This window comes from Aythya ferina, assembly GCF_964211825.1.
Source record: "Aythya ferina genome assembly, chromosome: 1".
Taxonomy (NCBI): domain Eukaryota; kingdom Metazoa; phylum Chordata; class Aves; order Anseriformes; family Anatidae; genus Aythya; species Aythya ferina.
In genome coordinates this window covers 163,517,668-163,791,462 of record NC_140296.1, presented here as the reverse complement: position 1 = coordinate 163,791,462, position 273,795 = coordinate 163,517,668, and the positions used below count along the sequence as shown (strand labels likewise).

The window sequence follows — 273,795 nt, the reverse complement described above, 5'->3', positions numbered from 1 at the left end:
ATGCACTGTCTTCTCCAACTGTTTGGGAGCAGACAGAAAAATGTTACATTTTTTTCCTCTGTAGCCTCAGTGTTTCTGGGAAGGACAAGTTTTGTTCTCTTTTTAAAAATGTGCTCATGTGATGCAAGACAAGTGTGATTTACATATCTGTATTTGAATAATTACAACAGACCATTCCATATAGAACATTACCCCGCTTTTCACTCTTTATCACAGCACACAATGGTTTCTTCTTACTGCGTATTAAGTTTTTTGACTTGACTTACTTTCATCTAGACGCCAGAGAAGATTCATGACACTGGAATGGTGTTACCAAAAAGTTTGGTTCACTACAGCGGAGGACATTCCAGAATCTTACTTGCAACAGGAAGTCAGTGGAGTGCCTGACCTGATCTGAGAAACAGGCTGTCCTTTTGAAGTCCTTTTGAAAGCCTTTGTTGAGCTCTGTAGTCAAAGGAACTTGTTTTATCTTAAAACCTTGCAGGTTCCAGTGCAACTAGCAAGCTTGGCAGAGATATTCCTCAAATATATTTTGACTTCCAAGTTTGTAAGATTATTTGTAAATCCCACCTGTTCTCCTGTTGAAAATTTCATGCAGCTATTGGAGGAGACATGTAATAAGCAATGTGTTTCTGGACTCAACTGAACATCACTAAGCTACAGACCTGCAGATCCTGCCAGGCAGATTCTACTCCTCATCAAAGCTTCTGCACAGCCTGTGTCATTAAGCTTTGCGATGACAGAAGGGGGCCTTTCCTTGTCAAAAGAGCAATTTAGTGTTCAGAAAGCAGAAGTCTTAGGTAGAAATCATGGGCTCTTCTGTGGCTTTGCTGAATGCTTGTTTTCAATTACCAGATGAGAGACTGGAGACTGAAATAAGCACACTATAGTAACAGGAATACAACAATCTGTGTTTGTAGGTAATATGTGCACATATCCTTGGAAAAGGGTGAAGATAAGCTGTGCATTGTAAGTATCCAACCTAAAAGTCAATTCTATCTTTCAGTCTCATAAGACGTATTTAGAAATAACAAATGTAAGATAGGTACAGCACAAGAAAATGAGGCTTGCATCTAGAGTCAGTACTTTAAATTCTGTTGATTGTTGTGTAGATACACTTGGAACCACATCCTGGTCAGATTTGCAACATGCTTTTTAAATAAGAAAAAAAGAGACAGATAGCAATAACCGATTAGACCTTTGATAGAGTTACAGAGAAAAATAGTAGTAGTTCTTGGAAATAGCAGACAGCCATTTGTTCTAAGTTAAGACATTGCAGACTTTGATAGGAGTAGCAGCCTTTCACATCTAAAGTTTTTGTAGATATTTACTCTTTCATTTTTATTCTCTCTTCTTCTTCCTCTCTTCTAGGAGTTTAATTAGACAAATAAATCATCAGAAATCTATTTTGTCTAACCTCTGATCAACTTGGAGCACACATTTCTTATGAAGCTCAACATTTGTTTATACAGCTAGACAAATAACAGTTCTAAGTCTCTGAATTTAAAGTGAAGTTAGCAAAGACAGTTGCTAACTGTCAGGGGCTCTGTATCTTGGTGTCTTGAACTAAACCAGAAAGAAACAGCTGCAGATCCAAGCATAGCAAGCACTGGAATAAGTTATCATTACATTTTGCAAAAGATGCTGTAAGCAGCTAGAAAGACTCCCAAAAAAACAAAGCAAATCCACTACAGCCTAAGTTCTTTATGCATTTCGTTTTGAATACACCAGCTTGTGCTGAACCAAACAGTTTCAAGAAGATTTGTTTTTGTTCTAATCATTGTTTTCCTGTTCTGCTACTTGTTTTGTTCTTTGGGGTTTAGCCGTGCCTCAGACTACATATTGTTTGTATGCTCTATAATGTGCATAAAATGTAGGGAAAAAAAAAAAAAAAGTGTTTTATAATGGAACCTCCAGTGAGGTAGGAGCTGTACTGAAAGCCAAGTCATGCCTGTGCCAGCCACTCAAAAGTCTCCAAAGGACACCCCTACCCATCTGGGGCTTTGTTTTTGTGAGAATATCCTCATTTTCCACGGGTTGTTTCCTCACCACATCTTCCTGATACCTTGGTTTCTTATGTCCCAACCAGGCATCTTGTTGATTGTCATGGTCCTTCCTCTAAAACTGCCACCACAGCAGCTACAACATTCATTGCTGTGTCAGGAGTTGCTCCAGCTGCAGGTAGGATGATGTTTGTGTAGCCTTTGCTACAGCTGCTTTTGCATCACAAGAATCTGCTGCACCAGCAATGTGGGAGGCATTACTGTTTTTTTTTTTTTTTTCTTTTTTTCCTTGCTTGTTTATTTTTTGTAATGAGGCTCTCTGAATTCACATACAGTTTTGGTTTTTTTTTTTTTGGACTTGATTTCCCTTCCTACATTTTTCCTGTGTTGTCTTCTGCCAGATCCAGAAAACAAGTGCCATGACCATTCTGAAATCAAGATTGATCAAGAGACTTTGAGTAAATGCAGAAGAATGAACACAACACAGCTCAAGGAATAATAAAACCCTTCTATTTCTCTAAACCAAGCATTAACGCCATACAAACAATCTGGAAAAAATAATTTCTTTTTCTCAGAGGATACTTCCCTCTCCTCTTCTTCTAATTATAAATACAATTTCCTGCAGAACATACCTCAAACTTTCTGTATCCTATCTAAGTAGGATTAAGTACCACTTAATCTTGCCAGGCTGGAATCAGGCACATGTTTTTAGAGTTGTCACCAGCTACCACATCCTTAAAAGGTCCAAAGTTCTCTATTTAGTTATGTAGACTCTGCTTTAGAAGGATTGTAGGCAGGTAGAGAAATATCAGATGTTGAGGACTAGAAAAAGTGTATTGGCTTCAGGTGATTAGGATATACTTTAGAAGGGCAGTTATAGTTCTTATTTATCACTATTTCAAGGCAGAGGAACAGTGATGGTCAACTTTATCCCATGCATTGGTATATTGTACCCTGTGAACTGGTCAAACCGTACTTCTTGGAGAGTGAAAGTTTGAGGCTATAAGACACTGGAGATGTTTCAAGAATATTAAGAACAGCTTTGAACAAAAGATCAAAAAGTGAAAAAAAGCTCAAATTTTCAATGACAACAGGAACTTTTATTTTTCAAGTAGCAGCAATTTGGAACTAGAGGCCTCATGCTGAAAACAGTTTTTGCCTTTAGAAGTGGATTTAGGTGCTTCACTTCCTGAAATCAAGAATGGTCTTCTAGAACTGTTGTGTGCCTGGACAGCAAAAAAGGCAGCGCTGGGTATCTAGTAGGTAGCTGACAAAAACAGAATGTCGGCTTTTATCTCAGCAGGGCAAGTCTTCACATTACAAAAGCAAATGGATTTACAGGACTGTGAATATCATAGTGGTGTGAGTTCCCCAGCCAGCCAAAGGGTGAGTGTTACCTAAATCTACTGTCTTTACTGTTCACGTGTAATTTCTCAAAGAGAATTTCGAACTCACATTACTGCTGCATGATTAGTGATTTTTATGATCTACAGAATACTGTAATATCCTTTAATCTAAGCTAATAAAAACCAGAATATCATAACTTAGAGGAACCTCTGAGAAAATTCAAAGCTTCAAAAGCTGCATTGCCATGGAATTGCAGCATAAGCCAGGTTAGCAAGAAAAATGGTGAGAGAAAATGGAAAGAAGAACTGCATCTCAGTCAAGGAAAAGCAAACTTGGGAAGAGCTTTTGATCCTGAAGAGGAGGTGAGATTTAAGTTTTCTACCTAACATTAAACATCAGCTCTTAAGTATGCGCATTTACCAAGCAGAATGCTGGTAATTTTTTCCCTCAGGTAACAGCACCAGAATCAATTCTAACTAGCAAGATAAGAACACTTTTCTTGTTACATTTTATTTTTTACTTAATTGTTAATAATTGTTTCTGCTTCTGTTGTTAAGATTCCTTGCTAGAACAAGTATGCAACTTTCATCTTTAAGCTCTCCTAATGTTATGGGTAATACTCAGCTGAGGCTGACAAACAAGCTGCAAACTTCTCCAGTAGGAATGAACCTAGGTGAAGTGTGTGGCTTCTGTGTCTTAACTGAAATTAATTAGGGAATATCAGCATCTGAGATACTCTGCCAAGCAGCGAAGATTAGTATGAGATCTAGAATCACTAGGAAATTCCTCCTTGCAGATACACCTTTTGCTAAGGAAGAGGAAGGAACAAGGCAAAAAACAAACAAACAAAAAAAAAACCAAAAACTTCTAAGTAGTAACAAAAAGATTTAAACAAACAAACTACAAAAGATAAAATAACCTTTTACCTAAAATCCTGGAATTTTCTTTGAGTAGCAAGATGAAATACATCAGAAATAAACACGGGATTCTGTGGAGGAGTGCCCAGTAACACACACACACACAAAAGTATTTTTTTTTTATTATAAATATATAGAAAGAGAGCAGAACTCAATGAACTAAGGATCATCTGCCTGTAACATGTTGATTGTGACAATGTCACCTGAACTGTGCTTAAGCTGAGTTTAAAATTTAAAATCAGCTGCCTTTAGAAAGGTTTCCTTAATGGTAGCTCTTTTATGATTCATACCTGCTCCTTTTACAGTGTAAAAACACCTACATATTTACAGAGATTGAAAGGGATTATGTGCTCAGGAAAGAGTCATGTGTCTCATGTTTTTTTCTCATTTGCCCTGTTTCTTTAAAGATGCTTGCTGAATGGGATACTTATCTGAGTGAAAAGCCTGTTCCATCAGGCCAGCACCCCTGGAGGCAGCCGAAGATTACCAGCCTGGCTGAAACTCTGGAGTCAGGTTATTGTCTTATCTTCACAGCGCTGTCTGCTGGTTTTATTCTTCCAATAGTAATTAAAAGCACACAAGTATCTATGAGTCACAATTTTAAGTAGCTACCCCACCTACCTGTAACGTGAATAAGAAAGATTGGCTTTGTATAGAATTCTCTGCTTGAATGGCAATTCTACACTAAAAGCACTAGTAATTTAATGGGGTAAAAGGGTCTGGAAGGAATTCTCAGCGATACAAAAGCTAATGTGCCATAGACGCTCTTGTTGAGGTTTCTCTTTTAAGTGCTGACCTAGGACAAGACTAATGCTGCTGCACGGTGCCCATGAAAATGGACCCAGTCACACTGCAGGCCTGACTGGCCTTGGTCACGCACATGGTGGTATTTCCTGGGTTTAGTAAAATATAAATATTTTAGTAATTATCAGAAAATGCTTTCATGTATTAGATACTATAATGTGTATTTTTTAAAAGTATAGTCACTGTTCACGAAACAACTTTCAAGCATGTTCACCCTCCCAAAAAGGAGAATTATATATATTACATGATTGCAAAACAACCTTCTAGGAAATGTTTGGCATACAAAGTAGTGTTTGGCTGTGACCTTGGAAGATATTTTCTTTTCCCTCTTCTTCTCTAGTTTCTCTTTTGGCTTTCAGACTGGTTTTACAAAAACTCCAATTTCCTAACCACCTCTTTCAGTGCCTCTCAGCACTTTGGGAACTGCTTTGCCTTACATAAAGTACTATATCTAAATAAGTACACGTTATCACAGACAGCTGAGGGTGATTGCATAAACAAATTACAACATTTTTAACATTCATATAAGCTTATGATCAGAATAGTCAAGGTACACTTTGCATGCACAGTTCAGCATTTTCATACTTCCATGATTTTATTTCCAAGCCAAATTGCTTTCAAAAAGCAAAGCACATATTCATCACCAAGAATTAACTACATACCAAGCCTGCAGATCCAACACAAAGCTGCTTTTGAGTTGCCACAATATTAAAAATAGCATCTGAAAAATTACTCGTGAAAAGTGATTTTCCATACATGAATAATTTAAACAGACAAATGGCATTTTATTAAACTCTGTTTTCTTACCACCTCATGTTGTATTTTGAGAAGATGTATGAAATTTAAAGACTTTTCAGAATATTAAAGTGTAGCAGCAATAGCAGTGAGAATTTTAAGAAGAGCGGCTGCTACATACCAGAAATGCTTGTGAGAACAATCTACATTTTCTGCATGATGGCTGTATTTCAAATGCCATTTTCCCGGCCTTGACAGAATTCCCCCTTACACTGATAAGTAATTATACAGTCGGATTTAGCTTATATTGAGTACTTATCTGAAGACTTCCTCATGGTTTTAAGAGATTTTAAAGTTACTTATTTCGTAAGCGTCGTACTCATTTGTAGTCCTCCATAGGATTTAGCATATTTCATAAATTTGAACAAATGTTAACTAGAATGTTTCTGTGAAGTAGGGCAAGGCAAGTAAGAGGTGGGATGAGGGGAGGAAGAGATAGGTGGAAAACTTTATGACAGCACTGTAAGGCCAGTCACATGTTAGTGGGTAGATTGGAAGAGAAAACACTTGATAGAGAAGGGAAAACAAGCAGAAATTAAAAACAGACACTACAACAGGACCTGTTTGAGAATAGCTAGCTAAATTGAGTGGGAAGTCTTGTAAAACTGGCCTCAGAAACTACTTTGCTCTGACCAGAAAATAGCTCTTCTGCTTTTAAGTGGTGGGGAAAACCAATTGTTTTATATACAACTAATTCCCATCTCAGTTTGTTCAGTGACAACTAAAGCACTTGTGACTTCATGAATAAGTCAGACAAAAGTAAGATTGCACTTGTAGAATACAATTACTATGATAACCATTAGTAGTGCGAATATACCAGACAGTTTAAGACCTTGTTTATCAGATTTGCCAATTTGATTATTCTAAAGTTTTCGTAGATAGAAAGGTAGATTGCTGTTATAGAGGGACATTTACTTCATGTAATATTATTTAATTGAACAGCTCTGCGAAGTTAGATGATCAGTTTTTATCACATGATGGCTACCCATATAATGGCCTCGACCTGTATGCACACCCGCTGATGAGAAGCAAGGCAAAGATTACCAGTAGCTTTGGAGCAGACACGTATAATGACCCCATCATTCTTAAGAAGTACAGAATCAGCAAATAAAATTAAAGCTGTAGTATTGCAATGTGGAATGCAACTATTAGAATTGAAGCCTGGATCTTTTCTATGTAGCATAAGCCATCTCTACGTTATTGTATTATTAAAATTATATTGTATTCTATATAATTCTGCACTGTTGTGTGTTGTTTTTCACAGAACTGACCACTTGAAAGTTGATTACCGTGATCAAGGAACAGATGGTGAAGTCTGAGGCTCATCACTCTTCCCTAGTTAAGGGCCAGCTTAAAGTGCAGTTTGAGGACTCCATAAAAGTGCAATTCAGAGATGACAGCATATCCCACCGTTTGATTTAGCTACATCTGAGAAGCGCTACAATCTATCCCATAAGCTACTTTGACAAGAAATACAGTAAGTTGCAGGTTCCTGAGGACCTAGTTGTAAAAACATTTTAAAGGCCATACTAACTTTACCACATCTGTTATTTTTAATTACCTTAAAGATAACATAATGTGGGGCAATTACGCACAATAGAGTCTAAGTATGAATTGAAACAGAAGTTCTCTTTTAATTCGAAGAATAAACTCAGTTTTCTTAAAAAACAAAGCTTTTACTAAACATAGACTTTTATTTTTAAATCTATAAATAGATGCTAGTGTAATTTATCAATTAAGCAAGTTCTATAAGGAATTTGGGATCTGACCATTGCCCAGAGATGTCAAGTACCTACTTTATCTGTTGCAAATGAAACAAAAGTTCAAAACCTACAAACTCAAAAGTAAGCTTTTGGTGGTTGGCTTCTAAATGTGATCTGAGTACAAAGGAAAGTAGTAATATCTTTAAAATTTTGCAAGCAGCTTTAAACAATGGGACTCCATCTCCAATAATCTGTCTGCGATACTGTAAAATTGATGTAATAAAGAATGAATGGGAATATACTTGACTCTGATGACATGGATCCTCTACAAGTTTAGCTGTGCAGCGGTTATACAAATGCAATACGTACATTTCTAATGTATTGCTGATTTAAAAGAGTAGCGTAACAGCATTAGTAAGGCACACATTAAACGAGTGGAGAATGACAAATGGTGAAAAGTAGCTGTCAGTCATTAACAGAATGTTTTGGGGGTTTACCTTAGTAGAGTCCTGGAAGAATTGATGATTCAGCATATCCCATGATCATTCAGATATAAATGCAAAACAGCACTAATAGAAGGTTGCAGAGAAAGAGATTAGTAATGAATGAGGCTAAAATAGTTGCACGCAGTGATGTGTGTAAGGTGGAAAACTGATAGCATTCAAACAAAATACATTTTTCTTAGAGCTAAAGGTAGGGTGATTCTTCAGAAAGGTAGAATGTATCCTGGAAAATAATAGTTCTGGAAAAACCCTAGATGTCATGTCACAGTTGAGAAGTAATTTAATGTGAGCTCCCTCTGTGATAATATGGCAAAAAATGTGAATACAGTCTTTGAGTACACTCGTAGGAGAATAGTGAGCAGCAGTATGGAGGAACATATTCCAGTGTCACATACAGTGATAAATTACCCTCAGTGCTACACAGCCACATTAAAAAAAAAAAAAAAATCTGTTGACAAACTGATTGCCAGTTTTCCAAGCTGGAAAACATCCTTACAAGAGATGTTCTTTTTAATACAGAGTCGATGGGGTTGCATTTTATACCTCAAGAGGGAAAAAACAAAAACAAAAACAAAAAACAAGAACGCCAGTCTTTAATGACTATTTAACATAGCAGACATGAACACTAGAAGAAAATAATAGAAAATGAGGCCAAACAAAATGAGTCTAGAATTAAGGTGCATTTTTAAAAGAACAAAGATGATTTATGAATTTGAACAAATGGATCTTTCATTACCCACCTTTTAAGCATTTCTGGCAAATATTTTTATGGAAAATCAAATTATCGGATTCAATACAAAGATTAGCAGATGAAATCTACCACCTTACAATACGTAGGGTCAGAACAGATTATCTAGTAGTCCACTGAAGGCTTGATTTTAATGGTTACCAGTGATGCTTTCATGTAGTTATCTACTTAATCAGGAATCATATGAATAAATTAAATGTGGGGAAGGAAGTCTGGAAATGAAAGTGAAAAAAGGGTGACTGGAAATTATTTCTGGAGATAATAGAGGAAATATTTTTTTAAAGAGTAAGCCAAAAAGCAAAAATACAGGTGTTTTCTTCATTGTATGTATAACTCCCATCTAGCGAAACTACATGTAACAACAACTATACACTTAACTGTTTGTTTTCCATCTTTTTATCTAATGGCCAAGCTCCTTATTCAAACTTAGACAACTCGTTTATGAAAATCAATGAGAGATCTTCAACTTGAAGGCACCACATAGACCTAAATGCCTGCTAGAGTGCATGGTCAAAGTTGGAATATGAGATTACCTTTGTTTCACAATGATCTTGCCACCTCCAGATTAGTACATCACTTGGATCCAGCTGCTGCTGCATTTAGGAATTATATGCTAGATTCCAGAATTAATACAAGAGGGCTGCTGCTATATTGTATCAGTTCAGATGCTGGCCAAAGTGTATTTTATCCTGGAACTCGCTTGCAGCAGTAGAAAGGATAAATGTCTACCCTGTAGTATAATTCACTTGGATATTACTGGCACAAACGTTGTCGAGGTATTACCAAACTTAAGGTCATCATCCTTATTTACCAGGAATGGGTCAGCACCCAACTAAAAGCAGTTACACAGTGTTTTGGTTTCGGTTTCTCTAGCTGCCACTGTTTAGATATGACTGCTAACACAGTACCTTCTGTGCACTGTGTGTACTATTTTCCAGATTTAGATACTTATTCAAAGTATAAAGAAATAGCTGTGTTTTCCATACTCTTCCTTGTAATTCTAGTGACGCAGCAATTTTTTTTGCCTTAGTCTCTCTTTCATTGCATTACCTGAAATACTGCTGTTTTCAATTTTATATTCACTTATTAGTGACCCAATAAATTTAGCAGTTTCCCTGACTCTGCACATGCATTCTTCACTGTGTGCTTGTTCTATGTAAGTCCCTTTTGTTGTTACAGTTTTTCTCCACATCTTCCTCCCTATTTAGATTACTGCAACTCCTTACATTCCTACAGTATGGGGAAATATGGAAAAGGCCAGGGATAAAGCTCTGCTAACCACCTGACAAACTGCTTTAGACATTTTTTATTCCCTTTCTGCATCAGCTAAGGCAACTTCTATCACACTTTTATTATTTAAATATTATTTCAGATTAAATAGTGAAAGACGTTATTTGAACACAATTCAAAGGTAAAATAAATACCAATATTTCAGGACTTTTCTTCTGCATTTTAATAGTACTTACCTATCTGCTGTATTACCAAGACTCTAAATAGTAGGACAATATATAACATATCTTTTATTTCATCACTGCACAAGACAAAACCCTGCAGTCCGCAGTTCTTTATGCCTTAAATTATAAATATTATCAGTCAAAAAAATGCACTGTACTAAAATCCACATTACTTAGTGTATTAAATATGACTTTGTGACTACAGTGAACAAAGGTGACATTTTCAAAAACTTCTTCACTGGTCATGGACAAAGAATTTAAAGTTAGTCGCCAAGCTCATGTGCTGTAATGCCATCACACTTACTTCAGAAGATTCATCCAACATTTAAAATGGTGTGCAATGGATTTGGAGCTGCTCTGCAGCTCTCCTGCAGGTTAAGTTTCAATAAAGGGAGTAATTAGAAGCATTTAACATCTGCTACAAAGCCACCAACATGATTTTTTGAAGCTTTGTACCAAGACTTACAGCAGTATTCCTGATCTGTTTCCAAGTTAATTAAACTGGTAGGGAAGAGAAAAATGGCTTTTTCAGGATAAATGTGTTTCATAACCGCTTTCAGTGAAAATACGTAATGCTGCTCTTTCTCTTTTGAATCAGTGTATTGTTGCCACTACCCCTGCTGAATGACTTTATTATTGTTGCTTATCAGTTTTCTAGGTTTTTACGTAAATGCAAATAGTCACAACTACCAGCGTGCTTCCAAATATCTGAATGATGATACCCACATTTTTTGCTTAAAACAGTAAAAAAAACTCTGACATGTTATATGGCAGAAAGGTGTATATGGAACATATACACCCAGTCTCCTTATTATCAGCTTCAAACCATCGTAAAATCAGGACCAAGGCCACTGGCTTGCCTTTGAATAACTACTGAACAAACATTTAATGACCAGTCACAGATTTACCCTTTTCCACAGCAAAATGAATATAGTATTTCAATTCCTTCAGCATGAAGCAACACAGACCAACATTCAACTGCAGATTCAATTAAAAGCTTTAATTAAAGCACAGACAGCAGAGAATATTGTATTCAAACTCCTCCTCCAATACAAAAATACTTCAGAAGTATTTTACAAATTTACAAATTGCAAATTTTGTTTTTACAAAAAAATACAAAGATTTTTTCACTGCAAACCATATAATACATTTCTATGTTACAACTGTTGCCTTCTTTTAGAATTGTGTGTTTCCTAACTGCTCTCCCTTAGCACACATGAGAGTAATTATCTCCAAAAGAATAATAAATATATTTGTAACTAGGGTGGTAAAAGCTGAAGAAAATGATTCTAAACAGTTCCTTTATCCGTAAGACTGTGAAACTAAATGAATTACTCACATGAATTACATTAACACGGATAAACGTTTTCAGTGTTGATTTTGAGTTTTGAGTCAAATCTCAAAGCAAGATGGAACAATCCAGTCAGTCAAACCTCCGTGCTCTGAAAAAGATGCTTTGTTACTAACCTAGAAAGCAAGTAAGCCATTCTGAATCTTGGCATTTGGCACTGATTAACTCTCATCTTCAGAATTAATAGTAAGAAAGAAAACAATCCTTACGGACATAAAAAAAAAAAAAAGAGAAGTCTTTAGTTGCTGAGATTTATCCAGAAAAGGCCAGTGCTCAAAATATGATTTGTATTTTACCCCAGGCAGGTAATATATGTTAATTCTTTATGTGTTATCAGATATCCTATTTTGGTTGTCACAGTCATGCTTTCTACTTGCCATATTCCATCACTTGCTGCAGTAGACTTGTCTCAGTCAATTAACAAATTATTCTTCTCCAGAGGTCAGGAGACATACTTTTCAAAAACCACAAAGCACTCCAGTCACTTGTGCAGGGAAATCTGGGGAACATCTGAAGAACACTTTGATTTGTGGACTGTTGGAATGACTACTAAAAAACCTGAGAAACTTGGAATGAGGAAATAGAGATAGGTATAAGAGAAAAAATACCAATCAGACTTTAATGAAAAGAAGTACTTGCTGAATGCTTTGCAGTCTCACTGAACTACATCATTACTCAGCTGGCCTGCTTGATGTCCTAAAGTCCTGCAAAGAAGAAAATACCCGGAATGCACAGGAGAAGCCAAGACCCACATCTTACAGCCACAAACGAAATGGTAGTTGACACAGATCATTTTATGACACTGGCTTAGACAGGGACTCGGTTCTCCCTGGCCCACTTTTTCATAATGCGAATAATGTATTCTACTTGAGAATTGCCGGTGCTTCTCAGAAGATGCACTACTTCCCGTAGAGTCTCTCTACAAATGTGAAAAGCGAAGATTTAAATGCGTGTGAGAACCAACTGATACAATAAACAAGCACCCACATCCAAACTATTTTGCAAAACATGGTTCCTAGACAGAGAGGTCCATTCATCTGCAGAGCAGAACTAAGTAAAAATGCATGATAGTTTAGATCCTAGGAGGGGGAAAGGTCTTGTATGCATTGAAACAGGGAGAGAAATTAAAAGTAAAAACCTGCAAAATGTAACTACTTTGTTTGGCATTGTGTGTGTGTGTGTCTATGTACGCATTTATATGTAAACCCTTACTCTTGCAAATCAGTTCCCCAGAACTAAACAAAATATTATTTTTCTCTTACGCTACTTGCTAATCTGCAATAAGGCAACATCTAGTTTAATGGTGCCAAAGCACCTTATACCTTACAAATAAATAAATAGCATGGAAACAAACCATACCAATAGGATAAACCAGTATGAACCTGCAGTTTGCTAGCTACTTTACAGCCAGAACTTGCATTCATAATGTAAAACAGGCAAGCTATGTATATTTTACTGCTTCTACTGCAGTACTTGCCAGAAAGGACACTTGAAGGGTGTTGTAGTTAATGAGATTATTCCAGCAGAGAAGGGAATACAAGGAACGTACAGAAGCCAAGATACACACCTTCCAGTCATGTACGAAATAGCAACTTTGGTCAGGAGAGAATGGCCATCTGGCATCACAGCAGAATATTCACGAGGGAACAGTTCTTAAATACAACCTCACTACTCTCTCTCATTCTCCCACTCAACGAAATGAGCCAAAACCAAAATTATCAGTAAGAGATCATTTCCTTTAAGCTTTCATCAATGTGTATCTTTTACTGACACAGACAGTTTTCAGAAAGCAAATTTTAGTGGTCTCTCACCTATTCATTATTTAGAGAAACCATGTCCTTCCTCAAGTGCTGAGCAAACACTTCCTTATTTCTGTTCTATGAACCTTAAAATGTCATGGGACAGTTTTCCATTCTTAGGCCATCAACATGAAATGAGGTCTTTTCCCTCAGGATACAAACATACTGCATTTATAACTTAGCTCCTCCTAGTAGCACGACCAATATATTTTGGTTGCCAACAATTCATAGCATTCACTGATAAGATATTCTCTACCACATATTCTATAACTGTTGACGTAGAAGATATGTTTCAAATTGAATACTGCGTAAAGAACCACTGGCCAGAGTTTCTGTTCACCAACAGGTCAGTGAAGAACTAGATGAGCATACTGACTCAAATCTAAGATTCTAGTTTACAGCTAATTGGAAATAGGAAAACTATAATCTAAATGCAGATAAAACAAAGAATACTCACTTTGCTTCTCGGCCAGCTAAGATCATTTGAAAGACACCAACACAAGCACCTCTCTTGCCTTCCCAGTATTCAGGATTACTGTCCAGTCTCTCCAGAACATCAAATGCTTTGGCTGCATAGTAAAACTGACGCATCTGCAGAAGAAGAGAAATATTATGTATTCCTGACTCTATGACTATCTTTCAGAAGGGGATCAAAAATTCTGAGTTCAGTTTTCTGCAATGAGCATTAAGTCATAGAAGCAACATGCATTTATTTTTATGTTTTTCTGCTGGCAGCAAGTGACACAGAACAAGCACATTTCAGTTCTATGTAGGGAAAAAGGTAGTATTATGATATTATTGCTACACGTCTTTGAAGGTACTATAGACAAACTGCATTGTGAACTTCTATTAATTGGTTATTATCAGCACTGTTCTTGTTTTGATCATATACATTTAACAAAAGCTAACAGAACATCTTTCCTACCTTTACTTCTTTTTTTTCTCTTCCCTAACAGCATTAACTTTTAAAGTATGAGTTGTCATACATATGAGTACAGTCATACCAACCAAAGTCCTTGATACAATACCAACTCAAACTAGTCCAAACATTTTAAAACTGAACCCGTTTTCCTCATCTAGAGTTGGTCACAAAGGTGTATTTGACATCTTTTGGGTTAAACTCAGAGCTAAATTTTATATTTCAGTGTACTTACAGTACAGTAAAAATTATGATTCAGTGACTCTATAACCTGAAATTTTCCCAAGCATAGAAAAATTATGTACCCTATTTTTTTCTGCCTTAGGTTCTCTACTTGTAAATGGGAACAAGAAACAAGTTGGTTGATAATAGTCAGTAGGAAAGGAGTGACTGCAGTAACTGTGGCTTTTGAAGTCATTATAACTCATGTCAACCTTATCTATGACTGTGAATGTTCTTCAATTGGGCAAGCCCAAGTAGAAATGGTGTTTGTGTCTAGCATCTTCCCGGAAGCGCACACAGAAGGTAGGCTGAACACAACCTCCTATTCTTTGATAGCTGGAAGCCTGCATCTGACAAGAAAAAAGGTTAGGCTATGGGAGTTATATTTGGATACTTTACTCGGAGAAGCATAGGTATTACAGAATAATTCAATTTTCTTCACATACATGGTGATGTTAACCACAGGTGATTTAACTGAATGGGAATAAATATGGTCACTATAAGCAGACATCTCTGCTAAAAAGAAATTACTGAAATACTGACCTCTCCAAAATGGCATCTGATTTAGGTCCATTAAGCAGATACCAATTTAATGTCCTCTTTCTATCTCACATAAAAGCAGGAATTGCTTCACCTTAAATCACATACTGCTCCCTATATGGATAGGATGGCCTATTTCATGTAAAAGAAGCAAGGAATTAGCCAGAAGTCCTGCATGCCAGCTTCCTCATCAAACAACTTCTATCAGAATAGATAGCAATGGCACATCCAGCTACACCTACTCTCTGATAGCTGTTAGCTTTGCTCCATTAACATTCATTTAGCATTCTGTTGAATGAACACTGGCATGACTACCTTCTTAAGTTACAGCTATGGTGCTGTCTGCAGCCCTCCAGTATAATGTATTTCAGAAACAACTGGAGAATGCTACATAGACACAAGCAATACAGGCCTTGCCAGTTCATGGGAAAGGTAGAAACAGCTGGTAGTGTAGAAAGACAAGTTATAACACTGCATTAATTATACATACTTTGATAGCCTTTGAAATGAAATTCCTTGGTCATCTGTGGCCATATGTAGACATAAATAGCCAAAAAAATTTAGTCCTGACAGTGCATTTTTTAAAAGCTCTAGATAAATCTGAAGTGTGGAGCTTCTTCTCCTGTAGTGTACAATATGGTTTGAGAAGAATTTAGGAAAAGTAATCAACTGATATAAATGTGACTTAAGATGGCCTGGAGATAGATTTCACACAAGTTCTGACTGTCAACTTTCTTTCACAAATTGCAGCCAAGGGAAATACAAGAGGGAACAGCCCCTTGCTTGAGCAAAAAGACTTTTAGTGTGGGATGGTGGATGGAATACTTGAAATAATCCCCTCTGTTTTAAAAGAATGCTTTTGAAATCGTAAGGCAGATTTTCTGATTTATAGTTGTGTTCTTCAGTATGCAGGTATTGTTGCTCTTTGGAGAGCTTAGCTGAACTGAGAATCATTGGGACGTTTTCAATAGAACTCAGATTACTATCTTTTCTCTTTGATGGCAAGTTTTGTTAATGTATCTCTAATAAGCCTATCCTAATAGCTGCTAGTTCTTGTGTATTCACTTAAATTGGGAGTCTTCACTGAAGCAGTTCCATCAAGTTTAAACCTATTACCTGTGTTCTGCTCCTCTCAGATCTGCCTTCTTAAAGCAATGAACTACTCTGTTTTCACAATCACAAAATTACAATCTGTCTTCACATTCTATATGTAATTAAAATTAAATATAAAATGGCTGCTCCTCAAATATCTTTGGTCCACCTTCTGATAAAACCAGCTCTGGTGAACACATTCTGAAATGTGGATGACCAGTGCCTCACCCCGATGATTCTTCCAAAAACCATCTTTTTCTCCTGTCACTGCGCTGCTACTTCTCTAGGTCCCAAAAAGCGCAATCTTCCTGGTAGATGGTAGAGAAGATGCCTGATAGAGCATCCTGTTATTGTCTACTAACACCTTGCACAGCAGTACTCTTTGTATAGGACAATCACTTTTTCTTCCTCCTACATTTATACTCCTCTCAAACCTGTTGGTCTTTATGAGTCTCTCTATATATCCTATAGATAAAGCTTTCTTTTACATGCTTTGCAGAACAGCATCAAAGTTGAATCTGAGCTAAGTCTCAATGTGTATAGGCACAATCTGAAGAATTAGATTCTAGGAATTGAGGCAGAATTGCATTCAGCTTCCCAAGACCTCTTCACTTACTAACATATCTTTGTATAAACTAGAATTTGGAGGTGGGCCAGCAGTATATTAGCATGGAGCACTGGAACTAGTAAACATGATCTAGAAGCTTAGTACAAGTGAGGTAGCATATATTTTATCTTGTTCTAAAATGTTCAAAGCATTCCTGCTAAAGTGGACGTTGGCTTGTTTAGCTTCATTTTTAAAATTGTTAGATTGCTTAGTCTAACCTCATCTCTTTCGAGTCTCCTTTAAAAACAGTTCAAAAGAACTGTAATATGTTAGCATGGATCCAGCTGTAGATAGGTAAGCCACCATTTTTACTGACTAGTTTAATTCTTAATGACTACATGCATATACCATGTCTCTTTGCCCCACTTGGGCAGATAAAATACTGGTTGTGGAAAATCTCTTTCCATTTCCTTATCGTTAACAAAAAAGAATAGCCAGTTCTCATTAAAAGCTTTAAGGAAAAGTATCACTGTCCCAGAAAAAAATGCAGCACGAGGTGCATCTCTGAATCTATGCTAGTTTTTTTTTTTAAGTTTCTTGTCTATCAATGATGAATCCCAAGTTGTAAATTATACTATTGTTCTTGTTATCAATAGCTCAAGCATGCAGTAATTTGCCAATATTTTAATCAGTGGACTGCCTATCAAGAAGGCCTGTAGGTTAAAATGTTTGCCAACTTACCTGCATTAATAACCATGCCCCTGTTTTGCAACTTCAAGTGCACAACAAATGCAACGAGTGGTGACAAAGATGTGAAGTATACAAAAATGTCCGTTAATGCCATCAGGGAATTAACATGCTGTACACCAAACTCTAAATCACAGAATCATGGAAAAGCCCTGGTTGGAAGGGACATAAGAAATCACCTGGTCCACTTTTTTTTTCTTTTTTTTTAATTATGAAAGAGAGACTCACTTTGTAGCAATCATTTGCAATGAGCTGCAAAAGGTTAATGGACTCCCCTGAGGTCTCCATCTTCAGATAGAGCTTCCAGGCCAACTGTGGTTTCTTATTCATAATATCTGCAATAACAACAAAAAACTGGGATCATGAAGAGAATATGCCACATACAATACTCAATGGAAGATGGAATAAATGTTTCTGAATCTCTTTGCTCAATGTAAATGCATGCCTCACCCTGTGTATGAGGTTGGGAAGGGAAACTCATCCTTATCTTTTGCCTTTCTAGTGATAACAGCAATTCATCAGAGAACACCAATGTCAAGAAGAATAATTATGGAGTTTATATCTTACTTTATATTTCAAAGATACAGCAATAAGCACAAATCGCATGATTTCAGATGTGAATAAGAAACAGAGTGGAAAGCATTAGAGAAGGTATTTCAAGCAGGACAATGAACTGGGGCAATCTATTTTGATGGTGAGATTTAGGATTGTGTTCTTATACACAGAAAGATTTTAATTGGCACTGAAATAAAGTTTTTAATAATTGGTGCCCACTCCGATCTAAACATTCAGTTCCCATGATTTATAACACACCAAAGGAGTGGTGGAAAAAAATGCCTGTACAGACTAGAAGCATAACAAAATGCGTCAGTATGCATCTGCTAGAAAAACGTGTCCAAATTCCTGAGATTTTGTGCTAGTTTTAAATTTCCTTTTTTGACTGGAAATTTTCAGTGGCCTTTAAACATCACTATTAATACACAATGAGAAATAAAAGAATCTGAATCTTCTACCTCAACTAGCAGAAATTCTACTAGAACATCTGAATATAAATAATTCTAAAAATTGATTTTCTGAAGAATAGGTGGGAGTCATCAATAATAAACATGTAACACAAAATCACAGTATTTATAGGCACTTCTAATTTAGGAAGCTGCAAGACATCAAATTAGATTTTTCTTTCATCAGCTCTGGATAATATTCACAACAAAAAACAGCCAGGTCATCATTTCCATATACAAACCCATCTATCTAGAGAAACGGACTACCGTGGTAATTCAATGGTTTTTTACCTTCTCTTAATGAAGAATTTGGAAGGAAGAATACAAGTATTACAACAGGATAAAACAAAAAATACTGTCTAAGATGCATCTCTGGTGCTTTTTGCCCTTTGGAAATACTTCAGGATTGAATTGTTTATGACTCAATACCTAATCATACTCTGACATGAATGTATTATAACGCTTTGCAATTTCCATTGCAGCTTTTATCCAGAAGGATCTAATAGTAATTTACATACTTGACACTAAAAGATCACTATACTCATCAATGAACTGCAAAGAATTCTAGCAGCTGTTTGGAGTGAAAAATCAAAATCTTAAGACAGATAAGAATACAGCATCCCTACTGAAACTTCAGTAGGAATTCAGAATGATGAAAGGCACACCTGAGAATAAATAGCAACTCTTATGAAATTGGTACAAAATTTTTAATTGATACCATGGTGTTAATTCTACCTCTTTTATAAAAGTTAGAACCTTCAAATTGGTCCTACACTGCCAGATATATGTCAAAGAACTACTATAGCGCAAAATCAAAAGGATGAACACTGTCTACAGAACAAGCATGTACTCCCTTTGCAATGGGAGTACTCCTATAAAAAAGCCACATATAAAAAATTAAATATAACCAGAAATGAAATGATGAAATGTTTTTTAATGAAGCAAACAAACAAACCGGCATGTCCTAAAATAGAATCATAGGTAGGCATCTGTAAGTGTTACGTGCCTGTCTGGGAAGACCACATTAGAGATGTTAACCACATCTGCAATATGGCAAAATTCCTTGAAACGTACATATTTACATTCCAAGCACAACTACTCAAAATTGTTTATGATAAGAGAACATTTTTGTATTAAGATGCTGTAAGGAAAACAAAGCCTAGGAAGTCTCAGGCTGAGTCATTAGAAAAAACCTGCCTCCATGCTATTTTGCATGTGATGCTGTGGATGTATCTGTATGAGGTGTACTCTGCAATGTTTTAAAAACTGGTTCAGAAATATTGAATAAAAATTGCTATAGAGCATTAAGTATATCAAAAATTTACTTTGGTCAAGGGAGGAGTGGGCAAGTTCATGGAAGAAAAAAACATGATGAAAATTATAAAGGAAATTCCTTGGGCACTGGAGTTTGGGCAATGCAAAGTATAACACAGTACAATGAAAAATACCACATATGCTTGCCTGATGCTTCTCTTCCTTAGACATCTGACACTGGCCATTCTGGGAATCAGACAGACCCTTGGGCCTGACCCAGCATTGCTCCTTCTATTTGGTGTTTTACTCTGAACATTTAGATTTGTAACCCGGTCTTTTAAGACAGAAAATCTTCACTCATACAATTGGGTAGACAATTGAGAGGAAAAAGGTTCATTGGTTAGGACAAAGCTGCATTGACAGAACCATAACAGCACTGCACTGAAGCAGTAATTGCTTAGTGAAGCCAGACATTTGAAAGGTGCAATAACCACCCACACTGTAACTAGTGCAATCAGCTTTTCACTTTCGTAGTTCTGAATCCACCTACAACATTAAATTCAATTAGGAGAGTGGATTGCCAAGACTGATGCAATAGAGGAGGATCTGTATTCTGCAATATTGAGAGTAAAGTGACTCACAGCAGCGAGCTAGCCAGCTAAGGTAAACAAAATCATTCTTTATCTTCTCACTCTGGATCAAAAGGAATGCCTGCAGGAAGAAGGAAAATAAAAGATTATATTTGCATGTACTTTTAAACAAACAGAAGGCAGACCTGCCTCGTTTCAACGTGCAGGTAAGGCTTACGCCACACAAAAAACGGCTTCATGAAAAGAGGTTGGGTATGGAAGTGTAGTGCAGGGGGGTATATTGCTATGTCGGGTAGGTGAAGGTCTCAAACACTACAATGCTTATCAGGGGACTTCTGCAGCTTCAGAATGCCAAGCTGTGCTGAGGGTGCGGCCTCCTCTGAACAAGTGCCAGTGGGCGGCCGTGCAACACAAACAGCACAAAGGAACACTGGGCCTGTGGGAAAAGCTATTTGGAATGTGTTTGTTTAGCAAGCAATTAAATTAGCATCATCCTGAAATACCAGAAGTTTCACTATATATATAAGAGCCTTTCCTCCTTATACATGTCAGAGATCATTTTAGGTGAGCAGTAAGCCATTTCTTAGCCTTTCGGTTTCAGTAAGGTTCTGAGGCTAAACATTAGTCTTTTGTAACTTACTGTACAAACACAGGTTTGTTACATTCTACATTGAAAGGGATGTGATGTGTGCATGTGGGAAGCTAGACATTTTAAAGTGTGCTCTGGCTTTATATGCAGAAAAAATATACTTATGCCTCACTGTCAGTATATCTATAACTATACTAGGATGCTTCTGGCAAAAAAAAATCAAAATACCTTTATGTATTCCTGATGTATGTACTGGAACAGTGAGTTCCACAAATTACTGACATTTTTATTGATTAAACACTGCTAACACCCTAATAAAAAAAATAAAAAGCATTATCACTGTGAACAGCAATTTGTTATAGGTTTTCTTTTATTATGCCAGGGAAGTAAACTGTTTAAGGAGTTATGTATATAAACTGCTATATGTAGATTTAATTTACAAGTTTATGAGATGATGGGGAAGGGGTAATCTTTGTATGAAAGTGTCATCACAGTCAGAGATCAGATGCTAGGACACGCTAATCAATTTAATTACATAATTCAGTTATTTAAATACATCAGCTACATAATGTAAGTTTGTACAGAATTATTTGTAAGAAGAAATGTAGGACAAATGTGGATTAACAGCAGTTTAGAGCTTTGTGTTTCTTTGTTGCTTGGCTGCAGCTGAAGTTGTCTTACAGCATTATCATCTTTATGAAGTCTCAGGTTTCAGCATAGTCTGCTAGTGTAGTTTCAAAAGATACTCACCTGCATTTTCATTGAGCTACCTAAAATAAACTGGGTGAATTCAAATATATATCCATTTTGCCTGACAGTCTGGGATATTTTTCTTAAAGAAAGATGCAATTTTATGTCACAGAAATTAAGGGGGGGCGTGTTGGAAAAAATGGGGGGAAGGAGAAGATCTCTGTTGTCCAGGGACCCGAAGAGTTAAAATAAAATAAAATAAAATAAAATAAAATAAAATAAAATAAAATAAAATAAAATAAAATAAAATAAAATAAAATAAAATAAAATAAAATAAAATAAAATAAAAGGCAGGAAAACCTGGGGAAAAAAATTGTATGATTCACTTCAGACTACATGTATTTTTTATGGTCTGTCTTCTGATAGTCTTGTGGAAAATGTTGCTTCCATCTTCATAATAGCTATTTGCTTCTGCATATTTTAGTTGTAATTAAGTTTCTACTGCACATAGACACAAAAAATGCTGTGTGTAGAAGTTAATCTCTTCCAGCTGCATCTGGATGCTGCTGAATAAGATAGTGAGCACTTCCTCTTCTCCTCCCACATCTCCCAAAGGAAGAAAATGTGGGTTTTTTGTTGTTGTGGTGGTGGTGATGGTGTGTTTTTTTGCTTTTTAAACACAAATTTCTAGGGATACCTAGCAGCTCTTAACTATTAAGTGTCTTTTGTTCAGCATACTTTAGTCAATCTGAACAATAGGACTGCCTGGAATCCTAGACAAAGCATAGGAAATCTGATTAAGAAGGCATTCTTTGATCAATTAGAGTGAGCTGCAAAGCACTCCTGTGACGCACCACAAGCGGCATGACTCCCTGTATACCTCATATTACAAGATTAGCAAGATAATCTTTTCTAAACAATGTTCACTGTGAGTTTCAGTTCCTCTAGGAAGGTCCCACAGAACTTGCTTATTTTCAACCAACATGAAGATGTAGAGAGAGAGAAAAGGAAGGAAATAGGGGAGTATGTGGGAAACATTTCCATTGTTGCTTTTTAAAGAAAGTAAATACATACCTCTTCAGCTTCACTAAAATCGCCCATGGTAGCTTTGGCTTGGGCGTAGTTGAAGTTAAAAGTGTCATCATTGTAGAAGTAACTCTGGAAAAGAAAGCCGCACAGAAGGGAAAAAAAAATAAAATCCAACCTCCAATGGTATCATAACATTAAAAATAACACCGTCTCCCCCCCCCCCCCAAAATCTGAGTCAACAACAATTGAGACAACAGGAAGGAAAAAGAAAAACCCACATTATGAACATACGACATTTATAAACAGTGAGTAGAAAATTATGGACTGCCTTTCCACCCTACATTCGTGACTACAAACACAGCTGGAACATTCCACAGTGTTAACCATGAGAGATCTGGAGAACGCTCCAAGCTCTAAATTGCAGTGGTGGCTTTTATGGGTGTAATTTTCACTCTGTGCATGTGAAGACATGCTGTGCTGCCATGGTCTCTTTCACCTCCCAAACACTTACTTCACCACTAGGGTGGTAAATAGGCAGCTGAGCCTCTAATGGCTTAAGGAGACGAACAGTTTGCTTCTCCAAGACTTCTCAAAGTTCAACAAGAGATCCTGTGGATCTGGTTATGTGACACGTGCACTGGATAGAGGTGGAGCTGCAGTACAGGAACACACATTGTAATAGGGCTTCCTTAAGCTCAAGTCTTGCTTACAGGTACCCTTCTCTTAGTACAACACTAGGTTTTTCTCTCCCATAATATATTATACAGGGCACACCTGGTTAATGATAGATCAGGATCATCTGGCTGAATATCTTCTGAAACACAGCACGGGCCGAAGTAGGAAATAAAGCTTTAGTTGTCGATTAGCCTGATGTTTGTGTTTGACCCAAATAGCTTGTATTTTTGATCATGGTCAGATGTCCACATTAAAGTACAACTCAAAATAACTCAAAGCCACACATGTTCTAGATTCACCACTGTCACCACGCTACTGCACCGACAGACCTAGTATAGGTAAACTAGAATGTGATACCACAACAAGAAGTGTGAATGGGACTGAGGTTCCCTGCCCCGCAGCAGAGGTGCAAGGTTTATGGAAGAACCCATGAAAAAAAGCAAGACTGTTTGTCCACTGTCCATAGTTACTGCAAGAAAAGCTTTCCTGGGTACAATTACAGCAAAGTGTGTGGACAAATATCTGTGTTATATAAAGAAAAACATTAAGAGAAAAAAAACTTATGTTAGGAAGATCGGTTTTTAGATAACTTTGTTATGTTCCCTCATTAAGAGTGAGGAGAAGGTAAAAAGCATAGTTGGGACTGTGTAAAAGATACGGAAAGCAAAGGACAAGGTCCTTTGTCAGGGCTCTCATCTTCTTCCATTACACAGAGACACTTGAGGAACCTCCTCCCTTCCCTGTCACAGGCAGTTGCAAAGGGTATGGACCCAGTCCACCCACATACATCAGTCAAGCTAGTGCCTTGAGAGGAGAGGTGAGAGTTGCCAACATTTGCCAAATGTCTAGGTTTCACCTAAATAGTCCATGCTGAGGTGCAAAAGAGCTGGCAAATACAGCAAGCTGTGTGAAAGCATGAGGATGAACCAACATGGGGAAATCTCCAGCTCAGTTTGTGAAAACATTTCAGTACCCTTAGGGTGAGTTAACTGGTTTCACCATATGAGAATTACAACACTTTACTGTATTCTTCCTCAATGATAGTTTTGTATGAATCAGCACAAGTCTCAGGTTAAGCAAAGCTGGTAAGCAAGATGCTAGTTCTACTGCATGAATAGTTCCTTCTGTTCAAATACGCCTCATTGTATTTTTGAATTAAAACTGAAAAGAAGCTCTGTCAGCAACCAAACTCAAAACTGTCATTCTATCCTGGCTGTATTAGTGCCAGAGACCAGAACTGCTGCAAAAACAAGAGTGGTAGAAATGAACCCGTGTTCATAGTAAAATACATTCAGGACAGTTAAATGTTTTGTCTCTCTCTCTCTCTTTTTTTTTTTTTTTCTTGACAAATTATATGCCTGGACTTTACCCTTTTGTGGTCTTTTTACCGGTCTTCAATCTTTCCATAAAACTGTGCTCTGAGAGACATCCATTTCAATGAGTCACTCAGATACCCAGTTGAACAATGAAGCATTCGTTGTGGCCAGACCTCAGCTGAGCTTGAATTAGCTTGTCTTCTCAGATGATCCTCAGTGTTATAATGTCACCCTCAGGGCAGCTGGCAATACATTTATAATAAGGTGTCCTTTGACACATTCTCATGCCTACAGCGCTTTTAATCAATCATGGATGAAGGTGGTGTTTCCTAAGAGAGTATCGTGCAACTATCTTCACAGAGTGCACAGCTCTACTTAAAGAGCTGCAGAGATTCTACTGAAGTTGGTTTCTGTCAATGAAACACAAAGGTTACTGTAAAGTCACCTGAACCTTGCCTTTAAAACGGTACAGGAAGAACGACTTGCATCCCTGTGATGTGAAGAGGAGGAGTGACCTAGCTAAATTTGACTAATGGCTACTCTTAGTTAGAAAACTGTGAGGATCAACGACCTCAAAAGGAAAAGCACTAGTAGGCCGAAAATGTTTGTCCTAGTCCTTGCTCTTTATCAACTGCATTATGTCTCAAAGTACCAGTATTTATAAACCCCTTCATGAAATTAAGAAATACATATTTTACTTAAGCTTGATCATTCTGCAGCTTGCTAGATACAATCTATAAAACCTTCCAAACTTGCAACCTTGGGGATGAAATATGACAATGAGTTTCATAAACCAACTGTGTTCTGAGGGACAAAATTAATTTTCTTAGGAAAGATGTTGTGAATTTACTGCAATTCCAGCAAGCCATATCTTGTTTTCATTCTCTCAGAATACAAATGGAGGTTTCAAATCTATCTCATTTATTCTAATCCTCATTTTGTATCATTTTATTTTCTTACTTTCTCTGTAGCAAATATAACTTATCTTCCAAATCTCTTAAGACAATATTTCAATTTCTAATAATTTTCTGAATCACCTTTCTTTCTGTATTGCAGGAAGGAGTGTCCAGTATTTCAAATAAACATAAACCACTGTGGAATGAAATGTATCAATCATTTTTATATTGAACTTTCTTTACTTAGCTTAATATTTTGTTTCACCCTTACAAATGCATTCACATTACAACTGTGAAAACTAAGGGAATGATAAAACAAACAAAACAAAACAAAACAAAACAAAACAAAAAAAAACTTCGCCTAAAAATGGGTCAAAACAGTGCTGAAGTGCTGAAGACATGTATATATTCAGAATTTGAGTGTTACATACTGTAGAAGCAAAGGACTACAGTTATTATCACACTAAATCTCTCTAGTATAAAACAAGCCCCAGAGATCAAGTGGCCATTAGGTTAACCTGCTATACACAAAGATCAAAGTATTACTGAATGACATCACCTGGTTGATCTAAACACAGTGCTTATAATTTGCAGCTGGTACCATGCTGTGGTAAGCAATGTGCAGTCAAGCAAATTTCTGAAATCAAGTTTACACAAAATGTTAGTACGCTGACACTCCTAAATCTGACAGTCATTGTTAGCTTCAATAAACATACATGTATGTGTATGCTTACACACATACATATATATAGCCAATATTTCTTAAATTGGCTTTATTTTAAACGTCTTAGCTGCATTTAAGTTTTGCTCTTGGTTTCTTCCCTAGTTACTTTATCCTGTAAATACCTCAAACTGTTATATTATCCTGGAAAATATGTAACACTGAATTAACCTGGATAGCAGATCAAAGATATAGGAAAAGCAGATCATACGTACCTACATACTTGCATGCCTGTGGCTTTCTAATCACAGAATCACAGAATCACAGAATTTTCTAGGTTGGAAGAGACCTCAAGGTCATCGAGTCCAACCTCCAACCTAACGCTAACAGCCCTCCACTAAACCATATCCCTAAGCTCTACATCTAAGCGTCTTTTGAAGACTTCCAGGGATGGTGACTCCACCACTTCCCTGGGCAGCCTGTTCCAATGCCTCACAACCCTTTCTGTAAAGAAGTTCTTCCTAACATCTAACCTAAAACTCCCCTGGCTCAACTTAAGCCCATTCCCTCTCGTCCTGTCACCAGGCACGTGGGAGAACAGGCCAACCCCCACCTCTCTACAGCCTCCTTTAAGGTATCTGTAAAGAGCAATAAGGTCGCCCCTGAGCCTCCTCTTCTCCAGGCTGAACAAGCCCAGCTCCCTCAGCCGCTCCTCGTAGGACTTGTTCTCCAGGCCCCTCACCAGCTTCGTCGCCCTTCTCTGCACCCGCTCAAGCACCTCGATGTCCTTCTTGTAGCGAGGGGCCCAAAACTGAACACAGTACTCGAGGTGCGGCCTCACCAGAGCTGAGTACAGGGGGACGATCACCTCCCTAGCCCTGCTGGTCACGCTGTTCCTAATACAAGCCAGGATGCCGTTGGCCTTCTTGGCCACCTGAGCACACTGCTGGCTCATATTCAGCCGACTGTCCACCATCACTCCCAGGTCCATCTCTGCCTGGCAGCTTTCCAACCATTCCTCTCCCAGCCTGTAGCTCTGCTTGGGGTTATTGCGCCCCAGGTGCAGGACCCGGCACTTGGCCTTGTTAAACTTCATGCAGTTGACCTCAGCCCATCGGTGCAGCCTATCCAGATCCTCCTGCAGAGCTTTCCTACCCTCAAGCAGATCGACACACGCACCTAACTTGGTGTCATCTGCGAACTTACTGAGGGTGCACTCGATGCCCTCGTCCAGATCATCGATGAAGATATTAAAGAGGACCGGCCCCAGCACCGAGCCCTGGGGGACGCCACTAGTGACTGGCCTCCAACTGGACTTGGCTCCATTCACCACGACTCTTTGGGCCCGGCTATCCAGCCAGTTTCTAACCCAACGAAGCGTGCGCCAGTCCAAGCCAAGAGCAGCCAGTTTCTTGAGGAGAATGCTGTGGGAGACGGTGTCAAAAGCCTTGCTGAAGTCAAGGTAGACCACATCCACAGCCTTTCCCTCATCCACCCAGCGCGTCACTCTGTCATAGAAGGAGATCAGGTTCGTCAGGCATGACCTGCCTTTCATAAAGCCATGCTGACTGGGCCTGATCGCCTGCTTCCCCTTCAAGTGCTGTGTGATGACTCTCAGGAGGATCTGCTCCATGAGCTTTCCTGGCACTGAGGTCAAACTGACAGGCCTGTAGTTTCCTGGGTCTGCCCTCCGGCCCTTCTTGTAGATGGGCGTCACGTTTGCTAGCCGCCAGTCAATTGGGACCTCCCCCGATAGCCAGGACTGTTGATAAATGATGGACAGTGGCTTGGCCAGCTCCTCTGCCAGTTCCCTCAGTACCCTTGGGTGGATCCCATCCGGCCCCATCGACTTGTGCACATCTAAGTGCCGTAGTACGTCACCAACCAGTTCTTCATGGATAATGAGGGCCACATCCTGCTCCCCATCCCCTTCCACCAGCTCAGGGTACTGGGTATCCAGAGAACATCCGGTATTGCCGCTAAAGACTGAGGCAAAGAAGGCATTGAGCACCTCCGCCTTTTCCTCATCTCTTGTAACTAAGTTTCCCCCCGCATCCAGTAAAGGATGGAGATTCTCCTTAGTCCTCCTTTTTGTGTTGATGTATTTATAGAAACGTTTTTTGTTATCTTTAACGGCAGTAGCCAGATTGAGCTCCAGATGAGCTTTGGCCTTCCTAATTTTGTCCCTGCACAGCCTCGCTACTTCTTTAAAGTCCTCCTTAGTGGCCTGCCCACTTTTCCAAAGCTTATAAACCCTCTTTTTCCTCCTAAGATCAAGCCACAATTCTCTGTTGAGCCAGGCCGGTCTTCTTCCCCGCCAGCTCGTCTTTGGGCACGTGGGAACAGACCGTTCCTGCGCCATTAAGACTTCCCTCTTGAAGAGCGCCCAGCCTTCCTGGACCCCTCTGCCCTTCAGAACCGCCTCCCAAGGGACTCCACCAACCAATGTCCTGAGCAGCTCAAAGTCAGCCCTCCGAAAGTCCAATACAGCGGTTTTACTGGTCCCCTTCCTGGCCTCGCCAAGAATAGTGAACTCCACCATTGCGTGGTCACTCTGCCCTAGACAGCTCCCGACGATCACGTCCTCCACCAGTCCTTCTCTGTTTGTGAAGAGAAGGTCTAGCGGGGCACCTCCCCTGGTAGGCTCATGCTTCTAAAAGGTGGTCTATGAAAGAGCCCCCTAACAGTACATCCCACCCTCTGACAATTTACATAATAGAAATGCATCTTTGAGTATGGAAAAAAGGAGCATGTACAACATTGCTTTCCTGTACGTGAAATATAAACAGACTTTTGTTGCACATTATTCTTTTCTACTGATTGATTTTGACAAACTGCTGTTATGAGCGGAGGAGTTCAGTTTGCAAGCAGAGATCCACATATATATGTAATAAATGTGCAACTGTAACGATACATACTTGCAGCAAAACAGCTAATTTAAAACAAAAACAAACAAACAAACAAAGAAAACCCCCTAAACAAAAGACCAAGCAGTCAAATAGCCCTTCCCCTCCCTATCCCATGCTGGAAGGAACCCACAAGGATCACTGAGTCCAACTCCTGGCTCCAGTTCTATCCAGACCTAAAAGCTGGTTGTTTTACACTGTGTCTGAGTATCTAGATCTCAATCCCTGACTCTGCTGGAGAAGTCACACAGCACTAACCAAGAAACTAAGCCTTCCATTCGGCTATACTAAAAACACATTTTGCTCGAACACTTCCAGCTCAACAACCACACAGAACTTCCTCTACTTTTCTTCTTACCTACCAGCACTGCTTCTATCTGTATTGTCAGCCATGATTTCCTGTTGATCTCCAAAATCACCAAACAACATCAGGCTTAAGAACTTCTCTACCAATTTCTGAAATCAGTCACCATTAGCAAAAGACCAGCAAAACAATAAAATACAATAAGGTGTTTCCTAGTACAGTGGTAACACCTAATGCTAAAATTAAAAGAACACAAAAGCCCCATGAGAAAACACTAAGAAATTTGGAAGTGCCAGAAGTAAGATCATCTATGTCACCATAATTTGGCTCCGCAATGCAGGCACATTCTGATATAGCCTTATTGACTGTTTCAGCAGAACTGCAACCTTTTTATGTTGCACAGATATATATTATGCACACATAAAATATTTTCTCTCAAATCTAACAGAATAAACACTCCTTCTTCTAGTTGATAAATATAACAAGAATGAAACTTTGCATACCTGTGCCTGTCACTATTTCTGTCTCCTTCCCAGCAGTTTTTAAACATTAGATCTGTATTTCCCTCTTCAAGGAATCTTACCAGCATAGTATGAAGTAACACCGAGTATTCTGTGCTTTTCTTTTTCCTTTCAGATTTTCTTTCAAACCCTTCCTACAACATTTTCCTTTATACCCTCACAATTGTCTCACCTAATCCCTTCCCTGTTACACTTATCTCATGACTCTGTCTTACCCTCTGGTCAACCTACTGCCCACTTTCACCCTCTTAATTTCTGTTTAGTGTCTTGTTCACTTCTGGCTTTTTCGTTTACAAACACTAACTATGCCTTATTTTCCAGTATTAATGATGACTCCATTTGCCTCCCAAGGTGCTACTATTCTCTCTCTGATTTCTTAGCCTTCCCATATACCTTGGAGGTAGTGATTAATCTCATATAACTTTAGCCTTTTCAGGTTAGAACTAGTTGTTTAAGAACTTCTTAGAACAAATGGAAAGAGCTGGGCATTTCTGTGGAGTGACTCATTCCATTTAAGATAATGTAAGAAATACACAGGATGAATTCTTGTCTGGAAATTAACATCTGTCCACATTGACTATAGCCTGGGACCTAAGTCAGACTTTTAAGCCTGACTTTTAGATGGCTTAAGTTAGGCAAAACAAATCTCACTGCTAGTTTCTAGTGCTCTTGTTCTCCAATTACACACACACATACTCCAGTCTGGAGTGAAGGGTATCTATCTCTTCATGCCACTATAGTGGAGCCATTCCAATGGCTACAACCATTTGGGATGTTTTCATGGTCTCTTCCCAAACAAAGTTTAAAAACATTACACCTTTGTCATTCTTCACCCATCAACTGCTTTTGGCACCAACACAACCACATGCTTTTTCTTTAGGTCTCACCCTCCTTAGAACATCATAATTCTCTCACCTAGTGCATCTCCCTAATTGTTTGTTTTTATATTCTCATTCTTCTTCCTACCAAATACAGAGTTCTTACTACTCTAGTTTCACATCACTGCAACAAAACTGCAATCACTTAACTCCATAATGAGACTCCAGTCTTTCTCTGTGTCTTCACATCTTATTTAATAACTGAGTATCTCATGATCATTGATCAGGGAGCAGATCTTCTTGGAACTGTGCTAAGGCATATGGTAAATAAGGTGATTTGTGACAGCCAACATGGCTTCTCTAAGGGCAGATCATGCCTGACAGATATGGTGGCCTTCCACAACAGGGTTACAGAACTGGTGGATAGGGTAAGAGCAACTAGCATCGCCTACCTGGACTTGTGCAAAGCATTTGTCACCGTCCCCCACAATATCTTTGTCTCTAGATTGAAGAGACATGGATTTGATGGATGGACCATTTGATGGGTAAGAAACTAGTTGGACAGCCACACTCAAAAGAGTTGCAGTCAACAGCTCAATGTCCAAGTGGAGATCAGTAATGAGTGCTGTTCCTCAGGGGTTGGTATTGGGACCAGCACTATTTAACCTCTTTGTCAGTGACATGGACAGTGAGATTGAGTGCATCCTCATCAAGTTTACCAATGACACCAAGCTGTGTGCTGCGGTTGACACACTGGAGGGAAGGAATGCCATCCAGAGGGACCTGGACAGGCTTGAGAGATGGGCCTGTGCAAACCTCAGAAACTCAAGAAGGTCAAGTGCAAGATCCTGCATCTCGGCTGGGGCAATCCCAAGCACGAATACAGGCTGGGCAGAGACGGGATTGAGAATAGCTCTGAGGAGCAGGACCTGGGGGTGTTGGCTGATGAGAAGCTCAACATGAGCCAGCAATGTCCACTTGCAGCCCAGAAAGGCAACTGCATCCTGTGCTGCCTCAACAGAAGTGTGGCCAGCAAGTCAAGGGGAAGTGATTCTTCTCCTCTACTCTGTTCTTGTGAGACCCACCTGGAGTGCTGCGATCAGCTCTGGGGCCAGCACAAGAAGGAAATGGAAATATTAAAACAAGTCCAGAGGAGGGTCACCAAGATGATCAAGGGGCTGAAGAACCTCTCCTATGAAGACAGTCTGAGAGAGAGTCGGGGTTGTTCAGCCTGGAGAAGAGAAGGCTCTAAGGAGCCCTCATTGCAGCCTTCCTAAAGGGGGCCTACAAGAAAGCAGGAGAGGGGCTCCAAGAGTGTAGTGATTGGACAAGGAATAATGGTTTTAAACTAAAAAAGGGTAGATTTAGATCAGTTATGAGGAATAAATTCTTTACTATAAGGGTAGTAAAACACTGAAACAGGCTGCCCAAAGAAGCTGTGGACACCCCATCCCTGGAGGTGTTCAAGGCCAGGCTGGATGGGGCTTTGAGCAACCTGGTCTAGTGGAAGGTGTCCCTGCCCATGGCAGAGAGGTTGGAACTAAACAATTTTTAAGGTCCCTTCCAATCCAAACCATTCTAAGACTCTATCTGCAAGTTATAACTATTTCTATCCATTGCATACAGGTGATCTGATAGTGTTGCAGTATGGTAACTGCAAACTCCTCCTTTCACTTTGAAAAATGCAACGTTGCCTGCAGTGTACCACTCAGACTACTTTTGCAAAAATAACAATCTTAGTTCACTGCTTTGGTATTGGTAACACTACATTATCTTAGCTCTTCAGTGACTGTTTTCTCTATAATATATAAGCTTTATTACTTCCAGGATCCTTCCTGTCTTATCTTCCTTACATACTCTTGTTCATCATACTCATGTCCCCAGTCCTTAACTAATGAAAATTATCTCCATCACTCATTTGATAAACCTTTAAAAAAAAACGTGTTTTTTCCTCCATGCTGCCCAGCCCCATAAATATCCATAAATTATTTCATTGTCTTCCTTTAATTTTCTTTCTCTTCTTCTGTGATGCTACCAGAAAGCCTGATAATGGTTAAGTTACAAGTGTGTTGAGACCACCATCTCCACCATGCTGCACAATGCGACCTTACAAACTGCTTCTATACATTTGGATCCATTTGCTGTATTGACCAACTATGTGCCGCTGTTGTTCATGTGTTTTTGTTGTTGTTGTGTTTCTGTACCTTTTTCTGGTTACATGCTGTTTCACACAGTACGGTATAATTCCATACGTAGTGATACTATGCACTATATTACTATCAATGCTAAATAAATACTAACCTTGACTGAGTTAAGGTAAAGCAGGACATTACCAAAATGCCTAAGAAGAAAGCAGAAGGAGGCCATGCACAGTCTCCCTGGAATGGTATCTAAAATTCAAAAGAGAAATGAAGATTTGTAGAATTTAAAAATTATGTGGTAATGGAAATCACTGTCAAGTTTGCTGGCAACTATGAAAGCAGTTAACTTCTAAAAATAGTGTAACTTGCCTTTTCAGGAAAAGGACTACACTAGAGGTTACAAAAGCTATTAGATCATCTTGTCAACTTTCTCTACAGCATACAATAACTATTGCAAGACTGCATTCACCAGCACATTCTACAGAGATGAATTGTTTAAGTAACAGGACTTTTTCCATGACACAATCTTTGCAGCATTATTTTAATGTGAATTATTCTGACTCTTAGGAAACAACACATGATACAAAGCGTGAATTTGTTACTCTAACCTTATACCATTTTTGCTTTAAAATTACTCTTCACTTATCCTGGACAAAGAAGCTCTACATACTTAATTTTAGTTCCAATAGGAGAGCAAATTGGAGACACTGAAAACATTATCAAAAAAATCGAATACATTCACAGGTTAAAATATAGTATGAACATTTATATTCTTACATTTGGGATTACTACATTGCTCACAAGATATAAAGCCATAAATAAGTCAGACGGATCAACTCAAATGAGTGTCAGTAAACTTTCCAGACATTTGTGTCATCATTAACTTCGCTGTCATGTACTCTGAAATTGCTAGCTGTGTTACTGAAACACTATTTCAAAGCAAGATTCTGATGCAAGTTTACTAGGACTAACTCTTTTTTGATCCAGCCAGCAGAGACTGCTCAGAGATGGATGAACCCAAGTAGCAGCTGGGAAGATATAAGCATAAGTAGGGTACTACATCAAATGACTACATCAAATGATCATTAGAGAACATGCTGCTCTGTGCTGTTTGGGGAGGTGACAGGAGCTAAGATCCTAAGTCTACCAACAGCCCTGAAGTAATCTGCTCTTTCAAGATAGTTATCATCAATCCATCCTCACCAGAAAATTAAAATATATTTTCTGTATACAGAAATATATATCTGAAGACCAGTATTTTGACTCTGCACCACAGCACAAAGCATAGCTATCCACTGGAAAGCTGCAAATTCTACCTTTCAAGGTACGGTAATAATTATTGCTGGAAAGCTTTATATAAGATCTTAAAACATATTTCAGAAGAAAGCAAAATACTCCCATTTTTCATTTTATAGCGCCAGAAGATACTGGGCGTGGGTGTCCTGTAATTTCCATAAAGGGACAATCCATCCTTATCCATAGCTGAATGACATCATTAAATTCTCAAATTTAAAGAGAATCATTTAGTTATTTATAAAGTATTTACCTGGGAGCAGAGACTGGCATCTGCCCTTTTTAACATGTAGGCATACCCATTGTGACATATGTATGTGTTGATGGGACAATAAGAGAAACTTTTCCTCTGTTCCTCTATTCTTTTTTGTTGCAATGAGAATGCAGGTACCTCAGGAATGCCCTTTTTCCCTCATATTTGACTTTTGAGGCTCAAACTCACAACAATAAAACAAAACAAAACAAAAAAAATGCAAATGAACATTTAAAGACTTAAAACTGAGAATATATTTCCCAGTAAAAATGAATCACTAGAACCATGTTTTTCTTTTCCCATATATGATGAGAGATTTTCTGTGTTTTAGTATCTAGTCTCATATCCACATTTTGGCAGGAAGTTATATTATCCCAGCATACAATCCTCCATACATCCTTAATGAAAGATTTCGTGAAAAAAGTAAAACATCTGTAAATGTCATACACATCAGCAGTTAATAGTATGGATAACATGAACAAAAGTTTTATAGTTCTAATCCATCCCACGTGTCTTACGCAGGAAGAGGAAAAAGTTCTCACTCTGAAAAATTACTTAGAGTGACCCAAGAATACCTCAAAGAAAAGACTGCACCAAGTCCAGAAGAAATGTCTCATTCCTCCCATGCAACACCAGAGGTGCCTAACTTGGTCCTAAGAAGACCACAGAAAATGGAAAGGAGTGCCATTCTCCACTATGTTGGCAGTGTAAATAGGGTAGTTTCTAAGACTTATGTTCAGCACCAGAAACACTGTATTTAGTGGAAATGTTGTTGTCCGTTTACTTTCATTAACATTCCTCTTGCCCCACTTCCTCCTTAACTTATCTCAGAAATCTGATCTCCGTTTCATTTTCTACCAACCTGAGACACTTAAGAGAAGATTACTTACAGCATGTGAATTACCTGCAAAAGTCTAGTTATATCCTCCTTTGTAATGCCAATTCTATTTCATGAGCCATTTGGGATTATGAATCTTTATTAAATAGTAAAACACAGCTGCTGTTCTGTGTGCTATTTATTGCAGTTAACAGGTGGGTATTGACTGCTATGCTGTGCTTCCTGCTTTTGTTTTGTTTTGGTTTTGCTTCTGGATGTCCCCTCTCCTCTTAAATTACGTAACTTACAATACATCTAAGCATTTCATCTCATGTTGGAAAGGACTTTCAGAATGAATCTGTTTGCTTTATGTTCCTCGAACCTCTGTGTCACAGAAGTAATTAACAGCAAAGATTTGATTGATCAATTTAAGTGACATTGCAAATACGTGACACAGTATTCTTCATAAACTGTGAAGAATATTTGCAAAACAATGCAAGAATAAAAATTCTTGCAGCTTTTCATCTAGTCATAAGATTTGTACAGTTAGCAAGAGCAAGTCAGAAAGATGGAAACTGGTTTTGAGAAAATATTGCACATTTTCATTTCAATCATTTTTTGATAATCCATATTGAAGTCAGGAGCCTTGTAGGCCCAATTCCAAGAAAAGAAAGAGCATAGGATTTTCCTCACTGTAGTGAGCACAACCTACTTTTCCACTCTAAGGCTGAAAAGCAGCTAAGTAATTTGATAAAGATCTCAAACAGACAATGCAACTCCTTGCTAGCATTGGCACAGTGGGAAGTGCTGAAGTATGATGTACATGCTTGAATAACATGGCTAGCAACTTAGTGAAAGCCCAAGTGTACAAACAGTGAGAAGTCTGTTCTCCATTCTAAATGCAGCAAAACAAAGGCAGCATATTAGAAATGACCACAAATACACAACATAATGGTTAATAAGCTAAGTAACTTAAAAAAACATTAAAATGATCGTATTGAGTGTATTTCAAAGTCTATCCGGCTTATAAGCTTTCTTAGTAAGAATATATGGCTATGGAAAGAATATATTCTAATTTCACATATAATACATGCTATGGTAAATAATGCCACTTCCTTTGAAGCTTCTCCCAGCATCCAACAATCTGCTCTGACAGATTTGTGGTTCCTAACCACAACTGAAAACTTCGAGTTTAACAGCTAATGTACTTTTCTTCTATAACTTTCTTTACATCTTTTAGTTCTTGCAAGATTCTATATCCAAGAAGTTGTATTATATGAAAAAGGAATTTTTGCTGTTTGTGTTTAACTACCTTGCCCGATGATTTATTTCAATGCTCTTTGGGCTTTGCATGGTACAGTGACTAATGCTTCTCTATTCATCTTCACCCCATCATCATCATTTCCATCATCATTTACAATGTTCTGTATCATGATCATAACTAAACTCAGTCATCACTCTTGCAGGCCATGTACCTTCTTTTACATGGTCTCTCCTTATGCAAGAAGCTATCCCCTTTTCCTTATCCTTGCTGTCCTTATACAACTTTTCTTGTTCTACCATATTCTTCTGAAATGTAAGAACTAGAATTGCAGCCAATATTCAAGAAAGAGAACTATATCTGTAACAATTACACAGAAATGATTTTTGTTTTGTTCTCTCTTTCCTCATCAATCCCTATGACTGTTCAACTTTTCTGATGCTCCTAATAATTTTGCAAATAAAGTTTTTTTCCTCATATGTATTACTTTGTATTTATCACAGCTAAATTTAATTTGCGTATTATTATCCAGCCTCATATATTCTTTCACAACTTTCATCATTGTGGAAGCTTTCATACCTCCTACAATGAGTAATTTTGTACCATTGGCAAAGGCAGTCATGTCTTTATTTTACGGCTTATTAATTATGAATATGAGCCCTTTCTTTAGGGAAAAAAAAAGGTTCTTGCAGGTGTTTGTATTAGGTTTGCTTTATCCTTTTCACTGCTACTTCACTACAGTTTTTCTGTTACAAATGAGAAAGGATATTACGTAACTACCCTTCTAAAAATGAAGTACTGGAGATTTATTTTTTTTTTAATTTCTTTTTCTAACAAATGGATTTTGAATTTGACTATACTCAGATCATTGTAATAGAACTGGATTTTGATCATAATATTTCAAATCAAGTTCTACGTAATAATCTCTGTATTGGTTAGAAGTCACCTGTTCATTTGTGTGCTCCTTCTAAGAAAGAAGAAAACTTAGCATTTAAGTTTATTGTCTCTCTATCATGCCATGTCATTGCATCTACCAGGACAGCATGGGCAGAACAGAACTTTCAAGCTATTATATAATTATCTATAAAATCTCTAAGCTCCTTAATATGTCAATCACTGTTGCCATCCGGGCTGGTTGGTGAATAATTTAGCCTCAATGCTATGTATATCATATTAACTGAGTGTGCAATTTAAAACAGGTTTATGTTACTCACAGATAAAGAAAGCATATTTATTTTACTTTGAGAGGTTTCTGTAATGCTTACAACCATTTCTCCACTGGCATTATCTACTTTGTAACGCCCAGTTGGAGATTAAATCTGAACAATATCCTACATGTTACCTTCCTCCAATCATGTTTTTTAAATGATTTTAGTTCTACAGCCTCTTCTAAAAGCGGGTGTTCCACTGTATTCATCCCCTTATAAAACATCTAATATTTGTACAAAAACACTTGCATATTTGGTTTTCATTTGTTTGCTTTCTGTTATGTCCTACCTCAACTGAACTCTGTTTATTTCTTCTTCCTTTCTACAGTTTGTTGCCCTCCACCTGTCCTTCATTTGAGGATACAGAAATCATTCTACTTTGCCTTTAAAAGAGGAGTTACCTGCTCTTCTCTACCTGGCAACACTCTTTCACATTTTTAAAAAAGGTGACAAAGGTTTTTAAATGGGAATAACAGTGAAAAATGCTTGCAGTACTAACTTTTCCAGTCAGGTTTACATGGTACCAGTCTTTCCCACAGGCTGTTTCCCTTCCTGCCTATCCCCCTGAAAAGCACCTTCCTAACAAGACAATATTTTTGTTCCTTAATCATATCTTAAATCTCAGCCTCTCTGTCTTGTTTTGCAGATTGGTTTAAAATATTTCAGAATAATATTAACACTTATAGCTTCCTAATTTTTATTTTTTTTTTAATTAGACCAGCAAGTTATTCCCAGAGACACCTTTTCCCTCTGTAGCCAAATTCCTCTCTCTCTTTTAATCCCTCACTTCCAGGTACACACTGTGCTAGGACTCTACATACTTGATAGGCTTGCAGGCTTTCATTAGCAGTCCTAGATTTGTACCTCTTAGTGTTTCTACCATGCACTTCATCCAATTATGCTGTTGTCTTCTGTTTCTATGAAGGGGATATTATTAATATAAGACAAGCTGCCACAATGTCTATCAGTGAAGACTAGAAGTTTGCAGTATAGCCTCTTTTCTGGCCAAATTAATATACTAAGTTTAGAATAAATTGAGCCTTCTAATTTAAACTTGGAAATTTATTTTACACCATAAGTTAGACTTTCTGTTACTCATTATAGCAACAAAAATCCTGGCACTAAGCAAGCTAACAGTCAACAGTTAGATGAAGATATGAGGGTATATATTTGGATATCATAAGAGGGATTACGTAACGGAGAAAGAACATTTCAGACATACCACGTTCACTGGCTGATTCACCCACCAACTGGAAGAACTGCTGAGCAATTTTCAGGTGATCTCTCTAGGAGAGGAAAAAAAATCCAGCATGAGTTCCAGAGTTGATACTACATTAGACAGTAAAAATACACTTTGAGGACAGATAGTTGAGAGAAATGAAGCACAATAAGCAGGCAAACTGTGGATGAAGTAAAACCAGAAAAGGTAAAATAGGCCACTGTATGCGCCCAGATACACTGGAATACAGTAGAAAGCAAACAGGGTTGTGAAAGCAGGATGGGGAAGCCAAATTCAGCTTGATTTATTTTCAGGACTAGTAACAGAGATTTGCAGTTCATTCATTATGGACTGAGAACTGCAGGGAGGAAGATGATGAGACTTGGAGATCTTGCAGTCTAAATGTGAAATGACTGCCCCTTTCAATCTATTCCAGTTCCTACAGATCTGTTCACATCCTACTGTTGAAGAAGCTGGAGAACCTCATGGGTTTAACTCACTGAAATCATTTCTTGTCCAAGAGCTGCATTTACCACTCCTTTGAGGATGTACTCCTGGAAAAAAAAGTAAAGGGGATCAGAGAGAACAATGGGAAGATTTCAGGAGACACAGAACAGCCTACTTGTACACCATTTTCTTCCTCAAGTTAACTCTATCCCAACTCAGTTTAATAGATAGCTGGTTATTATGATAAAAAGTGCTTCAGCACGGTGTTGTACATGGTTACAAGTCACTACTGTTAAATATCTGGGCTGCAGAGAGGAAGTGTGTTTTCTGATAAAAAATTATGCTCAAAGATGATGCACCAGAAGTTACAACAGAACACAGTATCATGCCTGCTTCACCATTGCCTGGCCAATAATCAAGTGCAATATTGTTATATTAATGCACAGATCTCACTTCTAGTATGCACACTGGTTACCTATAATCACCACCAACCATGCACCAAAATGCATGGCATTTCTCATCAGGGTAGAAATGTCAAGAGGTTTGTGCTCATGCTATTCTACTGAACTGGGAATAGGAGCAGAGTACATTGTAATCTCTACTATGAGCTATGGTGATGGTTTCTGCACAGAGCAAGATTTTCTCAGCATGTAATAGACTTACTTGTCTTGTTTAAATTTTATAATTCAGAGTTCTATCTATCAATCTGTTGTAGTAAGTACTCCTGATAAACTCAGACAGCCCTAAACAGAGAAAAGGAGGAAAAAAAGACATGCAAAGAACAAAAACAGAGTGTAAGGAAACAATCTAAGAATACTAGCCTGCATACAAGGTAATCATTTCAGTACAATTCTTTTACAGATGTAAAATTAAATTCTACAGACCCCATGACAAAGAGGAAATTTGAGAAGAACTGCAGGAGGATATACAAGTAGTTTTGCAAGTCTTAATGGGGAGTTCATTTCAAGTGTGAGTGAGAAAATGGAAAAAAAAAAAAAAGCATAAAGATTTAAAGATTCTCATTTCAAAATTTGTCAAGTGGGTTATCAAGATTGATATAATGACATTTATCCTAAGCATGTATGGGAAAAGTGCAGGGGGAAAACAGAGGCTAAAGAAGCAATACCTGCATAAAGCTGCTCAAGTAAGTATTGCTTTAGTGAAAAATGCAGGAAGTAAAAAGCAACAGCAGAAGATATCCTCAGCACACAATCACCAGATCTGTGCTCAAGGTTTAGCTTTTTCCTCCCTCCATTTAATCCTCACACATACTCATGAAAGGTCTCTTTCATGCCCAGCTATGTGATCTTTGGAAAACAAACTGCAAAAAGGAATAAATCAGAGACTAAAGATGTTGGAACAGCCACAGAAGAAAACGACAGTAGCAGTTTTCACTCATTGCAGTTAAAAGTGAGATGGGATTAGAAAAACCGTATTATTTAATCTGTTTAATTTAATTTTGCTCATTTTTATTGAAATGGCTTCAGGACAAACCACATGAGCATCTGAAGTAGCAGATCTCAGGGCTGGTAACCATCACCAAGTCAGGAGTAACAAAGAACTGTTAGAAGAGGGCTTTTGAATATGAACTAATGGTTGGCTCCCTAGAACCAAGTCTGAACACAGAGTTGTATTCTTAGTTGAAGTACTCTTAGGTAGTATTCTTAGGTGTGCAGTACTAAACATGCTAAGTACTCATGTACATACATACAATACTCTATACATGAGTGTTAAGCCTACGACTGATAAAAGGATAAATCACTACAGTTTTAAGAGTGGGAATGGGGCAAGCTGTCCTTATGACACCAGTTTTGTATGTGGCAGATTTCATGTCTATTTATAACCTCTGTCTTTATGTACCATGACATCAATTTCCAATTACCTGTGGAGCTGTAGGTTCCAGGTCTTTAATCAGGTTATAAGCCTCCTGCACATCATCTGAAATACCACATGTTAGAATGCATGACAAACCATAGCACACTGTATTAGAACAAATCACTCTTCCTCTACAATGCTCCCCAATACACAGCCAAAGAAATAAAGCATTTAGACAGAAGGAGAAAGGTAACTATAAATCACTGTGAATTTATATCACAGTGGTGATGGTTTTCTACAACTCAAATAACAAACATGGAGTGAGTAATAGCTTCTTTATTACTACAATTTTCCTAGTAGAGATGACTTGGCCCCTTATTCATAATCCAGTGGACACCTTCTCAACAGTACAAGGTCAAGATAATAAATACATCACTTTCCTGTCATATCTCTTCTCATATTTATTTACCCCTCAAGGAAGATAAGGTAAGATGGTTCTGGAGGGAGACTTCATCTTTTCCTTATGAAAATTTCAAAATCTATCCAGCAGCTCTTACCTGATACTAATTCTAACAAGCAAGAAACACTACTAGTACAGATGTTTAAATGTAAATGTTGAGTTCAATAAACAATGTCATGTCTCCCCAATAAATAAGTAATTGAAAAGATCATAAATGTTACAAAGATGCCCTTTGAACTGACAAAATTTTGTTAATACAGCATTATAGTCTGCCTATAAGAACAAGCCTTATCAAACAAAACATGTTTTTTTTGCTAGTACATACCAGCCATACACTGTGGGAACAGTATTCCAGGGTGACTTAAGGCAATATACATTGGAGCTGCCAGGCTAGAATTCAACACCTGACCAACACATCTGCTTTCCTACCCATCCCCTTAAGCAGTCACATATTAAGCCAGCACAAGGTACTAGAATAGTCAAAAGTAATCTAATTTCATAAAAAGTTAGAAATAGGGTTTTGGTTTTTGGGGTGTTTTTTTTTAGACTAGCTCACCTCACCAACATGCAGCCTGCACAAGCATAAATGCTGGCACAAAGGCAAGTAACAGGATCACACTGCTCACGGTAGCTGGCAGAGTATGAGAAGAAGCCCTGCAGCAGCCCTGGTTTTCATTGGTGTAGACCATTAACACAATTACATTCCTCAGGCTCTGACAGAAACTCTCTAGCAAATCTAGGAGATTAAGACTGGATATCTGGCCCAAACCCCTAAAACTCTCTACCTTAAAGCGATGCAAAAAATGAGACGCAAGTTTGTGTTTCAGTCACTCCAGTTCAGAACATCTTTACCAGAGACCCTGTAAGTTTTGGAGACATGGCTGTAGTCATTAGAAGTAATGATTTCTAAAATTCTTAACTGATCTAGATACACTATTACGACTTTTAAATATTACATATTACTGTAAAGAAGAAGAAGAAGAAAAGCATTTCAAGGAGTAATCAGTTGATCAGATGAGTAAAAGTCATCCCTGAAGCTATGAATGAGCCAGAGGAAGGTGTATTTACCTTGCCGGAGATAGTAAATCACAAGATTCAGTCTTGCCTCAGGAATAACATCAACCAGAGGAGGCAGAACCTGCAAAGCCCCTTCTCCTCCTCGAAACACAACCTGCAGATAAAAGCAGAGTACTGAAAAACTGTGTATTAGAATACTGTTTATGATCTCTTAATTCAATGAAATTAGTTCTTATAGGCCTATAATAATAGCAGGAAAAGGTCAATGGGACTGGCATTAGTGTAATCCCTGCTTTAATATAACAATAAAATTAATATGGGAAGCAATCTTTATTCTAAAGAATATTAAGCATTTAATCCATCAGCTGAGATAAACTGATTTCCATTTTTAGCAGCTCAAGGCAGTGATACATAACACATTTTTAAGAATATGTCCTAGAATAAAAGTGAGGAGAACACGTACAAAATTCTAATTTGCTTATGATGTATTCATGTATACAAAAAAACAGGCTAACAACTTTACATCTGTATAGAATGCTGTTAAGATCCTAAAATAATCAAGAACACTCAATGCTTTATACTTCAATCTTACATGACTGTTCTTACAACAAAATCTAATATACTGATTCAATAACCTCCTGACAAAAAGACCAACACTCAAAATAAAGAATGTTAACTTCTGAAATCAGTTTTAACTCTTGGTGCAAACAAGAACAAACAAAGAAAACAAAACAACAAACAAATAAACAAACAACAAAGAGTTAGCTTGTTATGACTGTTCTTGAAAAATGATAAAACAAGCAACCGGCCATCATTAAATAACAGCTAGCGCCAGTAATACCATTGTGGGGAACACTAGCAGGTGATTAGTGACTCTTAGTAAAGAATACACAAATACTCTGGCTTGTATCAGTATCTTTTTCCCTATGAACTCCTTGTAAAGTACTTTTTAGATAAAGACCATTTTCCTCAATTATCTGAATTCCACTGATACTGTATTTGCATAAATAACAGTTCAGAGGCATGCACTCTTGCTTGCTTCTATAGTATCTTTATTGACTAGGCTCCACAAAATAATTTTGCAAGGGTATTCTTACAGGCCATAAATTATTCTGATATGCCTTTGGGGTAAAAGCAACAACATTCTTATTTTCATGACACCATCTCAAACTGACAAGGAAAGAATGCCAGGGGAAAAAACAAAACAAAACAAAACAAAAACACTTGAGGGCACATTGATTATGCAGGTAGGTTTTCTGGAATGGGACTAATATTGCAGTGGAGATTCAGAGGTTTGCAGTTCACAAAATATTCCCTTTCACAAGTCATCAGGAAAAGCTCTACAAATGACAGCAGACCATATGAAATCCAGGAAATACATTACTCACCAGATTGTGCTTAATGAGTTCCTTGCCAAACTCAAAAGATGATGAGGCACTGTCTGTCAAGTTCTTGAGCTCTGCCTGGATTTACATACATCAAGAAGTTTAATGAGAAAACAAAAAAGCACACAAACATAAATGAAAGTTCATATTAGTCCTAAAACCAACAACATCTCCAGCAGTGTTGGGTCACTGGAAGATTTGTGCCTTCCCAATTCTACTTGATTCTTTTTACCAACTGGGTTATATTTATAGATACTAGGTCAAAAGTGGACCAGGAAAACTGTTAAAACCACTGTGCATGCATGTGGACAGGTGGCTTAATACCGGGGAAACTGAAATACATGAAATTTCTAAGAGGACACAATGACACGATAAAAGGCCATTATCAAAATTACTGATTAATACAGATAACAATGAAAAGTAACGTCTAAGTGATCTTGAACAAAGGCAAGCAAGGGCTGTCCAACAGATACCTCAGCAGCCTTCCCATTGTAAAGTCGGAAATGGTTGCAAGCCTTAAGGTTAAGAGCAATGGTGCTATCAGGAACCTGCTGAAGATAAACAGCTAGCACTTCCTGTGATACATCATAGTAGTCCAGTTTATAATAGCATAGGGCCACATATACATTCAGAGCCAGGTACTCCCTGCAGAGCAGAGGAAAGAGGATTAAAGACAACATTTAAATCTATTAGATTCTATACATCTTTTACAAACACATCAAAATTGAGGTTTCCGAGAAATGCTTTTTGGGTACTTTTCTACCTCTAGATTGTTATATAAATTGCAGAGATCCAGTTACAGATGTACATGAGTTTTATCAATGCCAGCTATTGCAACTTTAAAGAATTACGTGCAAAATTGTTGGTTTGCAAATCTTTGAAAAGGTGGTAATTCACACTAAGGAAATCCACAGAAATTAAGTACTGTACTTTTGGCCCAGAAGAATAAGATTTTCTATGCAGTATGTGCAAAAACATTTAATACTGACATAAAACTGAAAATATCTGAATGGATCTGAATTGGACTTCAAAAAGATAGCTATATATTCTGGGGCAGCAGTTCCTATTTTACCAAACCATATTTCCAGCCACTTAAGAATTCATTTTGTTCCTTGTTAAATTATGAACTCAGAAGTTGCAGAATATGATAGAAAAAAACAGTGAAGGATAAGTAGAATGGAAATAATTCCAGACTAAAAGAAATGTAAGGAGTTCTCTACATAAACACTAAGAATTTTACCGATTGGATAATACAGATAGACACAAGGTCAAAAGTGGACAATATGAAAGGTTACAAGCAAAGGAGGAATCAACAATCACAAGCAAGAGTCACGAGGCTGGTCATCAGAGAAAGAGTAAGAACATGAGAGAGAAAGCAGGTACATAACCATTTGTGATTTCAGAAGAAATAGGTAACAAAATAAAGAAGGCTCTCAGAATGAATTACGAGAAAATATCACTAAAAGAAAGCAATAGAGAACTAACTTCTTCCTTAAACATGCAGTTTTCAACAATGATTTGCAATGAACAAAATTGAGGGGTCTGCAACTTGTGCACATTTTGCACTTGGAAAGGGGCACGGTAATTGGGGAAAATTCCTACTTTCAGAAAGCAAGCAACTAACTGGAGTTAAATGCCAACAAAACCAGAGACACTGCAGCAAGGTTTAAAGAAGAGATGCCAACCGATTATCAAGAAGAATGCGCTTGTAGATATCAATAGCTTCTTGGTAGTGGGACCGCATGTAGTGGATAGATGCCAAACTAAGCTGATCTTCTGTAATGTCTTGCAGATTCTGGTGAGAGCTCATCAATTTCTTCTCATCACTGAACTAAAACAGAAGGTGTGACATTCTCAGAAGAGTTCAGTGAGAAATACGTTTTAAGTTAATTAGCTGGATTAGTTTTGCCCTTGCTGGCAAGTAGCAGGTGACTCATTTTTAACATCTGGAAGAACTCTGTTACTTCAAAGTTAATTTGACTGGTGGAGAAAGCCAAACATTAAAAGGCAGACCAGCTGAAACTAGATAAATATGAGGCTAAAACTAAGTACACATTTTCCTTTAAGGTGTGACTTAGACATAATTACATGTCACTTGCCTTGCTGGATAAGAGGGGAAGAGTTGAATTAATTATTTCATAACCAGAATTTTACAACACAAGATTTGACAGTTACTATTCAATCCAGCTGATTGTTTGCTGCTTATAGATCCAAAACTTTTTTTCTCATGGATAAACATCAGAAAAACACAAGCCTTCCCAACACGCAAGAATTAATCTTCACAATACTTCTTTACAGCACTAACAAGTTCACTTTAATCATCGCTTTAAAATTCCAGTTTAACTAAACCTTTTGTTTTTAAAAGTGTTGTTGTTCAATGCATAACAAACACACAAGGGTAAAAACAAGCACCAGAGTTAAACAATCATCTTATACTTGTATTACAATAGTAAGATTGAGGCTATTCAGCAATGACTTTCCTTAAATCACTTAATTCCAGTGTTTCCCTTTGCTGGTTCTGCTAATCTCAGCAGCAGGAATTATGAATTTCTCCTATACACAAATTATATCTTATTCAACTTCATCTAAAACATTTATCTGCTCTGTTTTTCTTCGAATCCTCTTTCTCCCTTTTTGAGACAGTCACACATCGATACTCTGGTCTAAAGGCAAGAGAACTGCTTAACAGAACTAAATGCAGTGTGCTTCATATTTTCATAAAGTCTTTTATTCCCAAATACTAACTATACGAACTAGGAATTATTCAGTTTCTCTTTATCATAGGCATCTGTAAGAGCCAATGCCACTACGAAAACGTTTAAAGATTACTTCCATAAACTTACAGAGATTCAAGTAAAGAGAATCTAGCATCAAAGCTAACACTCAGTATTTGTATTTTCTTCCACCCAAAACTCAGTCTCTTCAGTATCCCATTACTTGTTAGGTATAATACATGATGGCATGAAACCAAATTTAAGGGAAGACAGCTATGTGTGGTAAGCGAAATAGTCATTTAATTGTTGAAATTAAAGTAAATCTCATGCCATAAACAGTATTACTTCTTGGATACTGAACAACTTAAGAGGACCAGTAATAACATATGGACCTTTCTGGTCAAACTGCTAAGTATAACACAGCTGCATTAGGAAATCTTGGTACACTTCAAAGAAAAAGAAAATAGTGGCTCATACACTTGGGATTCTGTTAAAATCCTAGGTTCCTTGTAATCAAAAATACCATCGAGTTCTTATTTTATGACTTACATGAAATGGGTGGTAAGACTTTAGATATTTGCCGAGGGCAATTATTCTGAGATCCTGTTTTCACACTTACTTTCTCCTCTACATTTTAATACAGTGGGGTGGTTGTGGAAAACCTTTGTTCTCCTGCCACCACAGATATTTAATTATTTGGCCAGGTTGCCTGCATAAATTACACATTACCAAATTGAAAAGAAAACAAAACGAAGTGTGAGTGAAGAAAAGACATTATACCTTATGTGCCAGGTGAAAGAGTAAACGGTTCTGGAGACGACTTTTAGGTGCTGAAAGGAAGATTCATTAAGTAAGTATCTGTGCAAAGAACAACATAGGAAATCTTTTTTTTATTAACTCCCTTTCTCAACAGTCCTGCAAAAATCAATGCTTTCTTGCCTCCCATCTTCATTCCCTGTCCATTTTGTTTGAAATCCCTGATGAAAATACTTTTTAATTGGCCTCTGCCTTCCATGAGACTTACAACTTCAAGAATTACATGACCATTTCTCTGCAGGGCCTTCTGGTTAATTCTGTGTTTTTGCACAAGTGACACACAGCACAGCATCTTTTATATAGTAAGAAAGCAGCAACAGAAACCCGAAGTTCTTTCTACAATGTTTAATATTTGAAGAAAATTGAGATTCATAATTCTAGGAATCTTTTCAACTTTCAGGGTATTGCAAATTCCATTGCTGCTGCCTTTTGGCATACATAGCTCTAATATTATTTCTGTCCTTAGGAACAAAAGGGGCATGAATGAATCCTGTACTCCGAGCAAATAAGATTCAAATTAACGTATGGAGAGGAGTGGCTCTCTAGTGCCACTGAAGTTCACAAAGTTTCTTGCTCTAGCAGGTTTAGGAATTCTATTTAATACACTTCATATGACACAAAATGTTAACTGTGGAGTTTTAAGTCTCTAGAGAGAGCCTCGTGCATCACTGAGAGTGACAAAAGTCCTTGGCCAACAGAACTATTAACTTCTTTTGTGAGCAATATTCCAAAAAGCCTTTCCTTGTTTCCTGTATTTTTTTTAGCCTACTCAGCTAATGAGCACTCTCATTTTTGCTCAGACCAACCAGCTGGCAACCCATGTACCACAGAAAGGATTTACATGGAATCTTTACAAAAAGCAGAATTACTTACTGTGTTTATGAGTCCAAGAAAGTGCAGAGTTAGCAAAGCAATGGCCTGTAACACAAGGCTATAATTCTTCTGACATCCTAAACCATGAAAGAGGGCTCAAACCACCAAAACCTCTTTCTCTTCCCTCTCAAAGATGGAAATTTCTGGTAATAAATTAGATTTTTTGAAAAGCAGTTTAGAGAGGGATTTCCAGACTTACTTGTTCTCCACATAATGAGGAAACTCTGTAACCCAGTGAATAACGCCAAATAAAAATCAGGCTGTTCTCATCACTGTAAGGTTCTCTACCTACTTCTGCTCGACACAGAAATTGTTTCTTCCCTCTCCTCCTTTCCAAGCTGTTTTATTAAAATGTGTTCCTCTGTACCAACTATTCTAGAAAAAGATGACAGTCAATTTTGCCTTTAAAGAACTGCTAGAACAGAGGAGTACCAAAAGGAAAAGGTTGTATGAGAGTTCTCACAAAGCCGAAACGTCTTGCAAAGTATTACTAATAGAGCATCAAGTAGTTACGAAGCTAAATGGTCTTCAATCTACGATATATGTGGGAATTCTCATTAGCCTAATTATTGAGGAATGGAAAGTTTTTCTGATCTATAATCAATATTGTGTAAGCTGCAGTAATATTATAATTGACATCATAGTACATTCCAGAAATGATTTTGTCCATTGAGTTTGAAGGTTAGAGTACCTTAATTTAAATGCAAGTTCTCCAAAATGTTGGCAGCAGTGATACCACAGCAACTCCCCATGTGCCTCAGCATTAATTCACAGGTTTCAGTACCAAAGTTTCAGAGGGTTGCACATGGACCCCACATGTGCTTTTGTGTGAAACTTAAACCAATCATATCTGCTTTTTACAACTCAAAACATTCGGTCATCAAAGACTCCAAAAGTACAAGCAGGACAGACTGGGGAATTTACACTGAAAATAACATATTGTATAATCACAGTGCAAACAGTACAGACAACAACTTTTTTTTTTTTTTTTTTTTTTTTTTTTGAGTAGGTTTTGTTTCTTTTTCTGAACAGGTCTTAGCATTAATTCCACTCCAAGGGACTTGCAAGTGACATTGCCTCAAGAATCCGAGGAATTCTTGTTTCACTGGTCAACCAGTGACTGTAGTGCTGCCCTCTTGATTCTGGCATTTGATCTGACATTAAAATTATTATTTACTTCTTGGCAAAAACTAGAGTTACTCCAGGTAATCCTATACCTAAAAACAGGCAAAAGATAAAAACAGAGTTCTGGTGGCGTGCATGCGCATATGGAGGAGGATGAAAACTCCTATTTTGTAAATCCCATGATGCAATCCATTTGATATTCTTTAAAATAAGAAACTTTTACTTGATACCAGCCAAGTAAGAAGAGGTGCATAAACCAAAAAATGTAGTCCTGTTGAAGTCCTGTTGATATAGTAAGCAGAACCATGGAAACATTAAATATCAGTAGTTTCTTTTCTCTCAGTGCCAAATGCATTTCTTGAGGAAGACAGAGAGACATATATACAAGGTCACGTTAATTTTCAGGTAGACTTTGGTACTAAGTATCGGATATAGCTGTTGTCAACCACTGGAGAAGGGAAGGAAATGATAAAACTGCCTCATCAGAGGTGATGATTTTTTGAGGAACAGTAGGCTTGTTCTTTTATTACTACTTGCTGCTATCAAATTTCATTGTCACCAACCTATCAATGCCACAAAGAAGCACAAACATCTTTTGCTATCCTACTTTTTCAAGAAGGAGACTGTTTAACTCAGCATTGAGCAATCTAAGGATCGTAACAAATACAATGACAATGCTGCAGTGCAATAAACTGGACCCTGCTCCAGTGTCTAGTATTGGCCTCGTCCTGAAGACATCATGCAGGAGCTGGACAGGTTCTCTAGTTTAACAACACACCAATATTTCTATGCTAGATTTTTTGTTGTGATCTGTGCTGATGTTTAAGGCACTAAAGTCATAGTTGATGTGGATCTTAAAAGTCTTCGCCTGTCTTTTATGTGCTGACATTGAACGGACACCTACTTGAAGTACTTGTTAAAATATAATAAGCAACCACAATAAGTGTGAAGGCATTTTTCTTCACTAACTCTTAAACAAAAGTGAAACTCTCCAGAAATGTCAGCTCAGACTCTTGGTGGGTTCCATGTTACTACCACAGGCAGTAAGAGGAAGATGAACATGGTCAAGAACAATCTGGCATTTGTGCCCTCTTGTAAAGGTGTAAGGCAATGTTGGTCACGCATTCAGCACTAACAAAACCCATCTAGCAAGCATAATGCCTACACATACTCTACAGAAGCACGTCACATGCTAACAAGTGTTGAACTCATCCTAAACATACAGAGCTGGGAGTGGGTAGGAATGGAACAGTTCTGAGAAAGTTCCACCCAGATAACACAGAAAGTATAAACCAGAGAAAACCCTGTTTCCACTGTTCCTCAGCAAGAATGCCTTGCTCACCTGAACACAGCATCTGAATGAAACTCTCTGTGCCTCAGAACCACAGTCTTGTTGGTGGAGGGAAATTGCAAGGGTAAGGGAAAAATGTGAGGAAAAAACACGGTCCAACAGCGAAGCTCACACTTTCACATATTTGAATAGCTCAACTGTTCAAAATTTTCTTGCATGAAATCTGCAGAGGAAATTCTCTGAAATTTTCCCATTCCCAAAATATTTTTATTTTCTCTCAAACTTAAAAGTCAGTTCAACTATTCTCAGTTACTTGCAATACATACACATTTCATCTCAGTTGTGCCCAAACAGAGTAACTTGAAGATAACTGAAACAAAAACAATAAATTATTCATTCAGTAGATTCCACTATGTGTTAGAAAGCAAAACAAAAAAAAATAAATAAGATTAGTAGTTTTTAAAGTTAAAATATCTGTTTTCTGATATTTTCACTTGTGCAATTTGAAAGTTCCACATATCAAACTCTGCTGTTTCAAAAAATACAGCTAAAATGCAATGAAAATGAACTACTGTTCTCAGGAAATACAATACTAGCAGAAAGCAGATAATTTTGCACATAGGTGAACATGCAGCCTACAGAAAAAGAAAACACAGCAGTTTTTCCATGCCCTCTTGTAACTGTACATTTTCACTGGTGACAACTATCTGACACCTGGCAAGCATTAGTGCATGCATAAGCAAAATGGGTTTGGAAAATGCCACTGTTCTTACTAACCCATCTCTGTTCTGCTTTTGTGCAATACTGCTCCTTCCAGTAGAGACTGAAAGGAGAAGTTTCACTGTTCAGTTGAACCACATTCTGAGCTGACACACACAGAGTTGTGAAGAAGCAAAGTAATTATAAAGTTTTGCCATCAAAAAATAGAAGGAGGGAAAAACAAAGAAAAAAAAAAAACACAACAACAACAAAAAGAAAGCTCTCATGACTGGTTAAGCAACACAACCCTGTCTGTGCATGAATCTTAAATTTAATTGTAAAATTCCATGCTTATCCTAAAAAGACTGTTTTTCATAACAGATTTAACTGCAGCTCCACTTATGTGCAAATCACATTTGCTGGCATATATTTTGTGGTTTAACAGAACACTGTTGGTTCTTGTATTTTTCTTAATGCAGTGCTAGCCAATGGCTTCTGAGAGCACAGTACAGGCTTTTAAATACTAGGATTAGGTTGCCAGGCTCTCTGGGCAAATGTGCCAGGCTGAGTTCCTGGTCCTTGTCATTTATTTCTTGAAGGCACATGGCCTGGGAATGCCACATAAAACTATTTTGTTTTATAATGAAAAAATAACAATTAATTATTATTTATTAAGCCAAGATGAAGACTTTCAGCCTCATTCTCCCAAGCCTGGATGGGCTCACACACACTAAGGAAAACATTTGTTCAACCCACGCATGACAGCACAGATGCAGAAGGAATAAACAAAGCATCACTTGGCAACTTGGCTACAGGACGACTACAAAACAACAGTAGCTGACTTGAAGTAACTCTGCCTTCATCACAAAACCAGGAATATTAGTAACCATAATGTAAAGGGACAGCAGGGAAAAAGAAGAAGCTAGAAATATTGGAATTTGGAAGAAAGCCTAGAGGAGATGAAGTACAACTATAATGAAAAACCTTCAAAGAAGGATTCTTCTTTACTGACTTTTTGTTATACTTCTTAAGTTATATTTGGAGCAATTCTGGTTCATATGACTTTTGATATACACATTTATTCTTTCCTGAGAGAACGTACCAAGAAGATTTAATTAAGTAATGACAAGCTGAGAGAACACTTCACATTTAGTATAAAGTAAACACAAAACCTCACTCCACAAGAGAATGCAAACTATCTATCTTGTGTGAAATACAATAATTACCTCATGGCTTTTCACCCTAATTTCCTAATTTTTAAACGTCCTGCATATTTTTCCTCAGACAGCAAACAATTTTCTTAAGCAGCAGCAAAAGTACGTGGCAAGAAGGAACTTCTATTTGATTTCTAGATAGTTATATTTTTATGTGGAAAAACTATTCCAGAAAGCTAGTTGACATTTATGTTCCCTTTCATGCAGACTTCAACACTGTAGAAATCCAGAACTATAATTGAAAATAAATTATTTCTCCCTCATTTATTTTAGCACCGTGCCACTTTCAGGGGCTTCACATGTCAACTGCATCAATAAACAGCAAATAGTATGCACAAATTCAGGTCCAATAATCCTGAAACAGCAATGGTAAGCAGCCCAACACAAATGATATCTGTCATTCAGATGGCAGTGTTAAAGGCAGTACTGGATAAACGATATTCTAGAGATATCACCTGTTGTGTCCACTACCCAAGAAAATATTTTGCTTCTTCTGGATCTTTGCAAAACAACACAAGGAATCACAAGATACCATGGCTTTAGCTGTTAACAATCATCACTGATGCAACTGAAAAATCCTAAAAGCACTGAAAGACGATATATCTTGAGTGAAAATAAAATGATTCAACCACAATGTTGGAAAGCGTAAAGTGACAGGAGTGAAAAAAGGGGAATATACAACACTTGTCTTTTCGCCATTGAAAGCTTCCAAGTATTACAAATCTTCAGCTGGGACTGCCTCCCCACCAAGCTTAAGTAGCCAGGAAGCATCAGTATTACAGTACTCAAGAGAAAGGCTTAGCATCTCACTACAAGAACAGGCATGCTACCCTACTTAAACAATTACATAAAAATCAGGAACTGACATTGCCAGTGTTAGCACTAAGCTATTTTCTGTTCCCTCCTGCAGCTACTTTCCCTGTGTCATGCACTCCTTTCTTAATATTCCTGCCCTTTTCTGTTAGTGGTTAAGAGTATCACTAACCGCACCATGTACCTTACCACTCGCCATGCTGCTAAACTGATCTGAGGGGCAGGGAAACATTAACCTTCCTCACTTCCAGCTCACAGCTAATAAAGATGCATGCCCAGCTGTGCATCTGTCATCTCTAGAATGGATTACTGTAATTCGCACTATGTGAAGCTGATGACAATGAGCAGGCTCCAACTGGTACTGGACACAGCCACTTGCTTTCTCCATCGTTTAGGTATAGTGAACCTCAGGATCTATTGTCCAGTTATTTTTAGTTCAAATCCTAGATTGTAATCTCCCAAACCTCAAGCTTGTGGTACTTTAAAGACAAAATTATTACCTGTGAATACTAGAATTTTACACACTTCTTGAACAACACAGATCACTTCTTGAACAATACAGATCACAAATCAACAACACAGAACACAAAGCCCTGCAGGAAACTTTACTTTTGGAAACAAAACATTTTCAGTTGTGGGAATCAAGGTCAGAATGTTCTTTCAGAGGACTTTAATGATACCAGAATCTAACTATTTCTTAAAAATGCCATAAAACTGTCCTCTTTGGAGGGGCTCCTCCACAGTAGCAGAAAATACACTTTTCTCACTATTTTCAGCCCAAGAAAAACTAAAAGCCCAAGAAAAACTAGAAAACTAAAGAAAGAAACAAAAAAGAAAACGAAAGACTCATTGAGAATCTTATCCTAAAAAGGCAAGAGTCAGAAGCTGACTGAGAACATCACTATTAATTCAACTTAGAAAGCACTGAGATACAATGGTAATGGGAAACAATATAAATCACTAAGATAAATGGAAAGTGATGGGTAACAAAATTAAACTGCAGAAACATTTTTAGGCAGTAAAAATTGCCTTGGAATTTAATTTCCATTTCTCTTTTTTCAATGATCCCATGCATGTTCAGATTGGAGTGGAACCGTAATAATGCGACTGCAGCAAACTCCACGTCTTGAAGAATCAGATCCGTAATATCTAACTTACAAGGCAGTAAGACCACCTACTAAGTCACTCAAACTGCGTAAACAGAATTCTTGTCCACATAAAAGAGAATGCTGAATTCTCTCATATGCTTATTTTTTGATAGTATCACTATCCTAATTAGCTTCATCTGCACTGGCTCAGAGACATGGAATCAGTCAAAAGAAGAGTAACTTTTTGCTGCTGGTCAGCATATGCTGGGTTTTGTATTTAGAAATTAATCAGAGAACTTACTTTCCAGATGCTTCTTTCAGTTCCAGCTGCTCCACCTGCCCAAGCTATTTTTAGGGAGCAAACTGCATTAAAACTCTCATGTTGAATGGAAAAAAACAACAACAAAAAACACAGCTCAAAAGTATCCTTTATTCCTCTGAAAAAAAGCACCAGATACTTTCTCTGGAAAACATTTTTAAGTGTTCAAGTCAACAAATAGTTCTTTCCATCAGAGACATACATCTCACCTTTCAAGGCTGCTTGTTCAGCTTGTGTATACATCCCCAGGAAAAAGTAGGTACATGCCAGGTTTACCCAAACATCAGGATTGCAATCTGTTTTTTTGGTCAAGGCTTCATATTCCTGTAACAGAAGGGGGGGATGATGTGTTTTTAATTGTTTAAAAGCATAGGTGTGTATTAAATATCATTTTTTCTTCCATCATTTAACAATGTATTTAATTTTTAACAACATATATTTAACAGTATATCAGTCTGATGTTGGTGCTGGGGAAGCTCGCGGAGCAGATTACCTAGAGTGCCATCACACAGCACCTACAGGGCAACAGGTGATCAGTCCCAGTCAGCACGGGTTTATGAAAGGCAGGTCCTGCTTTATGAACCTGATCTCCATCTACAACACAGTGATGTGCTCACTGGATGAGGGAAAGGCTGTGATATGGTCTACCTAGACTTCAGTAAGGCTTTTGACACCGTTTCCCACAGCATTCTCCTGAATAAGCTGGTTGCTCAAATCTTGTATGGGTGTATGCTTTATTGGGTTAAAAATTGGCTGGGTGGCTGGGCCCAAAGAGTTGTGGTGAATGGGGTTAAATCCAGTTGGAGGCCAGTCAACAGTGGTGTACCCCAGGACTCAGTACTGGTGCCAGTTCTCTTCAAAATCTTTATCAATAATCTGGGCAAGGGGATTGAGTGCACCCTCAGTAACTTTGTGGTCAACAAGATGTGTGCGAGTGTTGACCTGCTCAAGGGTAGAAGGGTGCTGCAGAAGGATCTGGATAGGCTGAGGCCAACTGTATGAGGTTCAGCAAGGCTAAGTGTCAGGCCTTGCACTTGGGGAACAACAACCCCAAGCAGAGCTACAGGTTGGGAGATGAGTGGCTGGAAAGCTGTGTGGTGGAAAGGGACCTGGGGGTATCGGTTGATAGCCAGCTGAATAGGAGCCAGCAGCGTGCTCAGGTGGCCAGGAGGGCCAACAGCAAGCAACCTGGCTTGTATCAGGAATATTATGGCCAGCAGGACTAGGGAAGTGATTGTCCCTCTGTACTCAGCTCTCGTGAGGCCTCACCTCAAATACCATGTTCAGTTTTAGGCTCTTCACTACAAGAAGGCCATAGAGGTGCTGGAGTATGTCCACAGAAGGGCAATGAAGCTGGTGAGGGGTCTAGAAAACAAGTCTTATGAAGAGCAACTGAAGGAGCAGGGGTTGTTTCAGATGGAGAAAGGAGGCTCGGGGAGATTTTATCAGGCTCTACAATTACCTTAAGAGAAGCTATAATGAGGTGGTGATCGGTGTCTTCTCCCAGACACCAAGTGGTAAGACAAGAGGAAACTACCTTAAGTTGTGCCAGGGGAGGTTGAGGTCGGATATTAGGAAAAAAAAATTCACTGAAAGGTTTGTGAAATATTGGAATAGGCTACCCAAGGAAGTAGAGTCACCAACCGGGGAGGCCTTCAAAAAATGTGTAGATGTGGAGCTTAGGGACATGGTTTAATGGTGGACTTGGCAGTGCTACGTTAAAGGTTGGACTAGGTGATCTTAGAGGTCTTTTCCAACCTAAATAATTCTATATAATTAGATTATTCAGATCAACCAATTTATTCCTAAATTCATTGTCCTTCTTACAACTATTACATTTTAATCTAAGATATGTTCAGCAGCCCTCTTTTGTTTAGAGAGATGGAACAGACAATGGGGACAAGCAACATTATAAGTCTTCACTGCAGGAGCATGAATTTTGTCAATGTTGTAACAGTTACAATGCCATCAACATAACCAACCTTTCCTCCCTCTTTTCTGATGCTTTCCTAACTCCTCCTTCAGTCAGAGGAGGAGTCAAAAACACCCAGGAAATCTCTGTGAATACTTACTGAAGCAAGTGTCAAATATCCTATTATAAATCTGTAAGTAGTGTCTCAATATAGATTTAAAAAGTGATCTTCAAAGTGAGGGTGCATGAAAGATAACCCAATGAGGTGTGGGAAGAAAATATTTTGTATCATTAACAAATAAAATGAGTATTTCCAAAATAGTGTTTAGTTCATATTTATATCTTTTTAATTTCTATTTTTGTGTATGTTTTATAATTACATAATATGGTAGTACTGTACATATCAATAATGCTAGTATTGATAGTACATTAGTACATTTATATAGTTTATAATAAATACACATATACAACAGTTATGTTGTATATGTGCTCAAAATTTTTGTGCTCAAAAATTTTTTACTGATAGAGGTGCACAAACAGAAATGTTTGGAGACTACTGAAGTCAGTACTGGGCACATTCAATACTTCCTTATGCATAAAATTGTAATTAGAGCAAATATACTAAAGTGTGCCTAACCTCACCTTTTCTCATATGAAGATTTACAGCCAAGAGCTATCGAAAGCCACTGGATACCATATTCTGATGTTTCTTACACATCCATGTTCATTATATATCCCTTAATACTGCTACATAAATTGCTTCATTTCTTGTTGTTTGTGGAGAAAAAAAAAAAAAAAGTAAAAACTAAGTGATAAATCTTTCAATCTACTTTTTTAATGAAGCAAGAAATCACTGCAGCTACCAGTGACATTCCTAAATATAAACATCTTTGCTCTGCATAACAATAGGTACGAAAAACACAACCAAGGAGATCCCTTGATGCTATTTTTTCCTCTGTCAGGCTTCTGTTAAATTACTAGGAAGGACCAGCCCAGTGAAAGTGCCTCCTGCTGGTGCTCCCACTCTCCATCCAGTCATGTCCAACAAGGCAAAAGCAGGCCAGGTCATTCAAGGTTCTCACAAGACCTGCTTAAAGAATGCAATCCCCATAATTCCCAACCAGCATAAGCCTCTCATCCCTCCCAGCAACACACCCCATTGCTGACTCCGTATTCTTCCTCCAAACATATGAATTGGGATTTCCCCCTTCCAAGTCAGAGTCTACCAGATTGTGCCATTATGGGAGGAAGTCTTCTTCCCCTGGGGCAAAGACACATATTTTATATATATAAATCACTACAGAAAATAAGCTATGCCCAAAGGGCAGAGAATTCCAAGAACAGACATACGCTGAAAACAATGAAGCTTAGAGTGTGCAAGCATAAAGATTTTTTTCTGTTGCCAAGTGAAAGCAAACTGCACTTCCAAACAGAGAAGCTATTGGTAAGGTGTGCCCTTGAATGCTAGCCCAGTCTTCCTAGTCCTCAGGGACTAGCTGTCCTTCAGGAAGACTTTGAAATAAATCAATAAATTAATTGATCAAAAAACAAACCAAACAAACATTTACACACAGGCCTGCCTTTCCTACTGAGATCAGCTCAGTCTTGACACAGGCCTGTCACAGAGCTCTCAGAGACAGGCGCCTGCTCTTTATTGGGACCATCTGGAATCTTTCAAAATCCATTCTGATTAAATGCACCCAAAGGTCTCTTTTGGCTATGGCTTCAGGGAGATTAATTAGAAAAGACAAAATGCATAAACACAAGTCATCTTCTGGCTTTGCCTGTCAAGGCAAGCAATAAATAAAGTGCTATAGCAGTACCAATGTCAATCTATGGAAACACAATAAATAAAAATGAGGACCATTAGTCTTCTCTACCCTGTACTTCTAGGCTATGAGCCTAGACTATGTGCTGTTGCCCCTTCCCTCAACAAAAGGCATTCAATGTTACATTCTCTCAACAACTACTTCACAGGAGCTTTTCATCTGCCTTGCCAAGAAAAAAACAACACACCACCAACCAACCAACACACTCAAACAGCCTTCCCAACAGTCAACCTGTGACATATTTTTGCCAACTAGGGCCATAACAGCTTCTTGCTTTTTTGTTCCCCACTCCCTTCCACCTCTCTCCCCTAGCAGGGGACAAATGTACCTTTCTAAAGAAGCTGGCTGCCAGGTAGATTGCCTATGACTACAGACACCTACTGGCAATGTTGAGGGTGCAGAGCAGAACTGTGCTGGCCTCATTGCTGGTCAGGATTCTCCAAGCTCATAAATGCTGGTCCTAAGAGCTATTCAATAGGCTCACACACAGGGGCCTCTTATAGTTGCCTCAAAAGTGCTCAAAGGAGGTGTGGAGATACTTGTTTCCTGATTATAGTAATGACAGAGAAGCCTAGAGAACTTCCCAGAGCCAAAAATCCATCCTTCACTTTCTAGTTCCAGCTGCCAGGAACATTGCATGCATGTTCATGTATTCTCATAGTCCCAGCAGAAACACTCAAGTAAAACCAGATATTGCTCATGCGTGAACCATTACCCTATTATACTCCTGTTCCTGTCATGCTTCATTATTTGACTGAAACAATCCGGAGTCAAGTCAGGTTAGCTAGGAGGTCCTGTCCAAGCAAAGAGGTGGAGCAGCTCCTGATTCTCTGCTGGAAGGGAGGCAGTCAATAGGAAAGCCTGCCTGAATCCCTTGCTGTAGTTTGTTTCTGCCAAAATCTCACAATGCATTGAAGGCTCTGCTCTCACATGCAGCTGACGGGCTGAAATGGCTAAGCATTACCATATCTAGCAGCTCCCTTTCTTAGGTCCTGGATGCTTCAATTTATAACAGGCAGCCCTGAAATGGATTCAGACTGATGTTCTGATTCTGGCTGGTCCTCAGGTGACACTGGATAAGTGCTACGAACAAGTCATGTGAGAAAGACAGATGGGGGGGTTCCCCTATTAGGAACAGAAGAGATGGAAGACTCCACAAAACTAATTAGATCCTCTCATTGACTAGGGGGGGTCCTGGTTGCCATATAACGCCAAGAAGTCTCTAGCCACCCCCCGTTAGTAAAAAATCAGTTTGTGAGTATGAAGGAAGCTGACTGTCCCCAGCGAGGAACTGCCACCGTGAATGGTAGAAGGGTCCAGTGCAGGGTCACTTGTAAACAGGTGCACAGTAATAGTGATGATCCCACCAGACAAGTGTTGGTGGTATACCCTTTGAGAAAGGCTTCTACCTGCTAACATGGGGGAGTGTGACGTTAGTCAGGCTGAAGTTAGAGTTCAGCCTAGAAACTGACAGTTGGTGTGCCTACGATAGGAAAAGAACCACATTTGAATGTGCTGCCATTTTCAATATTGCTGCCATTCTCCCTGAAGGTATTCTTGGGGTTGCAGGTCTGTCTGTTTTTCACTTTTTTCCCCACCTCTCCCAGTAGGTGACAGAGGCCACCTCAGCCCAATTCCCAAACCTCTCCATAAGTTGCCATGCAACCAGCATGCCTAGCTCACGTGAAAGCATCAATACAAATAAAAGGAATATTGAGTAGCTGAATTTCTGAAGAGCCTCATCAGGTATAAAGAATATAAACTATGGACTAGGACTATAGTGACACAGGCTATGTACGTTGTCACTTGCAGGCATTTGGGATTGTGAATCATTTGGTCTGTGTGTAATGTAACTATGAGGATTAGAAAATTCTTCAGAATTCTCCAGACTCATTTACTGTGGTCCCAGCGCACTCCAGAATGCTCCAGGAGTTCAGATAATCAAGGAATTTGTCCTTGAGAATACACCAATGCCTACAGCATTGCACTGCAGCCTTGAAGCTGATAACTGAAAGGGAATTCAGCCTCCACAGTCAACACTCTTTCCCTTGATCACTACAACATTGGGAATTGCAAACACAATGTTCAGTCCCAAAAGAAACTAGACTGAGATACACAAGCTCATTTCCCACATGACACCAAAGTGACAAAGATATTAGCATTTGTCACTGTGCCAAAATCAATCATAAAGGAGAAAAGATAGGCCTTGTGATCTCTCACTTAAAAAAGGTTTGTATGCATGGTTTATGGTTGGCTTTTTTTTCCCCCTACTAGGATGGGAAGATGGAAAAATAGAGCAGAGTGTAGTTTTTAAAAGCTTGAAGCAATAGCATCACCTAGTGGTGAATCAAACACCACAGACAATGTAATTTCTACAAAAATGACACTGTTATTCTTTCATTGAAGGAAGCATTTAAAATCTGCTCTGGCTATATAAGCACCTACTAGGTATTCCAAAGAGCAGAATTTATTTCGAAGAAATTCCAACTATTCTTTGTATGCAAACATTTTTTCCTCTTTTTAAACTTCCACTCCCTATTAACACCCTAACATTTAGATATAAATTAAGTAAAGCCACTGATTGTTATATTCAAAATCTTTAAATGACAACTCTAAACGTGAATATTAAGTTAATGTTATGTTCTACACTATTGCTATACATTCTATATACTATGTATACCATCAGTTTAATTACACTGAACAGTTCTAACTTCTCCCAATAGACGTTTCCTTTTTAATTTTTAAAGTAAGGGGAAAGTGCATTGTGAACTTGGAAGCTATAAGAATTCCATTTCTGCCTTGCACATTAATCTTGTGCATGTGATCACGTTTAACTATAGTTAAACATCTAATGTTATCTATAGAACAATTACGATATTTCGTCTTTTAATCTATTTCACCATGGTTATATTGTTTTGTTAATACTTCAAATAATCATCTGTTTTTAACACTTCTCCCAGGGAAGGCAAGTTAAAAGACTGTTAAATATTTTCTCAGAGTATAGTTACACCTTTACAGCAAATTGTAATGGAGATCTCCACCAATTAACATTGGTCGAAACAAATAGGACTAAAAGAGTGCAATACAGCCTCGTATGGGTGCAGAAATTCACACCTGTAGGAATGCAGCAATGAGACAACCACCACTCAGGCAGACTGGGTTGTTTCTGAATGTTCACTAGCTTATATGCAGCCTTATGGGTACCACCACACAAGTCCCCACAACGCTCTCTGTGCTGGGGTGCACACTGATTCCAGCCCTCAAAGCTACAAAGCACAGTAGGCAACAAAATCTGTTAACACTTCTGTAGAGAAATATGCTGGCACAACTGTGGAAAGGATTCCAGCGACATTGACAATAAACTGACTGCCAACAAACTGAGCTTCATTGGAGACAGAAATCAACACGAAAGAGAAAGAATTACACATGGATTCATGCACGAGAAGTAACACAACAACACTGTATGGTGCAAATATTGGTATTTTATGCATGTCTGAATAATCAACATGTCTCTTTGTAACTTAAAACTTTTGGAGAATAAGAATGTCTTATTCCATTAAATATATATGTCTCATATAAGAAAACATGCGGAAGAACAATCAAGTACATCAAATAGCCAGAGACATCAACCTCTACAGACAATTAAAAAATTATGTATATTACAGATAACGTACACAATGAAGACAAAGGCATAATTAAACCTGAAAACAAAATCGTGTAAAGTTAATTGCAAAAAGTTTATTGAAAATTGAGGACATGAACTATGACATTAGAAGGGACAAATTAGGTTACTGAGCCTAGTATTAAATAAGAGTAAATAACTACACGAGGTCTATTTTCATGGGCAAATACCTTTTTCCAATCCAAACTGCTTCCCTACCACACGTCTGTGATTTAACTGGCTGGCAGGACCGTTCCCCGTGCAGGACATCCTCCTGCTGTCATCCCCGCAGCCCAGGTTCCCCACTCCCTATTCGGGGAGCAAGCTCTCCTCCCCTTACCTCCAGCGCTCTCTTGTAGTCGCCCAGATGGAAGGCAGAGTACCCGATCCACAGGTCGGTGTCCTCCTCCTGCTCCCCCACGTGCCGTTTAAACTTGGGAGAGGAAGAAGAAAGAACGTGAGCGCTTTGCCCGGGCCCCCGGGGGGCTGCTCTCACCCTCCCCGACCGAGACCCGTCACCTCCAGCAAGGCGATGGCGCCGGTGAAGTCCCGGAGGGCCAAGAGCTCTTCCAGCTGCGGCACCTTCTTCCCCTTCTTCCTCCGCCGGTCTCCCGCCGCCGGGGCGCTCCCCACGGCCGGCTTGGCCCGGGAGAGCATCTGGGCGGAGAGCGGAGCGGACCCGGGTCAGGGAGGGCCGGGGGGACCCCCCCCTCCCGGCGCCCCCCCGTCCCCGCCCGCCCGCCCGCCCCGTCTCTCACCATCCTGCCGCCGGGCCCGCGCTCCCCGTTCCCCGCTCCGCCGCCGTTGCCGTTGCCGCTGCCGTTGCCGCGGTAACGGCGGGGCGGAAGGAGGCGCAGGCCCGAGCGCGGCCGGCGAACGGGCGCCGGCTGGAGGCGGACGCCGTCCCCCTCAGTTCCGCCGCCGCGGGTGCGGGTGAGGCACTGCCAGAGGGGGGCCGGTCCCTCGCCGGGGCTCCCCGGTAAAAGAGGGGCAGCCTAGGGAGCCGCCTCGCCCGCCGCAGGCCCGGAGGAGCTGGCTGTTTGATCCTCTGGGCTGCGGTTGCCTCATGCACAGAGGCACGGTCATGTAAATGAGTCTTCTGGTTGTCCCCCACACCTCATGGGCACCCCAGTGCTTGGCTTGGAGGTCCTCGTGCTTTCAATAATCATCTTGCAGACCCTCTCTAGTATCTGGTCTCTACTCCTCTACTTGGCTCTCAGGTCGTTTGTTCTCCTTGCCAGTTAGACCATCTCCATGTTTACTAGTGAATACACATGGACAGACACCCCTACACAATATGCATGCATTCAGTGTCTCCAGGTGCTGGCATGCCGGACACACGGACCCCTAACAACTTGTGGTCTAATTCCAGTTGCCGGCGCTAAAATCTCCATACACACACATGCACACAGAATAGAGAATCCCTTTGTACAAGAAGATAGTTAGAAGTGGAATTTAATATGAAGACAAGACAGACTGTGCCTATCAGATGCAGGGCACAGCCAGAGAAGTGTATTATGCATCATTTTCTTCATACATGGGCAGCCCCTTTTATCCCCTTATTCATCCATACTGGTTCCTTCCCAAACCACCTTGATCCCTCCCTTTTCCCACCTTTACTCCTCCTATTGAATATCCCATACTAAGTTTTGTGTAATCCCGGAAAGCTTTTCCCTGACATCCCATGATGAGTCTCATACACTTATAGTCACTACTGCCCCTTAGTCTGTAAGGTGCTCCACAGAGCTTCTTCCGTTGATCTTGATGGGCTGATTGCTCTCCTGTGACAGCCCTGGGAGGAGCTAGGTCAACGTGAATGAGGTTTTTGGGGTTCCTCACCTGTCATTATTCTTCTGTGCTTCTTTGTTTTTGTGGTGATGAGACTTCCACCAAGTAGCTTTAACAAGAGCCTTTCCCTGAAGGTGGCGCACAAGTCTGGTGCCTGCTGCCCTGTGGTGGTTGTAGATGATGAAAGGGAGAGAGAATAGAAATAGGATTTTTAGTTGCTAGAATCCTCTCACATGGCCAACTTCAGCAGTCAGGGAGACACTGAACAGGAGCTCCCATGGTGGAACCTCGGGCTGGAAATGGGACACCAGCACAGATGGAGCTTTTGGCTGACTCAGCAGGGCTGTTCATGTGCTCCAATAAAGAATCATGGTTTGCTGGATTGTTGCTGGTAATATTCTCTTGGTAGGATGCTATGTAGCCAACAAGTCATAACACATGGATGTTTATATTTTTTTGTAAAAAGTACCAGCTGGTAAAAAATACCAGATCTGGTAAAAACTACCAGATGGTAGCCATTCCATCTATATTACCATAAACATGATAATTGAGAGTATAATATAAAATGTTAGGTGTGCAGGTTGTGTACATTTTAACAATATACAGTACTTGATCTCTTTGGAAAATCCTGGTAGTGACCTTGTTTCTTGTAGCATTTCTGACATTGCAGTTTGCTGCAAATAGAACAGACCTGTTCTAATTACAGAGGAACACCACACAATATAATTCACCAGACTTTCTTCTTTTATACTTTCTTAATTGCACCATTAGAAATTCCAGTGAAGAGGAGCAATAAATTATGCTACTGTTGACAACTACCCAAAACACCTGTCCATGGAGTGTTTTAATGAAGTATCGGTATTTCTGGCTTTTCTGTTTCCTTGAGAATAAAAATTACTTTGCAGTCCATCAGAAAGAAATGAGACTTTTGTTGTTATTTGCTTGTTTTGGTACAAATATATCCTGGCACACTGCAACCATTTGTAACCTAGTTCAGCAATAAAGAACTGTGTACTTCTTCAGAGTATGGTTCCTATGTTTGCATTCTCCCAGTCACTTCAAACCAGCTTGGCCCTTGAAAAATACAGTACTTGCAACTGTCCCTGAGAAGTTATGCTGCAACCGGAATCCTTGGGAGCATTGTCTTGATGTCCCTTGCTTATGAATATGTTTTCGTACCACAGGCCTCTCTCCTAAAGGAAAGAATATAATCTACTCTCCCACAGAGGATTTTTAAGTAAGAAATTAATTTCAAGTTAGTCAATAAGTGATAAAGATTAGGTACCACTGATTTGGCTTCCTTTCATAGCTCTTCTGTATTAAGTAAGGTATTATCTTTATCAGGAGGAAATTCATTTTCCATAAATAATTCTGAAATTATTTTTCAGAGATTTAAGCTTTTTATTTTTTTTATGCTGTCCAGATTGTATATATAAACTAATTTTTATAATACACATATCCATCCTCTTATCAGTTGTCTAGGATTTTCTATTCCCTAGCAGAAAAAATAAAATAAAATAAAATAAAATAAAATAAAATAAAATAAAATAAAATAAAATAATTGTTCTGCAGGCCAGAACAGCTTTGCAAGTGTAAGAATCTCCTCGTCAAAACCATATGAAATCAAGAAAAACATGTAGATTGACAGGGATATTGTAAGATGTCTTTTTCCTTTCAGATCTTAAACAAAGCCTCAAAGTACTTCACTTCAAACTGAAATAAAATAATAATTTTTGTAAATACCTCACAGTAATTTTCAGTACTGCCATGGAACATTCTGGTTCTGTACAGAAGGCTAGGAAACAATGAAGACTTTGATTTAATATTTTTTTAGTATATAAATGACAAAGTAAACTGGGTAAACAAGGGAAACAGAAGGAGCAGAGATGTCACTGCTGGAGGTATTATATTTTTGACTGAAATACAACCATGCAAGCACAAGTATGATTAGACAAGATTATTATTAAAAAAAATAAAAATGAAAGTATGTATCGACTACATTGCTTTCTATCATCTTTTATATAGATTCTTTTGCAAGATCGTGCTGATCTAAGAACCAACATACTAAATACAGCCAAAATATTAACAGAAATGAAAGAAAGCTCTCAACTGCATCACTGGTTTCCGCCATTTCCCAGTGGCTTCCTGAATTCTTACATGGTGAATCCAAAGCAGAGTAATGTCTGAGAGCTAACAGAAATGCAGTACCTGTGGTTTAGCTGTGGGCACAAGGGGGACGGTGTCAAGTGAGATAAAAATAGCAGCCAAACCAGTTCCTTGTTATTTGCATGGCACTGGTGGGGTCCCAGTATCTATCTGCACTGTCATGGGGACTTTCTTGACCAAATGTTTTGTGGCGGTGGAAAGCAGCATGAACAAATGTGAGGTGTTTCTGTGTGGCAAGCTCTCTGCTCATCAGAGGGAACTAAGAAGGGAGAAGTCTGACCTTAGTGGTGCTTCAGGAGGCAATTCCCCTAAGCACTGTTTATACAAGCACACCTCTTTATTGTGCAATTTCATTGCCTCCAAAAAGATAATGTGTTCCATATGGGTTAGTATCAACTGAACTTCAACTCACCTGCAACATGGGAAAGTAAAAATCTATTCTAACTGGACTTACAGTCTATTTTTCAATTATAAAAGTGGAGACAAAGTAGAACTGGAGGCTACATTTAATAGCAAGGATCCTTCTTAGCTGCTTCAGCATGACTCAAACAGAATTCTTCCAGCATGTTCTCAGCAAGCAAAGATGTGACTCTGTCAAATCATTCCCTCATGTGTGAGGTCTACAGTAATATTAAAGGATGAGGTGGTGACTTTGACTATGATTTTGTGTCCAGCCCTGCTGGCTTACACACTGAGGTGTATACAGGATGCTGATAGCCCAATAGCTGGTGATTTTCTAGTCTAATCACAACTATCTGTCAATCAAAATCACAGACTGTCATCAGAAGGGTTGCTAATTGCAAATTGCACATCTTAACAGGTAGGCCAAGGGTTTGAACACATCACAAAAATTAAGTTATTTCCTGACTTCTAGAGTTGCTACCTTTATGTTGTGTGGGGTCAATGGAAGTAGGGGGTAAAATGCTAGAATTTGGCATTATGGTGCTTGGTGTGGGCGCTCTGCATATAGGAGTGGTCTAAAGTCTGTTCAGAGCAGTAGGAGTCTCCATTCAAAACTATTGTACACTAAAGTCAGTTATGGGGGAGGACTGAAGTAGTTTAATCCTGAACTCTGACTAGCATCAAATATTTGTAGCAAGTCTGGTGTGGCATTTACTACAAAGATGCAGATCAGAGTGGGTACAGATATTACAATATTTTCCTCCTATGAAATGCCAAGATGACACTTTATAGTTATAACCAAGTCAATAAATTCAGTTACTCTATTAATAATGCTGGAAAACTGATGCAGCTCTTGCCATCACCATTGTATTAGCTAGTGGCATTATCTTGGAGGCTGGAGGCTGTGAGCTGTAGCATGATTAATGATCGTGTTTATTCCCACACAGAATTGCTGGGAGAGAGGGAATTGGCCTATACTGACAGCAGTAAAAGGGCAGTTCTACACCTGTGATCAAACCCCAAGATAAGCATGAGAGAGTGTAATGGCTTTAATTTAAAACAAAAAACAAACAAACAAACAAAAAAACAACAACAACAATTAAAAAAAAAAAAAAAACAGAGTAGAAAGTGAGGTTTAAGAAAAGAAGAGGAAGGAGGAAAAGAAAAATAAAAGGGGAAAAAAGGAAAGGCAAGAAGTGGAAAAAAATAATCTGCTAAATAAAACAAGAGGTTGTGAGGTGGACTTTGTACCAACAACAATCACATGCTTCTGTTTCTGTAATGTCTGGGTAAGATCATGATTTTTCAATAATGATGCTTCACCATGTTCTGCCTCTTGTACCTTTGAAAATGCATCTGACAGCATCTCAGGAGAAATGGTTTGCAAAAGTGAGAGTAATGAAATATTCGCCTGCTAAAGCTACAAAGGCAGTCTCCTGAGATGTGTAAATGGAAAATGATTCCTATAAAAGCAAGGAGCTTGAAGAGTATTTGCTTCTTTATTGTTATTGTTTAATTTTTTTATTTTTGGGGGATTCAGCAACATCTGAACCGTATTCTGCCCTGAATAGACTATCCATGATGAAAGAATGTGAAATATGTAAGTTGTCAGCAAAAACTAGCCTGCAGAGAGATGACAGATCATGGGTGCATTTTAATGCTCTTGTCAGGTCTCTATTGCTCACCACAAGACAGCAAACAGCAGTCATATGAATCAAAGACTCCAAACAGTGAAGTGAAGATCTGTAATTTTGAACTGTATTTTGGTAAGGGAACCTCTTTCTTAAGTTTCCACTGATGTCTGTCTGTGGTTGTATGGACTTGTGGGAGCTGCACATTCAGAAGTTCCTGATACTTTCAGCACCCAACCTGTCATGAAGATTCACGCAAATTAGTAAATGTAACTTAAAAGCTGATCATAGAATCATAGAATATCCTGAGTTGGAAGGGACCCTTAAGGATCATCAAGTCCAACTCTTGACACCGCACAGGTCTACCCAAAAGTTCTGACCATGTGACTAAGTGCACAGTCCAATCTCTTCTTAAATTCAGACAGGCTCGGTGCAGTGACCACTTCCCTGGGGAGCCTGTTCCAGTGTGCAACCACCCTCTCTGTGAAGAACCCCCTCCTGACGTCAAGCCTAAATTTCCCCTGCCTCAGCTTAACCCCGTTCCCACGGGTCCTGTCACTGGTGTTAATGGAGAAAAGGTCTCCTTCCTCTCGACACCCCCTTACGAGGAAGTTGTAGACTGTGATGAGGTCTCCCCTCAGCCTCCTCTTCTCCAGGCTGAACAGGCCCAGTGACCTCAGCTGTTCTTTGTACGTCTTCCCCTCCAGGCCTTTCACCATCTTCATAGCCCTCCTCTGGACACTCTCCAACAGTTTCATGTCCTTTTTATACTGTGGTGCCCAGAACTGCACACAGTACTCGAGGTGAGGCCGCACCAGTGCAGAGTAGAGCGGGACAATCACCTCCCTTGACCTACTAGCGATGCCGTGCTTGATGCACCCCAGGACACGGTTGGCCCTCCTGGCTGCCAGGGCACACTGCTGGCTTATATTCAACTTGCTGTCTACCACGACCCCCAGATCCCTCTCTTCTAGGCTGCTCTCCAGCGTCTCATCGCCCAGTCTGTACGTGCAGCCAGGGTTTCCCCGTCCCAGGTGCAGGACCCGGCACTTGCTCTTATTGAACTTCATGCGGTTGGTGATCGCCCAGCTCTCCAACCTATCCAGATCCCTCTGCAAGGCCTTTCCACCCTCATTCGAGTCCACAACTCCTCCAAGTTTGGTGTCATCAGCAAACTTGCTCAAAATACCTTCTATTCCTACATCCAGATCGTTTATAAAAATATTGAAAAGTACCGGCCCTAAAATGGAGCCTTGAGGGACCCCACTGGTGACCGCCCGCCAGCCTGACGCAGCCCCATTTACCATAACCCTTTGGGCCCTGCCCATTAGCCAATTGCTCACCCATTGTATGATGTTTTTATTTAGCTGTATGGTGGACATTTTGTCCAGTAGGATCCTATGGGAAACCGTGTCAAAAGCCTTGCTGAAGTCCAAAAAAATCACATCAGCTGGTTTCCCTTGGTCCACCATACGGGTGATCTTATCATAAAAGGAAATCAGGTTAGTTAGGCAGGACCTACCCTTCACAAACCCATGCTGGCTGGGACCAATGACTGCTTTGTCCCCCAGGTGCGCCTCAATAAGTTCGAGAACCATCTTCTCCATGATTTTACCAGGCACTGACGTGAGACTGACAGGCCTGTAATTGCTAGGGTCTTCTTTCTGACCCTTCTTGAAAATCGGCACAACATTTGCCAGCTTCCAGTCTACCGGGACCTCTCCAAATTCCCAGGATCGTTGAAAAATAATTGAGAGAGGTTCCGCGATGATGTCCGCCAGCTCTTTCAGCACCCCATATTGTATTGGATTTGAGCATCACACTTAGGAAGTTTAGGTATGCAGAACTAAGAGATGACAATCAGGAAATTGTGCAGATCCAAACTGCCCCAACACAAGTCAGTCTCAGAGCTGAAAATGTAATGAATGATTAGCTGGATCAACATCAACTTACCCAAGTCAGAAAACCATTGCAAGTGCTATGTCTTGGAAAATGCACTTTTCCTGGTCCAGGACTCGGGCTGAAATATCTACACAGTACTCCACTACCAAATGGATTTATAGGGATGCACTGGCTTGAAGATCTCATAACTCCATCCCATCACACAGTGTAAACCTGTGAAACATTTAATAATAATAAAAAAGAGCTTAAGGAAACTTAAGTATGTGTCCAAGACACAAATTATTACACATATGAGCCATTTACCTTTGTAAGGTAAAACAGAACAGATAGCTTACATTTGTCAGTTGACAAAGCTGTATCCTGCTGTGCCTAGAACAGTGGCTAATTCTTATGATGAAATTAAAATATGTCCTGTCACTCTAGAAACAAAGTCCATTAAGGGTCAGCTTCGTGGTTCCATTTGGCTGCTTGCTCTTCTGTGGTGAATATTAGAATATTGTTTGACTCTACTGAACTGTACATTTCACTTTAAATGTCATCACTGCATTTTTGAGCTTTCAGCTATCTGGGTAAAATGGTCCCAGGCAGAAGCACTGATTTTGAGAGCTGCCTTTAGCTGCATTGTCGCTCTTTTCACAAGGATCACCTGCTAATTCTTTCATGAGTAGTGGAAATTCTGTCATCCTGTCTTTATCTGACAAAGTTTGGTCTGTGATTGAATTGTCAGAACTCCTTGGTTTTCTACTCTTAAAAAAGGACAATATTTCACTGAGTTTGATGTCTTGTATTAGTTAATACCACAGAACATTTTTGTTTGGCAGGAATGCCTGATATGATAAACTGAATATCAAAACAGAGATTGTTCAGTTGATTTAATGCCAGTTGCCGCTGTATCTTTGCACAAGATCTCATTTTTCTTCTCCTGTGCTGCTGATTGGAGTAATTCAGATTTACAGCAACAAAAGACTGACTCAATTGAGCCTGGTACTCACAGGAAGGGGATGGTCAGTCCTTTAGAGAAAGAATGCAAAATCAGAAGTTGAGAGGGAAGACTTCTTAATCTTTGATTAAGTAAAATACAAGTTAAATGGCTGAATAATATTCACTTCAAACTGTGTATGAGTTGGGAAAGGGTTAAGAGGAAGAAGCTTTTCTTCATTGAGCTACATGTTTGATATATGATATATTTAGCTTCATATTCTGGCATGTGGCAACATAGATCAACGGGAAAACGGGGCCACCACCCAAGCTCCTTCTAATATGATGCAATCTCAATTACAGCTTCTGTTATCCTTGTCTGTACTTTTCCTCAAACTAGATTGGTAGCTTCTGATGAGAACAGTCAGTGCTTTGCACCTGTACTATAATTCCACTCTAATCTATGTTAGCAGCTATGAACTCCAAGGACAGACTTAAACTTGTGATAACCCATGGAAAAGGCAATATAATTAGGATTTCTACTTATCAGTATTTGTTCTGGATCAGGAGCATGCTGTGTTATCATGTTATCAGGTTCATGCAACACGTGACCCACATATTTGCTGTTTTACAGGCTTGTTATTTATCAGGAGATAACTTCAGTCCCAAAGAGTAAGGTTTTTTTTCCCATGTTCTTGTGTAGTCAATGAGAAAAAAAAAAAAGCTTAGTTCTGTAAGTCAACATAGCTGCTTTACAGCTATGTTTCTCATCATTAACATTGCTTTATTCCAAATATAAATAGTAGAAATATTGTCAACAACTGTTTAAAATATAGAAAAAAAAATAATTTAATGTCCTAGCTCTTCTCTATTAAAAAAAAAAAAAAAAAAAAGAAAATAATTGAAAAATAAAGAAGACATCCTTATACTAGGCAGACTAGACTTATGGCAAACTGGATTAAATAAACACAGACAGTACTGTAGCATTTTCTTTAATGTCTGTAATCAGATTTTTGACTCAAACTTCTAACAACACTGAAAAGAAAAAAAAAAAAGGAAATGGAAACATCTCTATTTTCTTTTTTTGATATGATTTTCTAAATGCCTTTAAAGATGGGTTAAAAGATGCTAAAGCCCTAGACAATCAAAATAATTTAGGAATGAGCCTTGATAACACTGAAGAACTTGAAAACAATGCTGTTTGAGTGTTTTCTACATTTATTCATTTGGCTAAATATGGCCACTGCTGCAAGGTAGATTGTCTTATACAAATTCTGTATTACAAATTCTGTATTTTAAGGAAACAATATTGACAACCTTAGTTATTCAAAAATGTAAGCATGTCCACTGAAACAAAACAAAAAACCCCCACTGTTTTAAAGTAATTGAGAAATAAATATATAAATGTATCTGTTGTTCTTTTTATTCATATGACTTTTTAGAGTGTTTTTTTTTTTTTTTTTGTTTTGTTTTTTTTTAACGTCCTTTCTTCACATTTCCCAATTATGCATTGATAGAGATGCAGTCTCTGTTATTTTAATGGAACCTCAGATTATTTTGCAGTCTCAAAGTTCTCAATTCTGGAGAAAATAAAAAAAATAATGTAAAATTGTGGGGTTGATAAATTGATCATAGCAATCATTATTAAGTGACATTGAAAATACAGATAATTGCAGCAAAGATGAAAAACTGATTTAAAGAGACACTCAAAATACTTTATTCTGAAAAAAAAAAAAAAAAGACAATTGTATCAAAATGTATGCTTCTTCACAAAATAGTGGCTAGAAAACTGGTTGTCTTTTGGACAGAAAAAAACCTGAAAGATGAGCTGGCAATCTGTCTACTTTGTCTTCAGATTTACTGAGGCTGTTAGTGCCAATTTTCACAGTAATAGTTTGAGTTACTGGTGGTAGCTGATACTTTTGTGTATTTTTTTGGTTCTTCTGGGTTCTCTGAAATTTCCATTCCATATATTCTATTTTCTCCTCTCCAAGTGGTCAAGTGGAAATAGTGATTTGCATTTAAGGAAAAATGAAATTAGACTACAAGCCAGTGAAAAGGCCCAAAAAATGAACTTGGCAAAGGTATTGGAGATAGCTGGTGCCTCATCCTGAACACAGTTGCACTTTTACAGCATGAGCTTGCTAGACAAAGGGACTTTGAGATATCCAGGCTGAGCAATCACTGCCATTTTTTTCAGGAGTTTTGCACCTTGTGTAAAAGAGAAATCATTGAAATGAGAAAATTCCTTTCACTCCGACCAATAAGATAGGACTGGAAAAATATTCTGTAGAGAGTAATCTTATACAGGTTGACAAAGCTTGAGGAACAACGCTGTGGGTGTTTTTGTTCTTCTGGTTTCCGTTCCACTCTTTGTATGTCTGTGAATATTCCAGAAGACTGAGAGGATCACTCAGAGTAGGTTTAGATCAGGAAGTCAGTGCTGATTATCTGTTTCAAATACACCCTATAAAATCTGGTTGTTTATTATCCAGCAAAACAGAGGGCATAACAAAGCACCAAAGAATCAGGAACCAACAATAGCTTTTCACTAAATTACGTTATACAGTTATTTGGTGAGACAATTTAAGCTGGTATTTCTAATCTCACGCAGATTGTAAAAACACTCACATAGAATTGTCATGATGTTTTGCAACTATGCAATATATGCATAGATACTACGGTTATTAACAATAAATGAATCAACAGTATTTATTTATTCAGACAAATAAATGCAGGACCTTGCTACCTGAATGTTAAATGTCTTTGTGCTTCTGAAGACAGAATATGTGAAGAACTTCAGGTTTGTATTCAGTGATTCAAGGGAAGACTTCCATCACCTGTTAATGCTTTACAAAGATGCTACCAATGTACACCTCAGAACTGACTTTTTAGACTGACTTACACATAGTGAACATATTTAATGCTGGGGTGTTTTTGACCTTTCTGACAAGCTAATAACAATAATTGATGCCCAGATACCACAGAATAATAGAATAATCCATCAAGGAATTCAGATCCAGTTTTTTAGCAGTGTATTCCTTAGAAATTAATTAAACCTGGAATCTTAAGACAGAATAAGTAGTTCTAGATGTTCTTTAAAGTTTTTGAGATAAATATTCTGGTTTATCCTAGGGGGTGTCAGGAGAGGCTATCTTTCATCTTTTCCTGGTTTTTAATCTCTTGCTCTGCTTCTCCATGTCACCACATTCTTTCATGGGAAGGCAGTCATTTACGTTGCCTTTGTTATGCTCCCATTACTTCTAGTTCTGTTGTAAGACTGTATTTCTAATTAAAGCTTTTGCTTTATGCTACAGTCACCTATAGAAGTCAAAAAGGGCTTTTAATTTTATTTATTTATTTTTTTCTCATTCCATGCATAATTTGACTTCTAGGTTTCTAAACTATGTCCCTTCATAACTAATCTTTGAAGTATGAGACCTGCCTCATGGTTGAAGCTGGAGACAGGAAGCAGTGTCCTTAAGAGAGATGAAAGATTTTTTGAAGCATCTGGCTAGTTTGTTTCACTTGTAAGCTCCTGATCTGGTGGATTGGACATTAGGAAATAATTTTCCCTTGGATTAAATTGGCTGGGTTCTTGGGGGTTTTATCTTCATTCTGCAGCCAGTGTACTATGACTGGATGGGCATTGGTGTCTTACCTTTCTTATTTCCTGGGCCTACAGAAGTCTTTGCTTTTGTTTGTGGCAGGCCCATCAAATTCTGTGCTTTACATATAAGACTCACTAGTCTACTTTTTCTTCTCTCCACTCTCATGATGTTCTATAGTATCAGAAATTCTCATGTTCACAGCACAGTGCAACAGCTCGTCTTTGTCTCTCTTACCCAATGAATCAGATTCTATTGATCAGTCTGCCACGGAACTTTGTCTGAGGTATAAAGCCCTGAGTTACAAGGGAAAGTGTTGTGTTCAACTGGTGCTGAGGATGACTTGCTTCACTCCAGCTGCAGCCCTCCCTTGTGCTCCACGACACCAGAAGATCAAGGGATGCTCCTGTCATGGGACTTGACACAGAGAGACTGCACACACACCTAGCAATTAAGGAGCTGAGAAGTCAACAACTAATTTATAACTGCTTCTGACTGGGAACTCCCTATGGCACTGTGAAGGCAAGGGACAAGGGAAAAAGTAAAAAGAGATGCTGCTCTAACTGATGTTGTTATAGCTGATCAGACCTTTTGTTTTTTAAAGAACATTTTAAAGCTGCTATGAAAACCAAACAAATAAACAACTAGACAGACAACCAGAAAGACCTTAATGCTATTACATGCTTCCTGTGTGACCAGCAAGGTAAAATCCTCAGTTCCCCTTGCATTATCCACATTAGCTAACTGTTTCTCTTAGACAGGCTAAGAAGAGTATAAAAATACAATGATCTTGTTTTACTAAAGTTAATGACAAAACCTCTATTAACTTACACAGGTTAAGTTTCAAGCACTTTGTAAATAACTATACAACGGGCCAGTGATAAGCAGATGGTCTCAATAACAAAAGCTATATTCCATTCTTTAGTGAGCCATACCAGTCCAGACCTTTACATGACCAATAACTTAGAATTACTGTATTACTAATTCCAAATGCTAGACCAGAAGTGCTGAGGTGTTCAAGGTCTACTCTTAAATGCTGGTTCATGGTTTCCCCTGATGTTAGGCATAAGAAACATTCAAGCAATAGTTATTTAGTATTAAAAGCAAGGTCGTGTAGGAAGTCTGTGGAAATATATTTGAACTGTATTCATCACATTTCAAAAGCAGGCTTGGAAAGAAAACATAGAATTGCACCAAAAACCCTGCTACTTACATCATTGGTGATTATTTTCATATTTTGTTTTAAAATTATCTCAGGAAAGTAATAAAAATATATGGATGTATTATCTGACAGCCTCAGATTTCAGTAGAAAAACAGAAGCTGCAGTAGGTGTGCACAAACACCCCAAATTCAGACTGATAACACTTAGCACTTTATTTAAATTTGCCTGTTGGTTCCTTTTCTCTTGCACATCTGATTTGTGCCCAGACTTATCTGTAAGGCTTGTGTTTTGGGGTTTTCTGGTGTGGTAGTTTGTGGTGGTGGTGGTTTTTTTTTGTTGTTGTTTGTTTGTTTGTTTGTTTTTGTCTCCCCTCTATTCTACCTGCCTTCCCTGAGACTATTCTTAGGAAAAATGCTCATGACAGCCTAAGAAAAATACCCCAGTGTCCTTTAGTAGGTGTCTTTTAATGATGTCATTTGCAATTTGAATTTTGGTCCCACCAGTCTGAGATGGGTCTGTGCTGCCTGGGAGCAACATATCAGGGGCAGACCTTGTACACTCTGGTGTGCAATGCTAGATGAGTACTAGTGGAAAAGCTTTGTGCTGAGACTATTCTGTAAATAGAAATAAAGGCTTCACTCTTGAGGACTGCAAGGCAGATATTTTTGCCTTGCACAAGAAAAGTACTGTGATGGTAAAAGCTAAAGAAATGAATTGATAGCTTATCACAGAACAAAATATACTCTTGATTTATGATCTGAGCCAGCAAAGATGTTATGGCAGTATAATGAGAGATGTAGGACAATGCAAACACGTATTAAGCAACCGTTTTCTTCTAGGCTTTAATGTACCTCCTATTTTATTTGTTCTATTTCTATTTAAAGAGTCTTTTTTTTTTTTTTTTTTTTTTACAGTCCATTTTTCCCTCCCCTTCCTTCTTTCAGCTCATCACCGTGATGAAAATTTAGTGCCCTTATCAGGCAAGGTTTCGAGCAATGCTTCAGTTTTACAGCTTCAGCCTTTCCATGAGCAAACATTCACAGCAACCTTTAGCCTCTCTCCTTTCCTGAGTTCTGCTCTTGTTAGTTTTTCACAAACAGAAGTGCCACCTAGGACACTGGAGGGATGGGCAAGAAGTGAAGGAAGAGAAGGAGACGGGGAAGTGCCTGAGAAGGATAGTACAGCCTGTCCTTGAATCTACAGTGTGGAAATCTTTTTTTATCATAGCCAGAAACAACATCGATGTAGACTATCTGAAAGAAAGAGGGTTGGAAGAGAAAAAGAAGAGAGAGAACACTCACAATGGGTCTAAACTGAGCAATAATGAAGCAACTGATTTGGGGTCTGGCCCTTTGGCCTTTATTTCTCTCACTTCACCTGCTGAAGCAAGTTGGTTCAAATAAGTGTAGCAACAAGAATTATGTGATCAATGTGATGCTCATGGCTGACTCGGACTTCCCATCATCTGTTGAAAATTTGACATCAGCTGTGAAGGAAGCTTTGACAACAGTACAAGAAGAATTGACAGGTAAGGCAATGGGTATGGGTAATCCCTTTCCCACTATGATTTCTTCTTAGACTTTTTGCCATAGCTTTCTATGCAAACTGCTTCTCAGACAGGCTCCTTGGTTCTTCATTCACTGTATGTAGATCTTACAGAAATAATGGCCTCCATCTGTAAAAAAAAAAGAAGCTCTCTACAGATAGGCAGAACTATATTTGTTTTTATGGTAGCCGGGCAGACTTTTTCTGCATGTTTTTTGGTTGGGACTGGGAACATGGGAACTGCTGACATGGATCAGGTAAGACCAGAAATCCATCCAGTGCAATAACTTAGATTATTGTTATAGTCCTTGCTTTAACACCTAGCACTTATTCATCCTATTTCATAATTGCTTGATTATGACACGAAAAATTAGACCCTTTTCTCTCTTGGCCAGATTAGCATGTAGACTCAGAGAAGAATTTAATCCCTTGACCCCATATGTTGATCACATTATGTCTAAAATTGTGAAGAGTCTGCCACCCATATATTTTTCCCTCATTTAGAGTCACTGCAGATGATCTTTTATTCATTTGATACCTTACCTCTCCTTTCAGTATCACTAACCTACTGTCAATCTCTAGAATATCTTGGGACAAAGAGGTTCCAAAGAAATGATTTCCTTTCTGTCCCCTAGCTGCAGAAGTTGTGTCCGGTTTTATTGGAAAGTGATATCTCCAATAATGGCCAAGACTAAAAACAGTATGTACTGAAAATACTAACAACCAGCAGTCAGTGCTGGAGCAAACTCTTTATCTTATCCTAAGTAATGGGAGTCAGGTAGGTGGGCTTTCTGGTAACTTTTTGGAATAGAAGTCATCTTAGCATGAGACTACACAGACATGTCACAAGAGGGATACCATTTTTAGTGGTTATCTCCAGCTTTTGAGGCTTTTCACTTTTACATTGCATTTCAGGAGAAAATGTTACTGTCAATGCCACCTTCCACCACTTTAAATCATCGCTATATGTCTCACAAGGCTGTCGCACCAGCACCTGTGAAGGTGTGGAACTCATCAAGCAAATCTATGTGAGTACCAGGCTTCTCTAGGTTGATTTCCTAAGAAGATAAGACTATCTTTCTGCGTTGATGTGTGTCTGCACGTATGCATAAGTATGTGTGCATCTGTGCTTTTATGTATGTCTTTCCATATTAACTTTTGAACCTGTTGTTCAATTTCAAACAAACTTAACAGGCAAAGTTCTCAAAGAAGATATTCCTGTACATTTTGTGAAGACGAGCAATCAAATACAGAGAGAGACCCTATTAATGCCTCCCAGAGGCTGTTAGTAGAGATCTGGTGGCAGTACCAGATAGAGCAGCCACCTGCTTCAAGCTACTTTTTCCATCCTTAAGTTTTCACCTCCATTGTATCTGCACAGCTCTTTGTGGGGCCATTTAACAAAAGTAATCGATTAAAAAACAAACAAACAACAATAGCAACAACAAAAACCACAATCCAAACACTCAAACGGCCCAAGTGGAACACTTGGTGCCCATTTCCAACTGGATCAGTTCCCTGATGTGGTTCTCCATCAAGTTACACAAATATTTGTGCCAGCATAAAGGAGAGAGCTGTGTGACAGCTGGAGCATGCAGGCAGAGTGACTATTAGCCTGGCACCAATACCAACAAAACACATGTAACTGTGCCCAGAGGGCAAAGATGAACTGCATGCTTGCTTCTCACTAGAAACCAGAGATATTGGTTGGGAGAAAATGTATGAATACCCTAATGGTGGGAAAAGCTTCAGTTAGAACTGGTGCCTTACATGATAGTCAAGAAACCGTGTTTCAGTGGATTTTCTCATGTCAAATATCTCTCAGTTATATATAAATGTCACCTCTCAGTGAGGCTTTATCAATCCAACTTGAATTCTCACATCTAACAATATATAATCAAATGCTGTAGTCTTTGCTAAGACAAAGTCCCTCACGACACAAAAAACTACTGGTTATTCAAAGATATATATATATATATTTAATACAAACTTCATATGTACATAAAACTAATCTTCTTTTCTGACACACGGTATCATGTAATTCCAATCCCTCTGTCTGCTGCAAGTGTGAGCACTGCCTTGGCTTCTAATTCCTTATACACATTTGCAACAATTATGACATTTTAATCCTAACTTGCTCTCTCTCTCTCTCTCTCAATGAAGGTCATACTCTCAAAGGCACTATTCTGTCCCCTGCCTTTTCTTGGCTCTCTGTGAATCCTCCTTCCTTCACTCTAGGTTTGTTCTCTTAACCTTCCTATGTCTTCTTTTCTACTCTGTCCTTGCTTTTGCAGGGTAAATTCTGGGAATCCTTATTAAATCTTAAAGTTCTCTTTAATCTTCTATCCACTTCTCTGCCAGTCCCCTACACTGTCCCCACTACCGACCCTTTCTGATCTCTTGCAGGATAATGGCACTCTTGGCTGTGCTGTCATAGGACCTGCTTGCACTTATGCCACCTACCAAATGGTCTCGTAAGTACCATCCCCTCTCTCCAGTACTGTGATGTGAAAGCTATCAACTGTTGAACAAATTTATCTTGTGCACAAGACAGCAGAGACGTTGGGGTTTAGGATATGTGAGACACTTTGATGCATACAGTCAAGGCAGTAAGACTGTTATACACAGCCACTGTGTTTGGCAGGGAGAAGAAAATCCCTTCCCAGAGCCTGTTGATGCAATCTCATTTCTAGAAGGTAAATGTTCCTAATTGCTGACAGTTGGTTCATTATTAAAGGGTTCAAATGATATAACTTGTCAACAACTGCAGCATGAAAGGGAGATATTAGCTTGCGGCACATAGACATTACAGCAACAGGAGTCTGGGTGGGTTTTCAGTTGCAGAGAGGGGCTTGAGTTTCATGTGTCAAAAGAAGGTCCAAAAACCCAACTATCTTCTGTGAACAGTATTTAGATAGGGAGCAGCCAGTTTCATCCCAACTCTTGTCTAAAACATTCCTGAAGTCTCTCTGCTAGTGTATTATACATGGATCTGTGTAATTCTGTATAACACAACACAACACAACATAACATAACATAATTATATATGTGTATTATATATTAAATACATATTATATACTGCATATATTGTATTACATTGTATTATATATTAATATAATGTTATATTATACGTTAATATGTTAATTTTCACATATTAGGAAAAGCACGAGCTGAATTTGTGTAGCCATAGCATAATACATTTAAAAAACAGACAAACGGAAAAAAAAAAACTCAGACAGAACACTGGAACAGGTTACCCAGTGGGGTTGTGGAGTCTCCTTCTCTGGAAACATTCAAAACCCGCCTGGAGGCGTTCCTGTGTGACCTGATCTAGGTGTTCCTGCTCGAGCAGTGGGATTGGACTTGATGTTCTTTCAAGGTCCTTTCCAATCCCAAACATTCCGTGATTCTGTGTATCATCAGTCACGATGTACCAATCAATATCATTGCCCATGTGAACCACTCTCCCCTCTTTAAACTTTGGTAGCCTTTTGGTTTCACTGAGAAATACTCACAAGATTGGGATGCTTTTACCTCAAGCTTTATCAGCTTTTAACTTTATACTTTTCCTTGGGCGGGATGACCAGAAGTTAGATCAATACTACCAGTGAAAGAACGTTATTGATTTATAGAAGAATCAAAATAATAATGTCTTTCTTATGTACAGGACCATGATAAAATATTATGCAACATGCCCCATTTTATTCATTGTGCCTACTAACTTTAAGTGTTTTATATTTTATTTACTTTAATCTGCTGGATATAGAGCTGCCCAGAATAATGCCAAAGTCTTTTTCTTGGACTCTGGCACAGTTAAACCGGTATACAGTAAAAAGTATGAGTAGTGGAAATTTATGCAAGTAGTGAAGTGCACTAACAATAAGGCAGCCAGCTTTGCCCACTGTGCAATGGATTTGCAAATCAGAACACATGCTTTACTTTACAGCACTTTAAGTCAGCCAGAAAAATGCCCATTTCATTAGTGAAATCTCCCTCACATTACTTATTCTATCATTTATGTCTGCATTATTGTCTATCATTTCTGTTGCAACAACTATAAACCCTGTAATTAAGTAAGCGGCCCTTACCTGGAAAATAAAGTTTTGTCATAATAATGCCAACAATGATGGTGCTTTTCACAGGCAATATTGCCTGTCATAAAAAACACTTCACATAAAGAAATGAGAATATTTTGAGTCTAGTCTGATAAGATTGCAACATCTAGGAAGATACTTCTATCCAAATGTTTGTCTGCCTGGACAAAAAATACCAGTGTTTTGCATATTTGCTGCTAGCTGAGGGTTGCCTTATTTGGCCTCCCTGAGTGCTGCTGCTCCTAACTCCAACTCCTAAAATAAAGTGAAAATAAAATACTTTTCATTTGATTTGTAAGAGTAAAGTTATTTTTATTGCAGAAAAGCCCTCACCCTCCAGCATTACAGCAATAAAGAGATAAAATCCATGCCATATTAAAAATTATATTGGTGGGCAGAAAGCTACCTGGCACTGATCACAGATCAGAGAATAAACAAAATGGCCTTGTTCATCCAAAACTGACTTCACAACATTACCAAGACTTTTGGGCTTCTTTATATGTCCTGAGCATGCAGCTCAGATTTGTAAATACATTTTGTGATCAGTCTATAGGTGTGACTACAGGCACCAAAGATTTGATTGCCACATGTAGGTTGGCAAAAAAATTACTTGAGAAACTGCTAAAAGTATACAGCTTCTTGTATCAACGAGGTGACACAATAAGTGGGGAGTTTTCCTTGAAATAACTCCTATGCCCCTTTTTTGTGTTTTGTTTTTCTAGCCTAGCCCTTAGAATAGGTCATATAGATGATCTCATAGCTGCTGGGTAGATTGCTGAAAATAAACATATCCTTTACAAAACAGCTCCTGAGACAGACAACACCTCGTCCTTGACATGAGCCTGGCAGCAGAATTGGATAGGTCCTTGAGCCCTTGGAGTCCCATCATAGCCCTTGAGCTGAAATGGTGCCTGGTACCCAAAGGGGCTGGATGAGGAATGTCTGTGTTGTGCAGGGAATTAGGGACAGTGGGAGAAGCTGTGTGGTTCCATTCAACAGGGCTCTGCAGTGCCGATACCTTGAAATCTGCTTGTGTTCTTTAGGAGCTTTCTGTTTTAGGTTAAGCTAATGCAGGATGCAAGAGGAGAGGGAGTTGGGGATAGAAATCACGTGGCAGATGCCTTGATGCAACAGCAATACATTCAGACCTGTCCTCTTGTCTCTCCCCTCAGAGTTGAAACAATACTGAGCCTGCCTCTGATCTCTGTAGGGAGTTTTGGGCTGTCCTGTGACTTCAAAGAAAACCTAACCCGCCTTCTGACTCCAGCCAGGAAAGTGAATGACTTCTTCTATTCTTTTTGGAATGAATTTGAGCTGCCATTCAAAGCCAATGCCTGGGAATCTACCTACATTTACAAGCAGAATGAGAACTCTGAGGAATGCCTCTGGTAAGATCCAGATCCAACTCTGTCCCAGCTTTTAACTTGATAAATTCCATCTCTGTCCTCAGGCATGGTTCTTACAGGCTGTCATTGAAGTCCTATGTGCTGAGAGGTGCCTTAATGATATCAGGGAATGAGAGAAGGAAAAGACGAATTACATCTTGGAGCTGACTGCATGTCTGAATATTGCACTCTATCTACTTTTAAGTATTCTCAAACTTCTTCTCTTCCTGTGGACAGTGTAGCCCCAAAGTTGTCCTTGCTGCAAAAACATGTTTACTCCATTCTTGCTGTAAATATTGTGACATGAGAGTCTCCATCAGGGTCTCCATAGATGCCTTTTTAGGTCAGGGGTTTTATAATGTTATGTTTCTCTACATTAATTGCTTCAATCTGTGAGCACTATTGTTTCTCTGAAACATTTCCAAAGTTCAAAGTGTATCTTTGTTTGAACAGCATGACCCCCGGTAACTGCAGAGCTGAAGCTATGCTCTCACCAGTTTTGGAGCATAGGAGACAGATTTTCCTTTGTGACCTGAAACATCAGCCTGTGATGTTTCTTGAGAATGCTGGGTTTTCTTCTTGCCTGATACCAAATGCCATTTTAATCAAGTAGATGTTTTCATAAACTGACACTTATCACTACTCTTCCTTTATGGACTCTTATTTGATTTTCAGTTCATGCGGATTATTATTTTTCCAGTTTTAGGACATAAAATTCTGACTTTTTTTTTTTTTTTTTTAAATCAGCTATGTTATACTTAGCTTGCTTGTTTCTCCTACCAATTTTATAAATGTAGTTTGAAGGCTGACAAGAATTCATGGAACTAGCTGTTATATTTCCAAGTCATAACCTGAGGAAGTTACAAATTTTTAAGGAAAATTTACAAATGTATTGGCTTCAGAGTGATAAATACCTTACTTACAGAGTATCTTGTATGGAGAATTAATATATATATATACATTTTTGTTTTCTGAATTAAAGGATCTAAAAACTGATCCCAATTCACTGTTTTGTGAATATTTAGGACTTTTTATTGTTTCCTCCTTTTTACTTTTTAATGGACAGCAACTTGATAACATGATGTAATTGCTAAAATACTTCTGTTTCATACTTTGAAACATGAATGTACTTCACTCATTTGCTACCACAATCCCTATATCTCCATGTCGGTAGCTATAATTGCTGATGTACTACACATAGTTCAATTAAATCCCCTTAGTCCCGCAGGTTTAATACCTTTCATGCAAGTTAATGTATATAAGTTGTTGTTTTCCAAGTGTTTCTTACCTGGTCTTCATTAATGCTTCTGTTCATGACCTTATGTAAAAAATTAAGAAATCTTCAAGCTCCTTTTCTTAAATGCTGAATTAACAAAAATTTTAAAATTAATTTTGTATTTCTGCCCATTTTCTTTTCTTTTTTTTTTTTTTTCACTCTAATACAGCTGTAAAATGCGTCTTATTCTGCTTTAATAGAAACTGTCAGCTTGCTTTTTTGATTGTCTAATTTAAAAAATCCATTTTTGCTAAAACATAAATTATACTGCATGGGCTAATTGTCCCTTGTGGGTATAAAAGCACGTGAATGCCTACAGTGATGGGAAAATCAAATCATGTCTCAACTAACCACATGTTCCTACAAATGAATGATTAAGGATTCTATTCCTGAAAACAGTGGGGAGCAAAAGATATTAGTAGTTTATAGGACAGGGATCTCAGTGTTGCTAAATCAAAAGTTAAACAGTTTGAAAACACAGAAATTTCTTCTTTTTTCCCTCTGCATCAACTTTATTTTAGACAGAATATCTCTTCTCAGACACAACGGGTTGAAGCAAGAACAGGATTTTCTCTGTTATTGTTGCAGATAAAAATGCTCCATTCTGCCTTACAAACAATCGTGTACTGTAAACAGCCTGTCTAGCATTTTGACTTATTTAGGAGAACAGGCATAACGCACATGTTGGAAGTTGGCCATTATCTGACAATACCTGTGCTCCCTGCCTTCTATCAGGTACATGAATGCGCTAGACGCTGGAGTCACACACTTCTCTGAAAAACTGAAGTTCAAGGACATATTGAGGACACCAGAGCAGCTGAAAAGAGTTGTGAAAGATCGAAATCGGAAAAGCAATGGTAGGGGTGTGTGTGTGAGAGTGTGAGGGTGCACCCTTCCCTGCAGGCAATTTGTTTTTTCCTTGGAAATCAGACTGACCTCTTAGCTATGTTTTAAGGATGGTCTTTCCACAGAGAAGCACACACATGCAAATGTAAGATGGCACAAATTCTTTCCCTATCCCAGAGGCCTTCTGGGATGAAATATCCCACCTAGGTATGATGTTGTCTTCCTACATGCTCTGTTTTGTGAAAGATTCAGAAATCCAGGAATCACAACTCCTCCTAAGCAAGGCCTTAGATGTTACAAGAATGCTTAGTTCTCTACCATTCCTGTGTTTGCAGCTCTGATACATATCTGGGCCTTGCTTGTGCCATCAAGGGGCACTTCTTCTGGAAGTGATCCATCTAAACTAGAAAAACAGATGAGTAATACCTCATCTTCTACTAAGACTAAGCACCAGGCATCAGCAGGCCAAGTGAGTACAAGAGTGATAAGTAAACCAATCAAACTATTACCTGAATGCCATTTGACTTAGAAAAATTCATATTCAGTAGCCTGTACTACATCAGAATTGCCACTGCTTATTTGAGTGAGATAATGGCGGTGCTCTGGTGCAATCAGACATAAGATAGACCAGGTGTTGGGGCACCTTCTACCACTTGACTTTCCCTCAAATATCCTCATCTTACTACAGACGGTCCCAGCCCAGCATGGATAACGTGCCTTAGCCCAGCACTGCTACTCTGCTTGCCTCTCAGGCACCATGGAGAAGGTGAATGTCCTCTTCTAATCTGTATCTTTCACCTGTCTGTCCCCATTCTTGCTCAATCTGTAGTGATCATCATGTGTGGTACTCCAGCTGATGTCAGCAGAGACCTAGGGACAGAGACCGTGGATAAGGACATCGTTATCATCCTGATAGATCTCTTCAAGTAAAGTATCACTTTTGCTTTTCTTTTCTCTGCACTTTGCTGAAAGATAGAGATAATGGCAATATTCCATATGGAACTGTTTTTTTGAAGAAATGCTATCACAAAATATTTTTCATCATTGCCTTTCCTCTCATCTTGCCCTTTATCTAAGTTGTTTCATGCTTAAATTGTGGCACATCCTCTACAACATCCCATTTAGTTCACATGAGATTTTTCTAAGGCAGTGACCAGAGCAAGTAGAGTTAACTTCAACCTATGGACTGAGTGCAGAAAGCTGAGAGAATCACAGAGTCCAAAGTTGGAATGGCCATGAGCTGTTCACATGAAGATTGTAAATTTTTCATACAATCTATCCAACCAGAAAATAATGTAAATATGACTTACAGTATATTTTTCTAGGATCTACTTACTCCTTTTTAAATGACTTAAAAGGGTGGTACAGTTGTATCTTCCAATGAGCAACATCTTTGTAACTACATAACTCTAACTTTTCAGAAATGTTCCTTAGTATTCAGCCTAACTATTCTGTTGTTTAATTTTATCTTTCTATTACTAATTGCCTCAGGAATTCATGATCTGGGAGAAAGCTAGTTGACCTAGCCCAAAACCATGCCCAGATTTTTCTGTTATATTTATCCTCTGGTACACCCAGATGCCTCAGACCATCTTATGTGACGCTCTCCTTAAATTTGCTACATGCCCCTCTGGTTTTCCTGAATATCTCAAACCGTGTTCATCTCTGTAAAACAGAAACAAAATACAGACTTATGTTAGATCCAGACTTGAACCATAGAAGACAGTAGGCAAGGTCCTATGTTTCCACAGGTGTCAAGACCCTCAGACAAAGTGATGAATTTAAATGTTTGTCAGATCTGAGTCCTGTTGCAGCCACAACACACACACAGTGTTTAAGCCTCCCTCAGGGGGGACGCTGTAGAATTAACCAATCTGATGGACTCTAATGAAGGTTCCTTTCCATCTAGTTAGTTCAGTCCAAAACTGAATGAAAAGCACTTAGAAATTATCCGGGATTTGTAAAAGTCATGAGATTCAGAGAAAGGCAGGGAGAGGGTTGTGTAGTCAGGATCTCACTGGATGGCTAGAGAGTAGAGCCTGTGGTCTCCAAAAGCTCTTAATACAGTACTTACTGAAATAAATAAAAGGCTGATCAAGCATGAATAATTACAGAAGGCTCATACACAGTGAGTTTTTAATCAGTCTAGCTATAGAAGTGACAGATGCTGCCACTTGACACTAATATGCATTGCTAAATTCCTCTGTAATATGTGAATCCAGTGGTTGCCAGTCTGGGAAGCACTTCAGATGCCCTGTCAGGATGGTGAAACCAAAGACACCTGAAAGCTACAACCTTTCCTGCTTGTTTTAGCATAGTTTTCAAATTCACTTGTTTTCCCCTGATTTTCCTATCTCACTGAATTAAACAAATCACTAAGCTGTCCTCTGCATCTTTCCAGTTGTTTTATGCCCTCCTATTAAATGTTTTTAGTGCAACTTCTGCTGTGATCAATTCTAGCAGGAAATATCAAAATTAGAGGAACATGTAAAAGAATGCAGCAGAGGTCAGAAATATGAAAAGTAAGAAACTACAAATTCCAGTGCTGTAGGTTCCAGGAAGGAGGAAATAAACAGGACAGAAACCAAACAGTTACAGGAATAACAATAATGCACTGCAGGCTCTGTGTTTCAGATTACCGGATCTCATTGATACTACCTTTTAATGTAGGTAAGCACAGAAGCTGGCATGAGGGAATGAACAATGTGAAGGGTTCTGTCTATAATGAAATTTTATTTATGTAACTACTGTTTTAACAGTAGTTTAAAGGGGAAAGGAGAATTATTCTGTCATGGTTACCACTGCCCATATTGCTGACTCATGGGGTTTTGCACTTTGCTTTACAGGAACACATACTTCAGAAACAACACCTCAGCCCGTTACATGCAGAATGTACTTGTCCTGACTCTGCCACCAGCTAATCAGAGCTTAAGTACTGCAAAGACTGTGGACAGCAACCTGGTAACCACAGTATTTTATATCTGATTATTGCCTTCAGTTCATTCATGTTCATGCAGTAGAAAATTCATGCAGAATGACATTTCATTCTGCTGCAATGATATAAAAATACGTCATAAGGCAAACATTCAGGATCTCATATTTCTGTTTTGTGAAGTTCTAGTCAAGCCTTTCATGTGTTCTTCAAGTGTCATGTTCATGGGGCTTGGGGAAGACTTGTAGATACATGACTTTCTGACTCCACTTCTGGGTGACTGTCAATCTTATGTAACTGGAAAACATCACTAAAGGAAGATCTATAGCTGTAATAAGGATGTGAGTGTGGAAAGATCAGATTTTTATTGTGTGCAGATATGCCTAAGTGGTGGCAACCATTATTGCTTGTGCCCAGGGACATTCCAGTTTTTCAAACTCTCAAAAAATGGGATTTTTTTTTCTTTAGGAAATACTTTTAAAAATAAATAAATAAAATTTTCCTGAAAAGCAGAAACTGTCCAAATCCTGTAACTGTTCAGTGAAACTGATATTCCTGAAGTTTACCCAGGAACCAGACTCTGTGTGAGAGTTCCTCCCAGGATTTGTGGCTTTGAATTCCAGCTCTTCAGCAGAGATCCTAAAGCTTCTGGCTGGATTTACAGGGTTTCCAGATCTCCCAGCCTGGGCTCAAATTTTTTTGGGTACCAGCTCCATGGCAGACAGCTGGAAATTCTGGCACAGCTCCTTGCCCCTGAGCTGCGGCCATCTGGAAGCCCAGACTCACTGGCATCACATCAGATTATCTGCACAGGAAGTCTAATGCAAAGCCAGGGGCTTTGGGTCCTTCTGAGCATACCTGCCTAGAACCTACAGTGTAGGATTTCTTGAATCCTTTGCTCAATGATCAGAATGCCAATGCTTTACGTGGGCCTCATAAATTTTTCCCCAACTGCCTGTCTTCATACACCAAAAATATACTGTGTTCACCTTTATTCTTCCAAGAGACGTTGCTGATATGGCATTGCCCATCATTCAGATTCTGGCCCTTCATGCTGGAGTTTTTGCCAAATGGAGATCAACTAAGATATCATAGCTTTAAAATAGAAATATGAACTCTCAAATTGTCATTTTTCTTTTTCTTCTCTTCTAGATGGAAGATGACTTTGTTATTGGCTATTATAATGCAGTCTTGCTCTTTGGGCATATTCTGAAGAAACTTATCTCCTCTCAGAGACCCGTGTTACCTCGCAGTCTCATCAATGAATTCCGAAATACCACATTTGAAGGTAAAAATGACCAGTCATGAGCAGGGTTCACTGAACTGAAGAAAGGAAAGAAATTTGTTTTTAAGCACTCTTAGGATAAGCCTCTGCTATTTTAAAAAAGTCCAAGACCTTCAGTGAGTTTTATTCCCACTCTCATTTTTCTTTCTTTCTTTCTTTCTTCTTCTTCTTCTTTTTTTTTTAATATATTTTTTTTCAAATATGTTATCTTCGGTACTAACAAAAGCTCTACATAATAGTCATGTGCAGAATTACCTCAGTGCATGCAACATACAAGAAGCAGAAAGTTGAAATGATAAAAATTTGTAACATTACAATTAGCAACAGCTGATTTGAGATCCAGACTTTTCTGGGCCATGGCCTTTTCATGCTGATCTGAAGTAGAAAGAACATTAAAGAATATTGTTGTCTAAGAAGAGGTGGGAGAAGTAGAAGAGACAGAATTTCCTGGACAGCAGAGTTTGAGGACAGGGACGAGGCCTGAATCTAGTGTTATTCCTTTGACAAAGAACTGAACTCTCTGTAGGTAGACTATCTGGCAAATGAAAAGGCAGCTGGAAGAGTGAAGTGTGTAGGTGGGTTTCAGAGTCTACACTTTCTCCACAGACAGCCTGGCATTCAGGTCTCATTTTCAGCTCTCCTCAGGTTGTTAAATTGAGTCAGTGTCATTTCTAAGCTTTGTACCAAAGATCTAGTCTTGACTTGAGGCCAATACTTATGAAATATGATTGATGTTCAAACAACTCTGAAGTCCATTTAGCAAAGCTTTACCTATTAGTTTCAACCTTTTCCCAATTCACAAAGCCATTGTAGGCCTGGGTACCCACGATGAAAGCGTAAGCCAGCTGGCAATGCATTGGCTCGGTCAACGTTCTTGTTCTTACAAGTTGTCTAGCACCAGAGGGCTTTTGTAGGCCACAGGCTTAAAAGTCCCAGCTGTCAGTTCACATCAGAGATCTGTACAAAAATGACTACTCAAACCTTTGTATATGTCCCACCTCCTTTCAGAGAACACATATAGAAGTTTCCCAGTTTTTCCTAACAGATTTTGGGCTTATATTTTCTTTAACTGCGGTATCTCAAAACCAGCAAAAAAAAAAAAAAAAAAAAAAGCTTACTTATGCTAGTTATTCCTGGAGTCTGCATCCTTTTTTGAATATCAGTGAAGTCGTCTTTTCAGTTTCATTCTAAGTCTGAAAGATAAGTTGCAGGGACCTTTTTCCTTATCTCAAATTAGTCTTTCACTGTAATGAGGCATATTAGTTATAGGTTTAGTATAAAAAAAATCCTAAAAATGAAAGGTACTGAATCACCGTCACTATTCCTTGTATGGGGACTGGCAGAGTATAGAGTTCATGCAATAATTATTTTTATGCGCAGAAGGTCAACCATGAAAAAAAATAGCACCAGTTTTTAAGGTGGAAAGGGGTCATTCCCAAGGAGACTTTCAAGTGCTGGGTACTGGCATGACTTGTGCTCTTGTTGAAATGCCTGACTTCATGAGAACAAAGTCAAGTGAATGATGAGGGACTTAGAAGGTTCCACCCTAAAATGCTTGGAATGTGCTACACAGGCAATTTCTGAAAGTGCACATTTGCTGACATTAGGAGACAAGGGGTTAAAGGGAAAAAGAACCTGGTTAAAATAATTTAGCTAGAGCCTAGCAGATAGCTCTCAAAAGAGTAAGAGGAATGAAAGTACCTCTACATTTCCTTTCTTGCTGATAGATTCAAACTGCAGAGGGAAACAGGCTATTTCCCTTCTCACCTATAAAATTGTCTTTTCAAGGGAGGTTACGCTGCCATACTTGGTATGCTGAAGAAATGTGACAAATATATCTTTTCTATGGCTAGAGGGAGACCTTCCTCTTCAATGCAGTCAGTTCAACACCGGTTACTAGATTTTGTAGAGAAAATGTGGCATGCTATTAAGGGAGAAGCAGTGCCACACTAAGCTGATATGAGTGCTAGCATGTAGATGAAGAAGAGAAAGATCATGGGCATCAGAAATCCTTTTATTTATCCCATTCTTCCTGCCACATATATGTGTTTCTGAGAATGCAAGCCTTCTTGACTAATTCCTTGTGTCCACAGGTGCACAGGGTCCTGTGACTCTAGATGCATTTGGAGATATTGATACCAATTTGACCGTGCTGTACACATCACAGTCTACAAATGAGGTACGTATGTCCATGGAGTAACTGTTCCACCTTGTATATGAAAGAAGAAACAAAATGTCCTGCACTGTTGCATAAGAATGATGAAAATAACCACAGCAGAAGTGGTGGCATGCTGAGGCATGCTGGGCATGCTGGGAGAGGGTCATGAGAGGAGTGCTGGAGTTTGACAGGACTGATGTCATCCAGTGATTCAGTAAGTGAAGTGTAGCTAGTATTTTGTGAGGTTGATGCATTTCTTTTAAAGGAAAAGAAAGTAATGAGGAGGAATATGGAAGCCAAATACATGGCTAAGTTGAAGAACACACTACTGTAACAGAAAGAGCAAGAATTACTCTGTTGAAGTTAGGGCAATACATTCATTAAAAATAGTTTGAAGCAAGGGACAAACAAGGGAGAGCACTACTGCTGACTGCATTTCTTCACTCCTACACCCACAGTTCAGGGTTCTTCTGTATTTCGACACTCACAAGAACAAGACACATGTGGGAACTGCCAGTCCAGATTTCATCTGGAGGAACCACAGGCTGCCTAGTGATATTCCAAGTACAGGTGAGATACCTATTAAACCTACCTTGTCTTCCAAGAAAGGTTCCACAGTCCTAAGTTCCAGCTATCCCCAGCCAGGGAGCCAGGAGCTAGCAACAGACCAGACCAGCACCATTCCTTCCCCTGCCCCATGGTCTCTGCACCCAGTCCATCTCTAAATCTGCACTTCTTTTTAGGCACTAAGTCTCTTAAAGACGCCACACAGTACCTATGACTGTGGGGAGTGCTGTGACATGTTTGAGAAGAGGTCAGCTTGGATTTAAATGTTTCACTAGAAGATCGTGGTGCTGCAAATTGCTTGAAGGACTGCTCAGGAAAAACAGTAGGGTTAAGGTTATCATGAGTTATCTGATTTTGCATTTCTATATCCCTAGTGCAGCATGGTGGCTTCTGCTTGCCCCTTTATCCTCCTTGCGGGAAACTGTAGAGAGGACATAGCACTGTGCAGATTCAGGGAGTTTTTGCTTTTTCCTTTCCACAATTTCCTGGTGTGAGCCTGTTCCTATCAGACAACCCAGTACCAGAGACAGGGGGAGGAGGGAAGGGCGTGGGGATCGGCTCTTTTCCCATTCACAGCTTGGCTCTATTCTCTCATTATCTGGAGATGTCTCTTAGAAGAGCTGGCTCCTTGCAGAAAGAAAATGGGAAACTAGGTTAGTGCTTGATCTCCACCCTGACATTGAATCTGAAATCCCAGAAATCATCACCTTTCTTTTGAGTTTTTGGTGACTCCTGGATAGAGCAGCTGAACCCCCTTGTTATTCAGCATAGCTGAGTACAGCCCTGTTAATCAGAGCTGAGTGGGATTGTTTCTCTGTTTGGACTCCTGCCACATGGGGATTGGCAACAGAAAGGCATATTCTTCAAGGTATGATATGCAGGATAAAAATAACTGCAGTGGCAATGGTTGCAAGGGTTAGAGTGTTTACCTGAGTCATTCCCACCAGTGAGTGTCCAAAGGTACCACAGTGATTACCTAAGGCCTCCGTTAGTTTGTTGAGCTGCTTACCTCCGTTAGGTAATCTTATAACACAAACTGATAAGTGGAGGAACTAGCACTCTCTGCTAGCTAGAAGGCATTCACACTGAGGTGTGCTCTTTTATTCCTCAGTAAAGTAAATCAAATGGTTTCAGGTTAGGGTTTGCTCCTCCTACAAGAAGCAGGAGCAGCGGTTCATTGCAGGGACCCATGGGAGCTGCCAGGAGCAGGCAGCTGTCACAGGAAAGAAACAGAAGATTCAGCAGCACTGACAAGACCTGGGTTAGGCAGCTCTGGGATGAGCAGAGCTCTCACCTTGCAATTGTGGTCACCACTTTGGTCTTCCTTGGTATGACTGCAAGGACTGCTTGTACAGACGGCAACCTGCATGCATCAGCTCAGGGTCTCCCTGCACTGTGCTGCCAGGCCCCAGTCTTCTCAGTGTTGCTCCAGTCCCATTCTCATCCATCCCTTGGGCCCCACATGCACTGTGTTATCAGAGGATCTCCGTATCTTTGATACATTCCCTTGAATATGTCCTTGTCTGAAGCTGCTGCACAAAGGCTAAAGAAAAATGTTTGGCAATTGCAGAAAGTTTGTGTCTACAGACTGATAGCTTAATATTCAAAGCTTAATGAAGGCCTGACTTTGTGGCCAGGCTATACAAAACCAAAGCAAAACCGCCTCCCACAGGCACTTGATTATTTTGTTTTCTCATTTTTAAAAATAAGCATTCCTCAGAGTAAGTCTAAATAAATACATCCCCCCAATTTCTTACAGCCAAAATTTAAGTAATCACTATGCCTTGCCAAAGCCATTCAAAACTTTCCAACCAAAAATATGTATTTTTCCTCCAGGGAGGTGAATAAATGCAGCAAACAAAGCCCTGCTCCTTCCTAATCTGTAATTGAGAACAGCTGACCCAGTTCTGCTACCCTCCTCCCTCCTGGCATCTTGTAAAATTAGGGATTTCATCCACGTATTGCAATTATTCAGAAACTTTTAACCCTTGCTCGAAGCACGGAGAAGGTCTGCCTTCACCACACAAACGTTTTTGGTTCCAGGCGACCTAAAAACAGCTATTCTGTGATGTGGGATGCTTTTGCAAGTTGTAACACCAGCAGCCAGGAGGTGGGAGCAGAGTCTCAGGAACAAGATAATGCAGTCCCACAGGGCTTCCTTAACAAAAATTCAGCCTGATGATTTTGGAGCTATAAATCCCTATTTACAAAGCTTAAGTCTCAGAGAATTGTTAAGAAGTTGCTTCAAAAGTTCTCATGTATATGTCATTTTATGGAGCTGACAATATCTTTTCCTGGTGAGAGGGAATGGTAGTACAGACAGTTTTCAAAGGAGAACATGAGACTAGTATTAACAGTTACTTGATGACCCTGAGACTGATGCTGTCATAAATGCATGGAAGGTGGGGAGATGTGAGGCACAGGAAAAAAAAAAAAAAAAAAAAAAAGAAGAAAAAAAAAAAAGACAGAAAGCTGGGCCCAAAATCCAGAGGAGTTCCTAAACTGAGTTCCATGTTGGATGCAGACACTTACAATAGTGTGTTCAAAATATTTGCTTAGTTGCTGCCTGATTCTGAAGGCAGCTAGTGTGTATCTTGTTGCTTTTCATTTTAATTTTTATTATATCTTATTATTTTTATTTTATTCTTTATCGTTTTCCTGTATGCCTTTATTTCTCTTCCTGGGCACATCCAGAAATACCTTAGTGTCAGCAAGGCTGAGTAGCTTGGCTCCTTTCCTAACCATCACCAACACGGTGATCTGCAAAAACAGATTTTCCTCTGCCTTCTTTGCCTGAGAGGCTCTTAGAGTGGTGTAGATGCACTCTAGATGTGTGCCCACCAGACAAAGCTCTGCTCTAATGGCATGTTGTTTTTCAAAGGAGGTTGGTGGCCATAGCTTTCCTCCCCAGTATCCCTGAGCTCTATGAACTGAACCAAGACAGGAATATCAGGCATCATTTAACTGTTATACATTAAGAGAATAAAAATTACAACTTTATACAGTCAGTTCCCAGCCTTGTCAGTCCTGCCTGCCTTCTCAGGATTAGTACCCTCATGTTTTCTGTGTGTCCTAAGTCCTCAGATGCCTGAACAGACCAATTTTTAAATTGTTTGGCACCTGGCAGTTTCCAAGAACATTGCATTAGCTTTGTGCTGCCAGCACATTAATTTCCCTCCATAGAGTAAGTACTTGCTATTGAAGAGCACAGTCCACTCAGTAGCACTTGTTATCCCAACACAGTGTTTACAAGAGGAGTTCATAAATGGGCCCTGGCTCTTAAACTCTGTTATAACATCTATAGAATGACTTTAAACAACTGGGTCAATAAGGGGAGAACCCATCTGTGAAATGCTGAAAAGTCTGCATATATTAAAGGCTGCACCAAGATATTATCCTGACCTCTCCTTGGATAACAAGTCCTTGCAAGAAATGCCTTTCAAATCCACAAGTGGCTGTACTCCGTATCAGCTGAAATTCTGGATGGAAACTGTGGTTTTCAAGCATATCCCATCCTGAAGCAGAGTATTTCAGTAAAGACTGTGGGACAGAGGTGATGGTTGTGGGAAAGTCACTGCCAGAGAGGCACATGTCTTTCTTGCTAGGCAGGTGCTCAGCAGGACTGGAAAGGAAAGGACATACATTGTAAAGCCTAACTCAGAAAGTCATCACTGAGTATTGCTTTAAATGATAAAAACAGTAGGGACCAAATCCTTGTTCCCAGTTCAGAAAAAGCCTTATCTAAGTGAGTCAATCAAAAGCCCATTTTGTATTAAACACAGGGTATGCTTGGGGAAAACATTTCCTTCCTTCTCGTAACTGATTACAAATGGCCAACCCCTTAACACCATGTACATCCCTACCCCACAGGGAGTTGTATCCTGGGTTTGCTGCCACCATCTATTCTCACAAAGTTATCTGTCAGTTTAATTTTTTAGAATGTGGTTACTAAGAAGCGGTCATTTTTATTCCTAAACTACTTTTGTTTCTTTTTAAAGAGGAGAAACACTTCGAAGCTCTGCTGCTGAGCTGATGTGAGGGATTGTGTTGTTAGATTCACCTCCCAACTGGGTTCCCTACAGGGTGCCCATGCCTCAAGTGGGACTGTAAGACTGTACTGCTCTAGGCCATGCTTCATCCTGTAGTGAAAGAGAGCAGCTGCATGTCATCTCTAGGGAGTGCTGGGCTTTACCTAAGCCTCTCAACTCGGATATGACCAAAGAATATCATTGCTTAGCTACTGCAAGTTGCATGTGTGTGTGAGGGTAATTTCTTAAATTGAAAAAGATTATTATTTTTCACTGTCTTCCATTAAGTTGTTTACTTTCTAATTTTTCCTTTCTGCAGGCCCACATGTGTTGACTATCGCTGTTTTTACGCTCACGGGAATTGTGATTCTGGTTCTGATAATCTCTCTGCTGATTCTAAGGTACCAACTCCCTTGTCCCTCAGTTTGTCCTCAAACTGTTTCCCTCCTAGGAAATGCCTTTGATTTCTCCTTGAAGAGCTTCTTGTTTCCTTACCCTACACACTTAGGTAGTTGCCCTCATTGTGAACTGATTAGCATATGCCAGGTAGTGTTTGCATCTTTAGTGCTGTTATGTCAGGTTACTAACCAAGGGTGAAGATACAGCAAGAGTTTTTGCATCTGCTAAAAAGCTTTGATCCTGACACATACACAGAATCTCATATCTCAGAGCAGTCTTCAGACTTTTTCCACTTACTGCCCACCTTTAGCCCACTTGGGGTTCCCTTATGTTTCTTTAACCTATTGGTGGTATAAATGTTCAATCTGGAAGGAGGTTTCTGTCTTAAGTCACTGTGGGAATCAAAACACCACAAGGTTCTGGTGTTTTCAGTGTATGCATGCACTCTGTTTCTCAGTTTCCTCCAACTCAGTCCAATTCCTCACATATAGACTTTTCAAACAGTTGGAATTTCTCGAGTGTAACACCATTCGTCTTTATCATGACGGAAAATGCAGAAATTGAAATCAAAGACATCTACTTTTGATGGAAGAAAAGTGACTCCATTTCTAAAGTGTATGATTTTCTTTCATATTTAAAGAAATTGTCTTATCTGTGCATCTGTTTTTAGTAGCTCAGAACCCATTTTTGTTACATATCAAAAAGCTTCAGACAAAGGGAGAAAATCAGGTCTTAAGAAAACCTGATTAGAAACAGTTACTACCCAGGCTCCCTTATTTTGAGTGGACCAATCTGCCTTGTGAACTAAAGCTTTTCATGAAGAAAAATTAAAGACAAAGGTATGCATCTCTTGCACATCCAGATGTGCTTAAGAAATGGAAGGGCTAACTATTCCTACATAAGCACTAACATATAAACAGACAGGGAAAGTTAATCTGTTTGAAATGGCTATGAAAATTGACAAAAGTTTGGAGACTGTTTGGACTTGTAAAACGTTCTGTGCTCTTTCATATTTGCAGATGTATAAAATCTAACCTTTACGTTACTAGTCAATACTATCAGTTCTCCCATTTGGAGCATTTGCCAGCAGTCATCAGTGTGTTGCGATTCCCCTGCAGTTGCTCTAGTCAGTCCTGTTTCCTGTTTTTTCTTTTTTTTTCCTTTTTTTTCTTTTTTTTTTTTTTTATATATAGAGGAAGGATTTGCACAGGTAAACAGATAATTTGATAAGTATCAGTATAATTGCAGTTTTTCTCTAAGAGAAGACAGCTTTTGATCTGAAGTTCTGTTTCCTTTTTCCAACTCCAAGGACACTTCCCTCATTTTTACAAAACATGCAGAATACAGGGGACATACACAAAAAGGGATCTCATCACAACACTTTTGTTACCTCCTCTCCTGGCATTGTATTCAAACCAGTTCTTACCACCCAGCATTGATGCCATGACTTCCTTTGGCTCATGTTTGTTTGAGGCACCTCCCTTCAATAACACAGAGGAGAAAACCATATAAAACCCAGACAGCCCTTTGTACTTTAAATTGTTCTGACCTCCCTTGAGACTCTGGCAATTGCCCAGCAGCTGTTCTGCTAAATCGCTTCTGTTCTTCTACTACATCTATGGTACTGAATCAGTGTTTAGGCTTTCCCAAAGTTATAGGAATAAGAGCAGCCTCAAAGTGGAAAACTGTATGAGAGACACAGGGCTTGTGCTTGAGCCTTGTCAACCTGACACTTCATCCTTGCATCATCCCAAAGCTTCCGTGTCCTAATCTCCTGTCAAGGGTTTCAGTTCTCTGGGAGGATATTCTGAAGTTTATTTGTTTCACAGGAAGTACAGGAGAGATAATGAGCGTCGGCGGAAGAAATGGTCCCACATATCACCTGAGAAAATCTTGCCTCTGGAGACCAGTGAGACAAACCATGTCAGTCTGAAGGTAAGAGGAGCATGATGCGCAAGGCTAGGTCTTGGATTCTGTCTCCTAAAGACGTGCTGGTGCATTGGCATGCTCCAACTACAGAGCAGGCTATGTCTGTGGTAGGACTGGGATCTGTTAAAGTCACTGCACAGAAGCAGGAGGTGGAGGCCATGGCAGCTGTGGGAGCGGAGTGAATGCCCTACACTTTCTGTGGCATACAGTGGCACTCCCTAGAGAGAGCCTTATGTGCCTTATGGCACATACTGACATGACTTCTTTCTCTCTGAAGCTGCCGAGTGGGGAGCAGGTGATAATTGCAAGTTAATGATCCTTCTTTGTTTTTAGATTGATGAAGATAAGAGACGTGACACCGCCCAGAGACTGCGCCAAGGCAAATATGACAAGAAGGTAAACTGACCTGAGTATCTATACATTTCCTTCCTCTGCTTAGGAGAGCTCTTGGTGGGAGACATTGCACCTCCTTGGAGTTCAGGAGACAACTCCTTCCTTCTGACCTTGCAAAATGGCTTGAGTTTCTGCAAGGAATAAGCCACATTGGGTGCTTTGCATTTTGCTTTCTGCCAGGAAGCAAAATATCAGACTCCATGAACCCTGGCCTGGTCCAAAAGTGCAGAAATGGAAACAGCACAAAAATCTGATAGATACAGTATGACACCACAGAGTTTAATGTATTAATAGAGGATAGGTCATTTACATGTAATTCTTGTACATTCATCTGAGCTGTCTTATCTGCCTGATTAAGGTATACTCATGTTGAGTTAAAATCTGCATCATTGACAGTTCTAAATAGTTCCTATCTATGTGGTAAAACTTTTGAGGGAAATGAAACACCATGTCTCACTAGCTGATTAACTGAAACTCCAACAGCAAAGCAGTAGGCAGTTGTTGCTGAAATATTTCTGTCTGGGCATTTCTTGGAAAAGAAGGATGAATTGCTCTGGTATTAAAACTACAGTTATTTTCCACTGGTATTTTTCTTCAGGTGGTGATTCTAAAGGATCTCAAAAACAGTGATGGTAATTTCACAGAGAAGCAAAAAATTGAACTGAATGAGGTAAATGTTGCACACAGCAACTGGACTCTGCAGGGTGGGATGAAGCCAATGAGTAAAGTCATTGCTTTTGATCAACAACTCCAACAATCATGTGCTTTTGCATGTTTGTGAGGTGGATGGGTAATGAATTCCTCAAAGTATATCACTTGGTGACCTCTCTCTCTCTCTCTGTGATCTCATCACCAGCTCAGAGTCTGAAGCCAGTGAAGCTGAGGATGAATTAAGTAATTAATGCATTGTCATAAAGCAATGCTAAATATATTTTTATAGCCAATGCCAAAAGACTATGTGCTCTCTTTGCTTGTATCGTGCTAATTCATTAGTAGTGGAATGTTGTAGTTAAATCTTATTACTGAGTGCCAAGTGCAGATCTTTTAGTATAAGTAACTCTCTGCTGACTTGCGCATAGACACTTCCAACATGAGAGATGAACTTGGCTGCAGTATTGCATTTTTTTGAATGAACAATTTTCCTTTTTACATGACACAGCCATACTTTGAATTCAATAAGCTCTAAAATATTTCAAAGTAAACTACAGTTGTCTATACATATGGACAAAGTCCATAATATCATGCAGCATCATTACATTTTTATTACTTGCTCATTTGCTGACTGATTCACAACATTCTGTCTCTCATAATGGCTATTTTGATCAGCTGTGAAGTTTGACTGGAGAGGCAATAATGGAGATTACAGTGAGCTATGGAATTAACTTGCAGAAACCAGCAACAACCACTCTTATCTCCCTAATCCAGAAGGCTCTGGAATGACAAATGCCTTCACTCAGTGCGTAGTCCACACTGGTTCAAAGGGAACTCCTACATCTTATCAGAGCGTGAGATAAAAAGTCCTGTCACACAAGCATCCTTGACCTGTGTTTCTGTACTAACAATGATTGCTTTTAAAAATAGATGTAATGTTTCTGTTCCAGCTTCTACAGATTGATTATTACAACCTGACCAAGTTCTATGGCACTGTGAAGATAGACACCATGATCTTTGCAGTGATTGAGTACTGTGAAAGAGGTTCTCTGCGGGTAAAGAATTTTGCATGTTCCCTTCTACCCCCCACTGGTCAAATTTCAAAGAAAGAAAAATAATCTGCTCTGTGTCTGACTCTCATGCAACAGCAGTGGACTATGCAATTGGTGACAGGTTTCTGATGTTCAGGTCCCTCTCCCTTGCTTATCTCTCCCCAGACTTCTCAGCTGTGACTCTCATCAGCTTGAAGGTTCTCAGCAGCCAAAGCATGCAGTGAGGTGCAAGCAAAGGAGTACAGGCAGAGCTGTGCCCAGGCAAGAGCAGCAGACAGCATTTGTATTGTTTTCCCTATTGGGAGCATATCATGTTTCCCTTATTTTCCAAGCCATAGCTGTTGTCTGTGCTGATGCTCTTGCAGCCCCTGCAGTGGCCCCAGAGTTTGAAAAGACAGAAAAAACAGTATATTCCATATTAATAAGGGACAAATGGTTTAAGGATACAATATGGTAAATCCCATGCTGTAAGGGACAGCAATTTATAAACAGAAGCAGTAAATTGTTACCCAGCTAGAGTATGGAAATATTTAGGGTTTATTATTACAAATATTATTTCAAAGCTAATCATGACAGCATGGTTGCATTGGATTTTCTGCAGGTACAAATAGTCTCTGCTTTTGAGTCCATACAAAGACTCTCATCAGTAGCAGTGAACTCTGGAACAAACTCACAGTAAAGGAGTAAAATAACAGCTCTATCCCCGGTTATTTCCTTGTAAACTCACGGAGGCTTACTTTTAGCAATGGAAATAACAGTAGCTGGAATTAACTGTAAATCTTTATGATAAAGGAACAGTCTACTTTGAACTTATAAGGCAATGAGTTAATTGGAAGGAACTGAACTGTGAGCACAAAACACAGATTTCTTTCCCTTCCTCTTACACACCTTACTCACTCTGTCTCAGCAATTTTGCTTTATCAAAGGTTTATCTTGGCTTTAAGGGCAAATTCACTATTTACCTTTAATTACACAAAGCCTCTTTTCTGGAGCCCTCACTTTTCTAGTTCTGTGTAAATCTAAAATTTATTTCATATTCTCAGTCTTCTGAGTCAACTCCCGCTCTAGTGCATGTACTCGCTGTCCTTTTCAGTCCTTGGTTGAAAGGCTGTGCAATACTCAGAACTTGTCTTCTGCTTTTTTCCTAGTGTAGATTAGAGCCATTTTTTTTTCGTTCCCTTACAGGATGTTTTAAATGATAAAATCTCCTACCCTGATGGCACATTCATGGACTGGGAATTTAAAATCTCTGTCATGTACGACATTGCTAAGGTAAGTGGGCTGCTGACAGCGCAACGTTAATCAACCTGTCCTTTCTTGCAAAATGGATCCTCTGGAGAAGAGCAGCAACCAGGAAAGGGTATCTTTCTTTCCTTGCTAGAACTGTATGCCCTTCCACCATTTCCTCCTCTAGTAATAGGTTTAGGAGGCCAGAAGAGCCAGTGGCTTTCAGACTGAAGGAACAGATGGGGGCCAGATTTTCTTTGGGATATTTATAAATAATAAAATATGCCCCAAAGAAATGTGACCCAAAAATCAGAGGGTTACCATTTGTTGACTGGGCTTTGATTCTTGTGACTTCTGGGCAGTCACAAGACCTGCAAAACACACTGTGCTGACTGGCCTCAGGTAAGGAGTGTAAAGGAAAACTTCATTCTTTCAAAATGATGGCGTTATTGTAATTTGTACCCAGAGAGAGGATCATTTTTTTTTATTTTTCTGAACAAGCTCTGTTTATTTTGCATCCTGATTTTCTCACTCACCACAGAGTCTAGTTTCTCACTACGGCAATCCATTTTGGGCAGTGAGGGAAGAAATTCATCCTGTACAGAAACCAAGACGTGCTTTCAGTAACTTTCAGCAGATATTTGCACTTTAGGTCCTTGTAGTAGGAAGAATCAATACACACAATAAATCAAATTCTATTTTTCATTAGAGACTTGCATCTGATTAACTAGTAGTTAAGGAAACTTTGCAATTCACATATATTATCTCTCTGCTGGCAATGCAGAGATTTAACTCTTCCTTTTGCTAGTGCTTGACTGTTGTCCTCTTCCTATTGCTGGTTTGCAGTTGGATAGTCATTCCATTTCTCTACACGCTTCAGTTCTGACATGGTCTCCATGATGAATGACTCCACTGTGTCTGTTCTAAAGAGATATTGAAAATCTTGCTCTTTACTAAAACCCCCTTAATCCAAATTGTCACAGTTTGTTGGCCTTGTTAATGACTTTCAAGTTCAGTTAACGTTCAGCATTAAGTTTCATTTTAAACAGCAGCAGTACAGTTTCCCTTCCTCCTTTTAGCATATCAAAAAAGCGGGATACTTTTTAACCCTTTGCAGTTCACCTTCAGATATTTCCGAGGAAAATGATGATAGGCACTGGATTTGTTTATGAGAGAGGGGGAAAATCCAAGTCCCTCTGAAGGCAGTGACCAAATATCCAGTGACTGTATGGGGTGGGACCAGGACTTCAGAACCAGTCATTCACTCCACCATTGGTAATGAGGATGTGGGCTCTGAGGGTGGGTGAAACACTGCATTCATTCTGTGGAACAGCTCCTAAGCATTATTATATTAGCCATGCTAGGAGAGATGGTTCACAAAACCTTCCTGAAAACTTATACATACTCAGGAATATCTGACAACTTACAGCCATTTGGATGACCTGCCAGCCTCTCTTTTTCCTTGACCTGAAGCTGTGATGGTGCCTCTCAGACCTAGCCATTACCATGAACTTCTTGTACTGGTTTTCCCAAACTGCGCCTTTCCTACCTCCAGGCACCCTCCTTTTACTTGATCAGCTTCTTGGTTTACTTAAGTTGCTTCATGGCCTTTCAGCTCCTGTTCCCCTCACTCCAGCACCTGCCCTTTTCAAGCCCTCTCCCATCTCTCTAGGCTGTTAACATCCCTAAAAGCGATTCCTGCAGTTCTTTTGCCTTCCTTTTGAAACACTTCTCCCTCTCCACGTCACCACTTTCCAACACTCTGCTTTTACCATTGCCCAAACAGTCTTTGTATTTCCCCTACTCTTCATCTGGCACAGAAGCTGCTGCATCAGTGTTTCTGAACAGGTTAGGTAATTTCTATTCCCTGGAATAGCTAGCCAAGCGATAACTATTCCTAGAGCAGCAATTAGTCCTCTGGAGGTGGTGGGGTAGGCAAAGAGAAAACCATAGATCTGCTCCTTTGCCTTGCCTTGCCTTGCCTTGCCTTGCCTTGCCTTGCCTTCCCTTCACACTCTCTCTAGATCTGATGGCACCACCTGTAGCTACATGGATTTGGGTACATGTGACAAAAGAGATCTGATGAAAGGTCTGCTAAGAAGGCATTGTGGTAATCAAGCCTTGCATTTACTAGTGCATGCATTGTCATTGCAATACTGTTTATTAAATAAGGGGCTGCTGCAGGATATTGTGCAAGGGACTGTAATATTCTAGTGCTGTGTCAGGAAAAGTGTTTTACTCCAAAGTCTCAGTCAGACTAAAGCTTCATAGCAGAGGTTACAGGAGTGCCTCAATGATTTAGAAGTGCTGCACTCACTGAAAGTCAGTATAAATTTTGAAAATCATACTGTGGTATGATTTCAGGTAGCTTTCAGGTAGCTGCACAGCATAGTTAGAAGGAAAGAGGAAAATGTTATCAGGCACATCTGTGAGACTTCTGCCTCCAGAAATTGTTAAAAAGAAAGCCCTGGTATAAGGAAATCAAAATCACCTTTGCCTGTCATTTGATGCTGAAGCTGATTAGGAATTCTGCTATAGCAATGGGTATATTTCCTGGCTGATGTAAGCAGGAACAGGAAGAAGGCACAGCTGGAGCAAATAAACCCTGAATCAGGCAAAACATCTTGGATAGTGTCAGCAGGGCTGCATGATAAAAAATGCTTAATCAAGAAACATGCTCGTTGGATACAGCATGAACACAGTCTCTGTAAATTTTGTCAGGGTCTAGACAGGCCCAGGATAACCAGTCCAACCACATTCTCAAGGGATTGCATCTCTTGCAGGCTGCTTGTGTCTCAGACATGCATCTGCTGTGCCCAAAACTCAGCTCATATCTCAGTGATCTCTTGTAGCACTTAACTGGTCCATTCCCAAGGAGAGAAAGGTACCAAAGCAGAGAAAAAACAGCCATGTCCTGTAGTGTATGCCTGACCACATGATTTATGTAACCCAGATTAGTCTGTCAGTTATCATTCAAGAGGATGAGCTGCACATGTAGGAGTTTAAGTGAAAGACCAATCACAGAAGAAACTAAGCAGATAAAACATACCTGTTCTGGCTTCCACAGAATATAGATTGTGATTCATACAGTGAGCTACAGAAAAGAGGACTGTAGGAAGAAAAACAACCATCAGGAGGCTGAAAGTAGGTGTGAGCTAAAGTACTGCAGAAGAGAGAGATGAAACAGAATAAAGAATAGCAAGAGGGTGCAAATTAGCATACCTACTTCCTTCCTCATCTTACACCCACTTACTAATATTCTTTTCCTGATATGTGAATCAGTGCTGGCCCTGTGTTACACCTCCGTGCTGGCCCAAGTATTATACCACATTCAATGTCTTAGACTAAATGAACCAAATTTGAAGGTGATAAGTAAAAAGTAGCAAACTACACAGCTTTGTACACGTGTGTGTTATGAATCAAGAGTCAGAATCTCAGGACGTACAGCTGAAACTATATTGGCCCATCCTCATGGTACTCACTTCCCAGTTTAGCTCGTAGATAGCTGATATATATGGACTAGTGCAGAAAAAGCTATTAACATTCTAGTCAGAAGACACCCTTATGACTATCTAGTCTGATCTCCTGCCCTATATAAGTCATAGTACATCATCTAATATACATTGTCCCTGCTATGGTCCTCTGCTTTGCGGAAGAGGATCTGCTGCAGTGTTTCTAAAATGGAGTCTCTGGTGAATGGTAATGTTCAGAGATGATACAGACATAAAAAGCAGTTCTTCTTACCTCTGGTGACCATTGGTTGGATGCATAGCTGGAACCATACTTAGTTTGACATTACAACAAATCTGTACTAGATTCACCAAAAAAACTCATTTATTGTAATTGAAATCAAAGCTTCTGTGGGAGGGAGGAAATAAACTTCTTTAATCCCCAGTTGTGATCTAATCTCATCAAAACCCAAGATGCTATGTCAGGCTTTTGTTAACCAAGAGGAAGGATAATCTTTAGTTAAGACATGATCCTTCTAATGATCCATCCTCATTTCTTAACATTGACTGCTCCTGTGATCTTGGAAAGTCTTCTCTGTAAAATAATACTTTTCTCCCTCCATGACAGGGATTTGTGATTTATGCATGTGTATTGCTGATGAGGGTCATTTAATTACTTGGACACATGCTATGCTAATACTTCATATTCTTGTTGACTTTGGTAACAGCTGAGTGTCTCACATATAGTCTTGCCTTTTCCCTCTTTTATTATCAATCGCAGGGGATGTCTTACCTGCACTCAAGCAAAACAGAAGTTCACGGTCGACTCAAATCCACAAACTGTGTAGTGGACAATCGCATGGTGGTGAAGATCACTGATTTTGGCTGTAATTCAATTCTCCCTCCACGGAAAGGTAAAAACAATACCCAGCTAGACTCTCCTTCATGCTTTCCAACCCAGTGGAATTTTCTTATATTCATAGTACAGTAGGGCCTAATTACATCTTGTACACAGTACAAAACATACAATACAACTTTGTTTCATGTAGCAGCCATCATTACAAATTGTATCTGAAAACTCTTACTTAAATAACACAATGAAAGAGAATTATGAGCAGGTAGAGAAACAAATTAGGCAGTTCAGGGTGACAAGGAAGGAGAAAATGAATTTTCAACTTATATTTGAGGAGATGGAGATGTTTCATATGTGGCTGAGATGCAAGAAATATTTTCAGCATCCAAGGGCTTCCCACTAACAGCTCAAATAAGCAGTAACAGTGAGAGAAAAGAATTACATTCAGACATAAGCGTACTCAAGAGTTGCAATGGGAACATAAAAGAAGAGTAGGAAAAGTGCACTGAATGAAAATGTTCTATTCTCTGTTTTGCAAATTTTGCATTTAAATTTATATTATTATAATATTTTAATGTGTTTATTTTATTTCATTGCTCATAAACACTTTGACAAGCAACCACAAAATCTCTGGCTACTAGACTGCTCTTCTCAAAGAAAACTTATTGCTTCACAAGAGAGCTACAGATTCATTGTGGCTGGACGTTGCAGTCTGATATCATAACACTATCTTCAGGGTCACTGTCTGTCTGTTATGATACATCATCAGCATTTCATGCCATACTGTCATACCGTAGCACTATTCTAGTCCTGAGATTCAATAGTGCTTGATACACTAGAAATACAGATTAATAATTTCTGTAGAAAGAAAGTGGTTATGAGTAGATAATATTTATGTCAAGCTCAAAGGCACTTGGGGATTATTTCTGTAGAGTCATGATATCAGGGCCACCAGGAAATATTACAGTCTTCTCATCTGACATCTTGTATAACACACTCCATGTGTCTGGCTCAAGAATTTATGCCTCAGCTCTTTTTATTAGTACTGGCATTCCTTAGTCTTATACAAATGCATGGGCTATTTCTAAGAAGCCCATGTGAGGTAGCTAAGAAAAGCAAGTTCATTGCCAATAAACACAACTTTTTTGGAGGTGTGAGGGTCTGCACCAACAGTGGAAAATAGTAGCTTCAGAAAATTCCTTAACAATTGCAAACTACCACATAAGAGGTTTATCCAACCTGTATTGATGTTAGCCTCTGAAAATAACTGCTAAATGGGGAAATAAACAGTAGCAGTAGGCTCTGGTTTTGGTATGAACATAAAAAATTGAAAATGGCTACGCTGAGAAGGATCACCCTTCTCAGTTACTTTTCTCAGTTACTTTCAGTCAGGTTACCTTCAGTAAGGTTACTTTCAGTCACCTTACTCAGTTACTTTTCTCCCTTGCTCATTTACTTTTTCTCCCACCATCATCTGTATTTTCAGACCTGTGGACAGCTCCTGAGCACCTCCGTTATGCTGATGTATCTCAGAAGGGTGATGTGTACAGCTATGGGATCATTGCCCAAGAAATCATCCTACGCAGAGAGACTTTCTACAGCGGACACTGCCGAGACACCAAAGGTAAATCCACAAATTTCTCTTCAGCTGTAGCCCTGCAGGATGTTGTAGCTGTAAGAAGCCCATTCCCCACAGGTTTTTGTGAAAAGCACTGTCTCTTGTAGGTGCTTGAACCACTCCTTTTTTCACTGTGTGATGAACGAAGAGCATGTTTGAGGGATATCATTGTGGGGCAAGTGTCATTATTCTTCCTGTAAATAAGGTTTTTATTGAGTTTTCTTGCTCCTTCTCCTCCCTCTCCCACCTCTGCCACAGCATTACAGAAGTTAATATTATACAGAGCTGTCCAGACTTACTGTAGCATTTAAAGAATCAATTTTTTCTATTGAGTTGTGCCCTACATTGTGCAGTAGTAATTCACTAAAACTAGGCATCACAAATCAGCAATGTCAACACAGTACAACAAAAACTCAGCAGCATGACATGAGAACAGCTGGCATTTAAAAACTGGCAATTCAGACTTTATTCCAGCCTGTCAAAGTTAACTTTAGCAATTTCTCTTCTGTCAAAAATATCATCTTGTAGTGCACCCATTAAACCCCATTTTGTGCATTTTGTGACACTATGGTTAACATCCCAGACAGTCCAAGTGTCCAGAATCCATGCATTCTTATCTATTACAACATTACAATCACCATAAATGCATGTGGGTTTGGGATTTTCCTAGTGATAGTTACCAACAACAAGTTTAGGCATTGCCTTTATCTCTGAGTCATCCTGATATATCCGCCTCACATCTAGAGCAGCAGCTGGCCAGCCTAATAGCTCTTTTCCTGAGTAACATTTCAGAATAACATCTGGGCCAGGCTCATCATCCCACATTATTGCAAATCTATGTTCATATCCGGGAAAATACAGTATTTCACATCACCAACTTTTTAATATAAAAGCAGATCTAAGAGAGATTAGAAATGCCAGTTGCCCTTTGACCAAATTCTTCAGGACTTTATGCTGTGTGACGCATGGTCTCCTGAACTGCATATGAATAAAAAAGCATAGAGAAAAGAGAAGTCCTTCTACTCCTTATCTTTGAGAAGAGGCTGCCACAATCCTCATGAATGCAAGGATTTTACAAACATCCCCAAAATAGATGGAGAAAGGAAAGACTAATGCTTTTCCTTCCTGATTTTGACTTGCAAAGCAAATCCATAGCAAACTGTATTCTTTTAACTGTATTCTGAGCAGTTATACTCTGTCTATCTTAGCCTCAGGCACTATGGTTGTCATGTTAGAAAAACTGTCCTATTCAAATAGCATTAATTTAATCCGTCCAGCTGAAAGTATTTTTAGCAATTCTAGGTGCAGGCTGTCTGCCGCTAGAGATGGTCACACATATCAACATGTTTAGTAAGATAGCAATAAACCTTCTGGGACTAAAACCCAGTAAGTCCTGTGTTGAGTCTGGATTCAGTGTAACTTAAAAAAAAAAAACAAACAACTACAACAACTAGTTTCCAAACTTCAGTGAAAATATTAAGTTTTCCATTGAGTAAGGAGATTGTTTTTCTCCCTGAAGCTTTTTTCTTAAAATCATTAGTGGATGTCTAAGCTATCTATTGCTGTTTTAATTTTCTGATGTTATTTGCAGGTTTTGATTCTGCAATTTGAGTAAACATGTTCAGCGTGGTTTAAGCAGTTCATCAGATTTCATGTAACAGAAAGGGATGACTTATTAGATATTTCTGAAGTGGCTACTCATTTAAAAGTCTGGATTAATTCATTAGCCAAGAGAAATCAGCAAGAGGGTGGACCATACTTACTCAGATATCTCTGAAATGTGTTTATGGCATCATCGATCCTCGGAAGACAGTAGCTCAGGCTTGGGGTGACCATTAATTTTCAAATATCTAAGATAAAAAGAAGGGAAAGAATACCAAATTAGAGTCATTGTAATAGGTAAGGAAACATCCCCGTTGCACATTAGATTCATTTGTTATTAAGTCTCCTGCAGAAAGTCTATCAGAACTAATAAGAAAGTCTATCAGAAATTAATCTCTGCAAGTTAGAAGACATGATATTGATAACTTGGGACAACTGATACAACCACTTCTGCAGCACTTCACTGGCAGCAGCAAAGACTCTTTGAATTTTAAGTTTAAAAAATTCTGTACCTAGCCTCCATCCACAAATGGTAAAATTAAACTCAATTTTCAGGTACTCAGCTAATTCTCTCTGCAAACATGCATTGATTACATGTTCATCTGCAAACATGTATTGATTAACTTAACATATAATACTATTTTTATTAATGAGTGAAAAGAAGTCCCACAAAGAGGATAAGGATGCAAGACTGGATTTATAATGTATAGAAGCAACTAGGTCATAGTCCTCTTCACTGACTGCTTTGTGAGACAGCTGTTAGACCAGCTGTTGCTCCACTCTTCTGCAGAAACACCTCATTCACTGTTCAAGACTGAAATCTTGTCATGTACCAACACTCAACTCACGTTGCCTCCTTGCTCCACTACTTTCTGCCACTGGCTAATTGCAGTGTTGCTAATAGTTGTTGTTACTTCCTCTCTCAGGTGTATGTGCAGCATGGAAATTTAACACATTCCTCTTGCATACATGAGGCTTACAGAGGTTCTTCTGTCTCTTAGTCCACAGGAGACTTCTTTCCACTTTTGGAGATTCTTAAAGTCTCCTACTCCTTCTCTAGTCTGTAACTTCTGTACTGCAAAGCTGGAACCTACTTCATCTTTTTAGGGTGATCATGCACACTAGGCATGCTTGGGCATCCCTAGCTACTCTAGACATACCATCACAATTACAAGCCTTCCTCACATCATTATATGCTTTCTTTGGCAAAATTGTCTCCCAAATGTAATCACACATTATTAATATATGTATTTCACACTTGCAGTTTCTCTCTCTTCCCTAGAGGTCAAAAAGTGCTTCTCTTTATGTACTCCCTCTCTCCAGAACTCTGGAGGTCTGGAGGTGAGGGAGAGAGAAATTTTTTGCTTTAGTTCTCAGTCACTGTGGTTAAATTGCTCTGCAAACACAGCCTGCATTCTGATGTGTTCAGAATCCAGATAACTTTCATAGAATGGATTTCATGAATATGAGTACAAATGAGCTAACAACTGCAATGTTTTTGTATCATAAATATTAATATCCTAGTTTTAAGGAAGCTGAGCATCCAGAGGATGACTTGAACTGATCTGATGAGAATTGTGGTTCTCCACACTTTTGATCAAGTTGCAGTATTCTAGTGGGCTCCTAGCTTTGTTTTTTACTATAGCTATACTTTATGCTGAGAGGCACATTAATAATGCCTAACTTTCATTTGGGAAGATGCCATAACCATGTCTACCGTGACCAATAAATACTCATGTACATTCCTATTCATTTTGCTTACAGGGGCCTTCAAGCCAACCTGTTTTGATCTTGTGCCATTTATTTAGAAAAGCTTCAGAGCTGAAATTCACATCAAAGAGAAAGGAACTGTCTTCAAGGCTTCTGTTTGAACAGTGACTTGTAACACATCATAGGACGCTATCCACAAGGAATGTTCTTTTTGGTTTTTTTTGTTTTTTTTTTTTTTGATTAAAACTTTGCATCTTTTTTCTTGCTTTAGAGAAACTTTACAGAGTGGAGAGCGGCAAAGGAGTGAAGCCTTTCCGACCAGACCTTGCCTTAGAAACAGCGGGAGAAAGAGAGATGGAAGTAAGCTAATAATTAACTAAGCCATTTTCTGGGTGAAGGATAGAAGTCCTGGCCAAACTAGTGCTCATGATCATGGGAGGATGAAAGCTATGCACATTTTATGCCAAATGCATTAACCTCATGGGAAGAAACAGTATTCTACAGTTGTTACCAGTGAAACAAAACACAACTCGTGAACATTTTTTCATCCTTCTTTAGTGTGTTCTGTACAGCATCACTTTAGTTTTCTCCTAGTGATGGTTTAACAGCTAATACATGTGTTAAAATTAGATCCCTTATGAATTTGCACATTTCATTAGGTTGGTTATCGTGGAAAAAAAAGCAAATGTGTCAGACAATGTTCCCACCTCTCTTTCTGGAATTCCCTAAAAACTACATTGAGTTTGGATGAGTAAAAGAAGGCCTTAAAATAAAAAGGGAACATGTATTTATTTAGTTTAGCACAGTCTTAGGGCTATGATCAGCTAGCTATATGATAAGGAGAGTGTTATACTGCTATACCATAAGGAGAGTGTTATATTGATATATGAAACATTACTTATCATCATATTGTGAGGCTTGTGTAACTGTGTGTGGGAAAACAGCAGTCTGACCTGCATATGAAAGGATTCAGGATGGATTAGCTTTCTGATATACTCACAAATACATTGTGTTGCAATAATTCAGGGAAGAACTATCATTATCTTTTGAAAGTGCTCTCAAATAGTAGTACTGCTTACTTATCTTTATATTACAGTGGTGTGTCTTTTGAAATCTGGTATTATTCCAGAGTGCTAGACTGATATATGGACTTTAAATAATGCATGAGGATCACAAGGGATAATATCTCATGGAAACTGGTGGCAGTACAACACATTTCACAGAGGACTCATCTCACCTACCTTTAGACATCTAAGAGCTGTTAATCTCAATCTGACCTAGTCACCATAGGTCCCTTTTACATTTGATAGAGAGAACACTCATCCAGATGACTACTTGGATCTGTTGTATATTTTTAGTCCAAGATGCCTTTCTCTCTACTGATTACAAATATTACCTAGGTTGACTATGGTATTCATAGGCATCTAGCTTTTAAACATCAAATTTATGAGTGGGATTTGCCTCAAGTAGCTTTAGAAGTCTCCAGTGCACATATCTCTATTTGATCTGTTTACTCCATAGTCTCTGAAAAGAAATGGATACTTACATAGTGCCACTCTTCTGACCTCTTCTGGATAGGTTTAATATGGGATGAATCACATCTCAAATGTACCTCTTTCCATAGGTTATATTGCCCCTAAGGCTTCTTGCTCAGGTGCAGATGCAGACATCAACATACTCAGTAGATGAAACCCATAATTTTTGGCTGAATCACCAGTTTCAGAAAAATCCCAAACTCAGGGTATTGGAGATATAATTACCACAGCATTTACCTCCGTGTCAGTAGCCATACCTGCCATGAGTTGCAAGACAGGATCTAGTTATTTGCCTTTCATTTATGTATTGAAATTTCAAGTGAAGAGCATGTCACTAGACACTACAGAGTTAAGTTTAAGATGCCTGCATAAGTTTAAGATGTCCTACTCATAGATTCATAACAGTTAGTCATACATTTCAATATGTTGCTAGTCAAGAGTAACTGGAAATTCCCTAATGATCTAGTGCTGTTTAGCACCATTATCCTTGTATACCCACTACTCAGTTGGACTTCCTTAAATTTTTGTTTGAAGGTATATACACTGGTCAAGAGCTGCTGGGAAGAAGATCCAGAGAAAAGACCTGACTTTAAGAAAATTGAGAGTATTCTGGCTAAAATATTCAGGTGAGCATCAGAGGCTCCATTTTTCAAGATGCTCCAAACTCCTTCTGGGCGTTAGAAAGCTTGTACTTTTAAGTGTGTAAGCTGATGTGAATATGGTTCAATCAGTAGAAAAAATGAGTGTCTTCACTTAGACTTACTCCTTGCCAGAAAATTAGGGGAACACGTGCATATGCATATGTACATATGTGTACATGTGCATCTATGCATGTATTAGCTGAGTGAGGGTGAGATGATCGCCATACCTCAAATTGGTACATTGTGAAAGTTGCAAGCTGGATAATTAGAGATTCAAGACATTCAAGTAATTCACCCCCTGTCTCTAGTCAAGAGTTGCATAGTGAGTCATGTTGTCCAAGTTTCGGGAAACGAAGGCACATAAATGTTTGGATGATGATTAGAAAGTTTGGATGAGCTGGGTTGTGCCATAAATGAGTTCAGATGGTCCCAAATTAAGCTGACTAAAAGTGTTGGGTTGTACCTCATTAGAAGAGTTAATTACAGAGTTTTGTAGGTATAAAGTTGTGGGATAATAAGGGCTATACCTGAATAAACACTATGAAGTTATACAGACCTTTCACCTGGCCACTGTTGCCTTGTTCCTAAGAGTTTAGCCTGAATTGATTATTTAGATGTCCAAACAGTGAACTTCTAATCACTTCTCTTGGGAAATTACTCCTCAGTTTTTAAAGTTCTCTGTATTAACCAACACTAACAGTAATCACACTGTGTCATTTTACATGGGGAGAACAAGGAGTCCACCTCATGAAGGGTCATGCATGATAGTGTGTCCCTGACATAAAGACTTATCTAAAGTAAGAGTGGCTTTAAAGTCCAGTTAGACAGAGCACTAATCTGAATCTTCCAGCCTGGCTCCATCTAATTTCAGACTACTCAGACAAACAGGAGTTATGACTAGCTCATGTTACCCTACCTCTGTTTCCAGTTTGAGCTTAAGTTTATGGCTGGAGTCTGCAAAATCTCGTGAGCAACACTAACTTATGGGCTGCTAATTGTTCCATTGAATTATTTTGTCTTTTACAGACTTACCCCAAAATTGTCTTAATTCTTCTGGCTAAAGTCCCCATTTAAATATTACATGCAGTTTTCTACCCATCTTCTTTAGCTTCCTCTTGGGGATCTGAACTTGCTAGTTACTTTTTACAAATGAATGTTCATGTATTACCCAGGATAACCTGGACTTGACAATATTAGCAGGGTGAAGTGATTTGAAGGCGCTTTAAGAATTAGCAGCAGTGACAAGCATGGACCACAGACTTTTGATTCATAAACATAAGCTCTCCAAGCAAGAAAAAGAATGATGTGCTTTAAGCACTTTGCATTCTGACTACATGGAAGTTAAACACTGGAGTTTTCTACTGGTCATTTCTTGCCTGCTTCAACAATATACTTCCATCATCCCTTCTTGTTGGCTCCTGTGCATTTCTGTTATTTCCAGTAACTACCATGGCCAGACCAATGAAAGCTACATGGATACCCTGATCCGGCGTCTACAGATGTATTCCCGGAACCTGGAGCACCTCGTGGAGGAGAGGACAGAGCTATACAAAGCAGAGCGAGACAGAGCGGACAGGCTTAATTTCATGTTACTTCCAAGGTTAGTATTGGCCAGCAGGATTTTCACTGGCATTTTATTTAAATATATCACCTGATTCTTGGAGAGTGAAGGTTAGGATTAATATTAATCTTATATTTCTTCAATTTAGAGAATGAAATGCTACTGTCTAATCTGTCCTAATCTGTCCTAATTCTTCCCACTTTACAGACAAAATGCCAAATTCAGGAGTTGCCATCAATTCTCACAGTACCTCTTCTGTCTCTCTGTACTGCTCATTTGAGGACAGTGTGTAGCTACAGGAAAAACATGACTTTCTTTGCTTGGACAGAATCACAGGCTTTCTATAGACTTTGCTTCCTGGTCTGATTTTCCATATAGGTCATTGGAGCATAGTTTGGCAACCTCCCTGCCTGAGGCTCCAATTCCATTCGGCATGTGCTTAGAGTTAAAAAGATTTACTGATTTGATGCCTTAATTAAAATAAAAAAAAAAAAAAAAAAAAAAAAGGAAAGAAAAAAAGTAGGATCTTAGATAAACTTGATCTGATGTACAATTACAGTGTAATGATCAAAGCCAAGGAAGAAAAACATCTCAGTTAGGAAGCCAGTGTAAAGTATCTTTGGTCATCCATAAAATGTATTTGCCTAGAAAAGGATGAAACTATGGTGAGGACATCTTTATTCACTTCTTCTTAGTGTTAATAGTGTCAGATATGTTTTGCTAACATTTTATCACAACAGATGAACGCTTTCATGTTTGTGTGTACCACCCTAACCCATAAAATTACATGTCCTACTTGAATGTTAGAAACACTGAAGAAGTTTTTTTTTTTTTTTTTTTTTTTTGAGTAAGAATGACTAAATGAGTCCTTCTCATTTTATCAGTGTATTGATCTGTTCAACAACTTCGCAGTATTTTGAAATATTGAAAACTTAATTTTACATAATTATTGTAAATTCATCATTGTAAGCATGGTATAGGACAAGTATTATTGATATTGTAATATTGGTAATCCCAGTAATTTTGGTATAGCATACATTAAGAATACTAAAACTATCATGGTACTTCATTGCTTGTTTCAAGGGTATTTATCTTGTGAGGGTATTGATTTTGTGACTCATCTGAAAAGACAGAGTCTGTTCAATCCAGTTTTGGGGAAAATTTGAAATGATTTGTCTGTGCAAGCTGAGAGACAAGGAACCCGTTTCCTTCCACTCTTTGTTGTTCTCACCACTCTATTACAATCTTTATTGTATGTGAAATACAGCATTGTGCAATACCTATATTTTATGGGTCTCTTTCAGTTATTGTCTTTTAATATCTCAGTAGGAACAAGTATTCTCCTGGAGTTAGAAATGCAAGAAAATACAAGTCCCTCTGAACAGATATTGACTGTCATGGTATTGAATTTTTGTTCCATAAAATTATCAGACTATGATATCTCATCTGAAATCGGGATGAGTTGATGTAATTATCAGGTTGCAATTACTTCTGCATTGGGGAAACGGAAAAAAAGATGTCTGTTCTTACTTACTGGGAACAAAAGTGCAGGTGGAATGTGGGGCTACAAGTCTGCAGTTTCTGAATTTCAGTTTTAAACACAACTTCCTAATTTCTGAACTTAGCCAAGAAGCTCAGTTGCTTGTGTCTCAGTTTCCTCATTGCTATGATCTTAGCACATTTGGATTTTGTAATTAACTAATATTAGTAAGTGCTTTGAGGTCCCTGGCTGAAAGTCATTATGGACATCTAAAATGCTATTACAGTAGAAGTTTTCAGCATGCTATTTGATGTTTCCTACCCAGAAAGCTATGATGTGGTTGAGTTGCGTGAGAAAATACCTTTAATGTTAAACACAGAGTATTCATCTGTCTTCCTGCATTCTCTATTTCCACAGGCCAGTAGTAAAATCTTTGAAGGAGACTGGTCTGGTAGAGCCAGAGCTATTTGAAGAAGTCACTATCTACTTCAGTGACATTGTTGGCTTCACCACACTCTGCAAATACAGCACCCCTATGGAGGTGGTAGATATGCTGAATGATATCTACAAGAACTTTGACCACATTCTTGACCATCATGATGTTTACAAGGTGATTAGCTCCTCACTTTTGCTCAGTTAACAACCAGAGGACAGAGAAATCAAACAGGCCAAGATTACCAATTTCAGTATGCTTGTGTGCCAGATTACATGTATAGCAAACTTTATATACCAGCTGGTCACAAATTCCTTAATTTAAATGCTGTGTACAGTTATAAGCATTCATATACCAAAAAGGTGTCAGCTACCTTAAATTAAACAATTCTGCTGGCTAAGGAAGACATGTTTAATCATGAACAAGAGGATCTGATAAAAACTTTCTGCTCTCAACTAAATATGCGTTTTGCTATGTCTGCAGGTTGTGACTTCTAATTGTGTTTTCACAGGTAGAGACCATTGGTGATGCTTACATGGTGGTGAGTGGTTTACCAAAGAGAAATGGCAACCGTCATGCAGTTGACATCTCCATGATGGCTCTGGACATCCTTAGCTTCATGGGATCCTTTGAGCTGCGACATCTGCCTGGTCTGCCTGTTTGGATTCGCATTGGAATTCACTCTGGTACACAGTGGTGCTAGCTCAACAATGACAACATAGTCTCCTTGCTTTTGAACTTAATAGAATAGACATCTATGGAAGTTGTGGTAGCACATCATAAGCAACTGCTCTCCTTGTGAAGAATCAGGTTGAAAATAATGTTCCCGGGGGGAAGAGTAAAAAAAGTAAATAAGCCGCTAGTTTGCTCCCCTATAGTGCAATAGCCCATATCCATTCATAGTTTAAATCAGTAGCTAGGAAAAGCAACTGCCATTGTTCCTGGTTTGATTAAGTCAATTGTAAGCCTTTGAAGATTGTTCCTCCCTGACCAAAGCGGAGATCAGACATGGCCAGATATGCTTGTCTGGCCACAAAACACAGGCCTGTGTCTTATGATTTTGGAGACAGAACTTCTGACTGAGTCCATGTGGAAATCTGTGTTTTAATTAATCTGTAATTTTTTTTTCTTTTTTTTTTTTTTTTTTTTCCTCAAAGGGGAACTGCAGATAGCTCAACAAGCCCAAGGATTTGGGGAAAATTTATCTTTTCATTTTTGCTTCTTTCAACAATAACGTGAACACCAGCTGCCAGGGGAGCAACATATGAATGAAAGCAACTGGGGCACTAGGATACCCCTTGAGGCACCAATATGAATCCCCTCCATAATAATGCTTTTTCTCTTTTCCTCTTGCTTCCAAAACTGACAGTATCTGTATTTTTTCCTGCACAGAAATTGTGTTTAACTACAATTAATACTGTGCAGCATCCTCCTCCTTATGTTCTTATTGGATTCTGCAAGCTGAATACAGCTAGGCTGGGTTTGAAGAGGAATGGGAGATGGTCAGATACTTTAGTGGTAGGAAGCACTGCCATCAGTGAGGAACACATTGCTCCAGCAGTGCTTTGCAAAAGGGAGAGACATCTTTCAAGTAAATAGCATCTTGACCAACCTTTTTTTATTCTCTGCATCCCACTCCTAGGTCCATGTGCAGCTGGTGTGGTAGGAATAAAAATGCCTCGTTACTGCTTGTTTGGAGATACTGTGAACACAGCTTCACGGATGGAATCCACTGGCTTGCGTAAGGATTTAGGTTTATCTGTTGGGTAACAGGACCAAAGGCTATTGGTTAGTTTGTGACTGAAGTGTCTGTTTTCAGCTCAGAACAATTTGTTATCAGCTCACAGATGTTTTAAAGATGAAGCCCTATTTGTTCTGATTACCAATTGTTTCACTGTCCTGTTGAGCAATGAAGAATTGTTCCTTGTTCCTGTTCCAGCCCTGGTAACAGGGAGTACATAGGCTGTTTTTTGCTGTCTAAGTTCCTCTGGAAGATATGCTACTGATGTATTTAGGATTTAATTTTACTGTATGAATTTTGGATTTTAGTTCAACCTCGAATTGTATTACAGCTTTGTTGTGTAAATACGCCAACTGCATATATTAAGTTGAAGCAACTACTTCTTCAACTATGTCATTAGGGAACTGTGCCAAGAGCCGGTTTGTCTTCCTTCTGCCCAGTGTCTTCAGAAGCTATTCCCTTTATAGGATACCTTTCAATTATTCTTTTTCCCTTTTGGTATCTAAACACTAGAAACACATTTTCAGGTTGAACTTTCACTGTCTATTTAATTTTTAGCTTTAAGGATACATGTAAGTGGTTCCACAGTTGCCATCCTGAAAAGAACAGACTGCCGATTCAAGTATGAAATGAGAGGAGAAACATACTTGAAGGTAACCTTTACCATATGCATGCAGAGAGAAGAGGAACACTATAAAAGTATTATATAGCTGAGAGTACCCTGCTACTTAACAGCTGGGAAAACAAGGATTACAGATCAATTGGTATCATAATCTCTAGTTGTTGAAGACACTTCTGTAGAGACAATGCAAGCAATGAAGAGCTGCCCAACTTGTAAATAAAGTAATGTAAAGGTGTGGAGAATAAATGAAACATACTATTTATATCAGAGAATTATAGAGTGATAGTAATAGTGAATCAGTCTGGTGGAAAAGAAGCTGAATCTATAGCTAATTTGCTCTTGCTCTGATATCTGACTGCCTACCTATCTATTTATTTCAGTCTGTGTAACCAGGCAGATATGTGTACTTGGGAGCTAATGGCAGGTAGCACAGCTCATCTCTCCCATGGTTTCAGGTCATGGAACAGGGTGCATGGAGTGCAGCTGCATCTCACCCGTTATTCTTCTTCCTACGTCTGATTTTTAATCCTTTGCTGTGAGCATCATTTACTGAAAACAAGCAAAGGCAAACACAACAGTGTGCAATACAGAATTATTTAAGTAAAAGAACTACAGGAAATTGCAGTCTAATCCCTAAATTGTGCTTTCTCTTCTTTGTCATACCTGTTTAGGGCAGAGGAACTGAGAATACCTACTGGTTGACGGGTACCGAGGACAAGGAATATAATCTCCCAACACCTCCTTCTGTGTAAGATGGTCCTTACATATGACAAGGGAAAAGAAATTCCCAGCCTTTGCACTTTAGGCTTAACTGTTCTTCCCTGGCACTTGTTGCTTTTTGTTTTTAATAACACTCAGCTAGCCTTCAGTAGTTAGAAGGCTTAACATTATATGTTAATGGATGAATCCATTGCAGAGATAAAATTTTCTGCCCATTTATTCCTATTTATTTCCTACCTAAGGGAAAAGAGATGGCTAAGAGAAAGATAAAGGTTTGCTCAAGACATTTGCAAAACAGAAACAATCAAAATTTTAATATACTACAGAATCTCGTGAACTTTTTTTTTTTTTAATTGCAAAATACAAGTGTTTGTCTCTGGGCTAAGCAGGAAACAGTCATGCCTATTTCTATGGTACATCTCTTTTGTAATCTCAGGACTTTCCTGAATTAAAATGATCAGTTGAGACTATCAGAATGATTGAATTGGCAGTTCTGGAATTCAACTGCTGAAAAAAATACCTCTTAAGCAGGATCACTGCACTCAGTAATGTTTTTGTTTTCACTTCCTCATATAGGCTGTGACTCACAAAATTGCCCCTTAAAATTCTCATATGTAGAGTATTAAAGTAAAAGCCAGGCACACTGCAGAAATTTATGAAAACGTGGCAACTCTGTTACTGAAGACCACCTGAAACTGAACAGTGGCAGTACTGGTACCAGTAATGGTGTTGAAAAATAGCATCTACTTTGATTGAGAGTGAATCTAATTTATGTTTTTCTTTTCATGCAAAGACAGTAATCTATACTATCTGGATTTTCATTGACACTGATACACTTTAAGATAATGACACTGCCACAAATCTCCTCTGCAAAGACAGTAACCCATACTATCTGGAAAAATTACATGTAATTCCTGAGTTATATTCCCAAATCCAAAACCTGGATTCTGCCTACACATTGTATCAGTCGTGTGTGATAACACGAAGATAAAAGTGGGATAGAAATGTTTGAAAAACATTTGAGATCTGAGGATCACTAAAAACATGCAAATCAGTGACTCTTTTTTTCATCCCATTGCTTTCAGGGAGAACCAGCAGCGGTTAAAAGATGACTTAGCTGAGATGATAACCAATATTCTTAAGAAAAGAGAAACGGAAGGGTTCAAGACACGGCCAATCTCACGGGTAGCAAGCTACCGAACAGGTACCCTGGAATACCTTCAACTGGCCAGCACAGAGAATTCTATGACATATATTTAAAACTGGACATGTAGTATGACTCAAAAAGCTGCAGCAACTCTCTTGAGTACTTCATGTAAAGGCTGGAGGCTTATATTCTCAGTTTATATTCTCAGCTGGAGGGGAAAGAAAATACCTTTTCAGGCATACTTTCTACCACTCAAAGGTGATAGTACATCTAGCAGTACGTCAAACCTCTCTTCACTGTGATGTCCAAATTGTCAGATGACTCAAGAAGGACACATACAGTCTGATTTGAGAGAAATGAAAATACTTACACAAGTCCTGAAGATGGTTTATTGTTCTGGTTTGTGTTTTAAATGTGATAGCCTGTTCAATAATCCACTTATGAAAATATTCATAGCCAAGTCTTAATTTGTCATGATTTTTAAATGTTGTATTTAATTTGTCATTTTTATTTGAAGAAAGATTTGCTGTAATATATTTGAAAATAACATTAAACATATCATGTCTAAGTCCTGGATATTTGCCTTTTTGCTTCTTCTGTAGTTTTCCCCCGGGTCTTCCATATTTTGTTTAACTGAGTTGTCTTTGCTCAGGAGATAGCATTTGTATTATTCACCTTGGAAGATAACTCCAGAATTTGTATGGTTTCTAAAATTTATCTGAATGTCTTGGGCCTACAAAATGAAACGAGAAATCTTGCAAAAACAGACTCTTTCATATCTTCCCTCCACTTCTGCTTCTGCCCTCAAACCAGAAGTGCAACAGAAATGAAGAAAATAAACTTATCTGTATTTTTTAAACCTCAGAAACTTTCAATTCAACTTTTGGATGAAATTTCATGACCAGACAGAACTCACATTTTACTGAGATGACTCACTCATTAACTCACACCATGGCATTTATATTAATAATCAGATTTAAAAAGCAACTAAAGAACAGCAGACACTAAAAAAAAAAAAAAAAAGAAAAGAAAACCAGCATTCACACGAATAAATAACAACTAGTGAGCAAAAGTTTTGCAGAATGCTTTTGTGTACTGGTAGCTTTCAAAGCAGAGTTACTTCTTTCACAGTTGTCAAGCACTGGTCAATATTCAAACCATAAACTTTGCTGCGTAATTTGTTATTCAAATTCATTCTTCTATGGTTTTGAACATCATGTTTGTCCAAGTAAACAATCTTAAAATAGTCAAAAAAGAGCAAGCTAGTTGTCTGCGTTTTTTCTTTGTTGACTTAAATTGACTTTGAGCAAACACACACACAAAATTAAAACACTCCAAAAATAAAACCCAACAAAACAACGTAAGTGTACATACACAGGTTATAAAATTCAACCACGTTATGCTGTAGGGCTCGTAATATTGCCTGATGAATGTAAATTCCAGAAATAGCAGGAGAATGAAATAGCAGACAGCATGTAACCAACAGCTACAGGTTTCAGATTTTATGTAAGCAATCTTAAACTTGGACTGGCACTAATAACATACCATTACTGCTCCTGTCTGTGTCCTAATGGAAGCATTCATTGGGATGAGGATAGAAAAAATGACTGGTATTCTAAAACTGATACGTACTGAAAAGAGTATCAGTACAGTAGCAAAGCATGAAGTCAGCACGTCTGCTATTTCCTGGCCCAAGCTGCCACTCAACAAGCTTCGTCTCCATGTCTGCATTCTTTGGTGTGACTGCTGCTCTGCAGTGATACTTGGCACCACTAGACTATTCTGGTTTCTGCATCTGATACACTCAGCAAACATAGTTATAATGGCAGTGACAAGTGTTGGACCCTCTGAGCCTGAGGAAGCCCACTCCTACTACATTAAGCAGAGTTGCTTTGTTCTTTGAAATGACTGAAGTCTGTTTTTAAAGAGGAGTTGTATGGGTTTCATCCTTGACATTCCCAAGATAAAAATTATTCAGCAAATGGCTGCTGACACTACAACAATAAATTTTGACAGTCGTTAGTTTTCAGCAGCCCTTCTTTCCTCTATGCTTCAAATTATAAATTTCATATAATTCCTCGAAGATAAATAATAACTTTAACACTGAGTTGATCGACCAATTTTCTGACACGGTTCTTTTCTACTTGCTTCTGTCCCTGTACATTTCTGTTACCCATAAATCACAACAAAATCATTTTTACTACCCTCTTTAAATTGCACCTGGTTTCTGGTTTGAATCTGTCTTATATTCAATGTCTTATTATTGCATCTTGATATTAAACGTTAGATCAAAGTGCCCTCTTCATTAGAAATCTGTCACCAAAGTCCCTGTCATTCTTTTTTTTTTTTTTTTTTTTTTTTAAGCAGTGAAACGTTATATCAAAAAATCTTGCCTGAGATGTAATTTTGCTCTCCAAGTGGAAAGGATTTTGCCTGCATCATCACCTGCTCATTTGAACTTACCTCACAAATCAATCAATAAATAATCAATCTGTGAGTCCCTGGGCTGGGAGCAGTTGGAAGTGTATTTTTCAAAATACACATCAAGAGTTTTGCAGCTTTGGTCAGACTCCCCTCTTGTCTCCATTTCATTTTTCCCATACATCCGTACACACCTCTTGTTTTAGCATTGTATATTTGTGCTTTTTATCCTAGTTCACATGTGCCGCCAGTTTCCAGCGCTGTTTACCTCTTGTACACAGAGAACTTTTGAAAAAAAAATCTTTTATTTTTCCTGTTGTAATCCTACCCAAGGAATTCAGTTTCATCCTTTTCTCTTACTGAAAAGTGCCCCTGAACAGTGATGGGTATAGAATGGTTCCTGCAGCCGATGGTGTTGTACTGCTCTCGTCCAGGGCTTGAGGCCAAGAGTTGCTATTTGGCCCAAACTGCTGGGCATGCGACCTCTCTAATTTGAGGCTATTACAGGCCACCAGTATCAAATTTTAACTATCTTAAACAATTACCAGAATACAAAGTCCTAAAAGTGGCTCTTTTATGACAGCGGTAGAGTAACACTGGGGAAGTTTCCAGAAACAATCTGAGCCAGTGGGGCAGGGAAGGACCACAAGGGAAGTGAGCGGTCCATGGCCGTCAAACCAAGGATTCGGATCCTTCCTCTGCTCAGAAACACGCAGCGGTTTGGCCCACGAAGGCGAGAAGTTGCTTCTCCTCTTCGTCAAGTGTGTGGTTTGACGAACACCGCCTCACTCCCGGGGCCTCACCGGAGCAAACCCCGGAGGTTAAGCCGTCGGGGCGAGCCCGGTGCCCCTCGAGGCCGGTGTGTGCCTCGGCCCTCACCGAACCTAACCTCCGGGGCCTGAAACACAGACAGGGAGGTTGGGCGGGGGGCAGGCGGCCGACCCGGCCCCAACGGCCCCCGCAGCCCCCAAGCCACCGCGGCGAGACCTTGGCCGGGAAGCGCGGTGCCGGGCGCGACCCCACGGCACAGCCCGGAGCCGCAAGGGGCGACCGGCTCGGGGTCAGCCCTCGCCCCCGCAGGGCCACCCCCAGCACGGGGCGCCGGGGCGGGCGCCGGAGGAGGCGGGGGCAGCGTCGGGACCTGCCCTGGGCGAGGGAACTTCTTAAAGTCCCGCCGCCGCCTCCCGGTGCCCAGAGGAGACGCGGGGCGGTGGCGGCATGGCCCGGCTCGGCGGCGGCGTGTGCTGCTGCTGCTGGGGGCTCGTCCTCCTGTGGGCGGCCGCGGGGGGCCGAGCAGGTGAGGCGGGGAGACGGCGGGGCTGCTCCGGGCCCTGGAGGTGCCGGGCAGCCGGGGGGGAGCTGTCCCTTCAGCGGAGCTCGGCCCGGGGCTGTGCCGTGGCTCCGGAGGGGGCAGCGCGGCGAGAAACGGGGGAACCGCCGGGCTCCGCGCCCCGCCTCGGGCTCCTCCCGGGCTGGCTCCGGGAGTGAGGGACCCCCGCATACACACTCTGTGACCCCTTAGAAAAAGGTGCGAGGCGGCTGCGGGGGGTCGTCGCCCCTTGGGAGAGCAGGAGCTGAGCCCCCGCAGCCCGCGGAGGGGCCCTGCGGGCCGGGAAGGGGGCTGCAGGCGACGGGCAGGGGCTGCTGGAGCACGGCCAGCCCCTGCCGGCCGGGGCAGGCGTGCCGGCGGCACCTCCTAGGTGTCAGGCTTCCTCACGTGGGCTCCCAAAACCTCGTCCCGGAGTGGGCGAGGGAAGTTAAAGTGAGCTCGACGGATGGGAGAGAGCCTCGGGCTGGCAGCCGTGCTCCGCGGCGGTGCGGGATGCTCGCACGGGAGCCGCTTGGGATGTGGCTGGTGCTGGTTGGGGCTGCCGGCAGTTTGTTTTGTTAGTTTCAGAACTCGTACCTACGCGTGAGCTGGTGTTTTCCAACCAGAGAGACTTGTGCTACCACTACAGTAATTAATTTGCCAGGGTCTGGTTAAGGTTTAAAAATCTGACATTGTTTTCTATGGTAGAAACACCACTTCCATGCTATTTTTATGCTCTCCGGTCTTTAAAATCATATACATATATAATATATATACTAAGCCAAAGTTATAAGGCTGCAATTAAACTTCTTAATCCAATGACTGAAACTTTCACAACAATTCTGAGCTTCCTTGGAATGCCATACTCTTTCTGCCTCCTGATCTTTGAGCTTTATTCTTGTAAATCCTATCAGTCCAGAGCCAAATTTTGATGCAGACAGAGTTTGGTAAATGGCACAATGGCACATGTTGCTGATCTTTATAGTCTTCCATAGAATCTTGGCTTCTTGCTTAAAAATGGAGTTTCTGCCTGGGTTTTGAGAAACACTCTGGCTATGGACACATGCTGTGGTACGTAACTGTGCTAGAAAAGAAGTGGCAGGGATGTATGAAGATTTTTGGTTTTTCTAATTTCAAAGTGCATTTAATGGGTTACCCAGCACCTGGAAGGATAGGGAAAAGGATTGCTAAAGGAGGGAATTTAAGAAATGCTGAACAAGTGTGGAGTATATGAAAGCAAAGCTGCCTGTGGGGGATCAGTAAAGGTTGGCGACAGCAGCGTTCAGAGCACAATGCCCAACGGAGAATTCTGGATACCGCTGGTATTGATTGCAAGGGTAGGGTTGTTGGGGAGCAAATCTCAGCAGTGGCATATCTCTCTGCTTTTAATGAATTCTGCAGCTCTTAAGGGCTGGATTCACTGCTTGTCTTCTAGGAAATTCCTAGTTAGCTTAATAATTGCCACAGAACAAGGTAAAATTAGGTAGCAGCTGGTTTAACACATCCAAAGTATTACAAGCACCTCATTTTGTGGGCAATTCTATCTCGTCTTGGAGACCTGCTTTTCAAACCTTACTTGAATTGGCAAAAACTTTAATTACTGCATTAGCAGGACTGAAGGAAGGGTCAACTATGAAGCGTGCAAAGGAATTAAAAGGAAACGTAGGATATGAAGTAGTTTCAGCTAATACTTGACTGATTCCTCACACCATTGATGTACAGGTAGAAGACTATGAAGTAGTAAATTGAAATGCCTTTAGGCTACTTAATAGAATAAATTTGGCCTTCAGCATTGAACTATCAGTCTCTTTCTCCTCCCACCTTCATTCATTGTTCTTTAGTATTTTGAACTCCTTGAAGAGATTCTTCATTATACAGTTTGGAAACTGTGTTTCTGGGGAATATTCTCTGGTAAAAATTACTTCAGGGACTAAGTTCACTGAAGCTACTTGTGAAAGTATTGTTTTTGTTTCCTCTGTGCATGATGCACACTGGAGACCTACAGTTCTTTTGGCAAGCTTTCTGTATCAGCTGGGTTTTACCATTAAGTATACTCGTGAACACGAAAGTCATACAAGATTCAAACTCGTAAATCATCTCAGTCCACTTATTTGAATATTGCTTCTCTCTCTCATGTAAGCACAAATCAGGGGATTAGGCTTCAAATAATGATAGGTCTGTTGGAGACAAATTGAAAAATTACTTAAATTTGAAAAGAATGAGGAAATAGGATGAATTAAGGTTAGTAGAATAGAAAATGCAAATAGCTTTGTATTCAAGCAGAACAAGAAAGCATTTAGTTATTTAATTGAAAATTACTGGGTTTCACGTTAAGTTCCTATGTGGTTTAAGCTAATCTCTAAAGAAGTCCTGAAGTACTTAACATTCATTTTGTAATGGATTCCAGTCATATCTGTGGTGTAAAATTGCAGCTGTACTTCAGGGGTATACAACCTTCCTAAGCAGAAGGATGGCTCTGAAATTCTGGTGGGAAAATAGGACAAATTCTCTCAAATTACAAAACCAAACAGAAATATCAGATCAGGTGTTTCTTGTTGTTGGCTGACCTGAAACATTTATATAAACATCTAACGGAACAGTAGTTGTAGGACAGGCTGTACTGAAGATGGGAGGTGTGCAACTTTGCGCTAGTGTTACTGTGTTTCTGGGTTGTGCAAAACTTCTCAGTGAAATGGAAGGATCGCTTCCTTAGTTAGTGGAAAGTGTATAGGTTGACACTAGTAAGTGCATCTTAATACCTCAATGAAAAGGCTTCACTTTTCAAAAGCCAGAGATAAAAATAAACATGTAAAATGGAAGTCGAAATTAGTAGCTGATAAATCCAGTGATTTTCCTGTTATTAGGTTACGCTTGCACTTGTTCACTCTAACTTAATTTAGCTTGTTAAATGTAGCCTCAAATACATAACATGATTGACAATGTCCCCAGTGTTTCCTTCATTATTTGTCAATGGACTTACTGCTCCAAGTATGGAAAGATATGAATATTAATTCTGATGCCCAAACTTTGGGGCTGTTTTATTTTCAGGGAAGTTCTGTTATTTTCTCTAATTACAAGGTCAAATAGACTGTCTAGATGCATGATACGTTCTAAAAACAACTTAAAGTTGGCAAAACCATAAGGAAAAGTACCTGTAGCATATTTTCAAAAGGATATTATAGGTGTTCTTAAGGCATGTCAGATGTTATTTTTGTAGTTTTAATTTATTTTAATACGTGTAAGTGACAGTTATCAAATAATGTGTTTGGGCCATCTTGCTGCATTTTTTTTTTTGTCTGCCCATTTTGTGCTTTCACTGAAAGTTAATACTACTCTTTCATATCCTCTTCACAGCATCTTCCATCTTGTTTCATCTTGTCTCTGTCCCCTCAGTAATTGTTTTCTCAGTATTCTGTCAAGTGTGTATGTATTTCCATTCTGCATCTGCCACTGAAAGACAAGCTCTACTTTTAACATAACCTTGGCAATGCCTGTATTGAGCCAAAAAGATAGAGAAAGGACTTGTTTTTCAGTTTGAAATGCCAAGGATACCACCACTTCGTAACTACATCTGAAACTTAATTTTTCCATTATTCAGGGTATAATCTTTGCAAAATACCTCTCACATGTTGAAGAAATTCCAGCACTCTGCCAACTGTAGTCCTATTTCTGGATCCCTGTTTGGCAAAAATACAGAATCGTAGAATGGTTGGGGTTGAAAGGATAATCAGAGATCATCCAGTTCCAACCCCCGCAGTTTCAGGAAAGGCTTCTCCCATTTCCTACTGCCTGCGGGAAGGAGAAGGAACACTTACGTATTTATAGGCTTATTTTGTCATTGCACTTCATCACTTCTATCCCCTGTCATGCAGCGCACTGGTGGCTGTGGTGGAGCTGCGCATTGCCAATGCTATGCAGTTCTGACTTGCTGGTTACACTGAGGGAAAGAGTGACTCCACTGACCTACCCAGTCTGCAGGGACTTTGAGTCATTCATTGCAATAAATAGTGTCTGCTTCTGCTTTTTACTCAGGTTAACCCTTCTGAGCAATACAGGTATGGAATTACCCTAAATTACCACAGTAATTTCTGCTCTTCCGAGTCCTGAGAGCAGGAAATAGGTTGAAATTTCCCAGTGTTCTCTGCTACACACTGGGAAGTCTAAATCTTCTAGAAATCATCCTTCTATCATGGATTAATGGAGACATTGCATTTGGTTCATATGTAAGGTCTTACCAATACAGTTGCTGGGATAAGAAATGTTAGGGTCTCTGCATCACCTTTCAAAAATAAATATAAAATGCCAGCATTATTCTAGATAAAGGTTCATGTTGTTGTGAGAGACGCATGGGATTTTTTTGGAAGCATGCAGTTGGTTCTTAGATATCTGTATTCTGCTATGTTTTTCAGTTCTGGACGGTTTTCTTGCTAAAGGTAGTTCTGCTAGTTTAGATGAACACAGATTAAAATTGTAATAGGAAATGCTTTGGTTACGTGGTAGTGGAAGTTGGTTTTAAGTGTACAGCGATTTATAAGCTTGCAATTTTAACTGCATCTGTAGCAATATAAAAACTTATATAACCATACAGTAATTGTTATAAATTATATAAATATATATATTACTTTATATGAAGTTGCTACATCTATTTATAGGCATTTTGACATGTTAGACCAGACCTGTTAGATTGTCAGAAACTGACACAAAAATGAATGAGGTGAAATCACATGAGTAGCTGCCAAAAAAAAAAAAAAATCAGTAGTGGAAGATGGTGTCTTCCAGCATTGTTTTTGTGCCTGCCACATGTACAGCACATACCTCATTGCTGTTCCTCTAAAGGCCTCTGCCTTTGTTGCAAATCATTGTGTATTTTCATGCTGTTATTTCTCTCACATCCTCCTCCAGTCCTGATTTTCTGCAGTTTAAATTCTTTGTGTAGAGAATTTAGGGTCAGGGCAAACTCCAAGGGTAATTTTGAAGTTTGTTCTGCCTTCTGAAAACAGCTCTGAGTCTTCATGCTGTGGCAGACAATGAAACAAAGAAACAAGCCTCCCGTGTTACAGTACGTCTGTTGAGGGTACGTCTGTCTCTGATGCCAGTGCAACACAGACTGAACAGTATTTTTAATTTTTTTTTTTTTTAAAGAAAACAACAGCTATTTTGCTTTAGGCAGAAGTTTTCTTTGGCATGCCTACCTAGTCTGTGGGCACTGATAGAAACACCTACCTGCCCTGATTCCTCTTGACTGCTTGTGTACCCCCCCACTTATGGAGAGCATCTTTCTCTTCCCCTGTTTTGTCCTTGTTCTTTATACCTGTTCCTCAGATGTCTGTACTGAGCACAACATGTCTTTTCTTCTCTACTATGCAGCAGACTGCTTTGCTTGGAGTCAGCTTTGCCCTTTACTGCTGGACAGGCTCTTTGTGCTCTGTGCCGTGACCCCCTGCACCACTTGTTCACAGGACCTTACTTTCCCTGTCCTCTGTGCTCTTAGGAGTTTTAGCTTTTAAGATGGCCTTTGTCTGTTTCCAGTGATAAGCCACATCATCTTGCTTTCCTTTTTGTGGAGTTTTCAGTGTGAGCAATTCCCATGTTTACACTTAAACTAAATCAGGGATTACCTCATGTATTACTAAAAATTACTAAAAAATAGTTAAGAAGGCAACAGAAAAGTGAGGTTATTGCAGCAGCCTGAAGAGGTTTCTAAGGTCTGTCATGTCTCAGTCCTTTAAATAGACTCAGTACCTGGCAGATAATAAAACATGTTTTTAAACACTGTGTTCCAAGTCCCTGAAATGACTTCATCTCTAAATAGACTCATGTAAGAACTCTTCTTCATAGAAGGGGGTGAGAGAGAAGAGAAGCCAGGAGAAGAGAAGGCCCCAGGGAGACCTTACAGCGGCCTTCTACTACCTAAAAGCAGCCTACAGGAAAGCTGGGGAGGGATTTGACTCAGGGAGTGCAGTGATAGGACAAGGGGGGAATGGTTTTAAACTAAAGGAGAGTAGGTTTAGGCTAGATGTAAGGAAGAAATCCTTCACAATGAGGGCGGTGAGGCCCTGGTACTGTGGATGCCCCATCCCTGGAGATGTTCAAGGCCAGGCTGGATGGGGCTTTGGGCAACCTGGTCTGGTGGGAGGTGTCCCTGCCCATGGCAGGGGCTTGGAACTGAGTGGTCTTTATGGTCCCTTCCAACCCAAAGCATTCTGTGATTCTATGATTAGAGGTTTTTCTGAAAGCTGTTAACTCTTGCTCTTAATTCTTCAGTTCACTGGGATTAAAACCCAAATCATTAAGAATGTTTGCTAAACAGCAGCCCTGGTAGATCTCTGGAAGAGTCTAATGACGTTCTTCTTTGTTCCTTTACCACTTGATATTGATTCTATTCCAGTTGGGGGATAGGTATTGTGTGCCATAGAAAGGTTTGCATACCTGTGTGCTTTGCGTGTTCAGTCTGTGATCCACTAAGTTCTAGTGCTTCTGTTGGGCAATACCATCTCCAGGATCAGCTGTCCAGAAAGCTTAAAAAAACAACAACAACTTGTCTCCTGAATCTCTAAGCAGAAAATTAAGTTGGTAGTAGCTATAATCATTAGTAATTGGTCAGGCATGCCATCTTTTAAAATTGCTTTCAGTGAGATTCATCCAGGGTTTCTTCTGGGCCAGGTAAGGAAATACTTTTTTGAATTTTATGTAAGACTCAGCTATGGTGGAACTTTAGACTGAAAGAGTCGTAGATAATTTCCAAAAGAGTAACATGAGAATATTTAACTGTAAACTTTTTTGGTAAAACTCTAGTTGGTTCTCATACCACTCCTCAGTATGTTAACATCGGTATTTCTTTCCGTGGTGGAATCAAATGTGTTGGAAAGTTACCAAATTTAACTTTTTTAAATTGCCAAAATATTGTCATAGCATTTCACTATTGGAGAGGAAATACCTACGCATTCTTCCCTTGTTTTAATCTTGCTTTGCAGTAACTACTTTGGTAGTTCTCAGTCTACAGAGACTGAGTGAGACTTCCAAAAGGGTGGTCGACCAACCCATTCTGCTCTATTGCATCAATCTTAATGTGGCTGTTCAATAATATCTGCCTGGGCTCTTTGAGACCTGAGTTAGAGCTACCAGGCTTAAAGTGAAACCTGTGCTTGTTGCAACTACTTCTCCAACCCCTGTAACAGTGCTCCTGTTGGCAGGCATTGTAACAGTCATCAGTGTCTAAGTAAAATGAAGTTCCTATGGTACTTGTTGCTTTTCAGGTTTATTGCAACACTAATTTCCCTTGTCTTTGTTTTTGTTTCCCTTGCCTTCTTTCTTCTTGGCCATAGAAATCCGTTACGCAACTGTGTACTGGAATAAAGCTCAAAAAACACTGCAGGTCAGGAATACACTGGACAGGAACGGAGATGCCTATGGCTTCTACAACAACACTATACAGACAACAGGTTGGGGAGTTCTGGAGATCAGAGCAGGCTATGGCCGTAAGACCTTAAGCAATGAAGACATCATGTATGCAGCTGGCTTTTTGGAAGGCTATCTCACAGCTCCGTAAGTACCTCAGGAAGCAACTCAATTTATGACACTTCCACTGGATTTCTGTGAGTGTGTTTATTTTTCTTTTCCCTTCATTCCTATCCACTTAAACCATACACTTTTGTGGTTGTGTGCTGTTCTTTTAATTCGTAACAAGTATGAGATACAGCATCTTCTTTACAGTATCAAGATGTGGTTTCTGCCTTGTGTTGTCTTCTCATCCTGCAGGCTCTCTTCTCACCTTTGTGAGAACAATGAGTACTGCATCAATATTTCTGGTTAAGTAATGTAATCCCAGAATAGCATATGTGTAATGATGTGAGTAAGCCTTGTGTTGTAAATAATTACAAAAGGGGTAGCAGAAAGAATAGTTATTTCCCCAGCCTGGAGGTAGGTGACTGACCAATAGATGAGAGAATTGAGAGCAGATCAGTCAGGGAGAGGCAAAGGCTGCAGGGCTTCCTTAAGGGTCTTTTTCAGCAAGCGCTGTCAAGAAACTACTGGGGAGAACAGATGCTGAAGCTTCATAACATGGGGAGTTTTATCCCTCCTGGACAAAATTTTTTTGAAAAAAAAAAAAAAAAGAGGCTGATACACTGAAAGGCCAGGAGGTAGACTGGTATATGTCTAGAAGGGTCACTGTACTCCTGAAAGCCCTGTGGAAAATGAATGAGGGACTGAAACACTCCCACAATGCAAATCTGTGAAAACTGACTGTTTTGTGCATGTTATGAATCCAGACAAGCTTTTTCTGTTCTTTTTAAGTTCTTTCCGTTACTAAGCAGGAAGGCAGAATTGGTGGGATATAGCTGGTGATATGACTAAGCACATGACATGTGGATTGTTGGCAAAGGCTCTATTTCTCCTCTATGAACTTAAGAATTTTTCTTTTACTAAGACTAAGTTCTGTTGTGTGCCTAATACAGCATAATTTGTTGATCAAGAAAACACTTTGGGGGAGAGGGAAGGGGAATCTTAGAGTTCTGAGTGCACAGCATTTATCCCAGGCAGGAAAGAGAATGAAGTACATGAGAGATCTGGATATGTGTTTTTAGATTATTTGCATGAGAGGTTATTGCTATGGACTACTTAGACAGTTTATGTAAACTACATATGGCATTAAATGAGAATATTGTTGCAGAATCACAGAATGGCTGAGGTTGGAAGGGACCTCTGAAGATCATCTACTTCAACCCCACTGCCGAGCAGGGATCACCTAGAGCACATTGCACAGGATGGCATCCAGGCGGGTTTTGAATATCTCCAGAGAAGGAGACTCCACAACTTCTCTGGGCAACCTGTGCCAGTGCTTTGTCACCATCACAGTCAAAAAGTGCCCCCTCATTTCAGACGCAATTTCCTGTGCTTCAGTTTGTACCCGTTGCCTCTTGTCCTGTTGGTGGGCACAACTGAAAAGAGGCTGGCTCCATCCTCTCAACACCCTACCCTCAGATATTTATATACTTCAATTAGATCTCCCCTCAGTCTTCCAAGTTTCCTTACAACTGGGTGTTACTTGACAGATTTTTATTCAGTGTCTTTGTGTACTCATCTTTAAGTGATTAAACTTAAGTTTTGTCATAGTATGTAGACAGCCCAATCCATACTAAGACTAATCAGATGACAAATTATATTTTAAAAAACACACTTCTGGTCTACTAGCGCCTCCATAGTAGATATGTAAGTCTTCCTTGCTGACTTTTTAAACAATCTTAACTATATACCCATTCCTTTAAACATAGCTTGAATGTGAAACAGTGTCTGACATAATCTGATGTCTTAGTCTATGCTTAGGTTTAGGAGAGGTGATTTTCTTCCTCCTTCCCCTCCCTTCCCCAGCCATTGCTACTGTAGGGCTATCAGCTCTGCCACTAAATGGCCCATCATAGAGAGTTAGATGTAGCAGAAATAATAACAAACAGAGGTCTTAAAGTCTTCAGAAAAGAGTTTAAGGGTTTCTGTCAAGGAAGAGGTTGGAGAAGTATGTTTTGAGACTTGGGCTTTTAAGTGAAGTGGGGAACTTAACTGAACTTGTTTTAAAGGAGTTGAAGTGTGAAGTTGAAGGGTTAAGATGCAAAACCAGAAGTAGCCAAAGCCTTGATTTTCTCAAAAAGGTCTCCTCAGAAAACATATTGAGAAATTCTCTGACAGTGCAAAGCCTGAAAATGCTTCCCATCTCTAAAATGACTATCATATATTATATGTACCATCTGTTTTTTTGGCTATCTTTGCCCCATTGTACCATGGAAAATGCAGTGGAAATATATTTCTCACAGAGGTTATGAATATAAGCATTTTCTGTCTTGTGAAGCTATTTTGGATAAAAGGACTTCTCTTTGAAGCTAAGAATATCTATTGAAAATGCTCCAGCTAAGGAGCGAAAATGAATCCTCTGACCCTTGAGAAGACAGAGGACCTATTACTTCAGCTTTTAGGTGTACAATCTTGGTGTTTTTATTCAGTAAACTGCAAGTCAATAAAGTTCTCTTACACAGTGGATTTGACACTTTTTGAAGCACAGAGAAGCAAACTCACTAAGTCTGCACATGTTAAAAGATTACTCTCAGAATTCCGTTTCTCTTTTATCCTGTCTGGAGGGTCACAGAATCCTAACTCACATGCAGGAAGATTTTTTTTTTCTTTGGGGTGTTTACACAATTCTCCTGCAGTGAAACAGGTAACCAGCATCTCTCAGACTGTAAACCTGTTGCTATCAGACAGCCTGGCAGCTTGTCTCCAGGGAAGCTCTCTAGCATTGTCATTACTTCCCATATGAGAAGGAGTCTCTAAACACTCTCATTCTGCCTTTGCACACATCAGTGCACACAGTAGCTGCATGCAGCTCAACCTTCCTTTTTAGGGACTCATCTGTCCTGGTAACAGCAAGGAAGAGTGTAACGACATGTTTGATGGTGTTCTAGACTTTATTTGCATCAACAACCACTTAACTACCAGAGTGATGAGGCTTATGTTGCTTGTCTGTATGAGCACTGCCACCATAAGTGGCTCTGGTACAGCTGTCCAAGGTGAATACACTAGGTATGTGTGGTAATTGAGGTGTCCTCCAGTACATTGTTACCTTAACCTGGACAACTCCAAGGTCTCCAGCTGTCTCTCATCCATTTGTGGCAATGCCATTTGTGGTCATGACTCTATGAAGCCGAAATGACCCAAGGTATCTCTTTGTAGAAACCCTGAAGTCCTGGGAGTGCTCTGGTCTCACGTGTTGTGTTAATGGGAAGGATACATTCCTTCATATAATCCCAGTTTGAAGTGCAGGTTCCTGCAGAAGCTGTCAGGTGAGCAGTAGCTCCGGATTGACAGTGCCTGCAACTTGGAGACCTTCAGGAATTCTCAGGTAGCTCAGTTCTTTCATTGCACCTAGGGTGTGAATTAAGGTTTCTAGACACAGCCAAGCCTTTGATGGTATGCATAAGAATGTCAAAATCTTTCTTAAGAGCTTATGTTTTGTCCTTTGTAGGAACCCAAGCAGAATATAAGATAAATGGATTAAAAAAAAAAAAATATATATATATCAAAACGGGACATGCTGGGACTGTCTTATCTCAGATTGCTGGGGAAGAATGTATGTCTGCTATAGTTTTTTTAGGTTCGTGGTATAAAAAGCAATATCTAAGCAAGTCAGATCCATCTACCAGTGATGACAGAAACAGGCATTTTCTAGAGCACAATTCATCTTTCTAGTGTAGGTACCTGATTCAGATAACAGCTGTCTGTTTTGAAGACACTTAGGGGGAGGATAAATCTAATTTGAGTATCTAGAGAGCCAGACATTTGTTTTTATCCCCAGTCTTTGGCCTCTTTGTAAGGTCCAATCCTAACATCCAGCCAAAGCTGTTAGCTCTGGTTTTCTTGGGTTATGAATTCTCTTCCCCCATTACAAGCAGTGTTACTGAGGCCTCACTGTACTCGGGCAACAGCAGAACACATCCAGATCAGTGACGTGAAGCACATACTTTTAGTCAGTCCCAACTGGGACGTGCTTGGTGCCTTAGAGCAGTATTTAAATTTGAAGCAACATTAATTGTACTCTTTTCTGATACAACCTCAGCTGACCCGAGTCCTGTCATCTTCCTCTCTAATTTGAAGAACATAGCTGTGCTTTGCTGTTTTTAGACTTTGAATTCTTGTCCCAGTATTGTAATTGCCTTGTTTTTGTTGTTAGATACAGTTGCAAAGCACTACCTTACTATAATGATCCAATTTACTTTGGAGGATAATACCTATACCTTACAAAATATGCAAGCCATGTACATGGAAACGTTAAAGGGAAAAAAAAGTCACAGGGAATTTAGGAGGAAAAAATCTTGGGCATTAAAAGATTAATCAGTCAATCCCAGGAATTGTCTGGCTTCTGTTAGTATATGCAAGAGGGAAGCCCATTAAAGAAGCTGCTTTCAGTTCCCTGATTTTGAACCAATCCACTCTCTACTCCGGTTATCTCTGCTTAAAGATGATACAAGTATAAAATCTGCCTTGTGTTGCATACCTTTCAAGTGCACCAAATGAAGAGAGTATGGCTGACAGTTTGTCGTGGTTCCGCTCGAGTGGGCAGCCGAGCTCCACCACAGCCGCTCTCTCACTCCCCCTCCTCAAAGAGGAATGGGGAGAAAATATGTGAAAAGGGCTCAAGGGTTGAGATAAGGACGAGAAAATCACGCAATAATTATTTTAACGGGCAAAACAGACTCGGCATAAGGAGATAGTAAGATTTATTGCCTATTACTAACAAGCGAGAGAAGTGAGAAAACAAAGGAAAAAAAAAAACAAAAGCACCTTCCCCCCATCCACCCTCTTCCACCTCCTCCCCCCGAGCGGCGCAGGGGAACAGGGGAATGGGGGTTATGGTCAGTCTATAGCACTTCTTCTCTGCCGCTCCTTCTCGGTCACTCGTCCCCTGTGCTGTGGGGTCCCACCCACGGGATGCAGTCCTTGATGAACTGATCCGGCGTGGGCTTCCCACAGACAGCAGCTCTTCCAGAACTGCTCCAGATATGGGACCGTACCACGGGGTCCATCCCTCAGGAGAAAACTGCTCCAACCTGGCTCCCCTACGGGCAGCAGATCCTGCCAGGCCACCTGCTCCTGCGTGAGCTCCTCTCCACGGGCTACAGGTCCAGCCTGGAATCTGCTCCGGCAGGGGTCTTCCACAGGCGGCAGCCTCCGTCGGTGCAGGGCCACCTGCTCCACCGTGGTCTCCTCCACGGGCTGCAGCGTGGAACCCTGCTCCACTGTGGTACTCCATGGGCTGCAGGGGGACATCCTGCTTCACCATGGTCCTCACCACAGGCCGCAGGAGACTTCTGCTCCGGCGCCTGGAGCACTTCTCCCCCTCCCTCTACACTGACCTTGGCACCTGCAAGGCTGTTCTCTCACTCCCTTGACTCTCCCAGCTGCTGTGTGGCGCAGCGTTTTTTTCCCTGTCTTAAATATGCTCTCACAGAGGCGCAAAACAACATCGCTTATTGGCTCGGATCTGGAAAACAATGGGGCCCTTCCCAAACATGGGGCAGCTTCTAGATCTTTCTCACAGAAACCACCCCTATGGCTCCCTGCTACCAAAACCTTGCCACGTAAACCCACTACACAGTTGAACCTAGAAGTCTGATCAGAGTAGTATCCTGGCTGTTTTTATTCTCTTAATCTGGTTCTTGTCCCTGAAAGACCATCTGCCAGATGGACTGTCTTCTGCTATTCCCTCCCCATTTCTAATGCCATCAGAACTCTGTCTTGTAGTATGGCATAAATTATGCTATAATTTCCTTCCTAAAATTACTTAAAATTCTTATTTGCCAAATTTGTTGTGACTGCAGGGGTGCAGAATGTTGATCAGTTTCTTCAACTTTGTCTACTTCAAGAAATAGGTTATGATCATTGCATGTAGTCTTGTGTTAAATGGGAGAACAGCTAACTGTAGAACTAAAATTGGTACTGTAGCTAGAGTTTCCTGAAAGGTGTGATGGTGTGAAGCTACTGAGCACTCCCCTCTCTTGCCCGAACTCCCCAGATCCAACCCCTCTCACTTATATCTGCCCAGGCACTGATCAAGCACTTTCATGTTGATTCACTTACTAACATAGCAGAAAGTTGCATTTGTATACTACCTCTCTTGCTTAAACAAGCATAAAAACCTAATTCAAGCTACAAACTGCCAGAAAAATAATTTACATTTTTTTACTATTTACATTTTTTTGTTGGGTTAGGGTTTTGCTTGAATGTATGCAGACCAATTAGACTGGGTAGCCAGAGGGTTACCAGAGCTGACATAAGAAACAGCAGGGTCATGCAATCAAGTTGTGCTTAAACAGCTGAGGTTGGGGCAGGGGACAAAAAGAGAAGGAAGAAGGTCAGTGGATCAGCATCTCTAATCATCAGCAAACCATTCAGTCATCTCTGGGTGCATTCTCTAATTATACTCTGAAAGAAACTGGGGAGAAAGAGCATTCCTCCCAGAGGAAGTTGCCCTTGTTTAATAGAAGGAATCCTGTCCTGCTAGCATGCTCTTTCCTTGAGGCTGGCATTTGCTTCTTAGTTTGGCTTTCTTTCCCTCAGAACTTGGTAGGAGATAATTCTACTTATGACTGATCTAGTTCTACCTACTCGAGAGTTCAGCAAAATAATTTCCTGCTGAATTCCACCTAGAACTAAATATTCCTCCCCCTGTGTTTTTTTTTTTGTTTTTTTTTTTGACTCTGTAGCTGAAAAAGTGTTGGCTCAGTTTGAACTTGAAAATTAAGAAATGTTGATGGGAGGAAAAATTAATGGACTGAGAAAATTCAAAAGCTCTGTGAATCAGATGCATGAATTAGATTTGACCTAAAATTGAAGGGCGATGATAACTTTTGGGCTCCTGAGCTCTTTTTGTCAGTTAATTTTGTTATGAAACGTAAAGTGCTTTACTTCAATACAAACAAGCGAACCAGTCAACTAAAACAAACAGAAACTCAACCTTTTGTTCCTTCTAGTTAATGGTGATGAAACAGCTAACTGAACTCAGCTTGGAGGTGGGAGGCTTGGGGGGTGTGGGGGTGAAACAATGTTGGTTTCCATGCAGCTGAATCTGTTTAGGGCTGTCATGAGTCTGTGGGAATGCATAGGATTAACATACACCTTAGAGGCTTTTAGCTTATGTAAGAAAGGATCATGGTCAGTGATAAGCAAAAACTCCGCTAGATACCAGGCTAAAATTCTCTCACTACTCAATCAGCAAATATTCTCATCTCCATGCTCTCTTGGTTCCAAATTGAATAGCTCTCCAGTAAACCGTTTCTGTTATGCTTTAAATTAATGTGCTAGAATTTTGAAGATGGTTCTGATCTTCAGAGATTTCCTGAATGTGAAGTTTTGCTATGAAATTGTACCATCTCACTTTTGCTTCTTTTTCCATTGTAGAGCAGTTTGAGCGAGCATTAGCAAGGACTTTTATTTTGACTTAAATTTAAACAATATACTTGTTTTAACTTTGCTATTTGACATGCCTTAAAGATACGATACCATTTCATGATTAGAAAAAAGTGACTTTGTGGTGCATGGCTCTCAGTATCTGCTGACAAATGGGATGGTGAGGAATAAGGGAAGGTGCAAAAAAGTGATTTCTACTACCTTTTTTCTTTCAGGCATATGTATGACCATGCTGCAAATATGTATCCACAGTTAATTAAGAATCCCACCGTTCGAAGTGGAGTCCAGAATTTCATGGCGTATGTATTTAGTTCTTAGAAAATAAATTCTTCAAGACTTATGATTGATGTATATAAGGATATTTCAATTTTATTCTCTCATAGGTGAAAGAAAATATATGTTTACTTTTCCACTGACTGCATGGCATTAGTGTGTGTGAGGAAAAATTCTGAACTTGTTAAGAAGGTCATATATCCTTCCCCAATTCTGATTCTTTCAAAGAAATATTTAAAGATATTACTGCAAGTGGGTGTGGATAACACCAATGAATTATGAAGTTTATTCTAGTGAAAATCCTTTTCTAAAAACTGGTATTTTGAATGTTACACTGAACAGTGTGGTCTCTTGGCATCTTAGTCTTTTTAACACACTCTTTCATTCCACTGTTAGAATTTTGTTTACTATACCACTGATGTGAATTCTGTTCTAATCACAAAAGTCCTGAATCCTTTTTTTTCTTCAGCGGTATAAATCAACAGTAATTCTGCTCAAATATTGCAGCTACGCTGTTGGGGAGCTACAGGTGGGAGAACCGGGACAGGTACTAGGAGACTCAACTGTATTTAGCACTTACATTAGTCTCCTTAGACTTGTATTTTCTTCCATTATGAATACTTCTGTGAAGCTTTGGTCATGTCTGCAGACTAATTTTTACATCTTACCTTGTTTTGTTTCCTGAAGCAAGGGGGCTACATATCTGAATAATTCTGTTTATTGCATTTGTATCTAGTTTGTTTTTAGTGTATCAAAACAGATTAGAAAAAAAAACTCTTAGCACTCTCTTCCTATCATTGTATCCTTCAGCATTGCTGTCCTTTCTGTGAGAAAGATGAGGTAGCTATCATATCTGTTTTTTGTGTTGTTTTCCTCAGTATAACTCATAACAGCGGCTGTATTCCCCAAGATGCATTGTTGTGATGGAGGGGGCAATAGTAGGTGGCCTTGTATATTTTTTTTTTTCTAATGCCAGTATTCTGGACTCCTGCTGTGTTGCTTTATTTTATAGCAGTCTCAATATGGGCTACTGTGTTGTGTTGAAAGCCATAGCTGTGAATGCTCTGATCATGTTCCTGTTTCCTCTGACATACGTCTTGTATCTTTTTACTTTCAGGTAGATAAATATGGCTGGTTTTATCAGCCATATACTGCTGGAAGAGTTTGTTTCCTTGCCAGATTCATTCACTTCTTTTTTTCTTTTTTTTTTCTTCTTTTTTTTTTTTTTTTTCTTGCTGTACATAATGCCAGATAGATTACAGTCTCTGGTCCTGTGTTTATCTGGTCTTGACTTACTCTAAAAATTCAGGTTCCTCGTTGTGTGCAGCAAAGGAGGGAACTCTACGAGTTCCTTCTAATGTTGACTGCTCTTGCCCTTGGGTCTGTTCAGCTTCTGTTTTGTGCTGTAAACCTGGGTTGTTCGACTAGTAACCTCTTGGTTGGATTTGGCACATAGAATTATTGTTTGGCCTCCCACCTTTTCCTCAGAGGAGAATAGCAGTGGTTCTTAAGCAAAGTTTTAGCACTGCCAGCAGAAAGCCTTGGTTGCACTTGTACCTAGGGGAGAGAAGTAAGGACTTTAAAAGTCAGTCTATTTTATAGAGTAGGTATTTAAAAGGAAATAGGTCAGGTGAACAATCAAATGCTTGTTTCTCTTTACTGACTATAAGGGGATGCTAGATCTGCTATAGGTGGGTCTCCCACAGAGGCAGAGTCCATCTCTTTGGTGCTGAAACAATGTATGGAGGTAGAGGCACACGGTTGTAGGGTACATTGCATGGATCTGAATATTTGCACCCAGAGTATACAACCTTCATCCATGTCTACTGGATTTCCAGAACATGATTTACCTCAAAACACTAGGAAGGTTTTGATCATCTTGGTCATAATGCAGGCCAACATTTGCCCCTTCCCTGCAATAGCAATTATACTCTAAAACAAAAGCAAGAAAACCCCAACCTGTTTGTTCCTCTGCAGGAAACAAGATCAATGGACAAGACAACAAATCAGAAATAATAAGGATGACCCCTTTTGGAGGCATGCTGGCTATATTATTGCACAGTTGGATGGTCTGTACATGGGAGCCCTCGAGTGGGCTAAACTGCACAAACAAACAGTAAGATTACCACATCTCTTTTTTAGTAGTTGGGTGTGGGATGTCAGAAGATGAAGATGGGAAAAAGGAATCTGATATTTTTTTTAAAAGTGTGTTTAAAGATTAGTGACAAGTATTCATTCTGCATGTCATTCAACAAAAATTTCAGTTGCTGTGCAGTGCAGGTAGTGTAATTGAGCACTCCTGTCATGTCACCCCAGGTCTTTGTACTGGACTTAGAACTCTTGGCGTCTCACCTGCTGATTAGACTGGGGTTAGCTTTTGTATCAGTGTGAATGTTGGAAGGACAGACACTTCTAAGGTGTTTGCTGTCCTCACTTTACAATTGTTATTGAGCATATGACTGTAGGTATAAAGAGTAGCTGCAACAGTATGAATCAGCAAATAGGAACTGTGTTAAAGCTTTTGTTCTTATTTCCAGTCGTTAGAGCTTCAAAGCTTCTAGATTTTGCAGGATATCTTTCTTTGCTAAATTGTGTCTCGCTTTCTGTTTTCCAAGTCTCCTGTTGCAAACTGTATGGTCAGTGTTGTGTAAGGCCAAATGGGGTAATATTTTGTTTTATTTTTTTTCCTGAAAATTATTTTTTCTTGTTGTTTTTAAACTTGGATGGAATTGTGTCCAGGATCATCAGCTTGTATGCAATACCAGAGCTCCTTTTACTCCAGTAGAGTTGCGGTAATTATAGTGCTTTCCCCATAAGTCTAGTACGTCTAATTGGTTCCTCATTGTGAGAGGGAAGACTTGAGTAATTGCAGTTGACCCTTTTTTGTCTTGATTTCATCATACCAAGAATTTAGAGGAGGTGGCAGTAAGGAATTGTAAGCAATTAGGTTTTGGTAAAATGCAAAAATCTCTTGCATAGTTCTCATTCTGGACATTTCCTTAGCAGGAACCAGTTCATGCTGAAAGAGAAGACTGTGATGGAAAGGTCCATCCTGTTGAGTCTGAATTACAGGGATTTTATTAAGAAACCTTGACTTTCTAGGAAAATAACTGATTCAATCCTTTTCACAGCATCTATAACTGTAGAGCCCTGCAAGGTTCATCATTTTTTTTTGTCTGCTTTGGAATCCTTTAGATGCAGATGGACGGGAAAAGAACTAGCTTGTATCTGAGCTATTTTCTTGAAATAGACAGGAACATCCTACCTGCAGTGTGTTTTCATTTATGTCTGTGTTTGATATTAAAAATCACTGCCCTCTGAAGCGACCAAATCATTCTGATCCTCTTTCAGACAGGGCATATCGTATGTCACCAGCACACCTATACAATGGTGCATTTAAGGAAAATTCAGACATGGTTCGGTCTGAAATAACTGTGTCCTTTATTCTTCAGTTATATGCAGTGGATATTATGCATGTGTCTGTATATATACACAGACACATGTACATATACACATATATATTATATAAAATACTTCTTTTTCCCAGATGTGCCTGGAGCAGATGGTGGGAATTATTTCCACTCCTTTCTTTTTCTTTCATAGATAATAGTGCCCAAAGCTAAATTTGTTTGCTTTGAATAAAAATATACGGGACCAAAAATTTTCCATGCATATTTGTCACTTGCACTGAAGTTTTGTCTGTTTGCCAGAGCTAGAAAGTTAACATCAGTCTCTTACTTCTGAGTATGGTTTGGAGAGCTGTATTTTCACCTAGACGTTTGGTTTTCCTTGGCATCAAGGTGATTCTTGACAACACTGCAAAAGTACATGAAATTCCGCTTGTTGCATATCATGTTTCTTTTTGAATATTTTGAGGAGAGTAAGCCACATAAGTGCTGTTTGTGTATGTATTTACTACTGTTTTGGATCCCCTTCAGGAAATAAAGATCTTAAAGATTTCTTTAAGGATAGGTCAAAAGATCTAAATTGGATGGAGAAAAGGGTCTGTATTTGCAAAGAATGTGAATTTCTACACTGAGCACTAGGTGAAGTTGAACAAAACTATTTTTTCTTTGGAAGAATGGGAACAAGAGTTCTATGAATAGCTAATCTGCTTTTAGTCTTACCCATCTCATGTTCCAAGGACTTTTATTTGCACTATATACACTTTTTGAACTTGTAAGTGTTTGAAGTCTTACATTTGGTGGACTAACTGGTGTGTGCTTATGTGGTGAAGACATGTGAAAAGATCTGTCTTTGCATTGTCCTGTACAATGTGTGGTAGGTTGAAACTATGCCACATCCACATAGTGCTTAAATGAGTGTTGAATTGTGTGAGTATAGATAAAAGTCACTCTGAAACGTGTCCTCTTTTCCTCCCCAGCTTCAAGATTGCCTTACCTGAACATTGTAGAACCATTATCTGCCATGAATAACCAGGCTTTACTATAGAGAAAATTGTTTTGGACTCAGAACTGTTTAATAGTAGCATTAGCATGTACCTTTTATTCTTTTATCTATGGAGCATATGTATAATAGTGGACTTTTCTTTCTTTTATTATTATTAATTTTTAATTGCATTAAACAACATCTTGCAGGGCTGTTCTAGGTAGATACTTCCAGTAAGATCTGCATGAAGGCAATGTGTAGTGTAAATTTCTGTACTTTAAATTTGATGTTTACTGGTATCATTAATAATGATGTCAAAATCTGAATACATTTTCATGTTAAAGTGTGAAATTATTCCATCTGGTTTAGCAACATTTTATATCCAGTAAACAAACCCAACCCTTTTGTCAGGATGATTTCTGAAGGAGGGGCACTCAAAGAACATTAAGGCTTTTCATCTGCCTAATGCTCTACCAACGCTGTGATTAATCTTGGGCTTGTCCACACAGGGAAATTACTCTTGAATAAGGAGGTGTAAGAGTTTTAAATACTACAATGATTCCAGGACAGCTCTCTATTTGTACTTCCTTATTTTGTATTGAGAATGCTCATGCATGGGGAGGTCATTGGAAAGCAATTGTTTCAGACTGACTAGTCTATGTTATTATACCGTGTAGACACGCATTTAAGACTTGTTTTCTTATCTGCTGCCTTTTCTAAGTTTTTCTCCTTCAAGCTGATGGTAAGTTTACAGTGGGAAAGGAAAACTCAATTTGATCTTTCTCGCTTTTCAGGATAATATCTCAGAGGATATGCAACATATTCTAGCTAAAGGACTTTAATGTCATGGCTATATCACCTCATTGCTTGTCATTTTAGTGCATTCATTTGCTCTTCTTCGGGATGTAAACCATGCATACCAGGGTTTTCCTTACAATGCTATGTGAGATGAGAGAACGTGGATGACAAGAGGTTATAATATGCCCTATATTATGTACTTGTTATGATGTACACTCATGTAATTCTTGCTGGTGGCCTCAGATGATCTTCTCATAGGGAAGACTTCTCCATATACCCTGGAAAATCAGGTGTACGTGTTCCTCAGCTGGGGCTCTCAGCCTAGTGGGAGGAAGATTTATCAGGCTGCTCCTGAAATAATCAGATTTGGCATACACTGCTAATGCCTGAGTCTTGTGTTTGAATGCATTGTTTTAGTGAGAAACTCTGTGCACTGAGCATGTCGGACTTCTCTGATGTCACTTAGCATCAGACAAAACCAGATTTATCCTAGCAAAGCTAAGTCATGAGTTCTTGGAAATATATTGGAATTAATCTTGTTTACCTCTCAAAAGGGGAATGAAAACACAACTCTGATGGGTACTTAGCAACCTAGTTCCTCTTTTGTTTTGCCTGGCTTTGGGAGAAAGCAATTTCACCCAGTGGAACACTAAGAATTTACATAATCTTTGCTGTTTTGTTCAAAAGGGTCTTTCCTTCCAGCTTTCTGTGGTTATAATGCTGTTAGCTTCCTTCCATAGTACCTTTGTTCTGGTTTGGATGGATTTCCTGGTATTTAATGATTTTATTTTTTTTAAATTTGTAATGACCACAAGATAGCACATAAGTAGGAAACTTTTCAAGTATATAGACAATTCCAAGTGATGCTGTAGCAGTGTCAGTAGATATTACAATGAAGGCAGGTTTTATGGAGGAGAATATGGAGTGGTAATAAATGGATAGAAAGAACAATTAAAATGTCTAAAGGCTGGCTGAGCATTCTCACATGCAATCCTATTTCCTCCCCCTCGTGGTGGTAATGTTCACTCATTACTTTGCTGCCTGACTTTTCTGTAACAGTTATGGCTGTAAATTAAACACTGGAAAACAGCTTTGCCTCACAGTATGTTTGGCTTGCAGTCCTTTTAGTATGGCTGGATGGGGGAAAAAAGTGCTGAAACTGCAGCAAGTCTGTCTGTATGGATTCTAGTAATATAGCACTTGCTGGGACTTGTTTGCAAATGATTCATACCACTGAGTTGCTTGAAACTATCCAAAGGTACATCCCTTGATTTTTATCAGTTGTGGCCTCTGCTGGTCCCTGTTTATGACAGCAAAAATACGATGAGCTAGAACAGTGTAACATATGTTCAAATTTGCTTCGGATTTTTTTCCCTCAAACTAGAGTTGCTGTTAGGGCCTTTCATGGTACGTAGTTTTAGTTGTTTATTTTTTTTTCCTTGTCCTTTTCTCCCTTTTATTGGGGTTTGTTCAGCTTTATGGTTTAATAACAGCAAGTTGTATTGCAAGCAACATAATTCTTTGCTCTATGATTACATTCCATTCTAAAATTACTAATCATAGTGCTACAATGATGTGTATTCTGTCTTTTCCTTAAGCCTTGCCTTAACTAAAAGCATGGTGCAAGCAAGAACAGGAAAGAGTTAGAAAACGGTCCTTGAAGGCTGAGGTTAGACCACTGTTAAGGTTTTATGTTTGAAGAGGCATTGAAAGAGAGGATGCTGAAGATTGCAAAATGATCTGTGCATAATTAACCATGGCTCTCTCTAACCATAAGGGTTTTTTTGAAATCCTGTAGTGGGATGCCTTTTGACTGACTTCCTCTCTTCAGCTTGTTCCATGCTTGATTAGTACTGTTAATGTATCTATCTCGCTTCCTTCGTTTCCTCCTTCTCAGACATGAGGATCTTTAATTGCAGTCTTTATTAAAAAAAAATAAAATCCAAGAGCTCACCTGAATGTGTGCTAATGTAAGGCTTTTCAAAGGCATCTGGATAAATAGGGGGAAAAAAATGTAATATGCTGTTGGCAAAGACACACAAGGTTTCCTAAATTACTGCTATAGCATCTCCTTTTTGTCCTCAGCAATGTTAGCATTGGTAATGTCACTACAAGGGCCAGACACTTAAAGATACATAAGTGTCTCATTCCAAGCTGAATTTTAGCATTTGGGTCTTGTGAACAGGTGTTTTGCAGAAAGTATAAAAGATTGCTTTGAGAAGGAAAAAGTTCTTAACAGCTGAGTTCTATTGATTGATGCTTCTGTCTGAAAGTGTTTGTTGTGGTCTCTTCTCTCTTTCTTCAGCCCCTGAGCATCTTTGATGTCCAGTTTCTGAATGCAGTTGGAGACCTGTTGGACCTCATTCCTGCATTATTTGAGTATTCTACGAGGAGCGGACAATGCAATGTGGATGCAGGAGGTCATGGGAAATACCAGTGGGATATGGGTCACTGCTCTGCACTCATCAAGGTGAGCACTAAGAAATTCAGCTCCAGCGATTGTGTTGATTCAAAATGCCATGAGTCTGTGTTTCTGTAGTCTTCACTGTTCATATTGCATGTGCCTGAAGAGACCCTTGTTGATCAAGGCACTTTTATGTAGTTACCATTTGTACCTCCATGGCATTCTGGGTCCAGTTTTGCTCACTGGTGCTTGGAGGGAGGGGAAACAACAAAAATAAAAACCACAGAGAATGACAGTGGAAAAGCTATTAGAATTACTGGGGAATGGGAAGCTACTGTGGAGAGGAAACTGGATGAGAGTAACTTATTTCATCTTGCCAAGTGAAGGTCAGAAGGGGATACCATGAATGTTTACAAATACCCTGGGAATGTAAGTAGGGAAAAGGTTACTTAGTGCTGACATAAGAACAAATGGGTGTGTGAGGCTGGTGGATGGTGGATGAATACAGTCCAGAAATTAGAAAAAGTTTTCTTAGTGTTAGCAGTGATATTCTGGATTAGCTTTCCCATGGGGATAATGACAGGAAGAAAACCCTTTTAAAATCTAAGGTTCTAATACATCATGGCTGCAATTAAATTTTTCTACTAAAATTGTCAAACATCTAGTCAGTGTATGGAGATTCAGGTATTCCAGAGCAACCATATTTATCTTCAGCTGAGATGCGTTCATTCAATATTTGACTGTAACAAAATGTTTGAGGTGGCCATAAGTCTTAGAAACAGGGAAATGCTTTGAGAAGACATACTATCAATATGTATCTTTTCAAAATGCATACCTACTTGCATTTGCTTCTGTGCTTTAAAGTTTCCCAAAGGTGTTTTCACAGAAAGAGCATGTTCTAAGTTAATGTTTGATATGTTTGTAGAGATATGATTTGAGTGCATAACTACAAACATTTAAGAGGAAGAGGGAAACAAGACATGTCTTGGTACACGGGTGCTCCAAAAAAAAACCCCTAAACTGTTTCATTTTGAACAATGACAAAGATTTGAAAGCACCACATTGGCAAGAACTATCTCCAAAGGTTTCAAAAATTCAGTACACAATTAAAAAAGTTCAGTACACAACTAAAAAGCACAAGAATCTGGTCCCTCTTGAACAATGCAGTTAGACTGCTTAAAACAAATTGTTCTCCTGGTTTCTATCAAGTACAAAACATGCAGAGTATGGTAGGGCCTGAAATGGTTCATCATTATGCTTCTGTTTTCCAGGTTCTACCTGGATATGAGAACATATATTTTGCCCATTCCAGCTGGTTTACATATGCGGCCACGCTGAGAATATACAAGCATTGGAATTTCAATATAGTTGACCCATACACTAGGACCGGCCGTGTCTCATTCAGCAGTTACCCAGGTAAGGTCTCATCCCCCTCCCAAAAGAAAAGGTATTCAAGATGACATGGACTGTCTGGCTTGCAGATATCTTGCCTGTAAAAAGGTCTATACCTCAACAAGCATTGGGTTCAACGTACCTTAATCCTTTTAGCCATGGGGAGGACAAAATGCCTTGTTCAATTTTCTAGCCTAAACATCTCATGGTGGTGTTTTTGTTTTCTTTTTTTTGTTTGTTTTTTTTTTCCTGTTGGCTAATCACATCTAGTGCTCAGAGTAGTACTAGTTAAATATTCTTCTACCTCTCACACAAACACACTGCTTTGAGTTCTGCTTGGTGTAGTGCACAGCCATCTCAACTGTTGAACTTAGTACCTTGTTGACAGCATTCACACGTTTGGTAATAACGAGGTTTTGAACACTTGTGTTTAGTACCATGGTATGACTTGTACTGTAATAACATTACTAGACACTATCAAACACTAGCCATTTGAAATTGTAGAGACTTTTTTGATGCTGGGTTAGCAAACCTTGTTTTTTTTCCCCCCCTCTTGCAGCTTCTCTAGAAACTGGCAAAGGGAGGTATTTTTAATGTGTATTTTACGTGTCAGAAATATATCCAGCCAGAGTATTTAAAATTACCCTTGGGAAGATGAGGCAGCATGTAGTGTTCTCAAGTTTCCTGGAAGAATATTAGAAATTATTGGTACTTAACATTTCAGTGGTGAAATATGTACTCTTGCTGTTTTTGTTAGTTTTTTAGTTTTTTAATAACAAACAAACAGCTCAAATTAGCACCAAGAAATGTGATCATGAAAAAACAAAGCAAATTTAAGATTGTTTGGAGGAGTTAGCACTGCATACATTTTTAAAGGTGGAATTTCAAATTCAAAAATGGCCAGACACTCAAATCTGCAACTTTTTAAAGTGAAATATGTGCTGTAGAAGGTCATTTGATTCTGATGAAATTGTGTTGGCTGATGATTGCAAAATGTGCTTTGATTTATTACTGTGCTTGTCTTACTACAAAGGCAGGGGTCTTTTTGGCTTGGACTCCTGAAACTGTTCTATAAAGCAGTTGCATTCATTTCACATTAAAAGCAATCTTTTTTTTTTTTCATTTTTTTTCTTTTTTTTTTTATTGTGGATTTCTGACCCAGTAACCCTCAGGAACACAATTTTCCTGGGATTTTTGCTTTAGGGAACGAGTCAGAGATATTTTGGCAAATGCCTGTAAAGTGTACAGCCTTTCAGGAGCATGGGTTTTCTCTGAGGAATTTGACTTTCTTGTCAGAAGGAATTTTGCCAAGCCTGTATAACCTGGTAGGAAGTGAAGGTTGTCTGAGCTCTGTTCTTCACCTGAATGTACAGAAGGTCATTCTGGATCTTGTATCTCACAGAAAAAATACTGTTGAAGATAGTATTGTCCTTTAGCAGAATGTGGCTATGTTTCCCAACTGTTGCATGCTGTATTGTGCTGCAGATGCAAACTTGGGATCAGGATCCGCCACACAGAGTGACTTTTATTATTATCATTAATGCTACTGCTCTGTTGTGTTGTTTGTTTTTTTTTTTTTTTTGGAGGGTGTATATGCAGGTATCTTTGGGTTGTTCCTTTTGTGGAATCTTTATATAGAGAGAAATACGTATCATCTGCTTTGACAAGACTGATAAAGCACACTGTATAGAGGGTACCTGAAAACCAGCTGTGCTAAATGCTTGGGGTCTGCTTGCTAGTGCACAAAATCCCAGGGCATTTCCCTGAGACTGGTGTCTGCAGGGAACTTTTAAGAGAGGGCTTATTTTAAAGCTTGCTTGTCCTAAGTACTCTGATGCAGTGATGTGGTAAGGTTTCATTCTACCAACAAAATTCAGTGAGAACTGTTGCAAAACGTACTTCCCATGGCTACAGTGGAGTTTGAGAGACCTGTGGTATGTCAAGTGTGCTCACTGGCCACTTAATTACAAGGTAGTATCGCAAGCACTAGGCAAGTGTGACCCATTGACTACAGCAGATTACATTAGCTGTAATGTAGCTCACAAACTTGCAGTTTTCCAGATGAGCAAACGCAAAATCAACTGGTCTGGTAATGATCTCAGGGCATCACACAGGAAGGAGGGAACTACCAGAAAACTCTGCTCCATGTTGTGATGAGATGAAGCGCTAAATTTTCAGGGCATCTGACCATGAAATCCACAAATCCTGCCCATGGCTCAACTTGACAACTGTAACTTCTCTCTGCATGTGAGTTCCCACTCCTGTTCTCTGTCCTGACAGGTACCTCCTGGGACATTCGTACTGGTTCTTAGTAAGATCCCCTGAACAGGAGGGATCCACATGATCCTAACGTACATAGAAGTATTGACTTCTGGAGGAAACAAGGCATTAAGAAGGAGGTTTCCTTCCAGGCCTTCAATGGCACTTAACCGAATAATTCATAGCTCTCTCTTGTCCAGTAGACTGGTTATGAAGTAAAACTTAAGCTGTCCAAAAGCTGTGTCAGAAATGTTTCAAGGAAACACTTGTCTTCTGAAAAGGAATGTGCGACTCCCTCATTTCTCCTGAGATCAGAGTAAAGTTGTCCAGATTGTTTATTTACTGCATTTCAAAATACAGGTAAAATTGTGAAATTAAACTGCAAAAAAAAAGAGTATTTGTTACATCTCGGGTTAAAGGATCTAAGCTGACTGGCTAGTTGTGATGTACACTGGCATATGCATTATGATACAGCTAGAGGGCCTTGCACTTCCTTGCTTTTGCTGAGGCTCAGCAAGCAGAGGATGATCTGGAACTGCAGAGTCCATTCCTGTTTCCTCAGCAATTTCCAATATTCTTGCCAGCATGCTTAAATACTACTGCTGCAGTTTCTTTCAAGTTTCCTTCTTTCTGCTTTCTCCCTTTCAGACCCACAGTAGCACTGCAGGGGTACTTGCAAGGGGAATGAATGAGAGCAGTAATCTCTGCTCTTGCAGAATGATTTAACCACCTACGCTCGTTTCCACACTAATCCTAATCCTCACTTGAACCCTGCTCATCATTTCAGCTTTCTCTTCTGTTCAAAGCATCTGTGCAGAGCTGCATGCAGAACATCTCTGTGAACCTCTGGAAAGGAAGAGTAGCTCTGAGCTGAATGCTTGGACACCTCCGACTTTGGTGTCTTGTTCAGACTGAGCATAAGTACTTAATGTTGCTGGTGAGTTTCTGCAGAGCAGTGAACTTAAATGCAAAGGCCAAGTAACATTTGCTAACAACTGTTGAGTGAAGCTCTGCTCATTTGGAGGGATAAGAAATATGATGACAGAGACTAGGTGGGTGTTGTTTTTGCAGGACATGTCTAGTAAAAAACAAAACAAAACAAAAACAAACAAACAAAAAACAGATAAGGCCAAACAAAAATTCCCCTGGCTGTGCAGTCACTGTTTGACACTGCCCCACTGAGTTATTTCCAGATATTAGCCCTATTAGCTGATGAAATTTCCCTGTTTTCGTTGGACAGCAGGGAGAAGATTGCAGTTTCCAAGATCCCCATCCATTTGGGTGGAGCTTTTTTGAAGAGTTAGTTTTGAACCCCATTTAAAAAAGGGAATCTACCATTTGGACCCAGGCACAGTAGTTTGGGTAGTGACCTGCTTTCTCTAGGTGAGCTACAGTCTTGTTAAATATGTTGTATTCTGGTTTTAGGTACTTAATCAGGGGAATAGCACATTCTCCACTGGCACCAGCATGCTTATGGGTTTTGCCACATTTCTTGCTTCCCAGCTTCCTCCAACATCTGTCTAAAACCTGAGGGCGAGCAGAGGAAAAGTATCTGATGCACTTTATGACTCTGGTATCTCATCTCCATTGTGGGGTGTACCTTTGCCTAGTACCTAGGAGAGATCTGCAGGTGAAAGGAAGGCAGCTGGCAGGAGATAAATCATGGTATGAAAAGCATCTGCTGGTGGGATTATGAAAGCTAATCCAGAGAAGACATCTCCCTTCCTATTGTTAAGTGTGTTTGTAGCCCAGAGCATTGAGCCGTTTAGGCTGGAGCTACTCTCATCCATGTGAGGTGATTGCTAGGGCTCTTGTCCCTGACTTCCAGACTATGACACTGCACCTTTCTGACACTGAATGAACACAAGGACCAGTTAAAATTCCAGAAAAGTTGATTCCATCTGGTTGAGAAAGCAGCAACTACCTCTTTAGGAACAATAGCTGTCAGGAGCACATCCCTGTTCTGTCCATGTCCCTCCCATTCTCATACTATTCAGTGTGATGACTCCCCAGAGAACACTATGGCTCAGATTTCAAAAAAAAGAAAAAAATCAACCAAGCAAACCAAAACATTAATAGTGGTGTGAATGAAGTTCCAGAATCTGGAAACTTCAGTTTTCCAGTGGTGTTTGGAAACAGAATCTAAATGGCTCAGACCCTGAAGATGCAGTCAGAAGTGCTTTTATTTCTTTCTTTTTATGGGAAGAGTCAGGTTCGTTGAAAGGGGAGGAAGAAAAAACACAGAACAACAAGATTGAGAGTAGTTGATAAAAATGGGAAAAGGGTTTACAGAGGAAAATATGTCACTGTTATCTCTCTGTACAGTTTACCTAAAAGGCAATTTCAATTGTAGCAGATTCTCATACATAGTGGAAAAATGAGGATAACACAAGAAGACATCAAATATCTGCTGCTATCTCTAGGCTTCATCTGGGTTTTATTTTTGTGGATGCTTTTGTCCTTGGTAAACCTGTCATATGTATTTAACTTCCCTTTGTCTCAAGGGTGCCTGTACCTTAAGTCATAATGACATATGTTGTCTCTGGATAACTGAGCTAATAATGGTGTATCATGGAGGGCACACTGTATTATAAAAGTACTGCGGGATGAAACTTGGTAAATACTGAGTCCTGGAAAGAAATCCACTTGTTTTCAGCTCATCTTAGCTTTGCAAATTATTTGAACTACAGAACTCATTCAACTTAATTATTTGAGTTGCCACTTACTTTGAGTTGAGTTTTATCTCAGCTTAAGTTGATTTAAAAAGGAGAGAAAGCTATTCAGTTTATTTTGAAGTAGGTCACTTTGTACTGGTATCCACGTAGGAATTAGTGCTCAGTTCAAACCACAGTTGTTTAACAGTTTCATTTTTGGTCTCTGGACAAGCACTCATCTTGCTGTGCAGCAGTTTACCTCAGGAGTAGTCAGCGTTGTGGTATAAAACAGGCTGACAGAGCCAAGTTTAGAGTGTTTCCCTTCTTGTCTGTATTTACTTGAAAGAATTATGCTATGGATACTCTTTATTTATTGCCACTCTCATTCTCTTTTTGAGAGTGAAGTAGTAGGACCCGCAAGCTGTCAGGGTGCTCTGCCTGTTCTATATGGACATATCATTAGAGAACAGGTACCTGCAAAGTGTATTTTCCTGGATCTGATTTGAGATTTGGGGATTTTAAAGAAATCTTGCTGAAATTGAGCCTTTAAATATTAATTTTGCTAGAAGGTCTGCCTTTTTGATGAGGCAGGACTGGATTGTCTTTCTGGTTATCATAGGTTGCTGACCTCACTCTGTTTGCAAAGTGTATTAACAAGGCTTGCTGTACAAGATGTTGTAGTGGGACACAACTATTAAGGTATTACACAAAGAAGATTTTAGTATTGTGTACTCTTTAAAGAGCGGTGCCATTAAAAACTTACTGACAAGAGACCACATTCTGGATAACTTCTCCACTGGTAGCTCAGTTAACAACTTTTCTTCCCCAGCCTGGTGACTGTCAGCCCCGTATCCTCTGGAGAATCTCAAAGTCAAGTTATTTCTGCTTTGTAAATAGTTGCCAAGCTATCCATGGCATTATAGCTGACCTTTGCAGTTCTGTATACCACCTCCTGACATGGGATCTGCAATTGGACCTAATGTTTCTGTTGGCATATAACCTGGAAAGGAATCCTGCTCTGAGAGTTGTGGTTGTGTTGAGTTTTGCAGGACTGTTGCATGTCACAGAGAAGAGTAGGTAGAACTTTCTCTTGTATACAGGAGTTGGCTTAAAATTTGGGAGGTGCCCATTTCTTAGAGATGCTTTTCAGAATAGTTAGATTGGAAAAGATTAAACTAAGTAGGAAGACTTTTCTGCTTGGTTTGTTTAGTACAGAAGAGATCCTTTTTTGGGGGGGGGGGGAGAGGGGGAGGGGGAAAGAAAGGTTGATCCATTAAAAAAATAAAAAAAGCTGATGAAGATCTGTTTGTGGAGGTTGTATTTTTGTTCTGTTTTTGTCATTGTTTTTGAAGAAACATTTTTGTTATGAACAAACACTTGCTAGATCTTTATACTATGTATTCCCCAGAATAAGACATTGCTTGACATATGAAGGGTAAACTTCCAAGTGGGAAAGGTTGGGACACAAACCTGAAGCAAATGCTCTAGACAAAGCAGGTTGTGTGTTGGAAACATGACAAGTGAGAAATTGTACTGGCAGGTGGGCTCAAAATACTTGCAGAAGTTACCATCTCACCTTCAATATTTTTATGGCTTTATTTAAAATGTCCAGGCACATACCCAAGCCAAGGGGATATAAATGAGTCTCTAGTTTGTTTTGTGAATACAACAAGGGTTGAGAGATAACAAATTTTTGTCTTGTTGATTAAGGCTTTCTAGTGTCCTTGGATGACTTTTACATACTTGGCAGCGGCTTGATAATGTTGCAGACCACCAACAGTGTGTTCAACCAAACCCTCATTAAGCAAGTGGTGCCTGAATCCCTGTTTGCTTGGCAGAGGGTCCGCATTGCTAATATGATGGCAGATGGTGGCAAAGCTTGGGCAGAAACCTTCTCGAAGTGCAACTCGGGTAAGTACTGTTAAATATGAATATTAAAAGAAAGGATGTGTTCCTTCCCCTGCCCTGATACCCCTTTCCTTCCCTAGGCAGGGCATGTAACTCTTTGCTCTCATACCTAGGGACCTACAACAATCAGTACATGGTGCTGGACCTAAAGAAGGTAAAGCTGCAGAAGAGCCTTGATGAAGGCGCATTGTATATTGTTGAGCAGATCCCAACCCTTGTGGAATATTCTGATCAAACAAATGTTCTACGGAAAGGTAATAGCTCCTATAGCATTTGCTGGCCTAGGAGAGCCATCTCTTTGTGCCAGCTGACTGTGCTTTGTACCTTTGTAGCTTTCTGAATGCTATTGCTGAGGTTTGAGTTAGAAAGCCTTGTGTGAGTGTCCCAGTGGTACTCTATCAATAACACTGTCCGCTTCTCCTGTCTGCTGTGGCAGAAATATGGTGAGTGTCTGTGTTTCTTAGAAGCAGGGGAGGGAATAATAGACTTCTTTCTTTCCTTTTTTTTTTCTTTTTTTTTTTTTTTTTTTCTCCTTTGGTATTGTTTTGCCCAGTTTTAGAGACCCATGAGGAGGAAGGTGAGGTCTATTTGCAGCTGTGCTGAATAACTGTGATGCTGTAGGCTGCTTGGTGAGTGTGTTGCTGTATAAGGAGATGAGCTTTTAAATTGGAGAGAAGCTTTGCACTAGATTTAGCTCCTGAACTTTTCTGGAGTTCTGTTATCTAATAAACTTGTTCTTCAAAAGATTCCTTGATCCCCCAGCAAGACTAGCAGTAAGTTGTTGGAAAACAAACAAACAAAAACCTAGGTGAAATAAAACACCCACTGTCAGGTTATATTCACAAGTGGTTTATAGACATATTATGCCAGCACCCAAAAGCCTGATCCCTTTCCACAAATTTAAGCATGTGCCCCTTCCTCTAATCACGTGCTGAGGTGCTAAGTTGATGAGAATTGCTCTTTATCATCAAGATCACTGGAAGTGCGTGGAATGCCATTTTATATTGACAGCTAGGGTTGCTTCTCTTTGGATTTTTTCCTTGTGTCTGGGTGCTTGGAAGAGTCTAGCTTATTTGAGGCACTGCTGCAATGTGAATGTGGTCTTGAGATGTTTCATACCAATAATGTAGAAAGATCCCCTCTCTACCACTTACGCTTTTCTGGCACCTGTATCCATGGAAGATATGAAGCAGGCCATTGCATTTTATCTTCTAGTATTTCTGTGTGGTTCAGTGGTGAAATGCTTTGGGATCCTCTGCAGTGTGTCGTGCATCATAGTGCAGACAACCAAGCTAAAGAAGACATCTCTAGCTTTTGCACTTGAAGTAGCACAACCATGTCACAAGAGCATGGCATCTGTGCAGGCAAGCCAGTCTTAGTGGGTTCCTTTTCAGCAGTGATTGTAGAACTGCCGTGTGGGATTCCCATAGGGCTGAGTCCAGTGGGGGCTTGGACACCCACTAACCGATTATTCCCTCCTAAGAGATCTTGTGACTGCTCTGTGTGGGAAAGTGGTGACATGCATTAGAAGTTCAATGATATTTTATGTTTACTGTACGGCTCTTCCCAGGTTATGTAAATGCACCTTGTGTACGTTGGATCTTGCAGCAGAAGTCACCCAGTCTCCAGAAGCTTAAATGTTTAACAGCACTCAGGGTGGGCTGAGCTCTGCAGAAGTGCTGCCTTCGAGACCTCAGCTGCTAAAAGCCAGCACTGGTTCTGTGAGCACCAGTCTTGGACTCCTCCATGCCACCCAGGGCAGGGGCTTTGGGGGGATTTGTCTGTTCCCTGATGCTTGGAGCAGCCTGGGTGAAGGAAGCTGCCTTTCTCAAGCACAGAGCTGGCGTACAGTGTGTGGAGTAGCAAACCCTGGCACACTCTGTGATTTTCTTGTAGCTGGTGTTCAAAGATTTCTCACCAATCTGGCCTGCTCAGAGAGAGCAAGCATCTATTTGCACCACAATCATTTTTCTTAATTTCTTTCAGGCATAAACCTAGGAACAGCAGAGAATGAGAATTGAGTTCTCAGGTGAACAAAGGCAGGCATCGCTCTAGTAAGACCTGGATCTGGAAAACAAGCAAACATTATTTTTTGTTTATATGGGTTTGCAAATGGAAAGATTTTTATGGCTTTTGTCAGCTTGTCTGTTAGGCCAGTGCAGGTGACTTCTAAAAATCAGGAATCTTTTATGTTGCCCCTTCCAGGCAAAGATGTCAAGGAGCTTTCTGTATGTTGATGAAGAAAACTCAGGAACCCTCTAGAGGAAGTGGAGGAGGGCAGTACTGGCTCCAGCTTAGGGACAGGGCACAGGAATGGCTACAGATCAGATGTTTGCCGATGATGAGTGAGTAGCACATCCATTTCAGTATCAAAATCACCATTTCCAATCAAAACTTGTGATCTCAGTCTCTTCCACCATGTGCTTCTCATCTTTTCACTGCCCTTCCTCTCAGCGCTGCTGAGATCCTCCCTCTGGGCAGAGGAAGGTATTGTCTCAGACAGCTATTGCTACCTTCATGTCATCTCCCTGCCCCCTTCCAACATTACATCACCTTTTACTCTTTTTTTCCTCACTGTTCACAATGACAGACCTAACAGGCAGGTTTCAATGGCCTGTGTCAGCCCTTGATTAAAGCCTGCCTCAGGTTGGATGCTGCACTGTCAGTGTGGGATTTGCAGTCTTGCAGGGCCTAGGACACAAAAGAGCTTTTTCTGGAAGAGAACTTCAAATGTTCTGTTTTAGAAAATGCCAGCAGACAGGGTACTTCCACCTGTGCTGCGTGCTGAACAGGACCCAAGCTAGTAAGGCCTCTGCTCAGGCAGCTTTCCAGTGCTGATGTTGTCTGTGTATCTGTCCTTCAGGAAGCTTGGTTTGTGTAGGTGCATCTCGCTGCCAGTGAGTCCCAGCTGACTTACTTGAGCATTTTACCATCAGACTCCTCATGTCATACTGGGCTATGTTAATAAATGGAGTGCTGCATTTACTAGCGTTGAAATAGTAAGTCTCTAAGCCAGATTCTTTCAGAAGCAACGTTCCCTGTTGACAATGGGAAGGTTCGTGCTTTGGAAGGGAGCTAAAAATATGCTGCTCCTGGGACTAGCACATGCTGGGACTAGCTCATGGTATATAGTCTCTTCCTAAAGACTCCTTGATGCCTGCCTTGAAGAGTGTGTGTGGGGAAGTATAGATATCTAGTGTATTTCTCCCAGGGCTTGAGGTACCCTGATGGTCTCCTGGGTCTTCACAAGTTTTTTTTCTTCCTACAGTAGCCTTGTTTCTGGCAGTTACATCACCTAGCCAAACTCTCTGGAGTTCTGGCTGGTAATCCTGCAGAGAAGTGCAGGATTAACACTTGCTCTTGGAAAAGTTATGATGGGTCTTTGCTCTCTCGAGGTCAATTGCTTCTTATCCCTCAAAGGCTGATGGGGAACAGATATGCACTTGTCACTATCTCTTGTTCCATGGTTCCTGTTTGTCTGTCTATCTCCAGGACTTCTGCTGAGACCTGGGGCCTCTTTCTATCTGCTGTTTTGGGACCTTCATTATGTTATCAGTGTATATTTGTTTAGGAGACTTTATATCTTCATTTTTAATTGTCATCTGCCCTCATCGCTGCTCTGTGTGGTGTCTGTGTTTGTCCCTGGCAATTCAGCACAGTGCATGACTGCCTTGGTGAGATGGGAAGAGGGGAAAGAAGGGAGTGCGTTCAAGCCTCTTGCAAGGAAGTTTGGTGGAGGGAAATGATCTTTCACTGCTCTCAGGCTCAGAGGAGTGTAACCTCTGCAGAAGGGCTGTGGCTGGTCTGTGTCCACCTCAGGCTCCTGCAAGTCTGATCTTTGCTGCTTTGCAGGATGAGTCCTCAGGGTGGAAGTCTAGGGACCGGCTGCCTGTGCACAGTCCCCAGTGGTGTTATGTAGGGTGTCAACCCCTGTCGTTCCAGTGACTGTTGCCTTATTTTGTTGCTTTCAAACCAGTTTGACCTGTTATTCCTCGAAATCTGGTTAAGGTGATGTGGTATGGGAAATGGTTTATTTTGCTTATGTTGATATAAACAAGAGTGTTCAGCTTTTCCAAGTGACTAACAGGTTGTTTTGTGTCTCCGGCAGGTTACTGGCCTTCATACAATATCCCTTTCCACGAAAAGATTTACAATCTCAGTGGGTATGCAGAATATGTTGAGAAGTATGGCCTGGATTTTTCTTATGAGCTTGCTCCAAGAGCAAAAATCTTCCGTCGAGACCAGGGCAAAGTGACTAACTTGGAAGACATGAAGTACATCATGAGATACAACAGTAAGAAATACACTTGTATATTGTGGAGCTGATCTTAGTAAAGCAATGGGACCTTTACTTTTTTGTTTTAGTGGGGAACTGCAGCTTTACTTACAGATCAGAGTTACATTACCCTAGGTACAGAGTATATACACAAAACAATAAATAAATAAAAAACAACACAAGATGACTCTAGCTAGGAAACAAGGCTAAAAATTGCTCTTAACAGAGAGAGACTGGGTTCCTGACAGAGTAATGTCCCGTGGGCTAGCTGCACGACCTTTGCAAAGAGCGGCTGACACTCAAAGAGACTCTCTGAGGACTGCTGTTACCCTGCCACATGTACAACCTACAAATCTTAAAAGCCTTAAAATCCTAAGCAGCAGTCACGTCAGATCAGAGAATTTGGTGTAAAATTTCAGGTCAGTTTGGTGCTCTTCCCTCCCTCCCTGTTCAGGAAGGGTGATTTTTAGTAGGTAATGTTCTGCTCTGCTTTTCCCTGACAGGGTTCTCCTTAACTGGATTAAAAACAGCTTAATTAACTTCTGGCTAAGCCTGTCTTTAAGTGCAGATAGCTTTAGATGCTATATTTTGATTCCCAATTACAGGGAGCACTCTGATTACTGGGCTTGGGGTTTGGGAGGCCTCTCCCAGGGTGGGGTATTGCTGCTGTTTGGGCTGTGAGTAGCAGCATGCTCATAGATGTTGAGGCTTGTCCTTCTTCCCCTGCTAGCTCACAGCTACTGCAGTGGGTGTTTGAAGGCTTTGCTCCTTGCCACTTATTTTAGTCCAGAAGAGGAAAAGACAGGATCTCACTGCTATACTCTCCCACCCCCCCATCCCTTTCTCTTCCACTTTTCTCTCCTCACAAAGTTCCCACAAGCTTTTGTCATGCAGAATTACAAATGTTTGTGGTTACAGGTTGGTGGTGGTGCCCTGGGAGGCAGAAATAACTGTATGAATTTGGATTAGGAGCTTGTCTACTTAATGTCCCATCTTGAGCACTGTTTTTCCAGTTAGTACCTAAGGAGGCGCATGAAAGCAGTGTGATAGACTGTTTCTGCCAGCACACTTAGCCAGCATTTAGTGGTTTGGGGACTTTGCTTCAGTAGTAGAGACTTTGGGTGAAGGAGCTAATTTGATTACTTTTCTTCCGTCCCCGCCACATTTCTCCCCAGACTACCAGCGTGATCCTTATGCTGAACACAATCCTTGCAACACCATTTGCTGCAGGGAAGACCTGAATCCTTCCTTTCCAGTGCCTGCAGGCTGCTACGACTCCAAGGTAAGTAACCTTATTCTCAATATCTGCTGAAGGTTTGCTGCAACCTGTTTGTGCTCTGTGGCAAAGTTCCCTGTCCTAGGATGGGCATGGCCAGGCCTGTCTGTTATCTCTTTTCATTGTCCCAGTGCTTGATGGGGAATGATGGCCATGGGGACTTGTGGTGTTTTAGGCATTAAGTCCCAAGGCTTTCCAGCAGGAGGAATATTAGTGAAGGTTGAAATAAGTCCTCACATCACTTGGAGGACGATGGGGAAGGTAACTGTTGTAGAGCCCCAGCCTCCTGGTAATGGGGGCTGTGTGGGTGCCTCCCCAGAGCCCACTAGAATGTGTCTTTGTCCTCATTTTAGTTTTACCTTTTCAGAAGCCTGGCTTTCTAGTGAGTCACACTGCTCCAGGTCTCCACCTTTCTGTAAAACTGCTTCGAGCAAAGTTCCCCAAAGGTCACCTTGCTTTTTGGCTGAGAAAATCCTTAGACCCCCCTGTCCTGGAGAAAGCAGCAGTTTTTCTAGGCAGTTTGTACAGTATTTTCACTGTGAAGGGCAATACCTGAGCACACAGCTGTCCAGCCCTGACGTGCTGCTAAGTTGTGCAGTGCTTTATCCCATGGGGATCAGCCTGCTGCTCCTCTGGGTGGTTTCGTTGCTCAGATGGGCCCTATGGAGGCTGCTCTGGCACTGCCAGTGCTGAGCATCTCCTCTCGGCTTGGCTCTTACGCTGCCTACCCAGACTTTTGGAGGCACTCAGACACAGGCAGGACTGTCCTGAGGGCAGACCGACTGCCTTTCTCACCCTGCATAATGCAAGGGCTAGAGGGCAGCGTGGACTCGGGCTGCCCTTCAGCACTGGCTGTTTGTGGCTGAAGATGCCTCTGTAGGGGAGGAATGCTGCCTGACTAGCATGCATTTCCCATTGCTCAGTTTCTTACCGTATTGTTATCAAATCTCCCTGAGCTGTTCCTGCCCTGGGATGGGTGCATGTCAACCATGCAACAATTTTGCCCTGAACTCCCATCCTCTGTTACAGGTGTCAGATTTCCGCCTGGCTTCAGCGTTCACAGCCACTGCCATCAACGGCCCCCCCGTACAGGGTGGTCTCCCTGTCTTCACCTGGAGACGTTTTAACCACACACGCCACCAGGGCCTGCCTGAGTCATACAACTTCAAATTCGTCACCATGAGGCCGATCCTGTAAAATCAGCACTGATATTCCAAAATGAGATTTTATTTTTTTTGATGGAAACTTTCATTCCTGTGTGTAATAAATCCAGCTGGATGTACCCATCCCTGTGCCTTGCCTGCCTCCCCCTGTCCTGCCTGCTGGGTGCTTTGCACAGAGGTGGGCTGCCTCTGCGCAGGGTGGTCCTTTGCCTAGGATTGATGGGAAGTGGGCATGGCACTGCTTTTTGGTGATCTGAGCAATCATCACAGCTACTCCCAGGGGATGAGTGAACGCAGTGTGACCAGCTGAAGTGATCTGTCTCTAGGCACGGGACCTGGCTTCAGGACTGGGCCAAACCAAGCAGCTTTGTCTCTGTGCTGGCTTGATGTTTGCCTCTTGTCTGAGCAGTGCCTGCACTGCAAAAGTGCCTGTCATCTGATGCCATTTCTAGTGAAGAGTCACAGCCATGTTCTCCACAGTAGGTAACTGAGCCCATTGTTTATAGGGCCCCCCTTTCAGGGGCTTGTGCGAGGTTTCCTTTGTTGTCTCACCGAGGTAGCATGCAAAGGTCAGGTGTTGGGAGGTAATGAAGGGATGCAGTCGGTGAGTTCTGAAAGCAGCCTGATGCTCTTGGATCCCCCAGGCTGCAGTGTAGCAGCAGGAAAAGGTAGGTAAGGGTGTATGTGTGGTGGGAGTGTTGTATGCATAAATCTGTGTCTGTCCAGTTGTTCAGTGACATTTTTGCCTGCTCCCAGGGGAAGGTGACTGGGAGGGCTGGTGCTGCATGTATTACTGCTATCTGTATGTTGACACTGAAGAGTCACTGGGCTGTTTTGTGCTGGATGTTGTTTGTGTAATTAAGAAAGCAAGACAGAATAAACAACTCTTTCCTCATGGCCTTGACAGTCCAATCTAGTCAGTGCACAGTACTGCCCTGTATCATCATGAAGGCAAAGGATGAGCAGTGTGAGGTTTTGGCAAGCCTTTGGAGTGTCTTATGTGATGGGAAAGGGAGTGGGTTACTGCAGTGTGGTGACACACTACCCTAGATATTTGGCTGTCACTGTAGGGCTGACTTCTGCCAAGTGGCAAGGGTTGACCAAAAGTTTTTGTCTGAAATTCAAAGCTCCAAAGTTTTGCTGAGGCTCATAATTGGAGCAGGGAGTGTAGTGATTTATTTGCTGGAGCAGGAAGAGGTAAGTGAGGCTGCAGAGAACATCCCTGTTGTGTGCTGGGGTAGGTGGGGTGGAGGGGCAGAGAACACTGTGAAAACTGTCACTGCCAACATACAGAGAACGTACAATGAATAGAGCTGCTAGTTGCACTGCAGCACAGCATGTAGTTGGGTAAAGCACCTACCATGACTTAGTAATTTTTCTGGGCACATACAGCTACACCATAAGCATATACATTGGTGCACATTCCACTTTCAGCTGTTCCCCTGCTGGAGGAGTGAACGTGGCATTCCTTTGATGCCATAAGAGATGGTAGTGCTGTGTCAGTGCCTGCCCCTGGAGGTGGTTAGGAGGAGACCTTGCCAGGCACAGCTCTAAGTGAGGGGATGTTACTTACCTTTTAAATGCTTGGAGCTTGTGGACAGTTACTGGTGGCCTTTGTTCAAGAGTAACTTGCCCTCTGCCAGCTTTGTCAGCTTTGTGAACCCTCACTGTGATGCTTGTTGCAGGTTCTGGCCTTACAGGGCAGCAGGCTTGATGCTTTTGGGATAAACACCAAATATGAACAGGTCACTGCGTTCTTTTTACTGTACTGCCCCGTGTGCTTCCTTTGGCAGCAGGCCAGCTGCGACCACAGCAGCTGGGGTCCAGCTTCTGCTGCCAGCACAGCATCATTAAGGAGCAGAGAAGGCTGTGAGTACAGCTGTGCTAACCTATAGGGCAGGGTGTGACAGCACTGACAGCTTAATTCTCAGGCAACTGAACAGTGAAGAGGTCTCACTCATCATCTCATCTCCCTCTGCAGAGCTTATTGTCCAAGGGGAAAAAATCAAAAGGTATGTGCCTAAGCAAAAGGTTTGTTGCAATAACTGTCCTGTTTTTTCACACCCTCCACGTGCATTTTTTTCTTATATGTCCTGTGTTTTTTGCCTTTTAAATTTAAGGTTTTCGGGCTTGTGGGGAGGCAGGCAGAGTTCTTTTTTTGTCTGATTTGGGGAGGGCATGGAAAGGCGGTGGTGACAAATTCATCCCTTGCACTAATGTAAAGAAAGCAACTTGCTGTTGAGGCAATAGAGACCATCTCCAGAGACCTTGTCTCCTCTGAGCACCGTCTTCAGGAGTGTTGTATCAAATGTGAGCTCTTGCTTCCTTTGCCATCCCCCTTTCCTGAAATCCAGCAACAGCCTCACCCCAACCCATGTAGCCTAGTAGCCCTTAATGGCCTCAGCTCCCACAGAGTGACAAGATCTGTCAGCAGAGTGCTCTGCTTGAAGCTGGAGATGGCCACCAATTAGCCCATGTGTGGGTGTCCAGGCAGCATTGCATGGAGCTCCCTGGGTGGTAAGAGTGTGTTTCTGTGCCAGTGACCTGGTGCTGTGCTGCTGGCTCTGATGATTTCTTGGCCCCTTGCTATTTTACAGTTTCCATGCTGTTACTCAACAGCATCACCTGTGGTCTGTGCAGTTTGTGGTATGTATGTCCTGCTCTGCAGGTGTAGCACCCCCTTCCAGATGTACCACTGAGTGCATGGCAAGGCTGCTCTGCAGCTAAACTAGGGCCCTTGATGTTCACACTTACTTCCTCTTCTGCCCGCACAAACTGCAATTACAGCAGTGCTGGAGCGGAGTGGTTATGCTACATTTTTATGATAAATGCAATGGTCAAAACTATGTGCAAGATGTAGACTCTTACTCTAAACAGGCCATTTGAGAAACTCTCTGCACTTTCAAGTGTGATTGTATTCAGCCATCACTTACATGAGTCCATACTCTTTTGGTCAGTGACTTGAAACAAGTTTTAATAAGTGCTGGAAAACTACTTATTACCATCACCCATTGATTATGTGACCCTTGAAGTGTGGGCTCAGCACTAACTCAAGGCAGGCATGTCTGTCTGTCTCCCAGGTACTCTGTCTGAGTTCTCTGCCATTCAGCAGCGGTGCTGTGTTGGACCCAAGAGCCAGCTTTTATCATAGTGCCTGTGGCTAAAGCAGGGTGTTGGTTCTAAGGCATATGACCCAGGGTTTGATGCTATCCTGGCTTCTACCCATGCCCTCTCCCCGCCTCTTGCTCCCCTTTTGTCAGAGGTGAAAGCCAGCCCTTTGGAGGGAGAGGGGAGCACCACCAGCAGCCGTGGGTAACTACTGGGGGTAGGTTACTGGATTGCTCAGGACACTCAGCCTCTCTGCTTTGTGAGGGTCTAGAAGGTGACTTCCTGGACCTCACAGCACTGCTTTAATTTTTGCTCCTTTGAGATGGCTGGAAGAGCAGCATCACGCACCTGACTTTCTGGGAAGGAGCTGGAGCTGCTCCATGTTCCTTGATCAAGGTAGCAACAAGCTTGCAACGCTGATGTGCCTGCACTGCCCCCTCCTCCAGGTGGCAGCATGGCTGAAGAGGATGAGCACACGTGGCACTTCAGTCTCCTGAGAGGTCTGGAACTAAGCACAGATGACTCAAAACGTTAAAAACCCAGTAGTTTATTTCAAAGTATAAATTTCAGGCTTGTCAGACAAAACCCCACTACAGGTACCACACACCCACGCGCACACATACACACACACACACAACTCTACATTACATACAAAATGGGGGAGTGCTTGGCAACTGCCCAGTTTAAATTGGACATTAAAGCAGTCCTACATTTTTTGTATTTACAAGTCCCGCTGTAAAACAAAACAAGAAATCAGATTGAGTTGCTTGCAAAGACTTTTGCATGTTTGACTCAATAAGTCAATAACTTACTACAGCTGAACAGGCCTCCCCAAACAGCTACTACCCAGTTACCTTATTTACAGCTATACCGCATTAAATTAAGACAGCGCTTCAAATATATATATGTATAATATATTAAATAAAAAAAAGCTCAGCCTGCACACTGACAATGAGAAATAAAGAGGCATTTTAATGGGTATGTAGAAGGTATGAAAAGGAAAAATCCATTCATTTGCTTTTTCGTAGCTGTCATTTTTTTTACTCTCCCCTCAGAAGGGAACACAGGTGGTGGCAGGGCTGGCTCTGTGCATGTCAATTGAACTCCTCCCTCCAGTGTTTGCACACAACACCAACCCCTACCCAAACTAAATATATATATATATATATTTAATATCTCAAGCTTCTATTTTAAAAAATCTGGGTATTTTTTACTAAATGAAAATACTGAAGAGTTTATAAGAAGGCAGAATCACAGGTTGACTGTACAGTGTATATAATAGTCTAGAACTGGGGAATGGCTGTTTGGGGAGCAAGAACAGATTTGACCTGGTCCTACGCATAATACGGATTCTGATATATTGGACACTTAAGACAAACAGTGTAAAGGAAAGGGTGAAGGGATATTTTTATTACAGTACAGAACAGTGCTCAGATCCTACTATTGGGCCCAGTCATGCTCCCACTGAAGGCACGAGGGGTTTTGCCATTGCTTTCGAAGGAAGCAGTCAGTATAAGACCCCTTATTTTTACAGGGAAGACACTGTGGGCATTTCCAGCCTTGTGCTAAAAACATAGGGGTGGGCAAGTGTCTCAGTGCTTGTGCTCAGTGGTCTACCATGGCAAAGGGCAGCACAAACAATTAAAGGAGAAAAGACCTGGGCCAGCTGCTACTCCCAGGGAAGCTGCATTGGAGCCCAGAATTACACAGCCTGAGAGGAACCGGCCCCTGCACCCTCCCCTTTTCTCAAGTTGCCATGCAGCTGCAGTAACAGATGCTATACCTACAGTCTGCACCCTTCCTAAGGGTTTAGTTATTTGAATCCAATAAAGCTTTTTTTAGACTTGTACTGAAATAAAGGAGGTCAGTGAAGCTGTAGCTAAGAGAAACTCAGAGGAAGAGAAGGGCATTTTGCCACCAGTACGCCACAGTAGGGCTTCCTTTCCAATTGGAGACTGAACTAACTCAAATTACTTTCAGTGTGAACATCCACATGCCCATGCATTATACAAAGAAACCAAACCAAACCTAAAACAAAACAGAAAGTGAGGATGGAAAACACAAGTGTAGAATCAGTGCAGTGTTTTCCAAAATGTAGAGAACTAGATCCAAGGTAGTGCTGCTAAAAGGTCACATACCCAGTGGCAACAACACAAATCATAAACCAGGAACAAATTTATACCAAGGTACTGAAAATAAGATGGAAAAACATGTAGAGAAGGCATTTTGATAATGCCCCTTTTGGTTAGTCCTGAAAGCAGTCAGGCAGTTGGATTTGATCGCTGTAGGTCCCTTCCAACTGAACTATTATATTCTACCACCTGAAAGTCATGTCGAGATTTTTAGCAGATTTAAAAATGAATTACTGGAAAACTTCAGCAACTAACATTTTAATGATGAACCCAGTCTAAAAGCACTGTGTTAACAGACCTGAACTGAACATTCCTGGATATTGTGGTAATATTTTTAAATAAAGTCTGTGAAATGAAGCCAATTCTTTTTGAACGTGTTATTGGCAGAAATTCATTTTCCCAGTATTTTTATTTTTCCTGGGAGATTAAAGGATAAATAAAAAACAGCCACCCCACAACACTGAGAAAAGTGCCATTTGAGTTAAGCAACTAAGCAATACTCCTGTTTGTTAACATAAGGGGTAAATACTGCAGAGATCTGGTCCACCGTGAAAATAATTTTACAGGCGTGGCATAGTCCTCTTGGCATGTCTGTGTTAACCAGCTACCCCGCAATGTCTCCAAACTGTGCTAGACATCTGGAAGTCAAGCTAGGCTCCATCACGTACTTTGCCACCACCACTTGCATAAGATCCTGAAACATCATCTTAACATCTCTGTGGCGATGAAAGAAGAGTCTGCTTTTACCCTACAACACTGATGGCTTCAGTCAGCAAATAGTAACTAGCTGGCTTGCTCTAGTCACAAAAATCAGCTGCACTTTGCCATACATAGCAGAAACAGATCTATTAAGCAAGAAGCCCGCTTTTACTCTGCTCAGTTGAGAACTGCATCTTTCTTTAGTAAATAAAGATGAATCCTCTCTCTAAAGATGATGAGTCCTCTCTCTAAAGATGCAGTCCACATAACCTCCAAACACAGTACCAGACCATCCCTAATAATACCTCCATTGGAGGAAAGAGAGAAATTCTAATACAGGACTTTAACCCCCTGCCTAGCTCAAGCAAGACAAAGCTATTAACAACCATGACCTAAGAGCAAGCACAAACTATAAAAAAGTTGATTTACAGATTGGGCTGGAATCAAAATTAAATAAGCAGCATAAGTTCCAGGTTGTATTCTAATATTTATTTTTAACTTTCAAACTATAAAACCTCATTGTACTGATATGGCCAACGGCCCTTTGGTACCACCTCAAAGACATTAAAGTAATTGCCCAAGGAGGACTTAACAGCCATCAACTGGAAGAAATTGCTCTAAGCCTCTACTACAGAACTGGCTTTATAAGGACTCAACTTTCCATAAGTAGACTAAATGCATTATTAATTATTCTTTGAAATAGGCAGACAAAACATTTAATTAAACATAGAAAAATTCAAGGCATTATTGATTATTGGCACCAGTAATACAGGGACAACTGTTATTCAAAGGAAGGGTAACACATTTTTCATACATGAGATTGAGTGTGAACCTTCTCTCATGATACTTGCGTTTCGACAGAATTTTTGCTCTCCCAGATCAATAAAACTGCCATATTTAAATGCAAGTTTCCATACAGAGAATATTTGTTACTCACCTGACAGAAGTGACAATCCCAGCTACGTGAAGGATTACAGTAAAACAGTATAGACAAAAGTCTACAATGGAGTGCCTTTCACCGATAAGGTTCTTGAAGGGAATACCACTGAAGAACCCATTATCTCATAGTTTATTTCACCAGCCATATTTGGGGATTTAATTTCTCCTGCCCCTGTTCAACCTTGCTTTATATTTAAAAGCTTCTTGTTTTTAAGACGGCCAGCATTGGAGTTATATGTTCTCTATGGTTTTGCCAGATGGTGAAGTATTTTAAAAAACAAAACCAAACCACCTTTCCTTTCTAAATTCACTGCTGAGTTCTGTAGGAAAGGAACAAGACTGCTGTCTTTGTTCTTATAAGTGACTAGATGTAAACCTTACATGTCCTTTCTCATCCAGGTGTGTTAAAATTTGGTTACACAAAAGGCAAGTTTAAGATGCTGACAGGATAGTGGGGCAGATGTACCGCTTTGTTTTCTCAGCTCAGAAGCATCATGAAAGCTTCTAGTAACATTGGCAGTTGCTCACAAGTTTTGGGCCAGTGTCTGAAATACTTTGGGTGTTTTAGCTATTTGCAGAGGCAGATGGGAGCAGAGAAGAGGACTGGGAAGCCAACTTCATATATTTTTGTACTAACTGAACATCCAAACTGAGTAGAAGCTTTAGAAACAAGTAGAAGCTTTCATGGTGCAACAGCACAGAGGTTTCTTTGGCTGAACTGCAGCATACGGCTTTCCCAAAAGAACAGGGAAAGACTGGTGGAAAACACTGTCTGTATATTCTAATGTTCTTCACAGGACAAAAACAACTACTCAATAATTACAGTGAGGAAAGGGTTGAGTGGTACTGGAGATAAAAATGAATCCAGCGTCAGCAGATGTCATACTTCCCAGTCTTTACAGAAAGAAAAAAACAATCACTGTGGGTCACGAAGATGAAAAGCAGTAATGAAAGGCTAAAGGGGTAAAAGGAGAAGTAACTCCAAGCAAATAAAAGAACACCACAAGGTATCTGGCTACATTTATTTCTGAAATTACTCTTTAAGGCACAAAATAAATCTAAAAAATAGGGCTGTGTGTATGAGGAGAGGGGCAGAGAAATTATCTGAGCTAGAGAGATATGAATGCAGTCTCTACAATCCAGTTTCAGATCTGACCTAGGAATGCTCCCAGAGTGAGTGAGGATAGATGGTGATAGTAGAGGAGAGCTCTTATTTAGGAGAGGTAGGAGGTAGTGGGACAACTTTGCTTTCCAACACCTCCAAATTCACACATGTTGGGTCCCTGGCCAGACTAAAGTTCCCTTTCCTTCCCTCAGACAGCTGATTACAGTTTGTAAAATGAGAACGGACCACTCAATCTTCCAGTATGAAAGTGAGACCTTGAATCACCTTTCACATCACAGCCTGCTCACAGAGCGGTGGGGTGCAAGATGCAAATCTGTTCTTGCCCTCATGTTAGTGCCTTGATAGATACTACAGATGTGTATGCTTTGCTTCAGACAAACTGCAATTAATTATTTTGTTCCCACTCTGAAGCAGAATCCCAGGCATCCAAGGTGCCCTTGAATAACAGGTAGGTGGAACAGCTGTCATGGGAGGGAAAATAAAATTTTCAAATGACCCATGACTTGAGCTATCCAGTAAAACAGGTTCTCTTACTGCAGGTGAGACTTTATTTTTCTTTTGGTTCTCAATGCATGTAGTGTATCACACAGCCATCTAAAATAATCCTGCAGAGAGTGGATTTAAAAATGAATTTCATGCATGGGATCAACCTTCCCAAAACGGGGGGTAAACTCTTGGTAGTAGAACAGGTTTAAAGGCTCCAAAGATCTCTAGTTTAACTGCTCTGGGAAGAGATCACATCTGTGGACTGGGGGTCACAGAAGGGTCCAAAACGTCCATAGATGTCCTTAGCCCGGACAGCAAAGTAGTATTTGCTGCCAGACACAAACTGAGTAAGAGTGCATGCCATAGGTAGGGGAAGGGCCTTCACTTCCCCTATCTTCTTCCACTGGGAAGGCATAGTGGCACTCGGGTCCTCGTGGTAAGCATAGAGATGGTAACTGTCCACACTGGCACAACTCCGGTCCACTTCCAAGACACTCCATGACAGCACAATACCATTCTGGCTCTGTACCCGTGCCAGCTTCAGCTGTGGCTTTTGAGGCAGAGAAGTGTTGGCAGCTTCAGGGGGCAGGCGTGGTGGCTGTGGTGCCTCCGGGAGTGGGGCAGGATGTATAGGGCGTGGTGGCTCCTAAGCAAGAACAATAAGGGAAAGATAAGAGTCTACAGCAGTAGAAGGAGGTTATAATTCATCATCCCCAAAGCAAACAAACAAGTCAGCCTGCAATTACCCAACCATCATGACTGTGCAGAGAGCACACAGGCACAAGAGCAACAGCGAAGGGTGAGAAGGGGTGGGACCAAGGATGTCAGAAGTCATTATTCACATATAAATCACTGCCTGTATAGAAGATCATCACCACAGATACTTCCCTCTTTGCTTCCCACCCATGAGGGGATGGACTGTGAACACTGAGCCATTTACCAAGACTGAGCAGTCAGGTTCACAACCTGTTTGAGCTATTTTATATCTGAGCTGCTGTTCCCACATTACCCAAAACACCCCAGACAGTGGATTGAACTGGCAGTTTATCATCATCTTTCCAACAGGTAGGTTTTCAGCCACAAGAGGAAGAACAGGTAATGGTACAACGTGGATATTACCACCTTAAATTGATCACCAAATTTCAGCCTCAGTGCCATTGCTCCATCACCCACACAGTAAAGAAGTGCTGTCATCCAACTCATGACAACCAGTTAAACACTTGAATTACATTTTTTCAAACCATGATAAAACTTGTTGTGGCAGTTCTTTTGTACTCCTGACTACACAAGTCACCTGCAGACAATTAATGCATCATTTTTCAATACGCAGTACCGGTGATCTGGAGAACTGTGGTGTAAGCTAACAAGATCACACATCTCTCACTGTTCTTGGCAGAACTTTCTGTAGGTGATACAGTGGTGTTATACATGTAAACTGTCTGGAAAGTGTCTACAAGACATTTCATTTTTCTGCAGTTCACACTAAGAAGCAATCTGAGACATGCTAATTCAGAGACAAGCCTGTAAATTGTCTTAACTCATTTCGAAATTAACGTACTCACCGCATGCACTTGTGGTGGTCGATGATGCACTGTAAGCTGAGGTGCTCCAGATCCAAGACTTAGTCCGTTGTTCACAACGTATGCAGTTGTTTGAGGCATTCGTACTGTCATGCCTGTAAGAAGCACAATGAATACACTCCTGGGTATTCAATACTTAAAATCAGCCAGACAGAACACTGGAAGCCAAACTCCTTGGTTCAGCTGGATGACACCAAATTTCAAATTGACACACCCTCCTCAAACTGCCACCAGACCTACTGATTACTGTACTAAAACAAAGCCACCTCCTCTTCCCTGAAGCTGTGGAAGAGACTAAGTACTCGTGTCTGTAGAGGAGATAGAATAATGTTTTTACCCTTTGTAGCATGAAAGAAATGGGTGAGGAGGGGAGGTTGGGGAGATTCAGGGAGCTTAAGTATGAAGATGAGAATCTGATCACTTTGGGATTCAGACAGGAAAAGACAAATACTGCAACAGCAGGATGATATCAGTATTCAAATGCTAGAAGACTGTGCTGTGTGTGGCACAGAATTAGAAAAGATTAAGTCATTGTCCAAGAAGCTTGTTTTCCCTCACAGAATGGCCACCACTATCGATATGTACACACAGGAATTACTATTCATTAAATCCCACAGCAAACTGACCTGGCTGGCAGGAATAAACTAGGTAATTTTATAGCTTTGGACATAATATCCAGAACTTCTGCAAATGACCAAGTAGTCATTCATTTTATACTACGTCTCTCTCTCTTAAGTATTATTTTGTCCATTTAATTGTGGGACATGCATATTCTGTGAGCTCAATTTTTTTTTCTCATTCTTACCAGTTGCCCAGCATGTTCTTCTATTTCTGTCTAGAAATACAAAATCTGCAGCAACCTCCACTACTCCCTAAATCCACATTTGTATGAGATCCAAGCATTCTAAAACTTCTGAATAGAAAGAATGAGTAGCTCACAGTGAGAAATTTCAGGAAACCAAAGCTATTCTTTGATAATTTCTGTCTACGAATAGTCATCAAGTAATGACCATGGGTGATGAGTATCTGAAGTCTAAGTAAATCATGACTCTGAGACAGCTGAAACAGAGTGCTAAATTTTAGTAGGTAAAGTGCTGAACTCTAGTTAGCTGCTTCACATTTTTTTCCTATTAGCACATCTGTCTAAGAAGCTAATTAAACTATGCAAACTTCTATAGGATGAACAAGCATCAAAACTGGCTATTCCTTATGTATGAAAATCCTTGTGTATGAATATGTGCTGCTTCAGCACAGCTGTGATACTAAATTACATTACATTAAATTACATAAATTATATGAAATTACAATAATCTGAAGAGAGATGGAGAGATATCTTAGGAACATATAATGTACAAATTTAGTATTATTTCTGAGTGCATCTTTGTGAATATCAGGTAGACATACCACTTAGATGAGGCAGAAGAACAAACTACAAGTATGCAAAACACATTGTATGAATTCTCAGAATTCATCTTCCATATACACAGCATAGAGATCTTACTACTTAAACACCTGCTACTGACACTAAATAATTTCGATGATAATATAAACCCAACAGATCATCATCAGCATTTCTGTATAACAAAGTTTTTTTTTTTGCTATCACTGAGTGAAACATCTGCATCTGATGTGCAATTGTAAAGCCTTGAAGAAACCTGTATTCCACATAATCTGGTCTTCAACCTGCTGAAGCTAACTATCACTTGTTCCTCAGGACAAGAACACCAGATGGTTAGCCTCAGCAGGAGAAAATGTTGTTAAAAATAATTAAGTAAATGAACCATTACATACTCAAAACTCCTTCCAAAACAACAGGTAGATCACACAGGTTTGACTTGTAGCTAAGGGCAACAATGATGAAAACAAAGTGTGGGTACAGGTTACCCTTGCGTTTTAAGGCCTTTCACCAGCAGGAACACAAGATATAGACATACATCTCAGAAGATACTGTCAGTCAAAAGATCCTGAACTCCAGTCTGCATGGCATCACAGTATCCGAAGTTCAAGGAATATGGACAAGTAGTCTGAGAGGAACACTCATTTCCTCACCCCAACACTTCACAGACATAGCTCAAGAACTGTCAGACCGAGTTCTGCCTCACTAGCACAGCTGATTTTTCACAGCCTAAGGCAATGCAGCTGAACGTAGTCATAAGGGATGCTTAGATTTAAATCACTACAAACATACATAGATATTCTCTTTTCCAAAAAAAAGTGTTACAGAACAATGAATCAATTATTTTATTCAGGCACAGTCTTACATTGTTCAAACACACAGTGTTCCAAGTCTGGCTTAAACAGATGGTGTCTAAAAAATTCATTACCTGGAGGTCACATAAATGTAGCCTCAATGCAACATAACAGGGAAACATGTTTAACCATGTTGAATTAAACATAGCAGTGATGTTGTGGGGAGCTAAAAAAGGCAATTAAAATCCACCACTTACTAGCAAAATATAAACTATAATTTAACTTAAAGACTTTTTATTGTGAACATACTCTATTCATTTAAGACATTTTTTTTACTGCTATGGGAAGACACTGGTTACATTTGCAAAGTCAAGAGAAACTTGCTGGCATCCCTAGTCAAACTCAATCATGTATTAGAAATGGATGCATTTGGCGAGAAATTTCATCTGCCTAAGCCTGGAGAAAATAGGAAAAATTGCTGGGCACAGGACATCAGACATTGTTATGGAATCACATTAGGATGCCTGATATAAACTGAACTTTTAGACAGGAAATCACATATAATTTAGTACATATGAATAGATTTTAATCTTACTGCATAATAACAAAATGGTCTCTAACTATCCTTCTACCGAACAGCTGTACTCATCAGATTACTTTCTGCTACCTTGTGAAGCATTGGACATGTCATCCAGAGATGCACAGTTGGCAGACAGTGCCTGAGGCAACTTCATGCCATTTTTTCCTCATCTACACATCTACAGGGGGAATGATTTCTTAATGATCTGAGATCTTCTCAAGCCCATTAATTGAAAAAAAAAATAATAGTAAGAACCATCTCTATAATTTGGACTAGCATTGTTAAAAAAAAAAAAAAAATCCATATCCATCAGGCAGAATGTATCAAGTTTTGCTGTGCTACAGTGGAATGTGTATGGAATAAAGAATCCCCTACCTCCAGTCTGTGGATTGACTGGCCTTAAATTTGGGCTTGGCATGACAGCTCCTCTTACAGGATTCTGAGGTGGTGGTGCAGGAATAGTGGTATAGACCACCTGATGGTTAGCAGGGGCCCGTGGTATAGGAAGTCTTGCAGCACTTTGAGTCACTGGTCGATGGGTTACATTCACTGTTGTCGGAGCTGGAGAAAGAAAAACAGACAATAACCTAGAATGGAATTCCACAACATGAAAGTGATATCTCTATCTCAGAGTGCATACCTCCCTTGGAAACCGAATCAACTGAGTCATGCGAAATAAAAGCTGTCTCCACAAATTCCTGTCTGCTTTTGATAACGCAAAAAAGGAGAAAACAACCTAAGCAAATGTTAATTTTCACCCGAAATAATAATGCCAACATCTATCCAAATAAGAACAGAAAAGATAAACATAATATCCAAAATAGTCAGATTGATGACTAAAAAAACCTATATCAAGTCCAAATACAATAATTAAAATCAAACCAAACACCCCCTTGCTTTAATAAATAAATAAAAATAAAGTTAAAAAAATTGATTTTTTACTATTACTAAGTCTGATCTGTATATAAATAAAAGAAATCCTGAATATAAGGATAGCTGTAGAGAAGATAAAAGCCAACACTGAACATGAACTACTAAGAGTCTGTAAAACTGGTCATTAGACAATTCTAATGCCATCTAATCTTCAACAATTATCTACAGAAAAAGAATTAAAGAGGATCTATGTTTCTTTTTCACATTAGGGAAAAAAAATCACTGCATACAAAGCATATGTTCCACATACTTCCAACTAGGTGTGGAACTTTATTGTCAGCCTTGTCATTCACTCTGCCAAAAGAATTAATTGTGAAGTGCAGGTAGACAAAGAAAGGAGTGATGTTGCTAATGCTTTTTCTTCTATTACTCAAATTATGTAATTGCTACAGACTTTTTCTACTTATGCAAACAAGTTTTGTTAAGAATTTCTATGGCTATCCTATTTACTGGTCTCCTTTTTGCTCTGGACCATCTCCTTAGCAGAATTTTCTCCTCTCCGTGGAATTTGTTCAATCCTGAATTGTTTCTTTCCAAACCAGCTGGACTTAACTATCTTTCCCCTCCACTTCATCCACGAAGAAAAAAGAAAAAAAAAAGAAAAAAAGGGATATTGACTAGAATGGAAGATTCTTAAGCGACTCAAACATTTTCAATATTCACCTGACAAGTTTACAACAATACGAGAGAACACAAGAGTCTAGCTTAAGAAAAAGCAGTCAGCACATTAAACAAAGTGAATGAAGAAATGAAGTTACCTGTAGGTACTACATGTATGGTGGTCTGGGAAGGTCCACTTGTTGGCACACCTGTTTGCTGCTGACTGGTTGGTTGCAAAGACGGCATGGGGCGGGACAAGGGCTGGCTGGATATACTCAATCCTGAAGCAGGTGTCTGATTCTGCTTCTTGGACTCTGCTTTAAAACAAAACAAAGTTACAGAGAATAGCAAACAGAAATTAGAACACCACAGAGCTATTTAACCTCTTTTTTTCCCCCCATCATTCAGATTAGTGAAGAACAATTCTTAGTATGACATTTCTTTAATCTTTTCATACTGCAAACCAAACTGCAGGAATTTCTTTCAGTTCCCCATATTTTCATCCTCCCAATCTTTTGCCTCCCTATACTCCATAATGTTTCATTTTATCATCATGAAGCTTATGTATTTCAGCAGAATTTGGAAACCTGCATTTTTCTATTAAAAAAAAGGAATGGCCTAAAACCTAAAAGGCCTCAATACTACTGTACTCAACTTGTTTTTTAAAAAGTGTTAATTCTTGTCTACCTTTGATGCTTACATTCTTTTATTTGCTGATACTTTCCTTTGTTCAATCTTTATTAGTCAGCCCTTCTGTTGCTGTTTTGAATTTTCATGCTATTTTCTTGATAAAGGGGAATTGCTTTATTAATCAAAAAAAAAATTGTTAAGTTTTATTTTCTTACATTGTCACTCTCTTGAACATGACTCATTAATGACTTGGAGAAGTGAGAAATACAGTGTCTGTATCTGTAATTTGCTACAGCAATATTTTTTTCCTGCTTTATAGTTTATCTGTAACATCATAAAATACACATTTGAGACCAAGCCTGTATAGGTCTGTAAACAGACCTTCTATCCACAAGGCGAATTGAGAAGCTGGAGTTTTAAACTAGACTCGAGCAGCAGTAGGCAGAGAAGGTACCACCAAAACCCAGAAAACACAAGGCAAGAGAGTAAGTTTTAAGAGCATCCATTCAAATAAGGTTTGCCCTAAATAAAAAAGCACATGCAGCAACCACTAACTCAGTTAAAGAACACACAATGTAGAAATAAAAAAATACTCAAGAAAATGTATCAGCAATACACTGAAGAACATGTTTAGAAATTATCCATTAAGTATGACATTTACATTACAAAGCATTAAGAACAGGGTTAATAGCGGTGTGGCTCAACATGATTTTGTTTATTTATTAGCAATTGGAGACTACTTTGATGGTCTCACTCAACTGTCTTTAACACCAGCTATTAATAGCTTGAAGTAGCAGGGCCCTTCATAAACTGCTATATGATAAACCTAACACAAGATCTCAAAAATAACATAATAGAAATTGCAGTCTTTCTGCATTGTCTTTCTGCCTGTAAATGAGTAGCTGGGCTACTTCTCTGAAGCCATTTGATGAAAAGTTTTCTTTTGATGAACAAAGACTATAGAAGCAGCAGCAAAGGGATGATCATTTTGAAAACACAAATTGAGATATTTCCTGCTCTTTCACCAAATAACAGGCCTTTGTGGTTAGTTCAAACTTTTTTATATTTCACAGGGGTATGAGAGGTTTCCCAGTGTCCAGCAAATTCTTTGAAGAGATTTCTATAGAGATGCGTACACGTGGTCACTTTGAATACGTACAGATTTCTACACATTTCAACTGCCATTGTATAATTTTAATAATACATAATTTGAATGAGTACATTCTTAGTCATGACCTAGAGAAGATGTGCTCATGATCCAACTACCAAGAACCCAGACACACTAGAGCTATAAAAAAGTCATTCAAGCAACAAGGATAGTCTGGGCTATTATTTTTCCCGTTTTGTTTCTGATTTCACATGGAAGCAAGTTCATTTGTTCCTGACAAATCAAGAGTCCTGCTGAGATTCCAGCTGCAGGAAATGATGAAAGATAACCAACTTAGATGCCACTAAGTAAACAGAAACAAGTAGCAAAAGATTCTTTAGCTACGTAAATAAAAATTCAGCAAGGAAAAAAAATGAAAACTAGGTACGTAGTAAGCTCAGGATTAATAAAGAAGTAATTAGAAGTAATAAAGGAACTGTTCCAATGATGAATAAACAGTATCATCTTCACTAAAACTCTGGAACTGGAGAAGACAGGACAATCTGATTTATGGAAACAAGTATAAAATGGAAATCATTACTACTGGAGGCATAAGTAAAATCACAAATCTAAATCACAAAATGGAAAAGAAGAGGGGCTTAATTTCCATGCCAGAAAATGGGCTTGCAACATTGCAGTCACAGCAATGAAATGCATCCACACTGCCAAAGGACATAAAAGCACAACTATATTTACCCTAATCTTGGCACACAGACCCCAAGCCAAGAACAGATCTGCATTTGGTATTTAAACTCTTGTACACAAAGTTTTTTATTCAGGGGAAAAAAGACTGGAAGCTGTAACAATCTAATGTCTGATTATCAACTGTAGAAAGGTCCTTAATTAATTGGTAAACAAAGATGAAATTCACGTAGAGGAAGTTTCAACAATGTAATAAATAATTTGAACTTCTTAGATTGTTTCACGAGTTTAACAGATTTGAGCACAGACAACAACAGTGCTTAAATTAAGGGAAAGGTAAAAACCTTAAAGACAGTATTTTACACTGTGTAGGATTCCTTTTATTTAAGGCCTATCAGAATACTTCAGTAACAGTCTTGCATAACAGAAACAACAAGGAATAAAATACACTGAACTGAAACAGATGTTTATTCCTGTCTATCATTCAAGGGGATGAAATAATACTTGCAGCTCAACTGCCCCTGCTGCTAGCAAAATCTATTTCTCTTACCTTGAGAAGAGCCATCATCCTCATCATCCAGTGTAAGGTCAATGACACCTCCTGAATTGCTTCCTGCGACCTTCCCGCTCTGAAAGACAAAACTCCTTCATTTTGCAAAAGCAAATCCAGGGAACACAGATTGAAAAAGGGATATGAATTGAACATTGTTTAAGAGAGAGAACTGAAGTGCTTATTAGAAAGGATGAAATGAGGAGGAGGAGGAGATTTCAGACAAATTTCCTCAGACTTGGAAAAACAGGCAATGACGAAGTGACTAGACTGCAATATCAAATTTTGAAGCACCTTTTAACTTCCTAAGAAGTAGGAAAAAACCTTGATGACCAGTAGTATGTTGTTATTTTACAGGTAAATAAATTAACAAAACAGTATTATAATCTTTGAATATAAATATAAGTTAATTATGACCCTTTTAATATTTTAACCCAATTGTAACCTGTGCTTTCCAGCATAACCTTTTGACAAAATAGTCACCGGGACAACTCATCTTGAGATAGTCTGGGCCTACCTGCATATGGTGAAATTGACTTCACAGTAAGGAAACCTCTCACAAAACCTCTGTGCTGATAAAATACATCATCAAAAGCCATCAGAAAACTCCAATGGTTTCCAGCTTTGAAGAGTAACTTCATTATTGTATTTTATCCCCTATCACAAAACTCATCATTTGTTATTCTAGATATGAAACCATTTGTAACCATCTCTTTAGAGAGGATAAAGACATCTTTTATGTTATTGCGAAGGCTTAAAGTTACAAAAACCTAGAGGGCCATCAAACAAAATTTATCTTCTGGATCAATGACTTTCCCTTAGCTGTTCAGACTAGAGCTGGACCACCAGCTTCTTCCTTTAGCTGGTGAAGTGAACATTGGAGAAGGCCCTATATATTTCTGGGTTTTTAAATCTGCTTTCTAGAACAGATCTTGAATGAAGTCAATGTCATCTTTCTTAAATTTGATGCAAAAATTTGTGTTTCTTTGGTTTTGCAGAAAAGATGATCATTTATTGTTGGGCTGAACTGCTACTGACTTGTGGATTACAGTAAGCCAGGTTCCTTGAGTCAGACAAGGGGTTAGGAAAGCAACATAATTATCAACATCACTGAATAATTAACATGTAAAAAAATCGTAAGAGTTATCAGCCACATGTCGCCAGCATGATAAAAACTAGGAAGATTAGAGTTAGTGCTGTGTGGCCTGATGGGGACAGATGCAAAAAGTCCAAGCACTGAGATTATCTACTCTTTTAACTTTAAATAGGGTAAAGCAAAGCCTTTAAGAAGGTCTTAAAAACAGTTCTCACACAGACAAGACCTTGACGAGAGAGAAAAAAAAGCATCATAAAAAATACAAATGAAAGCTGTCTCTGAATTATTGGTCACTGGATTTGGACAGCCTGACATGAATGATCTCTTCATTACACAGTTAGATTATAAGGTGATTTCTGCTTAAGCTCTATTTCTGCCACCGATGAAATTCTGCTGATAACCTATATGATTTAAAAAAAAAAGGAAAAAATAGCTAGGTACTTATGTTCCAAGGTGGCAGAAGAGACCTCTATATGGACTCTATCCTTGCTATTCATAAACATCTTTCAGATGTATTAATCATGGAATTCTTCTGTTGAGTGATTTCTATTTCAGAAACTTTCCAGCTTCAGTTTTCTTAGTATGATGAGCTGATTTAACCACTTGAAGCTTAAGATAAAAAACACATTCAAATAATCAATGAGTATTTGATTAACACAAAGTCAAGAGGAATTTCATCCCAACTTGATTATCTTCCCAGTCAATGATGTATATTTTGAATTATGGCTCTCCTTGCCAGGAGAAAGCAGACTGAAAAATGGAGTAGGGAGATTTATGAAGAACTGGAGAAAGAAAAAACTAACACGAAGCTATTTATTTTTCCCCACTATAAAATCTGTTAGTCTGAAGTAATTTCCTTCAATTCTTCTTCTACATGGAAATCTAAATCCCTAGAAACAAATACTCTTTATAAAACTGTTTGGAAGTCCTACTTAACCATGCCAGTTGAGAATTCTTTGAATTTCCAAGTCTGCATGTGTTACTGCATGCAGTTTTGATTTTGGTGTCTCCGGAAGGCCAGAATCTCTAGTTACCTAAACAGGCAATACTAAACAAATAATCCAATCAGCCGGTTATGTCTCAAGCATGCCCTTTTCAGAAGGAAAGACCTTCTTTGAGTTAGTCACTTCATTCAAGGTTTTGTACTGAACAACCCTGGCAGCAATCTCCTCACAGGAAATATCCGTAAGCGGTTTGGTTCTTTCCACAACCTGTATTAGACACTGTGGATCTGCAGGGCAGTTTTGAGTGGTGCTCTGTGGTACAACCCACAGTCCCACTTCCACGGCACGGAGTTCAGCTATTCCAAGAGGAAGCCGTACTCCACATACAGCACTCCCCAGCTAGTTTCTCCTAGTTCACCTGCAATACATCACCTTCGAATGAAATTTAGGGGTACAGGAAAATTTTAAGGAAACTTGAAACACTGAAAATGCTACCTATTGTGTCTCTTACCAAAAGCATGTAGGGAAGTATGGTGCTGTCAGGGTATTCCCTCACAGAATAGACTGCTAATTATGCCTGCCACAAAGGTCAGAATTCTGACTGTTCAGAACATCAGTTAACATTTACAAGGAGAAGCAGGGTCCCTTTCTATACTCTGTAGCACTGGCAGGGTTTTCAAATTCTTGTAGATCTCTCAAGTCCAGAAAAGAGAAGAGATTCAGAAAGAAATGGGAATCAGAGATTGGAAGACTGGTCTATACTACATTCCTACAGGAAAGTTAAGAATTTCCATGATCTGAGAGAGATGCTGTATCACCCAATACCAGGTGTTTCTGAAGTGTCATGGCTTACCACCTGAATGGTTAAGACCTACAAATGGAAGCATTTGGAACCATCCCTGCCAAAAGCAAGTAATAAATGCTTTTCCGAATGTTCTGTGCCCAACCATTTAAGAAAATACAAACAGTCCTTTTGGGTATCATGATTATATTATGCATGAATTATCTCCAGGAAATTTTTGTTGCTACAAGGACTTGCCAAAACTCTAGTTTATAATAGAACTGTTTGAGGAAAGGCTAGAGAGAAACAACTGCTATTGCTTCTGTAAAATGAAGAAGGGGATGGGATTCAGGGGAAGGGACTGCCCTGTTGCAGAACAGAAGAGGAGAGTCCGACATGCTGCTCAGAGCAAAACAAACCACCTTAAGAAGGCTTGAAGCTCCAGTGAAGGGAAAAAAAAGCATGACACTGGACTTCCAGACATGCATGAACAACCTTCACATTTATGTCAAAATCTGAAATAAGAGAATACGTTTTTCAGCTCCTACTATTAGACTTCAGAAGGCTTTTTGGTAGAAAGTGGTAACACAGAAATGTATTGTTATTCTGGTCTACTGTGAGTTTTCAGCTTTCTCCAAACATAGACAAGTCAGGAACACCCAAACCACCTTCAGCTGATCTCAGCAGAAGAGCATGATGATGCAACCATGACACGTTTTCATCACACTAGTGGAACAGTAAAAACCATTTCATGAGAACCCAAAACATGTCTTGTGCCTTATTTCACATGCCTAGCAAGTCTGAATAGCAAGTCAGTGGCCTAGAGTATCAAATAAACAGTAACTGGAACAAAACAACCAAAGTAATATTAAGTGATTTGTATTTATTTCAGGAACATATTTAAAAAACAAACTAAATTTTTGTAAAAAGCAAACAAAACCACAACCAACAAAACCGTAACCTCCAAAGCCCCCTTTTCTCATTTTTCAGAAATGAAGCAGTCTCCAAACTGACCAGAAGTGGCACAAGAAAACTGTTTACAACAGCCACTGGGTAGTTTCTAATAATCAACAGAAAACTTAAGATTTTACATTGGGATTTAAAATAAATGTAAAGACTGCCTTCCATCCATTTTAACAGCTTACGTATGTTAATGTATATGCCCTCACATCCAAAATGCTGTCATGCACACTTACGTTTTGCACCGGTTTACCCAGAGCTGACGTCATAACTTTGTGCAACCAGGGAGTAGCAATACAGGGACCTAAACCATCCAGTCAACCACAACTGTCCCTGACTACCTCAGTTTGAATCTTTTTCTGCTTTCACATGCCAGCCAGAAGTGCAACAATTTTACATAAAGCAACATGACAAACACAATCACATACACATCATGAAAATAAGAGTGCAAATTCTCTGTGCCTGCTGTCAGGATACCAAAGAGTGTGAGACCAATGCTGACCACATTCCCATCTGAGCTTCCAGTTATAAGGGAACAAGAACAAACATTTAACAAAATGCAGAAGAGTTGTTGATACAAGTAAGTGGGTATACATGTATGCAGGCATCACGTAAACAAAACAAAACAAAACACAAAACAAAACTGAAAGAGCAATTAATCACAGAGATGTCTTGGGCCTCATCTGTCCCAAAGGCACAAACATGGTTTTCATACTTTTGAAATGGAAATAGAAATTAACAATTACTAGCATTTATGTCTATTTAAGATCTGATTTTGTATGATCTGCACAAATCTATTGCACAGTTTCATCTGCTTAGGTTTGAATTACTTCTTATATGTATGTTTATTTCTGCAGTGTTTTTTTTTTTTTTTTGCAGTGAGTAAAAGAAAGCACACATTCTGAAAAACATTAACAAAATATAAATATAATCTTTATTTAAAACATATTCCTCTAACAGTTTCTAAATTATTATTGGGGGGGGGGGGGGGTGGATTGAGAAAATCATCTCCTTTGGGAAATGTCACATTTTAAAGATAAATGTGACAAAAATTTTAGAAGATGCCAAGAGAAATACAAGACTTCATCTCTTCCCAGCTTCCTAATTCTAATATAGTCACATCTTTATTCTTCACCTGGTTAGTGAACTTCCATTTTGCAATAAGATACTTTGCATAAAAACAACGTGTCCTGTAACTGAATGTTTCATGCTTCAGTCTAATGTATACGAGCCCAAGCAGATTCATGCAAATTGGAGTTGAAAAGCAAAACACACAGAAACATAGCATGTCCTGAGTTGAAAGGGACCCACGAGGATTGAATCCAACTCCTGGTTCTGCACAGGACCACCCAAAAACCAGACCACATGTCCAAGAGCATTGTACAAACACTTCTTGAACTCTATCATGCTTGGTGCCATGACTAATGCCCTGGACAGCCTGTCCCAGTGCCTAATCACCTTCTCAGTGAATAACTTTTCCCTAACCCCCAGCCTGACCCTCCCCTGTCCCAGCTCCGTGCCGTTCCCTCGGGTCCTGTCACTGTCCCCAGAGAGCAGAGCTCAGCGCCTGCCCCTCCGCTCCCCTCGTGAGGGAGCTGCAGGCCGCCATGAGGCCTCCCCTCAGCCTGCTCTGCTCGGGGCTGAGCAAACCAAGGGGCCTCAGCCAATCCTCACACATCTTGCCCTCTACACCCTTCACCATCTTTGCTGCTCTCCTTTAGACACATTCTAATACTTTTATATCCTTATATTGTGGCACCCCAAACTGCACACGGTACTCAAGGTGAGGCCACACCAGCACAGAGCAGGACAATCCCTTCCCTTGACCAGATTGGCAGTGCTGTGCCTGATGCACCCCAGGATACAATTGGCCCTGTTGGCTGCCAAAGGACACTGCTGACTTGTATCCAACTTGTTATCCACCAGAACACCCCAATCTCTTTCTGTGGGACCACTCCTCAGCCTCTCCTGCCCCAGCAGTCTGTACGTACAGCCACAGTTGCCCCATTCCAAGGGCAGCATCTAGCACTTGCTCTAATTAAACTTCAAGTGGTTGGTGATTGTCCAGCTCTCTCATTTGTCAAGACCTCTCTGCAAGTCCTCTCTACCCTCAATGGAGTCAACAGCTCCTCCTGATTTGGCATAACACACAAACTTACTTAGTATACCTTCAAGTCCTTCATACAAGTCATTTATAAGAACATCAAAGTGAACCAGCCCTAAAATGGAGCCCTTGGGCCAACCTGATGCAACCCCATCTACCATAACCCTTTGAGCCCAACCATTCACCCACTGCATTATGCATCATTTATCTAACTGTATGCTGGACATTTCATCCAGAAGGATACTGTGAGAAACTGTTTAAAATGCTTTGCTGAAATCCAAAGAGATTACATCAACTGGCTTCCCTTGGTCAAACAGATGAGTAACCTTGTCATAAAAGGAAATTAAGCTCACGTAAGGTGAAATGTGTGAAGAAGACTGCAAGGTATGATGAAAAGCAGAAACAAAGGTGAAAAAAAAGAAGCAAAAGGAAGAAAAAATACAGGAAAAGATAATTACAAGCCAAGGAGCAGCTGAGCATGCACTAGTCCAAGTCAGAAGGACTATGCGAGTGTTCTGTACTGTGACTTCACTCATTCAGTGTTGTGCATTTTTCCCTCAAAAAGCCAGCCAAGAAGAAGGAATCATACATTTACAGTCTCAAGGTCTTTTGAAAAGTGCATTATTTAAAGAAAATCTTGTCAAATTCAACATCCCTGCCCTAGCTTCTTTAGTTCACAAGGTTGTTACCTCTACACCTGCAGCATTTAACAATACATATAACTACCCTGGACTTTGACTGCATGGCAAATGCCCCAGGCAATCATCTAATTTGGGTGGTGTGGAGGAAAAGTATTTTAGTACCAAGCCGCTCTTCCACATAACTTGTGAAAAGAACAACTTAAAGACTTTTGGTTTTGCCCCTCTTCTCAAGAGTAAATTTTCATCCCCTTCAAATATGTGAGTGAAACCTCCTAAGTCCTGAACCAGAGACTAAGTTGTAGGCTTCTCTCAATACTACTTAGTCAGTTAGGCTTAAAACTGCTTTATGGTGCCTATGGAAGATAAAATAATGAAAAGCATGTATAAAATGAATACAATTTTCAGATTTGTACATTTTTCTTTCTTACGTTTACAATAGAAATAGGCATTTCTAAATGTTCTAGTAGCTACAAAACTTATGATGAAAAGTGATCTATTGCACTAATTTTTCAGAGCAAGACTTTGTCTTTTTAATATGAAAACAAACAGGAGACATTTTAATTTTTGCATAAAAATTATATACAGTACTTACACTACAATTTATGGTTATCTACAAAGAATTGGTAAAAGTGACTTATACTCAGAATTTCATGCATTTTCCACTGCATATACTATTGCAACAAATCATTTTGCTTCTTCCAAATTCCAACTACAAAAATCTTTTTAACAATTAAAGAAAGTACTGAGAAATAGATGTACTGACAAATAACACACAATTATGGGAAGAAGTGCTAGAGAAAAAATATAATACAACTTTCCTTAAGAAAGAAAAGAACTATACATTCTAGACAGTGGCTTTCAAGAATCAATGCCGTGTGAATACTACACAAATTTAAACAGAGGTATACAAGAAAAGAGGTCTTAGAGGAAATCGAAACCATGGAACTTTCTGAAGACACAAACAGAGAACAGGGTCACCTGAATTTGAAACTTTCACAAGATTTGCCAATTTGTGAGTGGCTATGAAGTCACCATTTTTACTGTAAAACCAATGTAAATTCTAAGTAATCAAAAACTTTTTCTGTTTGTCTTGAAGACTTTCATTACACCCCGTATATCATTGACAGTAATATCAGGAAATACTTGAGTTTATAGAAAATGAATAAATGAAAATCAGAAAGGAATCAGTCTCACAATGAAATGACCGTCTGTTTCTGGTGTTTAAGGGATTCTGAAGCATCTGCCTCTGGAAAACTAGGGACGTTGACTCAGGCATCTTATGTATTCTAAGGGTCATAACTAACGACATTGACTCGGTACGTCTTATGTACCATGCTCAGTTTTTCCACGTGCTGAGACCAATTTCTACTATCATAAAATATGTTATAGTGGGAGAAAGAATATCAACTTTTTCAGACAGCACTGCTGCAAATTAGGTTGATTAATTTGCAATTTTGAAAGGAAAAAAAAGAAGAAAAAAAAAGTTACTCCAATTCCATGAAGAAAGCAAATACAAGGAAGGAGACTGAATTTAAAGACCAAAGAACATATGGTAGATGATGTTGAGAAAAGAACAGAGTATTTTTTCATCATAACTACAATTGTGAAATTTGACCAAAAAAAAAAAAAAGTGGTTAGAACATTATAGCATATATGTCAATGATAAACTACTGAAGAAAACTGTGAAAGAAATCTCTAGAATATAAAGCAAACAGAAAATGTTATCTGTTACATCATTTTATATAACGACACTCATACACACACAAGCATGCACATATATTTTACCACATGAAATACCAAAAGGTAACCGTTAGTATTTTGAAGAAAGTTTTGAATACGCTCTTCTCTGTTTAAGTATGATATTCGTGATTCAAAAAAACTATATATATATATATATATATTTTGGTATTATATAACGCCACGGTTCAGTTCATCACATTGAAGTAACCACACTATTAATTGTAATGCCACCTGCTTTTCATAACAGAACATTTAAGTAAGTAAAAGTGGAAAAAATGGAGAAAAAATATCAAACCAAAACAACCAAAAAAAACCAAAAACACACCAAAAAACAGTGAAAAATCAAAATTAATTCCAGGGTAGTAATGATCAAAACTCTGAAGATTATTTGTGGCACAATGACACAGTGCAGACAATTTTATTATTAATAGCTTCTACGTTATCAAAACAGGGAAAAAAAAAAAAAAGGGGTTGTAAAGAGACATTCCATGAACCATCACACCACCAGTCATACATGACGCACCAAGGCGTTATATAATAGCAAAATCAATCTGAAATTATGGGGAATGATGTTAAAAGTATGTTCTGGGATTGGCATGTGCGTGGGGATGATCCTGTGTCCGCATGGGAAAGTACAAAGCCCATATTTTTGTTTTTTGTCATCCATATACAAAACTACAGATTTCAAGCACAAGCAAGAACATGCGAAAATCATTTTTTAGTACATATTTAAGTATACTTCCATCACAGACTGCTTCAAACTTATCACTCCCTAACAGTTATCAATTCCAATGCAGTTAACTCCCACACAATTGAAATAATTATTCCAGCCTTGCAAAGCTGTCATGAAAATTTATTTTATCAGGCACCAAATGCATTCATCATCTCTTACCACAATGAAAACATAAATAATAATGCAATAAAGCTAGTAGTTTACCTAGTTTGCATTTTGCACAAACAAAATTTCACAGGGCTGCAATATTGTTTTGATAGTGTGTAATACCTATCTCAGCATTTTATGTATTCCATTTACCAGACCATTCCCCCTTACCCTTATTCAGTACCGTGCAACACTTTCTACAGAACAATGCAAGCATTCAAAAAATGAGTAGCCAGTCTTAGTAACCCCTTTGTATTATATACCCTCTCACTTATTTGTTGCAAAGAATAGACATTAGCTCTGCTACCCCCATCAGTAAGAAACATAAATCAAGAAACATATATAAAAAGTTGATTGCTAGAAAGCCTGTTTTTAGGCACTAGCAAATGTAATTCCAACTAAATCTATGAAGGAACACTTGACACAATGCTTAGAAGGATTTCTGTACTGCTATGATTTTGTTTTTCTTTAATCAAACAGTTAAAAGGGTATATAATAAACACATACATGCATACATGCACACACACACACACACACCTCTTTACTGGCTCTTACTCTAGTAAGGTGAAACATCTACCTTCTTTCTCCAAATCCCACTGAAATATACTACTAATCAGTAAAAGGATTAACGAAGCCATTAATTAAGCCATTATATAATAATAAAGCTATTAATTCAGATTAATGAAGCCTATTACTTGTGTCTGTTGTAATGAATATTTATAAAAAACCCTCTAGATTTTTTTGGTCCAAACTGACAAATTGGAGCCTATAAAACACAAGCACATGTACTTATTAAAGCTGTTCTTAGTAGCTGGGGGCTGGTTTAAGTAACAGAGACAGTCTCAGGGAAAGACAACCCACTGTAAAAAAATGAGTTTAAAAATCATCCAAAGAATTCTCAACAGGACATCACATAGCTGAAATTGGGTAGCTGTTGTAAGGAAAAAAAATCAAGTGAACCCATTCTTGAATGACCTTTGCTAACACCTTTACAATGTAGAATTCAAATTAGTCTCAGGTAAAGGTTTCACCTTACAGATGAGAGCTAGGTGCATTTTTTAAACAGCACAAACATAACCCCGGGGTCAGAGACAAAAATCAAGTATCCCATTTTACATATATAATTATGCACGTTTATTTTCAGTGACAAAGCCATGAAATGCCAGGAAACATTTTCATCAATAATGCTTCAACAATATAGAATTAATCGCTGCATATACGTTTTAAGGTGATATGTCCACTTTGTTCACATTGTTTCCCCAACAGACACTCACAAAGTTCGTTACACATTGCAAATGAAGGGAAAAAAGTTATAAATGTACTTTATTAACATTTTACCAGATAAACTTCCAATAGTCAGCAAAATGGCTTAAATTAAACTGTAGACAACCAAACAAATCAAGGCATGTCATAAACAATGGGAAATGGATTGGACACTGGTGGTTTTTTTTTTTACAACCTAACATTAGCTGAAAAGGTGAAATGCACAGATGAAATTTAGACCGTTTTGCTCCGTAAGAGGATAAGGTGCACCCAGAGTGAGGAACAAGGAAGAAAAGACTATTTGCCTGACTTAGTGGTACAACAAATATAACATACTCATTCTTGAATAGGCTGATTTTATGTCAGCCAGTTTTAACATATCCAACCCCATTCAAGTTTGCTCACTGTTATTTTACGTCACAATGTAATAAATCACTTTCATAGATTCCCTCAGTATGCCATGTATATATTTATATATTATATTATATATATATATATATAATTCCTGTATCTGTAACTGGGATTCATAATAAAATACTTTAAAACCATTATAAAGACTTGTTATATAACTAAATTTCTGTAACAATAGTGTGTACTGTAATACATTAAAAGTGCTCATCATGTGTTTAAAAATGCAGTTCTGGGACCTGAGGCATTGGAATGGCCATTGGCAAAATGACTGTGACTGAACAGCATGCTTTAAATTTCTGTGCAAACAGGAAAAAATTTAAGTTCAGAGACTACGACAAACACAGTAAGATGCCCCCTCCTACATCCCTGGGACCATCCCTTTTGGAGCAAGTAGCAGTGGAGGGCTGAAAAAGGAGAAGTAGAAGTAGAGCAAAACCTTACATCCAAGCTGCTTACTGATAACTTTGACTATACCAACCTAGACAGTGTTCAACTACTGAAAAGCTGCATGGTTCTAGAGGATAACCAGAGATGTACCAGACTAAAACCACAAAGCTAAGAAAGCTTTCCGCTTCAAAGCATTGTTCCAATGCCTTCAGATATTTGACATTCTGCACAACTGAGTTCTTCTGTGGGCACAGGAAAAGTGCGTACAGTGAAGAACATTTACCTTTTTCATCTCCCACACTGTAGATCACAGTACCTTACAGTGGGGATGAATTACTTACATAGAAATAAGAAAAAAAACTTATACTGTCAGATACTACACTCACTTAATAAAAATAAAAATTAGGGTACTCCTTGAAGCAACCAACAGCAGAGATTTCCAAATTTACAACAAAAACAACACAGAAAACAGAAGTTCACACACACACACTGAAGCTTCATTATGAAAATGAGATGATCAACTAATAACATTTATTATTAAAGGTCACTGTCATTTCCCTGTTTTCAGAATCAGCTCCAACATGGAAAATGGAATTTAATCACTGACATGGCAGGAAAACAAAACAAAACAAATTCAGTTGACTTGGTAAAGGCTAAATGCTTTTTTTTTTTTTTTTTTTTTTTTTTTGCAACTGAAATGGAAAATGAATTTTACAAGACAATCTAATTAGAAAAATTCAAGAGTGACACATGATAAATTTATTTCAATGTGTTATTTGCTATATTCATTTTTTAAAGGGAATTTTAAATTATGACTAACAATTCTATACTAAGATTTGAACCAATGGTGCCTTAAAAATCACAACAAACTGTACTTAACCTGTTGGTTCACTAACATGCTCTACCATGTAATGGAAATATAATGGAAAAGGAAACAAAAAATAACAAAATTAGTTATCACGCTGTTTGAGACTCTCTGCTGAGACTGCCACCGAGGAGTTCAATTCATGGCAACCGTGATAGATTTCATGAACACAGCATATAAGCTGTACTGTAATAAACAGGACTGACTTAAAATTTTCTCAGAAAAGAATAACAGGGCAAAAGGAGAGGGGTGATGTGGGGGGAGACCACTTCCCCCATATTACTGCACACGCAGGCAAAGCTGACTTTACAGAAGCAGCCAAACACCTGCTCTGTTTGCCTACTTCAGCTTTTCTAGAGAGGAAATATATGTAGGGAAGATCCATTTAATGGATCTGGAATGGAAGTGGGAGGAGGCATAGGGAAGATTTTTCACTTGCAGAAGGCTAGAAATATATTCTACTAATTAAAATTCATTCTATTAAGCTTTCCACCAATATTTAACAACTCCAGCCCTTTCAAAGCAATCCTACTTCCAGCCCAAACCAGGAATGCTTTTTCTCAGTTTCAAAAAATTTTACTCTCATATGAAAATAAAAACATAGTAGTACTGCAGTCAGTAGCTTTGAAGTATCAGGTTCAAGCTGAAGGTAGTAAGAAGACTTTGTATACAGTTGGTGTCAGTAAAATTACAATTTAACAAATTAGAAGCTAAAAATACTTAATTATCATTCAATAGAATGGAAGTCAAATTAGAAGCCAAATGGTATTTTAGAAGAATCAGAGACATGCCCAGATTTGCCACAATAGTCCTTTCTTTTTATTATTTTTATTTTTTCTCCGATTTGAATTACCCACTAGATTTGTGTTAAGGAATTAAACTATTAGCAATATGCTGTTATAGTTAATTACACAGATGCAGTTAGGACCAGAGCAGGGCATGTGGTCAGTATGACCATAATAGTATGCAGCAAAAGGGAACAAAAACAAAATGATCTCCTGGCAACATACTTTTATTGTTTCTGCAGGATAAATGTTCAACTCTGTTATGCCAGAACAAGGAACTATCTCTAGACAACAGGATATTTCTATGCCAGAGAAAATAATACGTTTCCATCTCGGTGAAAGTTTGGAGCAAACCTTTTCAAACAAAAAATGAAATTTTCCAGTCAAGTTGAATTATGAATTCTACGAAGCCCTAGAATTTGGAAACCTACATTATTCTAGAAAATCTTAGAATAAGGTACTGCACAGTTCTCCTTTACTGTGAGCACAGTTTGCCCTTTGTTTTTGTCAATTTTTATTTCTAGTCACTAGAAAAGGATTGCTTTGCCATTTCTGTTTGATTTATTATATGCTTGATAAAATATTTCTGGATGTGTGATTACCTTTCTATAGTCAATGATGTCACAAACTGATGCTGCAACTAAGCAAGCGTAGGACTGTGTGGCAGAAATAATTTTTATATTAGAATTATACCTAATCAACTTGCTTGTTCATTTATAACAGCAGCAAATAAAACTGCCTGTAAACATAAAATAAACACATAAGATGTATGTAGCAATCTCAAAACCTCTTAATCTTTAATGAGATCACGCAGAAAGTTGAACACTCCACACTGCTCTTATGCTGCAGAAAACTGATCAAGTAAGTATAACTGATCTACCCGAGGCCACAAAGATCATCATCATCAGCCAAGATTAAGATTGCTAAGGCCAGGCATCGGCTTGATGTTTGTTCAGATTATGACAAAATGCTAAATCACATTCTGTATTTGAAAGTCTTTTTCAGCAAGGAAATTCTGCAAAGAATTAAGAATTTTTCATGGCAAATGTATTATTTCAGCTGGAATATTTCTCTAGTTTATTCTACTACTGAGCAACATAAACACTTCCAGTTGAGTCCTTAATGTGATAAGCTATGTTCACACACATACACAAAAGTATGTATGCATGCATTTCAAAAGGATGAAGCCATTCTTATTTTATTCAGCTAATATAACGGAAAGCAGTTTTAAATGCTATGCTGTTTCTTCTTCCAACCTAGACCATGATTTGATGGCCAAATTTTCATTTTTATAGTAGTATTTCTCTATTTGTCAGAATCTGTAATGAAAAATTATGGCATAGAAAAGGAAAGACAAACCATGAGTCAAGTCAGGTTCTCTACTATGGCTCATTAAAAACGAACTATGACTAGCCTTCCTGGTTTGTAATTTTTTTCATTAAAGAACCTTCTTAAAATACAATTTCATTTCTCAGACGTAATTCATATCCACTTTCCTGTGAGGATTTCTGACCTGTCAAAACCCTCCTATGCAAAATGTAATGATAGGATCAGTTTAATAGAGTGACTAATGAGCTAATCTAAAGTTAAAACTAAATGGAGTGTTTTGATAGCGTTTGGTGGGGAAAACCAGGACATGCTTCTTGAGAGAGAGTTCTGATGGACTGTCAAAGACTGTACCGCAAAGGCAGTGTGAAAGGTAATGGAATAAAGTGGAAGGTGAGAGGGAAATACAAAATACACCTCTCATAAGATAAGCACACACAGAGACAACACTTCAATTCTAATTACTGGCCATTTAAGCAATAAACTTATTCTCAACTCTTTTGAGAACGTTTTCCTCATTTCATGCACAACTGAAGAGATATCAATTTTAGTATAATTTGTATCAAATAGTGCTTTTGGAGCTCAGAACGACTGAAATCTTAGCCAGAAATCTGAAAGATGAAAACAAAGGCTCTGCAACAGAAATCTGTAGCTCACAGGTGAAATAAATTTTAAATGTTTAAAACAACAACAACAAAAAACAGCACAGTCCTCTGGCAACAACTTGAACAAAGAGAGTGACAGTGGTCAAGCAATTCCAGGTGTTTTCATGCACGTGTATCTATTTGTAGCGTATCTCTGTCTGTTTCATTCAGCTTGTACATTTCTCTTTGATTTCCAGTAATCAAGTATTTGATTTGTAAGATGCTACAGTAGTGCCAGCAGGCACAGACTGGTGTAATAAATACACTCTTCACAAAATATAAAAGCCATGCACTTTAGTGTAGAAAGCATAGCTCTTCAGCTCAGTGGAAATCAATATCCCCCTTTCCTTTCCTTTTTTTTTTTTTTTTTTTTTTTTTTTAAAATATCTCCGCTCAGCCACTTAAAAGTCCCAGCTGCCACAGAAAGTCATACAAACTCCAAGCCCTGCTCTGTTTTAAGTTTCTGTTCCATAGCTCCCTTCAGGAGTGTGAACAGGATACTTCTTGCTAAACTAGACCACAAGAAATTTCCCTAGTAGACCAAGTGAAAAAACAAATTTGATAATTTTTCCATTTTAATAACTCATTCAAAATCAGTTCCATTACAGAAGCATCAAGTCATCGGTTCTTGTTTTATCACACGCTTTATGAAGACAGGATCATTACAACAGCCTTGAAGGGGACTGTCAGTTAGGTTCACACTGTCTATGTTCGTTGGGAGAAACACCTTGGAAGAACTGTGGTTCAACAGGATGGGGCTTTTACATTTGTGAGTTGTATGTCCCTTAGGGACTAAAGTCACAGAACTATTGCCAGGTAGCACCCCAGATTTCTTAGGAAATAAAATTTTGCCTCGTTCTACAACAACATGCTTTATAGAAGAGGTGGAGGCACCAGACAGTGATTCTTTTATGACTTCATTTGGGATCTTGCTATATAGGTAACTGGGGGCGTTATTCTCCATTATATCTGACCAAGCCCTGTAGCGAACTTCTGCAGCTCCCCAGTAGTGTCTAATAGCAGACTCCGAGCGATGGCCCGTCACTGCCATTATTTCTCTAGGCCCCAGTCCTGCTTCACACAGTAGCTGGATGGTGGTAGTTCGGAGCGAATGATTGGTATATCGCTGGGAGAGCCTGGCTGCCACACTTATCCTGGGCATCATCGTACCTAAGTAGTTCACACCCATTGGTTCTCTTTTGTACCATACTGGTTGTTCTTGCATTTGCTCTGATGTTAGCTTTAAAGGATGCAGGTAAAAGGCAGGGGGCTCCGGAGGCAACTTAGACAAATAAAGCTCCAAGGATAAAACAGGACAGTTTGGGTCCCCTGGCATATCATACATTTTACCCATTTTATGAGGATCTTCTCCATTTTTTCCTTTGCCAGGATACCTAAACATGGCATATCGACGCCCATTCTTGTCTTTCTCAACAACAAAAGCATCTGGAGCCAGATCTCTTAAAATTTCCCTCCCTCGTTTGGCAAAATGCAACTGCAAATCAAACCACACCTTGTTGACGAGTGCCAGGGGACTGTGCAATCCCAGCACACCAGACTGTTTAATTTTACGCAAGTCCTCAGCAGCTATAGGAGGATGGTGGTGAGTCTCATCCTTTCCCTGCATGCGCAGCATCTTCAGCACACTCACAAATACCATGTTTGCACTAGCAAACTCTTTGTCCTTCATTAAGCAAATCTGACGATTATACGGTGGCATTTTGAGATGCCGGTTTAAGCCAGCACGCATTGACTTGTAGCTTGCCACACTGTAGGTATTTCCATCATGATTCCTTATCGTGTAATAGAACTCTCTTAGAATATCATTGAGTTCACTTACTGGGACCAATTCAAAGCTAGGATCCTTGCCATTTTTGGCCAGCCACTGTTTTAATAGGTTAGCTGCCCAGCCAGTCTGCTTGTGGGTGTTTTTGATGCTCTTAGCATCTTCTTCCTCTTCCTCCAAGCCAAAGAGGACATCCTCGGGGAAGTTAAAATTCCTCTGTGCTGCTTCTATCGCTTCTTTATTTTCTGATGAGGTCTCTTCATGTTTCAACTGCTTTTCGAAACAATTGATCAAAGTTGTACCATCAAATATGCCACAGGTATACGGCACACAGCGAACTACTTTTTGTTCTGAGAGCTGTGAAGTGCGGAGTAATACATAATATTTTGGATCTTACATAACAAAAAGCAGGTGGCATTAACTGGATTTTTCAAATGACATGGCACGTCAGTTTCATACCTCACTAGCCAATTAAAATGCATCTGGTCCTTCTTTATTAACCATGGCATTACACATGCTTTAACTGGTTTGATCGAAAGCAAACCTACAAACATACACTATAACAAAAGTCTGAAAACCAGAAAGCATCCTGTGTCTATCAGTTCCCTCCTCCTTGCTCACCTTCCATTGCTAAATACCACTATCACACACAATCTTTTTTTTCCAAAATCTTTTCCGGGTTTCAGGCTCTACCAAAGAAGAAAAATTTCAAAATATGCATCTTATACTGAAAATTAGATCTTAAAGCCATTAATCTGTCAACCATTCTGATACTTAATTTCCTACATATCAAACACTGACAATTTTTTATAGCTATAATCCACAGGTATCTTTTAAAAATGACAACCATTCTTTATTAAACAATTTAATTAAAAGGTTCAGTAAGGCATGACTTATGATCTATAATACTGGTCATCTCTGTCAGACTATTTCTGCAACAAGTGAAAAACAGAATATTTTCTTCTTGCTTTGAAATACAATTCAGATTTATCTGCACCTTGAAACACCATTAAATGTGGAAATTTTGGCTAGAAGTAATTCATTTTATTCCCCACAGTTAAATGTATTCCAATCAACAACAACGTTAAGTACGAGGTGCTTTGTGAAATATCTGTATGCAAAAAAAAACACTTAATTACAAGTTATTTTAAGTAGCTTAAATTCAATCTTAAAATTTCAAAGCAAGGTCAACAAATTTTAGATGAAGAATCCAGAAGTTCCCCTTTATCATGAAGTAGTTATTCCTGAAGAAATTTTTTTCTTTCTTTTCTTTTCTCTTTTTTTTTTAATGACATGGAAATGAAATATAACTCCATTTCTTAATAACTTCTGGATTAGTGTGAAAATGAAAGAGCTGCAATAATTTACAAAATACTTGTATCTTTAAGTTCAAGGCCTTAAGACAAAAACTAAGCAGGGTTTTCTTTCATGTTAGCTCTGTGGTACCAGACACGGTTTTACTGTTCTCTGGAATTACTAAGTCATCTACTTACACAAACACATTGGAAAACTTCTGAAAGGATTACCAGAAGCTCATGCTCCCAGTAATACTCTGGATCAGAAGAAGAAGAAAAATACAAATGGACAGAAACTAGAAAGGATGGCACAAAAAGAAAACTAAAATAGTTTCATTATGAGCAGTAAAGGTAAAGAGCTTATCTCCTGTGGATTGTAACTTTAGAAGTTTATATAGAAACATAATCGACAACCTACCTGGGTTGTTCCCTCAGCAGTTCTCTTGTTTGCCGAAGTATCTGTTGGTGGCCTGCTTGTCTGGTTTTCTGAGGGGTCAAGAAATTGTTCATTTGCAGTATCTAATCAGTACTGAATACTGCTATCCACTATACAAATTGGGAGGCAACATTTGAAGTTGTTTGATACTAAACATTCACTATGTGGTACATTTAATATTTTTCAGCCCTGAGTGTCAACTGCAAGTATTCAAGCTTAATTACTACTATTATTTTCAGAGGGAATAGAAGTTACAAAAAAGCAAAATGGCACTTTTCAGCATAGAAGTAATATTCATTCCCTTCCTTGAAAGTCTGACACCGTATTCCAAATATTTAGTGAACAATTCCCTTGGTTATCTGAGGACAAAACATAGTTCCAGCCTCTCTTGCCTCTGTATGTAAACAGACAAGATATTAAGCTGAGAACAAAAAAAAAAAGTTACTCAACATTTTTATGTGAAAACTGACTAAACAATGGATGGTTAGATTGCAAAATATGTAACTGAGGTAAGCTGTGCAGGGAGAGAGCGTTCTTCCTAGCTCAACCAAACACACATCTATACGAGCAACTTAAGCAGAAATTGCTTGAATATTTGAAGTAACCATTTAAATCCAAATTCTCCCTTCTCGCTCCCTTTCATTTTAACCAGAGCTTAGCAGTAACAGTGTTGGCCCAAAGCAGTGTTTCAGTTCTGGTGAGAAAACCACTGGGGGATCCACCAAGGCTCTGCAAACTGCAGAAAACAAGACAAATTTCTGGGCACATAGAGCCTTCTGTTGGTCACTGTCCCTGATCTGTGCCATGCAACCCTTTTTAGGTTGTATTATATATCATTATACTAGTTTTACAGATAAAAACTAAATACAAAGCGTATAGCTGTCATGTTGATGGAAGACAGATTTTGACACAGGTATTTTAGAGATGGAAAAATTAAATTATTTCTGATGTCAAGCTCTGCTTGAGTTAATCCTAACATCATACTGTGCCAATTAGAAACTCTTGGCTATGATTCCAACTCACTCAGGACCACTTAGAAAATCTTGAGGACCACTTAGAAAAAGATGTCAAGGTATGTAAAATCAGAAGTACAGAGAATCACAATGGCATGGCAAAAGATGGAAGGGAAAGCATTTAAAATAGCTCATCTAAATACCATCTTTGGACTTTCATTGTGCTCAGAGACTTTGTTTTATAGACAATAAATGTACTTCTTCGGAATTAGATTAATATTCAGTTGTGTCTTTTCCCCACTGTGTTTACCTTTAAGTGTTGTAAAAATTACGTCAATTAATATACTTTCTTTTCTGTATGTCTTTGCTTAGGAAAGGCAAACAGATTATTTTGTGAGACTGTATTAAAAAACATGAATATCAAGCTGTTAATAATAGAATGGGAATTTCTGATTTCATGCTAGAAATACTGTAAAACAAGTTCTAAATAAAACCAAGTTTACAGAGCCACACTGTTTACCCCTAACAAGAGATGATTTTCAACAATGGCTGCAACATTTGTGACAGATGATTTTGATCTTGACAATTTCAACAGAAAGACCACTCAGAAGACACATCTCAGTGAAATACACTAACAAAATTTCCAAAGGACTAGATGTTTTTGTTTCCCTTTGACAACCATTTTCCTTTCCCAGTGCCAATAGTCAAGCATAACTTACCAGCTCTGGGCGCTGTAATGGTGGGAGGTTCAACAGGAGCTGTATTACTAAATGCAGAGAGGGGAATCTTCATCTGTAAGGGAGTTCGACTGCTGGTAGAATTATAAAGTCCTGAAGTACCCACTGTGGGCAAAGAAGTTCTTGTGGTCTGTGCACCAGGATGTGCAGTTGGAACAGCCTGTACTGCCAAAGTTGTCCCTATAGATCCAGCACTGGCTGGAGAGGTCCTCTGAACACTGGGACTGGGCACAGATGGGCTGTTATTTGGTTTAGTTGTGTTAGTTGATGCCAAAGACACTGTAGTTTTGGTAAGGCCACCAACTGTAGATGCGCTTTGTACAGATATAAATTCAACGCTGCCTGACTGCTGGTTATTGACCAAAGTTCCTGTGTGGCCTTGAAGAAGCTGAGGCTGGGATGACACTGCAACAGGTACATGCAAGATTACGGGCAAAGACTGCAATGAGACAGACATTTGCTGAGTGCTGCCACTGGGCACTTGGCTTGTGCCCACAACTGCAGCTGTGTTAGCTGTGGAAAGAACTGTTGTTGTCAAAGGGCTGGAGGTCACTGGAGTCTGAGGCTTAGGATGTCCACTGCCAGGTATTTGAGGAGCAACGAAAGTGGAAGCTGGTACTACACATACACACGCACCAAAAAAAAAAAAAAAAAAAAGAAAAAAAAAAGAAAAAAAAGAAAAAAAATAATTAAGTATTTGAACCAAGTGGGAAGTTTCACTCCAACATAACAGATGCAAAGGTTTGGAATATGATTAACTTTTTGCAAAGAAAGGGTATATATAAACTCCTTTTCTGTTGTACTGTTGAATTGTGATATTAAATGGCCTAGTTAGTCAATACTGTATTTCAGTTTGAAAAACTATATACAAATGACAAAAAATACAAACAACTATGACATAAAGGCTGAGAAAAGCTCTGAGATTTAAATGATAAACACATATGAACCATGGCACTTCAAACGTGTTACAGAAATGGTAGAACAACTGGTCCTTCAGAAAACATGAGAAAAGAAAAAGCTAAATCAGTTGACTAACTTGCTTTGTACAGATAGGACATGATAACCAAAATGTTCTACTGAAATCACGGATTAATGTGTCAAAAAGGATGTTTGTTTTTATGCAACAGAATCTCAGGATTAAATCTGAAGATTGGGAGCATTACACACTACACATAGCCATTATAGTCCCACTATGAGATGGTTCTGTTGGAAAAAAAATCAATATTCAATATTAAGCAGTTTTCAAAACTGAAGATACAGTGTCTACATGATGGTAATTAATGGTGATTTTGATTCTACGTTCCCTACAAAATTCTAATACAGGAATTCCATTTGTCAAGATGATTCCCTTAAGAACTCAGGCTTGTGACTTCCCTTAGTTCCCCACTCAACTTTTGTAACCAACAGTCAGAGGGGATGATAATCAGCGAGTAAAAAAATGGCCTGGGAGCCATGTATATTACTTCTCAGCAGTGGAGAGGCTGCACATCTTCCTGTCTTAGCCAGGCATGCATTCTGTTGAAGCTTCTCATTTACTCATACGTTCTGGTTGGCCAAGCAAATGCATTTTTTGCCTTGCCTGGTAATCACACTATACAGATGTAAGCACAAAATAAATGCCCTCCAAAGGAGGGCAACAAAGATGTTAGAAGGACTGAAAGGCATGCCTTATGAGGCATGAAGACACCTGGGTGGTCTTGTCTGGAGATGAGAAAGCTAAGAGGTGACCTCATTGTTCTTTACAACTTCCTGAGGAGAAGTGGAGAGGGAAGTGTTGGTCTCTTCTCCCTGGTAATAGATGACAGGATGCGCAGGAATGCCATAAATGTGCACCAGGAGAGGTTTAGACTAGATAGATGGAAAGATTTCTGTACTGTGAGGGTGGTCAAATGCTACAACAGGCTTCCTAGAAAGGTGATTGATGCTCCATGCCAGTGTTCAAGAGCCACTTGGAAAATGCCCTCACTAACGTGGAAGACCTAGTCCCTTCAAACTGAACCATTCTATTCTATTCTATTCTAAAATTGGGAATGTGTTATGGAACTTAGAGTAGTGCTTTCTGATGCCAGGGAAAAAAAAAAGTCATAGGACACAGTTTTACACTGTTCAGTTAATTAACAGGAAGCAATAAAACTTTTAAGAAGCGTATTTATAAAGTCTGTAGGCAGTTTCTCACCTGTACTTAGAGAGGCTTGAAACGTCGTTGTTGTGCTCACTCCTACACTCCTCTTCGACTCCAACATCTGCCTCACTGTGCCAGCATTTCTATAGAAAGAAGCTTCAGTTAGCATTTCTCAATCCACCACCATCAGATATAATGATACACAGTACAATGATGGGGGGAAAAATATTTTACAACTGCTCTTTTCATTAATATTTTCTAAACCTATTTATTTTCTGCCCCCTATGCAATTAACCTTGGATAGTCCCCGAATAAAAAACAAAAATCCTCTCAAAAACAAAGCCCCACAGAATATTTAATTTCAAATTTTCAAATGCTTCACTGAGTCTGCCTTCTGCCAACAGAATTTTTGTTTCCTTGAAGTTAGACTTCCATTTTAATCTATTATTTCTAACTGCTAAAACAACCCCCAGTTTACCTAGGAACGGATTCAATTCTGTCCATTTGTGAATTCTGTGAAAGAAAGTGGAATTTTCCAGTTGAACAGCAAAATGAAGGAAAAGGGAGAACACTTTAATTAAAAACAAAACAAAACATGAACGATCTTCCTTTACATGAGGTATTACAAGTGTCCTATTCTACATTTTACCATGGTCACAGCGACTTGCTTTGCTTACCGGTATGTTGTATTGGTTGTGCTCACAGTGTCACTTGCTGCTTTCACTGGAGACAGAGGTGGGTTTGGTGGGTTCTACCAAAACCAAAACAAAACAGAAGCACACAACTGAATAAGCTTGCAAACTCATGGTTTAATTGTTTCATATTAATTCCTTTCTGTATGAGGTACAAATTTGCTGGAGCCAAAATCGCACAGGAACTTGACAGGATTTACAAGTCGCCCAAAGCCTATTTGGACCTACCCATCTCCTTTTCTACATCCTCCCTCTTTGTAAGTCTCTCGCCTTCAGGTTTTTATAGCACGAGAACCAAAATTTCTTTCTGGATTTTTATGGACTTTTAGCTTCCATTTCTTCATGATAAATAACCCAAAATATTTATTCTAGGCACAGAGAAATATTTCTGTTTGTATTCATTCCTCTCTTCTCTGTCCCCAATACCTGGGATTCACTCTGTACTCTTCATATTGAAGTAAATTACATTTACTTATACATAATTTAAAGAACTTTCACACTAACAGTGTATAAGGGACATTCTGTGCAAGTGAGAATTACATAACAGGTGTTAAAGACCCTTTTCTTTCATACCACTTTGTTTTACCCAAGTAAGATAAACTTATTTCTGAACACCACTGAACCCAGTCACATCTTTCTATGTATAAAATTCCTTTATTATTCTATACAAAGCTTAGGCTAGCTCAGAAAAGCAAATACAACGAATGCAGTTCTTACTTCCTGTCTTTTCTTCAAGTCCTCCTTGGCTGCACCAAACCGCTTTGTCAATCTAGCAACCTTAGCCTAAATGGGAAGAAGAAGAAGAAAAACAAGGAAATCCATAAACATCCTCCCCAAGAACCTGTAAAGAAATTACACAAACCAAAGATATACATCTAAGAAATCAATACAAAAATACTGTTGCATCAGGGGAAATTTTTCTTTCCAAGAAATACAGAGCTACCACATGATTTCAAATCAGCAGATAGACATGTGTGTATCACAATCACACCTTAGACAAGAATTTTCATTGCTATTCACAACTGCACAAACATAACCCATCTATTTGCTTTTGTTTTTTTCTCTCGTCCCCACTTCTCTCTGTGAGTCAAAATGGCTTCCATAACAACAACTACAGGAAACTTAATACTAAATGCTGAAGATCTTACTTTTTAAATTTGACTCTAGAATCCAATTCAATACACAACCACTCACCTGTAGTTCAGTAAGCACAGTTTTATGCCTCTTGTTACATTCTATTTTCTCTATTCTCATTTTCAAGTCTGCCAGAGTCTTGTCAAATACAGCACACTGTAAAGCAGCAAGTTTTTCTTCTAACAGTCTCTGGATAACCTGCCAAATTATTAATTAAAAAATATATGTATTAATATAATCTCAAAATTCAGAAGGATGTCTACAAAAATATCCTTGACTCAAAAAGAATCTTGTCACAAAAAGAACAACGACAATGGCTGCACTTTATCAATCAAAGTAATTATAGTCACCAGTAAGCACAGCTAAGCAAGGTTTCTACATCTATTTTGGCAAATAAACATGCCCTTTCTCTGCCATTAAATCAAGAAATTAATTAATTTAATTTAAATATATATGGTTTTATTACTGATAAAAAGAACACTAACAGAAAATATTATCATAGTGTTGTGTTTACATAGGTTAGTTTTTCCTCTTTCTTTTCTACTCTTTAAAGGGACAATGGCATTCAAAGAATGGAAACTAAAGATGTTCAGCAAAACTTTTCTTTTTGATATGCACTTTCCCCTAAGCAGAAATGGCCTATATAGCTTTTGTTGCAGAAGCTAAATATGGAGGAGACTGATTTCTACAAAGTTTACTTATTACTTTTATTATTTCTCTCCCACTCTTAAATCATGACTATTGCAGCGTAAAAATCTTCCTTAGGAAAAAGAAATAAACAAGCAATGAAAGTGGTTAAGTTTTCTGGATCCTACATCAGCAAAGCTACAATACACATTAGCATAGCCTGGATTCTACATTAGCAAAGCTACAATAGTATTAGCTAGTTAACTAATGGAGTAAGTGCACAATATTTTTCTTCAAGAACATAGGTTTCTTCACACACCAATGGTGCAGTCAAATAGACAAGTAATAGCTCTACAGAAGTCTGCAAAACATTATGTTGATTACACTTTTATTTGGAGAGAGACCTTCCTTAAAGTTGGGTACAAAAAGCACAACATATAAACCTGCATCACACTAAAATGTCTCCTTCACTGAGGTTATTTTGGTCTCCATCTACAGTCACACGAAGCTTAAAGAGTTTAAATGCTTAACACATTCCAAATAAATGTATAACTTCTGCAGCACAGTTTCCAAATGATATTTGGTTTCTTCTTAAAAGCAGAGTTATGCAGAATTTTATAAATTAAACCACCATTGTTATTTGAATTATGTACAATTTTAAACAAAAAAAAAAGAGAAAGTGTGTGGTGAGGGGGAGCAAGGACTGTGTGGGAAAAGACAGTTATTTCTAAAATGTTAAGACTAGAGACAGATATGGTATGGCCATCTTCATTCTGCACCTCCACTGTACCTTCTGTAATTTTTGGTCAACATCTCTTCTGGCTGTAATTTTTACTTGGAGTTCTGCTTCGTAATCTTCTTCTCCCACATACCGACGACGTTTAGAATGTACACTGTCCATATCCTCAGATTTCGAACGCTTTCTCCTGGACACTTCACCTGAAACAATTAGATAAAACTGCTGGTGAGGAACCTTAAAAACACAAAACAAAGAAATAGGTATCTGCAGAATAACATGGTTATTATGAAGTTTCATTTTTTCCTAGTGTAAGCATTTTTCATTCTAAAGCAGTAACAATGCCTTCAGGAAAACAATGTATTTGATGACATTGAAACAGAACAACAGTCCCTTTGATCTCCATACACTGCTGCTGAGTTCTGCTTTGTGATTCACCAAACCACACCCTCAAATCGAAGATCACTCTACACCACCACCATTCCCTTCTCACTTGCCTCCACTTCCTCCTGCTCCTACCAGCACTATCCTATAATGCAACATGGCTTCTGAAAAGCAAAACACAACCATCTTCCAAAAAAGTTATCCTTTTCTCAGTAACCTCTTCGCCAAGTAAAACTTCTCCTTTGTTCTGCCTGTATCAGCACAGAGCTCTTTCCTACCCTTCATTAATTTTTAACCTGCACCACCAACCCGACTGAGAAAATAGTCAAAACTTTGTAAACATTTTATTATTATTATTATTTTTACTATTTGAACAAGATGGAAAGTAAAAATCTGATGAAAGAAGGGGCCCCAAAAATATTAAGTTTAAATTTAACATTATAGATGTTATTTTCATTGCAGTGATGAAGTATATAGAAGAACCAAAGAGAGACCTCATTTTCTCTTCCAGCTCCTGGCACAGTATCCTCTTAGTGACATGCATAAAAATGACATGCCTAGGTAAATTATCAGTAAGGGAAGCTATAGAGCATACTGTGGGCATGTGCCCAGCATCCAAACACCATAACCTCCAAACCCCCAAACCCTTCACCTCAAACCTGAGGGCAAATCAGAAAGACAAAATTAGTAGTAGATAAAGAAGATTCACTGAAACTGTAAAAGCACAAGAAACAGCTGCTTTTCATTCTTATTTTTTCTTTACTTTTATTATGTATGCTATGTGAGTTATATTTCTAACTTTACAGAAGCAGTGGCAGATGAAGATGAATTTCTTGCCTACGGGTGGTGCAAACAGTGGGACAGTTATGTCACCACGCCAAAGTAGCTATGTCAGTATGTCAGGGAAATCAGAGATCATTAGGAAGAGATAGACTAGATAAACTGTAAGATCTTGCAGCTTCAAGAACTAGAACCACCAGCTATATCAAAGGATGTATGGGCAGAACGTGAGCTTATTTAGTTGTGAAATAGAGACTCCCATGACGACGAAGGCTGGAAGCACCAGCACAGTGGCTCCCACTCTGCCTGCAGGTGCATAGAACAACAGGATTGGTTCACCACTGTCATGGCAGATGGCTGGAAGCTGTGCCCAGGGGAACACCTCAATTGCCTAAGCAAAAAATGAAGCATGCAGGGATGGAGTTAAGAAAGGCAAAGGCCACCTTGAGCTGAGTTTGGTGAGAGACATAAAGGGCAACAAAATTGGCTTCATCAGCCTGGCAACCTTCTATGATGAGACGACTGGTTTGGTGGGTGAGGGGATGCTGTTTATCTTGTTTTTTAGTACTGTTTTTGGTACCCAAAACATCCTAAGAGAAACCGACTGAGTATGACCTGGAAAAATGGACAGCAAGAAACTGGTTCAGCTGCTGGGCTCCAAAAGTTGTGATTGGCAGCACCAAGTCCCATTTAAGGCCAGTCACTAGTAACATAACCTGGGGGTAAATACTGAGACCAGAACTTGCATCTTCATTCATGACTGAAGTGACAGTATAGAGGGCACCCTCAGAAATTTGCAGAAGATACAAATCTGAAAGGAATGGTTGCTACACTATATAGTTATGCTGTCAGACTGATTTTGACAAGCTGGAGAAATAGGTAAACAGGAACTTCATGAAGGTCACAAAAGAAAATGCAAAGCCCTACAGTTGAATATGAGTAGGCCTGGGTACCAGTCTAGGCTGGGAACTAACTGGCTAGGAAGCAGCTTTGCAGAAAATGTCCTGGTAGTCCGCATGCACAGGCATCCCTTCCAACCTCAGTGATTCTGTGTTTCCTAATACGTGCCATCAGTGAAGCATAATAGTTTTAACATTACATACTTCTCTCTGTGTGTTTGTCATCATCTTTGTGGGCGTCTTCACTGTCTTTGTCCTCTTCCTTACTCTTTCTTTCCTCCTCCACCTCTTCTATAAACACAGGAGAAAAACACACATTATTTATGTTGACCCATCGAAAGTTGCATATAGAGTCCTATCTTGACTAGTGAGCTTAGAACATTTATTTTTTTTAAACACAACAATCCAGGGGAGAGAGAGGTAAGGCACAGGGAAGCGTTTAGAGATTAAAAAAAAAAAAAAAAAAAAAAAGAATAACGATAACTTCAGAGCAAAATTTTGAACTACTGTACAACACAGATCCACGTCTGGATTTGCTAAGCTTCAAAATCAATACAGTGCCTCAAAGTTACCTCTGAAAGTTACATTTAGGAAGAAAGTGTAAAAATGCAGTAAGAAAACACTAAGATGTTTATTTGCATTTGGAAAATTTGTCTGTAATCTTTATAGTAGAAAAGGCCAAAATTCTTTTTTCTTAGCAAGTATTAATTTTCATTTACTTCTTTCCTAGTAAAAAGCATCACAGTTTAAATCTAGTCATTTAAAACCTACAATTGAGGAAGTTCTTTAAACAAAAACAACCATGCCTCATATCCACACAGCTTAAAAGGAAACACTAACACCTCCTGAAAGCTGCACAAAGTGTCAAATTTCCATCAACTTTTATGCACATTCCATGAAATTTTACTGTATTTCACAGAGACAGTATTGCTGCTTCCTGTGCTTGCTAGATAGGAAAATAAAATATATGCTAAAATTTATTCAGAATATAACAGAATAAGTCAACATTAGTATGTAACACTCGATCTCTACACTGCTGTAATAAAAAAAATAAAATAGAAATTGAAGAAGAGTCTAAACATGATTTTTTAGAGGAAGTTGCAGTTGCACAGATATACTGATGCTCTCTTAACACTAAATGTTATTTCTACTATGAAGACTATTTCAATGATTTAAAATAAAATTACAAAATAAATCAGCAAAAGGAGTCAAAAAAGCAAACTGAAATTACAAAAATGTTTTTTTAATTTAATTAACCTATGCAAGAAATCATGGAGATTGAAATCACACAAATTCCTCAAAATCAACTTGACTTTTTTTTTTTTTTTTTTTAATGTAACGAAACATCATAGTGCCAAATGCCAATTTTAAAAGACCTACAAGATAAGCTTCATGGTTCTAAAGGAGGCTCCTGAAGTTCAAGAGTTCTTTTTCCAGAAGTTGCAGATTTTAATATGCAACTGAAAGATGTAAACACTTCACAGAAAGATACACATACGTAGGGTGTCTTTAACATAACATGTTACAAGCTTCAAAGCTGTAGTGTTTTGTTTTTCACTTCTGCATGGAGACCAGTGCTATTACAGAAAACCAAGTAATTTGGAAATATCGTTATCATTTTATTTCTCAGAGTCTTCCTAGTTAGCCACATTATTTGCTGTAGATGCGAACAAAAATGTTTTTTTTTTTCTTCTTTTTTATCCCTATATTTTCCTGTTGATGAATGGCTGAAAATACCTTTTAATAGCTTTTACAGCTGCAACCATTCAAATCTGCTTAGTAACTGACTGAATGCATATTTGGATGTCAGCTCTGCCAATATACATAAATGGAAATAAAAATAATGAATAAGCTTAAGCTTAGGGAAATACGAAGTATCTGCAAATATTCTGCACTGCACAGTAATACTCCCATTATGCCATCATCCTGTAACCATAACATTCTCCTTATAGACTGGCTGCAGCTCATGTACTCAGACAATAGCCACAAGAAAGCACAAAACCTAGCCCTCATAATGCTCAATCAAACCCTACACAAAAATTTTTACACAACAGAAATGCTGTTTTAAATGATATTCTATCTATTAAATGCTACAGACTTCTACCAATGTGATACATTTTTGTGAAACAGTATTTATCATGCTCATGTCTAAAATCAATTTTGCTGCTATTCATTTGGACACCTTGTGCATCACATTACTTTTTTGCTCCCTGGTCTAAGTTTAGTCCCTTCATCAGACTATTTTTTTCTCAGTAGATTTCATTCAAAAGGATCGCACTAGAAAGAGATTTGAAGTCCTCTGTTTTGGTATCAGAGTATTTCTAATGGCTTTACAAATAATTACATTTTAGTTTCTTATGTATTTGTCTTACAAAACAGCAATTCGCATATTCTCTAGGACAAGATAAATACCCATTACTCCCACATTTCCACAAATGGCCTGTCTCTTGCTTTCAATGGATACTTTCTCTATATGAAGTTACTTGTGAATTACCAGAACACATACAGTTTTTGAACAGGATCTGAAAAGTTACCTGGACATAACTTTACTGTTGTTGTTGTTGTTGTTATTAATTATTATTATTATTATTTTATAACCAACATGTCTAAATTGTATGTCTGAAGTACATATTTATTGAATTTAACACTTCTCTATGCCACCTTTCAGATTTTTAACTTTTTATTTATGAACTCCAGAGAGGTCAGAACTGTACTGCTGGGGATGTAGCAGGTTTGTGGATAAGTCCCCATGGAAGCTCATCAACTCAGGGGGGGTGCAATAGGGCACCACCAGCAGTCTTTCAACTGTGGGATGTACTTCACATTCACGCAGTGCTGAGAAGATGACTTGTCATCATCCTATTCTACTCAGTGCTTGTCAGGCTGCATATGGAGTGCTGTACCCTGTTCTAGCCCCACAATTCAAAGTGATGCAGTCAGACCAGAGAGGATCCAAAGGGCTGGAAAAGCTGCCTCGTGAGGAAAGACTCAACATGTTATGTCTTTTCACCCTGGAGAAAACTCAGATGGATCTCATCATGATATTCAAGTACTCAGAGAGAGCAGTGTCTCTCTCTTCACATAGAGCCACGTGGAGCAGGCAAAGGACAATGGGTACAAGTTGTACAGGGAGAGATTTTGCCTTGGTGTAAGAAAATATTTATCTTTTTTTACAGTAAGAACAATCCCTCACTGGAACAACCTCACCAGGGATGTGGTGGAATCCCCATCCCTGGAGGTTTTCAGGATGCAATTGGACAGCGTTATATAGGGGCACCTGGGCTCCCTTCTCCCACAGAAGGTTGCTGATCTTTTGAGGTCCCTTCCAACCTGGGCCATTCTATCATTCCATGAAGAGTTTCTCTCATGCAGCCTTGAAACTGGGAAATTAACTATGAATGTTTTCTTCTACAATGCAAAGGAAAGATCTGATAGGCATATGAAGTTTGTAGGTTACCTAGTCTAACACCTGTGAATTTGTGGAAACATGCTACTCAAGAGGCAGTAGCAGAGAACCCTGATTTAAAAGGATTGTTAACATGGGGGATAATTAGGCAGAAGTCTGCTGACTTTATCTATTTGGTATCACGTATAGTGCTGTGTCAACACAACAGCTTTTCTGCAGGAACCACGTCAGAAGTTTTTTTGTCACTCTTATATCCACTGTAGAAACAGGGATTTCTGTGTCTAACAGCTCTAGATCTGCTAAGGATGCCTAGCTCATATTGCTACTGCTAGGACACTGATGTTATCTTAAATGCATTCAGTGTATTTTACAGGTATTTGTTTCTCAAAATGTGGTGTTAAGTGAACATTAATTGATGCTTAATTACAGATATTTAAAATATTTATATTGATCTTGATGTTTTCTATTCCGTATTTTTCTAGCACCCAAAACCAAGCATAGCATCACTCTGCATGTACACAGAAGTCTTCCAGAGTAATACATTAGTCAGATTTCAATCTTGAGCTAGGAAGAATATCGAGCTCCTTATAAAGCATTTTCACTTTAATTGACAAGGTCTGTCCAATATATAATAAATACTGCCCAATGCTTAGAATTTGTGCAGTGCTTTTTCTAAACAGAAGTAGAGCTGTATATACAACACTAAAGGAGGGATTATGCACCTGAGTAGGTTTCCAAGTTACTGGAAGTTTCAGTATCCACAAAATCCACATCACCATGACACATCCTTCAGGTTCAAGTCCAAGCGAAGATACTGTCCATAGCCTCTTCCAGTTCCTTTTATACAGTCTCAATGTTTTCAGACATTTTTAAATGTTTTACATGTTTTGGGAGTCCTCTCAGTGTTATTTTAATTAATATGAACGATGAGTACAAAGACGATTGTTGATCTGGAAAGTAGCAGATTAATGTATTTTCAAAGAAACCATCATGATCTAGACAGGCTGGAGTAATGGACCACCAAATGCTATATGATATCCAGCAAGTACAAATACAAAGTTCAGCACCTGGGAAGGGAGAATCTTTGCAAGGACACGAGGGGTGACTGCCATGTGTCTGGAGAACAGCTCTGCACTGAGGACTTGCACAGGCAGCAAGCCACACGTGAGCTGGCAGCGTGCCCTGGCAGCAAAGGAGACTAACAGCATCCCAAGCTGTATTTACAGGAAAAATAGCCAGGACATCATAGGAAGTAGCTACTGTCCTCTACTTGGCACTTGCTACATTGCTCTCTGCCGGAGACATGCAAGCACAAAGATATTCCAAGTGATAGAAGATAAAACTTTTCCAATTAGTAGACTGACACTGGAACAGGTTGCTTGGAGAGGTAATCCAGTGTTCACCAGTAGTAACTTTTAAGACCTACCTGGACCAAGTCCTGAACAGCCTGATCTAATCTCACAACTGACCCTACTTTAAGCAGGAGAATTAACTAAATACCTATTGAGGTCCTTCCCAATGTAAACTATGCTCTTATTTGGTCACTCCTCCTCCTCCTGCCCATCACAAAGTACACAAACAATCTATCAAGTGATTCCAACACAAACCACAATATTCTCTTATTTTTTAATTGCCATATTTGTAGTTGGAAAAAAATCTGTAAAGGACTTCAAGATCCCAACTGATAAATCCAACATCCCTGACCCAGTCCTCCGAAGTCCATCAGACAGGGGTATGCCCCATTTCTGGTGTGCAAAATCCCATGGATCAAAGGTGCAGCAGTTGTGTCTTTGTCTGTCACATTAAATAAAACTATTGTACCATATATTCATCTCACAGTTGCAGGTACTACAGACCTCCTAAATCTTTTATTGGATGAACAAATCTCGTCCTCTTAAGCTTTCCAATATGAAGTATATTTCCTAAATGCTGAAACATCATTGCACCAGATCTCTGAAAGCCTCACATTAATCCCTTTTAGAATTAAAACCAGAACTGGAAATATTGAAAAAAAAAAAGTGGTTTCATTAGTGCCATCCAAGTATAACTTATTTTCTTTTTACATTCAAGAATTTTGAGAGCTATCTGTGTTATACTACAGGAACAAAAGTTCATGTTTACTTGTTTATCTGCCACTCACATGCTATGAAGTTCTCTTAAACGCTACTTTCTAGAAGATGAGCCGTATTCTTTGAAATGCTAACTGCACCGTTTATTCTTAACAGGTTGTACTTGGGTGTGCTGCTTGATTTCAGACTCTTACCATAGACCAGTAATAAGTGAGCTCTCTTTCAAAATAGCCCTGAAGGGCACAAAACAGCACTGCTGCAGAGAAGCCTCAAGTCAAGGTGTCTAGAATGTAGGATAGTGATTCTGAGAAAGACTTCAGGTTTTCCTTAGCAGTCATCCTCACCTGGTCAAACATGAGAGACTAGAGATAAGGCAAGAACATGTCAGCAGCTCCACTAGGTAAAACTAACAGTTCACCTAGTCTAGAATCCTACATCCAATGCTTTCCTGACAACAGAAGATGACCAAGTAGGAAAGAATGCATGAAGGATTAAAGAACACTGTTGCACTAGCCCAGAAAACTCCTTCAGCCTTCTGAGAAGCTGCAGCTGGAAGACCTCCAAAGATTTAGGCTTCTTTTGTTTGATAGCCATCAAAAAATTACTCTTTCACAGAGAAAGTAGGTAAACTTTTAGCAGTCACAGTACTTGCTGTTAGCAAGAAGCTCCATAGTTCTCCACATGGAGAATTCTTTCTTCCATGCTTTGATCCTTCCTCTCAGTTTTCATCCTTTCTTCCATTTGTGTTCTTCTGGAGGAAAAGGCAGCAAATACTCTCCATACTAATGATTTTACAGATCTTCGTCACAGACCTCCTCCATCTCTTCTTTCAGGCTGATAAATACTTCTCTATTATATACTTTGTTCTTTTCTAGAAGTTGCCTCTCTGACCTGCCATTAGTCAGAAAGCGAAGAAGCTGTAGAAAGATATGAGTCAACTGCGTGGAAGAGGTAAAGAGGAAATAAACTGGGACCCCACAATCCAGGTGGTTTCTGGAGTGTGCTGAAGACAATTTCTTGACATAGGTGATTGCTGAGACAACTAGGGGAGATGCTCTGCTGGGTTTGTCATTCACAAACAAGGAAGAACTGGTCCGGTGCACATAGGCCAACAGTAGATTCAACTGCAGGAACCACAAGACTGCTGAACTTAAAATCATGCCAGAACTCAGCAGAAGGAAGAGCATTACAGCCCACGCTTTCCAGAGAGCAGTTTTCACCTTGTTCAGGCTGTACACAGCAGCATCCAGAGGGAGACTGCCCTGGAGAGAAAAGGGACCCAGGAGTGCTAATTCTTCTTTGAGAGCCACCTTGAAACGTGGAAACAGTCCGCTTCAATACATACAGTGTAGAACCAGGGTGGAGGAAAGCCAGCATGACTGAACGTGGACCTTCTGACAGAGCTCCAACGTAAAAGGAATTGCACAGAAATAAACAAAAACATAGGGACATTGCTCAGTTCAAAACATACCAAAGCTTGATGTCCCACATTGACATTTTCCTCAATTTCTGTATTTATTTCCAGCATTCTTTGCTTTCTTCAACTTCCACTGAATTGATATTTTCACAAAACTACTATAATCCTGGAAAATTGTGCTTGAATAGTAAACTCTATCTTTTTATCAAGTTATGAACATTTTTGTACTTATTTATCACTTTGTAGTTAGCCACAGTGAGTTTCATCTGCCATTTTTATATATCAGTTACTCATGTCATCATTAAACTGTCATCTCAGTAGTCACTCTTCATTTTCAATATATCATGAGCTCTGTTTCACAGAACAGTCCCTGGAACACATCCTTGTGGATTTACCTTTTATTCTTCAAAAGATTATTGCCTGCATGAGGACTTTCCATCTTATCCCCAAATGGTTCTGTTTCCATTAAGTTTTTGGTAAGAACCTATTTGTGTTTGGATATCTGAAGTAATTCAAATATTTCAATCAGATCATCTTTGTCATGTACTTGCTTACTCAAGGAGCTCCATGGGTTTCTACGGTATAACCTCCCATTACAGATATCTTAAGTGTCACAGCATAGCTATTTTATATATATACATATATATACACATACACACACACACATGTACACACACACACACAAATTTTATTTGAAATCAAATTGTATTAATCTCTCAAGTTAAGGAAAACCTTCTAGTACTATTCTTTATATTGTCGTTTAGCCATGCTTTTTTCTTGTTTGTTTTTTTTAAAGCTGTACATTTTAATTGAGCAGTTTGCACCTGTGTCCAAGATAGTGTCCTTAAATAATGTCCACACCATCTCCACAGATTTGATTCTAACAAGACTCTTTCCAAATGTTAGCGCTTTTGTTCCAAGATATTTTATTTATTCTACTTGGTTTCTCATACAATAGCGTTTCCTGTCCCTTCAACCTTCTGATACTTGTTATTGCAATCCTTTCACAGATGTAAATATTTCGGAATTGTAGTATTAAAATCATGTTACATTTAATACAAAATGGATCCCCAAAAGATTTGTTTGAAATATTTCATGCAGAACATACTATTTGGAAAAACTTAAACTCCCTCCTCTGCAACTTAACGGGCAAGCTTTATGCAGCTTAGAATAGAATGCAGAAATTAACATGTGTCCACTAGTTAAGAACACACTTCAGTGGCCAATTTTCTTTTCACAAACAGTCACAGTTACATCCACACAACTGTAAAAGTCACAAACTGTTATAGCCAATAAACAAACTACTAGTCAAGAATTTATTGTGCCACTAAAACTGAAAAAAAATAATATTGCTGGATACGATCATTTGAAGGCTTCTGCAAACTGTAGTTCAACATTCAGTATTCACTTACAGTCTTTTGCTTCAGAGCTAAAACTACACTGTGGTCACAGCATGTTTCTTCCTGACTGGCTAGGATGAGAAGAGCCACTCTGATATCTTAATTTCATTCACATCCAATAAAAGAAGCCTTAAAATGTGGTAAGAACAAGTATCAACGATTTATTTGGAACACATTTTACAGAAGGGACTCATAATACACTATAATTTCTACCCAAGCACACAGAGTGTTCTTTTCCTACTGCCATCCCCCCACCCCACAACAGTGTACACTTTTGCAATTTCAATGGAACGTGGTTTTTATTACCTCAATAAAATCCTCTGAAGGAACTATGGAATCTACCTCTTCTGTGTTTAACTGGCATAAATTTAAAGGTAAACACCAGAAAAGAAGGAAGAGTCTGAAACATGGCTGAAGAGACATATTCTTATCTCCCTGTCTCTAGTTATGTAGACACTCAAGACCATGAATGTTTTTACAAGTTAGTGAAAGACAATTTCATTACTGGTGAAAGACTTAAGAAATTATGGGTGCTAATTTCCCAGAGACAGAAAGACACCTGGATCTTGTTTCGTCTACGGAACTCCTACTTAGTCAAGTAGGAATAAACACATTTGGCTTAGTATTATTTTCATTTCATTTCTATCAACAAAATAGCAGCATTGAAACAACAGCCTTCTTTAACCACAAATAAAGGGCAGCATCGATATATCTGTAAATTATTCATGTTTTATTTTTCACAAGTCAGATAGCATGATAGAGTGCCCCATGTCCAGAAGATACATCAGATCCTTCTAAACTGTACGACAGTACCAGAGTATAGATAACATATGTTTAACATCAAGAACCTACCTGTTGCTTCTGCTAGCTACACAGAAAGACTATAGGACCAGTTTCATATACCTAATGTTTTCAAATGCCAGGCAGTTGCCATTAGCACCAAAATCAGATTTAAAAAAAACCATCATGCATCAAATCATGCACATGAACTGCGTTTTTTCATGAAGCCTTTCTAATACTGTCATTTGGTGAAAGAAATTTGAAACAAATGGGAGTTGTGACATGCCTGGATTACCAGTATGCTTTCATTCTTTCTATTTACATGCACGTTAAAGAAAGCTGTTCTCTCTTCTTCTACTCAAGAACAAAATTAACACATTTTTCTACTAATCTTTCTGTACCGTGTCCATCAGCTATCCACCTTTTCTATCCCTCTCCCTTCCCCCCTTGACTCATTTTGTAAAAAGAGGGGAGACACGACTGTGAGAGAAGGTCTCTAGGATGACAATTTTCGGTATTATTTTCAGTCTTCCTAGGCCTCAAATTCCACCTATTATTTCATAAGACTACATAAAATTTGTAAGACTCACAAGAGGCCTTTTGTTGGACCTCTGAACATGTGAATTTGGATACAAACTTTGGAAATTTTCCTAATACAGAATATGCCCGACTTAAAGTCATACAGGAATATACACTGCCAGAATTGAATCCTTATATAAAATTAGTTATGCAAAAAACAAAAGGGAATGAAGGCTATCATCTGGAATACAGTTTGATTCATTGAGAAGTTGTGTGCTGTCGGACACAGGTAATCTTACCTCTTGTCATTCTTAGTAAGAAGTAAAAAGAGGTGCTAAGAAATACTATGTCAGTGTGAGGTGTTACCAACACCTGTTGGCTTGCCTTTTTTTTTTTGCCTTTTTTTTAAAAAAAAAGCTTTGCTGCTTTTTAGAGTTTATATATAATAAAATATAATTTAAATGCCTTCAATATTGTTTCATATTTGCTGCTCATAGTGCTAATTCAAGGACAAATGCTTACACCAGCAATGTTAAAGAATACTGGGAAGAATTAAAAAGTGTATTACTTCATTAAATATGGCTTACCACCATCATTTACAAAGATACTGATCTGAATTTCATGTGCCTAAAATTAATTACTTCGAAGGAGTTCTTTGGAGGAAATGTCCACATAATCCCCCCTACATAACTGAAAGACTGGAATTCTTAGTTATTAATTTAGAAACATGTCACAAGTGCACTATTTTAATAAACAATCAAAACCCGAGACTTGAATCAAAACTACCAGCTTAGAAAACTCTTACCTGGAAGACTTGACTTGTTTGATAGTATCACTTCAGCACACTCCTTCTCATCACAAGGATCCTCTTCATCAGACAGTACTAAGAAAGCCTCCTTTGGCAGATTTTCATTGCTTTCTTGCTTTGATGGTGAACCCAAACAGTTGTCCATTTTCTCATCTAAATCTGGGGCGGTGTCATCTACTGGAAGCAGAGAACTTTTAGAAAAACAGCTCAGCTCATCTTCAGCAGGGGCTAATTTTTCCAAAATTGGAATAATTTCATCTGTTTCCATAGAGTCAGTATTCTCCAGGATACCTCCACTTGATTGATCTATTGCCTTCTTAGCTGTGGTTTCTGAAAGACTTCCAGTGCTGTCTCTATCATCCTTTGGTTCTTGGTCAGCTTCCATACTGCTAGAGATGGCTTCTTCTCCAACAGCATCTTCAATACTTACTTCTTCATCCCTCTTTTCCTCTTCAACAGATGAATGAGAATTAACAATTATGTCATTTATCTGTCCTGTCTCTTCTGAAGAGTCACTATTATCACAGCTTGGTTTGTTTTCACCTTCTGATGGAGTGTTACTCTCTCTTTGGTCCAAACGATCTTTTATACTATTTTCTTCATGGAATTTATTGCTACCAAGCACTCCATTTTCAGCCTCACGAGCTAGTGCAGTATCAGTTTTCTGCTCAGGCGTAACATTTGCTGGAGACAGTGTTCGTGGTTTAGGTTCTAGGCCACTCACTACACTCTCTGCACTACTTTCAGGACTTTTGACTTCCCTAATTTCATTGGAAGTTGTTCTTCCTTCTTCAGAGTTAAGACAAAAATCCACTAAGCCATTAACTTCCTTCTTGTCCTCCAAACAGTCTGTATTGCTTAGAGAGGAATTTAAATCAGAATCTCCATTCTCATGCTTTCCATTTAACAGTTTAACTTCAGCTGTCTTCAGCAAGTCCTCTTTAGCCTTATAGACAGCCTCAAGTTGTTGTCGATCGCTTACTCTCATTGTTTTTCGTGCTTTGAAGACCTTTTTTTGAGGTTCATCTGTGCCATCCATCTTGACCCTTAAAAAACAAAAGATCAGTAAGAATGGTGATGGTAATTTATTATCTTCATATTACAGGTATTTCAAAGAAATACTGTAGCTGCAAGTTGCATTTAGCACATTGTTTAGCAGATTGGTCTAACTGTATCTATAGAAACAAAAACACTTACATTTTGTTTGCCCTCGTAAGAAGTGAATGAAAGCTTCCATGCGTGTTGCACAAATATGTGTATGTAAAGATCACTGAGACCACACTATTACTTTAATAACATTATGCAGTAATACCATTACTATGTATTTTAAACCAATCAACTCACAGTATTATTACAGCAGAGCCACATATACCCTTATACACCTTTACAGGACAAGGAAGTTTCAGACACTCACACCAAAAATATCAGTCATAAATTGAAACACAGAATCATCGAATCACTGCATTCATTAACCGGCAAGCAAGAGTTATTAGTTATATAATTAGGTTATTGCTCCAATACCTGATTCATTTTAAATATACTTATCTTCAATGAGCTATGAGAATCAAAGGCTTATGGGTTTGAAGCAGGTTAAGCTTTGTCAGCTGAGATAGGTATCAACAACCATTCCAGTTCAGGCTAACATATTGTACATATAACGCTTAAGCATTACATGATTAAGCTACTTTAAAGCCATTCCTAACTTTGGGCAGTAACTTAGGGGAGCGGCCTGGTGGCACAGTACTGGCTCAACATGGCAGCTGACCTAGAGGCATCACCTTAAATCTACTACCAAAAGTTCATCAACATTTCAAGTATTTTGCCCACACAGTAAACCTTTGGCATAGAAGTTCCTTGACGTCTGAGCCATGCTCTGTAGCAATGACGGCACATCTACCACATCTACGTGAGAGCTGATGTCAAATGCATTTTTAGAAGCCACAGCCCTCATTATCATTGATACCAACTCAACCTGTTCTTCCTAAAGATGGTGGTAGCAACAAGTTTACTGACCATGTCCTAAAGGATTTAAGAAAATAAGTTCTTGTATTTCAAAGCAGACCTGACAGAGAGGTGTATCTGGGGAAGTGGACACCGATACACAGTCTCCCCTAGAATTCTGAGCAACTTCTCAGTATGACTGAGAAAAGAAAACTGCAGGATATGATTGTCCTATATAGCCACACAGTTACTTAAAGGAATCAAAGAATCATAGAAATGGTGGCCCAAAGAGACTTGTGGAGATCATCTAACTCAACATCCCACTCAGAACAGGACTATTGCCATGGTTTTGTGTGTAAATAAAAAGTCATAAAATTCACACAACAGAGATTCCTCAACCTTTAACTAACCTGTTCCTTTGATGCACTAATACCTCTTGGGGAATTTTTTCCAGCCTGAAACTCCTACACTCCAACTCATGGCCATTGTACCATGCCATACCACTACAGTTGGCTCCACCCTCTTTATAATCAAGCCTGCCTACAAGTACTAAATAGCTGGAAGACCGCTCTTTATAGCCTTCTCTTCAGCAGATTAAAGTCATTGAGCTCCTTCAGTCTCTTTGTAGGTGCTTTAGGCTCTTATCATTTTGGTAGTCCTCTACTGGATCCTTCCTAGTTTACTGTGAACAGCTTGTTTATGAAGGAAATCTAGCATTTCTGCATTTCCCAACTAGAATATTTGAAGATGCAAAAGGAATATATATTCTGTGGTACAATATAAATTCAACTCAGATAAACTCAAGACCTTACAACCATGACATACTGTATTATGTAAACATAAGGCTTCTACCATCCTTAGGTACCATAATTTATCAAAGATACAGGTAAAATGGAAAGAGATGTGATAAAGATTTTTTTTTTGTCCTTTTCCATTTCTTATTAATACTGAATTCCTTTATACTTTGTTTCGATTCTTTTCTGCTTGACAATGTAGAATCTTCATAATTTAGTAACTGATGGAGCTTAAGTAACAGATGTGTCCACACCTTGCAAACAGATGAAAAAGACCTTCAAAAAAGATTTTATCAGCTCGATTTACAGACTCACCATAATACCATTAAGAGAGTCTGAACAAGTTTCTGAACATAATTGTCTACTACTGTGCTGCCACTAGTGGAAGCAAAATGCAACACACCTACAGAAACACTGATTTGGAAAATCAGTTTACCTGTAAGTAAGAAAACATTCTCATCCCATAACCATTTCTAGTCAGATGAAACACAAACTCAAGATGAGTTGTTAATAATCCTTCCTAACCAGTCTACATAGTAAATACAGTATCTTTATATTTCTCTAAAAGAGAATACACGAGACAGTAATTTAACACAGTCCTGAAATTATGAGAAGCATAGAAAAACCTCTAAACATTTTAGAAGCACGTGTGCAGTCTCTGAAAGCATACACACTCCTTCTTCCCAAAAGCTTCAGCAGAAAGCTTTTTTAATGTCATTATAAAAGGTTGTATCAGGCTGTCACATAGAGCACTGATCATCGACATACTCACAGTTCCATGAGCATAATCCCCTACAACATGCATGTTGTTTCAGAAGTATGTCTTGCAGAGTCAATTTTGAAAGGAAAAAAAAGTCAGGCGTCAGGCTTGGCTAACCTTGAACAATTCTTAAGGCTCATGATAGGCAGCAGCTAAAGCCTTCTGTTCATCTAGTAGAAGGATATTTGGCCTTTGTATCAAAATTAAATGAGTACATGTAGCTTGATTTCCCTGACTACAATGCTTTATTTTATAAGCATTACGCTGAATTTGAAAGTCTTTAAAAGTTTGTGAATTTTGTAATATCTGATCTTACTGTAACCAAATGATATTTTAATTATCAGTTACAAAATTTCACACAATTTAAAATCAGGTTTGTAAATGCATCACTTGTATAATCATGAAATGCAATTTAAAGCAAAGTAGTATTTGTATGCTCTAGTTTCCTTAAATATCTAAACGGCCTTTCATTCATATTTTTAACATAGCATGAAATATGGTAAATAAAAACTAAAATGAAAGACACTTCCTTTTTCAGTTTACCAAGAATAACAACCTTAAAAATCAAACATCAGAATACCTTTTTTATATTAATGCGCATCTTTAGTTTTTTTCTTATAAAAATACTGAAGGAATAAGCTTGAGTTACTAATGTATTTCAAAAAAGGTGTTTAGTTTATATCTAACAATATTATCGAAAATATAGCTAAAAGACAAAGCCCTAATACAGTTCTACAGTGAAACCGATACAAAGAAGCCTCACAAAATTCCATTGTTAGATGGCTATTTGAGTTAATTGATGCACATTTTCAGCTCAATCCCACAATCTTTCGCGACCAAACAACACCAAGTAAAAGCTACAAAACTATAAACACAGATGAGATTTAAGGATGAAAACTAAATGCTGGTTAAGTATCACATATCACAGCAGACCACACTTAAAGCATTTCCAGCCATACCCACAAGGGAGCACACTGCAGCCAAGTAACAGATCTCATGTGAGAGCTGTGTAAAATAAGAAACAAATTAATCAGTAACCAGTTCAGACAGGTTTGGTTGTATGGGTGCAAGCCAATGAGCAATGATCTTATAAATATCTGCCTTCCAGTCCGCCAAAGGGGTAGAGGCTGCCTTTCAGAGAGGAGAGCAGGTTATGTGAATTCAGTCTTAACACTTTATAAACTCTTAGTGTTTTAAAAAGGAATGTATTTAGATAGTCTCCTTTTATACTCAACAATTAACACAGAGTTTAGCTACATTTGCTATACACTTCCATAATATGATGCTTAAGTAGTTTCAGTTTTTCATCATCACATTTCTTTGTTGTGACATGGTCATGAGCGGCTCAGGCGCCAAGCCAGTGAAGTGGCACCTATTATTTCAAGGAAAGGCATTTGTACAAAGCAGTACGAAATGACTCCTGCATGTAGAGCTAAGTATGTAAGGGTTAAATTCTGCAAATAACGTGTTGGTTTTTTTTTTTTTTTTTTTTTTTTTTAGTAAAGTCCAACAAAACAATAATCAATTTTGAAACATCAACACATGAATACCGTATGTATTTGTTTAGGTACCATTTATCAAAATTCTTCATTTTAAGCTTTAAAGTCATACATACTTCAGCATGACAGACAAACACACCATCATGCACCTCCCTCCAATTACAAATCTGCAAATATTTCTCATTACCAAATATGTGATGGATGGCAAAACCAGAATTTACCAATGTAGCTAAGAATACACGAAGGACTTCTCTTGCAGCCAATTAGAAAATTTTCCCACCTCTTCCCCTTATACATACATATATTTATTATTACCATGCAAAGAGATTGCAGCTCTGAAGCAACAAAGGAAGGTATTAGTTTAGCTGCTATGGATTAGCCTATAATCGTGAGCTCGTATGAGCACAGCCCACGAGCTGCTCAAAAAGTGAGCCAATCAGCAAGCGGCTGCTTGAATCCTGCCTGGTAACAGGCTGTAGACAAAGAGAAGGTCATGGAAACACACTGGGGGAAAAAAAAAAATTGGAATCTCTGCAACAGTGCACAATGGGTTTTGCATAATATAATCAGTCTAGAACAGCGTTTGCACAGGCTTCCTGGAATGTATATAGCGCTAGCCAAAAGCACCACAACCATAAAACACTTGCAAAAGCACAAGAACTACACAGAGGAAGTAAAAGCCTTTGATCAGGAAAACCAGTGCTCAAATATGCAAGTCTACTTAAAATGTAGCACAGCTGAATCAAGGGAATGGAGACTGCTAACAGTCAGGAGCACAATGTTCTAGATGGAGAGTCCCAGAGAATGCATGTAATGTACAAAACCTACCTCTTAAATGGCGGTTCATAAGCAGTTTTCAAATGAAACCATCTATAGCAATTTTGATACACGTCATCAGAAATTTAAAAACCATTTTCAAAGAAAAACAAGGAAGTTTGTGATCTGTTCTTCTAGAACATGTGCTGAAATACGCACAGGAGCGTGTTTTCATGCCCCTAACGGACTGAACGCAAGATACACACCACCAGTAGACGAACATCCATATACTACTATGTCTTAGTATTTTAAAGCAAATGTAAGAAACAAAGCTGAGGAGATACAGTAAGTGAAAACAGCATTTCTTCTAGTACACCACATGCAATCGGTTTTGGTCCCTTCCAGGCTAACATTTTGTGTGCGCTGGCTGAGTGCGGCAGCAGAACACGCCATTTTCTGAGAGAAAAATCACATCGCCAACCCGTTCAGCTTCACCTCCTGTACCTACAGCAAGACGAGGTTCACTCTGACGGAACCTCCGGCCTATTTTTTCGCTGCGTTGTCCAGGGCTGAGGGAGGTGGCAGGGCGGCTGGCTGGTTGGGAACCGGGCAGCATTTCCCGCCTCAGAGCCCTGCAGTTTCCCGGCCGCACGCTAGGGGGAGCCCGCCCCGGCCGCGCTCCCGCCCGGCCACCGCCTCACAGCGACAGGCCACAGGCCCCTCTCTGATTGGCTAGACGCGATCGGCACGGCGGCCAATCAGGCAGCGGCTCCTGAAAGTCTACCCAGCAACAGAGAGCCACGAGGCCCTGAGGCAGAATGTGGGCAGGGAATGGCGCAGGAGAGCGGAGTGCAGTGCTAGGAACGACCTGAAGTGAAAAGTTACAGGGCTCAGACCCAGGACTTCAGAACAGCGTTAGCTCACAAGTGCAGCGAACAGGAAGCGCATAGCCTGCGTGCACATTCCCTCTTTAACTCTGTCATGCTGGTTTAAGACTAGCGAGTTTGTGTTATATTAAATGCTGAGACAAAAAAACACAGAAAGCCAAGCTGGGTCCAAGCACAGCTGTTTTTATTCTTTCCTCTGTTACCAGGCAGCAGCTGTGCCCTTCTACAGAAGCATCAAAATCCAGTTCTTCCCCATGACTGCAGTGGGACGTGACCGTGATGGGGAGATCCACTTCTCCCCCACCCTTGAGCTCTGACTTTTGAGGAAGCGGTTGTGTAACACCAAATCTACATGGATCTATGCCTACTAGGAAACACACCAAAATACGGTTACGTGCTTGGTAAACTAGAGTATGTCCATAGTATAGTTTCAGACAAGTTGAGTGGTGTTGGTCTTGTATATTGTATATTTCATCAATGGCTTCACATTGAATTGTATTCTCATCGCTCTGGTGCCATAATGAATTAAGCAATTGTCCCATGTCATCTGTACCTCTAAGAGAATGATACTACCTCTGACTTTGGCTCATGAATCAATTTCTCATCCTAATATAGCAATTTTAGATTCTTCTCTCTTGAGGAATGACAGCTACACCATGTTAGGTCTATTTATACAATTGAATCTTTCAACTTGCTGGTGGTTTTCCAGAATTGCCCTTCCATGGTTCAGCAGTTCATGCTTCAGTAGCTATTACACGTTAAGTACATATATAAATACAGATAGATACATACATAATGAAAAAGAGGAAAATGAGTGCATCTTTTCTATACAGCATTTAATTACATATTCCAGCTAACCTTATTCAAATATAACTGCCTTAGAATCACCAGCCTTTAAAACACATGGAGTCTAAGCTCCGAACCTTGTTCTCCAAGAAGAAAGAGAGAGCTTTGTTGACTTCTGTTAGCAAATTTTAACAGGCATTTCAATCCTTATGAGAGTAAAATTGTTTGGAGTGGAACTCAGCCAGAGCAAGTGGTAGATACTGCCTGTCTTCTTACCACAAAGTGTTAGGCATTTCAACTTTTATCAACAACTGAAAACATCAGCTTTCAATTCAGCTGTGAGATCCTAAATGCTAAACAAATACTGCTGTTTCAAATTCCTGTAACACAAAAATTCAACATTCTTAGAACTCATTTTTAGCATAAGCTAAAAGCATTAAGTATGCTTCTCTCTGTAAAAATTCTAATTTTATATATTTTGTGCCTTTTAATATACATGTGTGGAATATTTTCTCACATAGTTTAAATGTTATACTAAAGCTATGTCTTTGGCACTAGACTAACAGTTATATTATCCTAAATACAAAGCAGAGCTAGTAATTCCACGCAAGTGGGCACTAATTGCAATAAGACATTCACAACTTGAAACTTAGCCAACTTCTCATATTCCAAAACTAAAGGCTGAATAACCTGGTTAATGATTCATATACTTGCAGGTTAAAAAAAAAAAACACAAAACAGCATTAATAAAAGTAATGCAAAACGTTCCCTTCATGGTTAGTTTTTTCTATGCATTACAAAGTACAATACTTCATTCTTCCATAGGTGAAATTTCAAGTGATAATTTGATAGACTAACGCAGGAAGAAGATATTATTAATGGATGCAGAATTACATCCTTTTAAGGTAGACCTCTTTAGAAGCCTTGCTAGATGAAATGACACGATTCTACTAAGTTTACCCATTATGCAGTGCCTTTTCTAAATTAGCTCATTACATACGCAACTATCATTATGCAACCAGTTCTCAAACATTTGCAGTTTGGCATCAGACAGCTCACACCTCTGAAGTATGATATCACTTAACCACGGGCCCTTAAGGTCATTTATAAAATGCTAGAAGAAACAGAAACTGAAAGAAAACTAGAAACAGAAAGGTGATGCTGATTTTATGTTACTAAACGCTTGTTGTGCATAGAAACACACAAGAATCACTACAGAACTCCCAAAGCCATCGTCTCTTGACTGCGGGCAGGAAGCCCCTGGCACAGGAAGGAAGCGTGTGTCTCACAAATTCCACTCACTGAGGCCCGGTCTCCAGGGTAGGGCCCGGGAGGCCGCAGCCACCCCACGGGGCCCTCTTAAGCCCTCCCGCGGGACCGCAGCGCGCAGCAGGGAGCCCCCCCGCGGCTGGCCGACAGATGGCGGCGGGCAATTTGCATACTGGCTGCGGATTGGCTGAGGAAGAGCCGCAACCGCGAGGCGGAGGCGCCGCCGGGATTCGCCTGTGCCGAGTCTGCCCGGCAACCGGCTAAAAATAGAGCCGGCGCCGCACCCAGAACGGGCGTGACGGCGCCGCTGCGTTTGTGGCGTTGTGCGCGGGCTCCTCGTGCCCTGTGGGTAACAGCGACGCTCGCACTGGCAAAGGGACAGAGGCACGGGAGGGGAGGGCACGGTCCTCTTTGTGGCTCAGGCTGTCGTGGCTCGGATTTGGGTTTTGAATTGAAATGGTTGTTTTAGAAGGGCGGTGGGGTCAATGTTTCCCAATTAAACCATTAAAACCTGCACGTTTTCTTCAGTCCTTAATTTTTAAGTAAGCGTACACAGAAGGCATCACTCAGTCTAGTTTACATACCAAGTTACCTTGGTGACGTGAATGGAAGCAGAGGCATCCACTCACTGCAGCAGACGTACCTGAATCTTCACTAATCACACACGCTGAGACCTGGCATTATGGACTGGTTTGGGCTTCTTCCTATTTTAATTCTTAGTACACCCAACATCATGACACTGTCAGAATTTGTGCTTGCTGACTACAGACAATACTAGGTGTGGAAGGCTGAGCTGGCCAAACCAAGGAATGAAACTAAAGTGGTTAAGTCATCTGTATTTGATTTTTCTCATCAAGAACTGGCTAAAAAAAGCATACAACTTAAAAATACTTCTCTAAATAGACATCCTGTTACAAGTAAATTAATTCATGACTTAAGTTTTATCATTTTCAACCTACAAAACACAAGCTTAACTTTTAGTACCACTGAGTCATAGGCGTAGACTCTTCTGACTGCAGCAGAAGCCAGAAGAGGTCTCCAAACTTTCCTACCCACATCTGCCCACAGGTTTCGGTTTCATGGAACTGGTTGCAGGCAGGTCAAAGCCAACAGAGCACAACGAATTAGAACAGCACCCAATACATGCACAGGGTGCTCATCCAGGTCTTCTGCAGCCTGAAAAGCACCATCTGACCACGTCTAGTACATAAAGATATCTGTATTCTCTACAGGGTCACAGTAATTAAATGAGGAGAAAATGAAGAAAGGTGGCTAACACAGTCACAGTGACCACTGACAACAGCTGATAGCTTTTGAATGACTCAACAAAATAGAATCACAAAACTAACGAAAAGCCACAAGAGGAAAATAAATCTTCAAAGTAACATCAGAAAAAAAGGTGGGGGAGGAAATATTTTTTTTGTTTGCAAAAGCTACAATTTATAGAACTTCTAGTATCCATATATAGTCTTAAAATTGTTAGTTACAAGCATCCTTCTGTAAGGAAAGGCAGCTCACCCCATGAATGTTAGCTGGTCTCTGCTAATACTCTTTAGCTCAGCAACCATTCCTCCCTACCCACAAGACATTTTTTTCATTAACCAACAGAAGCTATATGTTTTCTAAGAGAAGCTAGTGTTGGGGAGAGACAGCAATTGAAAAAATAAACTTACGAACCTACTATTCTATTCATTACTAGATTCAAGAAAACAAATATGTTTTCAGTGCTGGTAACCCAGAGTATTAATAGGCTAAGAGTCCTAAGTAATACAGGTAGTGCATATTTTTACAGTAATAAACAGTCTCTCTCTTTAATAAGTTTCTATAGCAGTCGATTTCTTATTATACTAAGCATACCATAGAATAAGATTTATTTACCCTACTACAAGTGTACAGCAACAGATTACATTTTATTGGGTCAATGGGCAGACAATTATTTTTCGGTATTCGCTGCTAGGCAAAGATTTTTCAAATGTCTGCAACTGTAAGGGCTTAAAAGAAAAATTACCCAAGATACCACCCAAGCTACACTTTAAATGTTTTATAACATTCAAATATGTAAGCAGTCATAACACAGATGATTCTTCAACTTAACTCAAAACAAGCTCTGCAGACACAAACAGATCGCCAGACTGAAATAAATTTTTTGCTAAACTGACCAAGGAACAGGAAGCACAGAGTGGACAAACACAGGATGGTTTATGTAGTTCCAGTCACAGAAACAAAGGTCAAGAACAATACAACTGCTTTTGAAAGGGTTTTTAATGACAAGAACTACCCTGGAATGGGTAGCTGTATCCTCCCTTTCTAGAGCCCTCAACCATGCTGCCCCTTGTCTCACCACACTTGCTGGCTGCACAGTCAGTACCTTCACAATCTCACTATACACAATCTTCCAGAGTTCTTTCAAGACCAAACAGCATCTTATTTTTAATCCTTACTGTATAAAAGAAACTCTATTCTCACACTACTATCTTCTTGAGACAGCTGAAATTCAATGCAAGTACATAAGAATTTTGAAGTAACACTGGCTGCAAGAGGCACAATTGTATGCACTTATTCTTCTTATCAACGGTTTTGACTGAACAAAATTGCATCCACTCTGCATAAGCTTTGTTGATACTGCATGACACTATGCAATTGTTTGTGTACAACAAATGAAATTATGCAAGAATATGATGCAAGCATTTGTGCAGTTGCATGTGAACTCAGATTTCAGGCACATTAGTGCTAACCTTTTTGATGTGAGTTTAGCCCAATGGATTCAAAGCAACCCAGCAAGCAAAAAAAACCTTAGCCCAGATCAATTGTCTGATGCTATTAACCATGCAGCTGCTCTTAGCACTTAAGCCAGCAAAAAACAGCGGGCAGGAAGGGGAACAGAGAACTGCTTCAAGCTGACCTTGTTGCCCACAAGCCTTCAAATGCAACTTACATTACCTGTACATGTGTAGCACCGAGCTAGATCAGTTACTTGATTAGTAGGATAGTGCTTTGTTGAACTTGGCTCCTTGAGCTGGCTAACAAAATCTGATGAAAACCAGGGCTGCTACACTGGAATATGCAATGGGAGAACCTTGGGTTTGCTGGGTGTTGATGTACGACTTGAGGATTACTGTAATGGGCAGATCTTCTGGAGGCTGACATGTCCCATATGAAGTCAGCTCCATCTGGTTATTTGGGAATTTAGGGATATGGCAAGGAAGCTGTTCCCACATAGAAATATATTTGGTACATTCAAGTAGATGTCATTTTAATTGTTTTTAAATGCTTACAACTACTCCTCTGACATGAAAGCAGTATGTGCAACAATACTCATTTCATATGTAATATGTAGTTATTTCTTGAATGCTTCAAGAACAAACTGTTGTAAATAAACAGATTAAAGATCTAATTTCACTTCTGGTTTTAGACTGTACCAAATTTTACAGTGATGGAAGGACCCTGAAACACACAGCAGCTTTCAGACAGATTATTAAAAAGGGAAAAAAAAGTTTGCCTCTTCCCAATACGTAACATCAAGCTCTGAATGTGAAATTTACCTTAAAATATTTCCAGATCTATGTATTCAGATAGAGACATCAAATGTTGATTATACTCAGTATTATAAGATCAGTCCATCCCTTTAAAACAATTTCAGTAAATATCCTGCAGCATGTACAAATATTTTATTCTCTACTTTAAAAAGATTATTTTTGTTAGTCCATATAAATATACATGCGTGCTAAGCTCTTTGCCAGCTGACCTGGTGGTCATCAAGTATGTTATTGCTAAACATTAATTTGGTGCTTTCGATGGGGGTGGCAAGCTTTATTCTGTAACATTCTCAAGTCTTCCTGGTCACATGAAAACAGTTACACGTGCACAAACTGTAGAAATTTTCTGTGGAAATTCTCTACTCACACATCTGCTTGGATCATCCATTAATTTAATGATTTGGTATCTATTTTAAACACACCAGGAAAAATTAATTAAGGAAAGATATATTTATAGCCCACAGTTGGTTTGGATGGCTCTACTTAATATTCACTTATCCCAAATAAACACTAAGTGTTATCACCACAAAGTTGAGCACTGCATCAACAAAGAAGGTCAGACTGCTAAGAGAAATCCACGTCTAGTGTGCCAGAGTATACTTAAGAAAACGTAACATGAAGCTTGAAAAGGCTTAGCCAAAAATTAATTATATGTTACATAAACATGATTTGCAAGAATCACATTTTCTTTGATTATCCAGTGCAGACAGAGTCATTTGTAACAAGGACCAACAGGGAGAAGCAACTCCCTTAAGGAGTCACTTTATCCCAAAACTTGAGATACTTCACTAAGTATTACAAAAAGCTTGCAAGCAATCACTTTAGTTTTTAATTATGCAGTACAATACAACTTCACAGTAAATACAAATCATAAATTTATCTTCCTGTGTAGCTAATCATCGTGTCATATCTTGATTTGGGGATTAAGATTACTGCTAGGGTTTATAAACTTCCAGCAGCTTTGAAAGCACACAGAAAAGCAAGGAAGCTAACCAAAGCGCACTAGCAAGAGGCATTTGCCAACAGCCTTAGGCCATTTTTTGCTTTGTAAACATTTGTTAGGTTGTAACTGCATATAACAGAAGCCCAGAAATGAATAAAATCTTTCTAGAGTATTGTAATTTTTGCAGGAGGTAGGAGTGGAAATCCTACAGTTTAGGCTTTTTTGAGCCTAGATCCTAGGCTACCATACAGTGATCAAAGTTTCATAGTTATTCTACGTGACAACTGGCAACATTAACAAATCGCATCCCTTTTCTTATATTAGCAACTCTTTCAAAAAGATCAAGCTGATAACCTGCTATGGAAAGGAAAACTAACCCCCTCCGAACTACACTACATGCATAAATTATCTAGGGATAATGTGGGTCTCTTGCTGAATGAGGGGGGTGTCCTGGTCGTGGGAGACGCTGAGAAGGCAGAGATACTGAGTGCTTTCTTTGCTTCAGAGTTTGCTTCAAGGACACTCCCCCAGGACTCCTCGCTCCTGGCAACAGGACAAAGGGTCTGGGAAATGGAGGGCTCCCCCCCGGTGGACGTGAGGGTGGTTTGGAAGCATCTGAGTGAGCTCAACGCACACAAATCCATGGGTCCCGGTGGGATGCATCTGCATGTGCTAAGGGAGCTGGCAGATGTGATCGCCGAACCACTCTCTATTATCTTAAAGGTCTGGAGAACGGGTGAGGTGCTTGAAGACTGAAGGATAGTCAATGTCACTCCAGTCTTCAAGAAGGGCAGGAAGGAGGATCCGGGAAACTACAGGCCAGTCAGTCTCACCTCTGTCCCTGGAAAGGCATTGGAGCAGCTTGTTCTGGGTGCCATCTCCAAGCAATTGGAAGAGAAGAAGGTTATGAGTCAGCATGGATTCACCAAGGGGAAGTCATGCACGACCAAACTCGTTGCCTTCTATGATGGCATCACCAGCTGGGTAGATGGGGAGGAGCGGTGGATGTCATCTACCTTGACTTTAGCAAGGCTTTCGATACTGTCTCCCATGACATCCTACTAGCAAAGCTGAGAAAGTGTGGGATAGAGGAGTGGACAGTAAGGTGGTTTGAGAACTGGCTGACTGGCTGAGCTCAGAGGGTGGTGATCAGCAGAGCAGAGTCTGGCTGGAGGCCTGTGACTAGCGGTGATCCCCAGGGGTTGGTGCTGGGTCTGTACTTGTTAAACATCTTCATCGATGACCTTGATGAGGGAATAGTGTCTGCCGTCAGCAAGTACACTGATGACACAAAGCTGGGAGGAGTGGCTGACACGCCAGAAGGCTGTGCTGCCATTCAGTGAGACCCGGACAGGCTGGAGAGATGGGCAGGAAGAAACCAAATGAGATTTAATAAGAGCAAGTGTAGAGTCCTGCACCTGGGAAGGAACAACTCAAAGTATCAGTACAGGCTGGGGGACAACCTGCTGGAGAGGAGCTCTGAGGAGGACCTGGGGATCCTGGTAGACGACAGGTCGACCATGAGCCAGCAGTGTGCCCTTGTGGCCAAGAGGGCTAATGGGATCCTGGCATGCATTAAAAGGAGCGTGGCCAGCAGGTCAAGGGAGGTAATCCTCCCCCTCTACTCTGTCCTGGTCAGGCCTCACCTGGAGTACTGTGTCCAGTTCTGGGCTCCCTGGTACAAGAAAAACAGGGATCTCCTGAAAAGAGTCCAGCAGAGGGCCACAAAGATGATACAGGGCCTGGAGCATCTTCCCTATGAAGAAAGGCTGAGAGACCTGGGTCTGTCCAGCCTGGAGAAGAGAAGACTGAGAGGGGATCTCCTCAGTGTATATAAATATCTGAGGGGTGGGGGACAGAAGGATGTAGCCAACCTCTCAGTTGTTTGTGGGGATAGGACAAGGTGCAATGGCTGCAAGTTAGAGCCCAGGAAGTTCTGCACTAACATGCGAAAGAACTTCTTCACTGTGAGGGTGACAGAGCATTGGAACAGGCTGCCTAGGAAGGTTGTAGAGTCTCCTTCTCTGGAGATATTCAAGGCCTGTCTGGACGCCTACCAGGGCAGCGTGCTCTGAGGAACCTGCTTTGGCGGGGGGGGGGTGGACCTGATGATCTTTCGAGGTCCCTTCTAACCCCTACAGTTCTGTGGTTGTGTGAAATAGAAAAAGATCAAGAATGTGATCATCAGTACCCTTCCAAAGATGTTTCTAAGGATGTGAAGCCTGTAGTAGAAAGAACCTGAAGAACTGATCTCCATTTTTCCATTATATACCCAGATAACTGAACAAAGTCTTTTTTCCATCAAACTACATTTAAATTTAGCACAGCTGAAATACAATCAAAGTAATCTGTGCACATGCCACCAACGAACACATTTAATCTACACAGTTGGGCAGTGTGCTCTCTAGAAGAGGTCAGTAAGAAGCAGTCCCAAGGAGGAGCAGTATGAAGATGACCATGGTGACTGTAAGATGCAACGGAAGATGCACTTGTATTCTCTGGTACCAGCCACAACAAAAAGGCAAAACCAAAAAAGCTTTATTTTTGTTGATATAATTGCAGGCTGGTTTTAAGAAGTGTCTGGGAGTAAGAAAAAACAATAAGCAGACAGACAAGCCATGCGTACACATAAAATCAGTCATATCTATACGTTTTCACGTGAAAGAAGTAGCAAGGAAGTAACAAAGACTTCGAAATAAGAGATTTTTCTAGTTCTGTGTAATTTCCTTCTACCTAATGAGCAATTCTTGTAAGACTTGTAGGTACTAATTCCAAGGTTTAAGGTATAACTTTTTCAAGTTTACCCACCAATTGATTTTAGCCAGAGTTATGAAAAATTTAAAAGAGCATTAAGATTGTTTTTATTACCAAAATATTAGCATTAGCTGCCAGATACTAAAAATTGCCCTCTAAAAAGGGGCCTTTAAAGATGAACTGATGCCCCTCCCTGTCTTCTGAAGGAGTGTGACATCTTCAGCAAAGAATTAGTAATTTCAGAGTTGAGAAGGTACTTTTCAAGCAATTATCCTCCAAATATGCTATACACTTTTATATATACATTTATGTAAAAATACTTTTTAGAAGATGTGTGCATACGTGTTTGTAAACTTTGTGTATTTTGTATTTATACATGGTTGTAGAAAGTGTGATCAATTCTCTATCTTTTCTGATTATAATTAAATACTGAGCGTATGGAATAAGTTATTTGCATAGAATTTTAAAAGTGATTCTCTATGGAAGCTGAAAAACATGCACATGGTAGAAGATAAGACAGACAAAAAAGCAAACTTATCTTTAGCCACAATCCCTTTGGGAAAAGGAAGTTTGGTATCTCTAGTCAGATATGCAAAAAAATCATACAGCTGAAGACACTGCTTCTGAAATATAATTTTTAATTCATATAAGACACACAGACTTCTATTAGATCTGAGATATGAATTCCAAATGTCTGACTTCCACTTCTTTAATCAACAAATAAGATGAAAGCTTCACTTTGCATCATCATCTTATTTCTTTTGACTGTTTACCATTCTGACACGGTGAGATAAACGATTCATTCAGTGAATGCTGCAGGTAAAATAAATATACAGATAAATATACTTGAAGACACTGCAAGGAATGCTAGATTTAAGGGGATCTTACAAAATTCTTCAAGTTGCCTGACATACTTTAAATGCAAATAGATAAATGTAGCACCTTTGAAGTCTAAGGGTGAAGCAGAAGTAAGGAAGAGACAGCTTATGCTTCACAATCTGTTTTTACTTAGGAACATCCTACATGATCTAGACCAATAGGATGCCAAACAAACATTACTGAGAAGTTCTTTGTTTTAAGGGCTAGGTACATAGAAGGCTTAGAAGATCCAATTCTAGAATGAGAAGGTAATTTTAAGTAGTCCAAACTAGGAGACACTGAACAACTCTAAGAAGCTTTAGAATGCCTATCAAGAAACATAACCCTTTTTTTGTTTCAATTCAAGGAATTCAAATGAAGCAAGGAAGAACTTGAAAAAGTGCAGCATAGCACATTCTTTAAGATCCGCACACCAATAAAACCTGATTGAAATAAAGAACAGTTAAGACTTCAACAAATCTGTACCGTACTTTCATATATGTTTGTTACATTTCATTTACTCATCTTTCTTTTCCAGTCTGAAAATTTTAATTTCAGAAGAATGTTAAAACAGTTTAAAAGCTGTATCAAAAAGAAATGGGAATTCAAAATACACTTGCAGAAGGAAGTCATTAACCGAGGGAAAGAAGAAATGAGGCTGCTGCCAGTAGGGTTTGTAGAGCTTCTCTAAGAACGCACAACACAGTGCAAGGGATGTACAGCAGGGAACACTGTAAAAATCACAATGTATTAGGGCTAATGCAGTGAAAAGAAATATTGAAAGCAAGTTATTCTTGGACATAGAATCTTTTTCCCCCGGTCTGCTGTTGTAGCCGACACACAACTAATCCAATGTAATCCTGCCTCAAAATACTGAAGACAACTCAACAAGTCCTAATTTACCATTAGGAACACGTAAATTTACAAAATCAGTTTTGTTGCCACTTTGTTTCCCACCCCTGACAGCTTGAAGGTTCACCACCTTCTAGATGGGGAAGAAATAATTATTTAATTGTTATGAGTAAAACTAGCTTTTATATAGGTCCTTCCCCAGCTAGACCTGCGTTCCAGCAGTGCTGCTGCTGTATTTGCTCATTGTATTCATCTGCAGCCAAGAGACCACCACAACTGCTAACCAACGCCTCTCAGTTCCATCTCAGCTTTGACATTTGCCATTTGGGAGCACTCACTGGAACCTAATGCTCTTTAAACAACCTGATCTCATTCCTCTTCCTTTTTCCAAAGATCTGTAATACTGACTGCATACCATCAGGAATCAAATGAAAATGCAGGCTTTTCACAGCTGTTTTTACAAAGTACAATCAAGTAGCATTTTCAGGGAGCAGTGAATGCTCTTTCTTTACAGTTAGGAATTTGCTTATACAATTCTGTTTTGATGGCCTTCTCCTATAAGTATTTTTTTTCCTTTACACACTAAGTCCATCAAAAAAATCACAGACAGCAAACCACTTAAAAAAAAAAAAAAAGGCAGAAACCTCCTTCTCTCCTATATTGTTCTGATTATTTTTTTTCAACAGATAAAACATATTGAGATATTTGCATACGGCAAGAAACAGACGGTGCTACAGGAATCCCACTCAAAATTTCAGCATCTCTCTTGCCCTTTCCCATTTCTAGCTTCTCCATGTAACGTAGCAAGAACAGAAGAGAGTTTCAGAATAAAGGTAGTAATAAATGCAAACCAGATGACAGCTTACTTCTAGTAAGCTTACTTACTGACAGCTTGCTTACTAGTAAGATAGTTCCTCTTACTAGTTCACTATCTAGATTTATTCTAGTCTTGGAAGACACACACTCAACGCGTGAGATTAAGAAGGTTCAAGGAATGCTATACACAAGCATACACATGTTTTTCTATCTTACCAAACACGGACTGACCCTAAGCAGCTGTGAATGACTTCACCAATGCTCAGCCATCCAGCAGGAGATTCCATAGAGGCAGGGAAGAAAGGAAATGGCAAAAATCCATGCAGAGTACATACACCTGCAAGTAAGAACGCTATGACACAACTGTAACCTTGACAGACTGCCCAGATCGATCATCATCTAACCCGGATGGGTTTACAGCAAAAAAAGCACCCTGTAGGAGAATAGCCTGTACCCGGTTACTTGGCAATACTTGAATGCAGTTCCAGTCTTCAAGAGAGGCAGCAATGAGGTTTCTAGAGCTCTAGTAGAATCAACACCATGGCTACTGGGTAGCACCATCTTCAATAGTTCATCAGAATGCGTCTCTATATGAACTCCGTTTAAGCTTTCTCCCGTTTAATGCACGTAAGCATTAAGAAGTATTCCCAACTGACTTGTAACATGAGCTCTGTTACATGAACTATATGCTGCATCATGTCCCTTTGGGTTGGATAAGTACTGAGGAAGAAAGAGAAGAGAGGATGAACTTGTACTAACTAGGTATAGGCTCTTGGGAAGAGAATGATGAATGGCTATACGTTGATGAAATACTAAATAAATGAAATGAGGCGTGCACTTCAGGCAATAGCTCTTCAAATAATAGCCTTAATCAGGGACAAAAAGCAAGTGCTTAGGTTAATAATTTTGAAAGGGGAGACAACAAACCTGACTAATATTGCACAGATGTCTCAAGGATGCAGAGTAAAATTATTTTTATATAAAGGTAATTCAGCTATTGCACTTTCTCATCTTGCAAAAGAAGACAACTAGAAAGTTTTATATCGCAATCAGAAATGAAATGCCTGGAAGATTTCAGAGCAGTATCAGATTGCCAAAGAGAAAAATCTTACATTTTTATTTTTTCGTATAAATCAATCCAGCTGAGAGTTTTCTGATTTACAGTAGAACCTTCAAGGGTATACGCTGCCAGACTGTATCAGCAAGCAAGAAATCAAGAATGACCTGAGTTTGTGTGCTGAAACTGCATGACCTACTGTATTATAAGCTATCTTTTGTCTCAGTGACAACATTGATTCTTTTAGGTAGAAATACCTAGCAGATCAACTTGACTGCCTTATCTCCCAGAACACTTCTAAGCATTTTAAAGGGAAAAAAAAATCATTTTAAAAGATAATGGAAGTCCAGCTGGAAGTATGCTTCCCAAACACCTTGGTAAGGGCAAATAATGGATAGTATGTTACATGCATCATTTTTTCCACTCATTTGATGACAGGGTCTGACAGGATGCTCATAACTAACTTATTCTAACACCGTCTCTGGACTAGATATAAACTACTACAGAAATTCTTGCATGTAGGTATGTCTGCAGAGGACTTCTGAAACCTGGCATATTCATCCGGCTATTGAATTAGTCCAAGCAATCAGAAGTATACTTTTGGTAATATCTCTTTAGTTAAAAGCTTCATTTCAGATAGTTACTTTACTAGTAAACTCTTACTGGCATAGCTTTCGTTGAAAACTGGATTTCTGTAACCAGTAAACAATAAAGAGCATTAAGATTACTCAAAAAAGTTGGTCACTTAACAAGGGTGATGCCACTTGAATTAGTCACAGAGACTGATGATTGCAAAGTTAATGAGCACTAGTTGCTAAGTACATTGTATTTATCTTCTGTGTTGTGCGATAACCAAATATCAACACCTGTACCTGTAGTAAAACACCAGTACAAGGAATCTGACATGTTTTCTGTGAAGTACAGGCTTATTGTTAATATTGCAAAGGAATATGGTCTCACATACAAATATCTATCTATCTATATATATATATATGTTATGATATATATATACGTATAATAATACATACATATATGTATCAGTTGATTTTGCAGTCCACAAACAAAGTAGACTTTCAGGCTTGAGCAATTTTGGGGTAACAAATAGTGAACCTGCATGAAGGCATTTAACTGTTGAGTATTCTACACTGCTTCCTCTTCCACAAAAGTATTCTAAACCTTCATACATTCTGGAATCTGCCTTAAAAGGCAAAAACAGTTATCAGTACTCCCCCAGTTGTAGACAGCAAAGAACAGTGGCTTGCAGGCTAATGAACAGATGCCCCAGAATCTTTAGTAGGAATGACTAGTAAGATCATACATACTAGCTTGGTGGACTAGATAAAGATATCTAGAGATAGAACTCATGCCTCTTGTGCTCAGAAAAAAACGTGTCTAAAGTCACTTTCATTGCCAGTGTTGCATTCGTAAGTGAAAAGGATGAAAGTAAACAAAAGCAAAATGCATTTCTTCCATTGTTTTGCTTGCTACTGCAATTCTGTTTTTATTTTTAAAAATTCACGAAGTACTGATAGTCCGCATAAGACATCAAGCTAGCATTTCACAGTGGTATATAATACCAAAACAAAAAAAAAAGAGCTGCCAGGTGTAGGTTTAATATGCAGCACTGGTTTTGTTAGAAAGGTCAATGGTTTGGAGTCTGAAACAACAACAAAAAAAATGGCTGTAGCAATACCACCAACACTTTCAGTAGTGGTTAATACTTGGTCTCTAAATGACTTCCCCAAGTTGCTGTCTAAAGAGCTCAGAATACCTCTACAAAAACTGTCCTTAATATTACCACTGTGCAAGGGAGAAAGGCAGCTGCTGATGAAGCAACAAACCAGAAGCACCATCACCACAGACATGATAAAGTACGCGTGAGAAGTATTATAAATAATTCTTCACGTATGTTATATATATATATGTAACATATAAATATGTACTATAAATATTATTTTAGACTCCTTGTCTCTCTAAGCTCCACAGAAAATTATATGGAGAAAAATGCATCCATACATGGTCACTCAGGTTGAAAGAATCAAGGAAGCTTCCCAAATATCACCCTAAAACCAAACTGCCAGAAGCAGACAGTATTAATGATGCTCAAGAATGCCTCTATAAACAACTGGTACAAAAACCTCAAAAGGAAAGCCCTCTCGTATTCTAAAGACTTACACCTAGCTGTAATGAAAGCCTTCCAGAAAGTTTCTACTCAGTTTTAACATCTGAAGGAGTACTCTGTATATAGCTCCTCCACAGCCTGAGATTTACCTGCAGATCCAGTGAGCCACAATGCTTGTTTGTTCCCTGTAAGCAAACAGCAGGTTCACATTATCCCAAAGTATAGAGTAAATTTCACTTAGAATGACTGCAGATGTCAGTTTTCAGTTTCTTTTTTTCCTTTCTGCCATGCCCATAAGGTAGTTGAGCTGCTTCCTGATAATTTTGCAGGCAGTAGCTAACAGGCTCTCCCGAGGGTTTTGTATGTGTATCAGTCTCTTTCCAAGTTTGCATCTGTAATTATAAAACTATCTTATTTATGTACCTAAAAGGTAAGCATTAGCTGGATCATACTCATTTGTCATCACCACTGGACCTTCTTGGGGAAGAATTTCTCTAAATAATAGAATGCTAAAAAAGGCTTGTCTGAACAAAGGCTTGAAAAAATGATTGAGCTAGACAACTTCCTAAGAACCTTTCCAATCTGAATTTTGTTTGCTAGTTATTACTAGCTTCTTTAAAGTTGTGTGCAGCCCCAGTGAAGACTTTCTGCATAAAAACCTACTGAGGCTTGAAGGAACCGTTAAGTATTTGTTTTGAGAATACAAATACTACAAATTTTATTTTCCAAATTAAAATAAGGCAAATTTCTGCAATCTTCTGTGAGTACACAAGACTCAATGTACCAAGACAGTGTTAAAACTTCCTTCCCTCTTTATGAGAAAACGGATACAAAAACTCTACTTTCAAGCTGCAATGTTCTGATTCCAACAAAAAAAGACTTTGAAAAGGAAGTCATGAAAAAGAATGCCACGACGATGTTAACCTGCAAGCTCCAAAATGTTAATCAAGAAAAACAGATTCTGCTTAGCATGTTTCAGCAAAATCCTTACATAATAATGACAAAAAAGAGAGGAAGCAGTTTTCTTTTGTTCAGGGCATTTCAACCAGAACCTTGATGGATTTTCTTATTCTCCATCTCAGCGCAGTTCAAGATGGGAACAATTCAGTGTGTTTCCTTTTTGCTAGGGGTGCTTTTTTCGTATTAATGTTACTCACACAAGATCCAAATTTAATCTTTCCTGATTCCCCTTATCATGTAGATCAGAATTTAAGATAGAAATCCCTGGATATCAGTACTTTGGATTTATTCTTTCAAGCAGGTTTTTAACTTGAGTTCTTATGCATGTTTGAAATACTGATACTTCACAAGGGGCTTCCTGGATGCTTTTGTTTGGTGTCTTGGAGGTCCTTGTCACAGTCTGAATGTATTCAACCAAGCTCTAAACCACAAAATCCAACACCAGCCACAAGATTTCCTTCTCAACTGGACTGGCATTGCTGGCATGACACAGCTCTAGTTCACTTTGAAACTACACAAAGATGATTACGTTGATGGGGAAGAAAGAGCAATGAGCTCTTACTAGATCCTCTTACTTGGAATTCTGTAGGCAGTGCCTCACTGTCATAGTGGCTTCAGGAGAAGAGCTGAGCAACTGTTTCAGTCAGTTCAAGTTCTTCCATCTTTCCATATCTATCCACGCAAGGAAGAATTGCTTCTTTTGAAGTAGAAGAAGATTTTCTAACAAAGGGGGCTGCCAGCATTTCTTGAACGATCTTTAAAAAGGCTGAAAATCCTGCTCCAGCATGAACTATTTAGAGGAACTGAGACTTCACCAAGGGAAAAATAAAAAAAGAATAATCTACACGTTCAAATTTAAGAGAAGACAAAATTCAGTTTGCTTCTTTTCCAGTGGCTTTTTTCTGTTCTGCATTTTATTTGAGTATACTGAAGAAACAAAAAGGAAGACAGACCTAGGACAGGAAGCACTTCAACGGAAGTAGGACTTGAAAAAATAGAAAGGTGTTTGGTAAGTCAGACTAAATGATGTTGTAAGAAGGAACCACCTCACGTTACACCACAACATTTTTACATTACAAATCTCACTGTTACATTATATGGACATGTCTTTCTGTAAAGTTAAGAAGAGAAAAAATGGTGTCCCAAACAGTAGAAAACATTATTTGAATCCAACCCTCTCCCCAGCCAAAAATAAAACTAAGCAAAACCATTATGTTTTGTGAAACAATTACTTTTTTCATTTTCCCATATCCTTTTTTTTTTATTATGGCCTTTACTCCCAAACCATTAAAAATTGTTTTACAATTGCTACACATATATACAGGACCATTGACACTGAAAGTGAAGGATCCCTGTATGCGTATACTACATATGCGTACGTAAATATGTACCTACATATACAAACCTCTCAACTCAGTTTCTGCATCCCTGTACTCACACAGCACAGCTGGGCATCCCCTTTTCCCAGGGCTCAACAGTAAATGAGTAAAAAGCACAAGTTTTTGGCTCATCAGGGCAATCTTACTGGCACAAAGACGTCTGAACTGTTCAAGACTGAGGTATTTAATGATAAAGCAAAATTAGCAAATTTAAAATGATACTCTATAAATCAGGAAAAAAACAAAACAAAACAAACAAACAAAAAAGAACTGTAAAGCAAGTAAAAAAAAAAAAAAAAAAGCTGTGTTTCAGCTGAACAACAGTAAATATACCAGCCATTCCAAACTAAGCCATCCAAACTCTATCTATGACCTTGGTCTTCTTTTAGAGCTGCTGGGAAGTCAAAAAAAAAAAAAAAAAGAAGCTAGAATTGGTGAGAATATACACTGCAAGAATTTTCAACTTCTTCTGAATGCTTGCAAATTTTTGTCCGAAGTCCATGATCAGCTTACTGCACCAGCAGACTCCACTTTTAGAACCTGATGTGAGCAGGCACTGAAACAAATTTAATGTTCAACCCACTACGGCATTTTCTTTATGCATGTAATATTTTTACCTATTTCCAAGGGGCTGTCCTGAAAAATGTTTAATGAGACATTCTTGGAATGGATTCAGCTTTCACTGAACAGAGAAATTCTCATCATTCTTAACCAATTCACCTCTGCGAGCTTTGGCACAGTTCATCATTCAGCTAAAGAGTTGTTGGAAAGATGTAACAAGCTGAGTGTTTTTTTTTGTTTGTTTGTTTGTTTTTTAAATGGAAACCAACAGCTAAGAGAACTTCCAGAAGGACTTGATTCCACACAGATAAAAATCAAGACTCATATCATACCAGATTTATGTACAGATGCTTCAGAACTCTAATGGTTGTAGAAAAATTAAGAGAAACCTAAATAAGATGAAGTACTGTGACCAACAAAGAGGAAAGCTTACAAGAATTCCTCAGCAGTCTTCCTCAGTGAAAACAGTAATAACTACACCAGTGCTGTCTTGACTCCCTCTCCCCTCAAACAGACACACACACACAGAGAAAGGCATCTAAAGGTTTGGCTGCAAACTGTTAAGCTATTAGGGCAAAGACTATCTTTACATCTTACTAAGCCATCACAACTAGAGCAGAGGAAACAGATTGGTTAAATATACAAAAGCAATTCATCATGTAGAAAAGAACTGATCTTCCACAGGCAGGGAAATAACACAGCAGCTATAGTTTGTTTGCTTTAAAAACAATATGGGTAAGTCAACTTGCTTTGGATTAGCAAGTGAGTTGAGAAAAATAGAAATCATGAAGGATGAGTTCTATCACAGCAGCATGCTGCAAACAGAACAGCTTGCCAGTTCTTCTTTTTCAAGAAATGCACTGCTTGTGCCATGCAAAACCTATTTTTAATTTTCTTGGGGTAGGAGAAGCCAGATACAGAGATGCAGAAAATGTTGGTGGTACCTGGACAATAGCAGGAAAAATATCCACATACATATCAGAATTATTCTGAGGTAAAGAGCTGTCTGTAGGTTTCCCATAGAAATACATATGTCTTCATAACACATGGTGCCACGGACATACAAGGTGCCACGGACAATTATGAAACAGGATAAGACAGGCCAAAGGGGAGTCTCTCTCGTGTGGGAACCAAACCAGTTTCTTAGCATCTGAAGCTGTATCTTATTTCCATACCACTTGCTAGGGAGTACTAGGATGGCCAGACTAAGGACATGCAGAAGATTATCCTGGAATGTAACCTTGAAGATCTGAAACATGTCTGTTGGGAGGAATGGGTTAAAAGTGGAAGACTGGCAAGAAGGATGGGGTCAGAACAGAAGACTGGCAAGGAGGATTGTAAATACACTCAAGTGACCTTGCAGCTGGGAATGCGTGAAGTCTGGGAGCAGCAATGTAGAAAAGCACATAAATTGTACCTACTGCTGTTTAAGCTCTGTGTGTTTGGCAAGTAGTGCATCTGTGTATAGATAATGTACGTGTTTGCTAGACTCAGAGTCACCCAATCAGAAACGCTTGAGCTCCCAGCCTTGGTACAGGGAAGATCAGAGAAGCACAGTGAGAATCGCAGCATGGTGCTAAAGACTGTGCCTGCGCAAGCCTTTGATAAACGAGTGTGAACAGCAGGCCGGTCTTCGAGCAGGGACAGAGCTTAGCTTAGCAGTGCCTGTGTCCCTGCTTGCGTGCCTCTGCCAGGTGCTGCTTAAGGGATCCCCCAGTTGGCAAAGTAACAAGAATAAATCTACTCTTCATTTTAGCTGTGGGTCTGTGGTTGTTGCCGCTGCCTGCGCTGACTCATACAACATCTTAAAACATTATCAAGAGACTACGTAGGCGTGATCTATTTCTCTACCTCAAAGCCACATGGATAGTTAGAATGCTGCACAGAGGCACTAGAGGAATTAATAGTTTCTCTTATCAAGAATGGAATCCTTAAACACACACATAGTACAAAAGTGTGTTTTGGAATAGTGTTTTGTTCTTCAGGTTTTCTTCTAAGTTTCAATTCCCAGAGAGAATCAATAACCACATTAGGCACAGAGGCAGGCTCACAAAAAAGTCAACATGATCAGAATCTTGCAGAATCTGTGGTTCATCACGTACTGGAAACTGCTGCCTAGTTTTCAAGGTGTGGCTTTTTCAGCTTCTCTGTTGTAGAATTCTTCATATGGAGACATCTGAGGTTCCACTGGAAGGGCTTTAATTTCTCACAAAGACTCAATGCTGCCAAGCACATAATCTTTCTGGTCATCCAGGCAGTGGATTGAAGGTGAGATGAAGGAGACAGGGAATATGTATATTGGATTCAGTTCTGAACAGAGAATATCTGTCAGTCTGAGGGGATACATGACTATTTAAACCAGATCCAGGTGAAGGCCTTGAGATTCCAGAGTTTCCACACACCAAAAGCAGAGCGTCATTAGCAAAGACACACTATCTGTAAAAGCAGAAACACACTGAACATGAAAAAGGAGTAAACAAAACAGAAGACTTCAGGACAAAAACATAGTAGCAACAAATTCCCTACAGTATGCCAGACAACTGAAGTTTCATGGCAAGGTCTGCCTATTTTCCAGCAGGATGTTATCTGTATGAATACAGATGGCTTTGGCCAAATGGAAGAGGTGGGATGATTGGGGCGGGTGGGGCACAACACATCAGATAGCTGTTCCCCACAAACCTTGGAATTGCTCTAATCCTACTCACAGAGTGTGTTTGTGTGCATGTACGATGACATCTTCCTTCTTCATTTGTCATCGCCTCTGTCACAAGACACTAAATAAGGTACCAGACTGGTGCTAGAGATCAGTTACTTTCCATTTCAACTCCAACAAGTTATCAAAAATTTAGGCTTGTCAAATTACTGTATCACCAGCCTTGTTTTTTCTTGATTGCTAAATGAGATACTGAGATACAGATATTTATTTTTTTTTCTGTAAATGACTGCGAAATAGTCAGAGATTGTGACAGAGAAAGTGAACTGAGCCTTACCTTTTGCGTTTTCTTAGGGAAAAACAAAACAAAACCCCTCCAGCTAGTCAGAAGATACAGCTGACAGATAAAACAGCATGTAAGTAAATACAAAAGCAAACAAAACATTTATATTGAGAAGACAGCTTTTATGTAGTTTAAGCTCTTCAAGAAAATAACACACATCGAATTCAAAACTGTTACGGAATTTACTTCATAGTCTTAAAATCCACACCTCACATCAAAACAAGCCACTGCTTTGCAAATAAACACGAATGAGAAAAAGGTTTCTAATATATCTGAAACACATATTATGCAACTCTGGAACAAAAACCATCCAAAATCTTTTTCTTGTAAGATTACATGGTATTATTTGAGGGGAAAGGAAAGGTTAGATGACTGTAAAATTATGATTGCCTATGATCTGGAATGTTCTTTGAAGCCTAATGTTGATTCTTAATATCTTGGGCTTAATTCTGGATCTCAGAACCATTTTAACACTGTGCAGTGTGTATATATATATATTTAAGTAAATATGGGGCTTCTTCATAATTTAAGAACGTTACACAAACTGAAATCATTTTGAAGAGTGACAGTTGTTATTAATAAATTCATTGCTTCAAAGAAAGAAAATTCAACAAGCTAAGAGTCCGTTCCAAATGCCACTGTGCAATCTTTTTTCCACAAGGCTATTGAAAAATACTAAGAAAACAAAACACAAATAATCAAACCCAAGAGGTTAACTTCAGCGTTTCATCCTTTTTTCTAGGGATTGGAATGCTTTTCCTAGAAAACAGTTTATAGAAAAACACCAATCACCAAAAATTTTACACAGCACTTCTGAATTCCAGTTGTTATATCAAATCATCCAAATTTGCGAGAGCACAGAACATAGTCAGTAGTGTATCTTCACAGAGAAAGACAACTTGTCTTTCATTATCTTAACACACAACGTAGTTTAAGTATAAAGCCATGTTTCTCTTGAAGAATTCTGAAATGCTTGAACCTTCCACCTCTAAGGACAACAGAATACAGAGACTATGGCAAACTGTGGTAAATGCAGAAGTTCAGAAAGGAACTTATGATCACAAAAAACAAGATTCAGTAAGCAACTAATCAAAATAGGCAACTAGTGCCATTTTTGATGCTCTAGGCTCTGTATGAAGCTGGCAGATGTAACATCACCTAGAAGATACCAGGGCCCTTCCGGGATCATGGTTCAGATCCAGGAGTCACATCCAAAAGCATCTAAAATGGGTCTAGAAGACTGCCTGTTAAGCCAAACCCATCCTTGGAAACTAAACTGAACAATGAATTATAGACAGACAGTCATTGCTGCTCAGTTCCAGAAGTGTGGGAAGCACGCAGTAAATACTTCGTTTCTTTATTGAAGCTACCAACACACCATTCAACTACTGTAGGGAAAAGCCTCTCAGGGACTAATAAAAGCCAGTATTTTGCAGCATATTTTGAAGGACCCAAGGCCCTGAAACATTTTATTCATGTTTTTACACATCAAAACCAAAGTCCAATTCAAAATGATCCTTGGCCTTCAACAAAAGGACATCATTAACATGGGCCGTACTAGCTCAATAACAGTAGCAAATTAATGAATATTTCACGTTGTATATAAAGGAAGGTTTCTTAAACCTCTAAAAAGGATAGGTAAAGAAGAGCTCTAAACCAAATCAATACCACTTCTCAATTTTGACTCAAATAAGAAGTCCATGTTCATTAGAGTCTTCTTGCAAAATTGGGACTGAATCTCGTATGAAAAGCTCAGATTATGTAGATGGGAAACATCAATCACCATTACATATTTTTCCATTTAACTTCCACAATGATAGGCATCAAGAGCTTAGAAAACGACTTTGTATTAAAAGTTTTTGAAGGTGTCAGTGTCAGTATCCCCTACCTTTCCAAAACAGAAGAAAAAAACCAACATAACAGAAACCACTCATCTACAACACCGTACTTCTAACTCTAATTACCTAACGCTTTTCACCTGGTGATTGATCTCCTAAAGAAGTGATTTTATGCACGATAACAAAGATGATTCACAAAATAAAACATCTGCATGATAGATGTCAGAAAACAAGCTTCTCCTTTTCACCTTTTACAAAATACATAACATTATTTGTCATAACATGACAATCTGTTAATGAATGCAAGAAGGGAACTAAAATCCAGCTATAAGTTAATGTCAACTTGAAATTGCTTTATATTAAAAAAAATAATCTCTAAACTGCACTGCAAATCAAAATGCAATTCTACAATCAAACTATAAGCTTAGAAAGCATCTCAGTTTGGTGTCCACAGGAACCTTCTCACTAACCACAACTGATATCCAGTTGCAGAATTTTAATGAAATCTCTTTGCATTCTATCAAGACCACAGCACATTTGCATATAATTGTTTGACTATTCATATGGCACAGCAGAGTGTAAAAGAGGTCAGGGAAGCAGATGCTGTCATTTTGTATATGTATATATATGGTCTTTTGTGTTTTTGTGTTCTTGTAATTATTTTTATTTTTTTTTGTGGACCTTGTCGTTATGCAAAAATTTCAAAGTACTGCTCCACATCTTACCATCCTAGTATTGTGGGTTCAGGTTCATAGTACTGATTCAGCTTCACAATACTCTGACCTCAGTGCTTGTGCAGACATCTTGTCTGGATCAGCCTTCTTTACCATCACGACACATGCAGGGGACACCCAAATGGTTTCTTCTCAAAACTCAAACAATTGTAAGATGACTTTGTTATTCAGAACCAGCTGAAGCTTCAAGTTTAAGCATAAGTCCTAACTTTTTTTTTTTTTTTTTAAATAGTCAACAAATCCAGAGAATTTCCATCTTCTTCTTGAGAATTTTTCACCTTGAGAACAAGGCTGCAGCTAACAGTATTGGGGCCTTCCCTGAGTGATACATGGGTTACAACACTACCACAGAAGGCCTTCAGTCAGTAGAAATAAAATCCTACCAACAATTCTCAAATTACTACATGCACTGCCTTATAATTAACTACTACAGCTATTTAGGAAGAAAAAAATTCTTCCATTTTACCATAACTAGAGTAGTGATCACTGAAGTTCTACCTCCCTCTAGGGAACGTCAACAGCAAACATGGGTTAATGTCACAGATGCACACTGTTCATTAGCAGACCTAATATTCAGAAGTAAATAAATCATTGTGCTTAAAGATCAAAAACCTCTCCAACTCTGCATATAAGCAAACAGCACTGTACCTACTAAGAAAAATAATCTTAGCTTTTGACTGCTCAAGTATCAGCCAGTATTTTATCAGGTTTGTACACATTAAAGCACTTTCTTTATTCTGCAATCTGTTTTTCTAACACCTTGTTAAATGAATGCTAGCTGTGTTAGAGACGATCATTTTTCTTTAGAAGGTGGAAGCAAAGCCTCACCCTAGAGGAAGCTCATCTCCCTTACTAAATTAGAAATAATCATGGAATGTCCAAACCAACTGAGAACCTGCATCATCTGCTTTAAGTGGCACTAGAGTTAAGTTTTAACCTTTTAACTCTGACAATTCCTATGATAGCTGGATTTTCTATGACAAATGAACAGCCTTAGATGTGGTTCTGTAATGCCTCCTCCATTATGGAGCTCACTCCTAGGCTGGAGAATGAGTTATCTACAAAATTTGCCATATTACCATCAGCAAGGTTTCCTGGAATACACAGGCAGCTATTGTGCTGGTGCATATCATACTTGACTTATCCTATCCAACAAAAGAAAGCAGCTGTAATACTACAACTTTCTTCCTTTGCAATTAGCTTATGAGACATTGGTTTAATTCTCCGTGCTGCTGTCAACCTTGTAATAGATGGATTAAGACAGTTAATAGGAAATCTCTGGCTACAGCACATTTGGAACTCTCTTTCCATCACATTGTGTGATAACAAATCCAGAAGGCACAGCAGAGCTTCATAATTTCCCCTTCCTTGTCCCATAAAAAGAAATAACTGCACACAGTAGAAGATGATGCTCTGACTGAAAGTTGAAGAACTGCATGAGCGTAACTATCTTCAGTAAATGTAATACATGCATTGTCTGCAGCATAGATCAGCTGATATTTCCTAAGCAGAGTTCAGATCTACTCAGAGTAGCTAAACAAGGCATCATCCTGTCCCTCCAGCTTCACTCCCACATACAGTGCAGGCCTATACTGCAACTGATAGCTATGCTTGTGACTGATCATAGACAAGATGAAAATACCATTTAAGTTCTAAATCAAGGCAGTATAAAAGTCACACTATTCACAGCTTTATTATTGTCTTTTATTTAAAAACAAACACTCAAATGCAGAAGAAAAACATCACTTATGGTGAGATCTGCCCTAAAATTTCACTTTAAGTTATGAAAAAGGTCCAGAACAAAAGATAAATTAAAATTTAAAAAGGTAACTGACTACATGCCACTACAATGACTGAATATTATTAAGAATTTTAGTTCTGTTGACCTTTCATGATTTCATCCAATAGATGCAATAGTTTTGCAGCATGGAGATTAAGCCTTGACCATTAAATGCCCTTAGCCATCCATTTCCTGAAACCAAAAAGGCACATGGCTACTGCACACTTGGACAATTTTCTTGACCTTTTCATGCAAGTATATTATTTGGCTAAGAGTCACAGCATGGAACAGTTCGAAAATTATTATTGGGCTGATGATTTTGACACCTTTTGTGAGGTCTCACCACTGTAGTAAGTGAAAGGCACCACATTAGCAGGGGAAGGTTTGGCTAAATATGTAGCCAGGTCTGAGTCAAACTAGTGATACTAATTGTAATGGTTCCAACCAGAGAACTTTATCAAATAATCAAAGATTTAGATTATATGGAAGACTTCATGCCAACGCTATCCCATGTAACCCAGCTGCAGAGTTGCCACAGTTGTTAAGTCATACATTAGCTGTTCCAAAGCCATACACCATCTTAGTGTCATAGGTTGGCCATCCTTCCAAGTAAAGCCTGTCTCCACATGAAGATTGGATGTCTTTCTGGAGGATGACAAAACACAAAGACTTGCTACATTTTTATTCACTTACAATATAATTAAAGAAAAGAATCACCACTTTTAAACATTAGTTGGTCTTCTTCCAGTCTCCCATTACTTCTCTTTTGTCTCTAGACTGGACATCCTATTTAAGTAGATATTTTTGCTTTCTGAAACAACTTATACACTGGAATTACTGCTTTATCCCGATTATCTCTTTAATAAGCTAAAAGAGATCCATTCTGTCTTACAGACACAAGATTAGACTGCATAAGCAGAAACATTCTACAAGACAAAGGAAGTTATTATGCCACTCTGTTTGGCACCTGTGAAACTACATCTGAATTACAGCACATCCACTTTTGCCACCCCTAATGCAACGGAAATACTGATAAACAGGAGATAGTCCACTGAAGAACCACCGAGATGGTTAAGGATGGAGAATGTGGCAGGTGAGGTTAAACTAGTAAGCTGAATTTGTGTAGTATAAAGAATAGATTGCTAAGTGGGAACTAATTGCTGTCTTCAATGACCTAATTGGCATTTATTGAGAAGGCAAAGAGAAACTCTTTCCAGAGATGCACAATATACTGACAAGGAACACCTTGCTACAATGGAAATTCCAGATAGATGTAGAGAACAATTCTTGCTCTAAGTGTGATTAAACACTGAAACAGCTTATCTGGAGAGGCTGTGGAACCTCCACCCTTTCAGACTTTCAGGCCTCACAAGGAGGAACCCTGGAGTAACCTAGAATAAATTTGAAGCAACACTCCTTTGAAGATGTCAGATTAGATTAAATTATTCTGCGATTCTGCGTTCTTCAGCCAGAGTCACTTTTTTGCTTTTCCCCAGGACCCTTCCTAATTTGTTGACATTGTTAAAACCTACGGACAAGACCATAACCTGTAGTGATACAGATTTCATATCATCAGTACAACTGGAGGAGTTTAATTAAGTAAAGTAAGTGACTTCCTTAATCTTGCTCTATATTCATCAGAATTTCAGTCCCTTTACATTTACTCTACCCTTGGGACTTTGGTTCAACTTTTTGGCTCTATGATCCCAGGGTCCAGCTTCTTCTTAAGAAGGTATGTACATTTAGAAACTGTCCACTGAAGTACAATTTCAGATTTTGCTGTGCAACCGTAGACTGAACATGTCCCACTGAACAAGTGACCCAGGTGATTCCATTCTTTTTTTGCCATATACAAATTAAAAGAACTTCTTTGCAGTACCCTTCATAAAGAAGCTTGACTTGGAACATGCTTCCTTCAGTAACACCTTTGTCAGTCTTCCACCCCTTCAAGCTTTTAAGAAGGTATTCAATTTACATGGTACAGGTGCTTTTTTGTTTTCCCTAAGAAGGCATAACTGCATTACACACTGAGTGCTTATGCCAAACAACTGTGTTCTAAAACAAATGTAGTATTATTCTAGATATAATTTTACTTCCATATTTAGTATTTTTCTTTTAAAAATATATATTTCCATTAAGCTTTTTTTGGCATTTTTTTTTCCTCTTCATTTCCTGAATTTTTTATTTAGGTCATCCTTCCTGAGCTTTTTTAAGCAAGCAGTCTTCCAGGACTTCAGGAATTTCTTTTGTATTTTAAGAGTTCTTGGTGTGGGACAACACACCTCAGATGAAAAAATATTTTCAGCCATTTTTTAATTATTTAATAGACCTCCTGGGTGCAAGTTACAAAGACCTGTTAATAGCTTCTGCTTAGAAATGTCTGTCATGGACTCTTCTGTTGTAACTTCTAGATTAAGTACCTTAGTCACCTGCAAGATACTCACCCACCCCACTTCTACCTAAAGAACAAACAAAAGTAGTCACTGTAATATCCTGTCCTTTCCACTTCACTAAAAACCATGGTACTATTGTCACCAACATAACTAATAGAAGTGAAGAAAGAATCCTAGCAACCTCACCTTTGTTATCATTTGCCATATTAGTCAAGATTTTCTTCTTAGATAATCAGTTTTCTAGATTCTTCATGGCCCACAATGCCATTTTTCCCCTCTACCATCCTCACACTTGTGCTCTATACAGAAAATGAGGGAAGGGTCCTGAATTGCTTCTGTCAGACCGCAATAAAAGGAAAAGATATTTTTAACAGAAATTGCCTTTTATGTACAACCTCTAAAACAGTTAACCGTGATTGCTAGTGTAATTTACTCGGAGAAATCCACCACATACCTATTTATGTACTTTCTGATACATATGTCTGCGTGCACATACACACACCATTTTATTGCATTTTTGTTTTAGTCTGGATATGCATGCAAACAAGCAAAACTGCATCCCATATCAAATCTTAAGTTACCACTAAAGAAAACAGTTATTACACATTTCAAAGGAAATGTGTAATTAGATACAAGGAAAAATTTTGGCCCAAGTTGTTGGCATGCAGTGTTTTACGCTGTCGTATCAATACCTTTGTCTATTATCATTGACTTTCCCTCTCCTCAATATCAACCAGCTGTAGCTCTTTCCTAGCATATTTATACCTTTTCTCTTGGCCTTAATTCAAAGGCCATTTCAGAGCAGCTTTAGTATTTATAGTCTCTATCAGTTCCTCATTTTAAGTTCAAGTAGTCTACCTGCCGACTTTGACCCCCTACCTTTTTAGTTTCACTTTGATTAATCTCAGTTTTCCATCTTGACCCACCTCCTGTCTACTGCCACTTGTATATCCCTATCTTTAGCTGCCATTTACCTTTACAGGAGATCACTCTTTCCATGTATTGCTTGGCCTGTTCATGCATCTCCAAGTCTTTATTTTGTTTAGCTTAGAGACATCCCCAATCCAGTCATTTTCTTTTACTGTCTCCACTTTCCTGTCTCCCACTCTGTCCCAAATTTTTGGGGCTATAAAATGGCAACAATGCAAATACACTAGTGCAGAACCAGCACATCTGCTCAACACATTCCTTTCATGTTACTGCATGCATAACTACAGCACAGTATGTTATGAAATTAGCAATACTGTCATTTTGTTAAAATTTGCTATTTTAACAAGCTTAGTATCTTCTGAGATTTATCTGAGGGGTCAGATCAGATAGATATATTCTCATTTGCTTCCTATTTACAAATAGCACCTTTTAAAAATTCATATAAAAGCACTTGTGAATGCGCATTTATACTAAAAGATACATGGTTAACAGTTCACCATCCAGTATTTTGAACAGCTTTACCACCTCAAAAAAATGATTGTTTAAACCACAACCAGGATAATTAAGTTCCTTTACAATACTGTGAAGCCAAAAAAAAAAAAAATCCAAACCCACACAAACCAAAAGAAACCCACACCACTGGTATACCTTAATTTTGTACCCTTTTAGGGGTGGGCTCACAGTAGTGCTATGCCCCTATTTGCATCAACTGGTGTTGCTACAGAGACACAAAAACACAGTAGCAGAAGAGTGGGGGGTTACAATCAAAATAATAATAAAAAAATATCAACAACAGCAAAAAGAACACTAATACTAGAACACTAGTATTTTTAAAGTCTTCAGTTTAACCTATGCAAACATTTTACAATAGTTGTTAGTTAACATTCCCTCCAATGACAGTGACCCCAAATAATTACATCAAGAAGTGACTTCCAGGCTTCCCAAAAAATGCCTCTTCAATTTGAATGTAATACAACGGGCACATTGCCAAGGTGGGGGCTGGGCACCTAAGTGGAAAAAAATAACTTCAAAGGCCTTGGAAACATTAATGCAGAAAATGAGTTGCTTCTCTTACCTGACGAGAACTTGACACGTGCCAAATGAACTTCCTCCTGTGGGAAAGCCACTGACATGCAGCTCATTTGCATAAGTAGCATGAGCTACAAGTAGGCTTCCAGGTCGGCCATCTTGATACTCAGATCTTGTTTTGTTTACACAGCAGCATAAGTACTATTTTCCATCCAGCCTGAGCTATGCTGTTGTACCTCCCAGCCAGTAGCCTACAGCAGCTTGTTGCAGCACACAGGAACTCCCACTCCCACACACAAGTGAATGAAGGTGTCAGGAGTGTCACTGCAGCTCACTGAGCATGCCACAGCCTCCAAGGGAACGTTGCAACTGCAAGTGTCCACAATCGGAACTCTTTGTGCTGCCTTCTGTGCTGCCAACTATTTAGCACTGCAGCAACTATGTGCAGCGAGGTACCTCCCACATACCACACGGTAGTACCAACAAGCATAAATTTATTACAGCTCAGCATAAGACAGCACACTAAAACCAAGAAGCAAGCTGAAAATCTCCGCCGTGTTTTGACACACTAGCAATCTAACCACACCGAGATTCCCTTGTATGCCTTTCCAAATTCATCGGTGTGGCTTGCTTTGCCCAGAAACCAGACTGCTCCTGCAATCCCTGCAAAGGAAACTCCAGGACACATGTTCCTTGCTGCCGAGGCAGAGACAGACTGCAGTTACAGCTAGCTGGCGCCAGTGAAAATTTACATAAAGGGGGCCCCAGTTCAAGAGGGAGCTGCAGCAAGATGCTGCCAGGCAAGGCTCGCCCCCCCCTCCCCCGCTCCCCCCAGGGCCCCCAGAGACAGCCACGAGTTCTAGAATATGGAGGCTACCTTATCTGCTTACTAACAGTCCAGAGCCACACCAAAAGTCAAGTGGTAATCTCAGTGTTTATAAAAACTGTCTGTGGTCTCTGCAAAAGAAATGCCCCCTTGAAAACAGGTTCCTAGCAGAACTGCAAAATGCTGCACTGGTCAGGAAGGTTTTGGTAAGTGTTTTATAGTGATTTGCATAACGCTGAATAAATGGCTATGCATATGCAATCAGCTTCTCTGTAACTGGTATTTCCAATAATTCACAGCCTACCAATAACAAGGAACTGTAGCCTCCAAAGTAGAGCAATTCGGTTTTAACCTACTGACAACAGGTAACGTGCCTGGCCATTTCATTTAATTTACTGTTAATACTTCACTCACCCCCGGCCCACCCCCCTTCCCCAGGCAGGTGGAGCTGTGGGCTCTCTCTCCAACTACCTAAGAGGGTATAGTGACAGGTAGAGAGAGCAGCTTGGATTTCAGCATTGCTCCAACTTCAAATAGTTAATTTCTTAATTCTTGCCTTTTTCACTTCCAGTCATAAACCCTTTTACTTTAACAAATAAGTTATATTTTACAAATGCCTACTCTAAAACTCACCTTACTTACTGGGAAAAAAAAAAAAAAACAAAAAAAAAACTTAACCAGGCTTTCCTTACTATTAAATGTGTTTATGTAAAAAGACGAATCATTCTCCGATACCTTCCCCTCCACATGTGTAGCCTTATGAGAAACTCCTAGCATGTAACACAACTCAAGGCAAATAAACATACCATTTATTATATTGCTTATAAATATGAATTTGCAAACCCTGAAAAAAAAATTATGTTAAACCACAATAATGTTGGGCTAGCATCTAGCAACACTGCTGTACTTGCAGCATTGCACCATTCAGTGGCATATACAGGGAAGAGGGAAACGATGGAGACAAATGCCTGACAATTTGAGTAGGACAAAGGCAGAGCCACCTCAGGACCAGGAAAGCCTTCTTTGTGCTCCTGGCCTCTTTTGTTGCCCACATTGCTTCTCTTCAGGATGCTAACAGTGCCAGGGATATATACATAATCCAATTACTTTGGATGTCCCTTTTCCACTGTGGAATTACAATTTGCTGTATGGCTGGTTCTAGGTTATTTCAGCATAATGCAGTTTGCTTATCATAACATCACAAACACTCCAACTTCATGTCAAAGTATTTAGTAATGCAAATTATTATTCTTTGGTTGTTACAGTTCAGGCTTAGATGTTGTATCCAAAAACCTGAAGAGATGTGCAAAGGAACAACTTTTATTTTCCCACAATTACTGTCACATTACAGTAACAACCATTAACCATGTAAGTGATCTGGTGTTTCTCATCTATTATTTCACATGCATCTTTTGATTTATATTACTTTCAGACAGATTTGTGTCCATTAGCACATTTAAGCATTGTGCAGAATACATCTTTCAGTGATGCTTTTGTCATTTGCAGAATGAGTCATCAGCTGAACAGGCTCAGTACTTGGAAATAAAAGGCACCAATGCTGCCTTAAAAAACACACAGGCAAAACCCGAGCCTCGCATTGCCTACATGCCGTTACACACACATACCAGCTCTACTGCCTTATGCACATATTCCAGCACAACACTACCATCCTCAACACCGAAAGAGACAGTATAAAGCCAGATCCTTGACTCAGAGCATTTGTCTCCACTCCAATCCACTCAGGGAAATCCGGGCCGGAGCTTGCAGGCAGCCCCGCGGCCGGGTTCTCCAGCTGCTGCCTGGAGGCGGCACCACCCCGCTTCCAGAACCTTCCGAGTGACGTCACACCCACTCCCGCTGCTCTGCCTCTTCCCTGCGCCTTGTTGCGCGGCCAGCTAGGGCAGAGGCAATTTTCAGACGCAGCGCGTTTCCACACAGCGGGGTCATCGTCCAGAAGTGCGCAGGCAGTCTGCCAGGAGCAGGGCAGGCGGCCTGCTCGTCACGGGCCCACTGACAGGGCATAGGGCTTGCAGGGCCCTGCTGTGCCTCACGGGCCACAGAGGCTGCACGGCCGCCATCTTAGGGCCTTCCAAAGACAGAGGGTGGCTTTGGTGGTGCTGCTGGTTTCGAGTGTCAGAGTAACACTGGAGAAAAAGCATTATCATAGTCCCTTCCATTCTCCATGGATTGCCATTACAAAATAAATAACTAATAAAAGACTTTTTCCTACATTCAATACAGTATATTAAAAAGTTTCCACTACTTTGTGTTCTCAAAGAACAGATGTTACAGGCAAAAGTATTAAGGCCAATTGTCTTCAAAGTAATTATTATTAGCTGTATGCTTTCAATTGGTAAATATGGTAGACAATATCCATTTTATAGATAGGTAGATAATATCCTCATTTTAAATGTCATAGTTGATAAATCTCAGAATAGAAAGGTACAGAAAAAAATCTACTACAAAATGATTTGTGCAAGCATTTCATAAGCAAAATTTGTCTTAAAAATAGTAAAAAAAAAAAAAAAATATAATGATGAAACCTGTCTTTAGTAGCTCAAAAGAAAAGTAAGTGGGAAAAGTCACAGAACAAGGGAAAACTCTTTAGGCAGTATATATACAGCCCAAAACATCGCTTTTCTCTCTGACTTTGCCTTTTTTCCCCCGAAGTATGAAACTGAACAAGTCATTCCTGTAACAGCCAGAAACTTGGTAGTTCCCTAGCCTTTCTTGAGTTAGTCTTTGGACAGCACAGCAAATCATACTCATTGCTGTAATACAGAACAGTCTGTCAAATCACATGCTTATCTTAGCCAGCATGGTTTTACTTCAAGATATTTTACAGCAGAAGCCTGTAGCAATAGAAGGAGCAGGAAAGGCAGGACTAACACTAGTTGTATCTGTTTTTCTACTATATAAAAGGGGTTAGAAAACACTTAAAACAAGAAACATCCAGGCTGCACCACAGTAAGATGTGCTCCCTTTGCTTCAGAAAAGTAAAATACTGGTTGACTCCTTAGCAACCACAGAGAAGAAAAAAAGTCAATTTTACTCAAATTTACATGAATTATTTATTTATTTATTTACTGAATACTGAAAAACCTAAAGGCCTAAGTGTGCAAGATGATGCAGGAAAAAAGAAAATACATACTTGCTTAACTCATAAATCCTTTAAAGACACTAAAATCTGGAGAAAACCATAGTAAATTTTACAGCTAAAAATAAACTTGAATTTTAACTGTTGCAGAATAATCATGATGTGATTAAGTATTTAAGATTCAAAACAGTTTTTAGTGCTCCACAACCATTTAGTTCTACTACTAAAAGAACCAATCAAGTCTGCTGTTTGAAAGTGATTTGCATAGATTAAAGAGTATTGCATTAATTCAGCAATCCATTCCAGTTTGGTTTGAATCCTGCCTGAGATTGTTTTCCCCCAGAATATCTTCTCAAATAGAAGACGCAGCTGTGCAAATTCAGACAATTTTGAGTTTTAAGAACACAGAAAATAATCAAGCCATGTTAGGATGGTTCCAAACTGCTACAATTTAGGAAGCAATCGTATGTTTATTTGCTATATGAAACACAAATGGAAAAGTAGAATAGTTTTCTTGAATATACCACTAGGAAAAAAAAAAATTATAAACTCCTTCAGTGTTGCACATTTCTCTTGGAAATTCACATGTATTTGACACTGCTACCCTATTTGGAGTTTATTTCTGAAAGCCTACCCTTCAGGTATCAGCACTGCAAAACTAATTATTCTAGAATGCAGCAGGTCTCCGAAGTGGAGAATCTGATGACGCATCTCACATTTAAAATGCACAGCAATCAATTTAGTTAAGTTGATAATTCATTACACACAACTGTTCCTAATTTAGGTCATGCACATATAATTCATATATTTAATAAATGTGCATCTTTGTATTCTTTAGAGTGCAGCATTCACATGCAAGTAAATCAAATGTTTTTTGTTTGTTCTTCAATAGTCAAAAAGGCAACTATTAACAACATTGGAGAGAGGGAAAGTCATGGTGACAGCTACTAGTGTATTCTGCACACCAACCATTACTGTATACTTGGACTTCTGGAACAGGAATGTGTTCCACGTTAACACAGGTTTCAAAACCCACCATACTTTATGCATTCCAATGCCCACTTTAGGGAAGGAAAAAAAAGAAAATTATCCAAACAAAAAACCCCAATCGCATCACACCTCCACACATCTCACTACAACAGAAACACTCTATGCCTCCCACTCATATCCTACAGGACTTCCAAGAATGATGTTTTTCAAAATGGCCTGTTATAAAGTAAACCAAAGAACAAAGGAAAAAGGCAAACACTGTAGAGCCAAGAGGAGCTTTCCTCTGAACCCTGCCAATCTCTCTGGGCATCATGCTTTCTCTAAAATGGGAATAAGCTTACTTAGCTCACAGAAAGGTTGGTGGTTTTGTTTTTTTTTTGGTACCAAAAAAGGTACAAAAAGAATTGTGTAAAAGAAAGACACAGCGTACATGTAAGTTACTGTACTCAAATCTAATACATCTGAAGAACTACTCCTTACAGTGAATGTCAAAAAATATGCCACTTTCCCTTTTCATGTTCCCATGAAAGAGGGGTTAACAAAAAACAGCAGAATCAATAATGTTTGACAGTTTTCATGTGTATGTATGCTAACATATGTTTTAGACAAAATTTCATTCCCTTCAGTGACTACCAAGTAGGACTTCAGCTGTCTTATGATACAGAATGAATTATTTTTTCTTGCTTCAAACAATGGTTTATTAACATCTGGAATTAATCAGCAACAATAACTGACTAAAACCATATAAACAAACCTCTGTAATCATTTTTAAGACAGGGGTCAGGATGACTTGACTCAGTATCTTGTAAGAAATCAGAAAGATTGTTTGTGGGATGGGAAGCAGGATATCTCCTTACGTTATGAGTATACATTTATTAAATGAGGCACACTTTAGCAAAATAAGTAGAATTTGTTGTCCAACTTTTCAGACATTTGGAAGTGCCTAACTGATTGCAGTATCTTACCTACCTACCTTCTTAACCAAGAAAAAGACTATGAAGTAAAACCTGCCTTAAGTCAAGACCACTGAACAAAATTCCTCTAGCAATAAATAAGTAATAGACTACCCACCTAACTGCATTTCAGCATCACCTGTGATTGTACATCTGCATTATTTCTATCACTGACTTGTTACCCTAATGCATGGAGAGCCTGTGACCACTTCCAGATTTACAGTTAGCTGAAGTCAACAATCTACCTAGCCTTAAATGACTGATTTTCACTGAGTTCTTTATTATTTCTTACACCAAATACACAGGTAAACATGCAACATCATCTCCTGAGAACTTGATGTGCACTATCTGCTCAAAATACTTTGTTTCTTCAGAAGAGCGTACTACCATTACCACTAGAAGATTTATACAAGCAAATATTTAAAGACTAATTTAACCACCAAGTGTTTTGTTACAGAATATGCTAAAAACACCAGGTCAATGTGCAAAAATACTGAGGAAGAAGTAAACTTTCAGGCATTTAATATAGACTTCCACAACCTTTGCACTAAATTCAACTTCAGACAGGAAAATATTATTAACTATATACTGATGAGTTATCCAGCTCTTCTGCTGCTCCTAATATGTTTGTGGAGAACTTCAAATAACTCCTTATATAATTACTGTAGAATTAACATGCGTCTAGCTTAAGACCCCATTGAGATCTTAGTTAGGTATTTAAGACAAACTCCAAAAAAGAAGATAAGTCATGAGGAAAAATGTCTTAGCCTCTTCCTGCTGTATTGTTCTCCCCTTCCCCAATGGAAAAAAATCTGAGCACTGCTTTTCTCCCAACTTCACGCCCCTGGACAACACCACCTACCAACAACCTTTTAATGGGCGTCAAGCATGACAAATAGCTAGGCTGCCTTTAACCAGTAACATGCACAGGAAATGCCTAAGTCACATGAAGCCACCAGCATTTTGAAACTCAGATTTCACCTAAGAAATAAAAGAACAATTTAACTTGAAACTTTCACTTTATCTTTTGCAGTACTTCTACAGGATTTATGGTACTATAATTGTTGAATAGCAAATAACTGGTACCTGCAAAATGGTTAACATTTACATTATCATCACTATTCAAATGTATTTACTCAGGTTTTGTAGTTCTCATTTAACATTGGGGGAAAAAAATAACATGTTGAAAATATGATATCAAACGTAAATTTAGCCACTCAATTACAAGAGTGTAATTAAGTTCATAAAGAATTTATTTTAGGTGTTAGTTAAACCACGAGGCAAGTTTTTGAGAAACGGCAGCATGAAGTAAGAGCTGGCCTGGTAAGGAAGGGAGCCAAAATTAAATCATTTGTTTAACAAGACATGGGGGTATGACCTCTGACCCCTCCTGTCCCACCCAATCTACCCTGTAACTGAGAAAGGATAGAGGTCTGTGAATTAATTCAGGGAAGGGAGGGGGGGATGGGGGGGGAAACCACGCCCTCCTGCTGCCAAAAAAAAAAAAAAAAAAAAACCACCAATACTTTAAGGTATTTTATACAGGTTAGAATTCTAGCATTTTGATTGAACAAAATTTGTAATTGTTTAAAATTTGTAATTGTTTCTCAGCAAAGCAGAGCTAGTGCTTACCTCCAAGTTCTGAAGCGTGTGGTGCCAACAGCTCTGCTCATTTGCATACAGTCAAGCTAAACTGCTGCAATGAAGAACACCTCGGCAGCCATTTTGAAACTGCACTGTCTCAGCTGCACTGAAAACATGATTAAGATGGCTGCACTGTGCACTCAAGACCAGCCATTCAGTGACAACTCAGCAGTGGATAAAACATTTATACAGCAGAGCACCTCCCTCTTTGCCACACAAACAGCATAGGGAGAGGAGGGCCAGAGAAATGGGTTTTTAGGCAGAAAATGGTTAACGCATGGATGCAACATTGCAGCTACTCAGAGCACCACTGGCAAAGAGAACAGAAAATAAACCAAAACCCACTAGATATTAAGAGAGGCAGCCTTGCTAGGCCTGCAGTTAGGATTTGTATCACATACTTCAAATCCTCCCTAACTCCAGGCAGCTTGGATTCCACTTCACATATTAACAGCCATAGATAGAGCCACTTCATGCCTAGAACTGACAAACACTATGGCATACTTCTCAAGAGCAGCCTCATTTCAATCCTTTAAATAAAACAAAAGCGACAACAAATACTAAACCATATCCGTACCTCTGTTTCAAAAGGGAAAGTATTGTTAAATTTGAAATATTAGTTGTCCAATAAAAGTTTTTTTTTGTTTGTTTTTGTTTTTCCCAATTAAAGGCAGTTTGCTTTAGAAATAAGGAAGCTAGAAAACCCCGTAACTCAAGAACACTCAGGAACTTCAGTCACCACAGAAACCACATATCTAATTCTTTAAGTCATACAGTATACAAGTTCACCCTCCCCAAAGATCTAGAATCCCTTCAGCAATTTTTACTATATTTTTTAACGTTTTTGTTTTTTAAATGCTAAGAAGTTTGTCCTTAAAGAACTGATTTGGGAACCTGGTGGGGGGTGGGCATAGGAGTGGGAAGTGGAATGCCAGATGAAAACACAATTTGAATGCAAGCTGAAGTTAAGCTAATAAGGTTCCCCTTTAGGTTTTGTTCATTAATGCCAATTGTCTGCTGTCATACAGGCAACAACAGTGCATCAGATCTGGAGGGAGCACTGCCGTATCTGCCTTGCTGCATCATGTAACCTGTCCTCTAGAAAATGCAAATACAGCTATTTTAAAACAACTACAAGAGCAGACGGGCCTATCTTGAAGGAAATGAATGTTGATTATTATTTTTTTTTTTTTGTAAAGGTTAAGAAAATAGAACATGCCCTCCATCCATTCTCCTATTAAAATATCTAAACTTATGTAAGTGTGCATGTATCTGTTGCCAGTTGTAGCTGGTTATTTCAGGACTGATTAATCATGCCAGCAGTAGTTGTCTGATGTGCTCATCTGCACTAGTATTTCAAACTTAATATGTTTGAATGCACCACCTGGCTAATACAAGGACAAAAGAAAAAGCATGGTTTGCAACACAAGGGAGAGAACATCTAATAACTATAGTAAGATAAATTAATTTAATCCTTTGAATATAATAATTAAAGTATGCTTTAAGTTCAAGTGCCCAAAAGACCGGTCTCTTAAGCAAAATTTTGAGGACTGGGGTACAATTCCATTACACACCAGACACTTGAAAATTGCCTACTACACTGAAGCTTTTTTTGGTCAAGATCCATTACAACATCAAAATGAACTTCACAACAAATTCGAAAAACAAATATTTTTGAATAACCAGTTATAACCCCAAGTTGTTTACTCTGAACTTTATACATAAAATGTCTTTACCTTACAATGATTTGCAGTAAGTTCTAACATTTCGAAACTCAAACTTAGTATTTCATTTATGACAAATACATTCATTTTGATTTCCACAGTAACAAGTGTTTTAAATAGAATTCTACAATGAGCACATCCACAACACTCCTAGATCAAAATTTGAGTTCTGATCTCCACTCCTACAACTTCAACGTAAACCTAACGGGGGTCTCCACTGGAACCCAAGAGCTACACTTGTACAGTACTCTGACATTTGGTCCTGGAGCTCTCTATATAGAAACTCAGTAACTTAAATAGGTTTGTATAGGCAAAACTCCTTTGGCCTATTTGAAAAAGATAAAAATAAGGAGTGAGAGAACACTTCCTCTGACCCATAGAAAACAGAGCTCACATCACATGCTGCATGCAGTCAATCACCTCATCAGAAAACTTCATGAACACAGAGGTGCTGACAAGTTAATACAGACACCCAGTCTCAAGAAATCTAACCAAATACTAAGGAACTATAAGCATATACTCAGACTTCATTTCAGCATACTTAACTGCACAGGTGTGCTATTTATTTAAAAATACTAGCCAAATTGAATAGTAAAATAAAACCAGATATTTAATTAAATGTCAAATTGAGATCTGAATAACTCATTTGTGAATATTTTGGTTGAGGAACCATGAAGTGAACCTATAGTAATGCAGAACTGCTATGTAAGTGTGAGATTGCCACTTCTTATTGCTACTTAGGGTAGCATTTATACAGGTTCTCCAATACTCAGAAATAAATGTGGAAATCAGGCATTTTTAAAAATGGATTCAAAATGGAATTTTAACTTAAGTTACCTCATACGTTTACATTTCTCTTACACACACAATAAAAACTCCTAACATCCTTAACTCTGCCCTCTTTTAATGACAAGCCAACCCACTAAAGTACTATTCCAGCAAGTTCAATTATTCTAGTCACAGGTTAATTTCTAAAATGGAGCTTCTCTTTTCCAACCTTCTCATGAACATCAAACAGGAAACTCAGAACTGTAGCCTGTCATTTCCCTGTTTCCTTCCTTACACGGAAGTAATACAAGCAGACATGTCCCTCCCCCAAATGCCATTATGTAGGGTCAGATTTTATACTATGGCTCCGACCCTAAAGAATCAATTGACAAGGCAGAAAATTACAGATTTTCAGACACGGTTTTAAGTTTTCACATTATAATGTCAGCAAAAAAAAAAAAGCCAAAGCACAAAAACATTTGTTTTGCTGACATCGTAGATCTAAAGATCAGTCTACTACATATAATCCATACTTCTCTGGGCACAAAACACACCTCATCCATATTATTTACCTTCTTCTTTTGAGTAGTATCTTTATTAAGTGAACAAAACAATTCCTCCACTTAATGAAGTATGCATCTGATTTAACGTTTCAGTGGACCATCTACTGAAACCCTCCCTTATGCCTGTATTTACACACTCAAGAAGACTAACACAAGAAAAAAAACACACATAACTGAAAGAACTTGGTAGATTAAACTTACTTTAACTACTGTTTGCCCGGGGGAGGGGGGCAAAATCCATGACAACCATAAGACTAGAGTCAGGAAAAGTCAAAGTTTGCATGACACCCATGTTCTTCCTGCAAGTCCAAACCACTTGATGGTAGGACCAATGAAGGAAACTGTTAATGTAGTCAGCAAGTGTGTATGCCAATGTGCTAGTTTTCTAAAAACACTTTGAAACGCTCTTCAAAAAAAAAAAATAAAAAAATCAGTGCGCAACGTTTATGTAAAAGTGCCTTGTGGAAACTGCAATAAAATCACAGAATCATCTAGGTTGGAAGAGACCTCTAAGATCACCTAGTCCAACCTCTGACCCAATACTAACAAGTCCTCCACTAAACTGTATCACTAAGCTCTACATCTAAATGTCTTTTAAAGACCTCCAGGGATGGTGACTCCACCACTTCCCTGGGCAGCCCGTTCCAATGCCTCACAACCCTCTCAGTAAAGAAGTTCTTCCTAATAACCAACCTAAAACATCCCTGTTGCAACTTTAGCCCATTCCCCCTCATCCTGTCACCAGGCACGTGGGAGAATAGACCAACCCCGACCTCGCTACAGCCTCCTTTAATGTACCTATAGAGAGCGATAAGGTCTCCCCTGAGTCTCCTCTTCTCCAGGCTGAACAATCCCAGCTCCCTCAGCCACTCCTTGTAAGACTTGTTCTTCAGACCCCTCACCAGCTTCATTGCCCTTCTTTAGGCTTGCTCAAGCACCTTGATGTCCTTCTTGTAGCGAGGGGCCCAAAACTGAACATAGTACTCGAGGTGCGGCCTCACCAGAGCCGAGTACAGGGGGACAATCACTTCCCTAGACCTGCTGGCCACACTGCTTCTTAATAGGTTGGAGTCAACTGTGGAAGGAACTTCCTGTCATGGCAAGTGTCTTTTTTTTGTTATTATTAAACATATTGTTTCTCTATGGCACAAAATGACAGAGCACTGCAAATACACTGGTTATTTTAACAGCTAGATGAAATACTTCTGTTCATGCCATTCATATACCTCTGCATTAACTGTGTGAGTTCACTTAAAATTATCTTCAGAAACTGGATCTAGAAGAGAAAAACTTTTTTTCTGTATTAAAAACATAAGGTTAAACACAAGAAGTAAACTGTACTGGTACACCTAAGTATCTTAATAAATAAGTTATTAAGAATTACCCTGCACACAGCCACCTAATTTACTTAAGACCTCCTGTGATTTGATGTTTGTTCCTGGAAGAAATAAGAGCTGATACTCATCAGTACAGTTTTCAGTCATTTATAACATACACATCTCAAAATCAAACATTGTAAAGGGCAAAGCTAGTGGGTGTTTATTTATTTATTTTAAATGTTGTTGTTTAAGTTGCTCATAAATCACAAAGGAACATCAAGGGCATTTATATGAACACATATGTATATACAGTATTCTGAATTGCTCCACAATGACATGATGAAAGCTTTCAAACAACTGAGGATCACGCATTTATTTAATACCACAGTTACTATGATGCCTTTAGCTACAACACCAAGGAATCATTACTAAAAAAAGGGGAGGGGGAGAGATGAGGGGGGACGACCTGCTGTTGCAAACACGGGCAATTTTTTAAAGTACATGTCGGTAATACTAAACAAGATAATGAGCACGCAACAGAAAAAAAACAAAACCACATTTCCTGCAAATTTGTAAACACTATCTTGTTACTTTTTATCAGAGTAACCCCAGGTTATTATTGGTGCCTTACCACACCAGGCAACCATCTGTACCATACAGCCTGAAGTTGTATGTTAATGCAACAGCCTCCATACTGCTTTCACAGACAGTACCTATGTTCCGGCTGACCAGCTACTTATCACCCCAAAACAATGTGTTCCTGTGAGGTTCTTCATGCCTTTTACATCACTGGGGATAGTCTCTCCTAACCTCAGCTGCTTATTTTCACAAACTTGGTGGAATTAATTACCTTGGAGACCTACTACTGTCAGATTTATTGACAGCAGTCAAGTCTTTCAAAAATTTTTGAGGATAGATCAATTGACAGACAACAATCACGTGAAGTTGGGCTAACATACTAGAAGTGAGCAGGTTTCAACTAAAACCTGTGGACTGTGACAATTAAAATATTTTTTGTCATGTGCTTTTTGCAATTTTTTGGTTAAGAAACATATTTGTTAAATACGTATTTTATTAGTGGCACGGCACAAGTACCATTTAATAGCCTTTATGCACTTACAAAAATTTCATGCAAGCATTCATTTTTCACTAACAACATTCTGGTTTTAGTGGCTAATGTAGCCTTAGATGAAAACATAAATAAAGCCATGTAAAACTCAAGTGTAACTGCAATTTTACTGTCTATTTTTGGATTTTATAGTTTTACTGTATGTACACGAATAGTCAAAATAGACCATTAGTAGCAATCAGAAATAAAAACTACAATATTAACTACAGCCAGAATATGCAACAGAAGTAAACACAAAACTAGACTCACATTTCCGAATCACAATTCAATTGTTTATACCCTGTCAAGTAAAAAAAAAAAAAATCATTGGTTTAGCTCAGTCCTTATCATTCTAAGATAAATTATTAACGTATTCTGTAAATACAAGTACCAATACAGAAACTGGATCTCTAAAATTCATGACACTCCATTTTATTATCTGATCTGTAGATTAAAAATGAGCTTGAATAATAAGATGTTTCCAGAAACCTAAAACATCCTATACAAAGTCAAGGATTTCCTAATTCCCTTTGCTGCTGTGGCAAAGGAAGGCAAAGAAAGGAAAAAAAAAAAAAAAAAAGAAAAAAAAAAACACATAACAAGAAAGGTAAGACACCTGAACACACTATAATCACTAAATAAAACCTCTAAGAATGAGAATTAAGATTCCAGAATATTACAGAAAATTTGTATTTTGAAAAGATACTCAGAACTCAAAGAGTGACAAAAATATATGCTCCTGACTGAAAAACTTAAAGCTAAAATACTATACAATTACTTTCTTTGCAATCACCCACCAGGCTTTAACATCCAAAGCAAGGACTGAGCTGCAGGAATTTTAAATATGAAGTATTACACAATTCTCTTCTGAACTTTATGCAGAGATTAAGACACTCCATAACTGTCCAATTTAACAAGAACTACTTGTATACAGAGATTGCTTTAGAGAAGAACCTCTCTCTCTGCTTCTTACTGAGCTGTCAAAAAATGAGTAAATCAAAATTATATATAAAAAAAAAAAAACCACCATCACCTTATCCAAATATCAGCTGAACAGTAAGGTAAGTCACTGAAGCTTGATAAACATTGTTTCCTGAGGTATGATAGAAACAAACGAGCATTTTTTTCATATGGATATGGTGCACAAAGTATAACTAAAATTCCTGACTTAAAAACACACATTCTGAACACATCATTTGTGTTGGGCAGTTATCAGTTACTGTGTATGTGTAGATAAGTCTCTCAAAGTAATGTCACATACTGAGTAGGAGTAATAAAATAGTCCAGGCACGGTTGTAGCTGAGAAACATTAACAATCTTAGATTTCACTGCATTTAAGAGAAACATATAAAAATATATTGGGAAAAAGAAAAAAAAAAAAAAATCAAACCTTAATGGTTGTAAAACTCACAACTCATTTTCCTCAGCTAATATCTCTCAGAAAAATTGTGATTCACATCTGTATCACTGAATTCATTGTGGAAGTGACCTCATGATATAAACATGACTAGCACACAATATAGAAAAACACAAAGTGGAGAGCAAATAGGAAAAAATACATTGTTGCAAGCTAACACCAACATACTAATCAAATATCTTTTGGTCTTACTGTCTACTTTTCATAACTAAGAGATTTTTGGCATAAATAAGATTCCCAACAGTAAGTACAGATGAACCTCATTAATATTTTAGCTATTATAAAAATTTTAGATTCGGGGAAATTTATGTTTTCTTGTTTTGGAAGGAAAATATATCATCAGGCTTAATTAACCATTTTTCATCTTGGAAGTATCTTCTATTTGCTACCAAAAAAAAGTATTCTTCCAAAAATCAGAATGAAGCATACTGAAAATTATGATTTAGTTACCAATTAAAATTGCTTACTAAAATAGGATTTTAAAAGTCATTTAACATTTTAAGCTGTTTGTTTTATAGAGATTCTGCAAAAATCAGTATTTAGAATTAAATTATTTTTATTCCTAGGTTGTTCAGGCTCTTGGCTAGCAAAATCACCTTCCCTGGTGGGGGGAGGGAATGCATTCGTCTATAGCAGGCTATGTTTCCTGTCCTTGCATCCCAAGTTCTGGAAGCATTACCAACAGACCCTTTACAAGAAAAATAACATACTATAATTGATGCTGTGCTGAGCTTCTACATATGTGAAATGGGCATAACAATGCAAGCTAAAGCAGGAGGTTTCAACAAAACATGGCATGTATGAATGTCTATTGGGATTAGTATCTTACTGGAAACAGACTTAACGGATGGGAAATGAGATGTAAGAGGTCCCTCAGTAACAGCATAAAAATGTCTGTTTTAATTGATCTATATAAGTAATGCATCCTACTATGAAACAGTTGTTAAGCACAACCAGTTTCAAGCCTATACAACATCCAAGATAGTCCTGTCAAATGAATTCATACAGCAAAACACAGAACTGTGCTACGTTATCAGAAGCATCAGTTCAGCACTGCTACACTTGATGGCAAGGTTGCAACTGATGAAAATACTTTTATTCTAAGCAAGATAATAAGTCTGCTAAAATAAAAATACAATTAAGAGAACATAAAGACCTTTTGATATTCTTTGAAAAAAGAACACAGAATGAGCAGTTACTTATAAACAGTAACAAAATTTTCAGTATTTTAAATATTTGTTGTTTATCTAAAAATTTACTGCTATCCAAAATAAGCAATACCATTCTTTTCTGTATTACATATATGTAAGAATTTAATTTGATGCTTCTGAAGCATATAAAATAGTAACATAACCGCCAATCTTGAGTAATAAATAGTGGGTTTAATTGCCATGATTCATGAATAGCACAAGTCCACGTGAAAGCAGTAGTGATTTTATTTTATGATGGTCCTGACAATCACCATTAGCCCCATTTCACTGATTTGAAAAGTGAGAAATTGCCTATCCATGATCACATATCAAATAGCAGTTCTCTGCTTATTTTTCCTCCTCGAAAAAATTCTTAATGTTCAAGGCAATATCCTCTTTCATACCTTCCCCTGGGACTGCACAAAACAATACCCAATCATAAAATCTTACATACTTCTTACATTCTTTTAAGTTTACCTCTGTATCAAGTTCATATTTAACTTCTAAATTTCAGATTTAAATGGACATTAAGTACGTTTTCTGTATTTTTATATATATACAAAATATTTATAATTGGAATAATTTTAAATAGAAGAAACTGGTATAACAACGAATATCCCCAAATACATCCAAACTTTTAAGGGAAAATATTGTAGAAGCCCACTGTTTGGCTGTGATCTTGCAGATGCAAATTCCAATAGATTTATTCATAATAATACTGCATTTATTTGTACAATCAAGGATATTGACCAAGTATAATATCTACTAACATACTCTTATTTCTGCAATTTGGACTAACGTTAAATAAGACGTCCAAATGTGCAAGTGTTATTTTTCTACGATTGATTAAAACTGCTGTTTTAAGCTCAATTTTTTTTGTGTAAAACATTTGAGCTGTGCAATGTGCATCTCACCTCTTCATTTTAAGAGAATATTTTTCCCCATCAGCAATTCCATCTAATTTTTCTGTCCAACAAGCCTATCTGCGATATTTTAACGTCAGCGTGATCATTATTTTGTAGTCGTTTCACCATTACTACTATGCAACAAAATATTCTAATGGAAGCATTTCCATTGGATATTTCTCAAGGTTAAGCAATCAAGAATGCCATACCTCAAACAGGCACCAATACCACAGCAGTGACTATCAATAGTTTCAATATTCTAAGTGTTTAAGTTCAAAGAAAGTTAGAAGTTCAAGCGTGCGTTCTTTACATCAGCATACAATTTACGCTTCCACTATTTTCCACATGGCAGCCTTAAGCGGTAACTCTGGCCAAGTTCACTGAGAATACGACAGAAATAACTAATACACAACTGGGCCTGTTTTTTAAGTTTCCTCACTGAAACATGCGCATTTCCAGAAAACGAGCAAGGCCATTTGCTGCAGGAACTTCAAACTGAAACCTCACCCGCGCACACCGCGCGCAGTAACACCAGATGCGTTTTCCTCCTCGCTGCTTCCACAGCAGCGCTTCCGCTGCAGCGCTCAGCATCGATGCCAATGTCTTTCGAGGCCATTTGGCAGGTGCAGGCGGCCACTCCCCATTCCCACAGCGAGCCAGGAGGTGCTTTCGAGGCGCAGGGCGTGCTGCCGTCCCACCTCAACACCTACCTGCTGCGGGTGGACCGCAGCACCCCTACCTCACCTCACCACGCCTCGCCAAGGCGCGTCCCAGACAGCGCTCGGGCTCCTGCCGGGTGTCACCCAGCTCTCCTCCGCACCTCACGACCGAGCACAGCGCCCCACGCTCGCCCTGCCCCACGCCAGACCTACCTGCGAGCCGCAGCGGCCGCCGCGGGAGCCCCCGACGCGCAGGGCAGGGCGGCAGGCGCGCCCCCGCGCCACGCTCCCCACCTGCTGCCACCTCGGGGCGAAAACAGCAACGCGCATGCGCGCCGCCGCCTGCACTGGAGCCGCGTCACGTGCTCCCATGCAGTCTGCGCGGAGCTGCGCTGCGCTGGCGAGCGGCTGCGCCGCGCGGCGCCTGTGCAGACCTGCAGCCCCGGAGCATGCGCACTCCTGCCGCCGCCGCCGCCGCCACAGCGCGGGGCAGCGTTCCGCGCCAAGTGCTGCCGCTGCCCGGCCGCCGCGGGAACGCGCCCCGCCGCCCGCCGGGGCCGCGCAGTACCTGTGCCGCCGCGTTCTGCGGAAGTCCCCCTGCCGCTGCGCCCGGCCGCTAACGCCGCGCCCGCCTCCTCCGCTGCTGCCGCCGTAGATTCAAAATCGGAACCCGCTCCGGGCACCAACACCGCCTCCCCCCGTCGCACGCGCCGGGCCGTTATGCAAATAAGGCCCGTGTCCCCTCCCCTCTCCTTTCAGGCCCCGCCCCCTCCGCGGGCACGGGGGCCGGCCGCGAGGGCTGCCTCGGAGCCGGCCAATCGCCGGGCCGGCCATCTTGGCGGCATGCAAATGAGTCCCGGCAGTATTTAAATGAGCGCGTGGCTCCGCCCCTTGGCGGGTGGTTATCGGCGGTAACGCGCAGGGGCCTGGGGGCGCCCTGCAACCGCCGCTGCCAGGGGGCGCTCTTGTGGGGCCCAGAGGCAGCCTACCCGCAACCCACCCGCAGCCCACCCGTGCACCCCACACTTGGCCCTCTCTCCCTTGGCTTCCCCCCACAGCGGCCGTGGGTTGCCAGCACCTCCCAAAGCCAGGCCGAGGTCCGCTGGGCTACCCTGAAAGTAACTGGCGTTACCCACTTGGTGTGGCGCTGGTGGCAGCATCTGTACTGGAGCATCCTTATGGGGGCCGTGGTCCAGTTCGTTGGTTCTCTGGGATGTAACTTCAAGTTTTGTCTACTACAGGCAGTGCCTGGCCAAAACATAGAGGGTTGGTTGGTTGGTTTTTAATAGCTAGCTTTGAGTATCGAGAGTGTTGAGCAACCAAGAAGCGCTGCTCTCCATCTAAGGCACGTGGATTATCCCAGGTGACCTGCAGGCCAAAGCCATAAGCAGCCATTTCTCACCTGCCCTCCATTTCTACCTCAGGAGAGGATGGCAGAGCTCAGTACATGCTTTAGTTTCAGCCATGACTTACAACGCTTTGTTCTCAACCAAAGGCAGAAGTGACTTGTGAAGAGCTAGTCTGTACTCCAAGTCACTATTCAGTTCTAGCGGAGAGAATGGTGGCTATATCCCTAGGTAAGTACAAGGGTGTAGAAAAACTTGTAGTGTTTTCAGAAAACGTGTTTACGTACTGCCTGAGTGGTAGTGTGGAGGCTCAAGTACCAGTCATCTACCAACCCTGTAATGGAGAGTCCCATTCCCTCTCTGTTAATGTCACTAAAGCTCCCATTCTTCCTACTGAAGGCACAAAACAGTGGAAAATGGCATCTCACTTCATCTGTTTCAAGAGAATGCTAAATATGAAGTACATTTTTGTCAGTCATATACAAAAAAGGCTGACCAACACAGTTCCGCGTTCCTCTATGTTGTGAAACAGTATCTATGGCACAGCCATTATAAATGTTCGTCAGCTGTGCTTGACAGTTTAAGTGATAGTATTTTAAGATGCTGTCATTCCTGGTGGTTTGCCTAACCTCCCTGCTAAGTGCTTCCACTGACAGTGCCAAGACGGCAGAAAGAAATGTATCCACATGCCCATAAATTTGTGTAAACACATCTGCAGCAGTGCTTTATTCAGGTATACTAACCCTGGAACTTGAACCACTGAAGTGTGAATGTACATCTTAGTCTGCCATCTCTGGTACAGACACAGCAATTTCTAACAAAAAGTGTGGCAGACACCTGAAACAGTAATTTCTTAAACTGTCACAGCTAGTCTTTGAAAAATGTTGAATCTTCTGTGCTTTTACATGCAGACAGAGGCAAGCACTTCAGAAAGAAAAGGCTAGAACTATCCAGAAGTGGGTAGTTACTAACCCTGCCTATTGTTCAACTTGAAATGTTGCTGCTGGTGAGCACTTTAGCAGGTCCATGCATATACATCCTTTGAGAGTCAATCAGGAGTGAAAGCTTTTTGGCTAAAAGATGCATGTCTTCAGAAGACTAGGTATTAATATAATAATCTCTTTGGATAACTGCTGGTGGCATTCCTGCTTTAGTATGGAAACCCTTAGAGCACCATAGTGTTTTATTGACGACAGTGCATTTCCTGTGCCTAAAGGGAGAATGAGGAAGGAGGCTTTGTCACCCTAAAGAACATGGTTCCCTGCTATTAGCTTGATTTTTTATTTTTTTTTTTAGTTAGTTATTATCACAGATAAATAGAAAATTTGGAAATGCACCATGAAATGAATGATTACAAAAATCTTTCTTGGATCTCAGAAGAAAAGATAGTAGTGGAAATCCGAGTGCCTCAAAATATCCTATTTTTCAGGCCTCAGTTTAATCAGCAACTGAGAGGACTGTTTGATTACTAATAGAAGAGATGGAGTGGTGTTGATTGTGATTATCCCCAGTGTCTAGATTGCTGATGATTTCTGAGAGATTAGAAGTCTTATACTACTGTTCTT

At 39.2% G+C, this 273,795-nt stretch overlaps 4 protein-coding genes across 17 annotated transcripts; 2 read left to right on the top strand and 2 right to left on the bottom strand.

The window, feature by feature from the left end:
- Positions 1-11,259: 11,259 nt before the first annotated feature.
- Positions 11,260-63,278, bottom strand: IFT56 (intraflagellar transport 56). Of its 3 annotated transcripts, none has more exons than XM_084538084.1 (18): positions 63,170-63,278; positions 62,931-63,068; positions 62,752-62,844; positions 55,219-55,333; positions 47,552-47,601; positions 45,743-45,888; positions 44,531-44,702; positions 44,061-44,135; positions 42,724-42,826; positions 41,263-41,318; positions 39,434-39,487; positions 38,937-39,000; positions 33,043-33,131; positions 22,690-22,773; positions 20,388-20,457; positions 17,720-17,826; positions 13,882-14,015; positions 11,260-12,544 (listed from the first exon to the last, which is right to left on the bottom strand). In XM_084538084.1, the coding sequence occupies exons 1-18, from the start codon at positions 63,170-63,172 to the stop codon at positions 12,433-12,435; spliced, it is 1,665 nt and encodes a 554-aa protein (XP_084394210.1). In that variant the 5' UTR covers positions 63,173-63,278; the 3' UTR covers positions 11,260-12,432. The 3 variants fall into 3 exon arrangements, 2 of the variants coding, with proteins under 2 accessions (XP_084394210.1, XP_084394211.1); XM_084538085.1 differs by having other exon boundaries at positions 11,963-12,191; XR_014698600.1 differs by lacking the exon at positions 33,043-33,131 and having other exon boundaries at positions 11,560-12,544.
- Positions 63,279-76,991: 13,713 nt separating this feature from the next.
- GUCY2C (guanylate cyclase 2C) lies at positions 76,992-121,444 on the top strand. Of its 2 annotated transcripts, none has more exons than XM_084534595.1 (27): positions 76,992-77,517; positions 78,450-78,562; positions 79,941-80,008; positions 82,839-83,016; positions 85,025-85,146; positions 85,965-86,061; positions 87,982-88,096; positions 89,220-89,355; positions 91,446-91,531; positions 91,969-92,080; positions 96,425-96,506; positions 98,334-98,439; positions 98,767-98,829; positions 99,425-99,496; positions 100,428-100,532; positions 101,715-101,801; positions 105,987-106,119; positions 107,545-107,682; positions 111,260-111,348; positions 113,058-113,149; positions 114,606-114,764; positions 116,623-116,815; positions 117,150-117,324; positions 118,281-118,379; positions 118,938-119,032; positions 119,673-119,749; positions 120,807-121,444. In XM_084534595.1, exons 3-27 carry the CDS (start codon positions 79,987-79,989, stop codon positions 120,979-120,981), a joined length of 2,808 nt encoding a protein of 935 aa, XP_084390721.1. In that variant the 5' UTR covers positions 76,992-77,517; positions 78,450-78,562; positions 79,941-79,986; the 3' UTR covers positions 120,982-121,444. The 2 variants fall into 2 exon arrangements, with proteins under 2 accessions (XP_084390721.1, XP_084390720.1); XM_084534594.1 differs by having other exon boundaries at positions 82,801-83,016.
- A 2,980-nt stretch (positions 121,445-124,424) lies between these two features.
- On the top strand, positions 124,425-162,465 carry PLBD1 (phospholipase B domain containing 1). 4 transcript variants are annotated; one of them, XM_084534552.1, is made up of 11 exons: positions 124,425-124,586; positions 131,924-132,143; positions 139,766-139,849; positions 141,801-141,939; positions 147,316-147,480; positions 148,686-148,830; positions 155,430-155,630; positions 155,741-155,881; positions 159,736-159,921; positions 161,079-161,185; positions 162,209-162,465. In XM_084534552.1, exons 1-11 carry the CDS (start codon positions 124,508-124,510, stop codon positions 162,374-162,376), a joined length of 1,635 nt encoding a protein of 544 aa, XP_084390678.1. In that variant the 5' UTR covers positions 124,425-124,507; the 3' UTR covers positions 162,377-162,465. The 4 variants fall into 4 exon arrangements, with proteins under 4 accessions (XP_084390678.1, XP_084390679.1, XP_084390681.1 ...); XM_084534553.1 differs by lacking the exons at positions 124,425-124,586; positions 131,924-132,143 and adding an exon at positions 138,647-138,707; XM_084534555.1 differs by lacking the exons at positions 124,425-124,586; positions 131,924-132,143 and adding an exon at positions 139,305-139,485.
- Positions 162,466-165,981: 3,516 nt separating this feature from the next.
- On the bottom strand, positions 165,982-271,606 carry ATF7IP (activating transcription factor 7 interacting protein). 8 transcript variants are annotated; one of them, XM_084534478.1, is made up of 15 exons: positions 271,453-271,606; positions 217,489-218,537; positions 207,297-207,383; positions 205,084-205,232; positions 203,727-203,864; positions 203,250-203,315; positions 202,518-202,591; positions 201,895-201,983; positions 199,701-200,336; positions 198,011-198,078; positions 179,685-179,763; positions 176,874-177,032; positions 175,558-175,743; positions 172,395-172,507; positions 165,982-171,478 (listed from the first exon to the last, which is right to left on the bottom strand). In XM_084534478.1, the coding sequence occupies exons 2-15, from the start codon at positions 218,528-218,530 to the stop codon at positions 171,062-171,064; spliced, it is 3,303 nt and encodes a 1,100-aa protein (XP_084390604.1). In that variant the 5' UTR covers positions 218,531-218,537; positions 271,453-271,606; the 3' UTR covers positions 165,982-171,061. The 8 variants fall into 8 exon arrangements, with proteins under 8 accessions (XP_084390604.1, XP_084390605.1, XP_084390599.1 ...); XM_084534479.1 differs by having other exon boundaries at positions 176,874-177,029; XM_084534473.1 differs by lacking the exons at positions 165,982-171,478; positions 172,395-172,507; positions 175,558-175,743; positions 176,874-177,032; positions 179,685-179,763 and adding an exon at positions 188,783-196,654.
- Between the last annotated feature and the right edge of the window lie 2,189 nt (positions 271,607-273,795).

What these genes read in the sequence shown, in the direction of transcription:
- IFT56 (XM_084538084.1), bottom strand. An exon ending in TCTTTCACCTGGCACATAAG is followed by an intron (nt 45,889 to 47,551) that starts GTATAATGTCTT and finishes CTTCTGTTTTAG; the next exon opens with TTCAGTGATGAGAAGAAATT. An exon ending in AACTCATTAAGCACAATCTG is followed by an intron (nt 42,827 to 44,060) that starts GTGAGTAATGTA and finishes TTTTATCTGCAG; the next exon opens with GTTGTGTTTCGAGGAGGAGA.
- GUCY2C (XM_084534594.1), top strand. Translation starts at nt 77,313, where the DNA reads ATGAAGCAACTGATTTGGGGTCTGGCCCTTTGGCCTTTATTTCTCTCA. An exon ending in ATCCTGATAGATCTCTTCAA is followed by an intron (nt 86,062 to 87,981) that starts GTAAAGTATCAC and finishes TTTGCTTTACAG; the next exon opens with GAACACATACTTCAGAAACA. An exon ending in ACCATCATGATGTTTACAAG is followed by an intron (nt 116,816 to 117,149) that starts GTGATTAGCTCC and finishes GTGTTTTCACAG; the next exon opens with GTAGAGACCATTGGTGATGC.
- PLBD1 (XM_084534552.1), top strand. Translation starts at nt 124,508, where the DNA reads ATGGCCCGGCTCGGCGGCGGCGTGTGCTGCTGCTGCTGGGGGCTCGTC. An exon ending in CTAAACTGCACAAACAAACA is followed by an intron (nt 141,940 to 147,315) that starts GTAAGATTACCA and finishes CTCTTTCTTCAG; the next exon opens with CCCCTGAGCATCTTTGATGT. An exon ending in ACTGCTCTGCACTCATCAAG is followed by an intron (nt 147,481 to 148,685) that starts GTGAGCACTAAG and finishes TCTGTTTTCCAG; the next exon opens with GTTCTACCTGGATATGAGAA.
- ATF7IP (XM_084534473.1), bottom strand. Translation starts at nt 218,530, where the DNA reads ATGGATGGCACAGATGAACCTCAAAAAAAGGTCTTCAAAGCACGAAAA. An exon ending in AAACAAGTCAAGTCTTCCAG is followed by an intron (nt 207,384 to 217,488) that starts GTAAGAGTTTTC and finishes CTGTGTTTATAG; the next exon opens with AAGAGGTGGAGGAGGAAAGA. An exon ending in CTGTGCTTACTGAACTACAG is followed by an intron (nt 203,316 to 203,726) that starts GTGAGTGGTTGT and finishes CTTCCCATTTAG; the next exon opens with GCTAAGGTTGCTAGATTGAC.